This window comes from Heloderma suspectum, chromosome 9, assembly GCF_057233095.1.
Source record: "Heloderma suspectum isolate Gila_16-S chromosome 9, 16-S_ref, whole genome shotgun sequence".
NCBI classification, from domain to species: Eukaryota; Metazoa; Chordata; class Lepidosauria; order Squamata; family Helodermatidae; genus Heloderma; species Heloderma suspectum.
Window position 1 is genome coordinate 30652535 of NC_139466.1, and position 288358 is coordinate 30940892.

Consider the following 288358-nt stretch of genomic DNA (forward strand, 5'->3'; position numbering starts at 1 on the left):
AGGGTTGCTGTGAGAATAACATGCACAGGGGATGGGGAGAACTGTGTACTCTTCCTTGGGGCGGTGAGGTGTTAATGCAACAAGTGACGATATATAACGTCCCTCCCTTCTGGGAATGAGCCCTGGATGCTTCAGAAGGCCACCAACAAAGCAGGTTAGGGCAGCGGGGGCTGGTGGCACTGATGTCAGTGGGGCTGTGCATCCACTCTGGGTGTCAGTCAGAACGCTAAAGGAGCTCTCCAAGGCGCTGGACCCAATCTCCAAAGCAGGTCCAGCACTTTGGATAGCTCCTTCCGCACTCTGGCTGGTTCTGCCCGAAACCCAAAGCGGACGCAGGGCCCCACCGGCGTCAGAGTCACCAGCCTCCACTGGGTTGAGGCTGCTGCCGAGGCGGGGGAGCCGCGCGTCCAAGCTTCGCCCGGCGCGCCCGCCCGCAGCGTTTTTCCCTCTCTCAAATCACTTGTACCGCGCCCTACGCGCCTGGAGGGGGCGCCGGAGAGTAACGGCCCGGGAAAGGAAGGTCTGGGGGAGGAGGGCGGATCCTTTTGAGTGACAGCTCTAACCGGCCATTCCGAAAGCACGGCGGCGGTGCGCGCGTGGAGGAGGTGGGCGGGGGGCGGAAAGCCCCAGTCGCGGCAGCGGTTGGGTTTCCATAGCAACGGCGAAGAGAGTCGCTCGGGCGGGCGGATTAAGTGGGGAGGAGGAAGAGGGGACGTGGATGCCGGCGGATTGGGGCCTCTGGTCGGCGTAGCATGGGCACCATTCGGGTCTATTACACCAGCGTCACGGGATCCAGGGAGGTGAGGGGAGGAGGAGATTTAGTGGGGGCCACCAGGGTGGCCCCCCCCGCCGCTCACCGAGAGGGTGGGATGCAATGAGAGGGTCCTGAGCATCAAATGGTGGAGCGGGGGGGGGGGGCGACTAATCCGCCACCCGGCACAGAAGGGGGGTCGTAGCACTTCGGGGGGGGTGGAGGGTGATTTACATCAGCCTCCCCCCAGATGTGTTGGACTACAGTTCCCACCATCCCCAGCCGCCATGCTGGCTGGGGATGATGGGGCTGTAGCCAAAAACACCTGAGGGGCGGGGTGGGGGAAGGCTGGTTGACCCTCTTGGGCCATATCATGCATAATGCTTGGCTTCAAAAAGAGCCCCCCCCCCGCCGCCCCCTGATATTTCAGCTCCCTAGGGACGGTAAAAACTCCCCTTTTTTGGCTTCAAAAAGAGCCCCCCCCCGCCGCCCCCTGATATTTCAGCTCCCTAGGGACGGTAAAAACTCCCCTTTTTTGGCTTCAAAAAGAGCCCCCCCCCCGCCGCCCCCTGATATTTCAGCTCCCTAGGGACGGTAAAAACTCCCCTTTTTTGGCTTCAAAAAGAGCCCCCCCCCGCCGCCCCCTGATATTTCAGCTCCCTAGGGACGGTAAAAACTCCCCTTTTTTGGCTTCAAAAAGAGCCCCCCCCCCGCCGCCCCCTGATATTTCAGCTCCCTAGGGACGGTAAAAACTCCCCTTTTTTGGCTTCAAAAAGAGCCCCCCCCCCGCCGCCCCCTGATATTTCAGCTCCCTAGGGACGGTAAAAACTCCCCTTTTTTGGCTTCAAAAAGAGCCCCCCCCCGCCGCCCCCTGATATTTCAGCTCCCTAGGGACGGTAAAAACTCCCCTTTTTTGGCTTCAAAAAGAGCCCCCCCCCGCCGCCCCCTGATATTTCAGCTCCCTAGGGACGGTAAAAACTCCCCTTTTTTGGCTTCAAAAAGAGCCCCCCCCCGCCGCCCCCTGATATTTCAGCTCCCTAGGGACGGTAAAAACTCCCCTTTTTTGGCTTCAAAAAGAGCCCCCCCCCGCCGCCCCCTGATATTTCAGCTCCCTAGGGACGGTAAAAACTCCCCTTTTTTGGCTTCAAAAAGAGCCCCCCCCCCGCCGCCCCCTGATATTTCAGCTCCCTAGGGACGGTAAAAACTCCCCTTTTTTGGCTTCAAAAAGAGCCCCCCCCCGCCGCCCCCTGATATTTCAGCTCCCTAGGGACGGTAAAAACTCCCCTTTTTTGGCTTCAAAAAGAGCCCCCCCCCGCCGCCCCCTGATATTTCAGCTCCCTAGGGACGGTAAAAACTCCCCTTTTTTGGCTTCAAAAAGAGCCCCCCCCCGCCGCCCCCTGATATTTCAGCTCCCTAGGGACGGTAAAAACTCCCCTTTTTTGGCTTCAAAAAGAGCCCCCCCCCGCCGCCCCCTGATATTTCAGCTCCCTAGGGACGGTAAAAACTCCCCTTTTTTGGCTTCAAAAAGAGCCCCCCCCCGCCGCCCCCTGATATTTCAGCTCCCTAGGGACGGTAAAAACTCCCCTTTTTTGGCTTCAAAAAGAGCCCCCCCCTGCCGCCCCCTGATATTTCAGCTCCCTAGGGACGGTAAAAACTCCCCTTTTTTGGCTTCAAAAAGAGCCCCCCCCCGCCGCCCCCTGATATTTCAGCTCCCTAGGGACGGTAAAAACTCCCCTTTTTTGGCTTCAAAAAGAGCCCCCCCCCCGCCGCCCCCTGATATTTCAGCTCCCTAGGGACGGTAAAAACTCCCCTTTTTTGGCTTCAAAAAGAGCCCCCCCCCGCCGCCCCCTGATATTTCAGCTCCCTAGGGACGGTAAAAACTCCCCTTTTTTGGCTTCAAAAAGAGCCCCCCCCCCCCGCCGCCCCCTGATATTTCAGCTCCCTAGGGACGGTAAAAACTCCCCTTTTTTGGCTTCAAAAAGAGCCCCCCCCCGCCGCCCCCTGATATTTCAGCTCCCTAGGGACGGTAAAAACTCCCCTTTTTTGGCTTCAAAAAGAGCCCCCCCCCGCCGCCCCCTGATATTTCAGCTCCCTAGGGACGGTAAAAACTCCCCTTTTTTGGCTTCAAAAAGAGCCCCCCCCCGCCGCCCCCTCATATTTCAGCTCCCTAGGGACGGTAAAAACTCCCCTTTTTTGGCTTCAAAAAGAGCCCCCCCCCGCCGCCCCCTCATATTTCAGCTCCCTAGGGACGGTAAAAACTCCCCTTTTTTGGCTTCAAAAAGAGCCCCCCCCCGCCGCCCCCTGATATTTCAGCTCCCTAGGGACGGTAAAAACTCCCCTTTTTTGGCTTCAAAAAGAGCCCCCCCCCGCCGCCCCCTGATATTTCAGCTCCCTAGGGACGGTAAAAACTCCCCTTTTTTGGCTTCAAAAAGAGCCCCCCCCCGCCGCCCCCTGATATTTCAGCTCCCTAGGGACGGTAAAAACTCCCCTTTTTTGGCTTCAAAAAGAGCCCCCCCCCGCCGCCCCCTGATATTTCAGCTCCCTAGGGACGGTAAAAACTCCCCTTTTTTGGCTTCAAAAAGAGCCCCCCCCCCCCGCCGCCCCCTGATATTTCAGCTCCCTAGGGACGGTAAAAACTCCCCTTTTTTGGCTTCAAAAAGAGCCCCCCCCCGCCGCCCCCTGATATTTCAGCTCCCTAGGGACGGTAAAAACTCCCCTTTTTTGGCTTCAAAAAGAGCCCCCCCCCGCCGCCCCCTGATATTTCAGCTCCCTAGGGACGGTAAAAACTCCCCTTTTTTGGCTTCAAAAAGAGCCCCCCCCCGCCGCCCCCTGATATTTCAGCTCCCTAGGGACGGTAAAAACTCCCCTTTTTTGGCTTCAAAAAGAGCCCCCCCCCGCCGCCCCCTGATATTTCAGCTCCCTAGGGACGGTAAAAACTCCCCTTTTTTGGCTTCAAAAAGAGCCCCCCCCCCGCCGCCCCCTGATATTTCAGCTCCCTAGGGACGGTAAAAACTCCCCTTTTTTGGCTTCAAAAAGAGCCCCCCCCCCGCCGCCCCCTGATATTTCAGCTCCCTAGGGACGGTAAAAACTCCCCTTTTTTGGCTTCAAAAAGAGCCCCCCCCCCGCCGCCCCCTGATATTTCAGCTCCCTAGGGACGGTAAAAACTCCCCTTTTTTGGCTTCAAAAAGAGCCCCCCCCCGCCGCCCCCTGATATTTCAGCTCCCTAGGGACGGTAAAAACTCCCCTTTTTTGGCTTCAAAAAGAGCCCCCCCCCGCCGCCCCCTGATATTTCAGCTCCCTAGGGACGGTAAAAACTCCCCTTTTTTGGCTTCAAAAAGAGCCCCCCCCCGCCGCCCCCTGATATTTCAGCTCCCTAGGGACGGTAAAAACTCCCCTTTTTTGGCTTCAAAAAGAGCCCCCCCCCCGCCGCCCCCTGATATTTCAGCTCCCTAGGGACGGTAAAAACTCCCCTTTTTTGGCTTCAAAAAGAGCCCCCCCCCCGCCGCCCCCTGATATTTCAGCTCCCTAGGGACGGTAAAAACTCCCCTTTTTTGGCTTCAAAAAGAGCCCCCCCCCCGCCGCCCCCTGATATTTCAGCTCCCTAGGGACGGTAAAAACTCCCCTTTTTTGGCTTCAAAAAGAGCCCCCCCCCCGCCGCCCCCTGATATTTCAGCTCCCTAGGGACGGTAAAAACTCCCCTTTTTTGGCTTCAAAAAGAGCCCCCCCCCGCCGCCCCCTGATATTTCAGCTCCCTAGGGACGGTAAAAACTCCCCTTTTTTGGCTTCAAAAAGAGCCCCCCCCCGCCGCCCCCTGATATTTCAGCTCCCTAGGGACGGTAAAAACTCCCCTTTTTTGGCTTCAAAAAGAGCCCCCCCCCGCCGCCCCCTGATATTTCAGCTCCCTAGGGACGGTAAAAACTCCCCTTTTTTGGCTTCAAAAAGAGCCCCCCCCCCGCCGCCCCCTGATATTTCAGCTCCCTAGGGACGGTAAAAACTCCCCTTTTTTGGCTTCAAAAAGAGCCCCCCCCCGCCGCCCCCTGATATTTCAGCTCCCTAGGGACGGTAAAAACTCCCCTTTTTTGGCTTCAAAAAGAGCCCCCCCCCCCGCCGCCCCCTGATATTTCAGCTCCCTAGGGACGGTAAAAACTCCCCTTTTTTGGCTTCAAAAAGAGCCCCCCCCCGCCGCCCCCTGATATTTCAGCTCCCTAGGGACGGTAAAAACTCCCCTTTTTTGGCTTCAAAAAGAGCCCCCCCCCGCCGCCCCCTGATATTTCAGCTCCCTAGGGACGGTAAAAACTCCCCTTTTTTGGCTTCAAAAAGAGCCCCCCCCCGCCGCCCCCTGATATTTCAGCTCCCTAGGGACGGTAAAAACTCCCCTTTTTTGGCTTCAAAAAGAGCCCCCCCCCCGCCGCCCCCTGATATTTCAGCTCCCTAGGGACGGTAAAAACTCCCCTTTTTTGGCTTCAAAAAGAGCCCCCCCCCGCCGCCCCCTGATATTTCAGCTCCCTAGGGACGGTAAAAACTCCCCTTTTTTGGCTTCAAAAAGAGCCCCCCCCCCGCCGCCCCCTGATATTTCAGCTCCCTAGGGACGGTAAAAACTCCCCTTTTTTGGCTTCAAAAAGAGCCCCCCCCCGCCGCCCCCTGATATTTCAGCTCCCTAGGGACGGTAAAAACTCCCCTTTTTTGGCTTCAAAAAGAGCCCCCCCCCGCCGCCCCCTGATATTTCAGCTCCCTAGGGACGGTAAAAACTCCCCTTTTTTGGCTTCAAAAAGAGACCCCCCCCCCCGCCGCCCCCTGATATTTCAGCTCCCTAGGGACGGTAAAAACTCCCCTTTTTTGGCTTCAAAAAGAGCCCCCCCCCGCCGCCCCCTGATATTTCAGCTCCCTAGGGACGGTAAAAACTCCCCTTTTTTGGCTTCAAAAAGAGCCCCCCCCCGCCGCCCCCTGATATTTCAGCTCCCTAGGGACGGTAAAAACTCCCCTTTTTTGGCTTCAAAAAGAGCCCCCCCCCCGCCGCCCCCTGATATTTCAGCTCCCTAGGGACGGTAAAAACTCCCCTTTTTTGGCTTCAAAAAGAGCCCCCCCCCCGCCGCCCCCTGATATTTCAGCTCCCTAGGGACGGTAAAAACTCCCCTTTTTTGGCTTCAAAAAGAGCCCCCCCCCGCCGCCCCCTGATATTTCAGCTCCCTAGGGACGGTAAAAACTCCCCTTTTTTGGCTTCAAAAAGAGCCCCCCCCCGCCGCCCCCTGATATTTCAGCTCCCTAGGGACGGTAAAAACTCCCCTTTTTTGGCTTCAAAAAGAGCCCCCCCCCGCCGCCCCCTGATATTTCAGCTCCCTAGGGACGGTAAAAACTCCCCTTTTTTGGCTTCAAAAAGAGCCCCCCCCCGCCGCCCCCTGATATTTCAGCTCCCTAGGGACGGTAAAAACTCCCCTTTTTTGGCTTCAAAAAGAGCCCCCCCCCGCCGCCCCCTGATATTTCAGCTCCCTAGGGACGGTAAAAACTCCCCTTTTTTGGCTTCAAAAAGAGCCCCCCCCCCGCCGCCCCCTGATATTTCAGCTCCCTAGGGACGGTAAAAACTCCCCTTTTTTGGCTTCAAAAAGAGCCCCCCCCCGCCGCCCCCTGATATTTCAGCTCCCTAGGGACGGTAAAAACTCCCCTTTTTTGGCTTCAAAAAGAGCCCCCCCCCGCCGCCCCCTGATATTTCAGCTCCCTAGGGACGGTAAAAACTCCCCTTTTTTGGCTTCAAAAAGAGCCCCCCCCCGCCGCCCCCTGATATTTCAGCTCCCTAGGGACGGTAAAAACTCCCCTTTTTTGGCTTCAAAAAGAGCCCCCCCCCGCCGCCCCCTGATATTTCAGCTCCCTAGGGACGGTAAAAACTCCCCTTTTTTGGCTTCAAAAAGAGCCCCCCCCCCGCCGCCCCCTGATATTTCAGCTCCCTAGGGACGGTAAAAACTCCCCTTTTTTGGCTTCAAAAAGAGCCCCCCCCCGCCGCCCCCTGATATTTCAGCTCCCTAGGGACGGTAAAAACTCCCCTTTTTTGGCTTCAAAAAGAGCCCCCCCCCCCCGCCGCCCCCTGATATTTCAGCTCCCTAGGGACGGTAAAAACTCCCCTTTTTTGGCTTCAAAAAGAGCCCCCCCCCCGCCGCCCCCTGATATTTCAGCTCCCTAGGGACGGTAAAAACTCCCCTTTTTTGGCTTCAAAAAGAGCCCCCCCCCCGCCGCCCCCTGATATTTCAGCTCCCTAGGGACGGTAAAAACTCCCCTTTTTTGGCTTCAAAAAGAGCCCCCCCCCCGCCGCCCCCTGATATTTCAGCTCCCTAGGGACGGTAAAAACTCCCCTTTTTTGGCTTCAAAAAGAGCCCCCCCCCCGCCGCCCCCTGATATTTCAGCTCCCTAGGGACGGTAAAAACTCCCCTTTTTTGGCTTCAAAAAGAGCCCCCCCCCCCGCCGCCCCCTGATATTTCAGCTCCCTAGGGACGGTAAAAACTCCCCTTTTTTGGCTTCAAAAAGAGCCCCCCCCCCGCCGCCCCCTGATATTTCAGCTCCCTAGGGACGGTAAAAACTCCCCTTTTTAAGCAGCCACGGTCTCTGAAAAGGGGGGCCATTGATTCAGTTTAAAAGAGATTAAACTTAGGTTTCACCTGCTTGCCGCCAGAATTAATTTTAAATTTTAAAGAAAGAGAAGCTTATGGTGTTTATTATTTATTTTTATTTGGTTTTTGTTTTCCAGAGATCTGATTTACATCTTTAAAAATCAGATAGTTCTGAGTTGGATCCAGCATCTGCTTTACGCACGAGGAAGGGCTTCTGCCGATATTGAGGGAATCCCCCTTTCCTTCCAACACCATAGCTCACCCCATTCAGCAGAGTCTCTTGAGTTAATGACCTGGTTTGCATATCAGGGTCTCATTTGGCAGCAAATTGTGGGTTAATTTGTGGGGATGTGCACCCCTTTCGATTTGCAAAAACAACCTACAAATTCATCGTCTGTAGGTTGTTATTATGATGTTCAAACCCAGGCGCTTTGAATTGTCTGTGGGTTAAACAACCCAACGTTAACCTCCAATTTGTTCTAAGGTTATCTTTGGGTTGTTCAACCCACAAACAACCTAAAGTGTCCAGGTTCGGATGTCACGCTAACAACGTAGAAATGGGGCATTTGTAGGTCCCCACAAATCATGGATTAACCCACGATTTGCCGCAGGAAGGAGGGAGCAAAGAAGTCTACTTCCATCAGCACAGTTGATCCAGTGTAAATCTGGATCTATCCCATATATTTTAATTGTACTGACTCAGAGGTATTCTAAAGCAGGGTACTAATATATAAGTAACACAGGTTGTGGGATCAGGGCACTCTGGACAAGCTCAGAGTCACTGTGCCCTTAGGGGCACAATCCTATTCAGATAGGTGGCTGCCTCCGAACTCGGAAGCAACCGCTTATCCAGTGCAGGGCAGGAGAAGCATGGAGGGGATTGTTCCCTCCGCGCTTCTCCTGCCCTGCATTTTTGGCTAGATTGTGGCTGTCTAGCCATGGCAGGGCAGAGCGGGGGAGGAGGCTGCTGTACGACACATAGGATGTGTCATACAGGCATTTCCGCCCGCTCCAGAACGCCCTCTGGGAATGCCCCTTTTTGGCCGCTCCATGCTCCTCTTGTGAGCGCAGAGGATGGGGCTGTTCCACACTGTCTCCGAGGCAGTACGGAAGTGGGGGGAGGTTGGTTCTCTGGGAACCGACCTCGGAGCACAGGCAGATATCCTATGGCTGTCTAGCCGCTGCGCAGCGGCCATAGGATTGCTCTCTCCATTAACTTTTAAAAACAAATCGGTTCCATTTCCATTGTGCATATTCTCAGATATGTTGACCTTTAGATATATGTTTTTAAACATGCACAGATATACACACAGGCATTTGCTCTCCAATAATAGAAAGCAAAGGTGCTCAGAGGCAGTGGTTGCAGTTTTGGAGTTGCCCAAATTTTGTTACATTTTGTTTTGCAGCGAATAAATACAATAATGGAAAGGTTAAAATGTCAAACCTTGCAACATGGCAAAAGTAGAATGCAGGAATACACCAATGGTGCTTCCAAACGAGGTTTTTATCTGGCAATCACCCTGCCTCAAACACAGAATTTTTGTGGGGGTCCAGACAACAACATCCCCCATGCTTCCCCACCGCTTCTTCCATTGTTTATCTTTTAACCAAAAAATCTGTTGAGGGAAAGGCAGAGTGACTGCACAATGCCTTTTGACTGGTAGCGCTAGGAGCCCCTCCATCTGGAAGCACCTAAAAGGGCAAACTTTGGTTCAAATTAAATCTCTGCATCTTTGTTGCAGTTTATGTCAATTTTATCTAATTCTCTCTTTCTGATCTTTCTTACTTCTAAAGGTCTGGCCTGCGCCTCCACCCCCCTCCTTGTGTCCCAATCTGCCACTGCTATGGGACAGGGATGTCGAACCTCTTTCAGCACGAGGGCTGAAAATCCCAAAATACCAACATGTTTTAGCTTAGAGCTCTTATTGCCAGTAGCTAAGCCTTAGGAGAGGCATTTCAAACTTTTACAATAGAGAAAATACCCACACAAAACCCTGGAAATCAGGAAACAGTCAGCAGTCAGGGGAAAGCAGGTGGAGCCAGGGAGGTGGCATAAATACTGTGTCCAGTTCTGGGCACTGCACTTTAAGAAGGAGGCAGACAAGCTGGAGAGGGTTCAGAGGAGGGCAACAGAGATGGTCAGGGGACTGGAAGCAAAGCCCTGTGAAGAGAGACTGAAAGAACTGGGCATGTTTAGCCTTGAGAAGAGAAGCCTGAGGGGAGATATGATAGCGCTAGGGATGGCAGAGAATTTCTCCCTGAAACTTCAGGGGGCCGAGCGCCAATGTGTTCGGCCCCCCGAACAAGTTTCAGGGAGAAATTCTCCGCCCCCCCCCCCCAGGGACGGGACTTACCTTTGGCGAATGTCCCTTCTGGCGGCGGGTCCGGCCGGCGGTTCGTCAGGTCTTCGTCCGGGGCAGGAGCCATTCCAATAAAAGAAAAAAAAAACGCCCCCATGATAGGCTACGTGACAATGTAGCCTATCACGGCTAGATTTGCAAAGTCAGCCGTGATAGGCTACGTAAATCGTCACGTAGCCTATCACGGGTGACTTAAAAAAAAAAAACGCGTACGGATAATGGCGGCCCCCATAGGGAGCCGCCATTCCCGTTCCTTATTTGGTCGCTGTAGTCTACATAAAGATTACATAGACTACGGCGACCAAATAAGGAACGGGAATGGCGGCTCCCTATGGGGGCCGCCATTATCCGTACGCGCTTTTTTTTTTTTTTTTAAGTCACCCGTGATAGGCTACGTGACGATTTACGTAGCCTATCATGGCTGACTTTGCAGATCTAGCCGTGATAGGCTACGTTAATCGTCACGTAGCCTATCACGGGGGCGTTGTTTTTTTTTTAACTCTTAATTTCGCGGCCGGGCGAGGCAAGGCGCCTCCCCCCCGGCCTGAATTTCGGCCGGGCGAGGCAGGAAGCCTCCCCCCCCCGGCCTGAACTTCGCGGGGGGAGCAGCAAAGCGCCTCCCCCCCACCGCAAAAAGCTGCGAGACCAGGTAAGTGACTTTCGTGCACCCCTAGATAGCGCTCTTGAAGTACTTGAAAGGTTGTCACAGAGAGGAAGGCCAGGAACTCTTCTCGATCATCCCAGAATGCAGGATACGGAATCATGGGCTCAAGTGACAGGAGGCAATGGAACCGATTACCTAGGGAGGTGATGGGCTCTCCCACACTGGAGGCATTCAAGACGAGGCTGCACAGCCATCTGTCAGGGATGCTCTGACTTGGATTCCTGCATTGAGCAGCAGGTTGAACTCGATGGTCTTGTAGGCTCCTTCCAACCCTATATGATTCTATGAAACCTGGGGGTGTCTCCATGAGCCGTTTACTCCGAGCTGGCTGCGTTTGGAGGTTGTTAGGGATACAAGATGTCGTGGCCATCCATCAGCCACCCAGGCACTTATTAGGGAAAAACTGGATTTCCTGAGACTGCTTAAAGTCCAATTCCTTAAGTCAGTTTCTCCCTGGTATAGTTGCTGTGTGCTCCAACCCTTGCATTTACCTCGGGTATGCTAGCCCTGCCCAGGGGTCTGCCTTTTACCCTGACCCTGGTCAAAGGGTGTTTCCTGTGCGTTTCCTGTCCCTGCACAAACCAATTAGTGTGTACTCAGAAGTAATTCCCGTTGTACTCAATGAGGCTTGTCCTCTGAATGCCCACATCAGAATTTACAGCAATCTCCCTCAATTGAAATGGCACAGTTTAAAGCACAAAGTCCCTAAATGCTATAAAGCATGATCTTGAGGCTCTGATTCTTTGGTTTATTGCCTTAGGAAGTAATTACTTCACACCTTCATTACAGAGATCCCACACAGCATTGGGTTAGAAAGGGGGCTGGTTTCCCATCCCTGGGTCCCCCCCCCCCCGCTTTCCCAGCACAAGCATATGTGTGTCTACTCAGAAATAACTCTGGAATTTCGGGGGGGGAAAGAGAAAGGGAGGGGGGAAGCTTCTCTTATTGGTAGAGCAGCCCCTGCCAGTCAGATGAGGTTCACTCCAACCCCCACCCAGAAATATGTTCTGTGAAGGAATTTTTACTGGTGTGGAGCACTTGCTCGTGGAGCTCTGCATGCACCAAAGTGCAGCAAAGCTGACTCCTTAAAAAAAAAAAAAAAAAAAGGACTTTTCCATTCACTTCTCCTTCCATTGTCGTGGAAACACCCCCCTGGAGGGCTCTTTTAGGATCTCAGGTGGGCCAGAAATGGCCCACAGGCTCTTCAGCTCTGCTATCAGATTTGCCCCCCACTGCAAACACCACCAGAGCCTCATGAGGCGCAGAGTGGTAGGTGGCAATATTGCAACCGAAACTCTCCCCATGACCTGAGTTCAATCCCAGGGGAAGCCGTGTCTCAGGTAGCTGGCTCAGGTCGACTCAGCCTTCCATCCTCCTGAGGTCAGTAAAATGAGTACCCAGCTTGCTGGGGGAAAGGTAGTCACGACTGGGGAAGGCAATGGCAAACCACCCTGCTATAGTCTGCTATGAAAATGCCAGTGCAAGCGGAGTCCCTCCAGGGGTCAGTAATGACCCAGTGCTTGCACAGGAGGAACCTTTCCTTTCCAAACACCACCAAAAGCCTAGGGATGTACGAAAGTCACTTACCTGGTCTCGCAGCTTGCTTCGCGGTGGGGGGGAGGCGCTTCGCTTCTCCCCCCGAAGTTCAGGCCGGGGGGGGGGAGGCTTCCCGCCTCGCCCGGCCGAAATTCAGGCCGGGGAGAAGCGCCCCGTCTCCCCGGCCGCGAACTTCAAAAGAAAAGTAAACAAAACAAAACGCCCCGTGATAGGCTACGTGACGATTTACGTAGCCTGTCACGGCTAGATCTGCAAAGTCAGCCGTGATAGGCTACGTTAATCGTCACGTAGCCTATCACGGGTGACTTAAAAAAATTTTTAAAAAGCGCGTACGCAAATGGCGGCCCCCATAGGGAGCCGCCATTCGCGTTCCTTATTTGGTCGCTGTAGTCTACGTAAAGATTTACGTAGACTACGGCGAAAATAAGGGCAACGCAAATAGCGTGACGATTAACGTAGCCTATCACAAATAGGGAGTTTCACCTTGAATGAGGTCATGAGGGTGGGAAGTTACAACGCTTCCTTCCCAGGACACTGAACCAAACCTGCAAGCTACCCTAGTAGAGGAGCACAGCAATGCCATGGGGCTGCCACAGGAATCCAGACTTGTTGTTTTTTAATGTAAGAGAGTTTCTGAGATCCAAGTCTGCCTGAAAGCCCTTCCCTTGAACCCTGCTATTCATCAAGGATGTTTGTGTGTCTGCCTAGGTGAAGCAGAGGCAATCCGAAGTCCTTCGCATTCTGGATGGAAATTGCATAAAGTACCAGTTAGTGGATGTGTCCATCAGTGAACGTTTGCTGCAAGAGATGAGGGACAAAGCTGCCAAGCCTGATGCGATACCACCTCAGATATTTAATGGAGAAGAGTACTGTGGGGTAAGAGAAGTCAGAGATTTTTTAAAAAGCTAAGGTATCTCACCTCATTAATATAGTTACAGAGACATCTGCACAGCCATCAGTATTGCACCCGTATGAACCTGCCTTGGGCTTAAGATCAGCCTTGGAGACCCTACTCATGGGCCCACCATTAAGAAGTAATAGACTGGCAGGCACTGAAGCATGGGTGGGGAACCTCAGGCCCAGGAACCAAATCCTGCCCTCTGGGGTTCCTCGGACAGCCATGCCCCCTTTCCCCCAACCACCAATTGTCTGGTGGTTTCCTGGCTTTTGTGCAGTTTTTTTCTCCCATTCTGAAAGGTGGAAATGCCTCTCCTAAGGCTGAGTTACTGGCAGAAGAGCTTTAAGCTACAGTATCCAGGTATTTTTTGAATTTTGGCCCCACCCCTTTTGCTTTTGGCTCCTCCCCCATTGCCTTTGGCCACTCCCACCACTCCTCTCAGGGAATGTGGTCCCTGAGAGCTTGACTGAAATAGAATTCAGCTCTTGAGCTGGAAAAGGTTCCCCATCCCTGCAGCAGAGACAAAGTTTTTTCAGTGGTGGCCCCATGTTTATGGAACTCCCTCCCTAGGCATGTATGTTTTGCTCCAAACTGCTTTTATTTGACATTTGAATGCTTAGCATTTACTGCTGCTGCTTCTAAATGCAACCAATCGTCACACTGGCTGGGAATGATGGGAGTTGCAGTCCAACACATCTGGAGGGCACCATCTTGGAAAAGGCTGGTGTGTAATTTGACCTTGAGTTAGACCAAAGGTCCATATATGTTCAGTCTACTAACATCAAGGAACTAGATAACAGAGTTAAGGCACAATCCTATGCATGATTAGACAAAAAAAAAACCAACACCCTATGATCCCCAGCATTCCCCAGCCAGCCATGCTGGCTGGGGAATGCTGGGAGTTATAGGACTCTTTCCTGTCTAAATATGCATAGGATTGCATCGTTAGTGTTGCATAGTGAATACAACCTGTCTAGAACACAGCAGAAGTAGTGTGACCATGCAGAAGTAGTGTGACCATGCCAGAACAAAAAATAAGGTGAGCTGCACATTGAATGAGTCTTTACCCCAAGTGTTCGAAAGTAATGGTAGAGGGATAGCCAGCAAAAGTGTCACAGTGTATTAAGGTTTCAGATTCCCCATAACTCTTCTTCCCCTTGGATGAAGAACACCTGAGGTAAAAAGTGCAGGTGTTGGGAGGAGGAATTGAAGGTCGGCCTACCTACAGCTTGTAAGACTTCATATGGAGTGCAGAAGGGTTATGCAGACTCAATATGCAGTCCTGTGCATGTTTGCTCGTACCTGAGTTCAATGGAGCTTATTCCCTAACCGTGTTTTAAGATTACAGCCTTAATTAGGTTAGATTATGTTGTTTACAAAACAAACTGAAGGCTGTACCAAGAGCATACAGCATTTTGTTACAATAAGCTATTTTCCAGCACCTATTCACATCCTTTCCTCTCTCGCTTCACCCACCCTCCCACCCACCCAAACTGGTACTGCCCACCATTTTTGCTTCTGCTTCGAACATCAGAAGCATATCCATGACAAACAGTACAGATTCATCCAATTCTTCACAAGTTAAAAAGAGAAAGTGGAACAGGTGGGGTGCGGGGAAGAGATTCCATATGAGACAGGTGCCTTGCCCATACCAAAGAGTTATTAGAAATCCAAAATGCCCAGTCAAGTGATCCAAGCACATTCCATGTTTTTAGGATCACCAGCCAATTGGATCTGGCAGAGGATGAGGCATTCCCAAACAGGGCAATCTGCTAGTCCCTCAGTGTGAAGATAAAACCATCCCCACCAAGTAGTGCCTACAGATGACTTCAGGCTTCCACAGCCCCATGAAGTGGAAGGGAGGTTGAACTATTATTCTTTTTTTTATCCCACCCTTTGTCCAAGGAGGTCAGAGCACACCATAACCCCCCCCCCCCCCTTATCCTTACAACCACCCTCGGAAGTAAATTAGGCTGAAAGATAGTTAGACCAAACACTATCCAAACCCCACATTAGACCACTCTGGTAAGCCTTGTAGCTGAATGGAGCTTGGAATCCAGGTCACCAAAGTTCAAGTCAGACACCACTATACTGTACTGCCTCTGTGATTGTCGAACACAGGTTTGTTGACTTCTTGATCCCATGCTGTTTGCATTTGTTCTAGGACTTTGAGAGGCTACATGAAGCAACAGAGAATGAAGAAGTTCGGAAGTTCCTGAAGATAGCAGCTACAGACAATGTGACAAGAGAAAGGGTTACCATCTGAAAATGCGGCTCCAAGTAGACTTCAAACTATACTCCAATTTTGGTTTTTACGCAGATAAAATTTGTGAATTCTGTGTATCAACAGGTCATCATGAAAGCCAAAAATACTTTAGTTGTGTAAAAGACTATCAGCTTTTTCTATACCGTTTGCTCCCTGTGCCACACTCTCTTCCCTATGAGACAAGGTTTAACTTTGCCTCCTTCAGAAAACTAGTGGGAGCTTACTGAAACAAGTAGCATTAAGAGCAGCCATCTCCAACCTGGTGCCCTCCAGATGTGTTGGACTACAACTTCCATAATTCCACAGCCAAAATTATGGGAATTGTATTCCAACATATGTGGAAGGAACCAAGTTGGGAAGGCTGCATTAGAGATTATAGTCACTGGGAAATATTGCTCATGTGGAATATTAATTAAAAAGGCAGCTGTTATGTATACAACATCATGTGAACTTTTGAATGGCATTTTTCTTATGGGTAACAGGCCCTCGTCCATTCAAATGTGCCCAACAGGACACTCCATAAAAATGTTCCCCCATCCCCAGAAATGCTAGTTCACGAAGGGTTGCACCCACATGCACTTGATGTAGCCCACAGAATTACGGCAAGAGCTTGAGGTTGATTGGGGCTCAGTTGAAAGGGGGCTCTGCTCTGTCAGCCATCTCCAATCCAGGTGTTGGATCACAACTCCTAGCAACCCCAGCCAGAACAGCCAATAAGGATGATGGGAGTTGTAGCCCAACATATTTGGTGGGCACCGGGTTTGGAAAAGTCTGTGCCATGTGCACCCATATTTTTGTCATTCCTTTTTGATATTTCATTTTAGATCAGCCTTCCCTAACCTGGCGCCCTCCAGATGTGTTGGACTATAACTCCCAGAATCCCTCAGTCTGCTCTAGTGCAGTGTAGTCCAACACATCTGGAAGGCACCAGGTCAGGGAAGACTGATCTAAAATGAAATATTGGAATGATGAAACACAAGTGCACATAGCACTAGCTATGCTGGCTGGGGGATTCTGGGAGTTGTAGTCCAACACAGCGGGTTGGGGAAGGCTTTATTAGATGGTCAATCACTCAATATTTACAGTCAACAGACCATTTATACATCAAGATGGTCAGGATCCAGAAAAGCACAGTATACTGTATAGGTAGTATTGCATACATGAATACCAAAGTGATACCAACTGTCAGAGTTTTGTGTACGAGGATTGCCAACTGGCAGGTGATTCCGCCAACATTAAAGGGTTGCTGAGCGCAGATTTGTTTTTTTTACCTTCCCTTGCAAAGCATCCAGTACAACAGATTAACCAGTGAAAATCCACACTCCCACATGTCACGCTTGCTGAACAGGCAAATAGATTTTGTTCTTTCTTTTGCCACTTTGAACTAGAATCTCACCTCGTTCCATGCATTTGTTTTTGTATAGGGTTGTGCATTTAGGGTCCAGTTTTCATATAAAATATATTTCCCTTCATAGTTGCACAGAAATGTTGAAATTATCCTGCCCAAAACATAGAGGCAGAACTTTGTCAAGACTTCAACATATGGTGCCAAGTGTTGTCTTATGGTCGCTATCATATCTTTTGTCAACCCCAGCCCATATAAAACAGAGCAAGCGTGTGCGTGAATGAATTCCATTTTAACTCTCATGGTCTTGGCAGTGGAGAAAGAAAATTGCGTGGATGTGGGGCATTAATTACCGTCTCAGAATGTTCAAGTCATATTTGCCCTGGTCCAGCAAGTTATATATGCTCAATGTAGAAGCTTCCTCATTCACGTCAATTGAAGAAAGTTCAGTGCCTTCTAAAGTGATGTACCTATGCATCTACTGAAACAAATGGTGCAGCCCACTCCTGTGGATGAGACTAGTGGCTATATGTCCCCTTCCACATGCTGAAATTGTAGCAAGTTCCTGGCAAGAGATAGCTTTAACCACTGTGATCCATGCATTGGTAACCTCAGGACTGGACTACTGTAATGCTCTCTATGTGGGGCTGCCCTTGAGGCTGGTTCAGAAGATAGTTAGCGGAGAATGCTGCAGCGAGGTTGTTGAATGGAGTGCCTCACTATGTGCACATAACGCCTGTGTTGAAGGAGTGGCACTGGCTGCCAGTTTGCTACCGATCCAGGTTCGAGGTGTTATTATTGACATAGAAAGCTCTCAACAACTTAGGAGCAGGTTACCAGAAAGACCGTCTTCCCTTATATAGACCACTATGATCTTCAGGGGAGGCCTTGCTGTCTGTGCCACACCCTACATCAGGGTTCACTACAAGGCCGAAGGGCCACTGGAAACTTCCCAGTCCTCTCAAGCATGGCTCTCCTCCTCTCTTTGCAGCAGCTGCTCACTCTCAGCAGGGTCTCTCTAGCTTTGCCTTGTTTGCTTTAGCAGTGGGCTGGTTGCTGTGATCTGGGCTACCAGAGGAGGTTTCGGGGGTGGGGAGCCAGGTGACCTGCTACTCATCAGGTGGAAAGTGGCTGTGGGGGTAGAGAGAACTCAAATTGGTTATTTAGCTGGTAGGTAAGGAGCCCAGGAGGCCAAGAGTAACGGGATGGGCTAGCTGCAGTGGTGCACTGTGCAGGTCCAAGGGCCAAGTGAGCTTGTCAGGATTTGTCCGCCTGGTGACTGACTGATGAGGCCTTGCTGTGATGATGCAGAAGTGGAAGGGGAGGAGAGGCCCCAAAACGCCTTCAGCCAGGTTTGGTGCAAAACACTTGACTTGGGTGGGGAGGGAGGGCAGGCCCCCATGGCCTAGGAAAGGCCCCCAAGTGGCCTCAGTGGTGGTGCCTGAAGCCAAAATGACTCCTATGTAAAAATAGTGATGATCATTGCCCTACGTAAACCCATCTGGGAATGGGCCTTCCCTGTGGTGGCACCCTCCCTCTGGAATGATCTTCCTTCTGCAATACTTCAGGCACTGACCATCATATCCTTTCAATGATTATTAAAAACTATTAACTTATCTAAATGGTGTTCTGCATTTAGTGATGCATTGTCGTGTCAGAAGTTATGAACCGATTCAGGATTTTTTAAGTGGAAAGCGGTATATAAATATTCTAAAAGAAATACATAAATAGGTATTGTGAATGCACCACCTGTAGGAATACTTGATAATGCTGGTCTTCAATAGGTGGAAGACAACACCTACAACAGAGTTGTATCCAAATCTACTGGAGATCACGCAAGCAACAGCACAACTATCTATACGGAAGGGTGAATGAAGGAATGAAGGGAAAGAGATGACAAATCTAGAGAAATGACAGGCAGATGTAGCAAAAGGTAAAGAAGAACAAGGCCACAGCAACACAAAAATGTAGGCACGCTTAAGCCCCCTGAAATCAGATGCAAGAAAAAAGAAGTGGGACCAGCAACAAAAGTCAAGCTAAAGGTGATAAATTTTAACATCCCATTTTGTGATGCGCAGGTATGGTTAAATAAATCTGCATTTAACATATACTTTTTTTAAAAAAAATGAAAACAGCATCTACTAGGATGGTGGCGGCAGATAATGATCTAGATTTCAGCAGGCAGGGAAGGGGATTTTAACGCTTTCTTCGCCTGCTGCAGTCCAGATGAAAACAGCCACTCCGAAGGTGGTATTTGTATTGGGAAGAATTGGTGCTAATGGGTAACTTTCCTCCCAATGCAAATAACAGCTCTGGAGGAGCATTCTTTGGTTAGGACCCCAGCTGGGAAGGAAATGGTTACATTCCCCTTCCTCACTTGCTTCGATCCAGGTAATTAGCACACGCATACACATGGTTGCTCTTTGCATTTTTAAAAACACTAATTAAATGCAAAAATACACACTTAATGTCATATCTAGTTTGGCCCAAATTTTGGCAGTGTATCGTCACTCCTAAATCGGAGTTCTCCTGAGCAGGGTTCCAAGTGAAGCATTCCATGTTTCCTCCCATTCTCACCCCTACCCCCACCCAAATTTCTGTGGCTGCTGAGCATGTGCGATCATCTTAGGGCTGTTTTGTAGGGAGTTTGCCCCATAAGGGTTTTCTTTAAAAAAAAAGAAAAAAGGTACTTCTGTAAACCCTAGGGTTTATCAGAGTATGCTGATTGCTCCCTCATGTTTCTCACTGGTCCTATTTTGGCTCCATTTTTGTTGAAACTCACAACCTGACTTTGCTATTAGAAGGAGAGACAAAAAACCCTGAAGAAATTAAAAGCAGGTCCTATGTTGCAGGTTGGAGTAAGAGGTGGATCTTTGGGTGCTGAAAAGCTAAAAGCCGCTGCTCTGAAAGAGCAATGTTTCAGGTTACAAATAACAAACATTAGTTTCTGTGTGTCAGGTAGAAACGTTTATTACGAAACGCACACTGTTTTAACATGAAACAGAAGAGTGAACATACAGAGGCAGATGTGCAGCTTTTACTACAAATTTTTGGAATTTGGATTTATTGCTGCGTGTTGCTTACCAATATTAAGATGAACTAAATAGAAAGACTAAAAACAAAACCCAACCCCTACTAAGAAATCTGCAAATCCCACGGAATATCTATTTTTAAAAAAGAAAGGAAACCAGAGCATATTGCGACTGGACTCTCCAACCACAGAATGATCACAAAGTGTGTGTGTCTTGGGGGAGGAAGTATTCCAAAATTAAAAACCAAACCATTAAAAACAAGAAAGACGGGCGTAAATAAAACAACCTTTAAAGAACCAAGACTGTTAAGAACTGATTGCTAAGAATAAAAAAAACCAGTTCTTGATTTAGGAAAGAGCAAAGTCACTCTGGAGTTTTAAATTCAGAACACCCAAATACAAATTTTATCAAATCTCAAAAAAGTAGTTTTAAGGGTGAAGGTTGTACAGTAGCTCTTCACTCAGTTCTCATGCTACTCACAGCAGATCTTCACTTAAACAGACCACAGCATAATCCTCCCATGGTCATGCATTGACTTCCACATAGGAATAATCTGATCCCCAGCCTTAACACCATTTCTTCAGATATGCTGTTAGACTTGAAGCACTACCAGACGCTGCTGCACTGGAGCAAAAAAAGGAGACGGCTTCCTACTATCTGACAAAACATGGAAACAAAGGGATGGTTCACATGACCTCGTGCAGTCCTGAACAGTTTTGGGCATACGTGGACAAATGTAACGTGTGACTCAGATCCTTGTGGATATAGGGCCACATCTAGTGACTGCACTGGCAGCTTCCTTTCTTCTGTTTCAAGTATCAAAACTGCTACTGCCTATATCCTGATGTTCTAGTTCACATATAATAGATTAAGCCATGGCTCGGTTTGGAGGATCAGGAACCTGTGTGCATTCCCTCCTTCCAGCTACGCATCTATTGCCTCCTCTATTCCCTGGTTGCCTCTACCATTTCTAATGACAAGTGAGATCAGGAAACATTACCCTCCTAACCACGCCTGCATCCAGACTTTGTTATGCTTTGAGTAGACCCACTGAAATCAGTGGGACTTTAGTCACGAGTAACATAAATCCCATTGATTCCAGTGGGTCTACCCTTAAGGGTGCTTCCAGATAAGGCTTTTATTGTGCAATTGCATAGCCTCATTGATGGAATTTTAGGGGCAGGCTAGTTGATGTCATCTTCAAGTTGTACCCCTCCCGTGCTTTCCTGCCGCTTCTTCCGCATTTTTTCTTACCAGAAAGAAATCAGTTGAGGAAGAAAAAGCAGAATAATTGCACAACAAGCCCTCCATCTCAAAGCACGTGAAGACTGGATCCAACCACATGATTTGAGACTATGACTTGAAGGAGGTTTGCAAACCAATGTTTGGAGGCAGGTTGTAAACCAGAGTTGCCTGATTTAGTTATCACAGCAAGCTGGTTATCACCAGGCAGAAAAGGAAGAGGTAATCTGTGCAGGACAAAGGAGAAAGAAACACATGAGCCTGCAGCACATGTTCAATCCAAACTTGAACGCATGTGAATATGTACCCAGGAACTACTGGGAAAGATCATTTGTGCAAAAGCATATAGTGTGAACCACTCCAGAGATGTCCCTGTTTCCAATTCTGGATTAGAGAGTTTGTAAAAATAAGAGAGTTGTCTGTGGATTTTGTTTTCCCAAATAAAAACATTACATCACACATTTTCCACAAACAATGCAGATCAGCAAGAGACAATCACATAACTGCATATCCGTTGTGCTCCGTTTTCTTCTCAGCCCCTTTGGAGTATGGCTACTGAATTCCTCGAGCTCAGCAGTTAGGTCTAAGCAATGATAAGATGGCTACAAATCATGTAGCATGATTTTCAGGAGTGTTTGTGTTCTGGAGGAAGTCCTGCAAATTGGTATGAATTCCAGACAAAAAAACCCACTGGGTTTGTTTTTGTTGTTTGTTTGAAAGGGTGGGGGGAATACTTGGTAGCAAACATCAGATAGGCTATTATGGTTAAAACTGATGGTTTAGAAACCATCTTTGTTCAATATACAGTAGGACAAGAGTGAAGAGTGGGTTAACAGGCAAAAGGATCGTATAACAGGATATCAGCCCTTGGTGTTCAGTCTATGTACCTCTCCAAATTGACATGGCCTTCCCAAACCTGGTGCCTTCCAAATACTTTGGACTACAACTCCCAGCATGCATTCTGAGAGTGGCAGTCCAACACATTTGGAGGACACCAGGTTGGTGAAGGCTGGTTTAGGGACCCACACTTTTCGAGATGGTTTTGTAAATGGAGTCCTTGATGAGCCCCCAAGAATGCCCTTTGGGTGAGGTCCTGTGGCATGAAAACAGGTCAATATTTCAGGCAGTGAAATTGACAGCGCAGCATCCTACAAGATGATCTACAGACTGCTGAAAGCAGCTTCGTGGCATTGCAAATCCACATCGACAAATCCACAAGGTAGCCCTTGCTGCTGTCAAGATATCTTTTCCTATATGGCAGCAAAGTTTGACAAGTTTAATTCCTCTGAATAATTATTATTCCAACTAGCAATTACTTGATCATGCTTTCTAAGGTCTAAAACATACACAAACACAGTGGAATGGATTTTATTTCAAAAGCGTAACATGAAAGGCTTCAAATTTTACAGAAAGAAGGACCACAGCTGGCTTTCCGGGGGGGGGGGGGGGGGAGGCTTATCTGTAACACCACGTGGTCATTTATGTACATTTCACCATGACTGCACTAAAGTCTTGTTCATGTGGGTGTATTTCGGTCCCCGAGAGGCAGGTATGTTCAGCGGAGGCTGGTGGCTTCTATGTCAGTGGGCAGTGAATCCACTGTGGGTTTCAATCAGAGTTCTAAAAGAGCTTTCCGCGGTGCTTCCGCAGCTTGGATAGCTCCTTTAGAGTTCTGACTGCTTCTGACCGAAACCCAGAGTGGACTCACTGCCCCACTGACATAGAAGCCACCACCCTCCACTGGTTGCATTATGCCATGATCAAATCTATGGTTTGTGGGAATGCCCCACACTGGTCATATCGATGAGAATCTCATGGCTTTTTTTTGCATGCCCCATGCTACAAAATTACAATAAACCATTTCAATATCTACCCTACAAATGAAGAAATACCCTAACCACAAAAAGTGATCACAACTACTATTACACTACATCATAACTTTCGTTTGAAAAAAATAAAAAATAAATCGCAATTTTAAAAAGACATCGTTATGGTATTTCGTTATTTTTCAGTAACGTATTTGAGGCAGTTGAGGCACTGGGGTTTTTTAATAGAGGCTTTTGCTGCTATGCGTCCCCTTTGTTTAAACAGTTGTATCTACATCTATAACTATATATTTGCATTATGAATAGTAAAATACGTTGTTTTTGTAAGTTTACCCCCCCAAAAAAGCAACTGCCAAAAAGCAGATTACACCACTTGGGTGGGGGGAGGAAAAATATCAACAATTTCTAAATGCTTCATTTAATGACATTCATTGTCCTCGCGGCAAGTTTGTGTTTTCACTTGGCGTTCCATCTTATATTCATGTCTGGTGGAATGCTGTGCACAGCAATCAGCATTTTAGGAAAAACAACAAAACGATTTTTCTTGAAGCAGAAGACAATTTTGCTATTGTATAAAAAGCTGTGGAAATTTCCCTTTGCAGAATATGTAAGACTTTCGGCTTGGGGAGGGGGGGGGGATTCATGCTTCTTGCTTCGCTAGGGCTATTGCTTCCTGGAACAACAACATAAATGAATAAAGCATTAGGTTTAGGTTTTGTTGTTTTTTTTATCTAGCAAAACATTGACAACTTGGACACATGTGTTTGTTTTGATGGCTGCTGGAGCCAGACAAGAAAAAAAAAATGTGGTGGAACTTGAGCAAATAACAAAGCCACATTATATAAATGGTGGAATTCCTACTGATCTCAGTTTATCACCAACTGACCCCAGGAGACACACTGTGTGAGAACACAATGGTACTCTGTGGGCACGACACCAGACATTGGCTGGGATTTTATTTTCTGAGGGTTCAATTCCCTCCAACTATTTTGTTTTTATTTATTTTAAAAATGGCTTGGCCGCCTTTCCAGGCATAAGCCCTTCCAAGGCGGCTCACAGCAATAAAATTCATAAAAACAGTTAAAATATTAAAAGTGATAAAAACATAAACACAATAAAATCGCAATTAAAGCAATAATAAAAGCCAACAATAAAACCAACAGCAGCAGCAAAAGCAGCAGTCATATGAAGAGAAGGGATCTTTAAAATGGCCCCTCTCACCCCCTCCCAGCTGTTGCTGTGTTTTGCCTTTCTTTCATCCTCGTGCAGATTTCTCTCTGTCCTCTTTTACAAAAGCGGTCACAAGGGACCCCAGCTCGGGTCGGGACAGTGGTGTGGGGGGAAAGGACGCTTAATCCTTTCCTCCCTACACTGTTTGCCCGCCAATGGTGCACTTTCAGGGGCAAACACCAACGTGATGGGGGAGAGCAGGTTTTGGTGGGAAAACAGCACGGGGAGGAGGAAAAGGATAAAAAGAACCTGCTCCCAATGCTGCAGTCATTATCCGGAGCTGCAACTGCTTTATGTGAAAGGAAGAGACCGGACAACTGTGAGCATGTTGTTTGGCTTTCTGCAAAGAGACAGAATTCTGGATTTAGACCTGGAGTCTACAACATGTTGTCCATGTACCTGCAGATGCCTCATGGTGCCCACCACGCTACCATCCCTCTGGTATTTTATTTCTTAGGTGTATGCATTTTTTTAAGTAAAAATACCTTTTAACTGGGAGGGCAGCATGCAGCAATGTGAACTCCTGGCCTCCAGCTCCGTCTTGATTTGGGTTCCCAGGAGTGGTTTGGTGTTTTGGAGTTCAGGGCCCACCTCTGCTTTATACTTAGGTCCTCAGGCATTATACTTAGAATCTTTTAGTCCCACCAGTGTGCCTTCTGGGAAATGTGACTGGCCACGCCAACCATGGTTGTCATTTTATGAATGGGCAAGCCCCCTCCCCATGGCAGCCATATTGTGAGTGCACCCATGGCACTCGTCCAAAATTCACTGACCCAAAAAGGTTGGGGATCCCTGCTTTAGATCTATTCTGCTATCATGTCGTGCTAGCAAAGTGGAGAAATTCTCCCCATTAATGGAATGATACAGTTTCAATCTGCCCATGCTACACCATGCTTTCAGATGATCAGGGGAGGCATTACTCCAAGTACCCCGAATACATTATGTGACAAGGCATCCCAGTTATGGAACAGCCTCCCAATGGAGGTACAACTGGCACTGGCATTGTCATCTTTTGGGTGCCAGCTCAAAACCGCTTTTGGTTTGCAGAGGCATTTTAATTGGTTGATTTGATCTGTCTATTGTACTTGCTGCCTTCCTTGGTATATGACGATGGTATATTGCTCTTATAGTATCTGTATGGTGAAGATGACAATATTCTTGCACACAGCCTTGATATTCGCAAGGACAAAGGTGGCTTTAAAACATTTTAACAAATAAACAAACATCTGGCGGCAAACAGCAGACGTTAAAATGAATTTAGAGCAAGACATACCTTTGAACCAGGTGGGGGAGTCAGGCCTAGAAAAGCGTACACTGCATTATTCTCTCTAGCATCAAAGAAAGCTTCATAATCCTTTAGGAGCAGGGAAAAGAGAGAGAGAGAAACATTATAGCTATAAAGGTGCTATGAGGCATTGGGGGTGTGAGAGGAGTCATATAAGGAGAGACCTACAGATATTTAGGTCCCAGACTGTGATGGCCACAATATCTTATATCCCATTTTTCTCCTGTGGAACTCAAGGCAGCATACTTGGGATTCCCAATCTGCCTCCCAGCAAGATCCACACTAGATCCACATCATGCCCTGGGACCATACCTTAGAGAGCCTCTCTCCTCATAGGAAGTACCCTACCTATTAAGGTTATCTGCCCTCTAAACAGGAAGCAAGCATGCCTGTAGTACAGTTGTGGCATGACCAGCCTCGGGACATTCAGTTATACACACCACTCACAGGAACATAGGTAGCTGCCTTATATGGAGTGAGACCATTGGTCCACCTAGCCCAGTATTACTGGCACTGACTGGTGGTGGCTCTCCAAGTTTTCTTCTTGCCCTACCTGGAGGTGTTGGGGATTGAACCTATGGCCTTCTGCTTGCAAGGCAGGTGCTCTAGCACTGAGCTAAAGCCCGCTTCTTTGGCAAGGCTCCGAGGTGCTGATGAACTGGGTTTCTTAACATATTTGAACACTGCAGGATGACTTGTTTCAATTTGCCTCGGGGAAAGATAACCTATTTCAACTGGGGGCATTATCTGATGCTGCACAGTTTTGTGATGCTATAGATCATATTTTAATGTTTTTGTTGTTAAACTGTGTTTTTGGAAGGTTACCTATGAACACATGAAGAGGCAGGACAGGCGCTTTAAAAAACAAACAAAAACATTTATTTTCTCCTGAGACTGAAGAAATGGAGAACTTCGGTCTAGAGATAAATCAACGGCTGGAAATCTCCCGGTTCCCAAGTACCGCATTCGCTCCAATATTTCTGACATCAAAAATGCAGAGCTTGAACATATTGCCAAAATGGTAGGCTGCAGTACCCACAGCAACAGCAACACAAGCATCTTTAAGCTCCTACGTCTTTTTCTCCCCGAGGACCGACAAGGACTGGCTGGCTGCTATCATTGACTGGTCATCCGGCCAAAAAAGATAGGCAACCTGGTGCCCTCTAGATGGTTTAGACTACAGCTCCCATAAGCCCTAGCCAGCATGGCCAATGGTCAGGGATTATGGAAGCAGTAGTCCAAAACATCCAGAGGGCACCAGGTTGCCTGCCTCTGAGGTAGAAGATCTAGTACAAGCAGGGCACACAGATGTATCTCTGACACCCCCATTTTGCTGTCTTTAAGAATGCTAACTGCAGAGTGAGCGCTCCTGCAAAAATGAGAAGCTGCATGTCTTTCTGAAACATATTCCTAAATCGCTGGCTTGACTTTATAAATCAGCATTCTTAAAAAAATAAAAAAATAAAATAAAACCAATTTAGGTCTAAATGATAAAATGCAAGCTAACTGAATCATGAAGCCAAAATCAGAGGGGAACACATGTATTTCAGCACTGCAGGATGACTGATCCCAGTGTGCCTTAAGAAAAGTTCAAGTTTGTGCAACTGCTTATGCAAACACTAAACCCCCCCCCCCCACCACCAAATTCCACCAAAATATGTTAAGTGACAGCTGATGCCCTAAACGTATAATGATACCCTGGAGGGAAAAGATGGATGGAAAATAAACCACCCAGATCACACACCCTGCTTTTGTTAGATATGCACTGTATGTTTTCTTTGTAACATTCGATATATTACATTACTGCATCAAATCAAGAGAACTCTGTGACTGGCCAGTGTGCTGTCAAAATGCAGACAGAGGAAGCCAGTAATTTTTACAACTGCAACTGAGAAATGCTGATTAACACAGCCATCAGGAGATGTTTCCAACTTCCCCCCTTTCCAAGAAATTTCCAAGCAGTTCTGCATTTTTGCTCCCCTTGTCCATTGTGCTGTAATCAGCCTGGCCCTTTAACGGGGATTTCTTCAAGAGAAGGATCGCAGATGAAGCATGCAAGAACAGCATGCTCAGTTGCACAGCTCACAGCAAGGTGACGTTATCGAGGGAGCAGCCATTAAGGGCAAAGAATTTCACATGGCGGCAAAGCAGAGGCTGGGACTCTCCTTACGAGCAGAAAGATATGACCCAAAAAGCTCCAAATCAGCAGAGGAAAAAAAGGGAGAAAGTAATGAGAAAACTGGCATACTGAAGCAATGCTCTAAAGCATGGATGGGGAATGCATGGCCCTCCAGTTGTTGCTGAACTACAACTCCCACCATTCCAAACCACTGGCCATGTTGGCTGGGGCTGATGGGAGTTGGAGTTCCTCAACATCGCATGGTTTAAATCTAAAATTGCAAAGCCTTTCAACAGACCTTCAGATTTCGGAGGTGAAAATGCAGACATATTCTAAAATCTCAGCAAGCGTGCCTTTCTCAAGATCCTGAAGGGGACAGTTGCTTCCGAAGTTAAAGCACCATGCATATTGACAGTAGTGTAAAAGTAAAAAGTTGATTTCTGCAACAATATTTATTACTTTTACACTACTGTCAATATGCATGGTGCTTTATGCATAACATATGCAAACGAGACAAGCCCCTTATGCCAAGGAGCTTGCAATCTAATTTTCAACCGGAGGAGAGACAAATGAGACCAAGCTAAGAAGGAGCAAATGGTATGTATTTTGGCTTTGCTTAGACTGGGAATCAGGCCTAAGGAGTCAGGTCAAAGCCCTCCGCAGAAAGGTTTGCAGAGTGGATTTGAAGAGGATTTAGAAATGCTCATTTTGTGGGCCTAGTGTGGCTTCTAAGAGATTGACCTATCCAGAAAACAGACTGCATCTCTCCCCATTTGAGCTCCCCATCCCTATGCCACCGACCAAGAGACAACTTATACAGTGCATATTTGCTTGTGTGCATGTGTGTTTTAAACAGCAGCTGTGTGTGTGTGTGGGGGGGGGGGGAGCTGGGGCTGATCCAGATCAGGACTGAAGGGTGGCTGGAGGATGGTTAACCCTTTCTTTCCATGCTTCACCCGGTAAGAGCTGTCCCCTCCGAAGGCTATTGGTGCCAGAAGCAACGTCCCTCCCACAGCAAAATGGCACCTCTGATGGGGCATTTTCACGAGGACTGTGGCATTTATTTATTACTTGCACTTATTCAGGACAGCTATAGCCCGGCATGGAAGTCAAGGTGATACACATAGGGCTCCCAGTCTCCCATCCAGGCATTAACCAGAGCCAGAACTGCTTAGCTTCAGCTGCATGATGAGCAAAGGGCTGGATGTGCCTGATCTCGGAAGCTAAGCAGGGTCAGCCCTGGTTAGTTCTTGGATGGGGCACTGCCTGGGAATCAGGCTTCCTGCATTGAGCAGGGGGCTGGACTCGATGGTCTTGTAGGCCCCTTCCAACCCTATGATTCTATGACATTGTGCAAAGGGCAGGATGTGCCTGATCTTGTCTGATCTCGGAAGCTAAGCAGGGTCAGCCCCAGTTTGTACTTGGATGGGAGACCGCCTGGGAATCAGGCTTCCTGCACTGAGCAGGGGGTTGGACTCAATGGCCTTGTAGGCCCCTTCCAACCTTATGATTCTATGTCTCCTTAAGACAACCCCCTGGCGCTCTGGGCATGGGTGGATGGGGGGAACCACCCATGCTGCGGTCCTGATCTAGAGGATCATGGAGGGCAAGGCTATCAATGGACAAGCTTTTGTCTTCTTATAGGAATGGGATTTTATCTTAGCTTCTTTAGTTGATTAATCATCAGACATTTTCCTGATGGGGGTGTGTGCCTTCCTACTCTCCAGTAGACCATGGGTGTGTCTCAGCCTCCTTATACTTATGTACTCGGTAAGAGGCCCATGATAAGTGGAGTCACTTGAATTGCTTACAGTGCAATCCTAGACATGTCTACTCAGAAGTAAATCCCAAGAGTTTAATGGCCCTTACTCCCAGGAAGGTGGGTATCGGATGTTAGCCTTAAACTGGTTTCAACTGATGGCTCGCACACGCAAAATTAAAAGCCACAGCTCTGCTTATTATTGATCTCCTACTTTTAAGTGTGCTGTATTAAATGTTGGAAGATACTTCGAGTACAAGTAGGACAGGATACAAAAATATTGCAAAATACTGCATAAATAAAAATACTGTTTGCAGCACAAACCTGCACAAACAGCAGTTGCCCAGGAACGTCTCCTTCTTACTGAAATAAATGGGGGCAGCATAAGGACACTGCAACCCCTGCTCCAGTAGGTAGGTCCCAGAAGGTGATGCTGGGGGGCTACCGTTTTGTCCCATGTCTATTGGCTTATGAATGCTACAGGGTTCCCTCTTGTTCCCATGCACCAAAAATACGACTTCAAAAATATAAAAAAACAGAGAGAAAAGAGAGGGAGAAACCACTGGAGGTTACTGCCACTGTATGCTCCCTCTTCCAAACCCTATCAAAACATTTTCATCCTTCAACCCCTGTAAATGGGATGTCTAATATGGAGTGTGTGTGTTTGGGGGGGAACTGTCTTCTCAACACTCATTTCAAGACTTGCACAAGAGAGATTCCCAACGACAGATGACGGAGGCTTGGCTCTCACCCCAAGGTACCGGCTGTCATTAAAGATTCGAGGGGGCAATGGATTCCCGCTGGCTGGCCGGCTGTCTGCAGGGATGTTCTCTCGCATCCATTTGCGATTCTCTTCGTTGGCTGCGATGTCCTTCTCCTCATATTCAATCTTGTTGGCTTCCAAGAAGCCAAGCACATCTTGTTGCTGCTTTTTAATCTAGAACAATGGAAGATGAACAAGTCAGTGACAGGAAGGCTTATTTTCTAGTAGTGGAAACCCACCCTTACAAGTGGATTCTTATTAAGATCTACACACAGTTTCGGGGGGGTGGGGGCTTCACATTAAGAGCAGGAGCAACAGTGGACATGTAGGAACACACTGGGCGTGTTCGCATCATCAGGGAAGGAAAATTAGCCACCGTGGCTTATTTTTCCGCCCTGTGCGTGCTGGTTACGTGCCGCCAAATTACCGTAATTACCCTCGCTGGGTGAGGTTTGTTGTGCTGTCGGAACCTGGCGCGGGTGGTTTACAAACCACCCCGCAACCCTAGAACAAGCCATCGGTTGGGGTGCTTTGTAAACCCAGCCCCCTCCCCGGGTTCGCAGGAGATGACAAACCGCACCTGGTGACAGTAATTATGGTGATATGGCACATGACCACAGGGCGGGAAAATAAGCTACGGTGGCTTGTTTTCCTTCCCCGATCGTGTGAACCCTGTCTCCGTCACCCACTGACCTGAGTCACACAACACAACAGCCTGCTGTGGCTTAATTTACCTGCGCAGGTTGCTGCATTATGTCGGGTGCCTGCAGGCACCTTTTAAAAATGGCGCCTGGCTTGCTGTGGCTTGTTGTGTCATGCAGACAGCAGGGGTTGTTTGAGGGTTAGACAACCATCAAATAACCCAGGGCTTATTTTGAGGGAATGTCTCTCCTAAGATGGTGCCTGATGCAATGTACGTGCGCGTCATTTAAGAACCAAGAAAGGATGCATTGGGGGAAAATATGCAAATGCATGCCAATTTTAATTGATTAATCAACTAGAACTCATGCCAGTAACTTATCATCTTCCTTGGATCGGGTGGCAGCCTTATAATAAGGGCACATTTGCCTGGTATAGATTGAACCATCTCAATTTTCTTTATGCATGATTTGGGTTAGCTTGGAACTGTCCTGTTTACGTGCAGAGCACGTACAGCCCTTCTCTATTGGGGTCTCGAACCCCAGTTGCCTTTGTTCATCTGACTGTAACCTATATTAACCATTCACCCAAGACTGGGTAACATGCTTGTTAACATACATACTTCTGCAGACCTTCTCAGAAGGGAAGGCTTCATGACTGCTGTGACATGAAATACTAGCTTCCTGATATAAAGCCTCTTTGTTTATGCTTTCCCACCCCAATTGCTTTTGTAATATGAAGGAATATACGGATACAGGTTGTTACAACGAGACCGTGGAACTCAGACAGAACATCTGCTCTCCGTAGATTGCTCCTGTCACTAGGAAACCAGCAAAGAAGGGGGCTGCCTTTAAGCTCATTAGCCCATCGTGAGAAATGTGGCGCGTTGCTTCCGACTCAGGCCAGATCCCCGGACTCCTCCGGCAGCTTTCCCATATATGGGCAAGTAAAAACACCCAAATCCTCCACCAAGCAGATGTGAAGTCAGTCGACAGGCCAACGAGCTCCAAATATGGTAGCTGAGCTCCCTGGCATGTAGGAGGAGAGGCCAAAAGAGGAAGCAAGAGGAAGAAACACAAGCCAGTTCTTACATCTGAGCTGTAAGTGGGATGCTCGCTGCCGGGCCACTATGGTTGAAGAGGGAAGCCCGATCTACACACACAGGATAACAAGGCAGTAAAATGGATGGCACCAGTTCAGACTGCGAGACTGAACACTCCCTTCTCTTAATTGCTCCCTGCAATTGGAACACCAGCACAGCAGGGAAAAGGGCTGGGCTAGAACCTCTCGTCCTGATGTCCTAGTTTTCTATATGCAAGGAGGCAATTGTTCAATAGACAGAATGCCACGCTGTGGGGAGAGTATGATTTGCAGAGCAAAAGAGGCAAATAGGTGGTGGTGGTGGGGAGCTGAATCCGAACCCATCCACAGCTACAGGCATCTTCCTTCCAGCTGGGTGTTGTTCAGGTATCATAGCCTGCCTAGGGGAAAAAACGGCTTGTAGAATGGACCGCAGTGAGGCAAGCCACTAGAGAGGCCTTCCCCCACCTAGTGGCCTTTGGATGCTTTGGATTTCAGCTCCTATCAACTCCTATCAGCCCCAACCAGCACAACCAATGGTCAGGAATGCTGGGGAGTTGTAATCCAAAACATCTGGCAGACATCAGGCTGAGGAAGACTGCTCTAGAAGAATGGAAACGTCTGGTGCTCTCCCGGGTGCACCCTTTTGCTCTTAATTTAAGAGTCTTAAATCTCCCTTCCCCTGCTTCCCCCACCCAGTTTACTCTGCAAGTCCAATTTTTAGAGCCTAGGATGAGAGGCATCCTAAAAGCATCAAGAGCTGCATTTCTCTCATGTGTGATCATAAAGGAGAGTGTGTGTGGAAACTAGCCACTACAAAGGTCTGGGAAACCTATATGATAGCTTTCCCCTTTTGTTCAGTAGTGTTAGGAGCTGTCCATCTGGAAGCAACCTAGAACATGACCAGGTGAGACAGAGTGGGAACAGTAATCCATGGCATGCCATGGGCTCTGGAAAGGTTCATAGAGGGTACAGGAAAAAGGGACCAAGATGCAGGCTAAAGGAAGCAAGATTTGTCCATGAGGCACATCAACGTTGTTCTAGGTTAGCCTACTGGAAGCCTCTTCTCCCTTGCCAGGGGAGGTTGGGGCCCATGAGGCCAGGGCAGCAAAACCCATCCCACCTTCGCCTCATTCCAGATCAGCAGGGCAGAGCTGAGCAGCAAGTCCAAGACAGGTGGCTACAGGACCTGCTCTACCTTGGGCTACTCCACCTGTCATAGGCAACAGTGATCACTTCAATAGCTCCATGGAAGCAAAACATAATAAAGAACTGAGTTTATGGGTACAATCCTATTTGATTTCATTTCATTTACTATATTTATGTACTACCCCACAGCTGAAGGTCTCTGGGCGGTTCACAAAAATTAAAAACAATTAAAATACACTGTATAAAGTATAAAAACCATTTACATAAGGACATAAAAACAGATTGTTCTGTTGTCTGCTGTGTGTACTATTTAAAACAAACAGCCAAGGACAAGCCAGGATCTGATTAAAACTCATTCTCTGCTGCCAAACGCCTGAGAGAAGAGGGCCGTTTTAACCTGGCGCTGAAAAGATAATGTTGGTGTCAGATGGGCCACATCGGGGAGATCATTCCATAATTGGGGGGCCACCACTAAGAAGGCCCTCTCCCTTGTTGCTTCATGGCTGGCTGGGGAATGCTGGGAGTTGTAGGACTTTTCTCTGTCTAAACACGCAGAGCATTGTACCATAAGGGTGGTAAATCGGTGTCTGGATGGGGCCTTTGCAAAATGCAGGTTCACATGACCAAATGTTTCTCCATACAAAAATAATAAAAGTCCTTGCCCTCAGGAAAACCGGCAGGTGAAGTAGAAAGATGGGTGTAGTTTTCCTATGTGAAGGGCATTCTATTATTATTAGGAGCAGACGCAGTATCGAGGAGTGTTCCATTATGTAAGCCAGCTTTCCCAAACCTGGTGCCCTCCAGATGTTTGGAATGACAACTCCCTGCTTTCCTGACCTCTGGTGCCGCTGGCTGGGGCTGATGTAAGCAGCCTGGAGTGGTACGGCCAAGTGGCACAGGTTTACTGCCTCCGAGAGAACGAAGCCTCCATCCCTACTCTGCTTGTGGCATGAGGGAGAAAGGCAAACCAACAGACTGCTGTGGCACAGCAGAAGGGGTTACCTGTCTCGCATGCCGTCTTGCTGCCCCCTCCCAACAACTCACATTGAGCACCAAAAGAAAACTGAAAACTTGCAGTCCGAATAGATCTCACACCTGGAATGCAAAAATGGCTTTAAAACACACAACTGAAAAGAGAAGCTGCCGTGACCCATCCTCCAAGCACACACACGCTGGCCAGAGGACACCCAAACCAGTGAGACTTCTTTATTGTAGGAAATCTAACGGTAAAAGCTTAATGTTTACACTCTTCAGAAATAATATATTATCATTATTGACAACAACAACAACAACAACTTCACTTCTATACTGCCCTATAGCCAAAGCTCTCTGGGTGATTCAGAACAATTCATAAGAAATACAAAAACAGGATTATGCAACAGTACAACATTATGATAAAAAAATAGTCTATTTTTTTTTACATACAAAATTTATAAACAATGTAAACTGCTAAAAACAGTATCAGTAAACACTTTTTAATAGAGCTGTTCAAACAGCAGACATACATGCCCCATATGTCATTAAATGCCTGGGAGAAGAGAGTAGTCTTAACCTGGCACTGAAAAGATGACAGTGTCAGCACCAGGCAGGCCTCAGTGGGAAGCCACAGTTGGGGGGCCACCACTGAGAAGGCCTTCTCCCTTGTTGCCATGTTCCAAGCTTCCTTCGCGGATGGCACTCAGAGGAAGGCACCAGGTGTTGATCATAGGATCTGGGTATCTTCAGGTCGGGAGAGGCCTTCTGTCAGGTACTGTGGTGCCGAGCCATGTAAGGATTCATAGGTTAAAACCAGCACCTTCAATTGGGTTCGGAAACAATTGGTCTTATATGCTCAGACCTTCTGGTCCCAGTTATTAATCTGGCTGCCACATTTTGCACAAGCTGCAGTTTCTGAGCAGACTTCAAGGGCAGCCCCACGTCGAGTGCATTGCAGTAATCCAATGCGGAGATTACCAGAGTATAGATTACTGAAACCAGGTTATCTCTGTCCAGATAGGGGTGTAGCTGGGCCACCAACCAAAGCTGGTAGAAGGCACACCATGCCACTGAGGCCACCTGAGCTGCAAGTGACAAGGATGGCTCCAGGACCATTAGTCATATGATTTCTGAAGAGTGTAACCACTCGTAGAATTTCCTACAATAAAGATGTCTCACTGATTTGAGTGTCCTGCGTCACATTGCCAGTGTGTGTGCTTGAAAGATCAAGTTCATGACAGAAGCTTTGGTAACCTCACAGAACTACAATTCCCAGGGTCTCTTTGGAGGCAGTTAAGGCAGCTAACCATACATAAAACTGGATTAGGTTTTTCATACAGGCTGTGCCCGAAGTATATCTTTTTTTTTTTGGGGGGGGGGAATGCTTAGATTCTGGCATACCTCTACATTGCACAGGGCATCCTGGGTGCCAGCCTACAGCGTCTTGCCCATTCAAATTGCCTGAATCACCGTTGCTACAACTCAGAAGAGACCTTCATTTCAACGGAAATAGGGCGATAACAAGGAACAGTGGACTGTTGCCAAGGCAAATTAATTTACCCTCAGGGAAATGAGCCAGTCCGAGGCTCTGACTGTGTGTTTTGCCTTCGTTTGACATTCCAGAGAACGCCAGGAATGCGCTTGCCGTTCCAAGTCAAAAGACCCTGCAAAGTGCCCAGATGAGAACAACTGTTGTGCTTCAGAGGCTAAGACAAGGGAAGCATTAAGCTGTCCAAGAAGTTAACCGGCGTGCTGCAAACAAAGAAAGCCAAGAACCTTCATTTCAAAAGGGCACTGATTTTACTAACGCTACTGACTACCGCACATCAGATTTCACCATATTTGAAGCGCAACACAAAGCCTCTTGCTAAACCAGGGTTCTGTGACAAAGTCTGAATTATCTAGAGATCAGCAGGTTTACCAGTGCAGAAGCCATTTGCACCTGACCAGAAGTGGGCTGTTGGCTATACAAACTCACCCACAATAAATTTGGCAACCTCTGAAGTGCCATCTCACACTGCAAGGTTTGGAGGATTGGCTCAGACTTCCCGAAGATCTCAGAATACCTGTGCAACAACCTCAAATATTATCGTTTCCCACTGTTTCTTTAAAAAGGACATTAGCACACTCAAGCCAGCTTCTTTCTGGATATTCAGGTTGCACAAACCCGCACAAAATTCCACTGTGAGAAGCTGGAGGTAAACGTGCAATAAATCAAAAGCCGCTTGTTCCTAGAAGGAAAAGGTCATCTTGGCATTGGCTTTTTCATTCTGTAATAAAATCAGATTCAAACACAGAACAAGTGTGTTCTTCAGTCTCAGCCCTACAGATTAAGATCCCCTCCAATCAAGTTAATCAGCTAGGACTTTCGCTGATTAATCTACCAAGGGAATAAAGTACTTAAAAGCTTGCGTTTATGGATTTTTCTCTTCAGTACATAGAGGTCTAGCACAAACATAATGGGAGACCACGGTTTGGCGCTATGTCAAAGAGCCCGTGAAGAGAAGCAGGCATTAATTCCTTCCCTTAGTTCTAGGTTATTGGCAAACCACAGTTTGCGGTTTCATTTGAATCAGGCAGACCGATATGCGCATAACGTATGGTTTGCATGAGAACCCATGGTTAAGGAAAAGGACTGGGGCACACAAGGGGGAAGAGGGAATGGGAGCATGTGGGCACAGGGTTTTTCACATAGTGACTAACCAGGGTTTGGTGTTATGTCTAAACAAGCTCAGCGGGGACATCGTACAACAGCTTTACCATGAAACTAAGTTCCCGAATCTTTTTCTCGTTCCCATGATCAATTCAATAGACCCAAGAATTACTGAAAAATGCATTCACTCAACCCAACAGCTTAGTTCACAGCAGGTTGGGGGTGAGGAAGCTTAATGTGATGCCTGAAATGACAAACCATAGCTACAGCCATCGGTCTGCCTCCAAAGACCGCTGCTCCATGGAGATGAGAGTGAGCTATCAGGTTCAGGTTCTAAATAATGTTTAGGGGAAATGATGGTTTGGTGTAACGTCCGAACTGAGCCAGCACTCTTTTTTTAAAAAAAATGGCCACACGGATCTCACCCCTCCGTCTCCCAAGAACTTCCAGCAATCCTGCTAATTGGGTGCCAAGTAGCCTCAGATGGCGCCGACATCTCTGAAGAACTTAGGGCATTCAAACAGCACTGGAATATTTGCAGCAAAGAGCTCCAAACGTTTCCCCTGCTGCTCTACGTTGCGTGAGGTCTGGTAATACACAGCTATTTTTAGACATGGGTAATTATTGTGGAGCTCCTGCCGCTTCTTCCCTCTCAGGCTACGGGTTCTGTTGCTGTTGGCTGGAGCCAAGAGTCACACATTAAACAATGTCATCCGCAGCAGCCCCTGCTGCTGGTTCCAGCTCAGTGACACAATGTTCTAGGCAACCACTGGACAGTCAAAAAGCATATCAGTGCATCTTAAAAGAACACCTATGCAGTGCACCAAACGTCCAGATAGCTGGGATGCCAAGAGAAGAAAAACAATGTACAAATTAAATCTCAGAAAAAATGGCTGCGAGACAGGGGTGCAGAACCTCAATCTTTTGCTACTCGTTTCAGCTATATCCCGAAATCCCTACACCAGCCTCGTATTTAACAACTCAGCTGGTCGCCAGGAAGCCAGGAATTCCACACAGGCGAGTAGGCAGGCTGGCAGAGGTTTACACACTAGAATCTTCCTTCACAACTAACACAAAAATGCAGCGAGCTAGTGGAGGGGGAGATGAGGTCATCTTTCTTTCCTCAGCCAGCCCATTTGGTGGGTTAGTTTTTGTTTTGTTTACTAGCCTAAGAGGCTAGTAGCCTGTGGTTTCATGCTGGCCATGGAGGTGGAGACACAGTGAGAATGGAAACGCAGCCCACTAGTCTCTTGGCTAGTAATTTTTTCTGGTGGCTAGTAACTTTTGTGGATTTATTACAAGGCTGCCCTACATATGGATATGAAAAAAATATCCTTGCAACTCCTGAGTGCTTAAAGTACCTTAAAAACAAACAAAGCCACGGCCTTGCACAAATAACTTATTCCATAAAACTGCCATTTAACTGAATGCTCATATGGAATCGTCAAAGTGCGAGGAAGAGGAGTAGCTACAAGTGAACCTCAAACACGTCTTTTTATTTGAGCAGCAGAACAGCAGCCACAAGGAAATGTGTTCCTCTCGCCCCTCGCCCCCTCCACCCTGCCCAGCTAATGAAGTGTTTTCAAAAGGTGTGGGAAGGTATCGGTGGAAAAGCCAACTCGGGAGAAGAAAACACGAAGGTACTCCTATGGGTTACTCTATTATTTATAATCCAATTGCTCAATAATCTGAAACCTGAAGGTTTGCTAAACCTCCAGCCTCACACAAACTGCCAATCACGCTGCTGATGCAAACATGTGTGCACACTCACCCTGCCAAGCCTGTGGGTTGTCCAACAAGGTAACACAGACTTAGGCCCACTCTGGAAAATGAGCAACTGGTTTGTAAAATGTGGTGGAAGGGGAATTCCATTCCCCACTGTATTTGGAACACTGATGTATAAATAAAATATTGGTAGGGTTAGCTTAGAAAAATGGTGAATAACCTTGCGGGGGAGAGAAACAGGTTTCTACTGCAAGCTTTTCTTCTTGGTTTTGGAGCCAAGCCAGCATGGTCCTCACAAAATGGAGGCAGGGAGTAACATAGCCTTGTGTGCACTCTATTGTGGATTGTTCTAGGGTGGGGCTTCTTGCTTCACTTAACCTCCTTCCCAGTAGGATGATGGGAGTTGTAGTCCAACACAGCTGGAGGGCACTGGGGTGGGAAAGGCTGCTCTAGCCACTACACCACACTGTCCTCGCTTCTGAAAGCAGCTATGGTACAATGTGGGATGAATCTGATCCACAACACTGCACTCAACTGCATGCAGACAGCCTCCCCCACCGCCACGGCCCCCCATGGTCACATCAACTGTCAGGCTACTCTGGCCTCCTGGGTCAGCTATGCATAAGTCCAACTGAGCAGCTATGCATAAGTCCAAAGTGGTAGCCCAGATGTGAATCACAGGATGAGATGTTCAAGGCTAGAATGAAAACTGAGGAAGCAGAATTTAGCTCAGCCTCTGCCAGAATGAGCAGAACCAAGAATGCCCCAAGAAAGAAAAGGAGAACTAGACCTGAAGCGGCAAAGGCTGTACAACTTCACCCAAGAGGTGCAAGCTCAGAAGATGGAATGCAGCTCCACCGAAACATAAACAGAAATCTCTGCAGATGCACAGAAAGCTAACATGTCAGGAAGAAGGCTAGATCCCCAGATACGTATGCTAGTTTTCTATGTGAAAGGATTAATTTTACTTTTCATGTTTGTACAGAGGAACACTCCGGCATGTGAGCTGCCATATGCACTCTGAAGTGGTACAGCCCAGACACTTGCCTGCTTCGCACATAACAATACGCCGTATTGTGAACAAGGCAGTGAGTGCTACCCAATCGCTCCCGCTGCAGATGGGAGCGGCTAAAACCAGGGATGGGCACCCTCAGGCCTGCAGGCCAAATTCACCCCTCTGGGGTTCCCCAGACAGCCACAACCCCTTCCCCTTGACTGCCAATCATTTGGTGGTTTTCTTTTTGCACTCCCCCCCCCCATTCTAAAAGGTTGAAACACCTCTCCTAAGGCTTAGTTACTGGCAGTGAGAGCTTTAAGCTACAAGATGCTGGCATTTGGGGTATTCTGGTCCCACCCACCATGCAGCCCCCCAAAGCTTCTCTGACACTGAATTCAGCTCCTGGGCTGAAAGTGGCTCAACATCTCTCAGCAAAACAAACGACGGACCTTCCGTCCACGGTTTCCTTACCATGATGTGCAAACCCGGAGCTCTGGCTTGTCTCTCCCACAACAAGCCAGAGCCCTGGCCAGCCTGAAGTTTGGGCTATAATCTGGGTTAGAGCCCCAGGGCTGAATCCTGGTCTCCACGCCCAATGCCATTCTTGGCTCGGCACTTCCAAGACCAGACCCAAGGATCGTAAGAATTAATCCAACATGCTCTCAGCACAACCTCTTAACAGTCTCATGAAAAAGACCCACAAGGTCACATTGCTTCCGATATAACTTGACAAGAAAGTAAATGAAAAGCATCTGGTTTTACTCCAGGGGAGGCAGAGATTGTCAGATGGGCCTCCCAACTGACACAGTTTCAAGCTGCATGTGCATTTGACATGGGAAAAAGAGCCCTCCCCAAGGTAGCAGGGAGCCAAAACTGGTTCTGCAAGTGTAAAGTGAACTCTTGTGCTGTCCAAGTTTTATCTCAGACAGTTTACTTGGCACATACAATGCGATGGACAGAAAGAGGGGGGGAAATCAGTGGAAAGAATAAAATATGGAACGGGGATGGGGAGAACTAGAGGATGGCAGAATTAGAGATCATTCTGAAGACCTTTGCAAGGTTGTCAAATAGATGTTAAGGGCAGTTTTATGGACATTACTCATAATCCAAGACTGCACTTTCATTTTGGATATTAAAAGTAACAATGTCCCGGTTCACAAGATCAAACAACCTATGTTTAACAAACTAGGGGTTGTTTGGGAGTGCCCCCAGAGCGAGCGAGCGTGTTGGCTCCTGTGTGCTCATTGCTTCTGCTTTCCTAAAGAACCCAGGAACGCCCTGTTCTGCGTTGTTATTGTTACATCCAAACCAAGAAACTCTGAGTTGTTTAGGGGTTGAACAACCCAGAGTTAACCCATGGATTGTTTTGGGTTAACCTAGGTTGTTTAATCTCTAAACAACCCAGACTTTCTGGGTTTGGAAATAGTGATAACCCAGGAACAGAGCGTCTGTGGGTTGTTTAGGGAAGTGGAAGCATATACACCCACTTGCCACAAGGCCTTTACTACAGCATGTCATGGGTGTTCTGACAACCCCACACACTGCTGCCAAATCCTTGAGCAAGCCAATTCCCTCTTCCCTGCCCCTTCAGTTTCCTCCCCACCCACAACTGACACCTCAACATTCCATATGTCCTTGTAGTTCACAGGTCCTTGTCAGGTATTTTGGGAAGGTTTAAACATGCCTGTTTTGCTTAGTTAACAAACTCACATACAGCTGGGATTGTTTAGCTTGGAAAAAAGGTGAGTAAGGGGAGATATGATAGAGGTGTACATGGTATATGGTGTGGAGAAAGTGTATTTAATATATAGCAGATACAAGGGAAGGGCCATCACTCAGTGAAGCACCAGCTCTTTTTATCGGTGGACCACAGAGAGAAGCTAGGCCACCTTCATATTAACGTACCTTGGCTATTAACTTATCCTTGCCTTTCTAAGATGTGTGGAGTGCTTAGCAGTCATTTCAAATAGCAAACATTTTTCTTCCTCTCTCATAATATTAGAACCCAGGGTCATCCCATGAAGCTGATTGGTGGGAGATACAGGAGACAGAAGAGGAAGAACTTCTTCATGCAGTGCATAGTTAAACTATGGAATGCTACCTCCAGTATCAGAGGCAGTATGCCTATGTACATCAGTTGCTGGGGAACATGGGTAGGAGGGTGCTGTTGTACATGTCCTGTTTGTGGGTTTCCCATAAGCAGCTGGTTGGCCACCGTGTGAACAGAACGCTGGACTAAATGGATCCTTGGTATGATCCAGCAGGGCTCTTCTTATGTTCTTATCTGTGTACATAAGGGGTTCCCCAAAGCATGTAACAAAAATAAACAAAGAAGACACTTCCCTTATTTTTGGGTGGTGTCATTTTGCTTCCAAACCAACAAGCATTCAACCACCTGAGTTTGCTATTTGAAATTACTGCTAAGCACTCCACACATCTTAGAAAGGCAAGGATAAATTAATAGCCAAGGTACGTTAATATGAAGGTGGTTGACTGCTTGTTGGTTTGGAAGCAAAATGACACCACCCAAAAATAAGGGAAGTGTCTTCTTTGTTTATTTTTGTTACATGCTTTGGGAAACCCCCTATGTACACAGATAAGAACACAAGAAGAGCCCTGCTGGATCGTCCCAAGGATCTATGCGTGCAGAAGGGTCCAAGTTCAATCCCTGGCATTTCCAGGTAGGGCTGAGAAAGACTGAAACCCAGGAGCATCACTGCCAATCAGAGCAGACGATACTGAGCTAGAAGAACCAAAGATCTGATTGTGTGGAAAACAGCTTCCTAGACCCCTATTTATTTATTTATGACATTTATATCCCACCTTTTCCTCAAAGGAGCCCAAGGTGGTGTACATGACCTTCTTTCTCTCCATTTTATCCTCATAACGATCCTGTGAGGTAGATTAGGCCAAGAATCAGTGACTGGCCCGAAGTCACTCAGTGAGCTTCATGGCCAAGTGGGGGCTTGAAACCGGTTGCACCAGTCCCAGTCTGACACTCTACCCATTACACCACACTGACTCTTCTGCCCTTCAGCCCCAAAGGGTTCTTAGGGTAGTTACTGCTTAAAACAATGGATGTCCTATCTATATTAAAATATTTAAAATATTGATATTAAAATATTTTTTAAAAATCTGAACAGAGGTTGTTCTTAAAACCACACAGACCTGGAACCAGGTGGGTAAAACACATAAACATCTCCTCCAAATCCAGGGCAAATAAATAGGTCTCATAGATCTCACAGAATCATAGGGTTGGAAGAGGCCTACAAGACCACTGAGTCCAACCCCCTGCTCAATGCAAGAAGCCTGATTCCCAGGTGGTCTCCCATCCAAGTACTAACCAGGGATGACCCACCTTAGCTGACGAGATCAGGCACATCCAGCCCTTTCGCTCATCTTCACTTGGTGCTGAAAAGAGAATGAAGTGGAGGAAATATCAAGAAGTGGGTGGGACCACAGAGAAAGGAAGACCCAATATAGCTCTATTTGGGCGCTCAACTCCTCCGCCATTCCAGTCGCATGGGGGGGAAAGAAAGACCATTTAGGGTTCTAAATCACACAGAGTGCCTCCCTATCTACAGTAGATTCCTAGCTTCAGATCTTTCTCCTCCAACGTGCAGAAGGCAGCAGGGCCAGGCCATCGGAAATGTTGGTGGTGCCAGATAGCGTGTCCTCAATCTGCCTATCATGCAGTTGGAACCACGTGAGGGTTGAACACCCATGCTATGGCTTATGAAGAAGACCCTTGGTTCATGATTTCGATTAGAAAAGGGGATAACAACGGCTCACAACCTCAACTCTCCAATTTCTCATTTTCAACCCGTATCTTTCCCACCTCTCCCTGTATGGTCAATATCAAGCATGTTTGCTCCTTGGGACAGAAACTGCCCCCACTCTGTGTGTGCTAATGTACTTTAGTACTTTTGTGTGCGCCAATGGTGTGTGCATCATTAAAGCATGATGTGTGCTGACAGTGAAATGTAAATCAATAACTTCTGTCAAAAAATGCTCAGACCATGGTGAAATTGTTCATGACACAGTTTCGTACACCCCAGTTTAGAAAGTAAGTAGACATGGAATCCTCCTTTCTGTGCTCCAAAGAAAATCATAATGTTCTGGGGGGGAATAGCTTTCCCTTTTCTCTCCCAGGATTAATTAAATGTTTCTGCTCAACAGTTCTCTTTTGCTTAAATCTAAGAGAACAAATATGAGCCAGTTCATTCAAGGAAAACAGATGAGCCAAATTCTCAAATTACTTGGAATGGTGTTCACACACACACACACCCCATCTGAATCCTACAATCCCAGGCATAGAATAGGTAGATTATTCTAATGTACAGGGTTTGATGTCAAATCAGAAGACGGCGGGGGGAAAGTATTCCTTGGTACAGGCACTGGAAGTGTGTAGCACACCTGGATAGAAACAAGAGATGGAAGGGGCATTGGCTTGACCACAGCACATGGTCAGGCCCAGATTAGAGGCAAAACTCTGAGAGAGCCAGTGTGGTGTAGTGGCGAGAGTGTTGGACTAGGAGCTGGGAGATCCGGGTTCTAGTCCCCACTCGGCCATGGAAGCTCACTGGGTGACTTTGGGCCAGTCACACACTCTCAGCCCAACCCACCTCACAGGGTTGTTGTTGTGAGGATAAAATGGAGAGGAGGAGGAGGATAATGTAAGCCGCCTTGGGTTCCTTGCAAGAGGAAAAAAGGCGGGGTATAAATGCAAGCAAGCAAGCAATAAATAAATAAATAAATCTGCTCTAAGGCAGAGGAGGAGGGCAGGGCTGCATCTGTACTGTAGTGAGTACTACAGCAGCACTCACTCATAATTTGGATTTCACCTCGTTGGCCACTTACGCATCTCAAAGAAGAGGAGATGCATCACCAAAGTAAGAGGACAAAAGAGGACAGCGATTTGCATATGCTAATTTATATGTATAGATCCAAATTTAGAAATTATTATTATTACTTAAATGGAAATACGGTAAATCCCCCCACAGTGTGGAAGACTGTGACCCGGTGACCTGTGTGCCTGCCTGTTCAATCTGCTGTCCAGGTGCAAACTGTTGAAGGGTCACAGATCTCGGGGTTCTTTATCTTTAAACTGGATTTAGACAGGACTGCCCTCTGTTAAAGAAGGTGTCCAGCCACCCTAATGTGACCTGTAACACATTTGCCAAAGGAAATAGGAAAATAGAAGGTTGGCCGCTGCTGCCCTTGGAAGAGGGGAGACACGGAGAACCCCTCCATCAGCCTGGCTGGAACCAGCTGCCACCTGACTCCTCCCCTCAAAGAACCGCCTTCCACCAGAGTAGCCCTTCCACCTGGCTGCACTGGATGGACAGGCGAGACAAATGGGCCCCCTCCACCCGTCTGGCAAATGACAAAATGCCATGCTCAGTCTTTCCCCCCAACCCTCCACGTTTCTGAGACTTCAACAGCATAGCTAACTTCATCCCTTACTTTGAAATTTTAAGATCTAGAAAATTTCTTTTAGATAGCACACATGCATCTATGTATGTATGTATGTATGTATGTTTTGATTTTCAATGCTGTGGCTGCATAACTCAGCACTAGGCATGCCAACGTCCCACAGCTATTGGAACGTGACAGCACAATCCTATACAAGTCTACTCAGAAGTATGCCCCATTGAGTTCAATGGCATTTACTCCCATGTGACCGTGTATAGGATTGCAGCCTAACTTATGTAAAAATTTAAATCAACAGAACCAAGATTGGATTCCCCTTTTACAAAACATACATGGAAACAACCCCCCCCCCCCAAAACAAGCACACGGTTGGGCCAAAACCCTTCCTTCCGTCTGCAATGCAATTCAAGAGAAACACTATCAAGTTTCAAAAGTATGCTTTCCAGCTGTCTTTCCTGCATCTTTTTAAAGCATTCTGCCACTCAAATCATCGTAGCCATAACCCCAATTACTGCCTTTCGGTAGGAAAAAGTCTGCCCCTTGGCAGTGTCTGAAATCAGCCAAACAATGTTTGACTTTTACATGCCTGAAAACGGCTTTTGTCTTGTCCAAAATAAACACTCAGGAAACCTCCCCCATTGCTGGAGGGCAGCCGCTTAACGTGGGTTATTCATTAACTGCTGAAAAGTTCAGCAAAGGAATATGAACGGAGCCATAGTTTGCGCCTCCGCTTGGTTTAAAGCCCCATTGCACTCCATGGATTCTGACTTGGGCCAAATGTAGCCCTTGCGTTAAAAAGCAACGGCTGGACCGGTTCAAAACGGGTAGCCGTTGGGGCAACCCTGCGCATATTCAACAACTGCACCTTACCAGAATGGAAATGGGTATTAAGCACAGAATTCAGCAGCTTCATTGCCCCATTCTGTTAAAAAAAAGCCAACTTTCTAATCCTTATGACAGCAAAGCTAGGCCGTTTGAAAATTTGTAGGCAATCCCTGGTGAACAACTTGCTCCTTCCAGCCATTCCTCAAACAGCCTTTGATTTGTGTGCCCTTGATTCTTGGTTTCAAGAATGCCCCTTCAGCCACAGGAGAGGCACTGGGTTTACAGCATCCAGAGTTCCCTCCATAATCTCCAACCACTCCATTTAGTGGTGGAAGCCAACCTCCTTGGCCACAGGCCAGCATATCCAATTGCTGCTGCCTTCCCCAACCTGCTGTCCTCCAGATGTGTTGGACAACTCCCAGCATCCTCCTGGATGGGAAATGCTGGGAGTTGTCGTCCAACACATCTGGCGGGTACCAAGTCGGGAAAGGCCGAATTACAAGTGTACCTTTTGTACTGGCTGTTGGGAAGGCCCCTTTGACTGGTATATTTGTAAAGAAAATCATCATATTATGAAAATCATGGACCATGTCAGTCTGTTCAATAACCCCCCCCCCTTAACTACTGCTTGTCAGAAGGCTACAGGGAGCCTTAATATGGCTACAATTTTGTTCGGAGGAGAAGTATGAGTCAGTGGCTTCCAGACCTTGGCAGGCTGTCAAGAAAAAAATGGCAGGGAAGTCAAGAGCCCAGGCTGAAATGTTTGGTACGATTTACAGAGTGTTCTGTTCTGTGCACTCGGCTGCAACACCAGAGTCAATTTTCTTAACTGCCCATGAGGGACATTAAGAAGACAGTAGCAGCTCCATGCAAGTTACCACAAAGATGATTTGGAGCTGCGCCTTAGCCTAGAGGTTCTCAAACCGTGGCCCACAAGCTCCACCCAGGTGGTCTGCGGAAAGGCCGAGGAACAGTCAAGAAGATCTAGACTTGGCCTGCACTTTATTTCTTTTCTTTCTGAGGACAGAGATCAAGGACATTTTGACCAAGGCTGGATTATCGAACAAACTAACATGGCCCAGGATGTTCATAATATGGCACTTGTACAGTCTACTAATTTTTCCTTTAAAATTTACTAGCCAAAGGGGACCTTCCCAGCAGCTAGGCCTGAGATTTTCATACTACAATGTTTTTTATGACCACAACACATTGGAATTGTGGCGCCTTGATTGCCCTGTCTCCTTTAACAGTACTACATCCAGCCTTCCCCAACCTGGTGCCCTCCAGATGTGCTGGAGTACAACCCCTCCTATCATCCCCAGCCATTGGCCATGCTGACTGGGACTGTTGGGAGCTACCCTATTAGCTATTGGGATATTCCAAGGAACTCTGGGAACTGTAGTTCGCGGGGGGGGGGGTATGAAGGGAGAGAAAGTGATTAGGAATCCAAAGTGGAAATATCGGAACAGATTTGTTTGTTGGCTTGTTTTGTTTTAAAGATGGTGGCTCTACATCTATAGGTGCTAGAACCTGATCAGTCTTTGAAATGAACACTGAGATTCATGAAGTTTAAAGGGAGCAGCTACATCTGTTTCCACATAGTCCTGGGTTTGTTGCACAATTGAAATCCCAAGACCTTCTGACAAAAGAACTATAAAATGGCATTTTAAGGGTGCTAAAAGCCTGGATTTTAACACAGCTGTTTGTTTAAGCCTGCCAGGAAACTATCAAACATTTAAACGAATCATGTCTCCCTAAAGGGCGGTTGCTGCACATTTCAATGCTGTTATTTTCCAGTTTATTTTTGAGCAACGGATGCCTTCAATAAAAACTTACTATTGGCCTAACCCATATTTTTATATATTATTCAGGCATGGCAGTATCTGAATAACTGGCAGTAATCCTACCCAGTAGTGTCGCAATCCCAGAATTGACCAGACTTCGGGCAGCAACAACTTCGGGCAGCAACAACTCTGCTGTTCTGCCTCAGGCAGCAAAGAGTCTTGGACGAGGCTTGGGTCGTCCATACATCTTGCATGGAAGTGTAATGTGAATCAGAGCCTCACCCACTGTCCTGTTAGAGCTGGGAGGCTAGCATGGGAAATGGCTCCGTTCACATGAGAGAATTTCTCAAATGAGATTTGGTACCAGATTGTTCCCATTATATTTCCCTTCACACCTCAGCAAAAATAGAAAGGCTGAGCTCAAGTCTGTCAATATTTAATCATTTTAAAAGTAGCACTTCTGGATCTAAGAGGACACTCTTACCTGGGGGTACTTTAAATAAATCCGGCACCTTAGCAAGATTAGACTGTTCCTTATAAAGCACTGGGAAAACATGAACACCACACCCAACAAAAGAAAGAACTGTACTAATAAGGTGTGACCTGAGCACGATATATTGGTTTACAGAGGGACAACCAGAATCTGTGCCAAATACCATCAGTTGAAATAGATTTATTTTTAAAATCTATTTAATCCTTGTTCTGCTGGATTTTTGGAAACTTTTACATCATTTGATTAATTGGGACTATTTATTTACTTACTTACTGCATTTATATACTGCTCCACATTCGAACAGATTCTGGAGTGGAGAACAATAAAAGATAAAATGTTAAAAAGATAAAAGAAATCAAACTCCATATTAAAAATTGTTGTTTTCAAAAACAGAGTACTGATTAAAAACCGTGGCTGGTCAGTCACGGAAGGCTTCCTGGAATAAAGATGTTTTCAGGAAGCGCCGGAAACAACACAGTGTTGGCGCCTGCCTGACCTCCAGAGGCAAGGAGTTCTATAAAAAGGGGTCACCGTACTGAAGGCTCTTCTCCAGGTGGAGTCCAATCGGGCCATAGGTCCGTGCGGAGCCACCAGGAGCAGGCCCTCTGATGACTTCAGTGACAGGTCAAGTTGGTAAGGGAGAAGGTGCTCTCTCAGGTAACCTGGTCCCAAGTTGTTTAGGGCTTTATACACTAGTACCAAAACCTTAAACCTGGCCCAGTCGTGAATGGGCAGCCTTTCCATGGGAAATTTATTTATTTATTTATTTATTGCATTTATACCCCACCTTTTTTCCTCTTGCAAGGAACCCAAGGCGGCTTACATTATCCTCCTCCTCTCCATTTTATCCTCACAACAACAACCCTGTGAGGTAGGTTGGGCTGAGAGTCTGTGACTGGCCCAAAGTCACCCAGTGAGCTTCCATGGCCGAAAACAGAGAAAACCAAGAATGATAAAGAATGTCACCAGCAGCAGATAATGTGTTCAAATGGGCAGAGACTTAAGGCAGCCACCCCAAAATTGATTACAAAACTACTCCCTCAATTGCTTCATGTTTGTTTCTTTGATTTGCGCCATGTCTGGCTGTTGATAGAGAATAGCCTTTGCGCATTGCTCAGCCACTGAAGAAAGACGGCATTGTGCTTGCCAAACTTCAAGAGTGATTTTGGATGTTACAAACGCATGTCAGCTATACCTGTTTTGAAGTGTCTGAAAAAGATCTCACTTAGGAAAATTGCACAGGCTACAGAAGTCATGATATCCTGTGCAACTTTCCTATGCAAGATCCTTTTTGGACATTATAAATCAATACAACCAACTTCATGTGGCAGAGACCATGCAGGCAGTTGGCAGCACTTGTCTTTAATGCCCAAAGACACTCTGGACTGGTCTGCACATAATGTTAACCCATGGTTTAATTAACCCATGATTTGTTGCCCTACCGGGGCTTGTCTGGCAAATGATTGGACAAAACGTAGTTTGCTTTCTTGTTTACTTCCCTCCCCCTTTGTCCACTTCCTCCCTATATTCCAAATGCCTTTGTGGTGCTGTAGTACTGGCATGTAACGAGGCTAGGATTTTGACCATTCTTCCCTGCCATCTGTGCAGCCTGGCAAAACAACCCATGAACAACCCACTGTTCTGGGGTCACATACAGCAACAACCCATGGATAAAATGACTCAGAGTTCCCAACCCATGGGCTCTCTTTCTGAGTTGTTCATGGTTAAGAAACCATCGTTTGTTAGCGCAGCTGGATTCGCACATCACGATAACCAGAATTCAACAACCCATACCATGGGTTAGCAGTATGTGTAAACCAAGACTCTTGAGGGTCTTGAGCAATTAAGTGTTGTCTTTGCTGTGGGATTCCTTTGGCTGTGTGAAATTAGATTTAATAGGCTGCATAAAATCCTAAGCTGTCTGAGTAACCTACATATGAAGTGCATTTTGCCATTAATAAATATATCAGCACACAAGCATAAATGGTGAGTGTTAAAAGATACATGTTGTTAAACTTCCTTCATTACACCACAAGATTCTGTCAAGTGGTCCATTTCCTTGTATTCAAAATGAAAACAGATTTTCCTTGCAAATTCTACAGAGAACAGAGCTCAGAGGCCCATAAATTCTGGCTTAGCTTGGTAGTCACCCAATATTTGTAGAACCACCCCCTCCCTGCAAGTCCTCTGGGACACCCAAAGAGGACCAGTGGGGAGGACCAGTGGGTCTGTTCACATGTAACAGCCTACAGGGTTTGGCAGCAAATCATGGATTAATTTATTAACCCACGATTTGCAGGGATGCATGCCGTGTGCGAGCCACTTCCGGTTTGTGGCAACCTAAGAACAAACCATGGATTAACACTGGGTTGTTTAACCTACAAATAACCCAAAGTGTCCAGGTTTGGACGTCACATTAACAACGCACAAGCGGGTTGTTGCTGCAAGTTGGAAACAGCTCACACAAACCACGGGCTAATTCACCCACAATTTACCACTGAATGCTGCTGTTACGTGCGAACCAGGTCATTGTCTTTGCTCTCATTTCACAATGGGCTTTGGACCAGGGAAGCAGCAGCAAGAATCTGTCTTGTTTTGCACCACATGTTGGAGAAGTTCAGATCCAACGATGGAGAGAAACATCTCTTTGCTAGAACAAAGGTTTTTGTTCTAGCAAAGCTCTTCTTGAAAATTAAATCTGTGATCTAACATCCTGAGATGTTTCTCTCCATCTTTGGAAGAAGATCAGAAGAAGGGAGGGGAATATATATGTCTATATTGCCCAAAAACCAAAACTCTCGGGGGTGGGGGTTGTTCATAAAAATTAAAACTACAAAACACCACATTATAGAATATAATATGAAACCTTTAGATGTTTAAAACAGAATAAAACCAAAGGAAAAAAAAAAGAGTAAAAGCCAGCAGCAGTGTAATGATGTCAATCAAAACACAGTAAGACATTTAAACAACAAGACAGAAAAAAAGCTTGGGAAATCAAAAGACTGCAATGTAGGTGCCAAGCAAGCCTCTCCGAGGAGGGGGGAATTCGACAAACAAGATGCCACCACTGAAAAGGCCCTCTCCTTAGCAGTCACCCACCTCACCTCATTCAGCAGGGGAACCTGGAGGAAAGTCTCTGAAGAGGACCCACATACCAGGGGAGTCAGGAGAGGGGTGGGTTCTTTCCCCCTTACTTCACACTGGGCTCTTGCAAATTGCAGAAAACTTGGGGGAAAGGAGACTTTGTAACTGGGGTCTGAGGCAGGGGCATTCAATATGGCCAATTGAATTTGTGGACTGCTGACTGGGTCTCCTCTGGGAAACTTTCCAAGTTGAGAACTGCAATCTTACAATGCAAGGTAGATCCACCCAAAATATCATTAATTTGCCAAGAATTTCCAAAGGGCAACTGAAGGAGCCATTTTCATTGGCTTTGGGCCTCAATGGGTTTTTACTTGCTGCCATGGATGCGCAGGATGCTGCAGAGTAACGCAAATGAAGGACAGGTGCTACCCTAAGGGGGTTATAATCTAAATTTTAGTTATGGGGGAGAAAAGGAAAAGAAAGCCAAGTGAGGGGCAAAGGCAACGGAGGAGAAATGCAGCAACGGCAAGTACACCTGTGTGGGGATTAGGACTGAGGCAGGGGTGAGGAAACTCTTTCTGCGCAGTGGCTGAATTCAATTTTGGAGAAGTTCTTGGGGGAAAAAGAAGTGGGGCCCCAAATACCAGCATATTGTAGCTTGAGGGAACAATCCTACATGGATATGCGTCCGCCTCTGAACTTGGAAGCTGCTGGCTATCCAATGCAGGGCAGAGGGAGTGGATTTTCTCCTCCGCACTCCGGCCGCCCTGCATTACTGGCTGGACAGCCAATTTCAGCTGTCTAGCTGGAGCAGTCTGGTGCGTGGGGGAGGATGGATGGTGCACAGGAAGCCTCATGAAGAGGCACCTGCCGTCCCTGCCCCTCCCCGCCTCCAGGAACGCCCCCTTTTGCAGGGAGGCGGTTCTTGGAGCGTGGGCTCCAAGGTTGGTTCCCAGAAACCGACCAATCCTATGGCTGTCTAGCAACCATAGGATTGTGCCCTAAAGCTCTTATGGATAGTAACTAAGCCTTAAGAAAGGCATTTCAGTCTTTTAGAATGGGGGTGGGATGGGATTGCACAAAAGCCAGGAAACCACCAAGCAACCAGTGGTTGGGGGAAATAAGTGGCCATCTGAAGAATCCCAGCAAGGCCAGATCTGGCCTCCAGGGCTGAGGTTCCACATCCCTGGACTAAGCCAAAGTCTTTGTGAAAAATATGGTTTTTGAGGAGGGGCACAGAACCTTTGATACTCAAGATGGAGGAGGAGGTCAGGAAAAGCACAGAAACCTCTCATTCCCTCTTTCTGTTTGTTCTGCCGCTATTTTTAGGTCAAATGTTAGCAGTAATTGTCATCCTAAGAGAAAGTGCCCACATTCCACACTCAACCCTGCTAAAAAACAAAAAAACAAAACCCATCCCTTAATTACATCCTTGGCTCGAAGCATACACCAGTTATGTTTATAGCTGTGATGATTAAAATTGCCCTATGCAAAGCCACAGCACCCGTGACGTAGACCTGCTTTTTTCTATATACATCCACATAATTGCATGCAGCCATTCTAGGGCAGATTCAGTTGCCTGGCTGTTACAGATTCTCCGAGTCACGTAGGAGCGGATTATTCAAGAGCAGCTCCTGAACAAACATTTAATGCCCCAACCGCATGGGCCCGAACTGATCGAGGGACTCTCTCGCAGAGAATCGGCACGTGGGTGCACACAGAGTGGTAGCAATTTGGTGGGAAAGGTTTGCGCTAGCAAACGTGCAGGCGCGACTCACAGATTCCCCCAGCCATGCAGGAGCTGCTCATTGATTAAGAAGGCCCCAGCTGGGAGAAGATGTCATGGACACCTTAGCAATGGGCTCCCTTAGAAGAAGATGGATCCTGCTGCTTGACAAATGTCTGCAGTCACCATATGGGGGCGGGGGGCTTTTTGGACCTATGGGCACATTTGGGAATTTGAGAAAGTGCTCCAGGCACCACCACAAAATGCCTAATTAGTGGATTGCCGCTTGGCATCTACCTGTCACATCTATGGATCTTAGACTGGGTCTTATTCAGCAAAAACTGCAACATCTCTTTAATAAGACATTGTCTAAATCGGGTAATTTCTGGCACTGCAATACAGCTAATGCTTCCTTCAAATATATGCTTCGGCAATGCCCAGTGTTGTTGTTCAGTCGTTCAGTCATGTCCGACTCTTCGTGACCCCATGGACCATAGCACGCCAGGCCTTCCTGTCCTCCGCTCTCTCCCGGAGCGTGCTCAAGTTCATGTTCATTGCACCGGTGATGCTATCTAGCCATCTCATCCTCTGCCACCCCCTTCTCCTTTCGCCTTCAATCTTTCCCAGCATCAGGGTCTTTTCCAGAGAGTCTTCTCTTTGCATTAGGTGGCCAAAATGTTTGAGCTTCAGCTTCAGTATCTGTCCTTCCAATGCCCAGTACTTGCTCCTTTTTGCGGGGAGGTTATTACCCAGAAAAATTTTGTACTGGAACAGTCTTTAATATTCATTGGAGTACACACTCTTTTAAATTATTTACCTGCTTCATGGAAATTAACAAATGTTAAGCTTAACTGGATTCCCCACACCCTTTTGATAGCAAGAAGACTGATATTACAACACTAGAAAGATAAACACTCGCCTATAATGCATTGGATTCAGGACCTTAAAATATTTTCAGTATTTGAAATGGTGACATATAGACACCACCTCCAAATGGATACTTATTTTAATATTTGGTCCCCATTTGTTGAAGCCCATGTATAATTGCTAGAAAGTTGGACGCATTTCATACAAATCCATGTATGTATATTACAATTTTTAAAAATTCAGGTGCATGTGAGCATCACGTTGGGGACCCATTTGCGGGCACCATTGGAGGTGCCTGTGTTCGCTGCACTGGGGACTCCTGCCATACAGGAAAAAAGCGATTGTCCAAATCCACCCCAAAATTGCCTGAATGACTGGTGGAAGCCATCTCACGGCTTCCTGGGTAGATTATGTTTTCCGCACACAGCCTCCCCACACACATAACTATAGAAATATTTTTGCAGTTATCAGTCATACAGCATAAATCCACATGGAACTGGACTGCCTGAAGAGTTCCAGTGTATATCAGACTCTTTCACAGAGCCCTCCTATGTAAAGGCTGCAGAGGCCTTTTTGCAAGGAAGAGCAAGCTGGAGCCTTTCCCATCTGACAATCTGTTTGTGAGTTAGTATCCCTCTGGAGCCCTTACTCACAAACAACTCTGGTGCTGTTTCCCCCCCCCCCCCGCTTTTCTTCCTCGCACATGTCAACAATGTATGCACAGGGATGCTGAGGCAGTAGCAAAGACGAATCAAGGACACACATAAGAAGGTGCTCAGCAACATTTAAAGGCCTAGTTTCAGGCACATTCGAAAATTAAATGTCAAAGCATTCTTGTATTTTAAGAGCATTTCTTCTGGTTACTTTGCATACTTCAGGGTTGCAGAACTTCTTTTATCCCAAAGGTCAAATTCCACTTCAGAGAAGCTCTTGGGTGCCAGAGTCTGGGGCTGGCTGTGGCAAAACAAGTGTCACCCCCACCCCCAAATACCTGTGTGTTTTAGCTTAAAGTTCTTACTCCCAGTAACTAAGCCTTAACAGAGGAATGTTTTCTTTCAGAATGTGGAAAAAACTGCACAAAAGCTGGGAAACCACCACACGGTTGGTTGTTGGGGAAAAGGGGCGTGGCCAGGGGAAGGGGGTGGGGCCCTCTGGGAAACTCCAGAGGACCGGACTGGAATCCCCAGTGAGCCAGATTTGGCCCCTGGGCTTGAGTTTCTGGACCCCTGGTAGATACTTCCCCATAACTATAGCAACAAATGTCAGTCCTCTTTTTTTCTTTTTCTTTTAAGCAAAGGGAATTATAACTTTGGCATGCATACCTAGAACATGGCCCATCCACTCAGCCTGCAGAATTAATGAGCTGGCCAGAGACAAAGGTGCTTCTAAGGGAATAATCACATCTGTTCCTTGCCTAAAATATGGCACAGGTGAGTACTGTGACAGGGAGAACCAGATTTGAGAAAGCCTGACCTTAGAGATCCCATAAGAAGCTGCCTGTCAGAGGATTTGTCCTTCTAGTCCAATATTGTCTACTCTGACTGGCAGGAGCTGTCTGGGGTCACAGGCCGAGGTGTTTCACTTCACCTTCTACCCTTTTTTAGCTGGAGACACCAGGGATCGCACCTAGGACCTTCCGCATGCAAAGCAGATGCCCTACCATTGAGCTATAGCCGTTCCCAGCAGCTCCCCAAGGTCTTAGGCTGAGATTTCCCCCATCATCTGCATCCTGATTCCTGGAGATGCCACGGATTCAACCTGGGACCTTCCGCATACACCAGACTATGGTTCCTCTTCCTAGGGAGGGTGAAATGGTTCCTTCAGGCATAACTGGTGATGTTGGTTTTCTGGAAAATTTATACTGGAAAATTTTCCTGTGCAAATTAGGGTAATTGCATGATAAAAATCAGTTTGCATCAGAAAACGTTCAGGTCCCCTAGAGTGATCTAATTTAGAATGTTATTTTACTTGTATTTAGTAACCAAAGCTAAAAAGAAAAGTACCCCATGTTAAGTTTTTGTTCCAACACACTACAGGTATTTCAACTGAAATATCTGAGGGGGGGATTAAAGCACAATGTGATTAAAATGCTTTATTATGTAGACAGTTTAATTGGAGTACTTGTAAAAATTTAAAGACAATGGCATGTATTTCATGGTTTACATTTCAGGGGGGAAAAAAGTACTGAAAACTGTTTTATTTTTTGATTTAATTTAATTTATTTCATTTCTATACCGCCCAACAGCCGAAGCTCTCTGTAACTGTTGATACACTAATAAATTTTAGCAACCCTGAGTACTGTGAATGATATGCTGACAACCACTCATCTGTTTCAACAGATTTCAAATCTCTTCCAGTGAGGTTGTTGGCCATCTTGAGTTTCGTTGTCACTACTTATTAACTCCATTTCACACTGAGACATGTATATATTTCAGTGACATAGTCACATACTTGTTTGCAATTATCACCTGAAAAATATTAATTACAGCTTTCAAACTGCCAAGCTTGCCTAATATTGCATTTGCAATTGGCATCCATTAATTGTTACTAATGAACTTGCCAAATGGAAAAATTCCCTATGAAAAAATAAAGCATTGGAACATTTTCTATGTTGGAAAACTTTTCTGTGGAAAATTTCCCACCCCACCTCACTGGGTATAACCTAAGACTGCCTTCACCAACCTGATGCCCTCCAGATGTTTTGGACCACAGTTCCCATCAGCCCCAGCCCAGCCAATGGTCAGGAATGCTGGGAGGTGAAGTCCATCTGGAAAGCTGGAGAAGGCTAACCTAAGACAAGCCAGTTCAAAGTGAAATTCTTCCTCTTTTGCCAACATATTTGGGCTGAAAAAACAAACCTCTAAGACAACCACAAAACCCTTGTCTGCCTGCAAAGAGGTGCATGTTTTCCAAACAAAGCTTAAAATACAACCACACTGGGCCACTGATTGTGTGGGCTGTACTTGCTCACACAAACTATAATTCTGCACAGCAGTCCTGTATGTTGGCTCTGTTGTGCAAAAGTTAGTACTCTGCATCCCAAATCCGGCATTCCGAATTCAAAACTCAGTGGATCCTTTTGATTACGCCATGGCTCAGTGGTCGCAAACGTGCTGTGTGTGTAAGGCCCCAAACTCAGCCACCAGCTTCTCTTGTTTAAAAAGACAGTGACACAAAAGCTTGGAAGCACTGAAGGGCAGGGAAAGTGCAGCAGTTTCCTATACCGGCCTAGATGGGTACCAAGCGACTCCTTCGATCCACTTTAAGAAAACCCGTGTTGGCTTACAAAACTGTGCTCTCTACTCACAATGAATTGCAAACACGACCGACCCGCCACAAGCGCATTTCACGATGGGATTTTTTTTTAAACCCAGGAGCTCGACAGTGATCATTATTATTAACTAGTGAAAGGACCCAGCTTGGCACAGGTGGGAAGAGGCCTTACCTTGATACAGCAAAGGCTGCACACAAATTTACTCAGCTCTCAGAATAGGACCTCACCTCCCCCACCCCCGAGGTCTGAGTGAAGCCCTGCATCTGGTTCCTCAAGGCATGGCCCTTGCATGCTGAACACCTGTTGCTCCCTAAGGGAAATATCTTTCCACTCCATTTCCCTGGGGGGGGGAAGGGGGGGCCTGACCCACTGCACAGGGAATGGAGCAGGCCTATAACTCTGTCCCTTGGCCTGCTCATCTCCCCTGGCTTCAAACTGTATGGACTGCAAGGCTATGTGCTGGTTAGAGGCATCTGCCCCCCAGTGGCTGAAGATGTACTGCAGGCTTCAACACCATTGGCACATTTAAATTAATTAAAATGAACCAGTTGTGTTTTAAAGAACAAAATAACCTCGAGGTGCACACCCCTGGGGGCCCTTAGTATGCATGCCAAGTTCCAGGAGTCTAGGTTTCATGGTGTTGGAGCTATGGTGATGATGGATGGACGGACAGACTCACATCCTCTTTTGTTGTTATAGATTACATTGTATTCTACCCTTCCTTCAAGGAGCTGAGGAGGGGGAGCAAACATGGGATTTTCCCACTTAATCCTCATAACGACCCTCTGAGGTAGGCCAGGTGAGACATAGAGATTGGCCCAAAGCTACCCACCAAACTTGGTGGCCAAGCAGGGGACTAAACCAAGCTCTTCCACATTTTAAGTCCATCACCCCATCCAGTCCAATACATGGGTCAACCCAGTGCACAAGTGGTCCTAGAACTTCTCCTACCAACCTAAATCCCTCATGCATACTACACCACATAGGTTTTACTGGATTTACTCATTGCATCCTAGCCAACAGCCAGGCGCCTGGCATAGCTCTACTTCTGAAGTTACACAGGCCTGTGTCTGGGCCGTACCAGGATGGCAGACTGCCTGTGAACTCCAGCTATGCCTTTCTGGGCAATCTGGAGGAAGGGCAAATGCAAATGTAAGAAATAAATGAACATTCCCGGTTATGGGACTGGAAGCTGAACGCGAAAGGAAATCAAAACTCCACAAAACGAAACAGGAAAGCAAGATGGGAGAGATTAATGCTTAATTTCCAAACCCGAGGAAAGTTCAGAGCTTTTGTATTTCAAACAGCAGGATCTCTGCTTTAGTAGAGAAGCCTAAAGAATGGCGTTAAGTGGATTAAATGAAAGCCTATCTCCTGGATAATCACCATGAAATAAAATAGTGAATTTGCAAGCAAGGAAAGTAGCAGGATTGAAACCGGTTTCTTTCCTGAATGCTCTTTCACTCACTGCAGAAAACATGGAAGCTGATGGTGGTTGCAAGAGATAGGCGGTTTGTGCATGCTCAGAGATACCACAGCAGTACACCTTCACACATGTTTCAGCCATTAGAAACAGGTTCTGGGGCTGAAGTATGGTGTGGATTACACCTTGCCTGTCCAAATGCGGCAGAACTCTACCCTTTTGACTCTACCTCTAAGCGTTTCCTAAAGCTATTAGTGAGAAATTTGCTCGGGTTGCACTCAGTTGTTTAATATAAAATGCTGTTGGGAGGGACGGGGACTCGCCGTGATTCAGCAACGAGCAAGTACAAGCAACCTTGAGTAATAGTTTTTCGCCCTGGAGCACGCCAAGTAGCGAATACAGATTAGAGTATCCACACCCACAGGATGTCTGCAGTTCCAAAATGGAACAGCCCTATCCTATGCATGCTTACTCTAAGGTAACTTCTACTCCAGTGAACGGGACGTATTCCCAAGTTAAGTTCCAGAAGGGTAGCTGTTCATTGTTTCCGCAGCACACCAAGGCTGCAATCCTGTACGCATTTACCCGGGAGTAGGCCCCATTGAACGCATTACTTCTGAGTAGACCCGCACAAGCGTGCCCTGTAACAAGCAGACCAGTCCTATGCAGATTTACTCAGGAAGCAGCTCCACTGCGTTTAGTGTGGGGTTACTCCCAGGTAAACACGTGTGGGAATGGGCAGCCTGCTGGTGGCCTCGGCTTTCCGCAACTAGAGGCCCCATCCCAAGACGCTCAAAAGCTGAGCCCAGGGTAAGGCTGCAACCCCCCTGCACACTTGCAAGGCAGTAAGTCTATACACCCAGACACGCAGTGGGGCTGGCTGACTTCTGAGTAAACATACGTAGGATGGCGCTGTAAATCCGGGGGCCACAGGAAGATTCCGCGTATGCCCAAATAAGCGTGCATAGAGGGGCTGCAGCCAATGTGACTAGCTTAAAGCCCATTCATGGCGATGGGTCTACTCTAAGTAGGGCCAACATCGGATACAATGGGAAGCCCTTTCGATGCGACCCAGAACTGCAACCTAGCCCGGGCTCAACCCTCGGCTCAAAAATTACGCGCTGCTGGCCCCCATCCTCGCCCACCCCAAACGGCTATCGTCATTTCCAAAGCTCCGCACGGAAAACTCTCCTCTCTTTCGAGAAATGCCTTGAACGTGAAAGATCGCGGAGGAGGCGGCGAAGGAAGGAAGGGAAGGAGGGAAAGGGGCAGGAAGGAAAGGGGCTGCGGTGGCAACTTTTCCCCAGTACAAAGATGGGGGAAAGTTAGGAAAGCACCTTCTGGGAATGGGAGGGGAGGCGCCGGTTTCTGCCTTACCGCCGTGGATCCGGACGAAGTCGCGATGTAGACTTTGATCACCATCCTGGGAACGGGCGCTTCCTCGCGAGGCGGACAGAGAGCGAGCCGAGAACTCCGGCGGCTCCGGCACAAAAAGAGAGCGCAGGACCGGAGGATGGAGCGCGCTGCGGTGTGAACGCGAAACGCCCCGCCTCTTGCCGCCGCCGCCGCCGCCCGGCGTGGGACTCGCTCGCTGAGAGCTTCCCAACCCCGGAAGGAGCTGGGGGAGAGATCACGTTCTCAGCGTGGAATCGCAATGGGGGCGGAGGGAAGTCAGGGGACGGAGCAGCAGAAAGGGCGTGGGGAGGGCGAAAAGGGAGCCCATCCGGAGTAGAAACGGCGCAGGCTTTCCCTGGGCTCGGGGGTGGCCAGCGGCCACGCGAGATGTGCTGCTGCGACGGTTCTCCTTCTTTATTTTTAAGGGCTCCTGCCAGGAAAGGGAGGCTCTTTTGTTCAGAGACTGCCTCCTTCGCGATGTTTTGGACTTCAAGTCCCATCAGCCCCAGCCAGCATGGCTACGGATCAGGAATGCTGGGAGTTGTCGTCCCAGACATCTGGAGGGCGCCAGGTTGGGGAAGGCGGATGCAATGTAATACCTTTATTAGGCCAACTCGAAGATCGCAAGGCATGCGCAAGCTTTCGAGTTCTCCAGAGCGCTTCAGCTGGCGAGATGTTATACAAAGAAGGGTTTGGCGGGGAGGGAGCGGTCTCAAGGCATGGATGAGATGGAGGTGTAGAGAGGAAGGGTTCAGATGTGTTAGGCCCTGGGGAAAGTTTTGGGATAAGCAGCTTGTACAAGAGGGACGGCTTCACTTGAACCGGAATGGAACCAGACTGCTGGTGCTTAACATAAAAAACGGTGGCAGAGCAGCTTTTAAACTGAACCCCGAGGGAAGGCCAGTAGGAGCTGGGAAACATCTGGTTCAGGTTGAATCAACCATAGGGGTTGAAGATTAAAATGTTTCTGATTGCCCAAATGGGGCCGGGGAGGGGATAGGCCATGAGCATATGGTGAAACATGATAGCCAATCAAAGAGGCCTAAGTGGCATAGCAGAAGATGCGCACGCCAGAGACATCTGGGGAGGGACTCTCTCTCTCTCACACGCACGCACGCGTGTGTTTCTATACTAATGCTAGAAGCCTCTGAGCCAAGATGAGAGAGTTGGAGTGGCTGGTTTTGAAGGAGAATTTATATATAGGTTGGGTTCACACGATACGCTAACCTGCACTCAGTGGTTGAGTGTGGGTTGTTGTTGAACTGTACGTTATCGTGTTGTCTGAATGCAGCGCATTTTCTGCAGGGTGGCTTGTTAACCACCCTGAACAACCCAACAACAAGCCATGGGTTCCCAAGGTGGCTTCTCTGAGAAAAATAAGCCATGCTGTGTGGTTAATAGGCCACCCTGTGGAAAGCGTTGGCAGCCCTGTGGAGGGCTGACTTCAAGTTGAGGGGACCCTTGGCAAAGTTTCCTCCAGTGGTCCTCCTGTAGAAGGGTGGTCATCCCCCCAAAAAACTGGTTTTCCTGGTGGCCGTGGGAGGAAGCTGCCATTTAAATTTCTCACAATGCCCTGATGTACTGCTGCTCTGGGGCATTTAAACAGAGGCTCCGGGTCATTCTTGAAAATCTAAACAGAGGCTCCCAGACCCACCTGCTTGGTGGTGATTAGAGCATTGGAAAAAATGTTTTAAAAGGTGCCCAGGGCTGCTGTCAGTAGTGGGCCCTGCTGGGGTGGCATCAGCTGCTGAAGAATGATGTGTGTTGGCCCTGTGTGTTCTGGAACATCTCCTGCCTGAAGGCCATTGCAAGCCTGATGCTGGCAAGATTTGTTCCTCAGATTAGCAAAACTTGCCATCAGAATGAACCCTGCTGATCCAAGGCTAACATGGCTAAAATTTCTATTTGTTCCTGAGCAGACTTAGCAGTCATGGGAGGAATGAAAGGACAAGACTTCTGATGGAATGGTAACTGGTTAAAAAGCAGGGAGCAGAGAGGAGGAATAAGTGAATAGTTCGCACAACAGTGGGTTTTAAGATGTGGGATTCCCAAGGACAGGTGCCTTTTCACTTCATAAATTATCTGGAGTTAGGGGTGAGCAGTGAGGTGGCCATGTTTGTGGATGACACCAAATTATTCAGGCTGGTAAAAACAAAAATATTGCAGCATCTTAAATCCTCACTCCACCTACCAACCAATTGACCTGGATGCTTGCTAAAGTCCTTATAATAGGGCTGTGCACTGCCTCGTTACGAAGCCCAAATAATGAGGTGAAGCAGGCAGATTCAGACCAGCCTCCTTGTGATACGAAGCAGATCGGAGCAGAACTGAAGTGCCCTGAGGCGAAGCGCCTCCCTCACAAAGTGCCTCCTCCGCCTCGTATATCCAGAGCTCTATTAATGCCGGAGCAGTCCAGACAGGCTGTCACCAAAATATATCAACTTCTGATATATTTTAGGAAAGCTGATTTTAATAACCTCAGAACAATGATCAGTAAGGTCCCACGGCAAGCGACGCTAACCAGAAAAGGAGTCCAAGATGGGTGGGAGCTTTTAAAAAAGGAAATTCCCAAGGCACAATCACAAACAATTCCAACAAGAAGAAAAGGTGGAAGACAACAGAAGAAGCCAATGTGGCTTCACAAAAAGCTTAGGTCATCTTTCACAAAAAGCTTAGGTCATCTTTCACAAAAAGATGACCTGAAAACAAAAAAGGACACATATAGGAAGTGGAAAGAAGGCCAAGCAACAAAGGAAGAGTACAGGCAGGTAGCACAGAATTGCAGGGATGGTGTCAGGAAGGCTAAAGCTGAGAACGAGCTGAGGTTAGCGAGGGATGCTAAAAGCAATAAAAAGGCTTTCTTCAGCTACGTGCATAGTAAAAGGCGGAGGAAAGAAATGGTTGTTCAGCTATTAAATAAGGATGGCAAAATGATAACAGATGACAAAGAAAAGGCAGAAGTGCTCAATTCCTACTTTGGCTCAGTCTTCTCCCAAAAGAGGGTCTATGACCCCCCTGGCAAAGGCGAAGTGCAGGCTGAAGGGGCAGGATTGCAGCTTGAGATCGATAGGCATATGGTCAAGGAACACCTAATTACTTTGAATGAGTTCAAAACTCCAGGGCCAGATGGACTGCATCCTAGAGTAATAAAGGAACTGGCAGAAGAACTCTCAGAACCGCTGTCTATTCTCTTTGAGAAATCATGGAGGACAGAGGAAGTGCCAGATGACTGGAGGAGGGCTAATGTTGTCCCTATCTTCAAAAAGGGTAAAAAGGAGGAACCTGGGAACTACAGACCAGTCAGTCTGACATCAAACCCAGGGAAAATTCTGGAGCAGATTATCAAGCAATCCATCTGTAAGCACCTTGAAAACAATGCCATGATTACTCGAAGCCAACATGGATTCGTCAAGAACAAATCCTGCCAGACGAATCTGATCTCATTTTTTGATCAAGTAACCTCCCTTGTAGACCGTGGGAATGCTGTAGACATCATATACCTCGACTTCAGCAAAGCTTTCAACAAAGTGCCCCATGATATCCTGATGAGCAAACTAGCTCAAAGTGGGCTAGATGAAACAATGATCCGGTGGATCCACAGTTGGCTACAGAATCGGATTGATAAGAGTGCTTATCAATGGGACCTTCTCAAACTGGGGAGAGGTAACAAGTGGGGTATGGCAGGGCTCAGTCCTGGGCCAAGTGCTCTTAAACATTGTTATTAATGATTTGGAGGAGGTGGTGCAAGGAATACTGATCAAATTTGCAGATGACACAAAATTGGGCAGGATAGCGAATACTTTGGAAGACAGAAACAAAATTCAAAGTGATCTGGATTGATTGGAGCGCTGGGCAGAAAACAACAGAATGACATTTAATAGGGATCAATGCCAAGTTCTGCACCTAGGAAAAAGAAACCAAATGCACAGTTACAAGATGGGGGATACGTGGCTCAACAACACTACAAACGAGAAAGATCTTGGAATTGTTGTCGATCACAAGCTGAATATGAGCCAACAATGTGATGTGGCTGCAAAAAAGGCAAATGCTATTTTGGGCTGCATTCATAGAAGCATCGCTTCCAAATCCCGGGAAGTACTAGTTCCCCTCTACTCAGCACTGGTTAGGCCTCATCTGGAGTACTGTGTCCAGTTCTGGGCACCACACTTTAAGAAGGATGCAGACAAACTGGAGAGGGTTCAGAGGAGGGCAACAAAGATGATCAGAGGACTGGAAACAAAGCCCTATGAAGAGAGACGGAAAGAACTGGGCATGTTTAGCCTTGAGAAGAGAAGACTGAGGGGAGATAGGATAGCGCTCTTCAAGTCCTTGAAAGGTTGTCCCAGAGAGGAAGGCCAGGATCTCTTCTTGATCATCCCAGAGTGCAGGACACGGAATAATGGGCTCAAGTGACAGGAAGCCAGATTCCAGCTGAACATCAGGAAAACCTTCCTGACTGTTAGAGCAATACGACAGTGGAACCAATTACCTGGGGAGGTGGTGGGCTCTCCCACACTGGAGGCGTTCAAGCCGAGGCTGGACAGCCATCTGTCAGGGATGCTCTGACTTGGATTCCTGCATTGAGCAGGGGGTTGGACTTGATGGCCTTGTAGGCCCCTTCCAACCCTACTATTCTATGATTCTATTCTATGATTCTATGAAAGCTCACGCGGAGGGGGAGGAGGAGGAGGGAGAACGGAAGGTGAGCAGAGGCGGGAGGCGGGAAGATGAGTGGAGGAGGAGGGAGTGTGCTTTGGCAAATAGGAACTCTTGGCCAGAACTGACGCCAGCAGTCTCCAGTCAGAGAGAGTGGTGGACAAGGGAGGTATATACTTTGGGGAAAGGCTGCGTTCAGTTATTGCGCTAGCTGTGTCGTTGGGAGAGGGCTGGTGTATAGTTAGATGATCTGGTGTGTGTGTGCATGTGCATTCCTTGCAATTCCTCCTTCTATTTCTTCGTTCTCAATCGCCTTTAGGCTTTCCTCGATATTTAAAAGCGGGGGGGGGGGACAGCTAGGTTGTAGTGGGATCATTCCTTCGCTCCTTGTGTGAGCTGCCCCATTGGGATGGTGTCTTTGCACCCGTTGCAGCTGCCTTGTCCTATTTCTTTCCACCTCCGAGTCATTTGTTCTGTGTATTATTCAAATTCATCTCTCCTTTCAATATTATTTCAAACAAACATTGCTTTTCTTTGCTCGTTACCACTATGCTCCCCCTCCCCCACCATTCCATTGTTCATGTCGCTTGTGAAATCTGGAAAAAGCTGCGTTTATTTTTTAAGGTCAACCCTCACTTCTCCTTTCTCCATTCTATTTCCTTGTCGTTTTTGTCTTTCAACTCTGTCTCTTGTAGATTTTTAAAAGCTCAGTCTTATTTCAATTTTTAAAAACAAACATTGACTTCTGGGCATGTCCCCCCCCCCTTTTAAAGTCATATTCAACCATTTAGTTTTTTCTTGCTTTCTAAAATCTTAAAGAAAGGCATGTTATAGCAGCCTACATGTTTAGAGTTTGAATCCCACCCCCACCCCCCGCTGAAGTGACCTGTCTGTTTCTTTTCTGTGTTGATCCCCCCAAAACAGAAATTAAAGAAGGGTTTTTATTTTTATTGCTTGCTTGCTCATATGTGTGTGTGCTAGGTTGTTGTTCCACCAACGCTACACGTCCCAATTTCAAGACAGTGTTGAGAAAGCACGAGACACATACTATTTATATTATTTACCTTCTTATTCCAATAACACTCCACTGTGTGGCAAAGCAACGCAGTGCAATATGAGGCATCTTCGGGGTGTTGGCCGGGGCAGAGGTGGGCGAGGTGCTGCTGTCCCTAGCAGCACCGTTAGGCGAGCTGTCTGTACCCCAGTCCAGATAGTGCCTCCCGGTGCAGTAGGGCAGCAGAGCGCGGCGGCCAGCTGCAGTGCCCGGAGGTCACTCTTCGAGGAGGCTGGCGTGGGCAGGTGCAGCAGTCGCACTCTTGCCCAAGGCGGAGCAGCATCTCCTTCTGCCGTGGGAGAGGGGAGCCCGGTGATGGACGTTGGGTCAGAGGCGTCTGACGTCCCCAGCGTGGTGGAGGGTGAAGAGGAGGAGGTCCTCCGGGGTGTGTTGGAGGAGGAGCAGCAGGCAGAGGCTCCAGCACCCGACCCCGCTTCCATTCTTCCCCCCACTCGTGTGGAGCCCCCCCCCAGACTCAAGGCAGGCAGTCTGCATCTCCCCCGAAACGTCAGGGTAGCATCGTGTGGGACCACTCTGAGTTGGGAGCAGATCCCAGCGCTGCCGTGTGCCGCCGCTGCAAGGCGTCTCTGAGCAGGGGAAACAGCCAGGGCACCACAGCACCAGAGCCTGCCCCTGCACTCAAGGAGGCTGCACCAACCGGTCTTGCCTGGGGAAGAGGCCCCCCGCGTTCCAGCAGGCCGGCAGCAGGGGCGAGCAGAAGACTGGTAGCGCCTCCGGAACTCCTGCAAGCTCTCCGTCTCTCGCCCCAGAGTGGCTTAGGCAGGCCACCATGGAGGAGAGGGGGTGGGGGGAGTATGGGTCCACCAGGTGGAGGTTTCCAGTGTTCAAAAATCAGTGGCCCTTCTGGCCTAGGCACCGACGGCTTTCAAAAATCAGTGGCCCTTCTGGGCTAGGCACTGACCGTGTTCACTCAAGATACATTCAAAATACTCATTTAGCGTGTGCTAGAAATTAACAAAAAGCAGAAAAAAAATAACCCCTTTCAGCCAGCCTGCCAGGTAGTGTGCGTATTCAGCCAGAGAGAGGCTGAGCAGGTGACTCTTCTGAGTAAGGGTTCTTTTGCACTTCAAAGAAACCTGCAGCAGAGATTAGGGATAGTGACCTCTGCTTCAACACACTTTTCCTTCTGGGTTAGGGCTGAATTTCTGGGAATATCATATTCAACCTGCACCTAGCACACAAGCCAGTGGGCCAAACTGCCTGGGCTTTGGGGAGTACGATGCCCTCGAGGGGGGCTGGGAGGGGCCAAGGTGTCACATGCATGTGTGGAAACAGGGAGAAGTTACAGCTCTTTGCTTTGAGAGTTTCTGTGGAAAACATCAGATTTTAACTGCCTAGCACAAATACCTCTGGGCCAAACTGTCTGAAATTTTGCAGGTGGTCTGTGCTCCAGGGGTAGGGGGTGGAGAGGTCCCCAAATTTAATGTCTGTATCATAAAAACTAAGAGTTTTGACCATATGTGTTTTCCCATGCAAGTCAATGGGAAAACGCCAAAAACGGGCGATCCGGATATCCGAATCTCACTTTGGATTTGGATCCAAGTCGGAGTGGAGGAGGTCCGAAGTGGTCTGAGGAGGATAGGGGTCACTTAGGAGGATCCGAAGCAGCATCCAAAGTGGATCAGGGGATCCATGCACAGCCCTACATTATAAATATAGTGTCAGCACAGTACAAGGCACATTAAGAATAATATAATAAGCAAAAAGGGCCCCTTCTCTGATGTGCTTATGATCTAAATTTGGAAATGGGAGACACATGGGATGAAAATCCATCTTTTAGAAGGAAAGAATTCAGTAAAACCTTCCCCCTATTCTTCCCACAATCACTCTGCATTATAAAGTGGTCTTTATGAGGGAAGAATCAACTGAGGACTCTGCAGTGCAAATTCAGCACACTGTCTGCTGTATCACACCGATTAACTGTTGCCAAGCTACTGTTACTTATCCCAATTTGTCATTATTGTTATTTATTACATGCCTATACTGCTCAATAGCCAAAGCTCTCTGGGTGGTTTGCAAAAGATTAAAACCTTAAAAATACAATATAAAACATAATATTAAAACCATGTTCATACAAAAACAATTTAAAAGAATCAACAATAAAAATCCCAGGACAAGTTAAAACCTTATCACATGCCTGGGTGTAGAGGAAAGTCTTAATGCAGCTCCAAAAGGATGACAATATTGTCGCCAGGCAGACTTCACTGGGGAGAGCATTCCACAATTGGGGGGCCACCACCGAAAAGGCCTTGTTGCCATCCTCCAAACCTCCCTTAGAGAAGGACTAGGAGGAGGGTCTCAGTTGATTATTGTTGTGTATAGGTTAATACCAAGTTGGTATTGTAAATTCAAATTAAGATGCAATGTGAAAAGTGTGTGTGTATGATCCTTTCATCCAGAAAATGTCCACCACAAAAATTATTCACAATAGTAATGGGTTTATGGTCAGTTCACATATTCTCTTCCCCATCCTCCCCTGTTTAAGCCAGTCTTCGCAAATCTGATGTCCTCAAAATCTGTTTGAATACACCTTCAATCATCCTCAGCTAGCATGGCAATGCTAGCTGTGGATGATGGGAGTTGTAGCCCAGCATATCTGGAGGGCACTGGGTTGAAGTGCAATATAGAGTGAGCTTGCACAACCTCTCGTTTTCCCCCTTGCAGTGTGTATAGAATGTCTTTTGTGACCCCAGCCATTTCAGAGATCTGTTTGCTGCAAAAAAAGGGATGGATAGATTGCACAGGTGAGGTGTACAGATCCATGCACAGGGAATGCACAGCGTTCTATACATGGGGGAAGCATATGCAAGCCTGACATGTTTCTGTGCTTCACCAGATGTAGAGCCTACATGTTGGGGTGACCTTCCACCCCATTTCTAAAGGTATTCACATCAAATTTGATTGTCAGATACATATTTGTCAGCTGACTTTTCTTAAATGCATTTGCAGGATATGTAGAGGATTTGTGGGGAGACGGGGTCATACATCTGCGTGTGATTGCACCAGAGGAATGGTCACCCTCTGATACTCTTGAACAATGGGGAAAATAGCATGTTTACTATTTAAATAGCAACGGAGTACATGAAGCATTGCTTTACAACTAAACAGAGACACCTACTGGAGCAGCTACAGATCTTCAGGGGCATCTGTATGAGGAAGGCAATTAAAATGGCTAATTATTTTAATTAAGAAACACAGAAAACTTCATAGTAGCTTAGTAATTGGATAAGTTGGATTTCTTTGAATAAGGCACTTCACATACATACACCCCCCCATGCCTCTTTTGACACACTGTGACCTGAATCACAAATAAGGTGGCCATTTATGCATCACCAAAAAAAAAAAGGACACAGGTTTGTATAAAATTTGCACAGGGTAATTTATATATATAGATTCAAAAGAAGAATGATTATTATTATTTAAATAAAAAATACAATACATCTCTGTCCATCGTGGGGAAGACTGCAGCCAGGAGACCTGTGTGCCTGCTCAATCTGCAGTTCAGATGCTAACTGTGGATGGGCAACTTAAAGGACCTTCTTAGGATATGTATTTTTTTAATCTTTGTCCTTCAAAGACAGCATGCCTTCAAATGGAGGACACTTTCAAATAGAAGATTATCCTATGTCAACTCTTCAAATAGAGGGGTGTCCTCTGTAAAGTAGGAGACATGGCCACCCTATACAAACTCAATATAGCACAGTTACTTTTCTAGAAGATTAGATTAGATTTTGGGCATTCTTTTGAAATACTGTGATTGTTTGCATTTATTTTATTTTTCATCAAATGAGTTGAAACAGACCTTAGCAAGCCAAATGCTCCCCAAACCAAATTAAAGACGCAATCTATCAAACACTGCTGCTGTACAATCTGCATTTGTTGCCATCAGGTTTGTGCTTTGCACTCAGTTTCTGCAATGCATAACCTGGGATGAATGGATTTCCCCGTTATGATCCTTGATTGTTCCCCTGGTTTGCTCTGCCTTGTATTCTGCTCCTGAATGCTAGCAGCACTAGAAGAATATCTACAATTAATTTGGGATTGGACCATGGTGCAGCTTTCACTTCATTTCCATCTTTCACACGCACACCATACCTGATGAATTCATGCACATTGACAAAATATAACAAAAAAGCAATCTGGATGTGATTGATTGAATGGCTGCATCAATACTTTTTTGGGTGTGGGATTTTACCAATGGAAGGAAAGGAGAGAGGGCACTGAAGCAGAAACAGGACAGGAAACATGCAACTACATACAATCTCTAGTTCTGTCCTTAGGGCCAAAGTAAACAAGGCAACGGAGTTTCATGATCAGCTCTACTCTTCCATCTTTTCCATCTTTGTAAGTTCCATTCATGTAACAGTCCCTGTTCTGTGTGTATGCGCATGTGTATGTTTTGAACATCTTGTTATCTGCCTACAGGCTTCCAGATGAGATCAGATAGGTTACAGAAGATTTTCTGTTCCTAACCCTTTCAGGCTGCAATAATATGCATACCCATATGCAAGGCCCACTGAAATTAGGGATGCACAGATTTTGTAAAATCTGTTCCATCTGCGTTTCATGGATTATCAGGTGCCCTTCATTGATGGAATCAGTTTTTTTCACCAATTTCCCGCATTTGCACAAATTTGCACTTCTGGAAATCCCCTCCCCCCATGTGCATTTTCATGCTTTAGCCTATGGGGGAAATGCACATTTTTGGCCAGTGTTTTTTTATTTTACTTTTTTCCTACACAAAAATTGCATTAAATTCCAGAAAGTAAAAAACACACACACCAGTCTGTAGGTCCACAGAATCTGTGCAACTCAGGAAAATCCAGTCTGCTGTGGAATCTGTGGATTGTATTCATAGAAATCTGAACTCATCTGATTCTGTTGAGGATTTTTCTGACATCCCTACCTGAAATCAGTGGGGTTTACATCTGAACAAATATGCAGTTTGATTGTGGGGGGCTCCTTACCCCCACTGCAGAGGGTGGGTAAATGGGGTGGGTAATTTACCAACTGTGGGAGGGCATTTAACCCTCCACACAACAGGCTAACCTATTGTGGGTCACTCCAGAATGCAACCCATGATGGATTAGCATTACGTGGGAACCCAGCCATTCAGTAAGATCTAAGCCTCAGCAGGTAGAACTGACAAGATAGTCTCTTTCCATTGGATCCTTGTCAAATCTAGCTGAAAGAATGCCACACCCACCACTTGACCTGACAGTGCAGGCTTAGCTGGTTGCAGGAACTGGAGCAGAGAAAGAATTTCTGCCTGTTAACCCTAAATTGGCCCTGGAGGGAAACAGGTTTTTGCCTTCTCGGCACTGCCATCTCTTCTCAAGACAAGTTCAAATGTAGGTGTTTGAGGGTCTTCCTTTCAGAAAGTCCAGCCCAGGGTGATGAAATAACTTGAACAGGCTGACCATACGTACCGCTTTAAATGGGACAGTACCATTTTTTTTTCATATTTCGCGACCGTCCCGTCGTTTTAATATGCCAATTTTGTCCCGTTTTTAATTTTTTGTAAAAAACTGGACGTGTTTATCATAAGGCTCTATGCTAATTAATGCGTGCAGTAAAACTACTACTAGAGGTAGCGATGATCAGACGCCACCCCCTTGCTTGTCTGCAGTGGTGGGGAATTCAAGAGGCGGTCGCTAAGCCCCATTCAGCGTGTGGGAGCCAGGAGGGTGAGTCTTACTGTTATTTCTACCATCATTCCGCCCACAGAGATTCTTTCTGCCCTACATTCAGTTTGATTCGGACTTTTCAGACTCATATTTCGGTTCAACAGGCTGTTAGCTATTTTTTTATTACAGCGGAACTCTCCGGTGGGACATTAGCATATACCGGCTTCTGATAGCAGTCGAGGTATTCATTCCCTTTTTTTTTCTTTTTGGTGTATGTTTATGATTTTTTGCAGTCTGGCCACTGCAGTCCTGCATTAGAGTGTTCAGTATGGTATGCCGTACAGATTTTTTGTATTGCTTATGTGATATAAGTATTTTATATATGCATATTTATGGGTGTTTTTTGTGTGTATATGCAATAAATTAGTGTTATTCATTTGCGCCCCTTTCCATGTTCTTTTGCAGTGAGTTTAGGTTGTTTTTTAAGTCTCTTATAGCCTACGGAATATTACATAGCCCCGTCCCGTTTTTGTCATCCCAATATCCCGTTTTTGTCTCAAGGAAATATGGTCAGCCTAAACTTGAAGAAAGAATAGAGCTGATTACTTTAGACAGGTTCAGTTTCAAGGATGAAGGAGAAGGCTTTGGAAGTGACAACCATCATGACTCAACAGTAGATGCATTGATAAGTAGAACTCCATTCAATCTGCGCTGGGGCTGTACCACATCCCAAATGTATTATACAATTAAACAATGAGCTGTCATTATTGAAATGTATGTTTATTTCCTAACTGGAAATATAAATATCCCAGCATATTTCACAGAACAGAAGATCGCTTTGTTTAAGCCATGGAGGGAGCAAGCCTATGGCCGCTAGTCAGCGGCTAGACGGCCATAGCATAGGTCGGTTCCAGGGAACCATCCTTGCAGCCTGCACTCCGAGGTCGGTTCCCTAAGAACCGACCTCCACCCCCTCCTGCACTGCCTCGTAGGCAGGGCGGAACGGCCCCACACTCCACGCTCAGAAGAGGAGTGCGGAGTGGCAAAAATGGGGCATTTCTTGGGGCACGCTGGGACAGGGAACTTGGAAATGTTGGTACCACACATCCAACGTGTTGTCCGGCTGCCACTTCCCCTGCTCCGACTTCCTGCGGCTAGACAGCCAAAATCGGCTGTCTAGCTGCAAATGCAGGGTGGCTGAAGTGCAGAGGCGACGATCCCCTCTGCGCTTCTCCTGCCCTGCATTGGATAGACGGTCACCTCCGAGTTTGGAGGTGGCTGTCTACCCCGATAGGATTGCGCTTCTACTCTTGATGCATTAACTAAATAAAATATATTTCCAGTGCACTTTTGAGGTTCTCTTTCTGTCATCGTTCTATGTTTTACTGATGCACAGATGTACTGCTATACATTGCAGGTAAACACTGCAAACAAAGAATCTTGAGACAATGGCAATACCGTTACATCAGGATCACGGGGGGGGGGGCAGTGTTTTATGAATGCACAAAGTGAATGTGCACAACAGTAAAACCCAGTGTGAAACTGAATTCAGATGCAGCAAACTGAGCATGCCCTGCATTCTGTACAAAATAAAATAAAAATGGAAAATGAAGGATTCCTAATTAATTGGTTCCACTTCAGAACGTTAAAAACACCTGAGCATTCTAGGTGACAGTGGCTCACCCCACAAGAGCATTGTGAGGGCAGCAAGCACAGTGAAGATTGCAAAGGCACTGCAAATTATAAGTGTTATATAAATGTTAAAAGTTTAATAGGGATCTACCCCAAATGTCTCCAAAATCCTTTGGTAATAAAACTTCACAGTTTCATCTCCATATCGTCTGAAAACAGCAGTTCTTGCCCTTGACTATTCGGAGAAGTTTGGTGCTTTTTATCCTATTAGAAAACATTGCGATTCATCTTTGGTGTTAATTGGAGCAACTGAATGTTTGAACTGTGCCATTAAAAATACCATCCCCTTTAGTGATTATTAATAAAGAATGAGGATGTTCAGTCATGCTGATAATTTGGTACACTGAAAGATTTAATTCTGCTTTGATGCAATTCAAAATGTCCCAAGTTAAGTGAATGGGAGCAAGGTACTAAAATGATGACTGCCTATATTTGCTTTAATGTTTAAAGGAAAGGATTCTAGTAGGGGGTTCGATGAGCATATAAGCTGAGCTCAGAATACAATGCATTCAAAAGACACAGCAAGCAGTTCCTTACCCCATCCACCTCAGAAAGAATGAGTATTTATGTATCTTATTTATACATAAATGTATTCATAAGATCTTACATAAGATCAATAAAAATTTAGGCTTACAGCACAAAAGGAAAAAGGGATAAAGAGGGAAGAGGTAAAGAAACTCAGCACAATTCTTAAAATCTTCTCTGGAAAGCAGAGCAGGTGACAAATTCCTTATCCTCCCTCTCCCTGCACTTTAAAATGTTGCAGAGAACTTACATTGTAAGCATAAATAACTTGTAATGTACCTCTGGAATACTAGACATGACCTCCAGAGGCCCAGTTCTCACAAACAGCTAATGAGGTGGTAAACTTCATTTTCAGGACTCTGCCTCCTCAGACTACTCCTCTGTACAAAAAAACACAGAAACACCTCTCCACACAGAAAAGTAGGATGTCAGGGATATGGGTTCTAGCCCAGCTTTCCCCCCAACGTCCTATTTTTCTCTCTGTGTGTGCTTAATGAGAAACAGACCAGGACTGGGAAAAACTGGGACTGAATCCCTATGAGTTAAGAGTATGGTACAGGTAGTACTTGGACTAGGAAATGGGGGTTCACATCTTTACATAGCCATTGGCTTGCTGAAATGACTTATCTCACCCTCAAATCCCACTTGTACATAAATACTGATATATACCTCATATGGTGATTATTTAGGCGCACAGCCTTTCACCAGGTATTTATTGTTGGACTACAACTCCCATAATTGCCAACCATTGGCCATTCTGGCTGGAGATGATGGGATTTGTAGGTCAACAACATCTGGGGACCCAAGGTTGGCTTAGAGTTTTGTTTTTATTAATTTCCACATATTATTACAGTTTCAGCTACATAAAAAAGCAAGACACCAGCAGATCAATACAGAATGTAGGATTACCCAACATAATAAAAAACAGCTATAACTATGATTTTAAAAGAACAAAATTGACAATTAACTCCACTTAGCTAATAGATGAATCAAATAGAATCACTATTGAGGAAAATCAACATAGATGTAATTAGCAAGACAGCACTGAAGATTATTTGGATGTTTATCAGTGATTACTAAACACAAATCTAGTGGTAATTTGGATGGCTCTGCAACTTATGAATAAGGGTCTAGATGAACTATAAACCAGAAGTCCTCTAAAAAGCTTCTGGTGTACATGTACCTATCTTTGATTTTTGTGAACCATCCAGAGATATTCAGATATTGGGAATATAGAAATAAATAAATAAAATTTTGATGGGTCAATATCTTCATTAAAAAATGTTCTAACTTCGGCTAACCACCAGGTCTCAGAAGAGACATCATTAGCACACTACTTACTAGCTAGGACATCCTTTGCTGTAATTAACAAATAAATGGCAAGATCTCTCATTCTTGCAGGTATCTGTGGAATTCCTAAAACAAGAGATGCCAACACTGCCTAGAAGTCATAGCAACTATCCTGAGTACCCAGGGCCATGTTGACCACACAGGCAGATTAGGCAGTTAAAGGTGCAATCCTATGCAGATAGGTGGCCGCCTTGGAACTTGGAGGCAACCGCCTATCCAATGCAGGGCAGGAGAAGCATGGAGGGGATCGTTCCCTCTGCACTCCTCCTGCCCTGCATTTTTGGCTAGACAGCCACTTTCAGCTGTCTAGCTGTGGGAGGGCTGAGCGGGGGAGGAGGCTGCCGTACAACACATAGGATGTGTCGTACAGGCATTTCTGCCCTCCCCGCCCCAGAACACCCCCCAGAAAGCCCTGTTTTGGCTGCTCCACGGTCCTCTTGCAAGTGCGGAGCACGGGGCTTCTCCACGCTGCCTGTGAGGTAGCACGGAAAGGGGGGAAGGTCGGTTCGAGCGCGGGGGGAAGGTCCCAAGACAGGGGAGGCACCAAGATATCCTATGGCTGCCTAGCCACTGACTAGCAGCCATAGGACTACTCCCTTTGGATAGTAGGAAATTTCAAGCGGTGCCTCCCCTGTCAGAAAGGCCATGAAGACCTTGTCTCTCTGCCTGCTCCCCACCTTGGCAGCTCCACACACAAACTGAGAATGCAGCCAAGAATTCTCTGCAGAATATTGCAAAGGGTTAGTTAGGCCAGTGTTTCTCAAATTGTGGGCTCGGGCTCTCCGGTGGGTCTCGGTACTGCTGACTGCCCAGTGCCTCTTTGCTTGACTGCTCTGTGCCATGGCTCCACCATGCACACTGCATAGGCAGGTGTGATAGCGGGAGTTGGTTAGACAGCAAGACTATTATTTATGATGCTAATCATCCATCTTCATCATCATCATCATGGAATAAAGAGGAAGGGAATAAAACAGGGAAGCTATTACAGGGGGAAATGAATGCAAAATGAGCAGAAGGGAGGGATGAAAGAAATTGACAGCTGGGGATAGGGTACAAGTTAAGTGTGAAAGAAGAAGGGGAGAAGAAATGACAGGAGGTGGGTATGAAAACTTTGAGAGATACTGTATGTGCGGGGAGAAAAGTAATATAAAACAAACAGTTTTATCTTCTTAGAGTAGAGGTCACTAACCTTTTCACGTTGCTGGGCACATTTGGAATTTTGAGAGGGTGTCATGGGCACAGAATGGCTGCCTCGGTGAGCATGGCCAGTCATATAACACTGGTTTCCCAGAAGGCAGACTAATAGAAAAGTAACCAGCCTATTAACGTAAAGCAAAGGTGGGGATCTGAGCTCCAAAATACAAAACCACTCTTTTGAACCCAAATAAAGGGCAGAACTCTGTTTTGCACCATGGTAAGCTCCGTGTTTAAAAAATAATTTAAAATAATCTTAAGAAATACAACTAAAATCAGGAGAGGCAGGGTGGGCACCAAGAGAGGTGTTTGTGGGCACACTGGTGCTCATAGGCACCATGCTGGAATCCCCGACTTAGACATCCGTATCAGCAAATTCTTCCCGAAATGGGGAGGCTGAATAACGATACCTCCAGAGCTGATGGCTGTACTTCACTTGCGGAAAGGTGAATTATAGAACTCCTTGCTACAAGGAAATAGGTGTGAATAAAGAATTTAGTGGTTTTCAAAGAGATATTAGATGTCAAAATAGAATGGTATCAATAATTGTCAGCTGATTGTGCTGAACTCCACCGCCATCTATCACCATTTTATGACTGGTGGGCCTCAGCCATTATCAGCTCTCTCAAGCAGGCCCTGGGGGTAGAACGTTTGAGAATCCCTGGGTTAGGCTTAAGGATGCTGGAGAAATTTGAGATGGACTAAAATGAGCTCGGATTTCTAAGAATCCGACCTGCGGAATCCGCTGTGGAGCGACCCCCTCAGGCCGTGAATCCATGGACTTTCGGATCTTTTTTTTTCCTTTCCCCAAATTTACACATATTTATTCGTAGGAAAATATGCAAGTTTCTGCTGAGGAAAAATGGGATGGGATGGGGGACAATACGCTAAATGCTATTTATTAAGGTAATTATGTATTAAGGTAAATTATATAAATTCTTACAAAACCTCTTACGCAATTATTTGCATATTTTTCCGCATGATGAAAAGAATATATCTGCATCTGTCTGTGAGCAGACGACAGAAGAAAAGGTGACTGACAATCCACGAAACACAGACAGAGCAGATTTTACACAGTCCGTACATCCCTAGTTAGGCTACTCTCTAGCTCTTGGTCTACACACGCAGCCTCTACTTAGCACACTGGTGAAGAGACTTTGAACCAGGAAGTCCCCACTTTGAATCTTGCCTCTGCCCTGAACTCATTAGGTAGCCCTAGGCCAGCCATCATCTCTCAGTCTTAGTTCCATCCCGCCCACCACCAATAATACGAGTGATCATAATGCTGACTTACCTTGCAGGATTGTTCTATGGATTACAACTAGATAATGCATGCAAAGCGCTTTGAATACTTGAAAGCACTATACAAATATTATTATCATTATTATTACTGTGGTTGTTTTTGTCCTATCTTTTAAATGGAGGTGGCAGGTTTGAATCCTTGTGAGAAGTGTAAATAACCTCCATCTCCTATCTTTAATTGGCAGATTCAAGATCAACTGCCTAGTTCAGCATCTTTCACATGGCTTTGCCCAGCTGCTAGTTGCCGGCTGTTCTGTCAAGGTTTTTTCTAACATCTGGCATCCGCCACAACCTTTCCTAATGCATACTTGGGGTTTTGTGCAAGTCAGCTTTGACAGAATAGAGTCCAACTTCGGTGCACAACAATGCTGTCCGTGCACCATGAGGCAAGGGTGGGAGAGCTCTCTCCAGAACTCTCAAAAAAATGAAGCTGTTGTTTGTGCAAGTTGTTTGTGCAGGGTTTCCCCCTCCCTCTGTCCAATGATTTGTCTTTCCATGTGTACAATTTACAACACAATCCTATGCATGTATAGTGAGCCTTACTCCCAGGAAAGTGTGCATTGAACTGCAAACTTAAAATCTCCTGTTCTATCTCTTCCTGTTAATCTTATAGCTGCTGGTCTCTACCTTGGCCAAGGACCAAACTATATGTTATGATAAACATACTTTTAAAAAAGTGTACTTCAACTACTGAACAGCACCTCCAGGTAGTTCTAAGAAGCAACAGAGAACAAAATCTGACTGCAGTGCTTCCATCAGAACTTGGCAGGTGACTGTTCCTGTTTCTGTTAGGCAGCAACAGTGAGAAAAAATGTATTTGAGCTTTTTTTGTCTCCTGGCTACATTTGCAGAGGGATTCCCCATTAGTCAAACTTTGTATTAGTGACTAGTAGACACTCATCCAACCCGGCGTATAAGTGAATGAATCACAGGTCGGAATTAAGATTGCCGGGAGAATTATCAACAACCTCAGATATGCAGATGATACCACCCTAATGACAGAAAGCGAAGAGGATCTCAAGAGCCTCTTGTTGAGGGTGAAAGAGGAGAGTGCAAAAGCTGGTTTGAAACTCAACATTAAAAAACTAAGATCATGGCACCTGGCCCCATCACTTCCTGGCGTATGGAAGGGGAAGAAATGGAAGCAGTGACAGATTTTATTTTCTTGGGCTCCAAGATCACCGCAGACGGTGACAGTAGCCATGAAATTAAAAGACGCTTGCTCCTTGGGAGGAAAGCTATGGCAAACCTGGACAGCATAGTAAAAGCAGAGACATCACCTTGCCAACAAAGGTCCGTCTAATCAAAGCTATGGTTTTCCCAGTAGTAATGTATGGCTGTGAGAGCTGGACTATAAGGAAGGCTGAGCGCAGAAGAATTGATGCTTTCGAACTGTGGTGCTGGAGAAGACTCTTACGAGTCCTCTGGACTGCAAGGAGGTCAAACCAGTCAATCCTAAAGGAAATCAACCCTGAGTGCTCATTGGAAGGACAGATACTGAAGCTGAAGCTCAAATATTTTGGCCACCTAATGCGAAGAGAAAACTCTCTGGAAAAGACCCTGATGCTGGGAAAGACTGAAGGCAAAAGGAGAAGGGGACGGCAGAGGATGAGATGGCTAGATAGCATCACTGATGCAATGAATATGAACTTGAGCACACCCCGGGAGAGAGCGCAGGACAGGAAGGCCTGGCGTGCTATGGTCCACGGGGTCACGAAGAGCCGGACACGACTGAACAACAACAAGGCCTTCAAAAAGGCTCATGATCTGAGCCACAGTCAGCTCCAGGTCTTGTTTTGACTGACTGTATAGAGCTTCTCCATCTTTGGCTGCAAAGGACATAATCAATCTGATTTCGATATTGACCATCTGGTGATGTCCATGTGTAGAGTCGCCTCTTGTGCTGTTGGAAAAGAGTGTTTGCTATGATCAGTGCGTTCTCTTGGCAAAACTCTATTAGCCTTTGTCCTGCTTCATTTTGTACACCAAGGTCATGCTTGCCTGTTATCCCGGTGATTTCTTGACTTCCTGCTTTAGCATTCCAATCCCCTATGATGAAGAGGACATCTTTTTTTGGTGTTAGTTCTAGAAGGTGTTGTAGGTCTTCATAGAAGCGATCAACCTCAGCTTCTTCAGCATCAGTGGTTGGGGCATAGACTTGAATTACTGTGATATTGGTTTGCCTTGGATTCGTACTGAGATCATTCTATCGTTTTTAAGATTGTACCCCAGTACTGCTTTTCCCCACCCTTTTGTTGACTATGAGTGCTACTCCATTTCTTCTAAGGGATTCTTGCCCACAGTAGTAGATATGATGGTCACCTGAATTAAATTCGCCCATGCTTGCCCATTTTAGTTCGCTGATTCCCAAGATGTCGATGTTCAATCTTGCCATCTCATGTTTGACCACCTCCAGATAACCTTGATCTGACCAGGTTCCTAAACGATATTGTTCTTTACAGCATCGGATTTTCTTTTCACCACCAGACACATCCACAGCTGAGTGTCCTTTCGGCTTTGGCCCAGCTGCTTCACTCTTTCTGGCGCTACTTGGAAATACCCTCTGCTCTTCCCCAGTAGTATATTGGACACCTTCCGACCTGAGGGGCTCATCTTCCGGCGTCATCTCTTTTAGCCTTGTGATACGTTCCATGGGGTTTTCTTGGCAAGGATACTGGAGTGGGTTGCCATTTCCTTCTCCAGTGGACCACATTTTGTCAGAACTCTCTGCCATGACCTGTCCGTCTTGGGTGGCCCTGCACGGCATAGCTTATGGCTTCACTGAGTTACGCAAGCCCCTTCGCCACAACAAGGCAGTGATCCATGAAAGGGATTTGAAGGCCTACTCTGTGGCAATACGGGCAGCAAAGAAAATTTTTTTTCTGCCACTATTGGGTCTGCAAAGAGCCATCCAGCAGAGCTGTTTTGAGTGGTTAGGGGTCTTTTACACGCTAGCCTGCAAGAGGATAATTTAAACCCCTCGACAGCCCGCTGTGAACAATTTGCTCAGCACTTTGCAGACAAAATCGCTCGGATCCGCTCTGACTTGGACGCTATAGTTGCTACAGACCCAGAGGATGTAACTTTGGCCCCTGCTTGTCCAGTGTTGTTGGATACTTTTCAATTTGTACAGCCTGAGGATGTGGACAGGATCCTTGGAGAGGTGAGAGTGTGTTCTAGATCCTTGCCCTTCCTGGCTCATAAAAGCAGCCAGAGGTGGACTGGCCGAATGGGTAAGGGGAGTGGTTAATGCCTCCCTTAGGCAAGGCAGAATTCCAGCCTGCTTGAAGGAGGCAGTGGTGAGACCTTTGTTAAAAAAAGCCCTTCCTGAACCCTACTACACTGGATAATTATCGGCCAGTCTCCAATATTCCATTTCTGGGCAAGATATTGGAGCGCATGGTGGCCTCCCAACTCCGGAGATTCCTGGATGAGACAGATTATCTAGATCCATTTCAATCTGGCTTCAGACCTGGTTATGGGACAGAAACAGCTTTGGTCGCCTTGGTGGATGACCTACACTGGGAACTAGACAGGGGGAGTGTGTCCCTGTTGGTTCTGCTGGACCTCTCAGCGGCTTTCAATACCATCGACCATGGTATCCTTCTGGGCCGCCTCGCTGGGATGGGACTTGGAGGCACTGTTTTACAGTGGCTCCATTCCTTCTTGGAGGGGCGGACCCAGAAGGTGGTGCTGGGGGACTCCTGTTCGACTCCCTGGCCATTGGCTTGTGGGGTCCCTCAGGGTTCTGTTTTGTCCCCCATGTTATTTAACATATACATGAAACCACTGGGGGAGGTTGTCTGGAGTTTTGCGGTTTGGTGTCACCAGTATGCTGATGACACCCAACTCTACTTTTCCTTTCCATCTAATTCCAAGGAAGCTGTTGGGGTGCTGAACCGGTGTCTGTCGGCAGTAATGGGCTGGATGAGGGCAAACAAACTGAAGCTTAATCCAGACAAGACAGAGGTGCTCCAGGTCAGTCGAAAGGTAGATCAGGGAATAGGGATACAGCTTGTGCTGGATGGGGTTACACTCCCCCTGAAGACACAGGTTCGCAGCTTGGGTGTACTTCTGGATTCAGCCCTGAGCCTGGACTCCCAGGTTTCAGCGGTGGCCAGGAGTGCATTTGCGCAGTTAAACTAGTGCGCCAGCTATGCCCGTTCCTTGAAATGTCTGACCTGGCCACAGTGACACATGCCTTAGTTACATCCCGTTTGGATTACGGTAACATGCTCTACGTGGGGCTGCCTCAGAAGAGTGTTCGGAAACTTCAGGTGGTTCAAAGAACTGCGGCCAGACTGCTGACAGGGGCTGGTTACAGGGAGCATACAACTCCCCTGTTAAAACAGCTTCACTGGCTCCCAGTCTGTTTCCAGGCACAATTCAAAGTGCTGGTTATGTCCTATAAAGCCGTATACGGCTCGGGTCCAGGTTATCTGAAAGACCGTATTCTCCCTTATGAGCCTACTCGTGCCCTTCTCACCATCATGCCATCATCACAGGCACGCCTGGTGGGAACGTGGGAGAGGGCCTTCTCGGTGGCTGCCCCAAGGCTCTGGAACAACCTTCCCAGGGAGGCGAGAGTGGCACCCTCCTTGATATGTTTTCACAGGCATGCAAAAACTTTTTTGTTCCAGCAGGCCTTTGGGGATAACTAGTCTGGACCTGGGAAAATGCAGCATATGGATACCATTTTTGTTGTCCTGGTTGTCTTTTAATGTTTTAATATCTTTACAATTTTAATATTGATGATTTAATTATATTTTTAACTTTTATACAGTTGTATTTATATTTTTATTTATAGGTTTTAATTGTAGCAATTTTAACGTTGTAAGGCCGCCTTGAGTCCCAGTATTGGGAAAAAGGTGGGATATAAATAAATATAATAAATAAATAAATTGAGCACTCTGGTTTGTCAAAGGTATTTACCAGAAATTGCTTGAGGTATCAAATTTGGAAAATACTTTGGCTCCTGTCATTTTTGACAGAAGATTCCCTAATGTTGGTAGTCCACGTTTTTCTCTGACTACAGATTCATTGAGCTAGATGTGTATTTTCCAATGTTCTTGATGAGTGGGACCACAGGTGCACATCACTTAATGCTAGTTCATTATCACATATACTTTCACCAATTGGTGTTGGTGTTTCTCAAGAACTGGTTTGCATCTCATACCAGGGGCACTACATTTTCAAATTTCTATTTATGTACTTACTTACTAAGAATATAAGGAGAACAAGGAAAGACAAACATGTATGATCAAAATTTAAAAATACACCTTACATTTTAGGAGGGAGATGAATGTGAGTTCAAGAACTGAAAATTTCAAAAATTTCTGCTTAATCCATTTGTCAAATTAAGGCACACACTTCCCATCATGGAATGAGACTTGGCATAAAGCCACAGAAGAATTCCTGAAACTTTAATTTCATTACCACCCAGGAAACATATTTCTCAGTGTGCCATACAAATCTATTTCCCAAATGCCCCTTTGGCCACTGCAACAGGGTTGTTTAAAGCATGTTAAGGGGTAACTAATTCAGATTAGGTCGTTCTCAAGTACATGCCTGCAGTTATTCCAAAGTATTACTCCAATATCACAGGATCATGCACAGGTACATCATTCTCCCTAAATGTTTGTCACATAGGGCTCATTCATGCATGCATGCCCATCAGTTGATGGCAGCTGCATCAAAGTGGTGATTTCCATGTGAGAATGAGCCAGCACAGATAGAACTTTTTAAAAATCACCTGAAACGTGATTCATTTCAGTGGATTCTGTTCACATGTTCTCCTGTGATGGACATGCTTGTGTGAACTGGCCTACTGGCAGATTGCAGCTGTCTAGCCGAAAATGCAGGGCAGGAGAAGCATGGAGGGAATGATCCCCTCCGTGCTTCTCCTGCCCTGCTTTGGATAGGTGGTTGCCTCCGAGTTCAGAGGCGGCCGCCTATCTGGGTAGGATTGCGCCCCGAGACCCAGGAGTGATTTGTCTTGTTTAGAGCAGTGGTACAGTCAGAAACTCTTTCAGCCCAAGAGCTGAATTCCATTTCGGAGAAGCTTTCAGGGACTGCATTCCAATGGTGGGTGGGCCCAAAGGTGAAAAGGGCAGGGGCAAAATACCCCCCCCCCAGCATAGTGTAGTTTAAAGCTTTGTTGTTGTTCAGTGTCCGACTCTTCGTGACCCCATGGACCATAGCACGCCAGGCCTTCCTGTCCTGCGCTCTCTCCCGGAGTGTGCTCAAGTTCATATTCATTGCATCGGTGATGCTATCTAGCCATCTCATCCTCTGCCGTCCCCTTCTCCTTTTGCCTTCAGTCTTTCCCAGCATCAGGGTCTTTTCCAGAGAGTTTTCTCTTCGCATTAGGTGGCCAAAATATTTGAGCTTCAGCTTCAGTATCTGTCCTTCCAATGAGCACTCAGGGTTGATTTCCTTTAGGATTGACTGGTTTGACCTCCTTGCAGTCCAGGGGACTCGTAAGAGTCTTCTCCAGCACCACAGTTCAAAAGCATCAATTCTTCTGCGCTCAGCCTTCCTTATAGTCCAGCTCTCACAGCCATACATTACTACTGGGAAAACCATAGCTTTGATTAGACGGACATTTGTTGGCAAGGTGATGTCTCTGCTTTTACTATGCTGTCTAGGTTGGCCATAGCTTTCCTCCCAAGGAGCAAGCGTCTTTTAATTTCATGGCTACTGTCACCGTCTGCGGTGATCTTGGAGCCCAAGAAAATAAAATCTGTCACTGCTTCCATTTCTTCCCCTTCCATATGCCAGGAAGTGATGCGGCCAGATGCCATGATCTTAGTTTTTTTAATGTTGAGTTTCAAACCAGCTTTTGCACTCTCCTCTTTCACCCTCAACAAGACGCTCTTGAGATCCTCTTCGCTTTCTGCCATTAGGGTGGTATCATCTGCATATCTGAGGTTGTTGATAAGGCAGTGATCCATGAAGGGGAGTTTAAAGCTTAGGAGAGGCATTTCAACTTTTTAAAATGGGGGGAAAATGCACAAAAGATGTCATGGGAGGAGGCCAGGGGAATCAGGTGTGGCCATCTGAGGAATACTGGAGGGCTGGATTGGGACCCCAGACCTCAGTTTAGAGGTCTTAAAATATAAGCCAGCAACTGCAAGCCTCTGGGCCAAACCGAACTCTCCCCCCCCCCCAATGCCAATCTAGAAGCAGAACAGGAGGATGCAAAAGCCGGTGGGGAGAGATATATGCTTGGTGTTTCATTTTTATCTTCTCCTAAACAGGGGAGAACCTGTGACCCTCCAAATGTTGTAGGACTACAACTCCTACCAGCTCTATTGGCCATGCTGACGGGGGTCTGATGGGAGTTCAACAACATCTGGAGGGACATAGGTTCCCCATCCCTGAACTAAATGATGCCAGGTATTTTTAAGCTAGTGGTGGCCAACCTTTGATCCAAGTGTGTCTTTAATCCAGGGGTGAGCAGAAAGTAGATCAGAATCATCTGGGAGATCACTGAATGACTTGCAGTAGACGATCAAGGGTTTCTGACCCCCTATTCTTTTTTTTAATAGAAAGATCAAAAAGGCCCCCCTTTCTAAATTAGGCTAGTAGAATCTCTGATCTGTAGTAACTCAAAACTTAAGATTTGTACTTGTATATGCAGATGATCCCTGCCTATGGCTCATGGGACTCTAAAACAAAGTATATCCTGCAAGTCTGAAGTCTGCCCATACCTGCTGAATATATGCAGCTGCTTTATCCTGAGATGGGCCACTGGTCCATCTAGGCCACCGTTTCTGCTCCCACAGCAGTGGCGCTCCAAGGCCTGAGACAGAAGTATTTCCTAGCTATTTTACCACCATCCCTTAGCACGCCAAGGCCTTAACTTGGGGCCTTCTGCATGCAAGGCACCCACACTACCACAGAGCTGGGGAGCAGAGAACCCCTGGAGAAGGGAGGTTATAGGGCTGCTAACAGCTACTCATAATCAGGCATAGGGGCCCTCCTTTCCAAGTGTGTCACAAAGCCCCACTGCCTGTGCTGCTTACAGTGATTATTCTACAGGCTGGCTACCCTTGTTTTAAACAAAAGCTACCCTTTGTGAGTATACTTTGTGCATGTTTAGGAGGGCTCTGTTCTTATATCTTTTAAAGGATTACCTCAAGGAACATCTCCTATTCCAACCTCTCAGGCCATTATGATCTTCAGGGGCGGCCCCGTTATCCATGCCACAGCCTAGATTTCCATTTCGCAACAACACAGTGCCTTCTATGCAGTGGCGCCTGTCCTGCAGAGTGATCTCCCCTCTGAAGTATATCAGGTCTCAACGCTGGCATTGTTTTAGGTGTTTGTTGAAAATATGTTTGCTTTGGCTTTTCTTTGTACCAGCCTCATGGTACTTTTGCGTGTGTGCATAGTCTTTTGTTTGTGCTTGCTTTTATTCTTTTGCAACCCACTTTGTGATTTGTTTCAAATGAGAAGCAGTGTAAAATTTTGTTAATAATAGCTGCTTCCCATCAAAACAAAAAAAATGCTGTTTATCCAATATACCCCTATTTTTTAAAAACGGAACAGCAATTTTTTTTCTCAACACTTGGTTCCTTTCCCAAACAAAAAGCCCTCTGGCTCCTGACCTTGAGGTGGGGTAATCTTTCTCCACAGGAGAAAAGGCATTCTAAAGCAGCTCAGAAATACTCTTGCCAGAGTTAGTTTCTGAAAATGTAAGATCACAAACCTGTTAGGTTTACATCCTAAAGAACATTGGCATCAATCTTACAGTGTAATCTATGCTTATCTACTCAGAAATAAGGCTGCAATCCTATAAAAATCAACCTGGAAGTTCCATTGAACTCAATGACCTTACTTCTCAGTAGATGTATCTAGGACTGCACTGTTAAATGTTTACACAGAACTAATGGGGACTCCACTCCCTAATATTGCTTAGCATGGCAGCTCCAGCTCCAAGGCAATACGATACACAAAAGACGGGCCTTTTAATTTACCAGTTCTTTTAATTCTAAGCACCTTTCCTTGAAATGCAATCTGCAATCCTAAGCATGGGAATGAGTCACAATTAATTACGTGGAGATGTGATTAAGAAGAGGCTGCAAACGTATTTAAGACTGAGATGTGTTCCCATCAGTTAAGGGTGACCAACAGTATTCCCCCCCCGCCCCATTCGTCACCTACTCAGTTACATTTGGTGGAAAGGGTGAGGGAGTGACTCCAGATTCTGTGGAGCACAAAAATCCCCCCACACACACACAAGCAGCACACTAACAAGGGGAAGCCAATGATCTCGCTCAGCAGCAACGCGGCACTCGACCTCTGCAATGGTCTCCGGTTGGAGGCCAAGCCTTTGCTGCGCAGAGACCAGGCCCCAGAGGCCCCTGCTTTCCCCTCGCCGAGCTGCGGCCCTCCTCTTCCTCCGCCACCCCGCCTTTGCAGAGGGAAGGAAAGTGCCTGGGCAGCCATGTTGCGGGTGCTCTGGGAACAGCCTCGCACACCCAGGCACCCCGCCCGCCTGCCTGCCTTTCCCCCTTTTTCTTCCCTTGGGTAACTTCCAGGGAAGTTCCTGCCCTCCTGGGAGAGGAAGGGGCTGCTGCGTGAAGCCGTCGCGTTGCAGGAGCGTTTGTGCGAGGACGGCGAGCAAGCGTCCTTGCCCTCGAAGGTGCTTTGCGCCTGCAGGCGTTATTTGGGGCTCGGCTGTCCCACAGCCTCCACGAGGGAGCGCCTGGGGACGCGGGGACAGCCGAGGCTGGGAGAAGAGCCGCTGCGCCGTCTTCTCCATGAAGGCAAAAAAGGGGCCGCCTTCGGGAAGCGCTTTTAAGGGCCGCTCGCCCGCGCAGACGGCGTAAGGGCAACGTAGCCGTGCGCGCGTCTGTCTCGCTCTTTCCTCGTATGTGCGCGCGAGTGTCTTTCTCGCGCTAAGAGTCCAGCTCCGCCTCTCGTCCGAGCCCCACAACCACCACCTTCCCCAGTTCTTGCCCGGGTCTCCCATTGGCCAAGAAGCGCATCACTCACAGCCCCGGACCCGTCTCGCGCTCCCCATTCATGCAGTTTGGTTGAGTGTTGGTGTATTTTACTGTTTGCAATAAAGAGGGGGGAATTTATTTATTTTTTTGGTGGTGGTGGTGGCTCAGTTTCTGCTGCTGCAATTAACTCTTGGTCGCTTATACAGTTTTGCAAACAAACAGACAGCTATATATCTATATATCTATATTTAAACCAAGCCTTTCAAAAAAGAAAGAAGAGGGTTTGTTTGTTTTGCGCGCGGTGCTTTTTCTCTCCGTTTGTTGGGAGGGGAGGGGTGGCTGCATTATTTTTCTTTTTAAATACACGTTTCTCTCCTTGTTTTGCAATCAGCTATTAAGGTTCAACTATGCCCAAACGAAAGGTAAGGAAGCAAACCAAAATGTGGTGGTGGGGGTTATCGGAGGGAGGAAAACGTTACGAAGCCCGGTTGCGGGGGGCAAAGGAGGGGGGATAAAAGAAGAAATGCCTTGATTTACGCGCGCGCGCGCGCCGGTGTATTGGGGGGGGGGAGGTTTAGCAATTTAATATGTCTGCATGTCGTAAAGTGGAGCCGAAGCTCGATGGAGAAACGCTTGGGAAAGGCGACCGGGGCATGCCGAGTCCCAAACTGAATCGAGTTTGGGGCTGTTTTGTTTGGGAAAACGACGGCTGGTCGGTGTCTCCATGCTGGATTAGAAACAGCCATAGAGCTGCTGGTGCCCCTATGGAGATCGCAGGCAAAGCACGGAAGCCTCCGCCCGCTCGCCCTCCCCTGCCCAGAAGCCCCAAATGCAAACCCTTATCAGGTCGCCACCGGTCTAACCCTTCCATAGGCATGTATAGGGGGCATTGCAGCGCGGTTCGGCCCATAGCTTTGCAAGGTTTGGGCTCTTTCTCCAGCGTTTGCCTTTGTTCTTTTTTGTGTGTGTGTGTGGTCCTTCCTCCTACTTCTTGTCATACCACAGATGGTTGTGCAATGGTGATCCGGAGCCATTAGGCGGCGCAGAGTTTTGAAACTGCCCTTGCAGGGAAAGAAAAAGAGAGAGAGATTTGGCGAGGGATTTCCGACCGTCCTGATGAATAAAACTTTGGGTGGAGGTGGGATTTTCTCTCCTCTCCATAAGCTCCTTTTCTGCCTATGAGTGGATGCTCTGTGCAAGCTGCTTAAAATATCTGCTGCTTGATATTAATCTACTTATGTTTTGATTCATCCGTGAAATTAGGCAGAAAGGGAGAAATACTTTGGGGGGGGGAATTGAACCAGTTTGGAAAGAGACTTTCACTCGGGGAGGGGTCCACTGGGTTTCTGCATGTGCAAAATGTAGCCTCGGTGCTGCACCCGCCATCCATACTTCATTCGTTGCTGTCTCCTCTCCGGAGTTTTTCCCTGTTGTCAACCGGGACGCGTTGAACGTGTCCGTGCCCTTGCAAAAAGCTCACGACGACCTTGTTGTGGCAAGTAATTTGGCGGGAATCGTCCTTGTTTTTTTTTAAAAAAGGGGGCTGGGACGCCTCTGACGCGGTGACGTAAAACAAAATGGATTCCCGAGGCATTGCGGGATTTGTAGTCTGGGAGTTTGGATCTGAGATTAGAACAGTGTAAAGGCCTGATTTACAACATATTTGCAGTTGGGAGCTGATCCATTGGTTAATTTTTTTTTTATGCATCATCATCTGATAGGGACAAGGATTTTTTTTTTTTTTTAGTTTTTCCGAGTACACAGGGAGATCTGGATGGTAGATAGGAAGAGGGCTGTGTTAAGGCATGGAAATTCAGACTGCACAATCTAAATGGCAGACTAAAAGGGGGAATACATGTGTGCTAGGTCTGGAGTTACTGAGTTTTCCTTTTCTGTAGTGTCCCTCATGCTGCATGCAGACCAAGTTGGAGATGACATTGCATGCTTGCTAATTTTGAACTTCATGCTCCAAACAGTGGCTGCCAGTTCCATGTTTAACAGGCCCTTCTATTTCGGCAAACTTGATGAGCCCCAAAGTCTCTCGGCATCCGTTTCCTTTTATGATAATGAAACCAAAGCAAACTGTTCACATTTTGTATTTTTATTTTTTGACCAGGCTGCAGCCGAAGGTGAGGTGAAGGAGGAGGTAGGCTTTCATTATACCATTATCGTACAGGGAAGTGGTATCTACTTTTAAAATGGTAATCTCTTCTTTTTCCAGTCTTTTACTTCAAACTGTTATAGATTGGCTTGATTCTGACATTATGAATCGAGCCGGTCTATAACAGTTTGAAGTAATAGACTGAGAAAAGAAGAAATTACCATTTGTAAAGTGTACAGGGAAGCGGGCACCCACGAGTAAGACAACTCTGGTACAAGAAATTGCTCTGAATAAGTATATTGTCACAAATCAGTTTAAGGACGTGACAAAGCTCAATCCTCAAAAGGCTCTGGGATGCGAATGGATGTATTCATGTGCATCCTTAATATTCCGCAAGACATGGAGTTGTAGGACTTTTTTTCCTGTCTTAACATGCATAGGACTGGGTCTTCAATCACATTTTCCCAGTTGAGATGTAACAGGAAACCTGGAGGGTTTGCATTACAGTCCGTGAAAGGAGGGGCTTTGTCAGCATAATGTTCATTCTTGCTCCAGTCAACCATGGACTGAGATAGTTTACATGTGAACCAGGCCAGAATCTCGGCGTGCCTTCAGTGCTACATTATAACTTTTGCCTTTTGTGCTATAATACAATCCTATCTGGTAGATGCTTGCTTGGAAGTAAACCCCAGTGAACATACTGGGACTTACTCCCAAGTTAAATGCGCAGAGGATGGCAGCCTTAATTTTCTACTATTTCATATTTCTATGAATTTTGTTTAAGAGAGTTGACTTTCAGTTTTAGTGACTTGTCTTTCTTTTGTGCAGCCAAAGAGACGATCAGCTAGATTATCTGCTGTGAGTAGATCTCCTGTTCCTTTTATTCCATGTTATATTTCAAGCACATTCATGCTGATGTGACTTGAGCACCTTCATGTTATTAGGTGCTAATAGCATCTACAAAATGTACAGTCTAACTTGGTAGGATGTCTCATGAGAGCTGATGTAGTGTAGTGGCTAAGAATAATACATGGTGTGAACCTAAACCTACAAGTCTCTGGCTAAAATCTCACCTCTGCCATGAATTAATAGGTGGCCCTTGGGAAGAACCACATGTCATAAAGAACACAGGGTTGCTGCTGAAAATGGCAGCTCCACATGGAGTTCTCCCTCTCCATGATGTCTAGTTCAGCTTATGTTGTGCCCTGATGCCATTATGTTGAGCAGTTCCTTGAACCCTCCAGTAACAGCCAGTGATGTAGAACGGAGGCAGGAAAATGTAAAAAAGTTAAGAGGACACCAGGTAAGTTGAACTAGATTTTAAAATGTATTTATACCCAAACGTCTACTCTTAACTTTCTATAGCAATTATGATCTAGGCCGATTATAGCAGTACAAAGACAATTTATAATAAACCGCCCTACAATTTAAAACAATCTAAAATAATATAAATGCAGTTGTAACAAAGCACCAGAAAGCTAAAACTAATTTGATAAGCACCAAGTCTTGAAGTAGCCTTTTGAAATAAAACTACTTTCACTGCCCATCTAAAAGCGGACAGTGATGGGGCTAGACAAATTTCTCTTTGGAAGTTTTTCTACATTTTGCACATCACATCCAAATATCTTACGTGCCAACGGGGGACACAATGAAGGGCCTCTGAGGTGAAACAGAACCCTAAGGCTCATATGGAAGGAGGTGATTATTAAGATACTCCCAGACTGTTTAGGGTTTCAGGGTCACAAATAGTACTTTGAATTGAGCCCGGAAACAAACTGGCAGCCTGTAACTCTAGTAACATTTTGGTATGATCTGATCTGCTGGCACCAGACAACTTTGGTAACTGCATTGTGGACCAAATTACATTTGGGGATTATCTATGTAAAACCACAGTAATCCAAGCCGGAAGTGACTAGAACAGCTTTCCCCAACTGGGTGCCCTACAGATGTTTTGGATTATAACTCCCAGCACTCTTGACCATTGGCCATGCTGGCTGGGGCTGATGGGAGTTAAAGTCCAAAACATCTGGAGGGCACCAAGCTGGGCAAGGCTGGACTAGAACATAAATGGCTGTGGCTGGGTCTTGAGTTCTCTAAGAAAGGTACAGCTGGCATTCCAGATAAAGGTGTAAAAGGCACTCCTGGCCACTGCTTCCCCCTGGGTATCCAGGAGTATCCCCAAGCTGCAAACTTGCTGCTTCAGGGGGAGTGCAACCCCATCCAAAACCAGATGCACACCTCTTGCCAGATCACTGGGTTCCCCCACCAACAGTATCTCCATTCTGTCTGGATTAAACTTCAGTTTCTTCGGCAAGATGCCCCCAGATTTCTGAACTTCCACTACGTCCTCATGATCAGATAATGGAAATGAGATGTAGAGCTAAGCGTCTTCTGCATTCTATGACACTCCAGCCCAAATCTCTGGATGGCCTTGCCCAATTGGTTTCATGACTATGTTAAAAAAGCGGAGGAGACAATATGGAATCTTGTCGCATCCTGTATGCCAAAGGCCAGTCTTCCAATTCCACCTTCTGAAAGTTGCCCTCCAGAAAGGACAGGAGCCACCACAACATGGTGCCTTCAGTCCATTCCTGGCTAGGCAACCTAGAAAGGTATCATGGCTGATTGCATAAAAAGCTGCTGAGACATCCAGGAAGATCAACAGAGTTATACTCTCCCAGTCTATCTCCTGTTTGACATTTCTGGTACTGAAATGCACTGTGGGGCAAATCTGGGTGCACTGATCTCAAAGCGAGCCCAAGAACTGTTTAATGCAAAGAGTATATATAGTAGACCTGATATTCCTTCAGCACAAGACCCATTGAACTCAGTGGAACTTACAGATGAGTATGCACACATGCTCCACATATGACCGGCTGAACATCAGGAAAAACTTCCTGACTGTTAGAACAATATGACAATGGAACCTATTACCTAGGGAGGTAGTGGGCTCTCCCACACTGGAGGCATTCAAGATGAGGATGGACAGCCATCTGTCAGGGATGCTCTGACTTGGTTTCCTGCATTGAGAATGGGGTTGGACTCGATGGTCTTATAGGCCCCTTCCAACCCTACTATTCTTTGATCCTGTGACCTCCCATTCATTTCAGTGGGGCTTGAGCAGGAGTCATCCCTTGTGGATTATGTCCAGGTCTATATGTAATATGTATTAAACAAAACAAAGAGACCCTCTTCGCTAAGGTAACCCAAATCATGCACCCCAAAAGGTAGATTCTGAACCTTGATTAAACAAGAACATTTTAACATTTGCTTGTTTTGCTTAATTCTGTTTTGCTAATTACAGGAGGGGCAAAAATGGCCTCTGACCACTGGAAGAAATCTTTCCAGACCCATCACTGGTTTTTGAGATTTATCTAGCCATTGCCCATCTATTAGAAGCCTATCTTCACAACCATAAGGGCTAAATAATTGCTGTGGTTGTTTTTAAATGAAAGCCACAGCCCTTTGAGCTTGTTAGAGCAACATGAAATGCTAGAAATGCTCTGTTCCTTTTATGACCCTCCCCCCCTTATGCATCTGTGTGCTTCTCTTGCAGAAACCTGCTCCACCTAAACCAGAGCCAAAACCCAAAAAGGCAGCACCTAAGGTAAATGGAGTGTAAGCCAACTTACCTGTAACTCTATTTGATTTTACTCCTATGTTACATTGATTCTCTCCCCTGTTTTATTTACCTCTGTTGAAATTTATCATTTATTTTTAAATTTATCTAATATTTTACATAGCACTCCTTGCAGTGCTGTGTAAAAGTGCATGTACACAGATGCTACAATATAAGTAATAATAAAGCTGAGGAAATACTATCTTGGTGGCAGCATCCAGGCATACGGAATTTTCCCAGGCCTGGCATAATCCACACACAAAAATCTAGTCTACTGCAGTTACATGGTGTGCACACTGTTATTTTGATACCTCTGCTTTTGGACATGCTACCATGGGCATGGCCTTTTTCCTCCCCCACCCCCTTTATTGAAAAGAAATTCAGTCAAGAATGCAAGTTAGTTTTGGGGGTGGCTGCAATCTGAGATTCAGTGTCCCTGCTTTGCTTACCGAAGAGCAGTAGAAATAGTCTTAGGCACTATAAAATGGCAGGCTGCATTCCAGGAGATGAGAATTCTAGCTAGCAAAGCTGAAGAATGCATTTCATTTATTTTCATTTATTACATTTCTATATTGCTGAAGTTCTCTGGTCAGTTTACAAAGATTAAAACCTTAAAATATATTATACATAGTATAAAACCATTTGCATACAGACATATAAAGAGACAGCACACACAGAGGCACAACATCTCTAAACAATTCTAAACCATCAACAATAATGCAGGACCTCATCATATGCTGCCAAATGTCTGAGAGAAGAGGAAGGTCTTAACCTGGAGCTGAAAAGATAACAATGTTGGCACCAAGTGGGCCTTGTTGGAGAGATCATTCCATAATTGGGGGGGGCACCACTGAGAAGGCCCTCTCCCTTGTTGCTACCTTCCAAGCCTCCCTTGGAGGAGGCATGTGGATGAGAGCCTTAGATGATGAATGTAATGTACAGGTAGGTTTGTGCCAGGAGAGGTGCTCCATCAGGTACTGCAGTCCTGAGCCATGTAAGGCTTTACAGGTCAAAACCAGCACCTTGAATTGGCTCGGAAATATACAGGCAGGCAGAGCAAGTGGGCCAGAATCAGCGTTATATGTTCAGACTTTCTTGCCCCTGTTATCAATCTGGCCACTGCATTTTGCATGAGCTGCAACTTCTGAACCATCTTCAAAGGCAGCCTCACATAGAGCACATCACAGTAACCTAACTTGGAGGTTACTAGAGCATAGGCAACTGAAACCAAGTTATCCCTGTCCAGCTGGGTTGCCAACTGAAGTTGAAGGCACTCCATGCCACTGAGGCTGCCTGAGCCTCAGATGACAAAGCTGGCTCTGGCAGAACCCCTAAGCTATGAACCTGCTCCTTCAGGGGGAGTGCAACCCCATCCAGAACAGGTTGAGCACCCTCCATCCGGTCAGAAGAACCACCTGCTAACAGCATCTCAGTCTTGTCTGGATTGGGTTTCTGTTTATTAGCTCTTCCTTATCCAGTCCATTGTCACAGCCAGGCACTGATCTAGCACATTCAGAGCCTCACCTGATGAAGATGAAAAGGCGAAATAGAGCAACGTGTCATCAGTGTGCTGATGACAGCACTCTCCAAAATTCTGGATGACTCAATGGTTTCATGTAAATGTTGAATAGCAGGAGGGATAAAACCAAGCCCTGAGGAACCCCATACTGAAGAATCCACATGTCCAAGCAATATTACTCAAGCACCACCTTCTGGAGTCGACCATCCACGCAGGAGCAAAACCAGTGCAATACAGTACCTCCCACTCCCAGCAAAAGACAATTGTCCCAGAAGGATATCATGGTCGATGGTATCGAAAGCTGCCAAGAGATCAAGGAGACTCAGCAATGAGTCTCAGCCATCTCACTCAGCCATCTGTCAGGGATGCTCTGACTTGGATTCCTGCATTGAGCAGGGGGTTGGACTCGATGGCCTTGTAGGCCCCTTCCAACCCTACTATTGTGTGATTCTGTGTCACACTCCTCTGTCTCTCTCCCAGCATAGGTCATCCAGGGTGACCAAGGCCATTTCTGTGCCAAAACCTGGCCTGAACCCCCACTGAAATGGATCCGCATAATTAGTCTCGTCCAAGAGCATCTGGAGCTGGTTGGCAACCACCTGCTCAAGGATCTTGCCCAGGAAAGGAACATTTGTGTCCTGGGACTGATCCTTCTTGCAAGGAGGCATTAATTACTTCCCTGGCCCAGCCGGCTGTTCCCTCCCTGCCAATTTTTATAAGCAAAGAGGGGCAAGGATCCAATATGGAAGCGGTTGCACAAACCTGTCCAAGCACCTTATCAGTGTCCTCAAGCTGTATCAACTGAATTCATCCAAGAAAAGCTGGACAAGGTTGTGCTCTGGATACCTCACCGGATTCACTTGCTGTAACACTGGAGTTCCAGTGGCTGAAAGAGGTTTTATTCTGGAATCCTAGCAAATGTATTACAGTAGGCCTCAGACGGATCGACAGTGTCCTTAAGGCCAACATGTAATAGGCCCTGAATTACCCTAAAAAGCTCCTATGGGCAGCACATAGAAGTTTCAATAGGTACAGCAAGATGTTTTTTCTTTGCTGCCCTCTTTACCCCTGAATATATGTGACCATAGACACACACCAGTGTTCAATTGCATCCACTAGGAGTTTTTCACCATATGCACTTTAAACCGTCTCCTATTTTGCATCATCGTTCTCAGCTCTGGAGCATACCATAGAGCATTATGAGCTCTACTCTGGAGAGCATGCTCAGGAGCAATCATGTCAGCTGCCCAGATCATTTCTGCATTCCACAGATCAACCAGGTTTTTGACTGGAGAGCCAGCCATATCAGCTGGTAACCTCTCCAGAGTCCTCTGAAAACCATCCAGATCCATTAGCCACTGGGGGTGGACCATCTTAATAGGTCCCTCACCCTCACAGAGGGGGAAAGCTGCTGTAAGTCTGAACTTCAGCAAGAGATGATCTGACCATGACAAAGTGAGTGTTTCAAAGTCCTCCCACCTTCAGACCACCATCGCCATGTCCAGTTGAGAAAATAAGTCTAGAGTGTGCCTTGCTACATGTGTTAAGCTGATGACGTCCTGGGCAGTCCCATGATGGTCATCATTGTCTTCATTAAGTCCTAAGCCACCCCAGAAAAGATACTGTCAGCATGAATGTTGACATCTCCCAGAACCAACAGTCTGATGGACCTCAACAGCACACCTGAGACCACCTCTATCAGCTCAGATAGGGGGTCAATTGAACAGCCAATGGTACACCAACAGAATTCCTCAATCTGTCCCGCTGCCCTAGTTCACACATTGGACACATTAAAAATATTACTGTAAATAATAAATTCATTTTGCTGAATTAAAGTCCAAGCAGAATCTGCTAAAGAGCTAAATGTACCATAGCCAGATAACAGTTTTGCAAAGTTAATGTGCAGCCCTCCCCCATTGGAAGGCAACAGCAGATGAGGTCTATCGCCTTCAGGCCCTGCTTGTGAGTTTCCTGGAAGCATCTGGCTGGTGACCAGTGTTGGGAAACAAGATGCTAGATTTGACAGACCCTTAGCCTGATTCTGCGGGGTTCTTTCTTTATACTTTATAACGAACTTGATAAATTCATGGCGGACAAGCTATGGGGAGCTATTAACCATGATAGCTAAGAATGCAACCTTCATGTTAAGTCCATTTTTGAATACCAGTTGCTGAGGCACACTATAGGAGATTCCTGAAACGGGGCTCTGCACAGGTGCAGAGCCCATATGTGATGCAAAGAGACCACAAAGAAAAACAGGATGCTATGGAGCTTTGATCTGATCCAGCAGGGCTCTTCTTATATTCTCAAAGTCATCTGTTAAAAGCCAATACCACAAAGATTTAAATCTTTCTGTGTTCTGGGTACCCTTTGTATATTGGCTTGTCTACAGAGGAAAGGTAACACATTCCCCATGGGACCTCTTGTGCATTACAGAGAACAAACTTACCTTAGGAACCCATCCCTCTCTGCGTCTGTGCACAGTTGTTTTATGTGAACCAAGTAACTTCTGGAACACACCCAAAACATCCTTGCAGCCATGATAGGAAAGCTTGTGGTGAGCTCTGGTTTCCTGGAACCCAGTTTGAAAACCACTAGTGCAAAACTAGGGCAAATGATGGATTCTCACCTGCTTTGTAGGAATGGTGGGGTGGGGATGTCAATGTTTATTATATTTGTATTCCTTCCCACCCATCCTCAAAGGTGCCCAGGGTGACATACATGGTTCTCTGTATCCCCCATTTATCATAGCCCTGTGAGGCAAGTCAGGCTGAAAGTAACTGGCCCAGTATGCTGATGGTGGACTAGGCATTCGAACCTTGTTCTCCTCTTAACCAATACACCAGGGGTGGACAACTTCAGAGGGTCCGGGGTGCACTGAAATTGTTGCCCTGCTGAATTTTGGCAGCATGTCAGCAAAAACGCTGCATTTTCCCTGTAAAACAAGGCACACAGGGGGTGCACCTTGTTTTCAAGACAAATCGTACTCTTGGAAAACTGGGGGCTGCATGGGGCCACATGTTATCCACCCATGCACTACACCATACTGGCTTTCAGACTCCAGGGAGTTGTGGGGGGGGGGGGGCATCTTAGGTGTTTCCGCTGTGCTGCTGAACGTTATACCTAGAATATAAGGATCTGGATGTTTATGGTAATTGTATTGGATCAATAGCCTGAGATTACATGGATATCAGATTCTGGTTTTATTTGTAGAATTATTTGTCCTGAGATAACTCTTGAATCATTCTATAATCAGTTTATATGGCTTCACTAACTTGTAGTGAAGACACAACTAAAAGAGAAGAGGTCCTGGATAAACAGCAGTGTTATTATCTTAGGGATGCAGTAGCTTGACAGAAGCCTAACACACCTTGGGATTTCCCATGAGTCTCCCCCACTCCCTCCCCCAAGCTCTTTTCCCCTTACTTTCCAACCTGTGTATGTTGAGATACTGCTCTAGAACAGCAACAGAACCCAGCAATCTAGGAAGCTTGTGTCAAGGCTGTCCAAGACAGGAAACTTGGTTTTGTTTTCTAAGACTTGATATATTAGAAAACTCCAGCAGGCAGGATAGTCACTTTGCAATCTGACAGTAGACGGCCAGCTTACCCTATGGGTGAATGAAGCCTTTACCCTGGCAAGGTTGTGTACCAGAGGTAGTATGACTAACAATCAGTCTGTTCTCCCAGATTGACATGCTGGAAAGTGAAATTTACCAATAAATTGGTAAATAAATTGGTTGGGGGAAACAGATATGAATATTGTAATGTAGTGGTTAGATCTGGAGTCTCCAATGTGGTACCCAAGGGCACTGATGTGCCCAGATACCTCTCTTGCCACCCACTAGGCTCCTGGCCACTCCTGGTTCTAATTTTACTTCTTAAGATTTGTTTTGTTTTTTAAACATGGCTGGCATACTGCAAAGTGAAGTGCTGCCCCCCAGCACCATCTTGGGCAAATGGACTTTTGTTGTTTTTTTTACGTGCCACCAGTTTGCCTTCTGGGAATGAATTTTTTGTGACCAGCCATGCCCATCATGGCAGCCATTTTATGAGCGAGCAAGCCCTCTCATGGAAGCCATTTTGTTGTGAGAGCCCACTCAAAATTCCAAATGTGCTCACTAACTCAGAAATGTTGGGGATCCCTGGGTTAGATTGTTGGTCTTGGGCTGAGGGGTGGGGATGAGATCAGAGTTCAAATCCCCACTCGGCCATAAAGCTTACTGGGTAACCTTGGCACACTCACTCAACCAGTTTCCTCACAGAGTTATTCTGAAAATAAAATGAGGTAATCCACAGCCATGTATGTCACTGTGAGCTTGTGGATAGCAGTGTGATTAATAATAGCATGGGGAAGGGAAGAAGATGTGCAAGTGAGGGATGCGTATACGTGAGTGATAATCTGGGGATGATGTATAAAACAGGTGCCCAATCCTGGGTTCCCCCCCGGCCCCCTTCAGTAGTCAGGCTTGGTGATATCCCACAGTTAATGGGTTTGTCCATTTGCTATGCACTTAATCTCAGCTAAGATGACTCAAACAATGCAGAAATGTCAATAAAAAAGGCAGTGAGAATAAATAGCTTCAAATTAGTTAGTTCTAGTTCACTTTCTTTTCTACAGTTAATACATTGAAACTAGTTCCTACCTTTCCGCCAAAAAATGATGCTCAAGGCAGTTAATATACAGGGTATAGACCAGCCTTCCCCAACCTGGTGCCCTTCAGATGGGACTGCAATTCCTATCATTTCCAGCCAGTATTAAGATTATATATCGTAATAAATAAACACAGAAGTTTATGTCTTTTCTGCTGAACTGAAGAATATGTTACTTTGCTGAAAGCCTGGTGATGAAAAATACAGAAATTCATGTGAAGATTCCAACTAAGTAAAACTGAATTTATCAACTTTGAGGCTTGTGTCTCTTACTTCCAGGTTAAACATGGGGTTCAGTTAAATTTGTTTGTTTAAATCTATAGACTGTCAGAAAACACGTTTTGCCATGGGTTATATATCCAAGAAGCTCAGTTTAAATATGCCGCAAAATAACAAATTTCCAATCATTACACAGAAAAATGGAAGCCAGTTAAAGTCATACCAAAAGTACAATCTAAATCAGGGGTGGGCAACTTGGACCCTCCAGATGTTTTGCCCGACGACTCCCATCGTCCCCCACTATTGCCTATGCTACCTAAAGCTGTTGGGGAGCTGTAGGCCAGAACATCTGGAGGGCTACAAGTTGCCCCCCCGATCTAAATGTTCTTTCAGATTCATTATGATGAATTTAAATTAAATGATCACCTCAACAAAGAATAGCAATGAGTTTGATTAGATCCTTCACAATTTTCACTGTAACTGCTGAGATCCATCTTGTATATCATCTCTTTCTCCAAATTGGACAGCAAAGAGTCCAAGGAGGCAGTGATAAGACCGCTCTTAAAGAAGCCCTCCTTGGATCCTCAAGTTCTGAACAACTTTCGCCCAGTCTCAAATCTGCCATTTTGGGGCAAGGTGATTGAGCGGGTGGTGGCGGTGCAGTTGAAGGCACACTTGGAAGAAACTGATTATCTAGACCCATTTTAGTCGGGCTTCAGGCCTGGGCATGGGACAGAAATGGCCTTGGTCGCCGTGGTAGATGATATGAGGAGGGCTCTGGATAGGGGTGAATGCTCCTTCCTTGTTCTCCTCGACCTCTCAGCGGCTTTTGATACTGTTGACCACGGTATCCTCCTGGACCGCCTGGAGGGGTTGGGCATTGGGGACACCGTATTGCGGTGGTTCCGGTCCTTCCTCTCCGGCAGATACCAGAGGGTAGCACTGGGAGAGGAGGTTTCGGACCTGTGGCCACTTACTTGTGGGGTGCCACAGGGTTCCATCCTCTCCCCGATGCTATTTAACATCTATGTGAAGCCGCTGGGTGCTATCATCAGGAGGTTTGGGGTGCAGTGTCATCAATATGCGGATGACACGCAGCTCTACCTCTCGTTCAAATCTTCACTAAGGTTGGCCATAGAATCCCTGTCCAAATGTCTGGAGACGGTGAGTGGCTGGATGGGGAGGAATAAGCTGAAGCTGAACCCTGACAAGACCGAGGTACTTTTGGTGGGAGACAAGAGGAGGCTGGGGGATGTTGACCTGGTGTTGAATGGGGTACGGCTACCTTTGAAAGACCAGGTCCGCAGCCTGGGGGTCATTTTGGACTCCCAGCTGTCCATGGAGGCTCAGGTGTCAGCTGTGAGCCGGACAGCGCTGTATCAACTCCATCTGATACGGCGGCTGCACCCCTTCCTTCCCGACCATCTGCTCCCATCGGTAGTACATGCCCTGGTCTCCTCTCGTTTAGACTACTGTAATGCGCCCTACGTGGGGTTACCCTTGAAGACGGTTCGGAAACTGCAGCTGGTACAGAACGCGGCGGCTTGCCTGATTAAAGGCAGCCGCCGGCGAGATCACATCACTCCAGTGCTGAAGGAGTTGCACTGGTTACCAGTTGTTTTCCGGGCCAAATTCAAGGTGTTGGTTTTGACCTTTAAAACCCTATATGGTTCCGGCCAAGCCTATCTTAAGGAGTGCCTCCAGCAGCACCAGACAGACCGCTTAACAAGATCAGCCTCGGATGGCCTTCTGTCTGTCCCATCAGCCAGGACAGCTAGACTGGTGGGGACGAGGGAGAGGGCCTTTTCTGTGGTGGCCCCCACTCTGTGGAACTCCCTCCCTAGGGAACTCCGTCATGCCCCCTCTTTAATGAGCTTCCGTCGTGCATTAAAAACGTGGTTGTTCAGGCAGGCATTTGGGGTGGGTTAGGGTATTTTAGGAAATGTTTTTATTGTAGAATTTTATTGTTTTAAACTGTTTTATTGTATGTTGTACATCGCCCAGAGTGGCTGGGTGACCAGCCAGATGGGTGATTAATAAATTTAATAATAAATAAATAAATAAATAAATAGATAGATAGCAAATCTTGTCATTCAGTTAATCTATTGACACGGCTGAAGAGAGGCCCAATAGACTCTTTCTCTGATGTCAGGGCATTTATGGTGCATTTCATTCTGAACAATCTTTTGATTGCATACATACAACTGCTGATCTATTGGATTTTTGTTACATCTGTCATCCAAATGTGCTGACAACATTGTCTGAAAGTGTAAATAAAAACTTTCCTCAATCAGCAGTGTGTAAATTCTTGAAAGTGATTTTGTGGTGCATGGAGATATCTTTACAAAATGGTACCAATGCAAGAAAATAGGTAAGTTGAATGATTTCCACATCCAGATAGAATATAATCTTAGACACAGAACTGGTCTACACGTGCCTCAGGATGAGGCTGGTAGTGGTGGTTGAGACTCTGTTTTTGAAGGCTCCCTGATGCTAACTCCCCATGTAGAAAAATAATGCATTAACAGGGAGTTTGGGCTAGAATATCTTCCTCTAATATGCTAGGGCTTAAAAAAAAATATTACGGGCCAGTTTTATACACAGGAGCATTTTAAAGACATTCAGTACTTGCTTTCTGAAGTGGTACAGCTTATTCTGCCACCTCAGAATTTTAACTGTGCAACCCTATGCATATTTAGGCAGAAAAAGACCTACAATGGGGGAATATTGGGAGTTGTAGCACCTTTTTCCTGTCTAAACATGCATAGGATTGTGCCTTTATATAAGTATTTTGGGGTGTGTATGTGTATCTCTTTTTGTTAACTGAATGTGAAAAAATATGTTGGCCTTTTCTTGTAATGTGGTATGTGTGACCATGGTACTTAAGCAGGTATTTTAGGACGCAATCCTAGGGCGTTGGACAGCCATAGGATTGGTTGGTTCTCGGAGAACCTCCTCCCCCACTGCCTCGTAGGAGGCATGGATCATCCCTGCACTCGTGCTCATACGAGCAGTATGGAGCGGGGGAAAGGCGACGTTCCCGGGGGCAGGGAGTTCGTAAGTGCTGGTACGACACTTCCTACATGTCGTCCAGCCTCCCCACCCTGCGCTGTGATGACCTGTGGCAAGACAGCCAAAATTGGCTGTCTAGCCGCAAATTGAGGTGGCTGGAGCGTAGGGGAGAGACGATCCCCTCCATGCTCCTCCCGCCGTGCACTGGATAGGCGGTTGCCTCCGAGTTCGGAGGCAGCCACCTCTCTGCATTGGATTGCTCCCTAAAAGAAGAATAGTTATCCCAGCAGTGGTATTTTTGTCTTTTAATTTCGCACTCTATGGCATGGTCATAAACATAGAACTATTCATCTAATATATAGCTGATGATGGATTTAGACATTTTTATTTGAGGCTTAGCTCCTTAGTCATTGAAAAGGATTGACAATAAAATGCAAACACTTACTATCCCTTTTTTTATGCGATTCCTCAACAGAAAGAAAAAGGAGGAAATGATAAGAAAGAGGACAAAAAGGTAGCAGCAAAAGGGAAGAAGGGAGCCAAAGGAAAAGATGAAACTAAACAAGAAGATGCTAAAGAAGAAAACCACTCTGAGAACGGAGATACCAAAACTAATGAGGTAGTAAATGCCCTGCAGTTGTGAGAACCACTTCCAAAAGTATGCAGTGCAGCCATCTTGAAACGCTAGTCTGCAAATTTTGGCTGGCCTTGGTATCCAGCTATTATCTGTGGTAACCTCTGAGCCGTCTGTCATGTGGTATTTGCTGTTTCCTTGTATCTTTAAAGCCCAGCACAAAGTGAGATGCTGACCCCTCTCTTCTGAGTCCCTTGCAAGTGCCAGAGGACTGATAAAAACTCTCCTGCCTGGCATGAAGCAAGATATTTCCCTTCCCTGAACATGTGCATGTATATAGAGATCTTGCATCATGCTGGAATTGGGCAAATGGTCACTAGGCAGAGATTCATGGTTGCCAGTGGCTATATTGAAAAAAAACCGCATATAGAAAGCTGACAAGTCAAAGGGGTTTAGCCTAGCCCTCTCCTTGAAGTGCTAGCTTTTAACCTGCAGAGTGAATGTGATGCGTGTGAGCATGGTTCCATCTGCATTTTGAAAGGCTGTACTATAGGATTTTCCAGAATATTTGAATTGTGACTGCCCTGTTTTGACCCAGGTTGGTTTGTTTTTAAAACTCTGGTTGCTGTGAGTGAGCTAGCATGCTAAGTTTATGCTGCTCGAATGGTCTCACTTGGCTCCTGCCAGCGGGAGCAGCTAAACAACCCAGAGTGTGATGTCTGAACCTGGAACTCTGTCTTGACTCTTACCCACAAGCCAGAGTTGGAGCCCATGATTAAACCCTGGGTTCCAACTCTGGCTTATTGAGGGAGAGACAAGCCAGAGTTTCAGGTTCAGATGTCACACTCAGCAACGCAGGGACAGGAACCAAGCTCCTTTACAACAAGCCAGGATTTTAAAAAACAACAACTGGGCTACTGAGTGTGAACTGGGTCTCTTGAGTTCAGTGGGACTTAACTTCCTAGTAAGTTTGTCCTAAGTTTGCAGGTTTATAAGAAAGAAGCCTGCTGAAGAGGTAGCTGCTGTCCTTAATTTTATATAATTGAATGGGAGTGATATTTTTTCCCCTTGGGGGCGGGGGGAGTAATAGGGATAGGGTCTGAGCTATTTATAGTCTGAACCGCCTTGTCTATTTTGCATGTGTGGACCTGAAGCAAAATGTTGTGGTGTATCTACACCCCTAAGGGTGTTCCTGGAACAGGAGGCCTGTAGAACTGTTCAGGCCTTATGGGGAGGTTTGCCAGCCTCATATGTCAGTATATATTGTAGTTATATAGAAGGAGTACACAGTTCTGGAGAAAGGCATTCCCCCATCCAGGATAGTATAAGCCAGGGGTAGGCAACGCAGTGCTTGTGGGCACCAATGTGACCTCGGACACCTTCCTTGGTGCCCATCGAGACACCCTACTCCTCCCAATTTTTATTTTAAAATATTTTTGTATTTTCTAACTGGCAGCTGGGATTGCTTCGAAGTGAAATGGGAGCCTCTGCTTGCTGCTCATAATTTCCCATGGGCAGGTTACTTGTCCTTTGTGATTAGCCATGCCCACCCAAGGCAGCCATTTCATACTTGTGCTCAGGACGGTTTCTCAAATTTCCAAATGTGCCCATGGGCCTAAAAGGTTACCTACCCAGGTGTAAGCTGTTCCTTTCCCTCCGTTTCTCTCACCCCATTTCCCTTTTCCCTCCAACTGACACCCCCCCCATTCAGTGTCTCAGCTTCCTTCAGCCACAGACTTGATAGATATACTGGATCTGCCTGACTTCCAGTTCATTTAGATCAACCTTCCCCAACCTGTTGCCCTCCAGATGTGTTGAACTACCACTCCCAGAATCTTCCAGCCAGCTCTAATGGAGGATTCTGGGAACTGTAGTCCAATGCATCTGGAGGGCACTAGGTTGGAGAAGGCTGCTTTAGACCCTTCCCTATCCCTCCTCCCCTCTCTCTCTCTAGGCTCAGTTGCCATCAACATTGAATAAGCTCACAGTTTCCTGTCAGACAGTTTGAGCTTTTAAAAATGTCATTTTCTTTAAATTCGCCAACATTTTTACTTCCGTACACCTAGGATGAACCCCCAATATGTAGAAGCTGCTACTTTATTTTTGGGTGGCTTTGTTTCACTTCCAAACAGATAGGCACTCAGCCACCTGAATTCGCTATTAGCAGGAATGATGTTTGGCACTTGAACTACACAATAAAAGAGGTGGGCTGTGGAGGTGCCGTGCTTCAGCTATTCTTTGCCGGAGTGGAATTTGGTGTTGTGTATCGAATTCGCTATCATGAGCGGGAGAACAAGGGTCTCAGGGACCGGGAAGGACTGAGCTTTGGTACATTCACTCTACAATCTGACACTGCCTTCCCCAACCTGGTGCCCTGCAGATCTTTCGGGTTTCAATTTCCATCAGCCCCAGCCAGCACAGCCAATGGTCAGGAATGCTGGGAGTTTTACTCCAAAACATCTGGAGGGAAGGCACCAGGTGGCGGGAGGTTTTGGTGTGTGTTTGGGTTTTTTTAAAGCAAAAATGGAAGCTGGATTTTTTTCTCTCTGTAGAATGGGATTTTTTTTTTTAAATTAAAGATATAATTAATGTTTTTCTCACATACTGACAGGCACCAGCTGCTGAAGTATCTGACGACAAGGAAGCCAAGTCCGAGTAACAAACTTAGCCCTCTTCATTTCCATCATTTGGTATCCGTACCTCCATACTGTATTGTTAAAAGAGGAATATTTTTATCAACTATTTTATAAATGCAGGTTTTTTTAGCATGAATTTAATTATGGAACATCTTCATCTCGGTTACTTGGGACTTAAACCAACAAAACAAACAAACAAAAAATCATTGTTTTTAAAATTTTGTGATTGTCATAGTTTGTATGGTACCTGGAAAGAATCAGTGGTGGTAGCTATTGACTTCTGTCAGTATATAATCCCTTTGTGTGTAAGTCATACAGACTTCAGATTTTAATTTCACCCTTGTTATGTGTTGTATGGTTTCTTAATGTGGGGAGGTCTCAAAAAAACAAACCACAAAATAATTGCGTCAGACATTCCGGTGGTTCTGTGGGTTGCTTTTATAAAGAAGGTGAAATATTTTCATGAAAATCCTAAGAAGCTGGAAATCTTGTTGTATCCCAAATGTAGTTTTATTTTGTCACATTTTGGAGAATAATAATTAAAAAGTGTAATCATGTTTTTAAATGAAATACAAAAAAAATTCTTTTAAAAAAAGAGAAGAGCAGGTTGACTGAATATACCCACTGTTAGGAATTTTGCTGGATTTATCTTAATAAAAAAAGACTCCTCGAAAGATGCACTGCTTTTTGCTTATGTTGTAGCTTTATATTTCTGCACCTCATGTGCTCATTCTTTCTCCTGCAAAGGAAGGCAGGAGAGGCAGAATGCCTAACAGAGCTGAGTTCAGTGGCCTTTTTTAGGGACTCAATGGGATTTGGTCTAAGATCAGGGGCAACTTCTGGGGGTTTGGGGGGGGGTTTAGCCCTCCCCAGGGCCCCGCCCCATCCCTGCTGCCAAAATTGCTGCTGCAGTGGCAAAACCCACACGGATTTTGCCTGGAAACAAGGCATATGGGGAGCAAGCATATTGTTTGTGAGCAGAATAGTACTCCCTGAAAGCACTATTCTGCTTGCAAACAAGATGCTCCCTGCACAGCTTGTTTCCTTGAAAATCCCTGCTGTTTTTGCCACCACTGCCAAATTCAGCAGCAGAGGCACTGGGCCCATGGAAACGCCCATGGGGACTGCATGTCGGCCACCCTGCCTCTTCTGTCACCTTCTATAGGAAAGGAAACAGCTCTATGCATTTATCAAATTGTTATGTTTCTATTATTTCTCAGCCCTGTTTGAGACTGAGCTTGCACCATCTTGGTCATGGCCCTGAATTCCAGAAGAAGTAAAAACTCTCTGTAAAGGTGGCATCACACTTTTCTTTAAGGGGGGGGGGGGATCAAGCTTTGGGTGAAGGGGAAAGGAGGTGGGCATAAATTCATGCCGTATCCTCATGAAGTTAGAATTAAGTGATACTGCTTTAGAGGCTACTTCAGAGTTTTAAATCTTCAAACGTATGCAACAATATTCAAGTAGCTATGTGGGCCTTGTCAAGTCAGACATCTTGAATATCTGATGTAGTAGCCCACATCTATTCAAGTGCATTCAATAGATTTAGCGATTTGGCAGTGAACTTTATGGCGACTTGGATCCTCTACCTGACCCAAGACTTGTGGTCCATTTCTCTCTATTATGCAAGGAAGATCTGCACAAACACAGGTGTGACCCACAACTAGGGTAGGATCCAGGATCTGCCTCCTGCAAGAGGATGGAACCTTGCTTAAAAGGAATGACTCGCTTATGGAAGCTCACTCCACCTGATTTTGGGGATCCCTCACTCCCCACTATAGCTCATCCCATTCAGCAGGATTGCATTTTCAGGAGGCTAGAGAAGCTGCCATGGTAAGGAGAGGGCAGGGAAGTCCACATCTGCCAACGCAGTTGATCCAGCTTAAATCTGGATCCAACCCCTATTCTACAAACAAGTCAGCTCATCTTCCTTTACCCCTCTACCCCAAAGGCCTAGAACCTTGGGAACTACTTCTATGAGATGGTTATAGGATTTTCTAACAATGTTCTCCACGTACAAAGACTGCAACTGTCATAATTCCTCATGGTAAACCAGTTTGTTTTGACCTGTTTTTAACTGCTTTTTAGTATAGATGGGTCCTTAGAGGCTAGTTTTGCATTGTGATCAGCTGGACTGTTTCTCTTTTGATTTCGGATCCCCAATGGAGAAGTGGGAACAAACAATAAAACCTAGTTCTGGAGTTGTGACGCTACATCAATACTTGCCACCAATAGGAAGTTGCTATAGGGACACAAATGGAATTGGCTTCCCAGAATTTAAAGCATCAAAAATCTAATAATAACCAGGTGTTGTATCCAGCTTAGTCATGCTTAGAGTGGATCTATTGAAATCAGTGGAGCAAGTAAGTCATGACTATCATGTCCCATTGATGTCAATGGGTCTACTCCAAGCATAATTAAGGATCCAACCCCAGGCATTTAAGCACCATAAAATTCTGAAAATTAAATAGAAAAGACATAGAAGGAGGGATAGCTTATATGCTCTCCTTCACTTTCTGGTTTTTATTTTGCCACATGGCATAAAGAGGCTTACAGTCTTAAGTCCTATTCTGTATATCTGTACTTGGAAGTAAAATGCATTGATTTCAGTGGGATTTTCTTCCAATAGGATTGGAGTAGAATTCCAGTAGTATTGTAGCTTTTCTCTAATCTCTACTTGTGCTATTTTTAAAAAAAACTGGAATAAGGGTTAGGATAAAATATGGTTTGCTAGTTATACTACTTGTATAAAAATGTACAATCACATTTAACATCCCCGTGTACTGCATAGCAAGCTGTACATTGCGTGTTAATACAATGTTCATTTTAATGAAAGCCTCGTTAAGTTGTGAAACAGATCAGGCTCAAGAACACCATTTGTGAAGGAACAGCTAATTGGATAGTTCTGCAGGGATTCTTGTCTTTCATATTATATGTTTATCAAAGGTATTTTAAATTCCAAAGGAAGTCCACTAATTTACAAGGCTCAGGTATATATGTTTGGTTAAAAAAAAAAACCCCGTCCTTGCTGTATAAAGCTGACACTTAAATCCACTAATATCCTCATTCAAGATTTATCAGGTTTTTTAAGAGTTGTATTTTCTAGTCTTCAACCTGCTTCTACCCATTCCAACAGGACATTAGGCAGATGCTTTCAGTACTCCAGGGCCTGCAAACCTCTGCACACTCCTCTGGGGGTAGGCTCCATTGGACATGGTGGGGCTTATGTGGAATGGCCATAGCTCGGTGGTAGAGTACATGTTTTGCATGCAGAAGGTCCCAGGTTCAATCCCTCTCATCTCCAGTTGAAAGGATCCAACTGACCTTACCACTGCTATTGGTAAGTGGACAGCTGCTATTACTCAAGGTAGACAATACTGGGTTAGATGAACAAATAGTCCGACCTAGTAGTAAAATGCAATTTCCTGTGCTCCTATCACTTATGTCTGAGTAAACATAAAAGGACTGGGCTGCAAGGCTGCAGTCCTATATGCACTGACTTTTAAGCTGCAGTGGGACTTGCTTCTCAATAAACTTGCATAGGATGTACCCTCCTACGCACCCTAATCGAAATAAAAACTAAATCTGAGAAAGTTGTACACAAGATCAGGCTGCACAGCTGTTTTCATACTAATAAAGATCCACTGCAATATTTTAACTTGTTTTGTTCATTAAGACAGTGTTCCTTGACCCTGTGAGGCATCCTGCATGAACCTCTTGAATTATAATCTCCCATAGCAGTGCTGTCCTTTTTATTGTGGTTGGTGTTTTATTTAGGGGAGAATGCATCTGCAAAATGTGGGAATGTGCAAAAATAAGAAAATGAATTCTCGTACTAACCCCCCACCCCCCCATAAGTTGAGTGCAAATCAAGTTAGACTTCATTAGGTATAGACAGGTAATTTTATAACAGGCAGGGCCGCATAACCCATTCACAAGAAAGCTGCATTCTGCAACCTACAGAAATGATATAAATTTGCGCATGATTTATTTTGCCTAAGTCTTCTGCTGGTCTTCATAAGGAGCTATGTACATCACAGTCCTGCTTCCTTTACCACGGGAGACTGGCATTCAGCCCATTCTCCTGGTCCGCAGAGACTTTACCGAGCATTTCTTTCAAGCTTACCTTTGAACTTTTTAAGGACTAGAAACTTGCCTTGTTTTCTTTTAAATGAAAATAGAGCCTCACTGACTTTAATCTGGACCGAGCCATCTTTTGAATAGACCTATTGAAATCAAGTTAGTCAAGACTGAATTAAGTTAGTCATGACTAATTTGCTCCACTGATTTCAGTGGTTCTCCTACTCTAAGTATGACCAAGTCTAGATATACCCCATTGATTTCTGTGCCCAAATGCCAAATAATTACCGTTAAAAATAACATATTCCACCTACTTAAAATAACTATATAGCCACTGTGTTGCATGGAGCAATAGTGGACTACACAGCAGCCCTGCCAATGGGCTTGTAGAGCCAAGAGAAACCACATAGACTTTAGTCTATGGCAGTAATTTCTAAATTATTCTAGGGCATCCTACAGTTATGTGGAAGCTTCTCAGTGGGAAGACTGGTAATGACGGACAAGCTATCAGAAGAACAGCTTATCTGCCATTATTTATTCCCTTTCAATGCACTGCTTCAAGGGATAATTGGATCTGTTTTAGGGTGTGCTCTGTTCACATGAAGTGGTAGTGAGGCCCAACAGGCCAGGCTAGCATCCATGTGAAGTAAGCACTCTAAAACACTTCTGAGAATCCTCCACAACACACAAGATTTCTGTGGCAGTGATGACAAGAGTTCCCTGAAGCTGCAAAATGTGAAAAACACTGGCTTATGACTTTATTTATTTTTTCATTTCTATACCGCCCAATAGCCGAAGCTCTCTGGGCGGTTCACAAAAATTAAAACCAAAAAACACAGGAAGGGGGAAAACGAGAGGTTTACTTGGCAAGCAGAACAAAGATGAACCTTACTTACCAAGCTTTAGCCATGCTTATTCATTATTTCACAGCCAAGGGGCTTAGTAGCCTTGCTGCACCTAAAGCTGACAAAAATGATTAGCTTGTAAGGCTTTTTTAAAAGGACTTCGATGACATGTTTGTTATTTAATTTTTTTCTTAAAAAAAAAAAGGTTCTAAAAAGACCATATGTCAAAGAAAAGGAGAACAACTGTAAGCATATCTCCAAGAGATGCTAAATTCCTATAAAGTCTGGAGAGTGAGAGGGTGAAGCAGAGAACAGACTGGTAAGCACAAGAATCTCAGCAACTACAAAAAAAACTCTAGTCTTCAAAACTAACTTTCTTTACGTGTTTTTCTAGGTATGTCAAGTGACTATTTACAGATCTCCAAACAGGGAAGAAGATTTGTATGGCAAACCAGCTTTGCAGCGTTGTTAGAAAACAGAATATGTGGACATACATTATCCTAAAAAACAAACAAAAAACCCCCACACAGTCCAAGTTGCTAAACATGTTTAGGTCCCATTGATTTGAAAAGGAGAGTACTTAAGGATGCAAAAAGTGCCAGTGAGTTCAGTGAGACTTGCTTCTAAGTAAATATGCATAGGATCAGGCAGCATCTCCCACTGAAATCAAGGGGATTTAAAAGTACTCAACTTTGGCAGGATCCTACTCATTCTATCTGAATGTAAACACAGGAACAAATGACGTTTTAAGCAATTGCAAGTATGAGTGTAACCATGATCAGACAATGGAGGTGTCACCGACTTGAGGGGAGGCAGAGGTCTCAGGAATCAGAAAAATGAATTATTTGGGACATGCATATTTAGCTTTCTCAGTCTTGGGATAGGTATCAATAATACAAAATAATTACGATGCCACTAGCAGACTCTCAAACTTCTCTGCCAAATCCTCAAAGCTAGAACAAACAAAACAGAACCCTATCCAAGCCGCGGCTAGGGCTGGCATCAAAGGTGGTAGGCATGGTTGGGCACCTGGTGAGGGCCTACACCCTGGCAGGGGTCTACTGAAAAGAACTCCTTGGACTTGTTCCTCATTTTCACCATTACAACATACTTGTTCACCTGCCTCTCGCTCTGGCCCAGATAATAGTGATAGCAAGGAGGAAGAGCAGCAGATGCCACTACCTCCTTGCTCCCTGGCTTTCTGCCTGTCAAGCAAGCAAGTAGTAGCAACAGTACTCAGTAACAGTAGTACAACAGTAACAGTAACAGTAGTAGCAAAAGAGGGTGAAGAGCAATTGCAGCTGGTGACCATGGTAGTGAGAAGGTGAAATCACTGATGGAGGGAGCCCACTGAGCGTGTCTTGCCCAAGGGCCCTCAAAGGCCTGGAGCTGGCACTGGGCAAGCTTTGAGGAAAATCAAAGTTCCATAAGTGGAGAAGCTACCACCTCCTGGGCACACTTGCTGTTTAAACCTGCCACAAAGATGGCAGGTTCTAATTCAGCCTTTGCTAACCTGGTGCCCTCCAGATATCTTGGACTGCAGTGCCCATCATTCCCAGCTGGCATGGCCAAGGTTGCTCCAATATATATTGGTCCTAAACTGCTTTAACCAGAGCAAAGCAGCACCTTTAGTTGTAGCTAGGAGACAACAGGGTGCTAGTGCAGATGTTGGAGGGGCCATAACTCAGTGATACGAGCACATCTTTTTGTATTTTTTGTGTGACTTGTGAACTGCGCAGAGAGCCTCAACTACTGGGCAGTATAGAAATGAAATGAATAAATAAATAAATAATGATGTGCATGCAGAAGGCCCCATATTTAATCTCTGGCCTCAACACTTAAAGAAAGGTAGCAAATAGTGGGGAAAACCTCAGCATGAGATCCTGAACAGCTGCTGCCAGTCAGAGTAGACATGACTGTGCTACATGGATCAATGCCTGACTCAATATAAGGAAGTTCCATACATTCATATATAACATTGGTGCCAAAATACCAGTTGGGAGATGGATTCTGCATCACCACCACCAGACCTCTGAACAGTCTTCAAGCCCAACAATTCTGAAATTACTATAGCAGTAGCCAGATCCTAGAGCATAGGTGCAGAACCTTAGGCTTGGGGTCCCAACCTGGCGTGCCAGGGTTTCCCAGATGGCCATGCCCCCTTTCCTTTGATCACCAATTGTTTGGGGGTTGCCTGACTTTGGTGTAGTTTTTTTTCTCACTTTAAAGGTTAAAATGTCTCTCCTAAGGCTTTGTTACGGGAAGTAAGGGCTTTAAAATGCCCTGGTATTTTTGCCCCCCCACTTTCTGCCTGTGGCCTACCCACCACTAGAATGCAGTTCCTGAGAGCTTCTCTGAAATGGAATTCAGGCCTCGGGATGAAAGAGGGATCGTACCTCAAATGGTAGAGCACATGCTTTGCATGCCGAAAGTCCCAGGTTCAAGCCCGGGCTTCTCCAGGTACAGCTAGGAAACAATTCTGCTTGAAACCCCAGAGAGCCACTGCCAGTCAGTGTTGACAATGCCAAGCTAGAGGGATGAATGCTCTGACTCGGGATAAAGCAGCTCCCTATGTTCCTAGTTTCAACAACCCTGTCCTAGTTTATTAGGTTCCATTTCTGGGTTCTGACAAGGATATCCTGGTACAGGAAATATTGTAAACACACATCTTTATTTAGGGAGGGGGTGGGAACCTGTGGCCCTTCAGATGTTGGAATCCAATGCTCATCAACTCCAGCCAGCATAGCCAGTGGTCAAGGAAGAAGGGAGTTGTAGTCCAGCAACATCTGGAGGGCCACACATTCTCCACCTCTGCTTTAGGGGATGAGAGCCCACAGAAATATGTATATGTTGTGCAAAGATACGAAGAGGTGTGGAATGGCAGAGGTCATGAGCACAGTCTTGTTCTGGACTTCATTAACTTCATTAACTTCAAAGCTCCAGCATCCAATATACCCAGTGACATATCAATATTATACAGCACAGTGAGCTAAGGAGACTGATATCCCCCACCCTTTTCCAAGTATCTACTAAGACAGAATCATAGTTGCCAGCAAGAAATAAATGGACATGTGGGAGTCTTACTATTTTATAATGACAAAGATCTTGTTAAAAAAACAACAGAATGAAGGAATAAATGGATGGAAGAGGCTAAAGATAGCAACAGTTTTAAATTGTTGTGATAATATTTTAGTCACCAGGATAGATTTACAGCCAGCCTGAAGTAACTGGAATGATAAAACATTTTCCAGTGCTTGAATTATTGGATATTTATAAAATTAAGTGTGGAGCTTGATTTTAAAATGAAGTGCACTGAAAAGAAGCAGGCTAGCCTAATGTAATATTTTCAGCATTAATTATCATAATCTAGTAACTAGTTGATGCTACATGAAAAAGTTGTTCGCAAGAAACAGTCTCTCTCTCTCTCTCTCTCTCTCTCTCTCTCTCTCTCCCTCCTCCCAACCTCAGGAGCTGTGATTTGAAGACACCCCCCCCCCTTATAAAATGGGGAACTCAAAGCTTTTTAACATTAGTCTAGGTGCTTGTGAAGGGTAATAGTCTAGGTGCTTGTGAAGGGTCCTTCCTGACCAGGTGGAGGAGAAATCTTTGTAAAATGGAAGACAGTAGTGCCAAATTCCAATATAGGAAAAATCTGGGGGGGTCACATTCCAGCAGTGGGCAGGGGCATAAAAGTATTGCCAACTCATAACTACAACTTAATGACAGCCACCGCAGCAAGTAAACAGGAGCAGCACTTTCAGAAGTCAAACGTTTAAACTTTACCAATGATGGTTATTCATGACCGAGTGGGAAGTACCAGCTACAGCAGCACTCGCCCCAATGGCTTCAGAAACTAATGAAGAACTCTGAAGCCACCTGGAAAGTACCAAAGATTGACAAAGCACTCTGGAGATTACAAAGAACTCTGAAACCCTATGGAAATTACTGGAAGGTCAACAAGCAGCCACAAGGAAGGCGGTACATGTAGAAAAAAAGCACACACTGCATTCCAGCAGAGGGTCAGGGCCAAAAACAAAACAAAAACAGTTGAAAGAAAGGATAAAAGGTACAGAGGTGAAGGGAAGGGAGCATGCCTGAGAGAGAAGGCTTTGCAGGCTGGATTAGGTCCATGGGCTAGTGGTTTCCCCATGCCTGCTAAGTGGCCTTAGACAATACGAAAGAAGTACTAGATTCAAGGGTTGTGCTTCTTGGAAGGAACCTTAAAGTGGCTGAGGGCAACACCTGCTGCCTCTTGCCTGAGGAGAGAGAGGCTACTGCCTGAGAAAGCTCAGAGGAAAGGCTTCATTTAAATAAAATGTAGGTTTGCTTGGAAAGCAGAGCTTGTGTGAGCCTGTGGGGTGCAGTACACCAACTCTGAAGCAGGCAAGCCCCTCTTTCAGACTCAACCCCCTTGAGACTCAACATAGGTGCAAAAATGCTGACCAACCATACAGAGTTATAGTAAGGATTACGAGATAATGGGTGTGAAGTGCTCTGAATGCTCAAAAGCACTATACAAATGCTAAATATTATTAGTAAATAATAATTCCAACTTCAGTACCTTCTGCCTTCTCCCTCTGGAGGAAAAAGATTGGAACGTATCACCAACTGCCAGAGGTCAGAAACGACTGCTCCCCCAAACACTAGCAAGATCTTCTATTATATTGTACCATTGCATGGCTTTTAATTGTATGCCACTTTCGAAGCCAATGTTAGCTGAAATGTAAACAGTAACAATAATAAATATTGATATATAATAAATTGATTCAGATTGCAGAACTTGGATCAACACAGCCGTACACGTACATTTTATCTTACATTTCTGAAATATACTGTGTTGCTCTACAAATAGCCAATATTTGCATTTACAGTTTGGAATATATGTACATTCACATAAACAAGCTTTCAGATTAATGTAGGGTGAGTAACCATTAGTATCAACAGCATGTATAAAACATAGAGCCTCAAATCTGATTAACTTAAAAAAAAAAAAAAGACATGATCAGGCATGTACGGATCATTCCAACCATCCGTTTCTGAGCAGGCAGCTGCTGTCCCTGCAAAGGCAATGGATGAAGACTCTCATCATTTATTCATCCCAACACCCTTAAAAACATCAGCATTTCTGATGGCCCTGTGACTAGCTATTACATAATTTTACATGCCACTGAATAAGTGACAAGCCAAATAGATAACGCGTATCTATGTTGCTGAGTTTTGAAATTCAGGAAATTATAGTATTTGGAACCCAGATATGTTTAATACCAGGCATTTGTATATTTTTGGTGCATCTAATTATAAACAGTAATAATAATATGTATTTTCTAGGGCTCAGTTAATTTCTCAGGCATTTTCAGGAAACCCTAATCTACAATGTGATACCACTGTTCACAACTTGCACAGAGCTCCTTGGATCACTGTGCTTATGAGCCAGTCTTCTCTGTGGGCTGGCAACCCTATTTTTCTGCAATCACACAGCATCTTTCTCTTGCACCCCTGTAGACGTCATGCAGCCCATTCCTGTGAATGCATACCCAGAAGCAAGCTCCACTATGTTTCAAAGTAAGCCGGCACAGGACTGCAGACTCCATCTCACTATGTGTTATTCAAACATCTTTTACTATGAAGTGAACTAGCTAGACACAGTGTGAAAGGCCATACTGTGAATATGACCCAACCCTGGTTGCCCTGTGGTGTAGGAATTACATCAAAGGATATATAAATTGGATTAGTTTGCTGCCATTGTGATAGGGCACTGTGCATTTTGAAATTAAAAGGAAGCTTTCAAAGTTCCTTAAGGGGGCTTGTAAACCCACACTGAGGCGGTTTGTTCACAAATCTTGGTCTTTACTCCTATTTTCTCCTGTAATATAAAACAGACACACCTCTTTTCTTCATCCTCATGCTCATAAATATAGTTCCATCAGTGTATAAGGAAGTTACACAGGTCCCTGCCTTAAGAAGCTTACAATCTAAAATGCTACATGCAATAAGTATTAAAGGCTGAACGAAACCTGTATCCTTACAGGTTGTCTGACTGCACTGTTCTCACCTGAAGTCCTGGTGGACCCTAGGCACAGAGCTGTGTTCATGGTCAGGGGGCTGTTTACGGGTAGCAGTCAGCAGCACAGACTATGGGAGCAGTAACAGGAGAGTTTTGCTTGAGGATCAAGTTCCCAACAGGCCTTTTTTTATATATATACATTTATGTCCCACCTTTTCTCCAAAGAGCTCAAGGCAGCATAGATAGTCATCCCCCCTGCCCCACCCCCCATTTATCCTCAGAACAACGCAGTGAGGTAGGTTAGAGATGGTGACTGGCCCAAAGCCACCCAATGAGCTTCATGGCTAGGTAAGGATTTGAACCTGGAGTTCCCCAGTCCTAGTCCAACTCTGTAACCAACTGCTACAGCTAATCTATGGATGGATTCTAGTAGGATACATAGGGAGCCTTATAGCAGGTCAGATTATTTGTCCATCTAGCTAGTATTGTCTATGTTAGCGGGTGGTGGCTCTCAAGCAGAGAAACATCTTTCCCCCTTCCTCCTTGTCTGATCCTTTTAATCTGAGATTTCAGGCACTGAAGCTTGGACCTTCTTTACCCAAAGCATGTGCTCTGCCTTTGAGCTACAGTCCCTTCCTATGGGATACAGGACCAAAAGATGGGGAAAACTGAAGGCTGCTACACCAGGAAAAGTCAAAGAAGTATCAAATCTTGAGGACAGCCAACAGGGAGAAGAGTCCTGCCTGTGACCATCCAAAGGGTTCTCTGTGCGGTTACTGTTGGAAACAGAATGCTGGTTTAGACAAACCTTGGGCCTGATCCAGAAAGACAGCACTTATGCTTATACCTAGAAATGCTACACAGGTGCACTTCTTGGAACCAGATCTGGTTTGACATTTTCCCTCTACTGGAGAATTGACCTTTGTTTGTTTGTTTGTATTTTTATCCCGCTCCTCAGCCAAAAAAGGCTCCCAGAGTGGCTTACAATCAATGAACAAAGAAGACAGTCCCTGCCCGCAGGCTTACAATCTAAAAAAGACACGACACACAAGGAAAAGGCAATGGGGAGGGGAGGAAAAAGACTGTCGGCAGGGCTGGTGGGATGGCCCTGTTCCCCCCTCTCATCTCCCAAGGGAGGGGCAGTCTAATTGGAGCAGGCCCTGATGTTCCCTTTGCCTGCTCCCTCACTCCTTCCCCACAGGGCCATGGATGTCACTTAGCCCTGTGGGGCGGGGGGGGGGGGGATGGAGGAATTCCCATGAAAATGGTAAACCAGACAATTCAATTCAGTTTTGTGGGAGACAAGACTCCTGCTTATGTCTATTCTTCCACTGTAGATATAGTTGTATGAAGAACAAAATGTTATGATGTCAGGACAGGCTCCAAGAGTAGTCTGGTTTCAAAGATTTGGAAAGAGCAGGAGCTAGATCAGTGAGAGCTACACCAACAATGCTCATCTGCAGACTGAGTTTAAGTACCCTATTAGTTCTACCTTTTCCATCCTGAACACAATGGAGCCCTACCTAGGAATCTGTCGCATTCAACACAGTAGAACTTATTTCTAAGTAAATATGCATGGGATTGCACTTTTCTCTCTCACTGGACTCTGGAGGCTTGTTTGATTAACTGGGAAGTGGCAACAGGGTATCCATGTTGACCTTAGATACAGCACCCACCGCTTTGGTCTTGAGGATCTGTCCCAGTCCTGACACCTGCGTTGCATGCTGCTCCTCAGGGGCAGCCCTCTCACGAAGCAGGGTAATAGCATGCATCAGGCGGTGGAGAGGGAGGAGTGGCGAATTGTGTCACCTCCCCCTCCCTCCGCCCTGTTGCCTCTAGCAGGTGATCCAGAGCCCCACCAACTGTTCTCCCGCTGTGGCATTTGTCTCGGCGAGGGTGTAGCTGAAGGGGCTCTCTGCAGCAGCTGCCCCCTCCCCTTGTTGTGCCCCCCTTCCCCTTACGTTTGCTGCCGCATCAACTCTATGAAGATCCCCACAGCCAGAAGAAGAGGTTGCGGGGCTCTTATAAGAGCTCTGCAACTGCTTCTTCCAGCCATGCAGCTCTCCATACAGCAATGTGGTGGTGGCAAACATAAGGAGAAGGGGGGTGCACAATGGAGGAAGGGGCACGATACAGATACAACAGGTGTTCTCTCCCGCCTCACACACAGAGCAGGCTTGCACCAGGGCTGCTGCTCGTGGACTCTCTTGCAGTAAATACGTTGCCAGGTGTCCTTGTTCACACAGACATGCAACTGGCTCATATACATGTGTAACAATGAATGTGGGTCTAAGGGTCCTTAGCCAGAGTATTTATTCTCTATGCTGTGGAGAACAGTAGTGGAGAATAGTACTTCTAAAATGGGGAAATTAGGTCAAACACTATTGAACTCCCCAAACACAGACTTTCTTTTTACAGATTTTCGTTCATCACAGAACACAAAAACAGCTCAGTTTCCTTAGCACATGGGCCAGTATACTAGTTCTAATAGCCCTAGCTAAGAGATAGAGAAAGGTCACAACTGGGGAAATTAGCATTTTAACATTTGCCAAATGTGGAAGATGGTGCTATAGGATTGTAAAGGAGCTTGGGTGCTAGCGTCACTGATGGGCTACAGGGGTGAAAATGAATAGATTTAGGAGCAAACTAAAAGAAATAGAGCAGGAACAGTTATAATTGCCTGGCTTTAGAGGAGAAGGAATCCAAGGACTTCACTTCCTGGATGGTTGTTAAAAGTTAGAAAAGTGGTACAGGCACAGGCTACTCTTGGGTTTCTTAGCTTTGGTTATGAATTCAAAATGGAATGCAAGCCTCAAGTCACTCATGAACACTATGTTCTCCAGAAAAAGGCAAAAATATGGCTTCTGGATAGACAAGGAGAGACCGAAAAGAGGCTTAGCCATTATTAGGGACCCTGGAGCCACCACAGTTTGGTTAAAAATAAATGTGGAAGGGGAGACATGATACTGGGGCTTCTCCAGAGTTCCCAATTAAATTTAGAAATACGGCATTCAGCTCAAGACCTTCAGTAGCCAGTTCTCAACGTGCTGAGCTCTCTGCTTGATCCCCTTGGACCAAGAACTGATAACTCATGCCCATATAGGTTGCAGTCCCCTACAAGGCATTGGAAGGCAAACGAACTTCACCATTTTTCATTTATTTATTATTTCTTGCCTCCTTTGAAATGTTAATCTTTTATGGTTTAATTTACTGCATTGCCTGTAGGTGGTGTTCATGTCTACAAGTACTGTGATATAATACTGTTTTGCACATTTAACACAATCGTAGCCCAGATTATTTTCAGTATAAAGACGATTATTTAGCATTTATGCAGTGTCTTTCTTGAACCAGAGGATATAACCTTCACGTTGAAGGAAAAGGCGAACTATAGCATTATCAGCACAGCGTTCTTTAATTTCACAGTAGCAGATTTGAAAACATGCTGGATGATTAAAGGGCACAGGAGTGCCCCTTGAATTAAGGCGAGTTACAATAAAAGGTTCAACCATTCCAAGCCTCAAAATTCTACTGCTTATACAAATGACACCTGTTTAGCTAATAATGTGAAAATGATCTACCTGATGAGGTCTACAGTTGTGTACAATTTCAAAGTGATCCAATAAAAATTTCCAGTTACACCAAGTTAAAAGTGCTGCAAACTGACACATTTCTACTTTTTACTCCAAGCTGCAGCTCGGCCTATCATATATTTCTTTCAAATTCTGATGAAAACTACTAATGTACTTTTTCAGGTTTGTTGAAATGTGCCTTTCATTGGTTTGGTGAAATTCTGAGCAAGTGGTTCAAAAGTTATTAAGGTTTTTCTGCCCCATGAAAGCCTATGGCAGCAGCAGCTAGCAAAGTTATGTCGGGCATGCTCAGTTTTACTCTGAAGTTAGAATGCTGCCAGTACACTAGTGCTTTGAGAGGAATTCTAAAGTTCCTGTCAGCATTCTGAAGGTGGGGGAGGGGTAGCAGGAAACTGTTAACTGAGATAAGACTGAAGTAATTTTGAAGGCTAATGGAATCACTTTCATTGACTGATAGATCACTGATAAAGAGGGGATATGGGGGGAAAGACTATGTTGGAAACCTGTCAGAAGTGAGCCTTTCTGAACATACAGGGACATATCTATTCCATTGTACATATCTACTCAGTTAATGACTTGTTAGTGTGTTGTTTTTTTTAGTTTGTGTTTTTCAGAACACTAATAATAAATTTCTTTAAAAAAAATAAACAACCCAGGGAAATTCAATGATAAAAAAACCTGCTGATTTAAGACCAGTTATAGCTGTCTCATGTTGGCTCAAGCTCCACAAAGCCAGGAAATTGGAATCTAAGGCTGATGCCTTAACTAACATGCCCCATGATGTGTAATGCTGTTGTGCAATGTCACAAATTATGCTTGCTTACAAGCAACAAATAGGTGCGGGTCAACTCACAGGAGGATTCCTCTAGCAATACAGTATGGCTCAGATGCTTCATAAAGTAATACAGGACAAGGACAACGTGGGCCATCTTTGCTGGTTTCAGGCACTCCATCCTCCCCATCTGAATTTAGGCCAAAAAAACCCCCAGGAAAAGTGTGGATGCATGGAAGGTAAGTTGTAAGCGTGCAGAATTTGTGACAATGCATATCATTACTGATGACAGGGCACGTCTGTTGAGGCATCAGCCTTAGCTTCCACTTTCCTGGCTTTGTGGAGCATGAGCCAACATGAAATAGCTCTTAACTCTGGTCTTAAACTCTGGTCTTACCATTGAATATGCTTGTGTTTTGCCTCCTACTTTGTCTTCATGTGTGTCTGTTAGGCAGTAGATTGAGCTGGGGTGAGGGATTTAAGTCTCAGCACATGCCCTGGAAAAAGTACTTGGACTTTACATCAACTGAGGTCAATTTCATGTTGAAAGCAGGTACACTCTCATGGAGCAGTGTCTAACTCTGTCATTCTGCTATGCTGTTGTGCTAGCATAAATTAGATTACAAACTATGTTCAAGAGGAGAATCCAATTAAAGTTAATGTTTGTGCAAGCATGGTTTTGCAACTGGTTGCACAAGCATAATGTACAAGTGCTTGCACAACGTAAAGATTTGGTGGAGCTCTATCAGCAGTATCTGAATTTGCAGAATTACACTGTTGGATACTGCCTATAGAAGCCACTTTTCTTGCAGAGTGCTGCTCCAGCCATATTTCTCCATTCCTGGCTCTCTTACAGCATCAGAGCTAAAAATGGACAAAAGTTGCTGGATCAGTTGATAGTGGGGAGGTAAGCCATGCATATTCCACATGCTTGTTTACCTCCGATGCACAAAGCAGGGGTTGTCATTTCGAAACAGTGGGTAGGAAGGGGGTGCTTAACCCTTCTCTCACCTGTCACTTCTCTTCAGCAATACCTCTTGCCCTGCATCCCTGACCCACAGCCTGGCTCCAAGGCTGAGTTTCCTGGTCAAGTGGTAAAAAGTGGCTGCAGACTGTAGGTACAGAGGAAAAGTAGCAAGTAGGGACTGGTTAAGTACCCCCTCCACCCATCTGGCTAACTTTCATCCTCTGCAAAGAGGCCCCTTCCTAGCCCACTTTGCGTGTCAGAAACCAACAGTGAACTGGGAATCCTATTTCTGCGGCAGTATATTCCATGTTGATTATATACAGGGTGACGTAATACTATCATATCAATACTAGAACACCAAGCTCTAGTAATACTAGAGCTTGGTGTTCTAGTATTGAAATGTTATGTACAGGGTGAAGTAGTACTAACATGGAGAGGAGGAAAAAAAAGGAGAAATGAGGAGCAGAAATAACGTAAAGCTGATGATTATTATAGTTTAACTAGATACTCCAATATTGTCCATGGAGTGAAAATGAATACTGGTGTTTTGAATTTGCATGTGGAAATCTGTCTCTCAACAATGCACTTTTGTGATTTCCTGCAGAACTTCAACTCTAGTTGCTCCACTGCCCAAACACAGCTGAGCATGTCTCGGATGGAAGGCGCCCACTTTTCATTCATAAATACAATGAGCTAATTTCTTTTATTGTCCTTTAACTTGTTGTTCCTTACACAGTTGTCTTTACTAAAGGAGGCAAAGCAGAAAACCAAGCCCTTTGTAGAGATAATGACTCCTCAGCTTTTGTCATGTCACTCACCATTACCCTGCTGCTATTCTCCTTAGTCAATGAGTTATGGCACGGGGAGGATTTCAAGCATTGCTAATTATGCAGCCATGGCAACATATTTATTTAGTTCCTTACATGTTATTAATTGTTGCTCACTTAAGAGGAGAAAAAAATTGGCTTTACTTTTTTTTCTTTTTTTTTTTAAAGAAAGGCATGAACCCAAACAAGAGGTAAGACATCAGAACTGCATTTGGAAAGGTAAATTGATAAAACTTCCTAATGCCACATATGTCAACCAGTCCAGGCTCTTCTATTTACCTGCTGTCATATCCCAGAGAAAGCCTGAAAAGCATGGGTTTTGTGGTTAGATCTGAAAATGTATACTTTGAAAAAGGAAAGATTAGCCTGGTAAAGTAGCCTGGTATTTAGCCTCTAAATACCTAGATGATAAAGGAATATGCAACACATGAAATGCACAGACCAGCGAGATCTAAATTAGATGCGTGTTCATGCATTCCTGTCTTTCCATGATAAGGAAAGACAATTCTTTCCGGCATAGGTTCGGTATAAAAGTACCTCTCTTGGAATTGTAGAGAGTAGCTGACTTAAACATAAAAGCCTTTGGATTTCTCCCACAATTCACCTCCCTGGCCCCAGCCACAAAAATTTAGTCAGTTGTATTTATATTTTAATTGGCTTTTTAAAAAAATGTATAATTAAAAGACACTCTGAACTCAGTTATCCATCTGTGAAATGGAAAGCAACCTCCCTCCCAAACATATATGTGATTGCACTGTGGTAAATGACAGTATAGGTTAAGAGTAGGGCTGTCATTGTATTCCAAGCTACAACATGCACACTGTATCTGTTACTTAGCATCAGGTTACACAATCAAATTGAATTTTAGTTACCATTTTTATGTGAGTTTCTTCAGTGGAGGAAAAAGTACCATCCTTAAGTACCAAAGAACTGCAGATTCATGTAGTACTGCAGGCAACCTCTTTGAGTGGGCACATTTGGAATTTTGTCCTGAGCACTCTCACAAAATGGCTGCTATGGTGGGCATGGCCAGTCACAAAACACTCATTTCTCAGAAGGTAACTGGTAAGACAAAAATAAAACTATCTTGTCCAAGAGCCTAAGTACAAGGCATAGGTTGGGTCTGAGCTCCAAAACACACAATTACTCTGTTGAACCCAAATAAAGGCGGTGCTGGAGGACTTTGCTTTGAAGCATGCCAGCCTCCAAGTTAATATTTAAAAAATAAAATTAAAAAATAAATACAATTAAAATCAAAAGGGTAGGGAGCCTGGTGGGCACCAAGAGAGGTATCCATGGGCATCATGTTGGACATACCAGTAGAAAAGCTTTTCCAGCACAAAGAACACTAGCACATCAAGAAGTAAGTTAGGAAACCAGCATGTCAGGAATCCTCCTCCCGAAATACAATTGTTTTCTCTTGAGGGAGGATTCAAACATTCTCTCTCTCTCTCTCATATTCACACACACCCGATGTGAGGAAGTCCAGGAAAAAAAATGTTTAGCACTTGCTGAAAAATGTGTTCTGCTTGCCGATTGTGCAGACTGGCTGTTAATTCAAGTATCTGCATATACAACACAATTTATTTATATACAGCATTTTTACTTCTGCTCTTCAGCCAAAAAACAGCTTACAGATCAATAAAAACAAAACAGTCCCTGCCTTCAGGCTTACAATCCAAGAAACATGACACAAAAGAAATGTGGAAAAGGAAAGCCAGCAAACTCAAGTACCAGTTCTTAGTGTTATAAAGTTGTTGTATGAAGAGCTGAGATGGAAATTGTTCAGAGGGAGGAGGAGCCAAAGGCACCCAATTATCTCACATAACCGGATGCAGTGGCCTACTTCCCATTTCTCCCTCTGCTACAGCCTTTCTGATAAACCATTACTAGTTTAAAGACAGTGGAACCCATGAGTTCCCGAGTAAAAGAATAGCAAAATAGAGCAGGCATGGTAAGTTGTTGTTGTTGTTCAGTCGTTCAGTCGTGTCCGACTCTTCGTGACCCCATGGACCATAGCACGCCAGGCCTTCCTGTCCTGCGCTCTCTCCCGGAGTGTGCTCAAGTCCATATTCATTGCATCAGTGATGCTATCTAGCCATCTCATCCTCTGCCGTCCCCTTCTCCTTTTGCCTTCAGTCTTTCCCAGCATCAGGGTCTTTTCCAGAGAGTTTTCTCTTCGCATTAGGTGGCCAAAATATTTGAGCTTCAGCTTCAGTATCTGTCCTTCCAATGAGCAGTAAGGGTACAAATACTTAGTTAAATGAAATTATGTATTTACAGTTAAAAGAGTAGAATAAGGAACTACATTATATACGTAGTGAAAGGACAGATTAAGAGCACAGCATTAACAAGCATAGGTTTGGGGTTTGATGGTACAGCACATCCACTTCTCCTGCCTGAATTAACAGAAAAAGGTCCTGGCAGGTTGTGCAGCTCTACCATTACAGCATTTTAATCTCCAGGTTATTTTATTCTATTTCTTGTTTTAATTTTAAGCCAAAGATCAAAGATTCAAGCTTGTTGTGTAGCAACAAGCTTGAATTCATTTGCTCTATCTCTTGTACCAGAAACCTTATGATTTTCATCAAAACCTTGGCTGGGCTTGGAATCTAGGGTTTGGTGTTTTTTTTTTAAATACATTATAGCATTGGCTGACAAAGGCCCTATTACATCACCCATTTGGAACAGAAAGCTTCTGCAGCTGCTTGTGTGGTGAGCTGGGGATTTGGGTTAGTATCATTATTATTTTTAAATAAAACATTTTTTGTTTCATTCTTCCAGGGCAATTTTCTTTAAAATTGCAGAGAACTGTATGCTACAGAGCTTTTGGAGGAGGGCAAAGGGAAGGAACAGAATTGAGCAGTTTTATCCTCTATGTCTTTATTTCTCATCCCCCCCGCCAAAAAAAAAATCCCTTAGGGGAAGAAATAGCCCTATTACCCTGCATATCTTCTAGTTACTGTAGTGAAGCATGAAAAGCAAAGCACACTGTCATAGTAATGGCAGATGGCATTAAAAAAGGAGGATGGGTCAGGCTCAGAAACATTTGTTCCATTTCTGACCTCAGAATGGGCCACAGTTCTAATTAGCCCAATAGCGGCGTGCAATTAAACTGATGGTAAGGAAAATGAGTGCATTTCCTCAACCAGCTGATGTGGAGTGCTAGCAATTTATTTATTTATTTGCTGAAAAATGACATGCAGCACTGGTGGCTTTCATCCTGTTTCCTCTGGTTGAGTGTCTGGGGCTTTATACATATGATTATTCCACATTTGGAGAAGAGGAGATTTCAGCCTTCATCAACCCTCCCAGCACGTCAGATAGTTCCAGCATCTTGAAATACACTTTCATTTTGAGTAGCCTAATCAAGAACTCAAGCATTCATGGGGGAAACGACAGACAGCTGTACATTTTAGCAGCCTAGATTTTTATTTTGTTCAGAACAGAAATAAGAGGCACAGCACATAATGAAATGAGAAGCATGCGAAAGGGAACGGGTTTCTGGGGGCATCTGAACTCTAAAATTAGGATGTTAAAAAAAAAAAGTTGCATCTCATTGGGCATTGTTCCAATATCTAACTCGATTAGACTTCTGCTTAGTGTTAGCTTTCAGCTCTTGTGCCAAGTTTACTTAGTCCACCATCATGGTCTGCGAGGAGGGTTTTGTTTTGAATCCTCTCCTCTGCCATTTTCAATAAGAATGACAAAGATTTCAGGGCAAATTGGATTTGGAAGTAATGAAACTGAAGATGACCATCGGGGTTTATAAAAGAAAAAGAAACACAAGCTGCATTCCACAGGAGCCAATAAGACTGGACAAGCGACAATGTGCATCCAGACCCGCCCCACCCCCACAAATGTACGGCAAATTATGTAGTTGAATCCTATTTTTAAAAATTAAAGGTGGAGGACTTTTTGGAGGGAAGGAAGGTTAGAGGCATAGCAAACCAGTGAGCTGACACAGGCCCTATAAATGTCTTGGAAAGGGGGAAAGGCCCCTAAGTGTGGAGTATAAGTAGCTTCCTACAGCTCTAAGATAGACTCTTCTCCACATCCTTTGACGCTTTCAGAGGGGCTGTAGTAATTGAAAGGTGTCAAGAGGGTGTGTGTCATCCCCCCCTCCCCCAATCAACATTTGGTCTTCATCTATCTGTCATAAGCATCACATTGAGTATTTGTACCACATAGCATGGAGAAATTAGATGCCGTGGAAGCGGCATGGTTTCAGCTATACTACACTGGATCCTTCTCCGCTTTGAGATAGCAGCCTGACTGCTTGAAGGGTCTTACGTTTTTATCTTTGGTCAAAAGTTGTATCCTCGGTGGTTTTGCTACAGCTCACATGAATACATCTTACTATTATGCAAGCCTGTTGCCTCTTCTAGACATACCGTCTTCATAATCCTCCTCAACTACCTCCTCTACCAATCCCTCAGCTACCAATCCCTGTGGAGTGTGTTGACTGTGAAGGGGGAGGACAAAGGAACATGACAGCTTGCCAGCAGTCTGGACAAGAACTTCTCAGGCAGACTAGCTTCACAGGGATGCCCCTCCTGTAGGGTGGCTCCCTCCTATGTAGGCTTTTGCGAGTAGCCAACCTGGTGGAACGTCTGGGCCCCTGTCTCTAACTTTTCCCGCTTCGCTCTGCGACGGACCCTAGCATCTCTCAAGTCACACCCCTCACTCTCATCCTCCTCTTCTGAACCCTGGGTTCTCATGGTGGAGGAACGGGGGGGTCATTCAGGCTGAGCCATCTGTGTGTCAAGATCATGAGAAGAAAGCCTTGCTGTATCTGAGCTCACTAGGGAGTGTGCCTCCCCTCTCTTCTGGCTTCCCATTCTGAAGCTGAGTTGCCAGAAATCTCCACACGCACAGATTCATTCCTGAGAGAACAAACCCTTCCACACTGTGACACAATTCTTCTCTTTTCTGAAAGATCTGCCCTTAAGCAATTGCTTTCAGCCAGATTCCCCTATGATTGCTGGTTTATGTTAAATTAGTTCAACTTAATCCCATAGGGGTAGGGAGATTTCGGCCTTCCTACCAAAGACACTGAGTGAAAGTTGGACTGTTTTCAAGGGAGGTTTCTCTCTGTGTACTGTGAGCTAATGCTTCAACTACTGAAATGGTACAGTAGTTCCGCCTAACAATTTATAAACATTACTGTCTTTACATCACTTAAAAACAACAACAGCAGCCAAAGAGAAAAGCAACCCATGTGAGAGCCAAAAAAGATGTGATGGCAGCAGATCTGGATGTTGAAATTGGATCTGCCATAGTCACGTAGAGTAGATAGTGGGGTAGGAGTTGAAGACATGCAGTGGAACTGAATTGCTTTAAATTCTAAATATTTAGAATATGGCCTGATAATTTAAGTAAGTATTTAAGTGATATTACACCATCCAAATTGGAATTTCACAGCAGCAGGAGGAAGGAAGATACTGGAGTCTCCAGCACAGCCTTGAGGGATGGGACTTTATCCTGAGAGCTCAACACTTATTTCATTTATATCCTGCCATTTTTCCTCCATAAGGAACCCAAGGTGGCGTACATAATTCTCCTCCTCTCCATTTTATCCTCACAACAACAACCCTATGAGGTAGATTGGGCCCAAAGTCACCCAGTGAGCTTCCATGGCCAAGTGGGGACTTGAACCCAGATCTCCCAACTCCCAGTCCAACACTCTAGCCACTACACCACACTGGCTCTACACCACACTATGACCTACCCACTCACTGGGCAGTGACTGGATCCCCAGTGAACTGATGACTTATGTCAAATTTAACTCAGATTTAAGCCAAATCCACATGCAAGTGTGCTTGGAAGGTAATTTTTGTATACTCTGAAACATTGCTATGGATTTTCACAGATCATAACAGGAGTACTGCGAGATTAGACCAAAGGTCCATCCAGCCCAGCATTCATCTTCCAACAATGGGTGGCCAAATGCTTCAGGAAAAGCTCACAAGCAAGATAGGAAAACAAGTGAACTTGACAAAGCTCACCTCTTACTGCATAAAAATATTCACTTCTCATCGACAATCTGACTTAGCCTTCATTACTGTACCTTTGTACCAGTACTGGATCTCTGCTACAACAGAAATATTAAGAGTTTTTTTTTCTTCTTACAATCAGCAAACCTCTATTATATGGTGTTCTTATAAAGTGCAGAACTGATATGCATTCTGGCTTGCTTGGCTATCTAAAAATTATTTTTTAAGAGGGAATAAAGACGGAATCGAATACTAAATAAAATGAGAGATATACACAAGTAATGGGAAGATGAATTGAGTATAATACAGCAGATGGGAGGATGGTGTGTGGGCAAGTCTCTGGTTTCTGCAGCACAGTCTACATCTGCTACTAATGATGTTAATAGACTGGTTTATTTCAGTTGCTAAACTAGAGAATCCTAGTAAATTAAGTCAGATGAGTAGGCTCTTTCTTTTCCAGCTTTCAGGGGCTAAAAGAAGCAGCAACCAGCAGCTCACTGGTGATTCCATAGAGAGAAACCTATTTAATATACCAAAGAGATTTAAGACTGCAAATGTAGTTTAAGGATTATGTTAAAAAAAATATCAAAGAGCCAACCTCAGTTTTATAGAAAATAGGTGATAAAGGCATCCAAACCCCAAGTTCTGTTTCATTATCATTATTTTATTTATAACGGAAACAAAACCAGGCATTAGGAAACAGTGACGTTCAGGTGCAGAGACTTTTATGTTAGAGCCTTTAGTATGTCCCAGAGGCACCATAATCTCAGGTCCTAACTACATGTTGCATGCACACAAAGAACAGAGCCCCAGTAGCTTTTAAAAAAAGGCAATCTCAGGAAGGGCAGAATTTGGAGTGGTTAACAAATGGGTGGGGAGGGGAGTGATTAACCCTTTCTCTGCTGCTCTCTCCTCCACATATGTCCTTTCTGAATTATTATTTAGTTTTCCTCTTTTTCTTTCTTTTAAAACATTATTGGGGCTCCCTTACATTCATTTGAATGTAATGTGTAATTAGCCCTTAAGAGTTCATAGAATCTTTATCTATTGCAAGAAAAAAGGCTGGGAGAGGGAGAGAGACATGCTGGTGGGTGGGATATTGATCGTAATTTAAACAATGCAGATTAGTGGACTGAAATTACAATATATCAGTAGTTCCCAAAGCAGGGCAGTCTTCCCCTAAAGCATGCCCAGGCTTGTGTGCTGAGCCAAGGTTTAGGTTCTCAAACATAACCTCCCCATGAACAGGCAGAGTTCAGCTTGCATTGAACTCAGCCACTATTGAACTCAGCCACTAAAATTCAACATAAGTACTGACATTCTGATTCTTTGCCCTATCAAGATACATTTATGGTAGGGATGTCCAGTGAAATGCTTTAGTCTTACCTACCAACTTTCTATGCCTTTCCAGAGATCTACCTCATGCTTTGGAGAAGGGACATAGCTCAGTATTAAGTACATGCTTTGCACAAAGGTCCCAGGTTCAATTTAACTTATATGCAGAGTACATCATGAGAAATGCCAGGTTGGATGAATCACAGGTCGGAATTAAGATTGCCAGGAGAATTATCAACAACCTCAGATACGCAGACGATACCACCCCAATGGCAGAAAGCGAAGAGGATCTAAAGAGCCTCTTGTTGAGGGTGAAAGTGGAGAGTGCAAAAGCTGGTTTGAAACTCAACATTAAAAAGCCAAGATCATGGCATCTGGTGCCATCACTTCCTGGCATATAGAAGGGGAAGAAATGGAAGCAGTGACAGATTTTATTTTCTTGGGCTCCAAGATCGCCGCAGACGGTGACTGTGGCCATGAAATTAAAAGACGCTTGCTCCTTGGGAGGAAAGCTATGGCAAACCTAGACAGCATAGGAAGAAGCAGAGACATCACCTTGCCAACAAAGGTTCATATAATCAAAGCTATGGTTTTCCCAGTAGTAACGTATGGCTGTGAGAGCTGGACTATAAGGAAGGCTGAGCGCCGAAGAATTGATGCTTTCGAACTGTGGTGCTGGAGAAGACTCTTACGAGTCCCCTGGACTGCAAGGAGGTCCAATCAGTCAATCCTAAAGGAAATCAACCCTGAGTGCTCATTGGAAGGACAGATGCTGAAGCTGAAGCTCAAATATTTTGGCCACCTAATGCAAAGAGAAAACTCCCTGGAAAAGACCCTGATACTGGGAAAGATTGGAGGCAAAAGGAGAAGGGGACGGCAGAGAATGAGATGGCTAGATAGCATCACCAATGCAATTAATATGAACTTGAACACACTCTGGGAGAGAGCGGAGGACAGGAAAGCCTGGCGTGCTATGGTCCATGGGGTCACGAAGAGTCGGACACGACTTAACGACTGAACAACAACAACCCAGGTTCAATCCCTGGCATCTCCAGGTAGGTTTGGAAAAGTCCCCTGTCTGAAACCTTGTGGAGCCCCCCTGGACCAATGGCCTGACATGGTATAAGGCAGGTTCCTGTGTTCCTTTGGGAACTACTGGACTACTGAGTTGGACTATTCAACATATCCATTGGTATCCTACAGACTCTGTAACAGACTCTTTTTTCTTCTGACCTTTTCATTTCTAGGTTGAGTACAAGAGCAGATAATGCAATTATTTGGTCTTACTCTTGAATCCAAAACTAGTTGCTTCAGCATGGGCATAGTCAAGATGAAGCACAAGCAAAGCTGGACCAGCAGAATGATATCACAAAAATGATGCCAACAGATGTACCAGTACAAATGTTTAGGATGGGTATGTGAGTTACACATTTATTTATTTATTTATTGCATTTATACCCCGCCTTTTTTCCTCTTGCAAGGAACCCAAGGCGGCTTACATGATCCTCCTCCTCTCCATTTTATCCTCACAACAACAACCCTGTGAGGTGGGTTGGGCTGAGAGTCTGTGACTGGCCCAAAGTCACCCAGTGAGCTTCCATGGCTGAGTGGGGACTAGAACCCGGATCTCCCAGCTCCTAGTCCAACACTCTCGCCACTACACCACGCACAAGTCAACAAGTCCCTTTATGCCAGGGATGGAGAACATGCAGTCCAACAACATCTGGAGGACCACAACTCCCATTGTCTCTTACCATAGACTGTGCTGGCTATGGCTGATGGGAGTTGTGGTCCAACAAGATCTGGAAAGCCACATGTCCCCACTCCTGCTTTATGCACTTGTGAGAACTGAATGTGTGCAATAGATTATCCAAACAGTATTCTCAGCTGCTTTTGAAACCTGGAAAGAGGGAGAGGTAGGAGATGGGTTTAAAAAGCAGTTTGTAATGCAACATGCTGAAGGTGCTGATCTGAAAAAGATAGCAAAGAGCCCCTGCACATGTGGATCTCTTCTTTGTGTCTCCCTAGATCTTTCTTAGGTAGGAAACCTGAGGCCCAGGGTCCCAATCTTGCCCTCCAAGGTGGGGAGGATACTCAAGATGAGACAGGGTGGCTTGTTTAGGGTCACCCAGTGACCTGGTTTGCACAATCACTGCAGCCTACCATGACTTATTTACGCTGTGATAGGTTGCAGTGCATGCTGAGTGACTTTTGAGTATTCAAGCCACAACTGTGGCTTGTTATGTCATCCAAACCCAGTCAGGTGGGTTGTTGGATTGGTTAACAAACTACCCAGAACCCATTGACTGGGTTCACATGACTGGGGAAGGAAAATAAGCCATCACAGCTTATTTCCCTGCTGGTTGCACGCCCCGTCATTACCCTAATTACCCTTGCCAGGTGCAGTTTGTTTTGTCCAAACCCAGCAAGGGTGTGCAGTGGGGGTGGGTTACAAACCACCCCCAAACCCTAGAACAAGCCATGGTTTGTGGGGTGGTTTATAAACCCACCCACCAGGTACCATCACTGGGTTCAGATGACACCACAAACTGGGCCCGGCAAGGGTAATGACAGTAATGACACAGCACATGACCAGCACATGTGGGGGCAGGGAAACAAGCTACAATGGCTTATTTTCCTTCACCAATCATGCACACCCAGCCACTGACTGGATTCACACATCACAATAAGCCACAGTGGATTGCAAACCGTGTTAGTGCCAGCGTGGCTTACCGTGATGTCCCAACCTGGTGCAGGTGATTCAACGTGGGTTGTTTTTCATAAACAAGCCACCCTGAGAACCCATGACTTGTAGTAGGGTTGTTGAGGATAGCTTGTTTTCAGGGTGGCTTGTCATAATATTCGGACCCAGCACCGTGTCTTGTACCAAGTGGCTACAGAGCCGTTTGGCAAGAGCAGCAAAGAAGCTCATGCCACCTGCATGATTTCATCAGTGCTGCCTCCAGCCTCCTTCGACTGTGACTGCCCTTCCACAAGTGCCCAAATGGCATTTTGGAAGGACCGTCACTCATTTGTCACATTTTTTTCTTTTTTGTTTTTTCAGTGCCTCAGTACTGCACAAGTGGGGCCGTTCCCCCGCTCTCTTAGTCTTTTGCAAGTGCACAGATTTGGCTGTCTGATATGTATAGTCTTTCCTTGTCGATTTCCTTGTATGTTTCAGCTATCAAAGGGAGCATGAAGCCTGTAGATAACATACAAGGAAATTGACAAGACTAGACTGCATATAGCCCAATTTGTGCACAGTTTTTTTTTTTTTTTTTGGTGCTTCTGAATTGTGCAAATGGGTTCCTCCTTTCTCGTATTATTTCCCCCCCCAGTCCTTCACAAATGTATGCAAATTACCCTCTATGCAGTCTTGCCTTGTCAGTTTCCTTGTATGCTACTTACTCCACTTCAGAGCTCCTTTTGACAGCTGAAACATACAAGGGAAGTGACAAGGCAAGGCTACACATAATGGACAGCCAAATCTGCACTCTTGTGCACTTACAAAAGATCGGATATATACATATTTTAAACGATCCCATTTGCACAATTCTGAGGCACCTTAAAAAAAAAGGTGGGGAATGAAGCAAGTGCTCTGAAAAGGGGTAGCAAATGGAGCAGGGAGGGAGCCAGGACAAGGAGACAAGATGGGTTGTCATGCAAAGGACACTGAGATACGTGCAGGGAGCACGCTGGAGGACTGAGGGGGACTGAGGGGGAAACAAGCCACTGCAAGCTGCTGAGTGGGCAATCATCTGTTGGGGAGTAACGTAGGGTGGCGAGTGAACAGCCAATCTGCTGTGGCTTATCCTCAGCGTGGCTTATCGTTATGTGCGAACTGAGCCATTGGCTGTTTTAGGGTTGTTCATGCTTTTTTTTAACCATGCCAACATCCCACCTTTTCCAGGTTCAATGACACAGCAAGCCACAGTTGCAGCTTAAACATTCAAAATGGCTACCCACCATGTTGGGCTGCTTGATTTTGTGAACTGGACCACTAAATTGATGGCAGAGGCAACATTCAAATCAGGAACTTCTTGATCCATAGCTCAGTCTCTTAGTCACTATGCAAAACCAGTTCTACCACTAAGCTATGGCCTTTTCCCAAAGCGAATGGTAGGGACACATTACATGTACCTGTTTTGTAATGTGTGAACTGGCTCTACATCTTTGCTTTTTGTTTCAGCATGTCAGACTTCACAAAATCAAAATCAAACCACAAAAAGTGGCTGAATTAGTAGCATATGGCACTGACAATGCAATAAGACATTCCTTCACTTTCAGGTTCTGGTAAGCATCTGTGGTTAGATGCCAACATGTGAAGACAACTACGTAGAAACCAGCAAAAAAGGAGAACAAACATGGAGTTAGTTTTAAATTTAGCAATTCAAAGCAAGGAAGGTGATGTTAGAGGCCGTCCAATCCAGAGCAAGGTATGCAGCCTCTGGCACATTACTCTTCCACAAGGTCATTCTGCCAAGGATGGAAACATTTCTTTGACGAGATTTTTCTCTCTGGCCAAAGGGCCTCATGAAGGGCAAGTCCAGCCCACCATCTGCATGCAGTTATAAGATAAAATACACAGGTCTAATGTGCTGCAGCCAGACATATGCTGGCATGACTCTTCGCTTGCTAAATATTTCCTTCTGAGGAACATAAACCTGAAGCAGATGCACAAGCAGGGGGAAATTCATGAATACTTTGTACAAAGTGTGCAAGATTAGATTATAGAAATGGTGATGAATTGCAATTATGGACCATCAAGTTCAATAGGAAAAAAAATGCCTAATGGCTGGAGCCAGGACCCTTGCACCTTTAGATTTTTAGAACTTATTTTAAATATATAAATGCACTAGAACTTGTTTGGCCATTTTAGAAGACAGTTTACAAATGCATCTTCTACAGTATGGGATCTTATACGCAGCTGCCTATTTCACATGGGGCATAGCCTCCAAAATCTCATGCCATAGCAAATTACTGAGCCTCATGATATCACAGCACTTTGGGTCTTCTTGCTAACAGCATAAAAGGGTTACTATTCTGAAATTTACATTTTAGCACAAGTTTATCATCATTTGACTGATACATGCTCAGAGCTGGATTTGGAATTGGGCTAGGATTGTCAGTTCTGTCTTGCCAAAGGTTTCAAAAATAAAGACTTCTTTGGAGTTTGAGTGCCTGTTTTATAAAGAACCAACGGTGTCCTAATATCAGGAGCATCCATTATGAATCTCTGCAATTTAAAAGGAGGAAATCATATATCTCCTCCTCCCCCAGTTAATTTGTCCACGGGTCAAATAACCAGTCTGAGGACATTATTGTCCTGTATGTAACCTGTTTATCTTTTTTTTAAAGCTGCTGTGGACCTAGATTATAGTTTGGACAATATAACCAAGTAAAGAACACACTAGCTATCCTGTTGTGATTTCATTTCATTGCTGGATAAATTACACAGAGAGCCATTAATGTAGATAGAATGAATCAAGGCAGAGTGGACTCATTAAATTTTTTCATGGAAAAATCATGACAATGCTTCATGAAATTCTATATGCTTCATTTACTCCATTGAAATGAAGCATTCATTCACTGATCAAAACTTTACTTTGGCCATATTCCTAATTGAAGCAATTTACTGAAATAAGTTTGTTTTGTCTACTTTAGTTTAGTTTTTTTTAAGGCAGCCATTTGCTGCACATATTATTCTTGGGGAAAATATACAGAGCAGTATACGTGGGAATACAGCATTGAGCTTCACTCTGGCATGGGACTAAAGCTGGAAGTACATGTTACCGTTAAGTGAAAAATGCATGTTTGGGGAAGGGGGGGCATTTTTAGGGGAGAATCAATGACTGGAAGGCGGATGCTTAGCCTTTCCTTGTCTGCCAACTCTCCCCTGCCAACAGCTTCCCCATCCCAGCTGTCTCTTTCCAGGCTCATGATCAGTATTGGGACCTAGCTGGAAGAAAACTATGGAAAAAAATGATAAAGAATAACCAAGGGAGATTCTTAGGATGAGGGAAGGATTAAGCACTCTCTCCTGCCTACTGATTTTCCCCTGCCAATCCACATCACACTCCTACGCCCTGCTTTAGTGCTATAGAGATGAGGTTGGGAAAGCTATGTATTCCACATAACATGTTGTTCTGCCCTGAGCAAAAAAGGTATTCATTAGGTAATTTCTATTATTAAGACACTGATGGCAAAATAGTTGTGGTGGAATTTGAAAGGCTACCTCTAAACTTCCAGTGGAAAAACTCCCAAAATAATCATACTATATCACTATGGCTGCCAGATGTTTTCAAGTAGGTGAGGCAAATGTACAACGGGCATTACATGCCAAATTAACAAAATTTGCCATGAGGCTTGCATCATATTCACATATTTTATTGTAACAATTCATGGATTTTGTTGAACATGTGAAATTATATATGTTGAAATGTATCTACAGCCAAGCTATTTTTTCTCTTCTTCCTATCACTGGGGCATGGCCACACCCCTCCCAACATTTGTTCATGGTCACACTTTCTGTAAAATGTGTGATCATTCTTTTGTCATAGAATCAGATATATTCTACAACAGTCATTAAGGGCTCATTTTGAAGCTCAAGACCTCTTTCAAAAATGCAGAGACTTGTGTGTCCCAATTAGCAGAAATGAGCCTTTAAAAAAAAATAATTTTCACTGGTGGGGAATGAACTCAAAAGAGGCATATGCAAAGAGGTATATTTTAGCCTTTCATAAAAACACAAATTGCATGATAAAGCAACATTATGAGAAATGTATTTTAACACTAAATATGATTTAAATACATTTAGCACTTAAATTTAACTGAAAACGTCCAGATTTCTGAAAGGGTTTGAATTTGATATTTTCTGCATTCAGTATTTTCAGCCATGGGTGCTTATTACTGCCTTTCCCCTACTGCAACTCCATTCTCTGCGGAACCTTCATAGCTTTATGAAGTTCACATTTAAGGTAATTGACTATGTTGTTATTTTTAAAATGACCTCCATTAGCTCTTACACCACTAGCAAATGGAGCATTCCCATTCTTTGCATTCTTTCTTTTTTGCTTCCTCTACATACTCTTGGCAGTTTATATGCTTTTTACCCATTCATAACAGCCTCAGATAATTTCGGGGGGGGGGGGTGTTCAAATAAACCTCACATCAAGCCTTATGCTTTGATAATACCTGACTTACTTTTAATTGGTCTCCTCTTTTGTACAATACTAGTCAGGTTTTTTTTTTTTCTGATGCTGTGATTCTAATTCTTGTGGGGAGAGAGTGGTTTGGCCTCATTTTAACCAGGTATTCTTAGCTTTGTCTGAAATGTACAGCTCCTCTCCTTTAATTCCAAAATGTACAGTGCATCTACAGTTGTACCTGGAGAGTGTGCTTGGCAAAAGGAACTTGTTAATTTAAGACATTTTGCAGCAGCTTGTTCCATTTCTATATACTCCCATTTTGTATTTCTTTTTGGCATTACGCACACACTTCACCGCAGTCTCATAAGCTGCTTGGTTACAAACCTTTACATTTTAACATAGACTCAAATCTAGGACTTCCAGATTCTCAAATACAGGGAGAGTGGGCAGAGACCTGCTTGCTTGCACTCTGATAGGTTCTCACATTCCAGTAAATCCTTTCCTATTGGCCTTTAGGTCTGCCTGTTTATTAAGGGAGCTGGGGCAAGACCAACTTTCATGGGGGAAAGGAGTTACATACATACTGGACCACTCCATAAGTGGTAGATTAGGAAAAAGTGTGGTAGGCAAATGATTCAAGGAATGCAATAAATGAGAATCTCCAAAGAGATAAAAGCATGCTAACTCGCTCCTGCTCGTCTCCTTGACTTTCAAGCTACTCCTTTGTTTTCCTATATTATTTAGCAAGCCAGAGTTAGATTCCCCCCCGCCTGCCCCCATTCCCTTCTAGCACCAGGAAGTGAAGCAATACAAAGGCTGGGGTACATGAAGGAAATGGGGAGCAGTTTAACTGCTGCTTTTCCAAACTGTTTCTTGCAACATGTCCGTCCCCCCCGCTGACTCCCCGGCCCCAATTATAAGATATGTGATTCAAGTGGGCAGTTATCAAGTTTTCATCACATTTAACATTCAAGAACCAATATGGGCGGAGAGGCAAAGGGACCCTGCTCAGAACTGGGAAAAAGAGGAATATTTATCTATTATTTATATTTCTATACCACATTTTTTGCCAAAAGGCCACCAAGGCAGTGCACTACAAATTTAAATTAAACAGCAAAACCATAAAGATGAAATAATAGCACACTAAAAATAATTTAAAACGCTAGGTTAAAGAGATGTGTCTTAATACCCTTTCTGAAAGCCAAGAAACTGTCATAAGATAACCAGGCTGAGTACTTGGCGGATGATGGAGTTTGGTATTGCTATGGGCTATTTAAGGGTTTTTTTTCTTTCTTGTTTTAAGAATCTGGGTTAGAAAAGGCTGAGTTCTGTTGTTTTTACTAAAATTACTTTCGATGCAATTTCATTTGTATATCAATGTCATTCTGGCCCTGTATTAGAAAGCTACATAAATCCTACACTACTGGAGCATTTGTGGTTTTATAACATAGACAAATCTGATTAATTAGAATCAGGAAACAAAGTCTTTGAGCCATACATGACAGACCAAAAGACAGAGATCTTGTACCCAAGTTTTCAGATACTTAGACTAAGATCAGTCTATATTAAGTAAGTCAAAACGGTTTAACTTCTATTAAAAATATTATTAGTATGCTAGCACTAGTCCTTTCCCAGGAAGCTGACACAAAGAGTAATAAGTTAATAAAAGCAATTTGGATCCCTAAGCAACACCCCAGTAGTAATGACTTGTGTACTATTACATTAAAAAAAATAATATTGAAGTGAAACCAAACACACCCTGTGGACAGTGTCCAGTGCTGCCCACATGCTAGCAGGACCCACCACTAGAACAATGAGAAGTTAGGGGATCCTGAAGCAACTGGAAATGAGCCAAAACAGGTTTCCAGAACAGAGTAGGTCAGCAGACTTTGCAGAAGGGAGCTCTGCTGACCTGTCCATTTTGGAAATTAGTCTTTCCGGTCATTTCCATGGTTGATTTAGGAAGCACTAGCTTCCTGTTGCTCTAATAGTTGGTCCTGTGAGCACAACAGAACGAGAAGAGGCACAGCAGCAGTACTGAATACTGCCCAGTGATTAATTAATTAAAATCAATTGAATTAAAATTAAAAGATTAAAGGTATTCCAATATCTATCGCTCATATTCTTCTGGTTTCTTGCAGGAAGAATCTATACAAGTGCCCCGCAATTTGAAGATTAAGACTGGAGCATGTTCTCAAGGACCTGTTCATGTTTATGCAACAAGAAATGTAAAGTATTATGTTTATGGCCCCATGCATCGTTAAGGCTCAAAATAAGCCTCATCTAGAAAGTGATTGTTGGAGAAAGTGTATGGACAGGGCCCATTACTGCATATGGGATTAATAAACTACAACCTTTCTGTGACCTTTACATCACAGAGAACAACCTGAACATCAGAGTACCACAAACAATCCCAGTAGTCTTTCTCCACTCATCGTGGAATAATGAGAAGCTAAAACTTAAGACACACATTTTTTTTGACACTTCTGCTGTAAGTAGCAAAACTGGTTACTGCAAGAGTTTTGAAATGTGCCACAATGCCAATATATAATCTATGCATAAAATATCAAAGCTTATAATGGAAAAGATGTTGCATCAAAGTTGCAAAAGGACAACAGAAATCATGATATATAACAAATTATATACCTACATAGATTTAGCACTTCTGTAGGGAGATTCAGTGCCTTGCGTAAGTATTCACCCCGCTTTGGCTTTTCCACATTTTGTTGTGTTACAACCTAGAATTAAAATGATTTAATTATTTTTGTCACTGATCTACACAAAATAGTCCATAATTTTGAAGTGGAGAAAAATCTACATATTTTTCATATTAAAACTGAAAAGTCTTGAGTGCACAAGTATTCACCCCCTTTGCTGTGACACCCCTAAATAAGCTCTGGTGCAACCAACTGCCCTCAGAAGTCACATAATTAGTTCAGTGGAGTCCACCTGTGTACAATTCAACTGCCATTTGATCTCAAATTAAATACACCTGTTCCTGGAAGGTCCCGGAGTTTGTTGGAGAGCATATCTAAACAAACAACATCATGAAGACCAAGGAGCTTCAAAACAAGTCTGGGATAAAGTTGTGGAGAAGCACCAATCAGGATTGGGTTATAAAAAAATATCCCAAACTATGAACATCCCCCGGCGCAGGGTTAAATTCACTATTACAAGACGGAAAGAATATGGCACAACTGCAACTCTGCCTAGAGAAGGCGGTCCGCCAAAACTCAGTGACCGGGTAAGGAGGGCATTTGTCAGAGAAGCAACCAAGAGGCCAGTGGTAAGTCTGAAGGAGCTGGAGAGATCCACAGCTGAGATAGAAGAAACTATCCATGGGGTAATTATCACCTGGATGTTCCACAAGGCTGTGGAAGAGTGACAAGAAGGAAGCCAGTGCTGAAAAAAATCATATCAAATCCATTTTGGATTTTGCCAAAAGACATGTGGGAGACACTGCAACATTTAGAAAAAGGTTCTCTGGTCTGATGAGACCAAAACTGAACTTTTTGGCCTTACTGCAAAATGCTATGTGTGGAACAAAGCCAACAGTGCTCATCACCCTAAGAACACGATCCCCATGGTGAAGCATGATGGCAGCAGCAGCATGTTGTGGGGATGCTTTTGATTAGCAGGGACTGGGAAACTGGTCAGGATTGAGGGCAAGATGGATGGAGTCAAATACAGGGCAATTCTAGAGGAAAACCTGTTTCAGTCTGCAAGGTACCTGGGACTGGGGCGGAGGTTCACGTTCCGGCAGGACAATGGACCTAAACACACAGCCAAAGTTTCACTGGAGTGGTTTGAAAACATGAGCCTTAACGTCTTAGAATGGCCCAGTCAAAGCCCAGACCTCAATCCGATTGAGAATCTTTGGCAAAACTTGAAAATTGCTGATCACCAACAGTCCCCATCCAACCTGACCGAACTTGAGCAGTTTTGCCAAGAAGAATGGGCAAAAATTGCAAGATCCAGATGTGCAAAGCTGGTAGAGACTTACCCCAAAAGACTCATAGTGTAATTGCTGCCAAAGGTGCTTCTAACAAGTACTGACTCGGGTGTGTGTGTGTGTGAATACTTATGCAACCAACAAATGCCAGATTGTTTTTAATTAACTTTTGTACCACAATAAAAATATTTTGCACCTTCAAAGTGTTAAGTACGTTGTGTAAATCAAATGGAAAAAATGCCTGTTAAATCCATTTTAATTCCAGGTTGTAACACAACCAAACGTAGAAGAGTCAAACCCAAGGCACTGTACATTGATATTGTATATTGGTCCAACAGGTACTCAGTGAGTTTTCTTCTGTTGTTGCCTGCCTGGGATTAATGTCAAGAAAGATTGGTGAGTTCTGTTAACTTGCTGGGTCGCAAGTGATCAGAACCTGTTCTACAAGGAAAATACTTTTATCTGCCCAAGCCTTCCATAAAAATGATTATTCTAGAGCAGGGGTCCCTAAACACAAGAGGCCTTGGGAGCATAGTGATTTAACCATGAATCTCAGAGCTCTCCAGAGGTTTAGGCAAGCTTCCTTTCTCAGTTTATCACCTTTATCTTTAGTTTCTATTTATGATTACATTTGTAACCTGCCTTTTTTCTTCTTGTAAGGAACCCAAGGCAGCTTAGCTGGTCCTCCTCCTCTGTATTTTATCCTCATAGCAACCCTGTGAGGTAGGTTAGGTTGAGAGTCAGTAATTGGCCCAAAGGCACTTGGTGATCTTCATGGCCACCTGGGGACTAGAACCTGATCTCTAACATTCTAACTTGTACTCCACGCTGGATCTTGTACTTAAAATGTTAATTTATTTGATTGCTTGGTAGGGAGAAGGCAATGAACTTAATTCCATAACACTCCCCCACACCTTATTTAATACTATCGTTTGTTATATGCCTGTCAATTTCATAAAGGTATGATGGAACTCTAGATTTTCAGTGAAAAATATGTACTTCACTTATATTTATAGCCAAATAGAGGGGCCCCATTCATGCAGTTCACAATGTACTCCGATCACATCTATTCAGAAGTAAGTCCCGGTGTTCTCAGTGGGGCTTACCTCCAAGTTAAATGTGTATAGGATTGCTGCCTCCTTTGGTCAGAATGTTCAGCTATTTGTGGCTGGCTGTCATTAGTGAGGCAACAGCTCAAAGAAGGGGTTGGACTAGGTGATGTGTAACCACAAAGATCTCACATTCTCTAACATTGACTAACTTATGCCCCATTGATTTCAACTGGTCTGCTTTAAGTACGACTAAGTCCGGATCAAACCTTAAAGAAAGGGAGGCTCAAAAGGTGGCAACAAGGGAGAGAGTCTTCTCAGTGGTTTTCCCCCTCCGCCCCCCATGGAATGAGCTCCCCACTAAAGCCTGCCTGGTGCCAATACTGTCATCTTTTCGGCACCAGGTTAAGACTGTCTACTCCCAGGCATTTCAGACATATGATGCGGCACTTATGTCAGCTGTCTTGAACAGGTCTGTTATTGAAATTGTGTACTGAAATTGTATTTAGCTATTTGTTTTAAATTCTGTACCTTAAAAATGTTCAGACCATGCTTTATCATAATGTTGTATTATAATGTTTATATTGTTGTAGTTTTGCATTTTTTTTGAATTGTTGAGAACCTCCCAGAGAGCCTCGGCTATTGGGCAGTATAGAAATTAAATTAATAGTCATTACATAGTAGTAGTAGTAGTAGTAATATTAATAATAAAAAATGCTTTTATAAGATAGGCAGTGCATACTCCATAGTACTATTTACCTTCAACCTTTTTTCCCATTTTACCCATGCATAGTCATATATTTATAATACACACATACTTCTTAAATGTAAAACACAGAACTATATTTTTTAGAAAGAACTGTAAGAATCTAATATATTTCCGCTTTAAAATGAAGTGTATACCATCCTGTAGATCAACCTTCCCCAACCTGTTACCCTCCAGATGTATTGGGACTACAACTCCCAGCATCCCCCAGCCAGCATGGCTGGCTGGGGTGCAGGGAAGTGTAGTCCAACACATCTGGAGGGCACCAGGTTGAGGGTGGCTGCTGTGGATTAACAGAATATAGAACACAATGGCTGCCTAGCAACTACGAGATTATAATTCAATCCACAGCACAACAGATTATGCTATGCTTTATAGATTTTTTCCCCTAATAGTATGCATGGCTTTTATGATTTGCAGTAATAAATCTATATTTTACAGATGCCATAGCTTTCAAGTTTCTGCAAAAGCAGACTGATTTCGAAACAGAACAGGGAGACAAAGGGTCCCCCCCCGCCCCGCCCCTGTCACCCTTGTATTAAAAGCAATTCTTGGTTATGTAGCTCCACCTAGGGGAAATGCTTGTATCATGCAGGATGGTAATGAAATCCTAAGGATTAATCAAAATCTTGAATCCAGCTATTAACTCAGAACTGTCTCCATCCTGGGTGACACATGTTTTAAATTTTCTGTTTTAATTTTGTTGAGCCATTTTTGAGAAAGACATCAGTAATCACGAGCAAAGGGCTGGATGTACCTCATCTCAGAAGCTAAGCAGTATCAGCCCTGGTTGGTACTTGAATGGGCGACTGCCTGGGAATCAGGCTTCCTGCACTGAGCAGGAGATTGGACTTGATGGTCTTGTAGGCCCCTTCCAACCCTATGATTCTATGATCTATTTTTTAAAAAAAAATTATCATGAATATATATATAATGGAAGATCAACAATTGTCTGCCACTTTCTTGCTCCAGGTTTACCTGAGGGCAATGAAACCATCACATCACCTGACAGAGTCCAATTCGAGCATCTGCAAATCCTCTTCCACCATATCATCTTAAGTCTCTGACCGTGCAGACATCATAGATTCAACCTCAAGTCAGCCTAGGTTTTTTTCTGCTATTCCCCCTCCCCTCCCCGCCCCACCCCCTCACCACCAACCTGCTCTTCGTAACACCTTGCATGATGAAGGGATCTGGAGATCTCAAAAGCTTGCATATTTTTGTGACCTTTCAGCTGGCCCAATAAAAGTATTACACCTGTCTTCCTCAGTGTGGCATCCTCTAGATAGTTTGGACTACAAGTCCCATCATCCCCCAGCCAGCATGGACAGATGATGGAGTTGTAGTCCAACACATCTGGAGAGCTCCAGGTTGGGGAAGGCTGTATAACACTAATATGGATTTTGGAATTTTTCTTTAGGCCAACATGGCTACTTCACTTTTCCCATAAATTCATCTGTTTATTCCTTTTAATATCCAAAGGGAATAGTCTTCAAAGAAAAAGGGATGTTGTTATAGGACTGTAACCAATATACTGTAAATACTGGAGTTCAGAAATACTGAAATTAAGAAAATGGTATGTTAAATTATGGGATATATCTGTCCTCAGTAAACTAATGTGAGCATTATGGGTGTAACAGGGGGTATGTAATTAAAATCTCTTTGAGAATGAGTGGGGTTGATTCATATGATATTGAAATGCAAGACAAGGTACAGTAATAGGAAATCTGTTTCCATTGTTGTAAGTGTTGTATTCTTTGCATTTCAGGGGATGGTTTGAGGGTAAATATTGAGGAAACTTTGCTGAGTTAAGCAGATCTGGGGCTGGTCAGGGCCTGGGGATTGCGTGTATGCTGCCGTGAGTTCCACAGAAGAAAGGAATTATATAAATAGAGTGGGGGTTGGGGCTGGGATGGTCTGTAGCTCAGTGGTAAAGCAGATGCTTTGCTTGTAAAAAGTTCCAGGTTCAATCCCAGCCATCTCCAAGTAGGCTTGGGGAAGATCCTTGGAGAATCACTGCCAGTCAGTATAGACAATAGGAGCTAGATGAATCCAAGGTCTAACTGGGTATAAAGCTCCATGTTAGGCATAATTAAAAAAGGAATTGAGAATAAAACTGTAAATATCATACTGCCCTTATACAAATCTATGGTGCAACCACAGTTGGAATACTGTGTACAGTATTCCAACTGTGGTCACCATACCTAAAAATGATATTGTAGAGCTGTAAAAGCTGCAGAAAAGGACAACGGAGGGAGCAATCCTATGGCTGCTAGTCAGTGGTTAGATGGCCATAGGATGTGTGGGTTTCTGGGAACCGACTCCCCCCACCCTGCTCTGCCTTGTAGGCAGCGCGGAATGGCCCCACACTCCATGCTCAGAAGAGGAGGGCAGAACGGCCAAAACGGGCCGTTCCGGGGTGGGGAAGGCAGAAATGCCGGTATGACACATCCTATGTGTTGTCCAGCAGCCTCCTTCCCCGCTCTGTCTTCCCGCAGCTAGACGGCTGAAATCAGCTGTCTAGCCGCAAATGCAGGGCAGGAGAAGTACAGAGGTAACGATCCCCTCCATGCTTCTCCTGCCCTGCATTGGATAGGCAGTTGCCTCAGAGTTTGGAGGTGGCCGCTTATCCCCACAGGATTGCGCCCTAAAATGATCAAGAGCCTGGAGCATCTCCCCTATGAGGGGAGGTTACAACAGCTGGGGTTGTTCAGCTTGGAAAAAAGGAAGGTAAGGGGAAACATGATAGAGGTGTACAAAATTATGTATGGTGTGGAGAATGTGGATAGGGAGATTTTTTTCTCCTTCTCTCATAATACTAGAACCCGAGTCATCCCATGGAACTGATTGGTGGGAGACTCATGGTGGGAGGTTCAGAACAGATAAAAGGAAAGACTTCTTCACACAGTGCATAAACTATGGAATTCGCTATCACAAGACGCAGTGATGGCCATGAACTTGGATGGCTTTAAGAGGGGGTTGGACAAATTCCTGGATAATTCTATCAGTGCTACTAGTCCTGATGGCTATATGCTACCTCCAGTATCTGAGGCAGTATGCTTCTAGTACACCAGTTGCTGGGGAACATGGGCAGGAGGGTGCTGTTGCACTCATGTCCTGCTTGTGGGTTCCTGGTCGACAGCTGGTTGGCCACTGTGTCAACAGAATGGTGGACTAGATGGACCCTTGGTCTGATCCAGCATGGCTTTTATGTTCTTAAGGCAGCTCCCTATGTGTATAGACTCCTGCATTGCGCTCTATGTCGAGCTGCCCATGAAAGTATTAAGACACATCAGCTGGTACAAAAACCACTATTTAGCAGGGGTGGGCTAAACAGGGGTGGGCTTTGTTACACAAGCATGTAACATCATGTTCAAAGCATGCATCAACTGCCAGGCACAAATATATAAATTTCATGGTGCTGGCAATATTTAAAATAATTTTTAATGGAAGTATCTCCAAATCGTGGACAGCAAGTGCTTTCTTAGAAGAAGCATTCCTCCTTTGCTACAAGTAGAAAAACCTGTTCTGAAATTGTGCCTTTTGTAAAACATGCAGAACTATTGTAATTTTTTACAGATTTGAAAGTAATCTGCTAAGGTTTCTTTAAATTGCACAACAGTCCTAATTCAAAGGACTTCACATGCATTGCCTTGCTAATCTTACAACAAGCCTGTAAGGTAAGACAGCATTAACTTCACACAGATGGGAATCTGGGGCTGAAAGAGTATCTTGCTTAAGGCAATCTGTCAAGCCCATGGCTGGGGTGAGATTTGAAGCAGGGTGTTTCCTGGTTCAGAGCACCTAAATCTCAATGCTACATTACTGCATTGCTAGTTATCACCACCCACCCTTGATATCAGCAAGGGATACTTGCCTGGAGATGTTCCATGTCAAAACACAAAGGGCACTGAGGAGGCACTGACCTGGTTCGCACGTAACAGCAATTCCTGGGTTGTTTAACCCAAGAACTGCAGATATCTAGCAGGAGTGAGTGAACAGAAAAAAGCATTAGTGAAAAGAAGCTTTTTGCTTCTTCTTTCAATTAACAACCAAGGAACGCCCTATTCCTGGGTTATCTTGATGTCTGAACCCAGAACTCTGGATCGTTTAGGAGTTAAACAACCCAGACTTAATCCAACAACAAATCATGTCGCTCAGCCTCAACAATCTATGGTTTAAACAACCCATGAATTGTTGTTACATACGAACTGGGCCACTCTCCGTCACAGCCTCAAGCTAATGGAATTCTAGCCACAAAGTAATTCAGAAACAATGCAAGCCCCTTTGACTTTGCTTTTAGCAGGCAGTGATAAGGAAGCTGCCAATTTTCTTCTGTTTCTTAATTGTGTACTGGTTTCACTGCAATATCTTGTAATTGTGACTTAAAATATGCTGTGTTATGTTTAGATCATATATGTATTACATTTCAGGATCCCCCTGAAATTCTAGGAAAGTTAAATATTTCCTTTCCTAGATGACAAAAAATTGATTTTAGCTGCAGCAAAAAGCACACACCCATATGGAATCATATGTCTCATCTGAGCAAGGTCAAGTCACACATGCAAATAGGCTTCTGTGTATGAATGGCCTTCCTGATAGTATTTTTGCACACAAAAGGGGCTGTGTGAGATAAATCCCCCCCCCCAACATAGGACAGTTGAGGCAGTCAGCTGGTGTCTCTATGTGGGGAGGAAAGTTTGTGGTGTGGATATATACTGAACCTGACTGTCTCTAACAGGTGCTCAGTACTGTCAGAGATGACAGAACCAACCATCTGTTCCTTGGACGGAAAGTGATATTGTTCTGTGTGAATGTAGGAGCAGTCAGCTTCCAAATTAAGGTCTCAAGAGATACTTCATTTTTCAAACATTTGACACCTATGAAAAATCAGAATGTATATTCAGACACTGAAGGCGGATTTAGGTTGCAGTCCTACATACCCAGGGCCACCCTCCCAGGAATCATAGGATATATTGCATCTCCCCCTCCAACGGCAGAAGAAGGCTACCTCATAGGAGATCTATTCTCCAACTCCCCATCCCAACCACTACAGAAACCTCCATGGCTGATGCTTTTCCAATGTTGAAACTCCGACAGAGGGGGAGTTTTTGAAACCAATGGGAGGGAATTTGTTAAAAGCAAATGTCCAAGAAAAAAACCCCAAAATCTGCTCATCCTTCCCTCTTGCCAAAAGGTGGGCAGGGCTCTGGATGAGACAGTTTCTTTGCTTTTGCATTTCCCTGATAGTGGTTGTACGATTGCTCTGCCCAATAAGTTAATGACTGAAAAGAGAAGACCCAGATTAATCCTTTGCTCTTTTATTTAATAAGGCTATGCATTGCTTTAGTGATTTGTCAAGCTACTAGGTAAAGTGTAAGAAATCAGATTATGCCCTTGGGCAAGGCAAGATCAAAACAAGCCTGTTTTAAATGGAAATTTAAATGGAAACCTACAGGAATCATGATTTCAATAGAAATTGAAAGGCTAGTTAAAATAATTTTTGTAAGGTCCTCTTAATTAAGTGAATTTAGAAAGATGATGTGTTGGCAATGAGACTTTGAGGCAAAATAACATACAATTGTTTTAGAAACAGTTTCCTTTAGATCTTATATTTAGATAGACTGCATTATTGTAACAAGTTCCTTAGAGGCCAAGGAAGGCTGTTTCCTACCATCAAGGTCGGAAAGCATAAATGGAAGGGGTTACATAGAGTTTCCATTTGATCCATGTTCACATTTTTAAATATCTTTACTAAATACTCTAGAACAATCATTTTTATGGAAAACTTGGGCAGATAAAAGTATTTTCACAGCAGAAAAGGTTCACCTCAATAGAAAGCTCACTGAATACCTGTTGGACCACCATTTATGGTATCAATATGATCTCCCTACAGACATGCTACATTTATGTAACTATATAATTTATTATACATCCCTATTTCTGCTGTCCTTTTGCAACTATGATGCAACAGCTTTTCCATTATAAGCTTCCATACTTTATTCATAGATTGTATCTTGGCATAGTAGTACACTTGAAAACTCTCATGGTAATAAGTTTTGCTACCCACAACAAGAGTGTTGAACAATTTTTTATGTTTTAGCTCCTCATTATTCCCCATGAGTCGTGAAATAATACTGGGATTTTTTGTAGTACTTCGATCTGCAACTTGTTTTCTCTGATGTAAAGGTCACAGAAAGGTTGTAGTTTATTAATCCCATATGCAGTAACCGGCCCTATCCATACACTTCCTCTGACAATCACTTCTTTAGATGTGGCTCATTTTGAGTCTTAACAATTCATGAAGGCATCTACGTAATACTTTACATTTCTTCTTGTGTAACCGTGAAGAAAGCTAAGGGACCTTGAGAATATGCTCCATTCTTAATCTCCAGGGTATTTTGTGTCCACACCTCACACCACAACATTGCTAGCTCTGCCCTTAAGGATGGAACCCAACAGGTCTATATAGAGTTCCAAAATATCTAGAAAGGTAAGATATCTAAACTGAGTCAAATGCGGAAGGACCTCTTTAAAGATGTACAGGAAAAAAGTTTAAATGCAAACAAAGGCTAAATATTGGATCTAAGACTATGATTAATTCAATAAAATGTATTACTTATGTCTTGCAGCCTGTTGGGCACGAAACATGTATCAATAGAACTAAAGGAAATGCAACACACATCATGTAGATTTGCTCAATCACTTTGAAATTCTAGAATGCAAGGATAAATTTCATATTAGTGCCTTCTGCAGAAACAGAATTCACACTATTTGTGAATTATTGGGCCCTAAGAGGCATGCACTCTAAAGGAGGAAAATATAGGATTTGAGGTGCAAGCTTAATAACTAAAACAAAGATACAAGTAAATTGATAATCTAATGAGACACCAACAGAACAACAGATATACTTTCGCGCAGGGCACTTTCTTGGTACATGATGTATCAAAGAGGAATAATGGACACATATCTAGTAATATAGTCAGTAAACACAGGAACACATGTGGTAAAGTATGTGCCAAATAAACTGAAGCAATATTCTAGATCAGGCGCAGGCAACCTCCAGATGTTTGGACTACAATACTCTTAATCTCCGACTATTATCCATGCTGGCTGGGCTGATGGGAGTTGTAGCCCAAAATATCTGGAAGGCACCAGGTTGCCTACCCTTGTTCTAGATTAAGAAAAAGAATAAGAGGGGAAAGCGGTGAGGGTTCTTTCCCCCACCCATCAATGGCCATGGCATTATTTTCAGCCCCTAGTCCTGGGAGGCTGGGATTGTTCTGAAGGAATATGTCATCCCTAGACTTGCAGATCTTGTGCAGGATGGAGCAGACAACAATGACATCTGGAACGAGGTCTTCCACCAAATCCATAAGTGTGTAAAGGGAGCACCACTGCACCTTTTAGCAGCCAAACATGTGCTCCACAGGCAACTGAGCACAGCTGTGGTAGTAGTTGAAGTTCTTTTGCTTTGCTGTCCTAGGAGCCCAGTACAGTGCCATAAACCAGAACTGGTGTGCAAACGCTTGGTCGCCAAGAATGAACGGACACACAGGCAGGCTGTTAACCATAGTGGGGAGTCTGGCGAAGAATCTTCCCATGGCTAGCTTGTCTGACAAAGGAGAATTCCAGAAGATAGCCGTGTCATGGCTTCTCCCCAATACCCCTGTGCAAACATCCATAAATATTCCTTTGGGGTCAATAAGTGCCTGCAGAGCCATGCTGTAAAAGCATTTTTGGTTGTAGAACTCCTCTCCGGGAGCGGTGGGGTAAGATGCACATGTGTGAGGAATCCAGGGCCCCTGTGGCCCGAGGGAACCCAGATCATGGAAGCCTCCTATTTTCCTTCTCTCATCCCCCACCTTTATGACATTGATGAGTTACAGCTCATTCAGAACAGGCACCATCTCTCTCAAGATTTTGCAGGCAGTAGCCTTCCCTACTCAGAAGGTAGCCCAGATTGAAAGCAAGTTTGTACAAGGTCAGGCCTAACCTTTTTTTTTTAACCGATATGGCATGGTGCATTATAGTGTCAGAATACTGGATTACTGGGCCGAATTCAGAAGCTATGATTTCAAAAGTAGCTCATGACATACGGAAATAGCCTTGAAATCTGCCATTGTCCCAAGTATCTATGTCCAAGCATCTATGAGGTCCACATAACTTTGGTTTGTGGAAGGGTCCAGCGACAGGTGACACATCTGTCTGTGGTGAGCTCTTCTGCCATGGCAGCAGTGACCATGGCATTGTGGTCCACTTCCGCGAAGGCCGACAACACCATCCACTGCAGCCTGCTCAACCTTCCTGCAGCAGTCTGGAAAAGGCTCCTTAAGTAGACCTGCTCCGCACCCTCCCCTACACCTGCCATGTGCAGGTGCAGTAAAGCATTTTTACTGTGGCAGCACAGTAGTTCTTCCTGCTCATCCCAGTGGCCCATAAGGGCTTTCACAGGCATATCAATCACTGCAGAAATAAGTACTTCTTCAGCCATTTCTCCATTCCAAGTTCAGGCCAGGGGTGGAACCAGCTGGGGAGAAGGGAGGAGGCAGGAGAAGGGAGAGGGAGGTGTAGGCAGAAGGGGCACAGGAAAAGGTGTGGGAAATCACCACCACTACTGGCATGACTGTATCACTCCCTTAGGGGAGAAGGAGACCGGGGGGGGGGGGAAGCAGGCACTGTTAGCATGGCAAGTTAATTGGGGAGTGCTGGGGTGGGCAGGAGAGAGATTCTGTCCCTGAAAACAGCACACTCCAACCAGTATTGCGGTGAGCAGGTCTTCATTCACTGCTCGAGAGCTATGCTCATGCTGCAGCAGGTACTAGTACAGAAGTTTGTATCTCCTCTCAAAAACTCAAACAAGTTTTGTGTTAATAAAGAAGCAGGATGAAGGGGCTGCACTTGGCAAGTCAGGCTTAGCAACAGGCAGACAGAGTGAGGAAACAGAAATGATTTTGAGCTCCCTATTCAGCCCTGCCCACCTGCTCCCCATCACCAGTGAGGTGCCCACTGAACAACTATGTTGCATTCTGCTGCCTTTAAGTGGCCTTGAAAGTGCACCTGGCTAAGCATTTCTGTTTTACTCTTTATTAATACAAAAGGAGATAGGGAGTAAGTGAAGCGCTGAGCAACAGAGAAAATCAGAGTGGGTGGTGGAGAGAGAAAGGGAGTTTGGGAACACTACCGCCATCTCCACCCCATCGCCCATTTCCATTGGACCCTCATTCAAAGAACACTGTTGGTGGCGGCTGTTTCTAAAAAGGCTGGTTTTCCTTCTGGCAGCTCTTCAAACAAAGGGGGGGGGGGTTGCTTGGCTGGCTCTTGGCCATGGAGGGCCCACCAATGGATTCACTACAGGGCCAGCAGGGAAGACTGGTGCATGAAAATGAGGGGAAGGACCTGGAGCGTTTGATAGCAGAAGATACTACTACAAAGGCATGTGTGGATATGGCATACATAGGACTTGTCCACGGTGGCCTTACACTGACATTTGCAAAGCAGCTGTCACATTTCACATGACCTCCGATCGCCTGTCTATGGTGGCAGTCCACTCCCTCATTGCATGCTTAAAGATGAGGTCTGATGCAGCCATGCCCACCCACCCCAACTCGCCTGACATGTAGATGCCTTCTTGTACTGACTCTCCGGATGCGTGGATACTGTTGGCTATTGTGTGAATTGGCCAGATAATCAGTAGATGCTCGCTGGCCCTTCTTCTGTCTTCCTTGTCACCCATATTCTTGAAGAGGATATAGGTCCACTCCCCTGCTGCTTCAGTGGCACTAATCAAGTCCCTGGCTAGTCGGACCTAGTCAATTTTCCGCTTGTTGCAAAGTTGCGCAGCCCACTATGTGTTGGTAAGAAGCATTTCTTCGTCCACCGGTTCTTCTCCCGGGCCACTGAGCTTTGGGCCTGTTGGTCTCGGTAGTTGTTATGGCTCCCGCCCATGACGGAGGGGTTGCTGGGTCTGTGAGGAGGTGCTCCAGCCTCACCTGAGATAGTTCTGGGAATAGTGTGCCCTCTAGATCACCTCCAAATTCTTCCAGGGGCTCTCCGGTATCAGCAACTGACTGCAACATAACTATGTCTAAATCAACAATACTATGCTGGGCCCGCTGCTCCTCCTCCTCCCCAGGCAGCTGCCTCAGTACGACCGAGCACAGAGCCTGCATTTCTTGGGAGCAGATCTCCATACCTTCCCTGGGGAGGTCCAGCTCCGATTGCATTTCCCTCAGGAATGTACTCCAGACTGCTTCCTGCATGGCTGCACCCAATTCTGTACATTTCTGCAGAGCATCTCTTGCTTCATTTCACATGGCTGCCTGCCTTGCTTCTTTTCTGATAACAGTAGGAAAATATTTTGGGCTACTTGCACTAGGGCAGTATGTCATGGGCAAACTTGTTCCAGAAAGGGAATGGGTTGGTTGCTGGGGCAGCAAGGATGGACTGGAGGGACAAATTGTTTGGCCCTGCCCAGGGTCAGGTGCTCTTGACCAGTCATGGTCAGGGGCCTTTGCAGCTTTGAAGTGCTAGATATGTTGCCCCGCGTGGTATAGGGCTGAGCACGCATGGACGGGCCTGAAGTTGGGGAGAATGTGCCACAGATTGGAGACTGGCAGCTCTTCTTGTGCTGGTGCCAGATTCTCTGCAGGTGGGTCAAGAGAATCCTGCTGCCCACGGTATATCCAGGAGTAATGCCCCTCCGGTCTAGTAGGATGCCCACCAGCTTATCATAGAAGGGCATAGTGCGCAGCTCGACCCCGGAGTGCTAGTTGCGGGTTATTTCTTTAAACTTCTTCAGCCATGCAGCTTCTCCTTGCACTGCGTGGGAGTTTGAGAGTAGCCCCGCAAAGACCAGGGGAACAGGTTATTGTGCCTGATGCTGCACAGAAATTTTGGGCCAATCCAAAGGGCTATGAATGTGCCCAGCTCAGCCTCTCCAGAAATGCACCTTAACTCTCAAATGGTGCTTCTTGCCCTCTGACTTCAATGGAGCCCCAGATGCTGTGGGAGCAGCCTCCTGCCTTGGTTGTGTAGAGGGATCCTGAGAGTAGAGGGGCGGTGAGGCCTTGCCGTCAGCCTCCTCCACAGGATCCATGGTGCCGTTTGTGGTTCAAATGGCTCTAGAAAGCATCCTTTGCAAGTGCCAAAGTACCTGTTTCAGAGGTGAATAATACCCACTCCCCCCACCCTGGCAAGGCTGCTTTGGGAGAGGATGGATTAGGGCTCAAGAGGCATTGATGGGAACTTTCCACCCAAAAGGAAGTGGTGTTAATATCGGTCTCTGTCCCTAGCACAAATTAGATGAATTTTTTCATGTCAGCATGTTAAGGTGTAGCACTATATGCAGTATCAAAAAGATGCAAACTCCCCCCGCCCTTAAATACAAAGTGGGGGTGGGAGAGAATGGAGACTTGAAGGCACAGCTGAATCTGGCAAGCTTGGTCAAGGCCACTGCGCTGATTGCACATAGCTGGCTCACATGGGTAGCAACAACTACTTTGCAACAAGTGTAGTTGCGAAGGAACGTGGGGGGTTAGGGAGGAGACTGCTGATGAAGGAGGGAGGGAGGGAGGGTGGGCATGGCCAGTGGGCACAATCTGTTGCTAGGCAGACTTCAAAAACTGAGGTCACTTGCAAGGAGAGAAGTGGCAGTTTTTTGCCACTCTTGCTGAGCAGCTCTGTGACCCATCGCTACAACCCACGATGAAATAGCTGTCTGTGTCTGAATGACACGATAACCCATCGTGGGTAAAATAACTCCTAGAACAAGCCATGAGTTATCAGGGTGGCATAACGATAAGAGTGGCTTGCTGCCCAGAAATAAGCCACCCTGCAGGAAGTGGTCCAGGTTTACATGACATGCCAACCCACTGTGGCTTGTCACCCACAATGGGTTGTCATGTCATGTGAACCCAGTCTTTGTCCCTCTATTTTCTCCCCACCACTGCTTAGGCATGCTGTTTATGTTTTAAGACATTTAACAGAGAGACCTCCTTCATTTCCCCTTATCTATAGAGATATTTGAGCTTGCCCAATCCCACACTGGTATTGAGTAGGTAAAAAACTTTATCCTATACATAAAATAGCTAAATTTTGAAATGTATATAAAACAGACTTCTAAAAATCTAATGTTCAAACTTCTGCTATCTTTTTCTGCCTATAATGTTACTATGTTGTACTATTATAGAACATCCTGCACCATTTTCCTTTTATGTTGGACAGAGCATTAGGGCTCCAATCCAAATAGCATCTTTTTGCTTACGACACTTAAATGCAGTATCAGTATGTCATCTAATCACACTAAATGTTCCATGTTGGAATGCAGTTCTTTCTCTGTTCAGTCCAAATTTCTTGCTACAAAATCTATTACATTTACTGGAGTTTTGCACCAATAGGCCTTTCTGTAGGAACACAGTACTACTTCCTTTAGCCTGGAGTCCACAAAAAAGCAAATTCACATGACAGATCTCTGCGATTTGTACTAAATATGTCTCAATAGTGGAAAAAGTGGAGGGAGCTGCCTTGGGGAGGAAAGTGGATGCCACTCTATTGGACATGCATTAGGACAACCATCGCATTTCACAACCTTGATGTTCCTTGCCAGTTCCAGTTAAGCAAAGTAGATAGGAGCAGGAGGACAATGTATGTTTGCCAGGCCCACTTTAAATGATAAACAGGGTAACTGATGTATTTATTTTTAGATGGTGCTAATTTAATGTAGTAGAAAGCAAATTATTCAGTCATAAAATTGCCTTTAAGGAACTCCTCATTGTAAGCTACCATGAAATAATTACTCAAGAACAAACATTTGTTACCTAGAAGAAACTGATACCTCCATGAAAACGGCTGATTCACATATAAAAAGCAAAGGTAGCTCTGTTGACCATAGGTAAAATTCCAAAATCTGCACATCTGTTGTGATCTTTTGGTTGGCTGAATAAAGGTATTACAGGAAGATGGGTCTTGGAATTTCATATATTATGTATTTGAAAAATACACGTGAACAGTAAATTTTACAATCAAGAATTTGAAAAGTGTGTGGATTCTAAGAGGCATACTCCCCAGAGAGCCAGGGTTATCTGTAGCACCCTGTCAAATGGGAAACCTAGGTTTTATTGCTATGTGGTGTGTGAAATGGCAAATAGTAAACTGTTTTAGGGTGCTTACCTCTTTGTGAGGTTAACAAGAGGAGGAGGAAGGAAAGGATTAAGCTACCTAATAACTTACAGGTGGAAAAGATTTCCAAGACAGCAGAAGAGCGTAATTAGTGTGAATGTCAAGTACTGAGTCAGTTCTTCTCCTGGCCACCCCTTAACTACTTCCTTATGTGGGTGAAGTTGTAGTACATGTCTGTCAACACAGGAGCATACATTATTTCCCAACTGCTTGAAATGATGTACTCTGTCTCCAAAGAACATGCAATGTTCTGCATATGGAGAATAAGCCACCCTTTGGTTTGAAACTGTGTGTGGCCCATGTACATACTGATGCTTAACCCCCTTCATGCACAAATGGGGGAGAGAGAGAGAGTGCTGCCTCCCACAGACCCGCTTTTTCCTGCTCGTCCCCAACAACCCATGGCCTGTTGTTACTTGCAAACTGGCCAATAGTTTGACAGCCCTCATATAGCTGCCCTGGAATGAAGTGTGCTTGACTGCACGAAAGTTTATGCCACAATAAATCTTGTTAGTTTTTAAGCTGCCACAAGCTTCTTTGCTATTTTTGCTGTTACAGATTACCTCTCTGGAAACTGTCTTTAGGGTAGCCTCCCCTCGGCAAATATATATTATGTTACACAATGCCAGCAACAGCCCCCTCAGTATATTTCTGTAATGAAAAGGCAGCACCTCTGTCGTGTTTTTCTGTTACCATATGTCAGCAACACTTAGATTTTAAATCCTAGGAACCTCCATTTAATTATACATGCATAGTGCCAGCAAGCCCCAGATTTCCACAATATTTCCAACCTGGGAATGCTAGCAGCCTACTAATATATATGTACCACAAAACACACAACAGCCTAACCCGCAAAACATTACTATAATGAAAAGCTAAGAACCGCCACCCCAATATTCACCATAAAAAACCAGCCATGTTCCCTGAATGTCTTCCCTTCACAACAAGAAACTAGAATATTTATTAGACAAAGGGGTAGCAACCTACCCAATGTTGGCCACAGAAAGCTATGAAAGCCCCTCGAGATAAGAGGCCAGTCAACTCCTCAAATTTCTTACCCGAGAAACAAAAATATGAAAAATACTCTCTTTTCAGAAATTTCCACCACAAAGGGGAAAAGGCCACAACATTCACATGAAAGGCCAGCACTCCTCAAAAGTTATTAACTGATATTCTAAAACTGCCCCATCTCAGTGATGTGAGCCACCTTGAGACCTCTTAATATAAGGCAGCCAATACTGTCGGGTGTTATATGTGTATATATGTTTACGTAAATATGTGTGTAAATAGTATGTTTGTGTGTGCTTATGTGTGTGTGTGTGTATATATATATATATATATTTACACACACATTTATATTCTTTAAAGGAGACAAACTACCCAGCACCTTTCCCCTGCACCCTTTTGTTTTTGTTTTTTTGTTTGGCCACTCAAGAGTCACTCCTGAGACGAGGCCCGGGGGTCCAAATCCCCATTCAGCTATGGCGCTTATTGGGCCAGCCACTTTTTCTTTCTCTCGGCCTAACCTACCTCACAGGGTCGTTGTGCGAGGGAAAGGGGGAGGCCGTATTCCTTCAAAAAACGAAGGGCGAGGTTAGTGTCGTGATTATTGTAACCAAAACAAGCTTGCTAAAACTCGCCCGCCACAGAGCCGCCCCGTGGCGAGGAAAACCGCCGAGCCCCCTGCCCGCCTAGCGTCTCTCTGAAGCCGAGGGCGACCCGGGGCTAGAGCGCAAACCCCGCAGCCGAGGGGCGGAGCCGGGAGAGGCGACTCGCGAGCCGGCCGAGGCCCAGAGCGCAGGCCGCGGGCCTGGCTAGGCCGGAGCCTTCCCTTTCCCCGCCTCTTCCGACAGCCGTCCGCCGCCTCGCACACCCCGCCAGCCCGCCGGGTCCATCGCCCCCGCGCGGCCGGAGGCTCCCTGGCTGCCTTGCCCACTACCCCCCCCCCGCCCGGGTCCGGCTGCCTCGGTTCCCCCCTTTACCGAGCCGCTGCCTCTCCGTCGCTCTCCCCGTCTCCGTCCTCCTTCCCTTCCCGCAGGCGAGCGGGCCGGGCCGGGCCGGGCCCCGCGCCTTCCCCTAGCGGCGCTCGATGGAGCCGGCGAGGCGGCGATGAGGAGGCGCCGGGCAGCGCCAGCAGCAGCAGCAGCAGCGGCGGCGGCAGCCCCTCACAGCCCCCGCCGCCGCCGGGGCTGCCCCGGGCGGCTGTAACGGAGCCGCTCCTCGGCCGGACACAGCTTCCCTGGGGCCGGGGACCATCCCGGCGGCGGCAGCGGGGCGCTTCTCTCCTCTCCGCCGCCTTCCTCCCTCCCTCCCTGACGGGCCTTCCTTCCCCTCAGGACGGAGGATGGCGGCGGCGGCGGCCGCCCCGACCCAGCTGGAAGCCGGTGAGTCTCTCGGGCACCCCGGAGCTTGCGGCCGGCTTCTCGGGCTCCCCTCGCCCCGCTTTAACCCGGCTTGTCTCTCCTCCTCCTCAGAGCTCTACTACCTGATCGCCCGCTTCCTCCAGTCGGGACCTTGCAAGAAATCCGCCCAGGTGAGAGGAATGAGCGGACGGGGCTGGCTCGGAGACGGGTGGGGGTCTCATCCTGGACGGGGCCGAGCCCGAAGCCGGGCTGCCCAAGGGCCGGCGGGGAAGGGACCTCGCCGGCCTCCCCTCACGCCCTTTGTGTGCGCGCCTCTCTCCCTCTCTCCCTCTTCAGGTGCTGGTGGAGGAGTTGGAAGAATACCAGGTAATGTCCCAACATGTGGTGGGAGTGGGGGTTTTGGGGGGAGGTGGGATTAGGAAGTAAGGTGGGAGGGGGGCTAATTCCTCATTAATGTACTTAGCTTTTAATGGGGGGGGGTCCTTGCCCCCTCACCACATCACTACCCCTCCTATTAACCCCTTCCCCCCAGTACCTATTATATAAAAACACCAATGATGAGGACCTTCCTTGGGTTCAGTATTTATCTCCCCACACTTAGTGAAGAGGCCTTGGTGGCTCCTAGGAAAGGGACTTTTCTTTTTTCCTCTTCTTTCCCCATTCTCTCTCTCTCTCTCTCTCCCCACCTTTGTTTTATTTTTGTAACTTATTCATTTACTTAATATCCATCATGAAGAGTTTTCGCGAACTCTAAAGCTTGCTGACTGTTTTATGCAGTGTTTTATTTATTTGGCCCTAATGAGGGATTAGGTCACTGTCCCCACCTTCTTCTAATGGACCCAACACACATCTACCTGCTTTTTTGTTGTTCTTGTTGCTTTCGGAAAAGAAGGGGACTTTTTCAGCAGTGTTTTGGTTTAGGGACACCACAGGGTGGGTGAGCTTGGGAGCTGGAGCGAGCGGGACTGTTTGTGCTTTGATCAAGGAACTAGGAGTTGCTTCACAGGGGCGGACAGATGTCTGTTGAGAAGAAGTGCTCTTTATTCCAGGATCCCGAAGAAAGAAAGGGTTGTCTTGTACCACCAACTAGGACAGCTTTTGCTTGAAACCTTTTCAAGATCGATGCCTATTTACCTTTTTTTATTTGAAACTTTGGGGGGAACCCATATTGTGGGTGCTGGTGGCATGGGCTCCATGTGTATGTAAGGATAAGCGAGGGCTTTGGGGGAGAGGGAGGGAGGGTAGGTGGGGAATCTGTTATTCCTTCCACTAGACACACACATTACTAGACTTCTGTCTCTTCCTCCCACCTCAGCTGATTCCCCGGCGCCTGGATTGGCAGGGCAAGGAGCACCGAAGAAGCTTTGAGGATCTGGTGAGTGGAGGTAGCATTTAAACTTCAGCATGGCAGGAGGAGGGAAGTTGTTGCAAACGAGGAAGACTGGGCACAGCTAGGCAGCCTCTTCTCTGCCTTCCCCATGTCTAGGCTGGGTGAAAGATCTGGGAAAAGGAAGAGGAAGGGTTGCTGTAGTCACTTGTGTGGCGATTCCTGGTTTTATTTTCTGTGTGATTCTCCCCCCCCCCCCCCCATATCTATTGTGGACAAACCAGGGAGGGTTATTTGAGGGCACGTACAAGGGGTTTCAGCAGAGGCCAATGATGCTGCGCCTACGAGGCCTCAGTTCCGTGTTTGCAAATGAGAGTTGCTTGCTGATTGGTTGTAGCTTTAAAGATAGGAACTGAGGAGAGGAGGGTTGTTTTTTTTTTTTTTGCAGCATTAAGAAGAAAAATACTATCCATCTCTCCAGACTAAATCATATTACATGAAATCAGAGAATTTGATGATACGGATGGTGGTGATTGTTCTATGCTTCAGAATGTTTAGGTCTTTATAGAATGTAAATGAATATATTCTTAAATGAGCAATTATTTTGCTCGTGCATGGTGATTGAAAATGTGTAGGTTTCTAAAGACTGAAAACATCTCCATTTGCTCGTGAAATAAAGGAGTAGTAACCCCGGTTTACAAAATGGGAAGTATTGAGGGAGAAAGGATAAAAGCTCATCTGTTCCCACTCTTTGAACAGAGCTTGGTCCCTGTTCATTTTATCACTTTGTGCTGGTGAAAGAATATTGTGCAGATGGGTTCAGAATACAGGCATATAATGTGGATGCCATGCACCAGGTGCACTGGTGCAAACTCATTTTGCTGGGTATAAAATGTGGGTGATATGTAGAGGATCTTTCTGGGTTTGATTCTAAAAGGGGGTATACAATCAAATGCTGGAGTACGCGAAGTGCTATGCATGAGTATCATTTTTGAATATGACATGTCAGTATAGTATGGATGTTTTATGCTGGTAATCAATGACAGTTCAGTTAATGCAAATTTCAGCAGTCTGGTGTTTTAGGTCTTAATTTTTTATAGTTCTTAATTTGATGGTTTTATCAGTTTACTTGTGTGTCTTATATAATCAATTGCACTGGCTGGTGGTTGATGCAAATGAATTTCTATCTATCTTCCTAAACAATACTGTTGGTGGGTTTTTTGCATGCCCTGATTCCATAGGGTTGGCTTTTTCTGAATTCTTGTAGTTCTTTAAATCTTGCTTCTCTTGCTTTTTGTCTTGCAGTAAGAATTTGTGTAGTAAGTAGCATTCATATATGTTTTACTTTGAAGTTCAGCGTGCTGCAAGTCAGCACTGCATGTGTAAGTATTTTAATAGGTAAAGAATTTCATAGATAAATGGATTTATCTTTTGCCTGTGTGCATTTGTGTTTACATAATTTTGCAGAGAAATAACAAAATAAAATATTACTAAAGAGGCCTGAAAGGAGTATTTTAGTGAGGGTTTTGCAGTTTTCACTGTAGATTGACTAATATTTAGATGTATAGCCTATAACCGCCAGCACTGTTGATACAAGCCAGCAGGCATTCTCACCTGTTAAGTGGTTTCCCTTCACTTCCAGTTGTAACTGTGATGGAAGATAATCTGAAGTTGCTCAGTTACCTGGGTTAACTCCACGCTTTGGTTCTTACCCTGCAACAAATATTTTTTTTTAGGAAGCTAATAAGGGTGTGCTGCTGCTATTTCACTGAGTGGTGGGAACATAGAGGGGCTGTTCAGATAACACGCTAACCCATACTGGCTTATTTTCTCAAACAAGCCACCTTGGGAACCCATAGTTTGTTGTTGGGTTGTTCAGTGTGGTTAACAAGCCACACTGCATGATTAATAAGTCACCCTGCGGACATTCGGACAACATGCTAACCCACGATTCAACAAACAATCCATGGTTCAACAACAACCCACACTCAACCACTGAGTGTGGGTTAGCGTGTTGTCTGAATGGCCTCGGAGTGTTTGCAGAATGCTGGTTGTATTTTTCTCTTGAAATTAGTGGTACTGAATATAGAAGAAAATCCATGTAACCCATATAAGCAGGGAAGAATAAAATCAAATTTAAGAATTTATATTGTTTGGTTATAATAGATCCTTCTCCACTTCTCTGGTTAATATTTTCTGGTATGTGTGAGGTTCAGCTTGTGTTTTTTTTTTTTTTTTTCAAGTGCTGTTTTTTAACACTTGCATGAAAATTAAACTCTAGCAGAGGCTAAACAGAAACAAGGCAACACAATTAGAACAATGTTAAAAACAACTGATGTGAAACCAAGTAAAGAATTGTGTGGCAAGACTTGTAATTTTTTATCATAAGTATGAAGCTGTTTTTCTTCTTTGTTCATACTTTTGTTGATCATATAACTGGGGCTAAAGTGAATTTGAGAAGCTCCCAGCTGAATTATTGCTTTTAAGGCTGCAATCCTATATCTAGGTGTAAGCTCAATTAAACACAATGGGGTTTACTTCTGAGAAAATGTGGATAAGATTGCTCTATCAATCTTCAATATGACTTTTCATAGTACTAAAATACTTTTTCCTGACATTCATGTCAGGGTATCTCCTTTGATTTTTTCCTTAGATTGAATGCAACCTATCAAGCTTTACATGTATTACACATTATTAATATACCAGCAGTGTGGTTAATCTTTGTCTGGCACATCTGCACAAACAAATACTACACTAATTGCTAGCAGTACTTGTAGCAACTATTCTACATGGCAAAGTGGTTCCATAACAAGAGGTACTTCTGTACCAGTACTGTAAATAAGGGAATAATATACCCAACCAACATGGTTGGTTAGAATTAGAACTGATAATGTAGCCTCCAGATATTTACACAATCAACAAGTGAAGAAGAATTTGAGGGAGCTAGAGATTGACATAGCTAATAGTTGGATCCTTGAATGAATCATAGAATCATAGAATAGTAGGGTTGGAAGGGGCCTATAAGACCATCAAGTCCAACCCCCTGCTCAATGCAGGAATCCAAATCAGAGCATCCCTGACAGATGGCTGTCCAGCCTCATGCATGAATGCATGAAACCAAGCATAGTTACAAATGGCAATGCTAGTACAACAAGTTGCTGAAGTTATCTTTGCTTTAAGTGGAGAACTTATGTCCTTTATACAGCCTTTTAGAAAGTTTTTAGATTATTCCCCCCCCCCTCAAGGGTATGTCTATGTTACCAACTTATATCAATTTTATAACAGATTAATTTTCATAGTTTCTCCCAAGCAATCCTGAGAACTGTAGGTTGAGCGTGCTGAGAATTTTTTTAAAGTTCTAAGGTAAAGTTTCTCTGCAGTGGGGGAAAGTAGATATGCAGATGTTCTCAAACTGTGCTGTGCTATGAACACCATTTAGGTTGTGTGCAGAAAGATTGTGCTACAAAGAATATCTGTACTTGGCCCTGCACTTGATTTATTTTTTCTGATGATGCAGATGGAGGCTGTGTTGACCAGGGCTGGATTACTGAACAGGCTAATGAGGAGGGCCCATAATTATTATAATTCAACACTGGTGCCATCTACAATGTTTTCCCTATAAATTTACCACTTAAAGGGGCCCTTCTCAGCAGCTTGGCTTAGGGCCCATGATTTTCATAATATGGTGCAGATGATGCCTGCACTGAAGAGAAAAAAACATTAAATATGAATTATGTATGTGCTGTTATTTGTAGAACAAAAAAAAGTTTTAAGTGGTCTGCTGAGACCCCTACCAACTTTGAAGCATTATGTTAAAAAAAGCCAGCCCCGTTTGAGAACCACTGCCCTAACTTATTCAGCAAAACACCACATGGGAATCGTTTGGAGATGTTTTAGGGTTAGGGCAGACTTGTACTTGTTCATAATCCCAAAGAAATTATCAATTCCTTCTGGATGAGAAACTCGCCAGACCTGGCTCTCATTGGCATGGGACCTGTGAGCTGGTGGGTTTGTGAGCTTGTTTCTGTGGACTTATATGTAAGGTTGGCATAAGATTCCCTGCCTCATCGTAGGCCTTTGGGCTTGATATGATTCCACGAGCACCTTCTAAATCTGTAACTCTACCTAAAATGCGTTTTCCAAACCGGTCCTGAATTCTCTGTGGGATAATGTTGAATCAAGATGCATTGATGGCATATTGCAATTAAACATGTTCACACATGTGTAGCCATCAGAATAATTTCCAATCAATTCTAAAGATGCATAAGTTAGTATCTTATGTCTTACAGTAAATAGTGTTATTTTGGAACATTCATTTAATCTTCCCTAGTATTTTCATGCTTTCCATTGTTGTTCAGTCGTTGAGTCGTGTCCGACTCTTCGTGACCCCATGGACCATAGCACGCCAGGCCTTCCTGTCCTCCGCTCTCTCCTGGAGTGTGCTCAAGTTCATATTCATTGCATCGGTGATGCTATCTAGCCATCTCCTCCTCTGCTGTCCTCTTCTCCTTTTGCCTTCAATCTTTCCCATCATCAGGGTCTTTTCCAGGGAGTTTTCTCTTTGCATTAGGTGGCCAAAATATTTGAGCTTGAGCTTCAGCTTCAGTATCTGTCCTTCCAATGAGCAGTCAGGGTTGATTTCCTTTTGGATTGACTGATTTGACCTTGCAGTCCAGGGGACTTGTAAGAGTCTTCTCCAGCACCACAGTTCGAAAGCATCAATTCTTCTATGCTTTCCTATTACTATCTAAATGGGAGTGGACACTTGCTTTATATTAAGCAGTAAATACATGACCATTCTTTTTTTTTAAAAAAAGGGAATTAAGCACAGGTGGTTTGTCACTGATGTGATTTGAAGTGCCTATACGACTAAGTGCCATAATAATACTAAGTGTAGCACAATCTTATGCATGTCTATCCAAAAGTAAGCCCATTGACTTCTGTGGAGGTTATTCCCAAGTAAGCAAAATGTTACATATTTTCAGACTGAATCTTCTCAGACTGAAGGCCCCCAAAGCAGTATTCAAAGCTTAAAATACATAATAAAATGCAATACCATAAATTCAATCAAAACAGTAAGATAAACATTTCAGCATTTCCAAACCCAACAGGAGAAGGGAAATATCAGGGCTGAAATAATTCACTTTAAAAATAATTACCTTAAGCCTGGCAGAAGAGAACAGTTTTCACTGTCCACCTGAAAGAAGCAAGCAAAGAGGCCAAACGTGCCTCTCGGGGAAGGTCACATAGTAAAGGGTACGTCGGCTTGCAGATGTATTTGTTTTTATTTATTATGTTTCTATTCTATTTCATTACATTTCACCCAATACCCAAAACTCTCTGGGCAGTTCACAAATGTTTAAACAGATCTAATGTTTTTATAACGCATTTCAGTGTACAAACTACTTAAGATACACAATCTCAGTTGTCTTGTCAAGCACCCTGTAAGGCAGGTCAATGTTGTTATTACCTCCATAATAGAGGTGTGTGTTTATAATACAAAACACTGGCAAACCAGATAGTTCATGCGATCCAGTAGCTGCAAGTTTGTATCAAAAAGACCTGTGGCAGCAGCAAAGTCAGGCAGAAACATTTGTCTCCTTTCCAGTACTCTGCTGCTGCTTGCTCTCCCATTCCAAAGTCGAGAGGGAAAACTCCCTGGTGATGATGAGGTGCTGCTTATGTACTGTAGCGCGCATTAGAGTTGCACTATTTCATACTTTGGACTTGTGACACTTTTGCCAAAAAGAGCTTGCCACCAGCTGAATAATAATAGATCTTGTTTTTAAGAGGCATGAATGCTGGCCCCATTCTCTTTGCTTGCAGCTGTTTTTTTTTTTTTTTTACAAAACAAAGAGGCTTCATTGTTTTGTTACTCCCTTATCTTTAGCAGGAGTGCTTGACATACCCAAGTCTCCTAATGCTTGTCTATTAACACCTGTTTGCCAGAGTCAAGTGGCCTTTAATTTACAGATGAATTGACTCGGTACCATTGACTGCCCCTGATGTTTTAAGGCTTCATACAGAACAAACAGCCAAGGGTGAAAACAAATCACTCCACTTTGTTGTTAACTTTGTAAACGTTTGAAGTAACAATTGATTTGCAGCAATGCAATAATTATATTGACCTGTATTCAGTCATCTTTTGTTTGGACTCTAGTTAATATGGTTTTCAATTTCCCACCTTTTCCTTCCCATTCTGCAGCTGACCTGCTGGGGGCTGTGGTCTGTGACACCACCATAAAAGACAATAACATCAAATAGTGGGGTTGTTCACTTGTATAGTTTGCATTAATGGAACTAGTTTATGGAATTCTCTGCGATAAGATGTGATGGCCACTAGCTTTAATGGCTTTACAAAACAGACTTATGGAAGATAGATCTATCAGTAGCTATTAGCTATCATAGCTATAATGAATCTCCAGGTTCAGAGGCAGTATACCCCTGAATACTAGTTGCTGGGATAGGGGGTCTGTTTGCCTTCATGTTCTGCTTGTGGTCTTCCCAGAGTATGGTCATTGTGGGAAACAGGATACTGGACCAGATGGACCTTTGGTCTGATCCGGCAGGGCATTTCTTGTGTTCTTCTTTTGTGGTTAGGAACTCTAGTCTTTCTGAGAGAATATTTTTCATCTGCCTAGTACATGGACTTGTACTACTCGCAGTGCATTCCTATACATGTCTATTCAGAAATAAGCCCCACTGAGTTCAGTGGGACTTACTCCCAGGCAGCTGTGCATAGGATTGCAGCCTTGGCTGGGAAAACAGCCTTCTCCTTATTGAATAGTCTGGAAGTCAGGGGTTCCTTGGCTAACTCTAGTTGAGCTGGAAATCCTCATCTCTCCTGCTTTTCAGAAAGGTGGGGATGGGGTTCTACCATTCATCTAACATAGAAGTGGGCAGCTTGTGGTCCTCCAGATGTTTTGGCCTACAACTCCTATCAGCCCTAGCCAGCATAGCTGATGGTGAAGGATCATGGGAGTTGTAGGTCAAAGCATCTGGAGGGCCATAGGTTGCTCACCCCTGATCTAACTTAACCTGTGCGTGTACGTGCTGGGTTATTTATTTGATTTTGTACTGAATGTAAGGCCAGCTCCTGAAGTGGTGCAGAGGACACCCCTCTACCCATTGAACCATGTGGGGGGAATGCGTCTGTGGCTAAGTACTGCTGCTTGTTGTATGAAGAGAGATCTGTGGAGGCCTTAGCACTAAAGAATTTGGGAGTCAAGTTAATTTACTTCTATTGAAGTTGAGAAAGCTAAATTGGCTTACACCCAGAGATCCTACTTTTACTGGAAGCACAGAGCAAGCGAGGCGAGACCTTTATTGGGCCAACTTATATTCAAATACATAGAAAAGGCTTTTGAGTTGCACAGAGCTCCTCTTCTGGTATAGGTGTTCAAAATCAAAAAGGCATATTACATGCCCAGGCATGTGTCAGAGTTGTGTTTCTTAAAACATGGTTTAAACATGGGCTAGTTTACAGTTTATCTGTTCCTGCGGAAAGGATCAGTTCGAGCCACCCCAGTGAAAATTTTTCAACAAGATATAGGAAAAAACTTCCTAGAACACCTTAGATAAGGGATTCAACATCTTCAGGGTTCTGTCTTTTACTGGAGGTCTTTTTTCTTCCTCAAGTCCTTTCTTCAAAAGCAATTCTACTTCTATCACATTGTTCTAATATTCGATTAACATTTCTTGTTCTTTTTCCCTGGTACCTAAAAGACAGAAGTTATTAAAAATCGTTGTTACTGTGAGTCTAAGTTTATGTGAGGTTTTACCGGTTAACGAAGTCTCTGAAAAACATCATCACAATCCAGCAGGTGTCTATTAAGGTCTTTGGGGGAAAAAAACACCTCATAACCTCAAAGATCTTTTTGCACCAAAGTCACTTGCAGATGGTGGGGTGGGGGGATGGGGTGTCTCAGGTTTGTGGATTCAGCACACTTGACTCTCATAAACCAAATGTTCTGTTGCTGTTTCATGCTTACTGCTTTTTTTTTTTAATTAGCTGCCTAGGGCATTTGTTATGATTGAAAAGGCAGAGTATAAATCACTAGACAAGTAAATAAAATTAAATAAGGGCACAATCCTATACATGTTTAGACGGGGAAAAAAGTCCTACAACTCCAAGCATGCCTCAGCCAGCATGGCTGGCTGGGGCATGCTGGGAATTGTAGGACTTTTTTCTGTCTAACATCCATAGGATTGCAACTTAAGTGCGCTTATCCTCCATAATGATTTTTTATGAGATCTGGTATAATGCAGTTCATAAACTGTGACATCTGCAGTTTAAAACTTGGCTTAGCTGTGCACCGATCTGTGCATGCCTTAGGCAAGCTGCTGTTCTGGATCTCCACCCTTACTTCCCATCCCCTCCTCTGTCTGCAAGAAAGCCAGTGTGGTAAAGTTGGAAGACCAACATTGGACTTAGATTGGGTTTAAATCCCTGCTTGGGCAAGTCACAATCTCTCAGGCAAAGCTGCCTTACAAGGCTGTTGTGAGGAAAAAATGAGAGAACCATGTTTACTGCCTCAAGGTGTTTGGAGGAAGGTGGAATAAAAACGTAATTAGTAGCAACAATAGTAATAATGCAGCGTTGTTTACATGAGGATAATGCGGCATTGCTTGCATGTATGTTGTAAGGATTGTCATTGTATGGAATGTGCTTTGAACACTCTAAAAGCACAATATAAACACTAAGTATTTTGTAACATTTGGTGTAGATAGCGAACTGCATAATTTTTCTGAATGTTGTTTCCTGTGTTTCTTCAAGATATTCTGTAAGTTCAGTTATTTTACCTTAGGGAACTTTGAATTTGGAATAAAATTAAAATGTGAAATTCCATTAAGCATCATACCCAAATGTGTGCGGAGATAATATCTGAGAAATATTCCTAGTAATATGAAAAAAAAACATTATTTGAAAATAAGCATAATTAGAGACTTATATTCTTTTTTTATTGCCATTTTAAAACAACAACTTCAGCGCTAATGTGGGGATAAAATTCTATGGGGATGATATGCAAAAAAAATGAGATTTATGCATATATGGGAAGTTAAAAAGGGACCTATTCAAGATTTTTGTTTCTGAAAAGTTTCGTTCAGAATTTTTCCTTGTTTGTTAGAGGATGAAGGATAACTGCTAACTTATTCAGAAAGCAAGCAAGTTGTGTCAATTCATTGCTGTTATAATAGTTTAACTAGTGAAAGAACTGTCCTTATGATTTGTGTGTGTGTGTGTGTGTGTGTGAGAGAGAGAGAGAGAGAGAGAGAGAAAGTGAGTGCACCAGTCAGGCAGATAGGGTGGGGGCAGGATCCGGATCGGTATCAGAAAGAGCCAGGCTACTCAGTGTCATGGGTGGAGGGCAGGTTTTGTTTTCACTCCCACGGTATATCGTCAAGATCAGTGCTTTACTCTCCTAATAAAAAGTAATGGCAGCTATTTACATACGTGGGAGAAACTAAAGGGGTATTGCATAGGATACTGCAAGGATCCCTGGGATCCTCAGAACATAGAGACCCTTTATAGCCCCCTTGGGATCTCTGTCAGTGAGAAATGAGAGATCCAGTGTCCTGGGGGAAGAAGAAAGAGAACTTCACCATGCTTTACTGTTTTCCATAGGAATGAATGGCAGTCATTCTTTAGTATCGGGAAAAGTAAAAGGGTGCACTTAGGGACACCACTAAGGCTTTGGAGAGACTTGTTCCCCATCCCCAGTGATCCTGGACATCGAATCAGCCTACTTCTATTGGCATAGCTCCATCCTGGATTTTGATTTGTTTTGTGGGGTAGAATGTTGCTTTCATATAGACTGTTCTTATATGAGACACCAAGGCTGCAATCATATGTGCACTTACCGGGAAATAAGTCCCATTCAGCAACGTGGGATGTACTTCCAAGTGAACATGCATAGGATTGCACTGATAGGCTCAATCCTGTACACACTTACATGGGAGTAAGGCTTATTTAACTCAATGGGCTTATGAGTAGACATGTATAGGATTGTGCTGTAAGAGTCTTTTGCGCATCTCTGGTATTATTTGTGCCCAATTTTAACGTGGGATAGAATGCAAAGGAGAATATATATACACACACACACACACACACACACTTACCAGAATAGATGTTATGTCCATACCTTAGACCATTTTTAAAGAAAAGCCAATTTTAACTCTTCATGTGGTGGTAATACTTTTCTGTATCGGTTTTCATAATTGCGCAAAGCAGTTTGGGAATTTGCTTGGCAGTCCTTACATTTTAAGGTTTACAACAATTGTGTTTCATTTGCTGGTCATTACCTCAATGAGCCTCGTGTGGCACAGAGTGGTAGGCGGCAGTATTGCAACCGAAACTCTCCCCACGACCTGAGTTCGATCCCAGCGGAAGCCGGGTCTCAGGTAGCCGGCTCAGGTTGACTTAGCCCTCCATCCTTCCGAGGTCGGTAAAATGAGTACCCAGCTTGCTGGGGGAAAGGTAGTCAAGACTGGGAAAGGCAATGGCAAACCACCCCGCTACAGTCTGCCAAGAAAACGCCAGCACAAGCGGCGTCCCTCTAGGGGTCAGTAATGACCCGCTGCTTGCACAGGAGGAACCTTTCCTTTCCTTGCCCCAATGGAGGTGGCACTTCCTGGTGTTGCTAAAATCATGGACATTCCAGCAGAGCATATCCGTGTAGGAGGCAATTCACATAACACATTTCTTCACATATTCCATACCACAGGGTGTTTGGAAAGGATTACATTGAAGGAAAAGGAGATATTTACATCTCAAATAACCCTAAATATTTGTAATCTGGATCACTGAGTATTAGCTTCCTTTTCTATTTTGCCTGCAAAATTCTATGTATAAATCAAAAGCTTCCATATGCCTTCATCAACAGACATTCAGTAGCAGAGACTGACCTGGTTTCGCACTATCATGGAAGGGAAATAAGCCACAGTGGCTTATTCCCACCCACATGCGTGTGCACTAGTCACATGCAGGGGCGATTAGCATGATTACTCTTGGCAGCACAGCTTGTCATGTTGTGTGAACCAGGCTGAGGTGCCTTATTGCCGTGGGTAATAAGCCACCCAGAACTTTTGGGCTTTTGTAGGGTTCTAGGTGGCCTGTTACCCACAGCAACTAGCCAACCGTGTGTGTGTGGAGGGGTGGGGGAGCCACCATGGCTTACGTCCTCTCTGTTATCGTGCAAACTAGGCCATTGGCTTTTCCATTTTATATCTCCTGTTGGGTACCCTGACATTGGACTGAGGACTGCAAGGTCTGTAAATATTAGAAGATATTGTTTCTGCCATCTCCCCAAACATCACTTGCTTTATAGTTTGATAGGGATATGATTTACTGATGTCAAGGATGATAAAAAGTGTCTTTTTGTGGGAGACAAAGCGAAGTTGGGGGATGTTGACCTGGTGCTTAATGGGGTGCAGCTACCCCTGAAGGACCAGATCCGCAGTCAGGGGGTCATTTTAGACTCCCAGCTGTCCATGGAGGCTCAGGTGTCAGCCGTAAGCGCTGTACCAACTCCATCTGATATGGTGGCTGTGCCCCTACCTCCCTAACCATCTGCTCCCATCAGTAGTTCATGCCCTGGTCTCCTCTCGCCTAGACTGCTGTATGTGGGGTTACCCTTGAAGATGGTTCAGAAGTTGCAGCTGGTGCAGAATGCGGCGGCCCGCCTGATTAAAGGCAGCCATCGGCGAGACCACATCACTCCAGTGCTGAAGGAGTTGCACTGGTTACTAGTTGTTTTCTGGGCCCAATTCAGGGCGTTGGCATTGACCTTTAAAACCCTATATGGTTCCAGCCCAGTCTATCGTAAGGAGCGCCACCAACGACACCAGGGATACCACTCAACGAGATTGGCCTCGATAGGCCTTTTGTCTGTCCCATCAGACAGGACCGCTAAGTTGGTGAGGACTAGGGAGAGGGCCTTTTCTGTGGTGGCCCCCACTCTGTGGAATTCCCTCCCTAGTGACCCACCATGCCCCCTCTTTGATGAGCTTCCTCCGGGCTTTAAAAACCTGGCTGTTCAGGTGGGCATTTGGGGTGGGTTAGGTTTTTTTAGAGCAGTGTTGTTTTGTTATGTTGTTTTGTTATGTTGATTATGTAAATTTGTTGTATTTCATGTTGTTATTAGTATTGTACGCTGCCTAGAGTGGCCGGGTAGCTGCCCAGATGGGTGGCTAATAAATCCAATCCAATCAATCAATAGAAAAAAGTTAAATAGCTGAAATGATAGTCTGATACCACTTGCTTCAATTCCTTGTCTGAAACCCTGGTTAGAATTAACCCTTCTCTTGATGAAACACTTAACTGTAGTTTAGGTTGAGGGTGGGGGCTGCTGTATGATTGAGAGCATGCCAGATCTATTTATGGTTAAGTTATTCTCAGCAGGCTGTTCTTCTGGTATAAATTAATGTTATGCCAAACTATGGTTAAGTTTAACCTGAATGGTTTGGCGTGATGTCTGGATTCACCAAGCATGGCTATGCAGATTGGTCTACAACACCACAGAAATGGGACTGCTGAGCAGGTGAAAAATAAAAGCTCAATGGTAGAGCACATGCTTTGAATGCAGCAAGGTTCCAGGTTCCTTGGCATCTCCAGTTTAAAAGGATATTGAGCAGGGCCTAGAGAGGCCTCTGCCAGAGACCCCGAAGAGCTTCTGTCAGTGCTGGGCTAGGTGGAGAAATAATCTGACCTTGTATAAGGCAGCTTTCTATGACAGCAGACAAACAGTTGTAAAGTATGGTTTGCCAGTACATTTGTAAGCCCAAGCCATGGTTTGGTGTAATTTAGGAATTGAGCTATGGTTAGAGACTGGTTGGGATAGGACATTTAGAGCCTTCCCAGAATTTGCTGTACACCCAGAGATTTGTATGTTAATGCCTGCTGTTCACAACAGAATTGAGCATAGATTTTTTGCACTTCTTAGGTTTCTAGTCCCTAGTCACTCCGCAACAATAATGGCAGGTTAAGCACTTTGAGAAATATATGAATACACCATCCTGCCCAAAGTGGTGCACCCATGGGCCTGGTTTGCACACAATGACAACCCAGGTTTTTTTAGAAAAACACCTAGATTGTCATGAACAAGCCAGAATGCTAGTCCATGTGACTCAGTTGTTTCTGATTGGCTCCTCCTGCCAGCAAGAATGGCTAAGCAACCCAGGGATGCTCAGTCCCTGTTTAGCCTGATGTCCGAGCCTGGAACATGATTTAACCCTGGGTTCCACCTCTGGCTTGTCACGGGAGAGACAAGTCAGAATTACAGGTTCGGACATCAAGCTAAACTCAGGGATGGAGTGCTCCTGGGTTATTTAGCTGTTCCCACTGGCAGGAGGAGCCAAGCAAGAGTGTTTGAGCCATGGGGACTAGCATGCTGGCTCCTTCATGACAACCCAGGGTTCAAAGAAACCCTGGGTTGTTGCTGTGTTCGAACAGGGCCATAGAGTGGACACATTCATTGAAGTGAATAGGAAAGCCTATATGTGCATTGTGGGGGGCACAGGGTTCTGAATCAAGGTGTTGTTGTTTTTTCTTATTCATGCCAAATAATAACTCTGTGAGATAGCTTAGTCATGCAGGGTGCAGAAGGTAGTTCTAGCACATATAGGAATGGAAAGAAAGTCTAGTGTGGTTTTAAGAAAGTCTAGTCTAAAAGTTGCTTCCTTTTAGTTTTTACCACTTGGTGTTTTGAGGTTCTTTCTATGCTAAGCAGGGGATAGAGGGCCCTTTCCCGTTTTAGTAGTCAGTTAAATAGAAATGGGGAGCATCACACTCTAAAAATTAAAACAAATATTAAAGCGTAGGGGAAATTGATGCTTTCCTCCCCCTAGAAGTTAAGAAAGGATCTAAAAAGTGCCTATGTGTGTGTTTTTTGATTCAGGTGGCAGCCAATGCTCACATCCCTCCAAATTACCTTCTCAAAATTTGTGAGCGGATTGGACCCCTGTTGGACAAGGAGATCCCACAGAGTGTTCTTGGGGTGCAGACTCTGCTGGGAGTGGGACGGCAATCATTGCTAAGGGCAGCCAAAGGTAAAATGTCTGACATTATGGGATGGAAGTTTTATTTTTGTTTGTTTTATTTTAAATTCTGTATCCCACCTTACAGAGGACTTAAAGGTGACTTTCAAAAATACTACATCAGTATAAACCTAGTATACTTAAAATGAGCAATTAAAATATTATTTTAAAAGGAAAATGGCTCTTCAGGTAGGTATTTGTTAATACTGTAAATAAATAAATGCGGAAATAAACAGAAACAGCCTTTTTTAAAAGCCAGGATTGTTTCTTATGAGGGCTTTTGTGTGTCACTTTTTGCTTTGGGGGTAACTAAAAACAATCCCTACAGACAGCTTTGCAGGGAAGGAGAGATGGGAAGGAGGTCAAAGAAGTCTTCGATGTTCATCATTTTAGCAGGAAAAGGCAGGTTGGGTTGTGGAGCCCAACTCTTCAGCTCAAGGTTGTGACCAGCTTTGAATCTCGTTTGTGCAGATTGCAGGCACACATCATGGAAGGGATCGGCATTTGCAGCGCTTCACAGAGGCAGGCCTCCCGAATTACCTGCAAACTATGGGAAGCCCCCAAACGTGGGTAAGGAATAACTCTCTTAACAGTGTCTAAGTGCACATTTTGATTTAGTATTTATGTTTCAGCTTTTTAAACTAGAATTTTTTTCCTCAGCCCAAATGTTAAATCTTAAGATTTTGGCCAGCATAGAAAGAACACTAATATAAGGGAGAAGTGAACTTTTCCAAGCTAGACTACTGTTGTTTCTTCTGATGAAGATGAGGATGATGATCATCTGTTGCATTCATGGGACACACTTAAACTCGCACTTGTTTTTCTGGTAAAGAAAACCAGCTTTGTACAATGACATAAGTTGGAAATGACCAAAACGTCATGTAGCTTACCTCCCGTTGCAAGGCAGGATTATCCATTCACCAGACTTGCTCATCTGAGTTTTTATTTATGTATTTTAATTTTGCTCTGCCACCTTGGAAGTAATTTCCAATTGCCAAATATGGCAATAAGTCAAATCCTGACTGTAAGCAAAAAGTATCCACTGAATCATCACCGCAAATACACAGTTACGTAGACCCATATGGATGGAGTGGGGAATCCTTCATGATTCCAGTGAGCAATAACTGAGGCAAAAGTAGAATTAGATAATGGTTTTAAATCTCTGTCTATCAATAAAAAAATCTCAAAAACCCAATTTAGGTATGTTTGCATGTCAAATGTAATATAGTCAATCTAACAATGACAGAGTGAGAAGCCTGGCTGAAAAATAAAAGCATCTATTTAAAACGAATGGAATTTTTTTTTTTTTAGAAAAAGTACAGTTAAAAGAGCAGAAGCAGGAGGCTTAAAAAATACGCCACATGCCACTGATGAATATGGTTTCCTTGACTTCAGGGAAAGAAGGCAACCTTCAGCTGCCATTGCATAGTACTGCATAGTGTAAGATGGCATTCAAAGTTCCCAGCACTGGTGCAAAGAAACCCATGACCTTGTTCTAGGGCTGGGAGCCGAGCCCCATGCTTGTGCTGCTGCTGCCAGCACTTTGTGAAAGCCCTAATACATTTTCAAGGCATGGGTGGAACTGTGTTGACCTTTGCAGCCCTTAGTGTGGAATTCCAGTTCTGGCCTTGAGGTCCTAAATTCTGACTCTTCCTTTCGCCTAGCTAGCCACACTAGATGGGGAATGCTGGGAGTTGTAGATTTTTTTCCTATCTGAACATGCACAGGACTGTGCCCTAAGTTATTTTTCCACTTATATGTAGCAGCAAGAAGGCCAGATCTCTTGTCACTAGTGCTGAGCTAAATAGACCCCCACCCCATGGCTTTTTCTTGGGTTAACCTGGGGTTGTTTAACCCAGAAACAGCCCCAGTTCCTGGGTTTGGACATCTCAGTAACAACTCTTGAATGCGGCATTCGAGGGTTGTTAGTGGAAACAGGAAGCGGCTCGTGTGCGATGCACATCCTCGCAATTTGTGAGTTAATTATTAATCCACTGATTTTTGGCATTATGTCCAAGCAGCCCCTCAGTGGTAGAGAGACTGGACCATGAACGTTATGTAGGTTCAAGACAATTAAAGTCATAGGGATAATAGTGTATTTCCTCCCCTTTTCCAGTAAATATTACCTGTGCCAGACAGTCAACTGGATATGGACGTTTCAGCCATTTGTTCCCATCATCCTTCTATCAGCATATCAAGATGCACAAGAGGATTCTGGGGCATTTATCATCTGTGTATTGTGTAGCATTTGATCGCAGTGGGAGAAGAATTTTCACGGTAAGCTGAACAAAACTGAAATACTCTGGAACATTGAATGACATGGGTTTTTTGCTCTGTCATTATGTCCTAAATGATATTTCCTAGAAGAAAAAGAATGAATGTGCCTTTTAAGAAGAAAATACAATGGTTTTATATAGCATTTAGAATCAGTTCTCTAGAATGTCCACATCTTCAAGGTGAGCATTGTGTAATGTACGAGCTTTTGTGTGTTTTCTGTTTTATACTTGAAAAATAACTTGGTGGGATGCTACAGAAGCTGCCAGTCCTCTATGCACAACCTCAGTTCCCTGTTTACAAGGAAGTATGTAGCGTGCCCAGTTAAGAACATAAGAAGGGCCCTGCTAGAACAGTCCATCTTACTCAGCATTCTGTTTCCCACAATGGCCAGCCAGATGCCCTTGGGAAGCCCACAAGCAGGGCATGAAGGCAATGTCAGGCAGGAAGACAGGGATTCATGCTCCATATCTCTAAACTCATCGTGAAAAGAGTGGCACTTCTGCATGTTACACTTTGGATGGTGTTTTTTGTGTGAAACATTAGGGTTCAGATGATTGCTTGGTGAAAATTTGGGCTACTGATAATGGACGTTTGCTCTCAACGCTCCGAGGACATTCGGCTGAAATCTCTGACATGGCTGTTAGTTATGAAAACACCCTCCTTGCTGCAGGCAGCTGTGACAAGGTAGTCAGAGTCTGGTGTCTTCGAACCTGTGCACCAGTTGCAGTGCTGCTGGGCCATTCGGCTTCCATTACTTCCATACAGGTAAGGCAGACGAACTTTTTCCTTGGCTTTTGTTTAGCAATGAGATGCAAAACTGTATTTACTTGACTACATATATGTTAACTCTGACCTGGCCTACACGTCGGCAACAATCCAAAGCGTTGAAGCTCTGGCTTGTTCATCCCCCAGCAACCCAGAGTTTCGGATTCAGACGTCGTGTAAACAACCCAGGGATGGGGTGTCTTTGGGTTGTTTATCGCAGCGGAAGAGTGTGTGTGCATGGGAACCAGCATACATGCTTGCTCCTGCTGCATATTCAACAACCCATGGTTTGTTAACCCTAGATTGTTACCAAGGTGCGAACCAGGTCACTATCTCAAATGTTTCAGAGTTCTCTCAGTCAAATTATTTGTTTTGTGAAATGTATTGATGAGCTTATTTTTACATCTCTCTCTCTCTCTCTCTCTCTCTCTCTCTTCCTCACTGCCAAAAGCAGTCCAGGACAAGCCTGTCTTCAGGCCAGCCACAGTTACTCAGTAACCATGGGGTGTATGCTCAGCAAAATGCCTGCTTCTAACTTTTTATATGCTGGAAGAATGTGAGAAACTCATAAGGACTATTTACAGTAACTTTTTTATCTTTAGTTTTCTCCAGCAAGGAAAGGAACAACTCGATACCTCACTTCTACTGGTGCTGATGGAGCTATCTGCTTCTGGCAATGGCATTTAAACACAATGAAATTTAAGTACGTATGATTGGCTGGATTTATTATTTTTAGCATGCTTTTCTGTACCTGAAAAGAATCTAATAGTTGTATCAATTTTGTGTGTGGTACAGTATGGCCTTGCTGCTGCTGTGCTATATACATCAGTATATCTATCTAACTTGGGTCAACATGCAAGACTGTAACGTCTAAAGCAAAGGGATGAATGAGAAGAACTAGGAAGAGGAAGATCTGTTAATTAAGAGTGGGCAAATGAAAAAATCCACTTGGTTTCCCTTTTTGTTGAGCCTTGATGTTTTGGATGGAGATCATAGAAGTTTGACATTGACTTCTATCTTTACAAGGAGCTACGTCATATTGGGTCAGATCATTGGTCCATTTAGCCCAGTACTAGCTTCACTGAGTGGAAGCTGCTTTCTAAGCTCTGAGGCAGAGATCTTTCTTTCTTTCTTTCTTTCTGAAGTTAGATAAGAACTTCATTGTTTCTCCCCGTGAAGAACAGAACACAGATGGAAAAACCTCAGACACATCCCAGATACAACTAAGTCCATTGCCACCTAGTGACTAAACTGAAAGATGACAGTATCTGTACACTTGGAGGCAGAGATATTTCCCAGCCTGTGTTACTTAAAATCCTTTAAATCTGGTGGTGTATTTATTTGTTGATTTGATTACAGTTATGTATCAGTTCGCAGCAAGACTTTCGGATGCTGTCAGGGATTGACCCTGGGATTCCTGCATGCTGAGCATGGGCTCTACCGTTAAGCAGTGACCTCTCTTCAAGAGAAACTCTAAAAACATTTCTCCATTGTTTGCTATTTTTGAATTATATGATGAAATTCTATGGTGCAGTTCAAAACAGTCATGAAAAGAGAGAGGAAGACTAAATTCTTATGAAGTGACATTATTTAATGGAACTGTTTCAGGCTTTTGTGCAACTTTACTGAAATCTTATATTTCTTTGAGAGAATCTCAGAATCTCCCAACAAGGACAGTTAATAGGATGCTGTCATCTTGAAGAGTATGCTTAACAGTTCAATCCTTTACACAGCTACTCAAAAGCTGTGTTCAGTGGGGCTTACTCCCAGGAAACTGGCTGTAGGATTGCAACCTCAACCTTCTGTCTCAGCCAGGAGATGTTTGGCCCACAGTTGAGATGTTTTTAATTTTGGGTGGATGTGAAGAGGTGGACTGTAATCTGATTGGTACTGTCAGCACAATTTTCTGGCTGGTCTTTCTCTAAGCATTTTGTAGTTTTAAAAACATCCATAGAAAGTTTTGCGTAACATCATACTTACCATTTACATACTTCATACATGTAACATAATCATTCAGAGTTAACCAAACAAATTCTATATTCATTTGAATGTATTGTGTGTGTGTATATGTTAAAAAGATAATTTCTCGTAGAGTGACTTCCCTAGATTCACAGCCTTTGGAAAATACAGAGAACTTAACTGTTGGTATTTTATCCCTTCTAGAAAAGGTGTAACTTCCCATTTTGAAATGTGTGTGTTCAGGAACTTGGTTCTGTTGAACCTCATGAAGGCTTAATTGGAGGTGTACACATCTGCAGTCAGTTTGATTCCCAACAGGTTTAGTTTGGTTTTGATAGGTGGCAAACTGACCTATCAGTTTTCTTTGCAAACTCATATTAACGTAAGAAAAATGTTACTTTCCCAGCTTGTTGGTAACCATGTTCATCTTCTGTGAGCTGCTACAGATCCCAACACAAACCTATTGTACAAATATGAATTGTTTTCTTAAATAACCTTTGCACCGCTGAAGGTAAAGTAATTAAAATGCTTCATGTTTACATTTCAGGGATCGGCCAGTCAAATTTGCTGAGAGGTCCAGGCCTGGTGTTCAGATATCTTGTTCATCTTTCAGCTCTGGTATGTACAAGTTTCCCAGGAAGATAAATTACCTAGGGGATATTATTAACATTTCTTATGTACGAAATATTGGTCCTTGTTCTTGAAAGAGCTCACAGTGACTTTGAACAACAGCACAGAACTGAATTGTCTGGGAAAATGCAGACTGCTGAACGATTCTAATCAGAGCCAATATTAACTGATAAAATATCTAGTAAGTGATTGGGAGCTAGGAAATTAGTTTACTCGGCAGTTCTGAGGAAAGATAATTGATAGAAGTTTCAGCTTCAGGCAAAAGAGACAAGCATTAACTTTTCGCAGTGCTATGTTATTTAGTCTGTATTGAGTCTTGGCACCAGCACTTTTGCTTTGTGTGCAGACTGTCCTATTAGGATCTCCAGGCTTGAACACTTTTCTTGAAACTCGAGAGCGAGAGCTGACATGATACATTCCTCCCTGTTTCTGTTCTCGTTGTCAGATCAGTACAGTAAAGCACTTGATGTTCTTAATGCCATTTTAGGGTTACATCAAATTTGGAGGTTTTTGTATCCAATACTCCCAAAGTAAAGTAATTGTACTGTAATTCCAAGGTAAGATCTTGGCCCAATGTATGCCTCTTACATGTTTTGTTCACTGACAGTAGAGCCATCACTACACTTTGAATAATGAAGGGCCGTGCTCTCAGAAACTGCAGCTCATGAAAGAAAACCATATTACGCAATGGTGATTTCATTCCCTTGAAACATTTCTTTTTTACATGTTACCGTTTAAACAACAAACGTATTGCTTTAGTGAATGAAAAGTTTAAGGTTCCTTGGCTTTTTCTCCCTGTCCCCTCTCCTCCCCTTTTAGGTGGGATGTTTATAGCAACAGGGAGCACTGACCATGTTATAAGAATATATTATTTGGGCTCTGAATCTCCAGAGAAAATTGCTGAATTAGAATCTCATACGGTAAGAACAAAATAGGAAATTACACTTCCTTTATTGTAAAAAAAACCAACAACTTATACAGGTGTTTAGGTTTCAATTTTTTTAATACACTCCCCTGATAAGGGCTCTTGTATGTGCAGACTTTTTTCTATCTTCAGGTGCTTCGCACATGTAAGAAATTAACTTCATTGAAATCAGCAGGGAAGCCCTTGCAGACTAGGGGGTGTAATGCCTGCCTTGGAGCTCTGTGCCTGTTTGGGAGCCAGTTGGGTTTTTTAATTCTAAATGTTCGTGTTGGTTGTCTGTGGCCTCCTATAATAAGGAGAAAAAAAGGATGTTGATGAAAATAATGCACTATGCAGTGGACCGTATTCTGACAAAAAAATATGGCTGGCTATAGCTACTCATCTCTCTTTCTACTGAAAATGTTTCGCTGTAAAGAAAAACAAAATCTATCTGCAAAGGTGTGCTTGGGTTTTGGCAGAAGCAGCATGGCCACCAATACCACAATACCGAGGGACATGGAACTCTGAGCCACTGTAATGACTATGTGGAAAGATGTGTGATCAGCACACCCGTGTTTCAGTGTCACAAATAAGAAGGAGCAGGTGCTCCTCCATAGAGAGTCAATACCTATGATTTGTAATCTGAATATGTATGATCTCAAAAGCCCGCAGCTTCTGAGAGCAGTAGGAACACAAAGATACGTGATCATTCTTGAAGGGAAGTTGCTATAGATCTGGCCATCTATCTGTTTGTTTAATACTGGTGTATGGCTGTGTATAGTCCCCAGTACCTGCTGGCCCTACAGTGGTCAACCTGCAAGACACAGGTCAGTCACAGGGTTGGAGGTATCAAACCACAGTTCAGGAGGCTTGCTCCCAAGAGGTGGAGTCCATTTAAGAGAAGTATTTATGGTGGAGGTGGGGGTAGAAGAGGTGGAGTACTAAATCAGTTGATTAAAAAAGAAGTATTGACTAAAACCATCCTTTTCTAAATTTAAAGGACAAAGTAGTTGCTGTTCAGTTCTGCAACAATGGAGATAGGTAAGCACCTGTTCAAATCTTGTCCCATTACAATGATATTTTTGTGTAATTTTTTAAAGCCTTGAAACAAGCAATTAGTAAAAGCAACAAGTGCCCAGTTCTGAATTCTTGAATAGAAGCATCATGCTACAGAGTAACAGGATTCCCATTTGCTGCATTATATAGGCTGGGTTCACACAACACGACAAGTCAGAGTACGGGTTGACTGTGGGTTATGTATGGCTTGTTGTTGAATCAGGGGTTGTTGTGCTGTGTTAACCACAAACAAACCATGGTTTGTTAGGGCAACTAGGTTCACACAACACAACCCACCATTCAAGGAAAAGCCGTACTCAGCCCATACTCTGGCTTGTTGTGTGAACCAAGTCACTGTGTGTTCTTCTTTAATTGTAACCATGCGAGTGGGCATATGGTGGGGTGTATGAGCTCTTTGGGGTTTCATGGATAGGGTTTGCATGTTTTCGTCTTAGAGGAGAACTTATAGACAGCACTAGATAGAAACTGTTGAATTCTGTCCTATTTGTTTTGTTTTTCTCCTATGCTTCTGTTACGAGTATCACAAGAGAGATGCTGATGTCATTTTTTTTACGAGTACCGCTTGTGTGAACTACAATGCTGAATTCCCTCCAGGGCCATCTGATAGATGTTAAGCAAATGTAATAAATGTTGGCATAATTGCAGCATGCCATATCTGGCCATAACATTTAAAACTCACTGTATTCTGACTGCAGGCATTCAACAACACTACTAAAAGTCCTGGTAAAAAATCTAATGTTCTCTGACTTTGACACTAGGCAGAAAATCATGTTGACTTTATGCGATGATGTTACATTTCCCATATCAATTATTTTCCGGGGTGGGGGTGATATGTACATTTGCGTGGCTTCTTGTTTTAGACAACAAGAGTACCATTCAGGTTGAAATGAGCAAGTTCTCTCATAGAGATTTAATTAACCATATAAGAACATAAGAAGAGCCACACTATATCAGATCAAGGGTCCATCTAGTCCAGCATTCTGTGCACATAGGGGCCAACCAACTGCCCACAGGAAACCCACAAGAAGGACACGAGTGCAACAGCAGCATCCCATGTTCCCCATCAACTGGTGTATATAGGCATACTGCCTCTGACACTGGAGGTAGCACACAGCCATCAGGACTAGTAGCCTATATATATAGTAGAGCTTAGCACCTCTTTGTAAAGTCCTGCGTGCAATCCAGAGAATGTGGGGGTTGCACCTGAGTTATGGAATTTAAAAGCTTGACTGTGCTTGTCCCATCAGTTCCATTGGGACTTAGGTACCCATCATGGGTCCACTTCAATTTCCCCAGCCATCTGGGCTGTACCTCAGGATCACATGCTCTTTTGTCTTCTCCTGCACTCAAGTTTCCTTCCTTTGCTTCCTGCTTTCACATGACTACTGTTTGCCAGGCATTCAAGTCAGGCAAACCTTGGCTACTGCAAACCATATGCTTCCAAACCTAAACTGAAAAACACAGTTTGAAGTGGGTTTCTAATTTTGGGTCTTGATATAACAGCAAACTATGGATGGTCTGAACGAGGAAGCAACAGAGGGAGTTGAAGCATGTGAGGGGCGGAGAAAGCAGTGCAAACCTGAAGAATGGCACATTTAAAACCATAAAATACAGTATAAGATACATTATAAAAATTTAAAGTATAAAACTACAGTATAAAATGAAGTAAAAACCAGAGTAAAACCTAGCAGCAATGTGGAGATTTACAATACAGTAAGGGCGCAATCCTATGGCCTCTAGACAGCAGCCAGACGGCCAAAGGATTTTTTGGTTTTCGGGAACCGACCTTGGAGCCAGTGCTCTGAGGGTGGTTCCCAGAAAACCGCCTTCCTGCTCCCTCCACCACCACCTCTTAGGCAGCCTGGTTCATCCCTGGCTCCGCACTTGGAAGAGTAGCTTGGAGCAGGAGAAAAGGAGGCGTCCCTGGGTGTGGGGAGGGGAGGGGATGGTGGAAGTGTTGGTATGACGTTTCCTATGCACCATCCAGCCCCCTCCCCCCCCCCCGCTCCGAGCCACTCCGGCTAGAAAGCCGAAATCAGCTGTCTAGCCACAAATGCAGGGTGGCTGGAGCATGGAGGAGAAGATCCGTGCGCCAAGTTCAGTGGTGGCTGACTATCCCCATAGGATTGCACCCTCCGAGAAGTAAAACAGAGCTAAAAGACTAACATTCCTGGGCAAATAAAAAAAGTCTTCACCTGGTACCAGAAAGACCAATGGCCTTTGCCCATGACAACTGAACTGCACTAGTGTGCACTCAATATTGTACATTGTTTTACACCTTTTATAATACCTCAGATACTGGGCAACATTCTTTAAAGGAAATTGATGAAACCATTGCCTATTAAATAAGCCTTGTATTAAAATATTGGAGAAACAAAAAACTAAGGGCAGGTTCATTCAAGCATCACTTGAGTTCTCTATATTTGGCCACTAAACACTTCATGCTGAGTGTGTGAACTGAGTCCATGGAAAAGCGTTGCATTTGAAGAGATTTGAGAGTTCCAGGTGACGGCCTGTTCAGCCTGCAAGTCATTGCTAGATGTTGCAGTCATCAAGTGATGAATATGCATGTGTGAAGCAGCCCTAAAACAAGCACCAAGGGCTGGTTCACACATGCAAAACTTGCTTCTTTGTTCTGCGTTAGCTTTCCTGTGGTTGTATACACATTGTATACACATACAATGACAAGATGGTTCCCCTTCACAATACAAAGCAGAAAAATTATTCTGCATAAGTTGAGGGTGTGGTAGACCAGGATGGTAGAACTGGATCTTCTAGTAGATCTCCAAGTGATCTATAGTTGATCAGTAAGGATTTCTGACTCTCAATTGTTTAACAATTGCAGCAACAAAATAACTCCCCACCCCCATATTATACTGAGGAAATGGAGAAAACTTGGGGTAACTTGGAGTGGATTTGTATGCTCTGGTCATCTCAGGGACTCAAAACAGATTTATGTGCTCAGAACGCGTTAATTCTAAGTGTAGAATGGGTTTCGCACCAGGCTCTGTTTGGTGGATATCAAGGTTTTAATTATAAAAAAAAAAAGATCCTACAAGCCTGAATTTTGCCTATCCTTGCTGTAGATAGAAGGCTGAAGTGGGCGGGGGGGGGGAAGTAGGTCAAATGACAGGGCAGAGGGGTTGCAGAGCTCCATACATGTAACTATTTTTTTTAATTCAGATTAAGGTTTGTCAGCGGAAGCAGAGATGGAACAGCCAGAGTATGGCAATATCAGCAGCAAGAATGGAAGAATATAGTGTTGGATATGGCTACCAAGATGACTGGGTAAAAGTCAGAAAAATGTTTATAATTGAGCATCTTCAAAGAAATGCCAATAATTTAAAAGCACAGTAGTGCTGATTTCTGTAGTTGCAATCTGCAGGTGTATGTATACTCCATATTTCTCATTTGTTCCAGTACCTCTACTTTCCAAATCCTCAAACTGCTCTTCTGTTGTGGCTTTTGTGCAACCCTCAAGGTTTCTGGTAAAAAACAAAACAAAACCTTCTTCCATGTCACTCATGGAAGGTTTTTTATCATGGTATCCATGGTAGCACCCTGCTCTTCCCGCATTCAGCTCCATTCTTCTGCTGGGCTCACATTGTTATGTTACGTGTCGTGCGTGGAGCTTGCTGTTGAAAAATTGGGAAGCTACAGCAAAGTACATAGTATTGGGCATACGCAATTCCTCTTGGGAGAAGTATTGGCCTACTTTCCAAACCAGCTATACCTGAATTCATTGATAAAGCGAGTTGCGCTAGAGGGAGCTGTTGTTGCATCAGAAGCTAACAAGTTTCTGAAAAGGGGAATTTGCAGACTGTGTTGAGCATGAAACTGAACAGGAATGTTTGTAAAAGGCAAAACTTAGATTGCATTGGATTGTTTTATAAATTGTTCAGGCTACATTTCTTCAGGGTCTAGCTGTATTTTGAGAAGTATTTAATTCTAGGACTGGTTCTTTTACATGTTGTTCAAATGGTTTCATTGTTGAGATCTTTTTTTTCTGCTCTTCTAGAATAGTAGGAAGGGAGAAGGTGATTGGATTAGTACCTTTTTCTATTCCTTTTTCTAAAGCAGAACCCCTGTATGTTTCTTACTGTTGTCTGTATCACCATGAGCTTTATCAAGCAGATTGCTTTGGAATTCTAGATGTATAGGACCAGCAATCCTTAGAAATGTCCATATGCTGTAGAAGTACAGCCCAGTAATTATGTTCCCTGTTTTTGTTTCCCTTTATGGAACTTAAGAGACAATTTCAGAATGTTTGTTTTTTTTCTCCAAAGAGGAATTCCTGAGAAAACTATTGCATCAGAACTGCAAGTCCACATAGATGTTACTAGAAAGATCCCTGGGCAGAAATCTACTTTCTTGCTGGGTATCTCTTGCAAAATTGTCCACCCAACGACAAAAAGTTATCTAGGTGGATTACATGATAAAAGAATAAAACAGCACATGGTAAAAACAGCAACAATAAGAAGCACAGGAAATATAAGCTAAAATATAAAAATTGGAATGGGTGATGCACCTAGAAGTTAGTGTTTTTTAAATACATATTCTGTTGTGTGTGAAAAATGTTAGGTCTAAATTAGCCCTTTATGCTACCTACAGTTTCCATATATTATCTTGACTATACCAGCTTCTTATTGGCAAGATTCAGTGGTCATAGTCAGGCTATAACTTGTCCAGAAATTAAGACCGAATGAATAACATGATGCTAGGAGATCCATTGCTGGATCTTCTGTGATTTTTTTAAAGAAGGTAAATGACATTGTTGGGGCTTCAGTTGGGGCTGCAGTGTTGGGCGATGGGGGCATTAACCTATTTACCCTTATGGTACCTAGATGTTTTCCCCTGTGGGGAATATAGCTGGGGGGGGGGGCAGAAAATGGGACTTTCAAGTGGCAAAACAGCATGGGGGGAAGGGTAACTCCCAGCACCACAGCCCTAATCCAAATCTATCAAATGGCTGCACTGATTTCTTCAAAAAACAGAGAGATCTGATCAAAGATCTCCCAATGTCTCATTTAGTTCATCCTCAAGTTGTTATCAATAAGTTGCCTTTTAACTAGAATATAAATATTATGAATTTTCTCAGAAACAGCCTACTGTCTGGGGAGGACAAGGTGTCTAAGCTGAAGGTGACTATGGTAGCTTGGGATCGATATGATACCACTGTTATCACAGCAGTCAACAACTTCCTTTTGAAAGTATGGAACTCTTCTACTGGGCAGCTTCTTCACAGCTTATCTGTAAGTAGAACATCAGTCGGTTGGTTTAAAGATGATCTGTTAGAACTCTGTGTTGTCTTTCATGCCTTCAAACCCGGTGTCTAGCACTGAACTTGGCATCTCTAAAATAAAAATTCCGATCATGTTTGTAGATAATAGCTTGGAAACGTGTGAGCAATTTCAAATGAGCCCAGGGGGATGGTAAGGCACAAGGTGGGAAGTTTTGCTGAGCAAAGCTTCTGAGATAGCAGCAATTTAAGGGCATCAGAGGCAGGTACACTTCTTCAGTCTTCTCTTCATCCGTGGCCTTTGATCTGTTGAACTTTGCCAGAAGAAATTCCAAATCTGTTGACAGCCTGCACGCTGGGAGCAGAATATAGCTGAGTTGGTTCACCTTTTATAATATTTTAGACACCCTTCATGCCTTTGAAACACAACTTGATATATATGTGGGGGGGGGGCATGTGCAAGGAAGGGGGAAACACAGTATGACTAAGTACCCCCTAAAAAAATCCAGAGGGGTAGTTGTGTTAGTCCGTTGCAGCAAAATCAACATTTTTTTTAGTCTTTAAGGTGCCACAAGAGTCTTCATTGTTTTCCCCTAAAAAAGTGTTCACCTATGTAAGCAAGACAACGATTCATTTGAGTAAACCAAAAGATTCTGTATCACAAGCATCTTAAAAGCTTTTGGACTTGGGGGACTTTAACATACACACTGAGGCTGCCTTGTCTGGAGTGGCTTAAGATTTCATGACCTCCATGGCAAGCATGGCCCTATCTCAAATTATATCTGGTCCCATTCATGTGGCAGGACACACTTTGGACTTGGTCTTCTGTACTGGATCAGGGGGAAATGGGTGGGGGAGCCATTAATGACTCTGTTGTTATGGAGAGTTCAGTACTTGATTCAATTTGATTTTGTGATCACGAGTAAATTCTGCAGTGGTGTGGGATCAGTTGTGCTGTTCTGACCTTGGAAACAGATGAATCCAGATGGTTTTCTCAGGTCTCTTGGGGTGTGTTTTGCCAGTAGTCCTCCTAAGGTCCTAGTCTCTGCCTGGATAGGAAGATTTCTCAAGCTGTTGATACGATCACTCCAAAGTGTCCTCAACCCAGTCTTAGAGTCTGAAGGGAATGTGTTTGGTTTCTTCCCTGCTTACTTCTAAGTAGGCTTTAAAGACCATTTTATTTCAGTCTGCTTTTTACTGAAGTAATGGGGTGGATTTTAATGTAATTTCTCCCTGCTTTTAATGGCAACATGTTTTTTATTGCTCTTATTGAGATTGTTTTATGTTGCTGCTTTTATTATTATTATTAATATAATAAAATTATATTTTATTATTATTTTTATTAAATGTTTTTACATATTGATTTTAAATGTTTACTGTTACTAACTGCAAGCTGCCATGGGAAAACTTTTATTTTGAAAGGCAGCATATACATTCTTAAATCTATTGTTTTGATTGATGGATTGGAATAATTATAAAGTGTACTTAATAATATAAATAGGAATTTCAAAAATCTAAAACATTTATAAAGTTGCATAGATATTTTAGTACACTAGGTCTTTTCAGATGCTGCTGGAGTCCAAAAAACATGCAAAAGTACTGAAAAGCTTGAATCCACTCTAGAAAGAGTATAGCTGTAACATTCATTTGACATGTTGAAAATGTAAGCATTCCAAATAACTCATAGGATCAGAATATCAAATCTTAGTCTGGTCCTAGCAAGAGCAAGAATTGGTTGGCTTACTCAACCCCAAAATCAGTCAGGCTGCTCAAGACATCAGTTTGAACACTTAGAAAACCTCCATGAGATTCTTGAGGGTTCAACTTGAACATTCGAACAGCCTGATGCTTCCCTGCCTACGAGTTCTCCCTCTTCCAGGAACAAAATCCTTTCCTTGGGGGGGGGGGGGGGGGCAGGACAGATAGCAGAGGGCAAGAAAGTGTGGCAAAATATTTGACAGCTCCAGGCAGCCCACGAGAGGGCCCTGCATATCCTCATCTGGGCTGTGCAGAGCTGTCAGTTGCAGCCAGTAGGCTTGCCAGCCCCACAGTCTCCAGCTGCAAATGTTGCGGAGGAGGCTTAAAGGGGGGCTGCCCCACCTTGAATCAGGGCAGCTCTAATTTGAGCAGGGGTGCTCCTGTTTGCATGCATTCCTCCCCCCCGATCTAAATAATTGTCCTGTCTCTAAACAGGAGGTCAATCTAGTTGACCCACATTGGGTATCCCTGATTCATGGGTAAACTTATCTAACAGTCACCAGCATTCATTGGCAGGGATATGTTTTCTGTGTTTTTATATCCCTGCTATGCTTTCTAAAGCTTTATATAGGCAGATTTGGAGCAACTGAATTTTTAATTAATGAGTTGAATGCTACAGCTCACACTTTCTTTCTAGAGTAGATTCACATCTTTAGGTACATCTGGTTGGAAATACTGGTGGCTTTCTGTATACTTGTGAAGCGTTTATGCGGCTTTATGAATATTCTAGACTTTTGTCCTGCTTATATCACTGAATATTTAATCATTTTGTTGCATAAAGAATCTTGGTTTACTCAAATTGGTCACTGGCTTCGGTTCTCAGTGAGGTGGCAAACCTGTATCTGAGCTGTATTATGTAAGATTGACTGCAGGTGGAAAGAACAAAACCATAAGAAGAGCCCTGCTGGATCAGACCAAGGGTCCACCTAGGCCAGCATTCTACTCTGTTCACACAGTGGCCAACCTGCTGCCCACAGGAAACCCACAAGCAGGACATGAGTGCAGCAGCACCCTCCTGCCCATGTTCCCCAGCAACTGGTGTACATAGGCATACTGCCTCTGATACCGGAAGTAGCATATAGCCATCAGGACCAGTAGCCATTCTCCCTGACACTTACTTTTCTCTGTGTTTGGATTTTTTTTTATATGTATGTAGGCATACTCTGTTGATAGTATATTTAATTGGTTCATTTTTTGCAAGTAGGGAACCTTATGATAAGTGTGGTGGACAGAAGGCAAAAACGATTGCATTCTCTAGTTACTCATGGGTGGTATCCTCATGTGTTGAGTGAGAGGGGCATCTAGGAGCCTCCTACGGAGCCTTGTTTCCACAACTGCGAAGTGGCTTATGAGGCGTATGTGGGGGGGGGGAGCAAGACAGGGACACCCCAAAAGTAATTGCACAGTCAAATACTATTCCCAGGAAATACTTTGATCCTTAGAGGGAAGCTGCAACCAGTAGAGAATCAGAGTTCTTTTCAGAGATGTCCAAGGTATCCACGAGGTGCAAATCTAGTGCTCTAGACTACTCAGTAGAAGTTTACATGATAAAATTGGGTTGTCTCATCTTCCCATCACCTAGTCCTGAGGTTACCGGGGAGTGTTTAAACAGAAGTAGGGAAGTGAGCACAAACATGGCAGGTGTCAGATTGCCGCGGCAGCATTTGCTTTTAACCAGCCCTGTAAAGGCACCAATCCACTCCGTTTGCAAGAGGCTGGTGCCATTTTCAAACTGGTCCTCTTGCTCAGCACCTTGCAGATAAACAGGCCTGCTTTGAGGATCTTTGGTAGGTCTACACCAGCGTGAATTCGAAGACCGTGGAGCATGTACACCGTGTCTCCTGTTGCTACTTACCCAGATGCTCCTTGTGCATAGGCCAACTACGGAGGAATCAGCCACACCCACACCCATCTGAAGTGCTATGAGTTTGTTGGCAAAACCCTGCCCTTAAGAATTGTGTCAGTGAACGTCACGAGCTCCAGCGTCAACCTTTTTCGTGACTGCGGAAAGCATCTCCTTCATGTTGACTGGGGGGTCTCAACACCAATGATACCACCAAGAGAAAACTCCCAGCATCCCAATGTATACGTTTTCTTTAATACTTCTGCTACTTTTGAGGGAGTGATCTTCCCTCTAAAGGGGCAGCCAAGTGATGTGTATTCGGATGGGGATGCTAGCTTCTTTCAAATCTCTGCAGACTTGCCCCTATGGAACAGTTGATTACCTTCTTCGTGAAAAGCTCGGATGCTGCCCCAAAGATTGACACCCCCTTGACTCCTGCTGCCATTGCTGCTCGAAAGCCTTTGAGGTTGGGAGTCAGAAGAGGATAGCTGATACCAGCCTTGGTTGCCAGCATGGTCAGCCCTTTGAGGAATCCATTCGGGAGAACAAAGCTGATAGCTTCTGTGACTGAAAGACATGTTTCCAGTAGCATCGTAATTAAGCTGATTTCCATCTGGGTGGGGAAAATTGTCTCTTGATTCTGCAATCCATCCCTTGGGCTGACCTTAACTATTTCCACATTTTATTTATTTATTTATTGCATTTATACCCCGCCTTTCTCCCTCTCGCAAGGAACCCAAGGCGGCTTACATTATCCTCCTCCTCACCGTTGTATCCTCACAACAACAACCCTGTGAGGTAGGTTGGGCTGAGAGTCTGTGACTGGCCCAAAGTCACCCAGTGAGCTTCCATGGCCAAGTGGGGACTAGAACCCGGATCTCCCGGCTCCCAGTCCGTCACTCTCACCACTACACTACACTGGCTCTCCACATGCTTTGGAAGTGTACCAGCCGCTGTTGCCATCAGCAGCAAGAGAGCCTATTTCACTGCCACCATTTTGGCCCTGCGGCAACCCAGCAGAGAGCCCAACTGGAGGTGGATCATGTGATCTGGAGGCCGTTATCCTTCCATATGCCCTCCCCTTGCTGCTCATGGCATGGGTGTAATAGAGGAAAGCCATGCAAGCTGCCTTGAGGAAGGTGGGATAAAATGCAGCTTTCTGTGTTGGGACCTTTTTTATTTGTGAAGGAATATTCTATCATGTGTGCCCTTGCTTGCAATCTGAAATGGTACAGTGCATATAGCAGTTAACTACCTCTATGAGAATAAGGCATTGGCCATCTGTGTGTGTGAAAGAGTGGCGGGATGGGAGGTGGGGTAGAGAATGCAGCGTGAAGCTCACCTGTGGCAGTTACTAGTTTTTGAAATATTACTCTCTTTGCTTTTGTTGCAGGGCCATGATGATGAAGTGTTTGTTTTGGAAGCTCATCCATTTGACCAAAGGATCATGCTTTCTGCAGGCCATGATGGGAACATTTTCATTTGGGACCTTGAGAAAGGAACAAAAATTCGCAATTACTTCAACATGGTGAGGCATAGCATGGGATATGACCATATACAAGCAGGCTCTGTGACAGTGGTGAGCTCTGTTGCGAATCTCCAACTCACCTTGTTTAGGGCAAGTTGCACATGCCCTAAATGAACAGACAAAAGGCATGTTAGATTATACTGTAGCATTTGTTTGCTGTGGCTTCTTAAGAGAGTGTGTGTGTCTAGCACTGCTGTTTCCCATCCTGGTAATAAAGGATTTATTCTTACTACGTGTGTCAGTGTCAAGGGATCCTTGGAGGCCTCTCTCAGTCTAATCCAGTAGCCAAGTCCAGCCACAGACAAATGGATTCTTTTCAAAGCTTTATTCTTCTTTTACAACTTACAACTCTACAGGTAGCAACTAGATCTGAGCAGCAGAGTACCTATGCCCTACGTTGGAACAGTTGGTCCCCGTTTGAAAGGGAATTACTGGCAGACCCCTGAACTTAAGGACTAGGGAGAGTCCCTCCCCTTTTCCCTTGGATCCTCTGGGTGCAGCCGTTGTTGGCGCGCCAACCGGATACTACGCCTCCTTTCTGCGCCCTCCATTTGGTGCTGCTCTCTGCGTCGGTGTTGCGTGTCCATCAAGTCTGCTTCCCACGCTCTGTCACTCCCAGGACTGCTATCTAAGCTAGGAATGCTGGTGGGAGGAATCTCCGTCAGCTGTTGGCCCTGGGAAAGAGGAGCGCGCTCCTCTCCCAGGAGCGACTGCTCTTCCTCAGAATCAGAACTACTCTGGGATTCTATGGGCTCAGTGTCCACCCTGACAGTCAGCTTTAAAAAGCTGGGACTGTTAGCAAGGATCATGCCATGGTAGAAGCAGTGAGGCAAGTGGGTAGACAGATAGTGTGTCAGACTAGGATCAGGGAGAAAAACCCCTCCCTCAGCCATGAAGTTTTGGGTAGTCACTCTCTCTCCACCTAGGATTCACCTAGGATTGTTCTTACAGAAAATGGAGCAAAATGATGCACGCTGCGTTGAGGAAGGATGGGGTAAAAACAACAAGTCCAAATCCAGCCAGAGACTCTTGAGGCCTCAGGCAATTCATTTTAACTGCTTTCACAGTAAACTGCTGCAGTTGACTTAATTTGCGTATACATACACACACACACACAGAGTGTTTATGTAGATATCTGAAGCACCATGTCAGCAAACCAAGCATGTTCAGTAACCTATAATTTCAGGAAATGGCAAACCAGGATAAATTAAAGCTTTATGTAGGAGTTTATCCAGAAAAATAAGCAATTTCAACTGAATGTGTTGTGTGGTGTGTGTGTGCTTTTTTAAAACAGATTGAGGGCCAAGGCCATGGTGCCGTGTTTGATTGCAAATTCTCCCCAGATGGTCAGCATTTTGCCTGTACTGATTCTCATGGACACCTCCTACTGTTTGGCTTCGGGTGCAACAAATATTATGAAAAGGTAGGTCGGCAGAGTCTTAAAGCTTCCTTGAGCAGTGTTTGCATCAGGAATATGTTTACTGTGGGCGTGATCCAGCCAAAACCAAGCCATTTTAAATCCTGTTAATCAGTGGGGAAGTTTAAACATGTGCTTAAGAGAGCAATCCTATGGGGATAGACCTCCACCTCCAAACTCGGAGGCGACCACCTATCCAATGCAGGGCGGGCGGAGCACGGAGGGGATCTTCTCCTCGTGATCCAGCCGCCCTGCATTCGTGGCTAGATGGCCAATTTTGGCTGTCTAGCTGTGGAACTTCCAAGTGGGGGAGTGGACAATGCATAGGAAGCATCACAGCAGCACTTCCACACTCCCCGCCCCTGGGAATCCCCCTTTTGCCCTGCTCTGTGATGCACATCCTGCGCCACCTATGAGGTGGCAGGGGAGGGGGTGGGGAGGTGGTTTTCCAGGAACTGAACAATCCTATAGCTATCTAACCTCTGTCTAGCAGTCATAGGATTGCACTCTCTTGAAGCCGTTGTGACTTCACGTGCTTAGCTTTGTATCTGGATGATGTCCACTGTATATTTTTACTTTTGCAGTATGTCTGATAAGAGTTAGAGCAGCCTTCCCATGGCAATGGGCCTTCTGGCTGGGGAAAATAGGAGTTGGAGTCCTCACCTGTAGGGCACTAGGTTGGGGAAGTGAAGTTAGATAGCTATTTGAGCTGAAACCACTTACTCTAGAGTAATCCCACTCAACTGGTTTGAAGACGGATAACCTGGTAATATCTGGAGGAACTAAGTCCTCAATAAAGGAACTACTAAGGCGGAGTGGAGAATAAGGTTATCTCGAAAAGATTAAGATAACGAGAGAAGAAAAATGTATGTACGTATGGTTGTTCCAGTTCAGCAAACGCTGTATGAATTTGTGTGCACATAGCTTAGCTTTGCACTTCCTTTTTAAAAACAGTTTCCTTGTACCACACAAGCAGCTGCTTCTACAAACATTGTAATAAAGTTACAATAACAACCAGTTAGAAAGCAAGTTTTAGTTAAGGCAGGTTTTCCTGGGCAGCATATTCCACAGGGTAGGGGCACTACTATACGTACTAGTGCTCTGTCCTCTAGCAGACGTACTTACCTTTGTGGAGGGAATTTTGAGCAGGGGCTTCCTGAAGGATCTTAAAGTATGTACAGACATATTAGGAAGAGAGGCACTACTAAAAGGCTCTATAGGTCAAAACCAGCACCTTGAGTAGGAGTTGGAAGCAAACAGGAAGCTGATGCAGTGAAAAATCAGTCGTAAAAATCCATTTGTTAAATTTCCTTTGTCGAGGAGTTGACCAGATGTCTGCCTACTTAGGACCTCATTTCACTCCTGTGGCTCCCGAAATTTTATCAGGCACTGTCCCCATGTTTCAAAGCTCCTATTTGCAGCCATAAGGGCAAGAAGTATGTTTCCTTTTAAAAAAAAAAATGAATGCCACATTGAAAAGGCACTGAATTCTATGCTGTTGTATAGAATATATGCAGGTTTGCTTAAGCCTACTCCTCTGAAATGGTTTGAATATTCTGATGAGTTCAAGGGGAAACTTCCGGTTTCGCAGATAATCGCTGGCCCCCAAAAAGAGAATTAACGTCAATCTGTAAGGTGTGTTGTGTAACCATTTCTATATTGGTACTGATTTTCTAAGTTTGTGTCTCATGTAGATTCCAGATCAGATGTTCTTCCACACAGATTATCGCCCCCTGATCCGTGATGCTAATAACTATGTGCTAGATGAACAAACTCAACAGGCCCCACATCTCATGCCTCCCCCCTTCTTGGTAGATGTGGATGGAAATCCTCACCCCACAAGATACCAACGACTGGTGCCAGGGCGAGAAAACTGTAAAGATGAGCAGCTCATTCCTCAACTGGGATATGTGGCAAATGGTACATGATCTCTAATAGAGGTGAAGTAAATGGGATGGGGGTGGCAGGTAGAGCGTTGCCTATTAAGAATGTTCTTGCACAGTTTTCGTTTAGATTTTCTAAATATGAAAACACTATTCCCAGCTAACTGATAGCTGCTTCATTAAGCAATGAAGCAAAGCTCCCTTTGTGTCACAAAGTGGGAAGGAGGAGAAATCTTAGTAATTCAGCTGGTCTCCTGGGATATGTGTGACAATACTTTTAGGGACAAATCCAGGGCGGGAGCTGTGTTAGTCTGTTCCAGCAAACACACACACAATACCCAGCAGTGTCTGGTGGGACATAAAATTCTAGCACATTCATTGTGGCATATCTTTTGAGGGGTAGGTTCATTTCACCAGGTGTTTTAAGTAGTGGCTTCTTCCTCCATACATTTATATACAGCAAGAAGAAGGTGTGGGGGTTTATCAGAGTGAGGCCAAAAGGCCAAGCAATGCAAGGGAGAATTGGATCACATTACTATATAGAGCACAAATGAGATCCAGTCAAAAGTATAAAAGATTCAGTCAGACCAAGTATGACCCATTCCCAAACTATGAGTTGTCAAAGCAAAATAAAGGTGTACAGAAACACCTAGAGTGACAATTATTTTCAGTAGTGAGTGAGCCACTCCTTCCTTTAATAGGACCTATTGGCAGTCTTTTGAGTTACGCAGATCTCTTCCTCAGCCTCTGTGTTAAAAATATGAATATATAGTTCAATTGAAGGGGTCTCCATTGCTTAATAAGGTCTTGGTATCCAGCCCAAGGCTCCTGATGGTTGCACAGTAATCTCATCCTGCTAAAGGACCTTTCCTGGCAGACCTGTGGGAATTGCTGCAACATGGTATTGCTGTTACATCTCAGATTTCTCACTTGTTACTTTTGATCTTGCAAAGGCGATGGTGAGGTTGTGGAGCAAGTGATTGGTCAGCAAACCAATGACCAAGAAGAGAGCATCCTTGATGGCATTATTAGGGAGCTGCAGCGAGAGCAAGATCTGAGAAGACTTAATGAAGGTGAAGCTCTTCCAAACCCTCCACAAAACAGATTACAGTCTGTTAACAGTAAGAGACATCTCCTGTCATTCTTCTAGAAAAACATAGAAAGCCACAAATTTTATCAGTGTTATTTTGGTGCAACAAACATGATGAAAAGTTTGATTCGTCTTGTGCCATTCTTTTTTTTTTTGTAGCTTTGAGAAGTCCAAGTTTAGATATAGCTTCCCCGCCAAACGTTGGGCTCAGACGGAGTGGTCAGATTGAAGGTGTCCGGCAAATGCATCACAATGCCCCCAGAAGTCAAATGGCCACGGAAAGAGATCTCATGGCATGGAGTCGGAGAGTGGTAGTGAATGAGCTGCATCCTGGGATTAGCAGGTAAAAGGAAGTTGTAGGCCATACATCATGAGCTGGGACCCATTTAAAATGATCCTTTGAGGGCCAGTCCTATGACTTCTGCCCTCGATGCTCATAAGCCTCCAAACTCGGAGGCTTACAAGTGTCCAGTGCAGAGTGGAAGGTACAGCAGAGGCGACTGTCACCTCTGCCATTCCTCCTGCTCTGCATTTTTGCCACCTGGGGGTTTTGCCTGTCTGGCTTGGGCATTCCAGAGGGAAGGAGGCTGGAGAGGCCTCGGGATAGCTCTTATCCCAGCCTCTCTGGTCTCCTCCCCACCCTCCAGAATGCCCCCTTTACCCCCTCTCTGAAGGGGGTGGGTGGAGCATGGAGTCCCAGACTTAGGATCCAGGAATCCAAAGTATCCTATCCCCCCCCCCCCCAAATGCTGTCTAGGGGCATAGGATTGCTCCCTGAATTTCTTTATGCATATGAGCGCTGTGATTTGTTTAGACTCAAATGTAAAATAATCCCAGTAAAACATCTCATCCAGCTGTATGCAAGAATCACTCTGCAGCATGCACACGCATGCACACACACCCACATACCCCTGTGACCCACCCAGGTCTTTGTCTGGAAAACTTTCTCAAAGTGACAGGTTCCCTTATGGCAGAAATGCCTTGATGAAATGCTGCAACCCAGGGATCAGCCTTATGCTGCTTTTCTCACAACCTATAAACCTGTGTTTATTTGTTTATTTATTATTAATACTTATATACTGCTTAATATAATGAAATCCTTAAGCGGTTCATATATCACAATACTAAAATCACAGCTTACAATACACTATTAAGAACACAGTTTAGAATACATTATTAAGAATGGTTTCAGGAACAATAACAATAAAAGCAATACAAAAGCAGTAACATGGAGCAGCAGCATGATTAATTATGATCAGTGATGCACCAGAGACAGCCTGCTTAGAAAAGAGTGTTTTCACAGGGGCATTTAAAGCATACCATGTTTTCAGTCTCCCAAAATGAATGGGGTAGGGTGTTCCAGAGGCTGGGCACCACTACTGAGAAGGCCAGCTTCTGGGATGTTACATGGTGTGGTGTAGTGGCTAGAGTGCTGGACTGGGAGTCGGGAGATCCGGGTTCTCGTCCCCACTGGGCCACGGAAGCTCACTGGGTGACTTTGGGCCAGTCACAGACTCTCATCCCAACCTACCTCACAGGTTTGTTGTTGTGAAGATAAAATGGAAGAAGGAGGAGGATTATGTATGCTGCCTTGAGTTCCTTGGAGGAAAAAAGGCAGGAAATAACTAACTAACATTCTGTTGGTTGTGGAATGACCAGCAGGGTCTCCTCTGAAAATTTTAAAGATCCCAGAGTATATAGAGGGGCAGGAGGTCTGCTAGGTATCCCGGTCCATAGTGCTTTGTATGTCATCAGCATAAGCTTGACCATGGCTCAGTAGCTGAGAGGCAGCCAGTGCACTTCTTTTAACTCAAGTGTAATGTGAACATGGATAGGTGCCTCGCTGAGCACCTTACCCACTGCATTCAGCACTAGTTGCAGCTTCCGAACCAAGTGCAAGGGCAGCCCCACGTAGAGAACATTACAGTAATCTAGTGTGAGCTTACCAGTGCATGAGCCACAGTGGCTAGGATACCCCTCTCCAGGAACACATGCTGTTGGCACACCAACCAGTGTTGGTAATGGACACTCCGTGCTGTTGTGGTCACCTAGGCCTCCGGTGACAGAGAGGGATCCAGGAGCACCTCCAAATGGGGCTTACTCCCAGGAAAGTGTGCATAAGATTGCCACTTTAGCTACCTATTCTGAAGTTTTCTGTTCTTTAAGTACCAAATGAAAGCACAAATGATCAAGTTCTCTGCCTAGTAATTTGTTCTGGGTATTAGGCTTTCTCACCCAAAACAGTTTCTCCATTCAGTTCAGTGATGGCAGCTTCCTAGGCATCAAAAGTTGCATTTACTATGTTCACCATGGCAAGCATGACACACCCTTTGGCAATCGTGATGAGCGACAAGGCTTTCAGTCGCTGCTCGACGCCTGGGCTCTGAGCCTCATTGCTGAGCATTGATTGAAACATGCACTCGCCCAGCTCCTTTTTCCCATGGGGGAGAGAGGTCGGGAGAGGAAACCTCCTTCAATCACTGTTAAAGGTGGGGGCTCAGGTCCCTTTTGCCAAGCAGCAGTGGAAGTAAGCATCCTCCTCACTTGGCTCTCCAGCAGAAAAGGTTAGTGGTAATGACTTTGCTGTTAGGTGGAAGCGTTTGCCTCGCACCAACTGGAAGGGGCGGGGAGAACATGGTGATCACAATTTTTGCTTGGCTAGCAAGGCCAGGCAAACCTTGTGGACCGCCACATATGCAAATCTGAACCCTCAGGTAAAATGCATGTTTACATACATGCAGGAGGTCTGTGAGCACATCAGATCATGTGTGGAATTCAAGGTGAGGGTATATTAATAAATGGGTAAAATTCCTAGCCGCCCCCCGCCCCGGCCATTGAAAGCAAGCATGGTGAGAATCTAAGGCAAGCATGTTTAAAGGTTTATAACCTGAGTTTATTCTTTTTTACTTAAGAGTTCAGGAAGAATGCCGAGCTGCTAAAGGTGACTTAGAAATTCATCTGTATACTCTTGAAAAGAAGAGGAAGCCTTCCCACATTTTGCAACGGGTGAGAAATGTGTTCAGACATGCTGTGGGTTGCATGTGCAAGAGCTAGTTAACCAGGAAGAGAAGCAGGATCTCAATGTATGGATGAAAGAGTGCTATTGGGAAGAAGGGTTTAGATTTCTTAGGCACTGGGGAAGTCTTTGGGACAAGCCAAGCCTGTACAGAAGAGAGAGTTCCACTTGAACTCTAGTGGAACCAGATTGCTGGCACATAACATAGCAAAGGTCACAGAGTAGCTTTTAAATGGAGATCTGGGGGTGGGAGGGGGGGTGGCAGGGAACTGGAAAGTATCCTATTTGGGACAGCACATCCCTTAGGGAGATTAATGTGTTTCAGGTGCTCAAAGTGGACAGAGAAAAGGATATTTTCTGTGTTGGGAATTAAAAATTAAACAGCTGGTATCATCATGGCCTTCTATCAATCTGTGGTGCAGTTGCATTTGGAATACTGTGTACCATTTTGCTTGCCACCATCTCAGAAAAACATGATATTGTAGAGCTAGAAAAAAAGCAGAAAAGGTCAACCAAAACAGAAAAGGTCAACCGAAACAATCAACAGGTTGAAGCACCTTTCCTGTGGTGGAAAGGCGAAAGCATTTGAAGTGTAGAAAAAAGACAAAGGAGGTGGGAGAGCAGCCTTCACCAACCTGGTACCATCCAGATGTTTCAGATTTCAACTCCCAGCATTCCAGACCTTTGGCCATACATGCTAAGGATGATAGGAGTTGAAATCCAAAACATCTGGAGAGCACCAGGTTCGGGAAGGCTGTGATAGAGGTTTATGAAATTGCATGATGTGGAGAAACTGGATAGAGGCTGGTGGGATGGTGGTGTCTCTCTCTCTCTCTCTCTCTCTCTCTCTCGTGATTCTAGAACTGGGGACTGATCTAGCTGTAGATTCAGGATGGACAAACAGAAGTACTCCTTCAAAGACACATAGCTTCTGCAATTAACTTCCCCAAGTACTGTTGGCCTAGGGTTTTGTTGGCTTTTAAAAGGGGATTAGGCAGATTTGTACATGATAGCTGAATGGAACCATGGTAGGGACAAACAGTGGAGGTGGGCCTATTTGTGGGCTCTTGGAACCAATTTTTTTTTAGTTCATTTAAAACACTGAGATGCTGCCCTCCAGTTTGTCAACTTTCTGGGTGGCTGCTTCCACAGTCATAAAACAGTATACAGATAAAAACAGAATAACAACCTATAAAAGCAGACTTCTTAATTAAAGAAAAGTTGCCCAGCATTCTTTAAACTCATTTGTTTATTCTTTTTTTTGGTTGTGGATTAAAAAAAAAAGTTTAAAGAGCACTATACTTAACTAGTTTATAGGTAGGGGGGTGTGTGTGTGTGTGTGAGTGAGTGAGTGAGAGAGAGAGAGAGAGAGAGAGAGAATAGCTGCAAATACTTAATGAGGATTGAAAACTGGAGAAAATGAAACAGTCTGACATGGACTAGATGTTTCAAATACCGCAAGCAAGGTTTTGAACTCAATTTCTTCATCAGATAGAGGACGTTTTTGGATATAACACTAAACCACAGTTTAGCATTATATGCATGTCAGCTGCCCAGAGATGTTGCGAACTGCCCAGAGAGCTTTGGCTATTGGATGGTATAGCATGTAATAATATGATATAATATAATGAATGAACCAACACAATCCGTGTGCTCACTCTTCTCCATTTCTGGTGCAGCTATGAGAAGGAGATCGGAAACACCTGTTTCCACTGTTAGACTAATCAGAGTCCCTCTTTACATGTAAAGTCAGGGAAATTGTGGTTTGTTTAAACTATGTTCAAATAAGCCAGAATCAAATTGGTATATGATCCTGGTTTATTCTCAGACTGCAGCTTAAATTAATCAGAGTTCCCAAAATTCAGACATAACAAGGCACGCTAATTAATTTAAAAGTGGAAGTAGATGCTTCTGGTCTCCCCCTTGCAGTCAATTTAGAGGAGAGGGGGAACACATGAGCCTGAATCTCATGCATGTAACTCTCAAACCAGTCAATAGATATCCATCTGCGTTACCCCATAGATTTGATTAACCTTGAAATACTTGATGCTGCAAAGTTTTCCCTGAAATTTCATTGTCTGTCCGCTTTTCTTCCCTGGTATTGTGAAAGAGTGACTATCAACCTGGCAGTGGGCGATCTTTACGAAGAAACCAGCGCAAGCGGCAACATGCTTACCAAACGCGTTCCACCATTGAACATCATTCCCAAGGTGCAAGGAGAAGTTCACATACCCAGGAAGACTCTGAAAGCTCCTCTGAGGTCAGGCATCTGAAGTTTTCTTTTCTTTTCTTGCAGTATCATCTCTGTTTGAGGCTAGGATTGTCCTTTTGTTCTCCAAACAATTAAAATGTTTTGAATTATTTAAACCGTAAGTTAGGGAGGAATGTATTACAATAAAAAAGCAGTGCAATTTTATTTTTAGAGCACAATCCATTACCAGATGTATCTAATACGATGATAACTTTGGTGCTGTGCCATAGCAGAAATAAGGCCTGGAAAGAGTTCAAGACTTAACTTCAGTCAGACATTTTAGGACAGGCCCTGATCTGTGGACTGATGTTGTAGAACAAGAAAAACTACTACCACCTATTTAGGTCGCCCATGTAAATCGTTATGGTTGGGTTGGGGCCTAGCATAGCATAGTGGCTAACAGTGCAGTCCTATGCATGTCTACTCAGAAGTATGTGCCGCCGAGTTCAGTGAGACTTCCCCATAGGATTAAAGCCTAAGGGAGCAATCCTTTGCCCACAGACGGGGGCGGGGGGGGGGCAGATAGGATAGGTCAGTTTCCTGGCTCTGAGGTGAGCACCAGGGCTCTGACCTCAGAGCCAGGAAACCACACTCCCAGCCCTCTTCCCTTTGTAGCTGGTGTGGATAGAACCACTCCAGCTATCTCTCCATGCTCAGAAAACAGAGTGCAGAGACAGAGAAAGGTGGGGGGGGGGTGGGATCCAGGGGCAGGGAGGAGAGGAGACCCGGCCAGGTATGATACAATGTATGCTATGGCCATCCCAGCCTCCTTCCTTCCACCTCCGAGGTGTTGCTGGTAGACCGGAGAAATCGCCTGCCTAGCAGAAATGCAGGATGGCTGGAGCGCTGAGGCGACCATCTCCTGCTCTGTCTTCCTGTTCTGCATTGGATAGTCGGCGGACTCTGAATTTGGAGGCTGCCGGCAATCCGCATGAGAAAGAGTGCGCCTTTAGGGTCTGAGCCTCACACTGGGGAATCTCTGGTTCAAATCTCACCTCTGCCTTGGACTCACTAGGTGGCTTTAGGTAAGACACTCTCAGCCTTACTCAGAGAATATGTGGGACAAGAATACCTTGCAGGAATGTTTCAAGGATTACAGCCAGATAATATATGTGATGCGCTTTGAACACTTGCAAGCACTATACAGATGTGGTGGTGATGGTGCTTGTGATTCAACGTATCTCCCCTTAGCGTTGTTTTAGTCCAGTCTTCCCCAGTCTGGTACCCTCCAGATGTGTTGGACTCCACAAATGAGAGCTGAAGTCCAAGATATCTGGAGGGCACCAGGTTAGGAAAGGCTATTTTAGAGTTACCTGTGCAGGATATCTTTAAATAAGAACATCAGAAGAGCCATGCTGGATCAGACCAAGGGTCCATCTAGTCCAGCATTCTGCTCACACAGTGGCCAACCAGCTGTTGACCAGGAACCCACAAGCAGGGCAACAGCACCCTCCCACCCATGTTCCCCAGCAACTGGTGTACATAGGCTCACTGTCTCTGGTACTGGAGGTAGCACATAGCCATCAGGACTAGTAGCCATTGATAGCCTTTTCCTCCAGGAATTTGTCCAATCCCCTTTTAAAGCCATCCAAATTGGTGCCCATCACTACATCCCGTGGCAGCGAATACCGTAGTTTAACTATGTGCTGTGTGAAGAAGTACTCCTTTTATCTGTCCTAAATATCCCACCAATCAGCTTCATGGGATGACCCCTTTGGGTTCTAGTGTTATGAGAGAGGGAGAAAAATGTCTTCCCATCCACTTTCTCCACACCATGCATAATTTTGTACACCTCTATCATGTATCCCTATACCCTTCTTTTTTCCAAGCTAAACAAGCCCAGCTCTCATAGGGGAGATTTATTTATTTATTTATTTATTTATTAAATTTATTAATCGCCCATCTGGCTGGTCACCCAGCCACTCTGGGCGATGTACAACACACCATAAAACAATTTAAAACAATAAAATTCTACCATAATTTTTTTTTAAATACCCTAACCCACCCCAAATGCCTGCCTGAACAACCACGTTTTTAATGCACGACGGAAGCTCATTAAAGAGGGGGCATGACGGAGTTCCCTAGGGAGGGAGTTCCACAGAGTGGGGGCCACCACAGAAAAGGCCTCTCTCTCGTCCCCACCAGTCTAGCTGTCCTGGCTGATGGGACAGAGAGAAGGCCATCCGAGGCTGATCTTGTTAAACGGCCTGTCTGGTGTTGCTGGAGGCGCTCCTTAAGATAGGCTGGGCCGGAACCATATAGGGTTTTAAAGGTCAAAACCAACACCTTGAATTTGGCCCAGAAAACAACTGGTAACCAGTGCAACTCCTTCAGCACTGGAGTGATGTGATCTCGCTGGTGGCTGCCTTTAATCAGGCGAGCCGCCGCGTTCTGTACCAGCTGCAGCTTCCGAACCGTCTTCAAGGGTAACCCCACGTAGAGCGCATTACAGTAGTCTAAACGAGAGGAGACCAGGGCATGTACTACCGATGGGAGCAGATGGTCGGGAAGGTAGGGGCGCAGCCGCCATATCAGATGGAGTTGCTACAGCGCTGTCCGGCTCACAGCTGACACCTGAGCCTCCATGGACAGCTGGGAGTCCAAAATGACCCCCAGGCTGCGGACCTGGTCTTTCAAGGGTAGCCGTACCCCATTCAACACCAGGTCAACATCCCCCATTCAACACCAGGTCAACATCCCCCAGCCTCCTCTTGTCTCCCACCAAAAGTACCTCGGTCTTGTCAGGGTTCAGCTTCAGCTTATTCCTCCCCATCCAGCCACTCACCGTCTCCAGACATTTGGACAGGGATTCTACGGCCAACCTTGGTGAAGATTTGAATGAGAGGTAGAGCTGCGTGTCATCCACATACTGATGACACTGCACCCCAAACCTCCTGATGATAGCCCCCGGCGGCTTCACATAGATGTTAAATAGCATCGGGGAGAGGATGGAACCCTGTGGCACCCCACAAGTAAGTGGCCACAGGTCCGAAACCTCCTCTCCCAGTGCTACCCTCTGGTACCTGCCGGAGAGGAAGGACTGGAACCACCGCAATACGGTGTCCCCAATGCCCAACAAAATCCCACCCAACAAAATAAACAAACAAAACAATTAAAATCCCCTTAAAAATGCCAGGCAGGAGTCCACAGGGAAGACCTGGTGGCGGTGGCAGCAGCAGGCCCAGCAGCAGCAAGCACGCCTCTTCCCCGGTGGTGGTGGTGGTGGTGGCGGCTTCTCCTGCAGGCCCTGGCTCTCCCAGGCCACCTCAGCCAGCCAGCTTATGTAGCCCCTCCAGGGAGGGGCAGGTGGAGCCGCACAGCTGGCTCGGTACGTGGGGGCCTGGTCCTGCAGGGACTAGCGGTCCGCCAGGCAGAAGTCCACAGGGAAGGCCTGGTGGTGGTGGCAGCGGCGGTTGGAGATGCTCCAATCCCTTGATTATTTTAGTTGCCCTTCTCTGCACTTTCTCCAGCTCCACGTTATCTTTTTTTAGGTGTGGTGACCAGAACTCCAAGTGTGCCTGCACCATGGATTTGCACCATGGATTTGTATAGTATGATTGATATTGGCGGTTTTATTCTCAATTCCTTTTCTAATTATGCCTAACATGGAGTTTGCCTTTTTTTACAGTGGCCGCACACTGGGTTGACTTCTTCATTGAGCTGTCCACCACAACCCCAAGATCTCTTAAAACAGCAATGCTGTTTGCTTGCTGATAATATGTTCTCAGTTCTGGATATGGAACTCAGATAGTTTTGGAGTGCTCTAAGAACAGCTTAGATTTTACAGGAGGATGTTTTCATCCTCCTTTGCACCTCCTCCCTGCACATGTAATGTCTGGAGCAACTCCCAAAGCTTCCCTTAATGGTTGGTTTCTGACTTTACAGTTTGGGATGGGAGGCAGACATGAGTGCTCTTTGCTGTACTCCTTTGAGTTTGTAGTTATTGACAATGTCCTTTTGACCAGCATACCTAGAAGTGTGGCACTTAATGATTTTCGAAGGAGACGTACGATGTGAAGCGAGAACCTTCTTTATGCTAAGTTTAAAAGTGGTGAGTGTAGTGATGGAGCAAATGGACAATGCTTGCTCTTTTTCTCTCCCCCTGCCCCCCTTAACTCAGGAAGATGACACAGCTGGCACAAGTGATGCATCTGTGGATGACAATGTGGCTGCGTGGCAAAGTGAAAGCAGCTCCAGGTAGTTTTGCTGTGCTCTGTTAAAGGGGAACATTTCAGACTTTAAAAATAAGCATGCTGCTTCATGAACTACAATGCTATTGAATATACGGAGGATGCATTGTGCACTGGGATAGAGAACTAGGATTTGGGATAACTGGAAATGGTGTGAATACATCTGTTTTGAGCTTGAAGTACACAAACTTGTGAGAGGTAACGCTTGCCCTCATGTGCCTCTTGCCCCTCACTGAGTGCTGTTTCCTCTCATTAGTCTCACCTTTCTTTCCGCAGAGCTGGCATGAATTCCAGGGGTTGTGGCGGCACTTTTTACAGCCTCTGCAGTCATGGGAATTGGTGTGGGTCGAATCTGTCTTCACCTGGCTTAGACATTGTTCCAGTTCGCACATAATGGCAAGTCCTGGGTTGTTTAACCCAGGAATTGCCGTGGCCGAGTGGAAGTGAGCAAATGCACTGTCTCCTGTGCTCTTGTTGCTTCTTCTTTCAACCAAAACCCAAGGAGTTCTGGGGATGTGTACCACTTCTGGATTCCAGCAACAACCTATGGATGCGGCATTCGTAGGTTGTTTCTGTGATATCCAGACCTGGGCACTTGGGGTTGTTCGTGGGTTAAACAACCCCAAGTTAACCTCATGGTTTTTAACTCAACAATAAACCATGGGTTCGCCACCGGGTTGTTTAGCCCCTAAAGTGGTCCAAGTTTGCACAGCACGCTGCACAACCTACGAAGGAGCCAATCGTGGCTTGTGCAGTAAAGCGGAAGAGGTGGGGACACTGCAGGCACTGCATCTACTCATGCATGACAACCCATCAGTTTTTAAACCAATGGGTTGTTGTTACATGCGAACCAGGTCACTGTTTCCACAAAAGTTCTCAGGGGAAAAAACAAAATGGTGCATTCCCCTGTTCCAGAATTCTTCCAGTTTTTTTCTGGGCCTTTACTTCTCTACTCATATGAATATATAGGGTTAGATGGGGCTGCTTTTATATAGGTAACACTGAAATGTACCTCAATAGATCTCATGTTTGAATGGAATAATTGCTATGAAGCTCAAATAAAACAAGTTTGTTTTCAGATGGTTTTATGACTGAAATGACACATTGGAATTTCTTGCAGTGTATTTCTTAGTTTTGATATGGATTTAACATGAATAAACATGTGCTTGAACAAGTTCCTTAGAATAGGCCTTTTTTTTGCCAGCAAACTCTAGACTTCTCTTTGTAACTTTTAAAATGTGTTCCCCCCTTGTATGTTGTTTCTCAGTACTTTATTATGTGACATTTTCAGTGATTCATCCAGTGAATATTCCGATTGGACTGCAGATGCTGGGATAAATCTCCAGCCTCCAAAAAGACAAACAAGACAAACGACTCGTAAAATTTGTAGCAGCTCTGAAGATGAGAATGAAAAAGATACGAAAGGACAGGAAGAAAAGCACAAGAAACCCAAACAGACACGAAAAAAGGTTAGCAAGCTTTTTAAGACAGTGGTTGTTTTCTTTTGGGCATGTAAATTAGCTTTTTACTCATGCTGCTTGTGTTTAAACTCTGAACTTTTCTGTTTTAAGAAACCTGGTGGAATGCTTTCAATGGATGGTGAACCCACGGAGGAATGGTTTGCTCCCCACTGGATATTGGATACCATCCCACGGCGCTCCCCCTTTGTCCCACAAATGGGGGATGAGGTAGCTATTCATGTATTTAGTTGCATGGGCCACCCTGTCCCCCAAAAGGATTTGCAAACATATTTACAAAACTGTATAATGAAACAAAGATAAAAAGATATTTCAGATGTGCTGGTACAGACTTCTCACAGGAGTGTACCATCTCAGAATGCATTTTAGGGGAATCGGCCTGTGCCAGCCAAGTCCTTTCACTCTGTGGCAACAACGTGCACTGCACGAAGCTGGGGACTCTGGGAGGAGGCTGAGTCCTTTCATGCAGCACCTGAAGTCAGCACAGAGAAAGACAAAATGGGCAGGGGAGGAGCAGGGCGATGACTGCCATCTGGCTTGTGGAGGCCCAGTTATGCAGGGCAATTCAGCACCCACCCAAAAATGGTTTGGCACCCCGCGCTAGTAGAAGGAGCAAAGCAGGAGCAAATGAGCTATGTGCATAGTAAGCCAAGGTTTGCCAGCAATCCTGGCTTACTGTTTATGTGGCACGCACCAGTGATGCTCTTTCTGGAACTCACAAGAGCACTATTTTAAAAAGGCAGATTGAAAGCTCTGGGCATTTATTTTTCAGAATTTGATGTTTTAAACATTTTAAAGATAAGTTGCTCTCAGAAGCTAGTTTTAATGTATGAATCACATTGTCATTAACCTTCCTTCCTTCCTTCCTTCCTTCCTTCCTTCCTTCCTTCCTTCCTTCTAGATAATCTATTTCAGGCAAGGTCATGAAGCTTATGTGCGTGCAGTTAGGAAGGCCAAAATTTACAGTGTTAACATGCAAAAGCAACCATGGAATAAAATGGAACTCAGGGTAAGTGGAGCTTCAGAGGGTTTTAAAAATCTTTTATTGCCAATTATAATAGGAAGCTGACTTATAGTGACCCAGACCATTGGTCCATCTACTCTGGTACACACTGACTGGCAGCAGCTCTCTGTCGGGGTGGACACTGAGCCCATAGAATCCCAGAGTAGTTCTGATTCTGAGGAAGAGTGCGCTCATCCTTCCCAGGGCCAACAGCTGGCAGAGATTCCTCCCACCGGCATTCCTGGCATAGATAGCAGTCCCGGGAGTGAGAGAGTGCGGGAAGCAGACTTGCTGGACGTGCGACGCCGACGCAGGGAGCGGCGCCAAATGGAGAGCGCGGAACGGAGGCGTAGTGCCTGGTTGGCATGCAAACAACGGTTGTGCCGAGAGGATCCAAGGGAAAAGGGGAGGGACTCTCCCTATGTCAGGGTGGACACTAAGCCCATAGAATCGCAGAGTAGTTCTGATTCTGAGGAAGAGCAGCCACTCCTGGGAGAGGAGCGCGCTCATCCTTTCCAGGGCCAACAGCTGGCAGGGATTCCTCCCACTGGCATTCCTGGTATAGATAGCAGTCCCGGGAGTGAGAGAATGCAGGAAGCAGACTTGGTGGATGCGCGACGCCAACGCAGGGAGCGGTGCCAAATGGAGGGCGCGGAAAGGAGGCGTAGTGCCTGGTTGGCGCGCAAACAATGGTTGCGCTCAGAGGATCCAAGGGAAAAGGGGAGGGACTCTCCCTAGCCCTTAAGTTCAGGGTCTGCCAGTGATTCTCCTTCAAACGCGGACCAACTGTTCCCACTTAGGGCATAGGTACTCTGCTGCTCATAGCTAGTTGCTAACAGTAGAGTCGTTAAGTTGTAAAAGAGGAATAAAGCTTTGAAAAGAATCCCTTTGTCTGTGTCTGGACTTGGCTACTGGATTAGACTGAGAGAGGCCGCCAAGGAGCCCTTGACACTCTCCAGTCTGTGGAGGAGTCTTTCCAGCCATACTTGGAGATGTAGGGTATTGAACCTGGGACCTTCTTTATGCAAAGCATACGCTCTACCACTGATCTATAGCCCTGTCCATGATAGAAGAGTTCAAGGCAGGATCATCACATCCAAAAACTCATTATCTGATAAGCTGCCATGGGGCGGATTATAATGTGCCAAGCAGAGGGCAAACTGAGCCAAAGGTGTATCTGTCAAGAAGTGTACCTGTAATGCCAGGGGTGCAAAATTTGATTTGTGGGCCACTGTCTGTTTTATATTGCTTAGTCGGCAGCATCAGAAACTACATTAATATTCTCCCCTACATTCGTATTCTCAGTCATTTTTCTTGCTGTCTTTTGCAAAGTAACAGTAGAGGGAATGAGCATGTGAGGGTGAATGGATAGGTATACATGAATTATTACTATAAATATATTTGTGAGAATGTGGACATTAATGGATATCCGAGATAAAGCAGAATGAAAGAGTGCACTTTTTTGTTGCTATTAATTGGGTAGCATTTATTACATTGCTATCCAGCCCTTCCTCCAAGGGAACAGGGCCAGTGGCTTGAATCAATCTCTAGGAGGGTACTCTTTATTATATTGTATTTACACAAGCTGTAGTGATAGACACCAATTTGGATGGCTTTAAAAGGGGTGTAGACAAATTCCTGGAGGAGCAGGCTATCAATGGCTACAAGTCCTGATGGCCATATGCTACCTCCTGTATCAGAGGCAGTATGCCTTATGTACACCAGTTGCTGGGGAACATGGGTGGGAGGGTGCTGTTGCACTCATGTCTGCTTGTGGGTTTTCCTTGGCCAGCTGGTTGGCCACTGTGTTAACAGAATTCTGTCTTAGGTGGACCCTTGGTCTGATCCAGCACTGCCTTTTTATGCTCTTATTGTATTCTCTTGTAAACCACTTCAGGGTTTGTGCCAATGAGAAGTGGTACATAAATGTTGCTTATAAATAATACATGGGCAAGGTCAGCAGTTGAGAGACTCCTTAGGGCCACGTGTGGAATCAGGGTGGAGTGAGGGCATTAGCGAAGCATTTTAAGTGCCCAGTCGTTTACATGCATCCTATGAGTGGCATGGACTGTGTTTGTGAATTGCTGTTGGGTAGACAAATGTCTCTTCTGTTCTTCTCGGTGCATTTGAACAACTGAAAAGCATTTCTGCATCTGACCTGATATGGCCCATCCATTCTGTTTTTGACTCTGTGTTCTGATTTGACTCTGGTTTGAAGAGTGAAGCATCCATGACGTAGACTATTGTGCTGCCTGGAATAAGGGGAGCGAGAGGTTATTTGTACTTTGTATTTATTCACTGAAGGGGTATGCTTCAGGTAAAACACACATGCAACTCTAAGCTTTTGACCTCTACTGCTGTTTGACAAACAGGAACAAGAATTTGTGAAGATTGTGGGAATTAAGTACGAAGTTGGACCACCTACGCTTTGCTGCTTGAAGCTTGCCTTTCTTGATCCCATCTCAGGCAAAATGACTGGTGAATCATTTTCCATAAAGTAAGTGGCTAACAGGCCTAGCTAAGTTTCATGCTTATTCGCATCTTCCCCCGGTTCCTGAGCCTGCCTCCGTAATCATGTTTAAGAAAAGAAGTATGTGATATGACATCCATCACATTTAGCATTTTCCTGCCCCCTACAGCAGCAGCCAGTGAATTGGAGCCGGGGGCAGGGATCATGATGAGGTCATGCCTTTCTTTTTGTGAATATTTTGGGGACGATGTGATGAGGAGGGTGGCAGAAGCCCCCTTCCTCCCTGTAACATTAGCTTGAAGCTAAAGAAATGGGGAGGAGAAAGTCAAAAGCCACCCCCCTGTAACAGTAGTTCCTGTCTCCAAATTGAAGTTTCATATAGCTTATCTTGGAGTGCGGTGTATAATGGTAGCTGCCATTTTTTCTTAGAAAGGTGGGGTATAAATCAAATATATAAATAAGTACTCACTAATCCTATAATGAACACTGAAGAATAATCTCAATGGCTTAAATATGTTCATAGGTGGCCTGTGCCTTTAGTTGCACTACCTCCCTCTGAAGGCTTTCTGTTTCACAGGTACCATGATATGCCAGATGTTATTGATTTCCTTGTGCTGCATCAGTTTTACAATGAAGCCAAAGAAAGGAACTGGCAGATTGGTAAGTATAGGTTTGTCATTCAGTAGCTCCCTAATATATAAACATATGTTGCTTTTAGGATTGTTTAGAATTTGATATTTTATCTGTATCGTGTGTTAATTTTTTATGTGTCTGTGTGTGTTTTTAAACAGAAAAGTGGGTTAAATACATAAAATTTAATGTGCACACCAGTGAGAGTTTGTGCAGAAAAGAATGGATTCTAGTCGGCAGGGGGGCGGGGTTCTACGAGCATGTGCACATATCACTTGGCTCACTCCAACTTTTCTCTTGCAGGGGATAGATTTCGCAGCATAATAGATGATGCATGGTGGTTTGGAACTGTAGAAAGTCAACAGCCATTCCAGTCTGAATATCCTGATAGTTCCTTTCAGTGCTACAGTGTTCAGTAAGGATGACTATAAGCAGGAATTTGTCAATTTTTGTGCATTTAAAAAAAGTCTGATGCAAGAAAACTTGAATTCTACAACTGTATCTCTTCTGAAAATTAAGCAATCATTGCTATTGATTGATTGATGCGATTATTTAGCTCATCCCTCTCCCAGTCTCCCAGACGTTGGCCCTCCCCTTCCCTCCCATCCTGGGCTGTCTTCACTTCATGGTGCATTAACAGGATCATTGAGAATTACTTACATTTGGATAAATACGACTTTTTACAACACGATTGCTACTTGTAAACCTGTTGCAAAGTCTTTTCTGGAGCGATTGTAGTTCAGTGAGCAGGGCATGTTCTCCAAATGCAGAAGTTTCCAGGTTCAGTCTTTTGGCATCTTCAGTTAAAAGGCTCAGGTAGTATGTGAAGGGAAAGACCCTTCCCTACCTGAGTCCCTGGAAAGCCACTTTCAGACAGGGTAGACAATATTCATCTAGATCTATATTGCATTTCTTTCCTAATTTTGTAAGCTGCTTTGGGAGATTTCTTACTCTGAAAGATGGAGTATAAATACATTAAGCTGAATGAAAAGAAATAGTTAAATGAAAAGAAATAGTACTGAGCATTTATATAGCACTTTACAGTATTCAGTGTGCTTCATATATCTCATTTCCATCATCCTTGCAGTGGCCCTGTAAAGTAGGCCAGCATTATGCTCATAATGAAAATGGGCCAGGGATGCTGAGGATGAGAGAAATTGGTGCCACTGGGATCTTTCCTTGCAAAGCGAATGGCAGCTTTGGGGAGGCATCCTGACAGTGGCAGGAGTAAAAGAGTTAAACTCTCACCCTTCATGGCCCCAAGGCCGCTCAGACTTTCCCTCTGCTGCTATGCACATTACAGATAACCTGCATGTTCACATAGTTACATTTGGCCCTGAGCTACTGTTGTATATCAGATCTATGTTTTTTAAAGTATTTAAATAACTTTTTTTTCTTTTTTACAGCTGGGACAATAATGAAAGAGAAAAGATGAGCCCCTGGGACATGGAGCCGATTCCAGAAGGAAGTAAATAATGCTTCTCTATCCCCCACACTTCATTTGGGTGTCAGTTATTCATATTTAAGTTCATAACAGTGTGATGTCTCTAACTGGACGTCCCGCCATCCTCATTTTCCGCAGCTGCTTATCCAGAAGAAGTTGGGGCTGGAGTTCCTGTGACAACAGAGGAGCTGGCGTCTCTTCTATACAAGCCACAGGAAGGCGAATGGGGGTCCCATTCCCGAGACGAAGAATGCGTGCGAGTTCTTCGAGGCATCGATCAGCTTCTTTCCCTAGGTATGGCAGGCTCAAAAGGAAATGATGTGGAGACGATGCTAGGCTGATCAGCATCCTGCCTAATGTCAGACCCAGAGACACAAATGGAAGCAGTCTGGGCTTACAACAGATACTGTGTGCTTGCTTGTTTTGAAAGTGGGATCTTACTGCCTTTGTAATCAATGTGCCTGACAGATATCTGATAATGAGGCCAGGATTTGCACAAATAAAGTGAAATCCAGAAGCAATGTGCGTAAAGATGTTTTTGATATTGGATGCCTTATCAGAAATTCACATTGGTATGGCTGCCTCGTAAGTGCAGCAACAAATATACTAACAAGATCTGCAGCCAAATGTTGATCTGGTTTATCTAAAAAAAAATATCTCAAATTCACCTCCTCCTCCATGCACACTTTGGTATCATTGCTTCTTTGTCTCCCAAGGCTTCCTTTAGGGAACTACATATGGGCTTTCATATTATTAAGGCTCTGTTTGAGGCTTGTCTTTTTCATATTCTCATCAGCCTTCAATTACTGCCTCTTTCTCTTATCTCTTGCCTCTATCCTCTTCCAACCTTTCCTGAGGTCTCTGCTTTTCATTCCACTGCCATCCAGCCTTTAGCTGATCTGCCTCCCTCTTCCCACTCACTCCCTCAGTCATTCCCAGTCCAACATGAATGCCCCTGGTTTTCCTTATGCCCTCCCCACATCCAGGCATGAACAGTTCTTCCTGTCTATAGATCATTCCTATCAGGCATCTATTACAGCTGGGCCCTTGTCCACATTCTGCCCTGGGCCCTTGTCCACATTCTGTTGCTGTCAGTTTCTCCGAGTAGTTGATAGTTTGTGAACATTGCATGATTGATACCACAGCAGTTCAGGTGATGGCACGACTAGGGCAATAACATTATCAGGTAATATCCTGTGTGTCATGTTTGCTTTGAGATAAGGTTTTTTGAAATTTTATATATAATATGCCTACCATTTTAATTGAAAGCTTCTGAGCTTCGCCATTTCACTTCTGTCATAGCTTATGGAATTTTGGGTGTAATCCTATGCAAGTTTTGACAGAAAAAAGTCCCACAACTCCTAGCATGCCTCAGCCAGCCATGCTAGCTGGGGAATGCTAGGAGCTGTAGGACTTTTTTCTGTCTAAACATGCATAGGATTGCGCCTTTAATCACTTTTTGTTGTCTTCTGTTTTAGATATTTCCAACCCCTTTGCTGTTCCAGTGGACCTTAGTGCCTATCCTCTGTATTGCACTGTTGTTGCTTATCCAACTGACCTCACCACAATAAGGAGAAGACTTGAAAACAGATTTTACAGGTCAGATTGGTGGTTTCTGTCCATCACACATTGTTAAATATCTCTGCCTTTTAAAAATGGTTGCTAAGCTAAATCTCCTGTAGCATCAGTGAGAATTTGTCCAGTTCCACTTAACTACAGAATCCTGTCACATAAGGCTAACTTACATTCAGTGTCTAAAAATCTTCCCTGTTAGTTATAGCTCCAAAATAGGCCAAAAAATTTGGTCTTTGACCTGTTCCCCAGTGACTTGTGATTCTGTTTCCTGGCTCTTAAACGAGAGCTTATGTTTGCCCTGCTTCTTGTATTCTGCTCAGATTCGTATCCCAGAGGGTTGCAGTTCAGAGGTTCAGTAGTCCCATGTTGTGGGTTATCAACACGTCACCATTTATAGCAGTGACGTGGTGAACAATTGCTCTTCTAATTGCCTTGGAGTGACTCGGCAGTTGCTAACAAGTGTGAGAGTGTCTTTTTTTCCAGTTCTGATTTCACTGATGTTTCTTCTCAACTTAAAAAAGTCAGTATCATATTCGCTGCTTATGAAAAGCCCATGTTTTTGTTATACTCATTCTGTAACTGAAAATAATTTTAACACGTATTCCTGAATGTATTACGTTCCCTTTCAGGAGAATATCGGCACTAATGTGGGAGGTCCGATACATTGAACATAACGCGAGGACTTTCAATGAGCCCGATAGTCCTATAGTCAAAGCAGCCAAGATTGTAACAGATGTCTTACTGCACTACATCGGGTGAGTTGTCCGTTTCCTTGCAATCTGACAGTTGAGAAATAGCTTTTCTAAAACCTGCCTGACCAGTAAAGCCTTCCCTGGACTGTTGCAGTGACATCACTTGTGTGCATGTTTTGTTCACCTGCTGTGTAATGGGGTTGGCACCGGAAGAATTGGCGAGGAGTCAGATGTGAACTGACGTATGTCCTGTATGCTGTTTGAATGCATAGAGACACATTTGGTCTAACGAGCAGCTTTATAGTTAATTGGGAAGGCCTCTCACACAGGTCGGTAATTTACAGCTTCTCCTTGAAGCTGTTTTGGCCAGCTGGATGATCTCATCCTGGGAGAGAGATCAGTTTCACTTTCCATGGGAAGGAAAGCTCTCCCCCTCCCCTCCTGAATGTGTGCGCGCCAGCCCGTCAGATCCTGAACTAGGGAGAGACACTTATAAAATCCAGACAGCTGGCTTTGCTCTTTGGTCTCACTCCATGGGAGAAAACTTGCAGAAACAGCCTGGAGAACTTTTCTTCTAAGAACGACTTTTTGTCTGTTGTGGGGACCCAGATGGACACTCAGCTGTGACAGCTTCATTGGCTGATAAGAGGTGTGAGCTTTCTCTGCTTATTTTTTTTCTTTCTGCATCCATTTTCTATCAATAAATTGTCATCCTTTGGTGCCAGTGGCTTTGTTTCATCTTGGTTAATCCAAAAGAACCTATTTTGATTGGGACCTGACAGAATCAGGACCTCAGATCAATACATGCTGTTATGCTGCCAAGTAATTTCTTCTCCCATCATCATTTCTTGTCCTGTGGGAGAACAGATCTCGAGGCACATCCACATGACTGAGCTGTACTTCCCACATGACCCAACCATCTCATATGGCCTGTTAATCAATTGCTATTGTATGTGGTAAAGTATCTGGCATGGAAATGTACCCATGGCACACCAATAACACAGGAATCATCCCTTTATTTGTAAGACCTCTGGGCAAGGATGCTGCTGCTTTCGCAGTCTCTGTGGCATTTAACTCTCTGGCCCTAATCTAGATACCTTGGTACCCTTTAGGGATCAGAGTTGTACAGATATTCTGGAGATCTATAACAAAGTGAAAGCAGAAGACTTGAGCAGCACAGATGAAGAGGAGGAGGTAAGAGGGAAAAGGTCTTGAAAAAGGAAGACTCACTGGAAATGAATTACGGTGAACAACCAGAAGGCTGCACAGGATTTGAAGGATAGCATGCCTTTGAATTTCTGGGTTTTGTTTAAGGAATTTTTGGAAGTTATGATGACTAGTTACTTGCATTTTCAAAAGTTGTGACTCTCAAGAAGCCAAAGAGAGCTTCAGCTATTGGGTGGTATAGAAATGAAATAAATAAAGTCCTAGAACTGCCTTATATTTTCCATTGCACAATATGCACGTGCGCACTATGGAATACATGTTCTTATCTGTTCTCAGTTCATTTCTCCTTCTTGCCTTAGTCCCGCATCTAAGCGGAGTCTTCCAAAAGGCACCACAAATGGGGAAATCATGGGTTAGGCCTTCCTTATAAGCTGTGCTGGAAAAGCCAGATTCTGTGTGTTGTTCAACTTTGCGCTCAAAGTCAGTCATGTAATATCTCCTTTAGAGAGCATGAGATGAGCTCCCCACCTCAGGCTCCTTTTGACTTCTATTTCTTTTATACAGAGCCCTGTAATATACAAACCTGTTCACAAAGTGCAAGCTAAAATTCTCAGGAAGCCAAATTTATGCTGGATTCCCAAACTCTTGAGCACTGAGTATGGGGGACTGAAATACACTCAGTCTTGCTATCAAGAGTTTAAAAGTCCTTTCCCTGTTGCCTTAGGGCTCTGCATTAAATAGGGATGGATGGACCCATCTCCTTCCAGGGCAGGGGGAGCTCAATGAGTTCCCTCCCACAGCTCACACGGACTTGCTCGGCGAGCTGCCCTGCACACCCCGCCCACTGAGCTGCCCCTACTCTCCACGCCAAGGACTCTAGCAGTCAAGCCCTTATGCTTTATGTGCACAAGGACTCGACTACCAAGTCCTTGGCGTGGCCAGTTCACAGAGCTCTCGCCCTGGCCTCCTCGGGAGGAGGCCATGTGAGAGCGCTGGGGTGCCCTTGAGGCCCTTCCTCCCCACACCGGCTATCAAGAACTACCTTAACAGCCAGCGCAGGGAGGACGGGTCCTGGAGCAGCCAGCCCCCAGTGCTCTCGCCCTGGTGCCATGGCGCTCTGAGCTCTGGGATGTTTGGCAGCTGGGTCCATCAGCGCCCCAGGGCTTGGCAAGCAGGGTCTGGGAAGCCAGACCTGGGGGAGCCCACCACCTTTTCATATTGCCATGCCATCCCTAGCATTAAGACATGCTGCTCAGTGTGTGACCCATCAAGTCAAACACAGCCCAGCAGCTGTTTATGACTTTTTATTCCACCCTTCCTCCTTCTTACGTACCAGCTTCTCTTCTCTCCGCACCCCCTGCCCGTGCGCCCAGTTTTACCCTCACAATAACTCTATGGGGTGAGGTTAGGCTGGGAGAGAAAGAAATGGGCCCAAGGTTACCCAGCAAGCTTCATGGCTGAGTAGGAATTTGGACCCAGGTCTCCACAGTCCAAGTCTGATAGTCTAGCTGCTGCCATGCTGAGTGATTGGAAGCTGCCTTATGCTGCATCAGATCTTTGGTCTACCTAGCTCAGTATTGTCTATGCCAGCCTTCCCCAACCTGGTGCCCTTCAGGTGTGTTGGACTACAACTCCATCATCCTCATTGTACACTTGTTGCTGTGGAATGTGGGTGGGAGGGTACTGTTGCACTCATGTCCTGCTTATGGGTTTCCCATGGGCTGCTGGTTGGCCACTGTGTGAAGAGAATAGTGGACTAGATGGACTCTTGGCCTGATCCAGCATGGCTCTTCTTATGTTCTTATGCCATGCTGGGTAGGAGTTGTAGTCTAACACATGTTGTGGAAAACTGATCTACATCCTGACTGACAGTGGCTCTCCAGGGTTTCAGACAGGGCTCTCTCCCAGTCTCTCTGGAGATGTCAAAGATTAAACCTGAGACCTTTTGCATTCAAATCATATGCTCTACCACTCAGCTACGCCCCTTCCCTTGAAACGACTGCCTCTCCATATTATATTGTAACCTTCCCGGTGTAACTTCCTTGCTGTGGCAGATTATTTTCCTTTCTCCTCTTTAGTATTGCAAGTAAAAAAACACACACCACACAGCTGATTTATTGTAAGCCCCTGATGGGCCAGTATTCATAGTTGGTGAGCTGTGTTTACTTGGTGTCTCATAAGTCAGGCTACAGTTCTTGATCAAGGTGACATCAAGTTATTGCACAACCTTGAAGAAAAGAGTTAATTTAGCATGCTACATGCGGGTCTTCCTGCAGAGCCTGTCAGCAGGCAAAGTAGCAACATCAAGTTGGCATTAAAAAGAGCACACACAAGTAGTTGGATTATTAAAACATTTGCCACACTTACTTTGAAGTGAAAAACGTAATGCTGGATCTCTTCAAAGATTAGAGAGAGGATTTTTTTTCCCAGGCAAATTTGGTCAGTTCCAAAAGGGCTGAGACCTTCTTCCCAGGGCCAGCATCAAAGGTTGGCATGGTTGGGCACTTGCTGAGGGCCCACACCCCAGCAGGGGCCCACCTATAAGAGCCTCCTACACTTGCTCCTCCTCCTCACTATTGCATCCTTCTTGTTTACCTGCCTCTCACTCTAGCCCAGACCACAGTTGTGGTGAGAAGAAGGAGCAGTAGATACCACTGCCTACTTGCTCTCTGCCTGTCAAGCAAGTAAGTGGTAGCGGTGATGGGAAAGAGGATGAGGAGCAAGGGCAGCTGGCAACAATGGCGGTGAGCAGGTAGACTCACTGAGAGAGGAGGCCCACTGGGAGTGTCTTGCCCAAAGGCCCCAAAACCTGGAGCCAGCACTGCTTCTTCCCAAGCCTTTTGAGAGGCCAAAAAGTATATACAGAGTTAAAAAAAAATACTGTGGTCAATTTTAGTGATTTCACTAAGTTATTAGAGCTCACCAGATTCTATAATTGAAGGCAACTGTTTCTTGCAATCTATAATGTGTGGGGTTTTGTGAACAGCCTTCAGTATTAGTATTAGCTCTTCTTTTGCATGTAGTAATTACACTTTCCTTCAGGTGGCAGAAACATGTGCAGATTCAGATGGTCCAGGAACCTCATCTGGGAAAAGAACTGTGAGTGTTGCTTAGTTACTATTCAGGGCCAGTTTTTGGATAAGAATCAACAAATCAGGTTTAATTGCATGACCTTGATTCTGAAAACCCATTCATGTTTATGTGGCTATTGATTGCTTTTTGTGTGTAATAATTATGGATGACCTTGAAATCATAAGTCACATAAAGTGGAACATAGAATAAAAATAAAATCTGATGGCAGAATGAATCACCAATGCGTTCCCTTTCCCCAACCACTCTAGGGCCACCCGCATGCCTGATGGGAACAGAACCATCAGTGATGATAGAGCATCATGTAGAGCATCATGCACAACTGCCATAGAACACTACCCCATGCTGAGCAGGGCACAACTATGGAGGCTGAATGTGAGGATTTTTTTGTCTCCTTTCTAGTCTTGGAGCAGCTTGCTCTTAAGATGGAAGGGGGAGAGAGCGCGAGGCAAATGTGTGGCTTTTACATCACTGCCCACTCTTTAAAACATAATAGTTTTATGCACTTAGGAGTAATTCTCCACACCTATTGCATCCAGGGCTCTAGCCGCTTGGTGGGCTTTCCTTCTTCCACTAGGAAGCAGATTCTTTGGAGAAGAAAGACTTGGCCAGAGACTGGACTAGGAAGCGTCTGTCACTTCTTCTCTAGAGAAAATCTTCTCCCTGCCCTCATCACTGAATCATCAGAAGTTTGGGGTCTAGTTGCTGGCTGGTTGCTTCCTTGTTTATAAGCCAGGCTGAAAAAGAAGATCCTGTGTAGCCTAGGGGCCGGTGGTTATAAGGCTAAGGAGGAGAACTGTGTGTGCAGTTGTTATAGGGCTGCTTGTTTAACACAAGATAACTTTCATTAGAGCATGTTGGTACAAAACTAATGAGCGGACGCAGATTTGGAGAGGAATAAACCAGGTTTTGACCTTTAAAGCCCTATACAGTCTACATCCCAAGTATATGAGCCTTCTCTCATATGAACCTCCAGGGCCTTGAGGCAGCGTTCCCCCATCCTGGCACCCTCCAGATATGTTGGACCGCAGCTCTTACAGTTCCCAGCCAGCATGGCCATTGGCCATGCTTGGCTAGGAATTATGGAAGATGCAGTCCAAAACATCTGGAGGGCTCCAGTTTGGGAAAGCCTGCCTTAAGGTCTACCAGTAAGGCCCTGTAGTGAGGTAGGGTTCTCATTGACTAGGTGCAGGGCCTTTTCTGTGGTAGCTCCAGAGTTCTGGAATGCTCTCTCCTGGGAAGTCTGTGTTCTTCCCTGTTTTTCTTGCATAGTCAGATAAAACCATGTTTTATGTTTGGGAATCAGTAGAGATTATTACTGTTCTTATGTAGCTTAAACATTTTGTGTTTATTCATCTAGATGTGTTTTATTTTGCATGGTTCACTTTTATTTGTATTTTTAAAATATTATATGCAGTAATGCGAACAGGATGGCGTATAAATATTGCAAAAAAATAAATTAGCCGGGAGAACAGAACTGGTGCTGCATTTATTTAATAACTCCTTTAAAACCATGGCTATTTTAGCAGTTTATATACTTCTCTTTGACTGTATCACTTGACCTTAGTGTGATCTGATGCTCCCGATCAAATGGTGCCTAAATTAAATGAGATGGAAGAAGAAATTTTTAAAAAAGATTGAGCTTGTATGTTGCTCCCTTTAGGTAAAGCGGCAGATAAAAAGGCAGCCCTCGAAACCACGTGCTGATGCCTGGAATGAACAGTGCAAGCAGCTACTAAGCCTGATTTATGAACGTGAAGACTCAGAGCCATTCCGACAACCTGTTGATCTCTTTTCTTACCCTGTAAGTTTTATCATGCTTTAGTTCAGGAAAGGAGAGCAAAGAAACTTTGTCCCCATTGTTCGCCATGCTCAGCACCACAGCCTTGTTAGCATCTGATGTTTTGCTAAGCATTGCCTACTTAGATCCAACCCTATCTTTGCCACTTCAAGAGGTGACCTTAAAAAATTAAATGAAAATTAAATATGACATTCTTGCTATCTGAATCCTGCATTTATTGCTGGATGCCGTGTTTGTACAGTACAGTTGTGGAAAACAAATTGCCTTGCCCATACTCTCTGTCTGCTAATCTTGCTGTTTCAGCGCTAACAGAGCTTTTAGAATCTGGTAAACTATATCAGCTTCTGTAAAATCCTGAAAGTATGAGGGCTGTTCCACATGGTCAAAAAAAGGGGGAAATGTTTTCCTCCACACAAGCTCAACCTAGTTTGTATAGCATAGAGGAAGCATAGTGATGTCACTAGGAGTAAACACATTCACTCTGTGGTGATTTTGAGTCCCATAGCCTGGGACAAAAAATATCCCCAAGCCCAGTGTTTGAGGTGCTTTTTTTGTCCCAGCTAATGTTGTGATAAAAAAAAAAAAAATCCTACCAAAAATTGATCCAGGGAAGCAGATTTAAGTGCCCATATGGAGTCTTCTCTTTGAAAACCAAGAAGTTCCTGGGACAAAAAAAAGTCCCAAGAACCCTATTGATTTTTGTCATTGGGATGCTTCTTTGATCTAAGCCAATGGGAAGTATTGGAGTAAAAATGTTCCATGAGATTTTTCAAACAAAATCTGATTTAAGCAGACTTAAGTGCCCTTCTTCTGACACGCTGAATTGTAGCTGGATATTTTACTACCCTGAGATACATTAGAATTTGGCTTGGGATAGTAAAATGTCCCAGAAGTAATTCGTGTAAGTTTTCTAGTGTTGGTTCATGATTAACATGCATGAAATGTTGCTCCTAGGATTATCGAGATATTGTAGACACTCCAATGGACTTCAGTACTGTGAAAGAAACTTTGGAAGCGGGTAATTACACAAACCCCCTCGAATTCTACAAAGATGTTCGCTTGATATTCTGCAACTCTAAAGCGTATACTCCTAATAAGAAATCAAGGGTAAGATGCAAAAGCCTGGTGGGTGGCTATGTCTGCAAGCTTCCAATCTGAAATGTGCAATTAAGGCATGAAAGAAATTTGAATAGGAGTATTAGGGTGCAATCCTGTGCATGTTTAGACAGAAAAAGTCCTACACCTCCCAGCATTCCCCAGCTGGCTGGGGAATGCTGGGAGGTGTAGGACTTTTTCTGTCTAAACATGCACAGGATTGCACCCTAATAGTGTTGTGGTCTTAAATTCACACACTAACTAAAGACATTGCCCTGATCCATATCCATCCATACATAAGAATATAAGAAAAACCTTGCAGGATGGACCAAGGGTCCATCCAGTCCAGCATTCTGTTCACACAGTGGCCAACCAGCTGCCCACGGGAAACCCACAAGCAAGACACAGGTACAATAGCTCCCTCCCAGTTGTGTTCCTCAGCAACTGATATACAGAGGCATACTGCCTCTGATACTAGATGTAGCATATCACCATCGTGGCTGTTTGTAGCTACAGTATGTACGTGTGCACATCTCCTGGGTTGTGGGCAGTCCTGCTCACTTCACTGTTCAGGAGAACTCCATGTGTCCTAACAGATATAGGGATGGAATTGTTCTCCCCCAGCCCCTTAGTGGGCAATGAGAGGCTGTGTGCCCTCAGCACAATAGCGTCTCCTTTTTGGAAAGCTAATGAAATCAGGATTTTACTTTCTGTTCTTTGATTTTGACTTCATAGTTTCCTGGTAAAGACTGAGGTGGGAGGAACAAATTCCTCATTCAAAATTCAAGATGAGTCCTGCACCCGGCTATGAAGTTGCAGGAGGATAATAATGTTTTTTTAAAAAATAATAGCACTGTGACTGATTCAGCAATTCCTGCTGCAAAGTGTGGAGCGTATCTCCTTCTCTAATTTAAGAGAGGGACTGTAGCTCAGTGGAAGAGCATATGATTTACATGCAGAAGGTCCCGGGTTCAACCCCTGGCTGCTCTCAGTCAGAGTGCACAAAGCTGAACTGGACTAGTTGGACAAATAGGCTGACCTGGTATAAGGAAGCTTCTTATGTCTTCCTTCTATGTTGTATGCTTTCTTGTAATTTCAGTAGCAGCAATAATCCTCAAATGGCACTTTAGTAGGCGCGAAGATGATGTGGGTAACTCATTGGAAGAACACATGCCTTATGTACAGAAGATTCCAGTTTCAACCCCCAACATCTCCAGTTAAACTTAAGGATCTTGGGTAGCAGGACTGCAGATGACCCCTCTCTGCCTAGATGATAGAATCATAGAATAGTAGGGTTGGAAGGGGCCTATAAGACCATCAAAACATCTAGCAGGCACCAGGTGTAGGCAAGCTGGTGCCCTCTAGATGTTTTGAACTAACTCCCATAATCCTTTGCCATTGGCCATGCTGGCTGGGGCTGATGGGGAGTTGTAGTCTAAAACATCTGGAGGGCACCAGGCTGCTTACCTCTGGCCTAGACACTGGAGGGAGTAAACGGCCAGTCAGATGGACTGATAGCCTCACCTGGTAGAAGGCAGCTACCCGGTAGAAGGCAGGATACAGGGTCCTGCCCATGAGATATTTTAAATTTAAACATTCCTTTATAATTACATTTTAGTAAAATGTGAAAGAATACGTATGTGTCTTTACGTCTTTTGTATAATGTAAATCATTACAATGTTCTGTCATATTAACTTGAATATGTGTAAATTGTACCAAATAGTTGAGAGCAGGGACTGGCTGGGAAAGCACCAAGGCCATTGGTACCTTTCAGTTTTGCTGCTACATGACCTACCTCTAAACATCCCCCTTTCTTCATCTTGTGCTGAACCTTGAGAGATGGCTGTTCCTCCCCAGGATCCCTCACTCTTCATTAAACTCACAGAATTTTGTTAAGCAGATTACTACAATGTTGGATTGACCTATGCATTTTTGGTGTCCACATTTTTATCCTTCCCTTCCTCCAGGGCAATCAGAACCTGTATGTATGTGGAGTCCCTTGCTTTTATCCTTACAGCAGCCCTGTGAGATAGCTCTGGCTGAGAGCTAGTGACTGGACCAAGGTCACCCAGCAAGCTTTGTGGTTGAGCAGGGATTTGAATGCGGGTTTCACCAGTCTTAAGTCCAGCGTTATGGCCACTGTACCACGCTGACTCTCAGATGTGATCCTTTGTTTCTCCCCACCCCAGATCTACAGCATGACACTCCGATTATCTGCCTTATTTGAAAACCATATTAAAACCATCATTTCCGAGTACAAGTCGGCAGTGCAATCTCAGAAGAGGCAAAGACCACGGCTACGGTACCAAAAACGACTTCGGAGCAGCAGCAGTTCTTCCTCTAGCAGCAGGGCACCCAGGTAACATCAGCGGTACTTGCTACCCATGTAATCCCAAGTTCGTGATACCTTTGTTTATATTGCTGCCACCCACCTCACCAAACAGCCTTTGAAGTGCTTTACATACTACAATAAAATAAGTGAAAACAGGTTTTCAGAGGGAAAGGGGAAAATGTATTGTACTTGCTGCACTGCAGTATGTAAAGCATGTTCAGCTGCAACGAAAGACACAACTGAGCATCGTCTACAACTGAAGTGGGCAGCTTGTGGCCCTCCAAATGTTTTGGCCTACGATTCCCATCAGGCCTAGCCAGCACAGCCAATGGTGAGGGATGATGGGAGTTGTAGGCCAAAACATCTGGAGGGCCAAAGTTGCACTCTCCTGGTGTACAATATCTGTCACTTCAGACTTCACAAAAGTGAGGGAAGGAAAAGTAACAATCATAGCAGCCCTTAACACATGCGAGTGAGTTTTGGGGGCGCTTCAGAATACAGTTCCTTGGAGTAAGCTGGTTTAATATGGGAACTGAAATTCCTTGTTAAGAAAGTGTTCTTTTTTCCTTAGCCCAAAAGGGAAACAAAAACAACTGAAGATGCAGCCTAAAACAAACCCGAATACCTCACTGCCTTTAACTAGGACTAATTCTTCAGTTTCATCTCATGGTAAGTGGAATTGGTTTTATATGGCAACACCATAGGCTTTCATTCAAGCAACCTAGATTCAGTAGATGCTACCATGTTTTCAAGGCTGGCATTATACGTGCCTGAGAAGCAGTGACCTTTCATAAGAACATGAGAAGAGCCCTGCTGGATCAGACCAAGGGTCCATCTAGCCCAGCATTCTGTTCACACAGTGGCCAACCAGCTGTCAACGGGGAACCCACAAGTGGGACATGAGTGCAACACCTGCCCATGTTCCCCAGCAACTGGTGTACATTGGCATACTGTCCCTGATGCTGGAGGTAACATATAGCCATCAGGACTAGTAGCCATTGATAGCCTGCTCCTCCAGGAATTTGTCTAACCCCCTTTTAAAGCCATCCAAATTGGTGGCCATCACCACATCTTGTGGTAGTGAATCCCATAGTTTAACTATGCACTTTCATCCCCTTCCCACCAGAAACTGTGTAGGTGTTTACCCACAGGGGCCGCTACTGAGCCCATACCAGTTCAGCTCCAGAAGCCTGAGCAGCCAGAAGGGATGCCCCATCTCATTCTAATACTGGTATTGGCCTAGATTTTATTTATGTATTTATTTATTTCATTTCTATACTCCCTAATAGGCAAAGCTCTCTGGGTAGTTCACAAAAATTAGATCTAAACGACCCTAAGGAAAGAGTTCTACCCTTTCCTATACATTTAATAGAAGTGTGGTCCCCCATTCCCAACCTTATACCTTACCTTGTGCCACAGAGAGCCAGCTCTGTTCCCCAATCCAACAACCTCAGGCTTGTTCAGGAGATTTCCACATACCCCACCCAAACCAAAGATGAGTAGATAAAAACCCCATAACAACCCACAGTGTCTTTTGCTGCCATCCATCTTTGCTGCTTTATTTCATTTGTATGTGCTCCCTGCCCCGCAAAATTTGGGTATTGAATGTTTATGTATCTTTACATGTGCTGTTCTAAGCAAGTGAAGAGATGGTCAACGCATTAGTGGAACATCTCCCAAATCAACAGTCAGCTCCCATACAGACCGTGAGAGCTAAAGACTTGGTCTTTTTAGGAATTAAAACTAAGTTGATTTTTTGTGGCTTCAGATTCTTTGCAGGATACTAGATCTTGCATTGATTTACAATCCAAGGGAGTTTCCTAGAGACATGTTAACATCAAGGATTTGAGGCTTGCTTGCTCACATTCTACTAAACCGAACTAAAAGTGAACTTGCACTTTCAAATCCATTTATTACCATTTTGCCCAAACGGTGTCATTTTGCTTCCATTACCAAGCCATCCTATTTCAAGTTTCAGATACTACTGAGGAACTGCCCGGCTCTGCTGCTGCTGGAGATATGGAAAGTCATCCGTCCTCATCTGGCTCAAACATCCTGAATCGTAGCGGAAATGATGTTGAACCAGGGAAAAATAGGCTGGTCAGAAATAAATCGACACCAGTTAAACAAGGTGGGAAACGGCAGAAATCAAGACTCTTTATTTTCCTCTTTTGTTGTGTGATTTGGATTCCATTGGTTACTGATGCTGTCCTGTCTTGATGTTTTGCGAAGCAAGCATACTTAGAGTGAGGAATGGTCCTAATCCTGTTGGCTTGCTTCTTTTTATATCCTCCTGTCTTGTCTCTCACTTCTGTAGCCGCAGGGCAACCAACAATAATGGCAGAGTTCTCTCTGAGAGGGAGCAAGGATGGGCCCCTCACAGCAGCTCTTGGAAAGGCTATGCATGCACACACATTGTACTAGGCCAGCTCCAAGAATGTGTAAGCCTGAGAACAGATTATACTACTTTTAACATATGTGTTTATGGTGATCTGTACTAGCTGTGCCACTTTGCATTGCTACAAAACCTAACATTCTCCCAGGTTGCAGAGATGCCACTGTGCTGACTTTGACAAGCTGATTGGCTACTGTACATGTTTAGGGTAACATCACGTATCAGATTGTAGGCTGTGCTTGGTGGCAGGATGAAAGCCCGAGGGTGGGGGTGGGGTGCAAGTCCAGGCAGAATTGAGAGCTTTCAAGTCAACACTGAAAGGGTGTGAAGAGGAACCAGGACATTTATTGGGGATCCAGAGCATTTCAGTGCCCTTGTGATCTATTGGGGTTAAATCCCAGCCTTGCAGTTTGGTTCAGAGGCCCAACACCACCTGGTGGGCTTTGCAGATGGTAGATGTTTGCCTTTCGATTCAGCAAAGCACTTAAGTATGTATGCATTTTTTAAAAACCTCTTAATTCTTTCAATTTGACGTTGCTTACATTTGGATAGATGTTACAGTGCATTGCAGAATGTTTGTTTTCTCCCAGAAAGCTGAGGCCTTAGCTCTGTTGTGCCACTGTTGACAAATTTCTGTGTCTATACATGTGTATTTGTTTTAACTTCTGTAGATCAGCCTTCTGATAAGCCCCTGACAAATGGTGATGGGAGAGAGCCCCGGGCAGCAGTCAAGCGAAAGCTGTCGAGTGCATCAGAAGAGGATGAACGCACTGGTGAAGAGAAGAAGAGAGAACAAAAAGAAAAGCCAGGTTTATCTTCCTCGGAAAGTGGGGACTCGCGATCAAGCTCAAGCTCTGAAAGCAGATGCGGCTCTGATTCAGACTCTGAAACGAGCTCTAGGACAGACCAGGACTACATAGATGGAGACCATGATTATAGCAAATCTGTGCAAGTGAAACCGAAAAGAAAAATTCGAAGGAACGTCTCCAACGGGCAGAGAAACTGGCAGGGTAGAGGGACGGGGAGGAGAGGGAGATGGGGCCGGTGGGGTAGGTGGAGCAGAGGGGGGCGAGGCAGTCGAGGAGGAAGAGGCTGTGGTAGAGGAAGAAGAGGCGGCCGGGGAGGCCGAAGAGGCCGAGGGAGAGGAGCGTCTAGAGCTGCCTCCAGAGCCAAGCGCCCACGGATGGCTGACGATGAATTTGAGAATCTTTTTGGTGGACGCTTCAGTGAGAACACATTTGGTGGGCGGTTCAGTAGGCCACCTCGGATTAAAACGAGGAACGAGGGCAGGCGGACTGTTTTATATAATGACGATTCAGACAATGACACTTTTGTGCACACGGAGGATCCCCTGAATCTTGGTACTTCCAGGTCAGGCAGGGTACGGAAAATGACAGAAAAGGCCAGGGTCAGCCATCTCATGGGGTGGAATTATTGACAGATGGGAAACGACAGCACTGAACAATGGAGTGAGGACTTCAAAGGCTTTCTACTGCAGGGATTTTTGCCAGAAAAATCTACTAAGCAAATTGTGGGGGGACTCCGCTCACATTTTTCTGTGGTGCTTTTCCATTTTACCCATATGGTTTTTGCGTGTTTGAAGACTTCTTATTGCCACATGTTCTTGGCCAAAAGAAGCCTTACCCATCTATTCTATTACCTGCTGCAGAAATGCTTCCCCACACTACACCTTGAGTTTGTCACAGGACTGTGGCATTTGAATCATGTTTATGAAGTCTCTCCTTGTTGCTTTTTTTGTGCATTATAGAAACAGCACCTTCTTACAGAGATTTTAGAACATTGTCTGCCATGAATTCCTTACATACCGTAGTAACTTTTGCACAATACACCGATCCTAAAGGCAGCTATAAAATGTTTACAGTTTCTCTATTGTGCACAGGATCTGGATTATTTTAATCTTCCCAGGCCAAACTTTCATGAATTTGTGATGAACTGAAGTGTGTTCATATTTGAGTATCTTGATATGCTTTTCCCATTGCTTTTGAATTCATGCTTTAAGAGGGGGGGGGGGTTGGTGCCTTGTAAATATGTAGCAAACCTTTGACATGAGATGTCTAACACATGTGTTAACATTATTATAACAAGAATACTTGAGAACTATGAATATCTAGACACACAGGTGCCAAAAGCAAAAGTTAACGCGCATCTATTTTATTTCTGCTGCCTTCATATTTTTATTGCATTAATCAAGATTGCCACTAAGATGTTAACATCAGTGTTCAGATGATTGCCTCTTCCCAGACATGTTTTTTTCTAGTAGCTTAGCTACCTCCATACTTGCAAATAATAGAAACTTTATGGAGAGAACTCACTTCGTTTTCTTCAGTAATGGGGCTGCAATAGGTTATGTGGAGCAGAGTCACTCAGTAAGCGACAAAATAACCATTAGTTGGCCTCCAGTCTGACAATCGTACTCTGTATATTTTTCACAGATTTGCTGGTTCAGATAGTCAGTTGAGCTTGCACATACTTAATTAGACCCTTAAAATGTTAACAGAACTTTTTTTTAACACCATTGTACCTTTGCCAACTCATTTATTAGGGACAAGCTCCTGGATCTTTTGTGTATGTACGCATGTTAAGCAGCTGTAATATCAAGCTTCCAGGAAAGAATTCATGCACTCTCATCCAGAGATTGCTAATTGACATGGGAGCTCCAGGACATACACTGAACCCTCTCCTTTCAAGGGCTTCCTTACTCGCTTCAGTGGAGGAACCATTTGGCTCACTCTTATTTCTTTGCCCATGCTGATCAGCCTTTTCCATTGAAGTGAACAGGGAGTCTCACAAAGGTAGGATATCTGCATGTGGGTTTTTAGATGGCAGTGATGGCATATGGTATGATACTAGAAAGATAACTTGCACAGGGCTCTTGTACCAGTGTTTTAACAGAACATCAGTATATATCACAGTATAAGGGAAGTCTAGGGTTGGAGAACTATTCTTTTCCTGTCTCTCAAGGCTTTACCAGCTCATTAATGTTCTGAATTGTGCTTCCCCTGCTCGTCGAGATGAAAGAGAATTGCATTTTCTTATTTTTTTCTAATTCACAATATCAGACACAGCATAGGAGAACTGAGAGAGTGGAGGAAAGAAGAGCAGAAAGCCAAAATAAAAGAATGAGTGAAATTTCATGCAGATCCTCCCCCCCCCCAGTCTTAAGGGCAAAGCTGCCAGGCACACTTAGTCAATGTTGATAAACCTCCACAATAATGACATATTATTGATATGTTACGTGTAACAAAATACATACACATATACACCCACAAGTTGCTTTGGTATGAATATTCCATAATGAGAATGTTAATAAACACATTTAAAGAACAGGGATTTGCCAAAATGTTAAGTATCATTAGGGCAAAAATAAAATAATGACATTAGTGATTGAATGTTGAGAACCTTCAAGCATTCATATACAGCCTATTTTTAGATACAAGTCAGATGGCCCCATTTAGCACACAGTTGCACCGGTTCTGCAATTTGTTCTGCCCATGGAATGCCTGAGGTATGTCTTTCCCTGAAACTGCTCTCTTCTCTTTGATCCTGTGTGCAATGTGGATCTGCTCCTTTATTGAAATTAGTGGGGCAATACTTTAATGCAAGAGCCCCATCTTTCCATTTGAGACCATACAGGGTTCTAGCTCAGGATATGCGAGCAAGGAGGCTTCTAGTTCAGTATAGCACTTCAGATGGACATGCCATGTGTGTATTTCAAAGGGCACCCCTAGTACCAGCCTCCTCTCCCTCCACTAGAACAGCATGGCTATTTTAATTCCAGTACATAATCCCACCAAGTTTACACACATCCTCTATGGGGACAAATAGTGTTATTCCAATGAACTCGTATCCTGGGCCATAGAAGATTTGTACATCTTTTACTCTTGCTGACGCTCCAGGCATTATTGTGTTCAGCACAGGGAATTCTCCCTTGGGGGGAAGAGATGTTCTTTTCCTCCCTAAAATATAGATGTACTTTTTAGCAACTATTAAAATAAGGGTGAAACACCTGCAGTGTTATTTCTTGTTTAGATGTAATTATGTACCATGCAGATGACAGCCAAGAAGAATCATTTTGTTGGGATCCAGGTATTGGACATGAGTTCTATAAACTGGCAAATGGCTAGGCAGCAAGGGTGCCACAAGAACAGGGGCTTTGTCTGTTATAAGGGACCTGAGAGTTTCTTGTGCATGAGAATCCTCCTTAGGTGCATGAGAGAAAGAATGTGACATTCTTGGGTGTGCTTATTCAGATAGCGTTCAGCGAGGATTCCTCCCTCTCCCTGTTAGTTTTGCTTTTTATTGTTGCTGTTCAAGGATACCAAGTGTTCGTGGGTCATCTCCGTATAGAGGTAATGTGGACAATGTCTCCAATGTTAAAATCCGATAGGGCCATGTAGCAATACTGGTCTTGAAGAAACAAAAGGTCTTGAAGAAAACAAATAGGGCCCATTCTCCAGTAGACGGCTTTCGGGACTTTCTCATTTGGCCTTCCAAGACTCTATTTTGTTTCTCCCTGATGTTGTTTTCCTTCCACCCTTTTCTGGTCCCATAGTAGCTGCTAGTGCTCCAGTACCACCTGCCCCATGGATGTTCTGCATGTACGTTTGCTGGGCACTGGTGCACCAATGTGCTAGCAGACTCTGTGTCTGGTGCATACCACAGTGGCAGGGTGGGCTAACCTGCCCGCTGCTTTGGGAGACAGCTCAACAGATCTTTCGATATAAATACTTTGGATTTGAAAAATCCAGACAACGCCACATTAAATCAGCATAACGCAGATCAAAAGATCTTTCTACAATTCCTTTTCAGGATCAAAATAGGGACCGCTGCTTACAGCACCACGTTCTCTTTAACCTAGAACAGAACGTGTCTTTTCTGTTCCAGCATGGCTACTGGGTAAACTGTAGCTTTAGCCTGGTCTACACATACAGCAGCATAAAGTGGTAGAATACTAAGGTGGTGGAGTAGATTATACCGCTTCAAGCTGCAGGTGGAGAAACATGTTCTTGAATGCTGCCCCTTTCAAGTGACAGGATGTCAGGGATAAAGTCTGCTTCATGTTCTGCTGATTTTCTACTTGCAGGTGGTGGTGGTTGTTTTTAACATGGAGCTTTCCAAAATGTGTTTCCCTCATTCCACCATCTCAGGGCTCTACCACTTCATCTGATAATATGTGCAGACCAGTTTCCTGGAGGCACATCCATACATATAGCAAGTTTTCATGGTTATTATTGAATGCTTACAGCAATGATCAAATCTCTGAACCTGGTGAGAATCCCATCCTTAGCCACCTAAGCTTGTGGGATTCTTATGCGAGAATCAGCATCAACTTGCTTGGTCCTATTCATTTCAGTAGGTTTAAGTTCTTAAGATGAATGACATATGTTTGGTCAGTTCTTTAGACTCTTTAATTCTGTCTGCTTTACAGCCATTCAGGGTGCAACCAAAGACATTTCCAGCCTGATAAATGGGGTGTGGGGGAGCTAAGAACAAGATACTATTGTTTGATTACTTCCACCCCACCCATCCAGGCCATGAATGAATATCAAATTTGAGTGTGTTCATTTGTTTTCCTTCCCATTTTAATCCTTGCACAATGTTTCTTCCCTTCTGCTGTGATGTTTGACCCTGAATGCTTAATGCCATACTTCAGCCTGATGTTCATATGGTTTGACATTTGCATGGGTTTCCAGTCCCTATCAGATTTGTTCCATTCCTTGCTGCCTCCCAGCTTTGCTATTTGCCCCCCAAGCCTTGCGTTCCTGCACCGTGGGCTCATGTGTGTCCTAGTCCTACTCCCAATAGTTCTAACTGGCAATAACTTGGTAACTTGATGATGTTGATTTAACCCTTACATTTTGAGAGATTCACAAGGTGCCCCAAACTCCATCTATATACATTGGCCATTCAGTTTCAAAACTTGGCTGCAATGGTTTTTGTTGCAAATGAAGCAATTAGTTTCATTTTATCTGAATTACCCATCATGCCTGGCTGTACTTTACTCAATGTATGGTTTGTTTTCTACCCTCTTGAGACCCTATGTGCAATTTGGTATGTGCATTTTGGAAGCGGTCTTCTAATGGAATAGTAACGTAGCATCTTGAGCAATAACCAGCATGATATATTTGGAAATCTGAAAGACTATTTTCACAGATTTAGGGATTGCCTACCTGCTTTGTGGCAAGAGATAGCTTTGGATTTTTACATGCAAACTTTATATGGTACATGAAACCTTGAGCTGTTGTCAAAAGCAATACTGGATGCTTCATCTGAAATGTGTTTAATGCTTTGCTGAACTTTTGAAGTTAAAAGAGCATCTTAAATGTCTGATCAAATCAACTCAGTTTTAACCAGTTCTCTCTTTCTCAAACATTACCTTCTGCCATCAAGAAACAAAGTGTTTGTAACTTTTTTGCATACTATCATAGGGGCAAGTCATGTCATACGTTTTCTGGTTTCCCTTTGCTGTCTGGCGTTGCTCTTCTTTGCAACCACTGGAGTCAGCATGGAAAATTTAAGAGTGATTGATACTTTCTCCATAGGAACCAAAGGTTCCAGCCTTCAAAGACTTGCCACAAACCATCTGAACTTCTTGTTCAAGCAAACTTGTTCCTTCTCATTGCCCATGTAGTCTCAAACCCTAAAATAGCAACATTTTTACAAGATCAAAGGCTATAGTGTTCTAGCATTTTTGTGGAGGGAACATAATTGCCTACAAAATTCTGTCTCTGTTGTTTGGCAGCCTTAGAAGGTAACAACATTTCTCAACAATAATCCAACTCATGCAAAGATGCTGGCTGTGTGTGTGTGTGTGTGTGTGTGAGAGAGAGAGAGAGAGAGAGAGAGAGAATGGATTCGTAATAAATTGAGGAGGTTAACTTGAATAATTTATCTTTCCCTAGTGCAGCTGATAATGTATCGGGACAAAAAAAGGATGGACTAGATTTAGGCTCAGAGTGTTTCGCCAACCTTATCTTATAGAGAACTGCTTCCATTCGGTGTGTATTGCAATGTTAATGCTTTTTAAAGATATGTGAATTGGTTTTATAATTTATGCTATAAAATGTCATGGGAATTTCATTTTTTGTATGTGTGTGTAAAAGTAGTTTAATGTTTCTAGACTGATGACTCTGTTCAACACCTACAGGAGATAAAATAGAAGTCTCTTGGGAGTTCTCAATATGTTCTTTAAAAGTATGTATTGTAAACGACTGCATTTACAAGAGATCACTTTTCAAATATTACTATATCGGATGTTTACATTTTTAAAAATACGGATTTAAAAATGGTGATATCAATCTGCAATGTTTTTAGCAATTCTATTTTTTGAAAAAGATCACCCAAACACAGAGAACAGTTAAACGTGTACAGCTTAGTATATCAGATGTCAGCCCGCAGGAAATTCATGTGTCATGGATCCCTGAGAAAATGCTACTGGCGCAATGCATGCGGATCCGGTGCTTGCGCGAGTCCCGCTAAAATGAACAGGAAGCACTTGTGAGCTTTGTCTTGGCACACCCTCTTTATTTTAAAGGAGCATGCACAGGAAAGATCCCTGCTGGGTTGTGCTCTGTATTTTCCAGTGGAATTGCTCTCACAGCCTTAACCTATAGTATTATATATGATGGTGCTTATAAATACATGTATATGCATGGATGTGGGTGCGTCATTATCGGACTGAGTGTTTAAGCAAACAAACTGGAAACACTATAATAATCCTGCTGCATACCTGCTATAAGGTTTTTTGTATTTTCCATCCAGATATTTAAACTCAGTAATACAGTAAAAATTGTAGACCTCAATCTTTATTAGATTATAGTTCATGCCTTCCCTATTTTCCCTCCCCCCACGAAGGAGGTGTGCAAGAGAGTAGGATCAGGGTGCTTGAAATGCGATAGAATGAAAGTGGTTCTTAATATTCGAATGTGGTGGTACCATATCTTAATTAAGTAATATTTAGCAACCATGTTTCTATATCCCAGGCTCTTTTTCAGTCTTTTATTTTAATCTCATGCCTGTTTTTCCTTTTTTTCATTAAAACAGCTCCCCAGACATGGTCCCCTCCATATGTTTTGGAATATAACTCTCGTCATCCCTGACCATTGGCCATATGGACTGGGACTGGTGGAAATTTAAGTCCAACAACATCTGGAGCCCAACAACATCTGGAGGGCACCACGTCAGGGGGAGGTTGATGAAAGCATTGCACCAAACTTTGTTAAGAAATAACCATTCAGGGTTTGTTTGTTTTTGTTACATTTGAGCTTGGGACGCACACACTCGTGTGTGTATTGTGTTTGTGACAACGTAAAATACTCCACCAAAAAAGAAAAGCAAAAAAAAGTGGTGCACGCAAACTGGTTTAAATTGATACTGTCTTGCTTCTGTCTTGATTTCAGGGGATGCTCTTTGTTCATATCTTTACATCTGCTATCTCAGGTCCCTTTAAACTAAAACGCTTCAGGGATTTTTAATGCCATTTGATGATGGCAGACCAAATGTAATATTTATATGCAATGAGCTATTAGTTTTTTGTATTGTAAAAAAATGTACATTTGTAAAGATTTTTTTCCTAGAGATTTTTTTTTGGGGGGTTGAGCAGGGGAGGAGGGATTTCACTTAATGTAATTTAGGATGTTTCATTTTCCAGCTGTGGGATTATCTTAATTAAAAAAAATCTCATTCAATGGTTTTGCTTTTCATATTTTATTAAAGTAGCATGTAAAAAGGATGAAAGGTATTGATGGAAAATTGTATCTGCTGCTCTCAGGCATGAGGGAAGACACTGACTTGTTGCCACTGTTGAAGTAAGACTCAACTGCCAGTCTGCTCAGCTTTTGTACTTTGAATGTGAGGAAATGCCATCTTGTCACTTGCCTCATGCAGCAAAATGTCCCTGGGAGTAGGAGCTTTGGATATTATCACAAAGCACTGAAGAAAGTTACCAACTGATCACGTTCACTCACACATTGAAGAGCTTATCGCTCTAAAAATTGGCACAGCAGCTGCCTTGTGTTCTTACCTGCCACAGGAAGCCCTTAGAGGCGTAGGCTGTTTTGGCCACCAAATCAGGTACATGTACCACCTTGCACAGGACTGATACCCTAGAACCACCGTATTCAGAGGGAACATTCCTCTTAATACCAGTTGCTTGCAGTAGCAGGGGACAAGAGCTGTTTCCTTTGCACCCTGCTTGTTTGCTTTCCAGATGCTTCTGCTTGGCCACTGTGAGAAAAATAGGGTGGTGGACTAAATGGACCTTGGATCTGATCCAGTAGGACTGCTCTTAGGTTCTTATGGCCACATGTCAATAGGCTGTTAGTCCACCTTGAGGATGAACTGACGTGGTCTGTTTCAGTAACAGGCAAACAAGAAAGGAGGCAAGGACTCCGGAGCTGAGTGATAACAGAAATATTTGCTGTAGCTCTGCATTTCACAGCAAAGATTCCTTCTTCAGGGGCTTGCAAGGAAAATACAGAAATTCCCAAAGTAGGAATCGCTGCAGAGAGAAAAAACGCTTTGCTCCTTTGGTTTTCTCAAATTGATCTTTAAAAGTTTTATATACATTTGGAGAGCAAGAAAGCTTCCTACTTTCGGAATTTCTGCATTTTCCTTGCAAGCTCCTGAAGGAATCTACCCTGAAATGCGTAGAGCTAACATTAAAAGTTTTCTGTCATCACTCTGCACCGGATTCTCCTGTCTGCTTTGCCTAACTGAGGCGCTGTTTTTTCTTCCTTATTCCACATTGTTTCAGTAATACCCAACATGTGAAAGGTGTCAACAATTAATAGTCCTACTCGGTTCCCCTGGTGATGAGAACTGTGTGAAGAAGAGCAGGGCCCCTCCATCACATCCCTGTGCTTGGCCCCGATGCCTTCCCCATGGTGGGAGGGTGAAAGATGGCTGTGGGAAGCATGTTGTACCTGTGCAGGCTGCCTGTGCGATTTCAAACTGCAATTATGCAGGTGTCAGGGTTCCCCTTCTGGCCTGGACCCCCTGAACAACCCCTTAAGGATCTCTTGCCTCCTTAAGAGTCCCACCTTCCTTCTTTTAAATTTCCCCTTCCCAATAACGTGGGGTTTAGGCTGTAGATGTGGGTGACTGGCACTTCAGACACTTCGGTGTTAACCACAACAGTTTACTGGTAAATTAAAGCAAGCATATTACAACTAAAGGTATTTACACAATAGAGCTGGGTGTGATATAAAAGACATTAAGAGAAAGTAAAAGTTGCAAAACAAAGTTCCTTTACCCTAGCTGTACTTAGACTTCTCCAGGATGCTTCTTCCTGTTCCCTCTTCAGGCTCCGGTCTCTCCAGCTCTACTCTTACTCTCTCTGATCTTTCTGACTCTCTCTTTTTAAACCCTACTCCCCCAAAACCGAAAGTACTGCTTCAAACTTGAAGAAATGAAACTTAACTGGGGAAATGAAACTACTCCTCTCAGGGATATCCCCTCCCAACAAAAAAACTCCAGGCCTCTAGGCCTGACTTTTTTCTTTTCCTTGTCTCTGTAGGCTTCAAACCTTCACAGCAGGGTTCTAAAACATGGAAGACGCTTACACAAATCTAGCAGGAGCCCTGCTGTACAAGCTCAGCCCCAATGGCACAGAAAGCTGCATGGCTAGGCCGATGAGACTGTGACAGAGAGGATGTCACTTACCCCCTCTGTGCAGAACCCAATCTGGCCATCTGGGGTTCACCAGGAGGTCCAACCACATACCCCCACCCCACCCCCTTCTCCCAACTACCGATTAGTGGTTTCTTGACTTCTGTGCAGCTTTTCCCCCATTCTAAAAGGTTGAAATTCGAGCTGTGTGCTGCAAAGGGTCTCTCAAAATTCTCCAGCCTATTTATGGGCAGAAAATTTGGGTGGGGGGCCATTTCACCTAATTTCTAGGGGAGAAGAAATTCTCCCAACAGTTTCTCACAGATAGGGCTCACTATTGGCAGGGGTTGTAGTACAGGTTCTTTCTTCTTCTCCAAGGGTTGTTGGTTTATTGCACTGCTTCTGTAGGTAGCAACAGCATCAACTGTGGTGAGGCTTCCACTTTTCTGAGGCAGAATTTTGAATTTCTTTTGGTTTCTGAGCTTACCTAATCACACCAAGGTGGCCGAGGGTGTGGTGCGTTTCTTCTCTATTACACGTCTTTCCATTGCTCTGCAGCCGCCCAGGCCACCTGCACTTCCTGGACTAAAAAAGCCACATGGGAGGAATTGCCTCGTGGCATCTTCCTCATGACGGCTTCAATTGAAGTGTGGGAAGCCGAGGAGACTACAGAATGCCACAGAGATTATTGCACCGTGAATCTCTGTACACTCCATGGCCACCTCGTTAGTTAAGTAAGTGCAAGAACCCCATGAGAATTTCTCCAAAATTCCTCTTCCTTTAAATTTCCTTTTGAAAGCTGTTTCTTTTCTATCAAATTGAATAGAATGGTTGAAAAAAAATGTGGGAGAAATTTTCAGCACAGCACTAGCTGAAATGCCTCTCCTAAGCCTTGGTTATGGGCAGTAAGAGCTTTAAACAACAGCATATTGGTGTTTTGGCCTTGCCCCTTTTGCCTTTGGCCTTGCCCACCACTGCAATATTCCCGCCCTCCCCAAGCTTCTCCAAAACTGAATTTGGCTATGGGGAACATGTAAGGGTGGTGGGGGGGGCACCTGTATAGGGTGACTGTGACAAGAGGCAAAGGCCTGCGATTATCAAAAGTTGCATGGCAACAAACAATGGGCCTTTTTCATCACGGTTAGATTCGATTCAAGGCATCACCGCTTTGGCAAAGCAACATGCAAATCGTGCTACGAATGGCTTTCACTGTGCACCTTCATCATTGCATGAATTGCAGTGCTCTTTGACCTTGCACACCACGATAAGCAGACTGGTGTACTGACGCCTTAAGGGGAAATGATGTACTCCCATTTCAAGCATAATACTGGTTTTCTGCCAATTTGTTTCCTGCTCTCTTGCTAAATATCAAAGATAGTGCTATTGGAATAAGGATTTCCTCCTACGCAGCGAAGGGTTGCCTCCTGTACAGGCTTGATTGTGCTATCACAAATTCACCACAAGGATTTCCCCTACAGGATAATTTCCCTGGTAACGTGTTGTGGAGTGTCTAATACAGGAGTGCAGGAAATAATGATTTATTTTTTTTAATGATATAGCTTTATATATAGCTTCCCAGTGGCAAATTTTATAACATTTTTTCTCTGTCCAGGAAGAGTTCTGTTTGTTTTTACTTTCATCGTATTTATATTCTGCTTTTCTCTATATGACATTCACAGTAAATAAGGGAAGGTAAATTGCAGCATTGTATAATGCAGCAACAGTAACAGATTAAAAGCCTCCTGGAACGAAAAAGGCCAAATGGCCTAAATGGAAACAGAGAAGTTTCAGAAGATCTTCCAGTGTCCAGCAGGGCTTCCACATATGGTGGCCAGTTACTAGGAGTGTGCACTGAACACAAGATTCGGTGATTCAGAAAGCAGCTTGATTCAGCTTGGACTAATTTGGAAGCCGATTGCTTTGACTTGGGTCTAGATCCAAATCTCAGTTTTGGGAATCCATCTTGCATTGACTGTAATTGGAAATCCACAAATGGCTATAACCTTTTTCTGTTTGTCAGAACTGGATGAACTTTGCATTCATGGTAGCCCCTTATGAGGGGATTTTGCCAGCCAAATTTCAGGCAAAGAGGTGCAGAGGGTGAATGGGTTGTGCTATGTGTCTTCATACAGTGTGTGTGCGCATGTGCGCGTGGTTTAGGGGAACTGCTGATAAGTTTTTTTATTTTTTGGCAGAATTGGATGAATTTTGCAGGGATGGTTGCTGCTTCTGAGGGGCCTGCCAGGTTTCAAATGCATAAGTGCAGGGAGCTTTGTGCAAGAGCAGCCTTTACAGTGGGTGGGGGATAGGGGGTGTCTCCAAACAAGGATGTGATGTCCCCCTATTTTGTGGGCAATTGTTATGGACATGGGACACAGCATAGGGGTGGCTCTAGTTAAGAAACCTGCAAAATTTCAGAAGGATGGATGAAATGTTTTTTGTGGAACGAGAGAGTTCAAATTTGCAGTGCAGGGGGCGGGGAAGTGATTCATTTCCCCCTACCCAGCTCCATGTTTTGTTCTGTTTTTGGCAATTTGTATGAAAATGACATATAGCAGTGTCCCTAGACAAGAAACCTCCAAAATTGTAGAAGGACAGGGACTAGGATGAGTTAGGATGAATGAAAAACAGTTTAAAGACTTATTTTGTTTTCTGCTCAATTAGGACCAAAGTTACAGAATGTTAAAAAGGACAGGGGTGGATGATGGATGTGGGGTATACAGTGGCAGAGGCAGAATGACATGAACAACCAGCATTTTCCAAGCAAGCACTCAATGGTACACTCTCCGGGTTCCATAGATGCTACCAAACTTCTTTTAGTGTTCCTGCTCCAAGTTGGAGAGAGCTAGCAAAGCACTCTGAACACTGGACCAGTCCTGTGATATGCTACTTCACCATCCCTCCCCCCAAACACTAGGGGCTACATCCCCTAGTGTTTAATCATACCCAGAGCAGACCCACCGCAGTCAAGGACTAAGTGAAGTGTCATTGATTTCAGTGGCTCTATCAGTATGACTAAATCTAGATCCAACCATAGGATGGGGGAGCCCTGGTAAAACCACTCACTGTGGTTGCACTGCCAGTGACAAAATGACACCCCTGTATTGCCCCTGTAGTAGGCTCTGAACTCTTAATTTAGAGGTGCCAAGATAGTGATAAATCAGATACAGGTTTACTGATAAAGGAGTACTTTATTGAGTTACTTACAGCACACAGGCACACCCAATGGTTGGATCAGACAGTTTCTCTGAACCCAGAGCCATGGGGTACAATGGGTCTTATACAAGACACGCTAGCAATGAGGCAGCATAACAGCAGCAAGCGCCCCCTAGCATTCATTCCCAGCATACACTAGCATTGAGTGGTTCCCAGCACAGCCACCTGTAGCTTTAAGACAAACAACCTCTGCTTCTCAGGCACAGCAGTGATAAGACATTCTCCTAATTAGCAAGGAATGTGCTTGAAACTGCTTCTCACCCTTTGACTCATTGTGGTAAATCGAGAGGCATGTTAAGGAAAACAGCAGCCCTCTGACCAAAGCCAGAGAGCATTATGGATCTAAGCCACTCTAAAACTACTAATAACTTGGTTCAGGCCTTACAACCCCCTCCTCTCCCTCTCTTTATATTTTCCTTATCTGGAGAGCTTCAGGAGAAATGTATCAATTTTTGGAGACACACTGCCTGCGTCTTTGTGCCCCTCCAAACCTTCCCAGGTGATCAGATTTGGATCCGGTCCACTTTAGAGGAGCCCTGACTCGATTCGGACAGCTCCTAAATCTGTCTGAATTGGCCCAATTCAGTTATGGGTTTGGGGATTGGCTGAATCCGATGCACTCCCCTACACTTATACACCCCTCCCTGGCAAAAGAGGAAACATGCCACCCAAAACCAGGACCCAGATTTCCATAGTTTTGCGTGTGCTAATTGATATGCATAGATGCAAATTTAGAAATAATAGTTATCATTTCAAGAGCAATACAGTCTTGTCCTTGCAGGCAAGACTGTGACCAGGTGTCTTCTTTGGCCGCTCCATCTGCTGTCCAGGTATTAACTGTGGATGGGCAACTCTAAGGCTCCAAACACTCTCTCTTCGTAGAGTTCTTTATCTTTAAAGCTGACTTGACCTAGTCTCTGTGCATGTGTGCACATAATCATTTTCTTCATAAGGCAAATGCCTTGGAGAGGGACATTTGCGGGAGAAAACTGAGTAGCTGGGGGGGGGGGATGTCAGCCTTGGAAGCTCACTGGGTGACTTTGGGCCAGTCACAGACTCTCAGCCCTACCTACCTCACAGGGTTGTTGTTGTGAGGATAAAATGGAGAGGAGGAGGATAAATGCAATAAACAAACAAACAAACTGTTCCCTTGCTCAATAGTTCCCCCCTCCCCCAGCAAGCACCTCCCACCCCAGTCATTTTAAAATGCTTTCCTGTAACCTAAACAGAAAACTTAGGTGGGGTAGTGGAGGCTGATGGCTCTGATGTCAGTGGGGCAGTGAATCCACTTCAGCTTTCAATCAGAACCAATCAGAACTCTAAAGGAGCTATCCAAGCTGCAGAGCACCTTGGATAGCTCCTTTAGAGTTCTGAGAGAAGCCCAGAGTGGATTCACCACCCCACTAACATCAGAGACACCAGCCTTCACTGGGTGGGGGTGGGGCCATCTCAGTGGAGGTATGGGACAAGCAGCTGCCTCAGGTTCCACCCTCCCTCTGGGTAAAAGCATCACCCTCCCCCCAATCTTCCAGTTGCCCTCAGATTCTGCCGTCATGGCCATGTGTCCTCTTTTACAGAGGGCTGTGCTGTATCTGAAGAGCTGTCCAATCCAATTCTGGTTTAAAGACAACCCTAAGACCTGTCACCCATCCATCGTGAACACCCGGACAGCAGGCTGAATGGGCAGGCACAAGGGCCAGCTGGTCACATCGCACTAGGGTGAGATGTACTGTATTTCCACCTAAATTATAATAATTGCTTTTAAAAGTGCATCTAGGCATATGAATTAGCATATCACATTGCTATCCTTTTTTGTCATCTCAGCAGTGACCACCCTAGATCCTGCCTCTCCAGTACCTACCTAGCCCCCCTGTGCCTGCTTTCATGTTAGCTTGTTCGATGCAGGTTTAGGAGCAAGCATTTGCTGAGATAATCTCAGGGCCACCCCTGCCACTGGACAGAGTGAGGCAGCTGCCCCAGGAAGGAGATGCTGGAGGGCCAGGGGCAATAACCAGGTGTTGCAACATTACAACAGAGGAAGCTGCCTTATACTGAGTCAGACCTTGGCTCGTCTAGGCCAGTACTGTCAACACTGACTGGCAGCAGCTCTCCAGGGTTCCAGGCAGGAATCTTTCCAGCTCTACCTGGAGATGCCGGGGATCGAACCTGAGACCTTCTGCATGCAAAGCAGGGGCTCTGCCAATGAGCCACAGTGTTCAAGGGCAGAGCTGTAGCTGCCTAAGTTGGTCTGTCGGTAGTGGAGGATATTGTTCCATCACCAGTGATGAAGCCAAATTAAACTGCCAGTCCAATTGGTTTCTGTTTATTTATATGCATTTATTTACTATTACATTTATATCCCTTCTTTTTTTATCCAAGGAGCCAAAGGCGGCTTACATGATCCTCCGCTTCTCCATTTTATCCTTACAACAGCCCTGTGAAGTAGGTTAGGCTGAGGGTCAGTGACTGGCCCAAGGCGACCCAGTGAGCTTCATGGCTGAGGGGGGACTAGGGGTGTCCTGAGTCCCAGTCCAACACTCTAACTGTAGTAGCAATGTAGAGGGTCAGACTAAGTAGCCTCATGCCTCATGTTTCTGCTGAGCTCTTTCTCCTTCAAATACATTTTGCAGGCTGAAAAGATGCAGAAATTTCTTATCTTGTCAACAAGGCTAAGGTCAGAGTTATCATGTTCTCTGCTTATCATGTCTTATAACCCATTTCCTGTGCTATAAACAATGGTGCTAGAAGAGGAAATGCTGAATACTGGAAAACCACATGGAGGGGGGCGGAGGAGCTTTTTCATATGTGTCATAATGTCTATAAAAACAATTTGCTGATGTACTTCGGGGCTTTTGGCACTTTGGAAGTTATTCCGGCCATAAAGCCCGCGCGTTAAATAAAGAAAAACTCTTTTTCCTTCACTCGGTGGTCTCTCTGACTCTGATTTCTGCAACATAACCACTGCACCACACCATATGGAACTGGAGGGCCATATTGTCTACTACAAGCAGCAAAATGTCTTACTCCAGCCCTGAGTAATGCATCGTTCCATCCTAAGCCCCCAACCCTGCAAGGGAGTGGAAAGAAAAGGTGAAGGAGGGATGGCCCTTTTGAACAGGCCAACGTGCCTTTGCTCAGAGAGATGACACTGCCCTCAACTCATAGAAATATATGGTTGGAAAGGGCCTACAAGACCATCAAGTCCAACCCCCTGCTCAGTGCAGGAAGCCTGAGTCCCAGGCGCTTTCCCATCCAAGTACTAACCAGGGCTGACCCTGCTTAGCTTCCGAGATCAGACGAGATCAGGCACCTCCAGCCCTTTACTCAGCCCCTTGTTTTTATAATTTATTTTTATTTACAAAATGCATACACCACTCTCTATAAAAAGATTCCCAAGTGGTGAACAGTAATGAAAATAAGAATCAAAATAGAAAAGAATAAACCTCCTTAAAATCAAGCTAAAGCAATAAAACCATGGCTGGTCTGGTCATTCAGGAAAAGCTGGTTTAAATAAAAAAATTGTCTTTAGCAACTGCTGAAAACAAAGCAATGTTGGCGCCTTTCTGACAACAACTGGCAGGGAATTCCACAGAAAGGGAGCCATGCACTACCAGCTCTAGTCCCAGTGGACTCCAAATGGACCTCAGGTCCAGTGGAGGCTGGTGGCTCTGATTTTGGTGGGGCTATAAATCCATTCTAGGTTGCAGTCAGAACCAGCAACTATCCAAGGTGCTGAATCCTATCCTCAAAACAGGTTCAGTGCCTTGGATAGCTCCTTTAGAGTTCTGGCTGGTTCTGACTGAAACCCAGAATGGATTTATGTTTGTTGTTTATTCGTTCACTCGCTTCCGACTCTCCGTGACTTCATGGACCAGCCCATGCCAGAGCTTCCTCTCAGCCGTCGCCACCCCCAGCTCCCCCAAGGTCGAGCAGGTCACCTCCAGAATGTCATCCATCCATCTTGCCCTTGGTCGGCCCCTCTTCCTTTTGCCTTCCACTTTCCCTAGCATCAGCATCTTCTCCAGGGTATCCTGTCTTCTCATGATGTGGCCAAAGTACTTCAGTTTTGCCTTGAATATCATTCCCTCAAGTGAGCAGTCTGGCTTTATTTCCTGGAGTATGGACTGGTTTGATCTTCTGGCAGTCTAAGGCACTCTCAGAATTTTCCCCCAACACCACAGTTCAAAAGCATCTATCTTCCTTCACTCAACCTTCCTTATGGTCCAGCTCTCGCCACCATAGGTTACTACGGGGAATGGATTTATACCCCCACCAAAATTGGAGCCACCAGCCTCCACTGTTCAGGTCCATGTGGAACCAGACAGGAGACCCTCATCCAATGACCTCAGTGATCTAGTTGCCCCCTTCTCTCCCTTCTCCAGCCCATTAATTATGTGATCTTCCCAGACAACATCTTTTATTGGGCAGATTAAAAATCAAATAAATAAATTCTCCTGCTTTGTGATTGTCCTTTTTGAGATGGGGGCACCAGAAATGCTCCAAATAGTTAAAACAAGAATAATCTTCTGCACATTCTCTCTACTATTGCACCCATTGTAATGTTGCTGTTGTCTTTGGTGTCCATATTTTCTCCGCTTAAGGTGCATGTCCTTTTAACAAGATACGTGGAAAAACTGGGAGATAAAAACATCACACACACCCTCCACAAACCCAGCTTACCCAGGGTGTTCAGATTTCCAAGAGCAATGTTCTAAAATGAGCTCAAAACATCCATCATCCCTTTTCAAACACTCAGTGGCCCATGACCTTGGATCAAGATAGTTTCCAACTCATCATGTAACAGGATGCATTTTGTTCAAGAGCTTTTGATCTTATGGGAAGAGACTCTCATTTGTAACCTTACCTTTTACAATCCAGCTGGATTTGATGAGAGTGGAACATAACTGGCTCAAGTTGCCTATGTATCTGTGTGTGTGTGTGTGTGTGTGTGTGTGTGTATGTATGTATGTATATATATATATATATATATATATATATATATGGCAGTGCAGATGTGTGTCCAGCAAATCATATATACTGGACTGGACAAGTTCATAGAATCATAGAATAGTAGGGTTGGAGGGGGCCTATAAGACCATCAAGTCCAACCCTCTGCTAAGTGCAGGTATCCAAGTCAAAGCATCCCTGACTTGGATGCTTTGTGGCCCTCTGGATGTTTTAGCCTGCAACTCCCATGATCCATCCCCATTGGCTATGATGGCTAGGGCTGATGGGAGTTGTAGGCACCAGAAAAAAGAAAGACCCATTTGTTTCCACTGAACCCACAGCAGGTGTCAGGGGTGCTGCCTGAGGATGTCACTTGCTGATGTTATCTTGGCAGTGGTCTTAGACCAAGTGACCTTTGCCAGTCACGCTCTCTCTCAGTTCTCTGTACAGGGCCATTGTGAGGATAAGACCAGGTGGCAGGGGCATTGCTAGGCCTGGGGTCGTGGCCCTGAATTAATTTCCCCGGGCCCCAGCTCTAGTCTGCAAAGCCCCATATGTCCGTTGGTGCAAATGTAAGTACCCCTCCCCAACTTAGCTTAATTGTGATGCAGGGAGCAATATTAAGAACATAAGCAGAGCCATGCTGTTAAACATAAGAGCCAAGCAAGGGTCCATCATTCTATTCACACAGTGGCCAACCAGCTGTCAAGCTGTACACGTGTCCAGCAGCACCCTCCTGCCCATGTTCCCCAGCAACTGGTGTACATAGACATGCTGCCTGTGATACTCGAGGTAGCATAGAGGCATCTGGACTAGTTGTCATTGATAGCCTTCTCCTCCAGGAATTTATCGATACCCTTTTTAAAGCCATCCAAGTTGATGGCCATCACTACATCCTGTGGCAGTGAATTCCACAGTTTAGCTATCTGCAGTGTGAAGAAGTACTTGCTTTCATCTGTCCTGAATCTTCCACAATCAGTTTCATGGGATGACCCCTTTGGGTTCTAGTATTATGAGAAAGGGAGACAAAAGTCTCCTTATTCACATTCTCAAATATTCAAGGGGCATTACAGTTGCAGAGGGAAGGGTTTACCCTCCCCAAATGCTGCAGTGCCTCTCCCAGATCCCCTCTCCACCCCCCCCACACAAGCAATTAAGCTTAGAAAAAAAAAATATTTCTATTGATGCCAATGGGAGGTGCGTCCCCGCACCCCGCAATGCTTAACTGCCACACAGGAGGGATTTCCAGGGGAATCACAGTTGGGGAAGGAAGGGTTAATCTTCCTTTTCTTGCACACTGTGCCCCCACCCGAAGAAAAATCATCAGGGGCAGGGAGCCTGGTAGGCACCAAGGGAGATGTCCGTGGGCAGGCTGCTGCCGACCTGTATTTGTAGGACATCATTTTTCTACCAGGGTCAGCTGAAGTTTGAGGCAGCCCTGGATAGAATGCCCTCTGCTGGACCTCCTCTGATGGCAGGCCCAGGCAGGCTTAACAGGCAGAAGCAGAAGCGTTCCAAACGGATAGTGGCCATTTTAATATCCTAGAAGCCCCCCAATCTAGCGTCACCCTAGGCAGCGGAAGCTTTTGACTCCGTTGTCAGTGGGGCGGTGAATCCATTCCAGGCTTCAGTCAGAACTCTAAAGGAGCTATCCAAGGTGCGAAGCTCCTTTAGAGCTGTGACTGAAACCTGGAGCACATTTACCGCCCCACTGACATTGGATCCTCCAGCCTCCACTGACCCTAAGGCATTGTGGGAAATTAGAATTATGGCAAGATACAGGTGCTGCTTGGATTGCTGGGCTGACAGTTTTTTTAGAAAAAGTGGGGGCAGGGCAAGTTTTAGCACCCTGGCAGGGCCAAACGTTGGGGCCCTGCCAGCTATCTGAGGATGCCAAGCAAATGGCACTGGCCCTGCTTTTGATGCTTACAGCTGCCTGGATAGAACAGTGCCTCTGAGCATGTGCGGTGTGTACTTTTGTCAGTGGGTATAGCCATCGCCAATCCCCCCCTATCGATCGGGGAGCGGGGAGAGCTTCAGACATCTGCAGCTGTCTCATTTTTAAACTTTAGTCCTGAGTGTTCCTAAGTGTTGCTGATTTTATTAATTAGCAATATTACTCTCCAGCTGTTTTCTGTTGCATTTAACTATGTCATCAGCAGTAATAATAACGGAGCATTCCCAATCTCCTTGGTTTCAGCCCACGCAACCCGTTGATTAGAATGGCTCTGGGAAGCTCATTGTGTACCTAAAGGGCAACAAACAGATCTCTCATCAAAAGAAACAAAAAACAACCCAACCATCTCCATAAATGCTTCTGAAAATAGACCATGTACGTCATGTTTACTGCTGCTCTGAAATATATTTTCTTTCTGGAATATATCCGATCTGTTTGACGAAGACCATTTGTCACATCTGCTGAAACTTATTGACCACGTTCTTGTTCATCCCCCCACTCCTCCTATTTCCATACTTTAAAATGTGTAGGCTTGTCAGGCAAGCTTGGGTGTTGTGGCAGAAAACTGGAGCCCTGGCCGCTGTCATGTCATAGAACACTTAGCAATTTGTGTAGCATTTTGGGGTAAATGGGCAACAGAATGGCCTGTGAAACGCGATGTAAAAGTGAAGCGCAATGTGCTGTGGCACAAAAAGAACCGGAAAAATCCTAACTTGACCTGCAGGGTGCTGGGAGTCTAAACTGGCAGGAGCTAAAATGGTGGAGTGCTTTTTTCAAAACCTTTCAAGCCCCCCGTCCCTCCTGCCACTGGAAAAGAGCCTCCCCTTTCTGTGATCTTTTTGTACAGTGGGAAAGGAGGCGGAAGTGTTCACCCGTTGTGCATTGTCCCTGTTGCTGAGGCAACGAGTCCAGAGCTCCCTGTTTTGCCATGCTGGCGGGGTGCAATGAAACCGCCAGCACCCCACAGCATGGAAGACAATATCAGTCCATCACTCTGCAATAGGATTGTCACTTATGAAGCGCCCAAAAAGAGGATGCCGATTTGCATAAAATTTGCATATGCTAATTTATATCTATAGTGCAAATTTAGAAATGCATTTTATAATTTAAATAGAAATGCACGTATAGAAATACAATAGATTAAATACAAATACCGTAGTGTGGAAAACTGCGACAGGTGACCTGTGCGCCTTGCTCAGTCTGCTGTCTAGGCGCTGTTGACAGGCAGCTTCAAGGCCCAACTCTCCCTTCTGATAGTTCTTCATCTTTAAAATGGACATCATCATCAACATCATCATTATTATTTCCCACTTTTCCCCCAATACTGGGACTCAAGGTGGCTTTACAACATTAAAAACTTGTACAGTTGAAACCAATAAATAGAAATATACAAAAGTTAAAAATATAATTAAATCATCAATAATATTAGCATTGTATAAAATATCAAAATATTAAAAGACAACAAGAAATAAAACCATAGTATCCATCCATCATATTCTCACAGGTCCAGACCAACTATCCCCAAAGGCCTGTCGGAACAAAGATTTCCATGCCTGCGAAAGCATATCAAGGAGGGTGCCACTCTTGCCTCCCTGGGAAGGGAGTTCCAGAGCCTTGGGGCAGCCACCGAGAAGGCCCTCTCCCATGTTCCCACCAGGCGTGCCTGTGATGATGGTGGGATGGTGAGAAGGGCTTCCCCTGAACATCTCAGGGCACGAGTAGGCTCATAGGGGAGAATACGGTCTTTCAGATTACCTGGACCTGAGCCATGTAGGGCTTTATAGGTCATGACCAGCACTTTGAATTGTGCCCGGAAACAGACCGGGACCCAGTGAAGCTGTTTTAGCAAGGAAGTGGTATGCTCCCTGTAGGGATGGCGGAGAATTCCGCCACGGACTCCGGCGGGGGGATTTTTAGAATCCGCCACCCCCCGGAGTCCATGGTGGAATGGACCACCCCACCTCGCAACCACGCAAAGTCCGACCTGGCCGGATCCTACCTGCCATCCGGCTGGGTCCATCCATAGCTGGTCTTCGGATGTGAATGGCGTCCTGCCTGGTGGATGCCATTTGTGTCCCTTCCCCTTCCCGTGATAGGCTACGTAAATCTAGGGATGTCAGAGAATTCCGCCACGGATCTCGGTGAGGCCGAACGCCAGTGCATTCGGCCCCCCGAAATCTGTGGTGGAGCGGCCTGCCACCCCCCCCCATCTGCGGATCCCCCCCGGGACGAGACTTACCTGGGGCGGATCTTCTGGGCAGCGGCGGCTACGGCGGGGGCGGCGGGCGGTCTTCCGACCGGCTGCCACTGCCGCCATTTCCAGGCTTGTGAAAGAAAAAAAAAAAAAGACGTGATAGGCTACGTAAAGATTTACGTAGCCTATCATGGCTAGGTTTAAAGAAAAAGAAAAAAAAGATGTAATAGGCTATGTAAATCTTTACGTAGCCTTTCATGGTTGGGGGTGGGTTTAAAAAAAACAAAACACATACGCAAATGGCGGCGGCTACGGCTGCCGCCATTTGCGTTCCCTCTTTTTACCGCCTTAATCTACGTAAATATTCATGTAGACTATGATGGCGAAAATCAAGGGGAATGCAAATAGCGTAGCGGGCGCTATTTGCGTCCCCTTTTGATTTGCCGTTTTAGCCTAAATAAAGATTTACGTAGGCTAAAACGGTGAATGAAAAAGGGATGCAAATAGCGCCCGCTACGCTATTTGCATTCCCCTTGATTTTCGCCGTCATAATCTACGTAAATATTTACGTAGATTAAGACGGCCAAAAAGAAGGAACGCAAATGGCAGCGGCCATAGCCGCCGCCATTTGCGTACGCAGTTGTTGTGTTTTTACCCAGAGCCCTCCGCGGCCGGAAATCCGGCTGCGGACGGCTCTGGCCTGGCCGGGCTGGGCCTGGCCGGCTGCTCCACGGAGCTGCCACGGAGCACAGCCGGCCGTTCGAGGATTCCAGGGGGAGGAACGGAGCGCCTCCCCCCTGGCCAGGATTCCAGGAGGAGGGACTGAACGCCTCCCCCCCCACCATCAACATAATCCGCGAAAGGTAAGTCACTTTCGTACATCCCTACGTAAATCTTTATGTAGCCTATCACAGTAAAGACCAGGGATGCAAATGGCATGCGCTACGCCATTTGCGTCCCTTCCCTTTACCATGATAGGCTATGTAAGATTTACATAGCCTATCACAGGAAGGGGAAAGGACGCAAATGGCATCCGCTAGGCTGGACGCCATTTGTGTCTGAAGACCGGCTGTGGCCGGAAGTCCAGCTGCGGCTGGCGGCTCTGCAGAGTTGCTGTGGAGTGGAGCCAGCTGGGGAGGATTCTGGGGGGGGGGGGACCAGATCACCTCTCCCCCCACAGAACCCCCACCGGACTCTAGGTAAGGGGGTTTCGTACACCCCTAGCTCCCTGTAGCCAGCCTCAGTCAACAATCTGGCAGCAGCTCTTTGAACCACCTGAAGTTTCCGAACACTCTTCAAAGTAAGCCCCATGTAGAGCGCGTTAGAGTAATCCAAATGGGATGTAACTAAGGCATGTGTCACTGTGGCCAGGTCAGACATTCAAGGAACGGGCATAGCTGGCGCACTAGGTTTAACTGCGCAAATGCACTCCTGGCCACTGCTGAAACCTGGGAGTCCAGGCTCAGGCCTGAATCCAGAATTACACCCAAGCTGCAAACCTGTGTCTTCAGGGGAATGTAACCTCATCCAGCACAAGTGGAATCCCTATTCCCTGATCTACCTTTTGACTGACCAGGGGCACCTCTGTCTTGTCTGGATTAAGCTTCAGTTTGTTTGCCCTCATCCAGCCCATTACTGCCGACAGACACCGGTTCAGCACCCCAACAGCTTCCTTGGAATTAGATGGAAAGGAAAAGTAGATTTTCTTGGATGGAAAGGAGAAGTAGAGTTGGGTGTCATCAGCGAACTGGTGACTCCAAACCCCCAAACTCCGGACAAGCTCTCCCAGTGGTTTCATGTATATGTTAAATAGCATGGGGGACAAAACAGCACAGGGGGCTTGGACTGGTTGTTGTTGTTCAGTCGTTAAGTGGTGTCCGACTCTTCGTGACTCCATGGACCATAGCACGCCAGGCCTTCCTGTCCTCCGCTGTCTCCTGGAGTGTGCTCAAGTTCATATTCATTGCATCAGTGATGCTATCTAGCCATCTCATCCTCTGCCGTCCCCTTCTCCTTTTGCCTTCAATCTTTCCCAGCATCAGGGTCTTTTCCAGTGAGTTTTCTCTTCACATTAGGTGGCCAAAATATTTGAGCTTCAGCTTCAGTATCTGTCCTTCCAATGAGCAGTCAGGGTTGATTTCCTTTTGGATTGACTGATTTGACCTCCTTGCAGTCCAGGGGACTCGTAAGAGTCTTCTCAAGCACAAGGATAGAAAGCATCGATTCTTCTGCGCTCAGCCTTCCTTATAGTCCAGCTCTCACAGCCATACGTTGCTCCTGGGAAAACCATAGCTTTGATTATATGAACCTTTGTTGGCAAGGTGATGTCTCTGCTTCTTCCTATGCTGTCTAGGTTTGCCATAGCTTTCCCCCCAAGGAGCAAACGTCTGTTAATTTCATGGCTACAGTCACCGTCTGCGGTGATCTTGGAGCCCAAGAAAATAAAATCTGTCACTGCTTCCATTTCTTCCCCTTCTATATGCCAGGAAGTGATGGGCCAGATGCCATGATCTTAGTTTTTTTAATGTTGAGTTTCAAACCAGCTTTTGCACTCTCCACTTTCACCCTCAACAAGAGGCTCTTGAGATCCTCTTCACTTTCTGCCATAAGGGTGGTATTGTCTGCGTATCTGAGGTTGTTGATAATTCTCCCGGCGATCTTAATTCTGACCTGTGAATCATCCAACCCGGCGTTTCTCATGATGTACTCTGCATACAAATTAAATAAGCAGGGTGACAATAAGCAGCCTTGTCGTACTCCCAATCGTACTCCCAATCCTTGTCGTACTCCTTTCCCAATTTTGAACCAATTGGTTGTTCCATGTCAGGTTCTTACTGTTGCTTCTTGACCCTCATACAGGTTTCTCAGGGGACAGGTAAGGTGGTCTGGTACTCCCATCTCTTTAAGAATTTGCCACAGTTTATTGTGATCCACACAATCAAAGGCTTTCGCGTAGTCAATGAAGCAGAAATAGACGTTTTTCTGGAATTCTCTTGCTTTCTCCATGATCCAGCAAATGTTGGCGATTTGATCTCTAGTTCCTCTGCCTCTTTGAAACCCAGCTTGTACTTCTGGTAGTTCTCAGTTCACATACTGCTTTGCACAGAATGTTCCCTTGATATCTCTTATTTTCATGAAGAGATCTCTAGTCTTTCCCATTCTATTGTTTTCTTCGATTTCTTTGCATTGTTCATTTAAGAAGGCCTTCTTGTCTCTCCTTGCTATTCTCTGGAAATCTGCATTCAGTTGGGTATATCTTCCCCTTTCTCCCTTGCTTTTCGCTTCCCTTCTTTCCTCAGCTACTTGTAAAGCCTTATCAGACAGCCAGTTTGCTTTCTTGCATTTCTTTTTCTTTGGGATGGATTGAGTTGCTGCCTCCTGAACAATGTTACGGACCTCCGTCCATAGTTCCTCAGGCACTCTATCAGGTCTAATCCCTGAAATCTATTCCTCACCTCCACTGTATATTCATAAGGGATATGATTGAGGTCATACCTGAATGGTTTAGTGGTTTTCCCTATGTTCTTCAATTTCAGCCGAAATTTTGCAAGAAGCAGCTCATGATCTGAGCCACAGTCAGCTCCAGGTCTTGTTTTGACTGACTGTATAGAGCTTCTCCATCTTTGGCTGCAAAGTACATAATCAATCCGATTTCGATATTGACCATCTGGTGACGTCCATGTGTAGAGTCGCCTCTTGTGCTGTTGGAAAAGAGTGTTTGCTATGATCAGCATGTTCTCTTGGAAAAACTCTATTAGCCTTTGTCCTACTTCATTTTGTACACCAAGGCCATGCTTGCCTGTTTTCCTGGTGATTTCTTGACTTCTTACTTTAGCATTCCAATCCCCTATGATGAAGAGGACATCTTTTTTTGGTGTTAGTTCTAGAAGGTGTTGTAGGTCTTCATAGAACTGATCAACCTCAGCTTCTTCGGCATCAGTGGTTGGGGCATAGACTTGAATTACTGTGATGTTGAATGGTTTGCCTTGGATTCGTACTGAGATCATTCTATCATTTTTGAGATTGTACCCCAGTACTGCTTTTCCCACCCTTTTGTTGACTATGAGTGCTACTCCATTTCTTCTAAGGGATCCTTGCCCACAGTAGTAGATATAATGGTCACCTGAATTAAATTCGCCCATGCTTGTCCATTTTAGTTCGCTGATTCCCAAGATGTCGATGTTCAATCTTGCCATCTCATGTTTGACCACCTCCAGCTTGCCTTGATTCATTGATCTTACATTCCAGGTTCCTAAACAATATTGTTCTTTACAGCATCGGACTTTCTTTTCACCACCAGACACATCCACAGTTGAGTGTCCTTTCGGCTTTGGCCCAGCCGCTTCACTCTTTCTGGCGCTACTTGGAAATTCCCTCTGCTCTTCCCCAGTAGTATATTGGACACCTTCTGACCTGAGGGGCTCATCTTCTGGTGTCATCTCTTTTAGCCTTGTGATATGTTCCATGGGGTTTTCTTGGCAAGAATACTGGAGTGGGTTGCCATTTCCTTCTCCATTGGACCACATTTTGTCAGAACTCTCCACCATGACCTGTCCGTCTTGGGTGGCCCTTCATGGACTGGACAGCCCCTCAAATAGAGGACAGTCCTCTGGCAGCCCTTCAAAAAGAGGACTGTCTTCCATATAAGGTCACAGTGCCTCCTTATTTGCAATGGGAATACATTCCCGTACCAACTTCAGAGTGAGGGCAATGCCAGGGATTCATTTGCCCTCAGTAATGTCCCCATATCATCAGCACTCGCTCAGTGGTGCCTGATGATGGGCAGGTTGAAGGAGGGACAAAACTGTGCAGAAGCAGCAGCAGATGGTGTGTGTGTGTGTGGGGGGGATTTGCCTTAGTGCCTCCAGCAAGATCTACTGTTGATACCTGCCCTGGGCCCCTCTTAAAAACTGAATCATGGCTGAATCTGAGACCTGCCATTTGAATTTCACACAATGCCCCTGAGGTGTTGCTGCTCCAGGGCATTGTGAGAAATCAAAATGGTAGCTTGTCGCCCAACACTGATCAAACTGCTGCTGCTGCCGCCCTCTGGTCCTACCACCACGTAAGCTCACCAGGGCTTACCAATGTAGGGGGAACCCGCTCGCCCTCTTGAAACCTGCAGCCAGCCCTGGGAAGATCCACAAAGAGGAATGATCAAAGTACATTTGGGTTGTGTGTGTGTGTGTGGTGCTTCATGCCCCTTCCACATTGTCAGTGCATGAAGAGCAAGTGAAGATTCAGTGCAACCTTAGTTGTAGCTACCTAGGAACAAAATCTCCTTGGGGTCATAGGGGAGAGCTCACTTAAAAGGTCAATTCAGTGTCACAATACATCTGAAAAGGGGAAGAAAATAAAACAGCATGTAGCCACAATGTCACATTTAGTTTATTTTAAAATGTGCACCCAGGTTTTCTTCCAAGCAAACCAAAGTGGCTAAGAATAGGACAACACATTAAAATGGGCAAATCTTCACAACAATATAACCAATAAAATGAGAACAGTAAAAAAAAAAAAAAAAAAACAACTCAAAAGGAAACAAGAACAGCAAAAAACGAACACCACTCATGCCCCGCTGCCTATAATGAAACAACAGAAGACAGCAGCAGAGGAAAGCAGGTCATCAATTTTTAAAAAGAGAAGCAGGGAAATTATAATATAATGTAAGGTTTTCCACTGAATTCGATGGGCCTTAAGTGTGCTTTGCTTGCATCTTCAGGGGAGGGGAGGGGAGGGGTTTACAGTATCTAAGATGATGAAATGGCTGGAGAGAGTGGATGCAAATAAATTATTTTTCTCCCATAATACTAGGACTCCTGGCTCACACAATGGCAATAATAAATAGAACATCCCCCACATTAAAAAGCCAAAACCAAAAACACCTCCCTGCATGTAGCAAGCTAGCACATCAGGGAAAGGGCTAGACTACAACCTTTCTGCCTGATGTGCTCATTGTTTTTACATAAAGAGGGATGGTGTGTGTGTGTGTGTGTGTGTGTGTGTGATTAACCTGGGGAGCTATTCAGCATGAATGAAGGAAATATTGTATCATGTGATTTGAGTAATAAGTGTGTAACTCATCCAGGTGCGTAGCCAGAAGTTTAGTAGTAAAGGTGGGCCAAAAGGGCAGGGAAACATTACAGGCCAACTTCAGTGGCCTTCCCCAACAATGGCCATGGTGGCTGGGGATGACGGAAGCTGTAGTCCAACAGATCTGGAGGGCACCTGGTAGGAGAAAGAACAAGGGTATACACACAGGTAGCCTAATCAGTCTAAAATTGTATTACTTCTTAGAGGGAAATTGGGTAGAATACATGTTTCAAATGTTTCATTAGACCTCCATGAGGGCTAGAAAATAGTTTTATCAGTGAAAGCTGAACATTCAGGGAGGGGTGTCTGAAATACGCCTAAGGGGCTCAGGCCCTCACAGGCCACAAACGTAGACCTAATTCTGGATCAAAACTGCTCCCCTCGAATATTTAATTAAAGAGATTCTTGCTTTCGTGATGTTTGAGCTTATATTTTGTCAGGATGCCACAGAAGTAGCTTATGCACTTGGAGTCATTACAACCATCCTAAGTTACCACCGGTAAGTCCAATTTCCCATGGAGTACAGATTAACTTTGGTGTTAATTAGAATATTGATTTGTTTTTCTGAAGGATGGTCCTCAGTTAGAATGACAAAAATGTTTTAGGCTTTAATATATATATATATATATATATATATATATAAGGCTCTGATGAATGAAGCCCACCCCCATGATTTCTTCATCTGGTGCTTCAATTGCAATCCAGAACCATAAAGAAAGTTCTCTTCTCCCTATATGCGTTTGGGTCATCTCCCCATAACTTTCTTAGCCATTAGACTGGCTCCAGGGTTTAAGGGCTTTTCTCCATGAGCCTATCAATTCGCTGCATCTACTTTTCAGTTTCATCGCAGAATTGAGATCCGGGCTCTAGACGAGGAGCGTTTCCTTTCCTGTTTTTCTGCTATGTAACCTCTAGGTGGCACTGTGGTATAGCAGAATTGCACACGTACACAAGTAGAAATCGCATTTTCTTTCACCATCAGAAATAATATCTCGTTTTCCCTGCTCCAAAAAAACAAAACCTCACTGAAAGTGCTACTTACACACTGAAGTAAAACTGGAGGGTCATGTCATCATCTAAAGAACCCATAAACCACCGTGGATAGGGAATAACAAGCCACAATAAATGCCTTGAGTAGAAAAGGTCTAAGAAACAATAAGAACAGGCCAGAATTCACCCCACCCCCAGTCTTAGAACATGTGTAGAGCAGCACTTGTCCATCTTCCCCTTTACAATGAAGGTTTGGAGTCCTTTTATTGCAATATCTATTTTTTTTAATAAAACATGCAGGGAGCTGCTTTATATCAGGTCAAACTATTTTGTCCATCTACCCCAGTTTTGTCTACTTTACTGGGCAGTGGCAATCCAGGAACCCGAGCAGAGAAAGGGGCCACTGAAATCATCATCTGGCTACTATGGCTTGCAAAGCAGGAGTTTTACTACTGAGCTATGGTCAATTCCCTCAACAAGACATATGTAAGTAAATTGCAGTCTTAATAGAGCTTCCCCTCTCCCAGCCCATGTTTCATCTAAAACCTTCCAGATTCCAGTAAAAGAAAAAGAAAAAGTAATTCAAGTTATTCATGTGTAGGGGTGTACGAACCCCACTTACCAGTCTGCTCCGGGGTCCGCTGCAGGGGGGGGAGGCGATCCATCCCTCCCCCCAGAATCCTCCCCAGCCGGTTCCGCTCCACAGCGAGTCCATGCAGTCACCAGCCGGGGCCGTCCGCAGCTGGACTTCCGTCCACTGCCGGGCTGTGGCCGCAAATGGCATCTGGCATAGGGGGAACCATTTGCGTCCCTGCCCTTTGCCATGATTGGCTACATAAATATTTACATAGCCTATCACGGCAAAGGGTAGGGACGCAAATCTCGTCCGCTACGCTGGATGCCATTTGCAGCCGCAGCCCGGCAGCGGATGCCTGCGGAACGAAGAGGACGGACCCAGACTGGCTGGCGCCAGGTAGGGTCCGTCTGGACCTTAGTTTGTGGGGGGGCGGGGGGCGGACTGTGGGGGGAGCAGTCCGTTCCACCACAGACTCCAGGGGGGTGGATTCTAAAGGATCCAGCCTCATTGGAGTCCGTGGTGGATTTCTCCGCCTTCCCTATTCACGTGTCACAATAAGCAAAGGAAAACAGGGTGACAGAGAGAGAGGCATTAATGTTAATGAGCTTCCGCCACGCATTGAAAACTTGGTTGTTCAGGCAGGCATTTGGGGTGGGTTTGGGTAATTTTAGAAATATGACGTTTTAATGTGTAATTTTATTGTTTTAAACTGTTTGTATTGCTGTACATCACCCAGAGTGGTCGGGGGTCCGGCCAGATGGGCGATTAAGAAATTTAATAAATAAAATAAATAAAAATAAAATAAATGTGCAAATTGTGCTTCAAAGTTGTGAAATGGGCTACAAATGCTTTTCTTTCTTTTTTAAGAGACATTGAAATGATTTATCTCAAACGATTCATACATCATGTGCTTCAGCTTCTCACAGAAAATCCTTGGACATATTCTGCAGTAAAAGATCCTCCCAAAGGCCTGTAATTAGAGAGCTTTGTTTCCCCACTGAAAGCCTTATTTTGAAAAACAAAACAAAACCCCAAACCCAAACCAAACAGTAGTAGGCTGATCAGGATTCAGGAGATCATTACGTGTGTGCGGAATTTTGCAATCTTTCATGTGTGACACAACAGCTTGGGGACCAAACACTACAGGTGGGTGGGTGGAAAGGGCAGACCTCTGCAGATTAGGTGGGAATGCCTGGAAGAGAAAAGTGCAAAATGGCTGTTTGTTGCAAAATAAATAGATCTGATTCTGCTTGTTCTTCACCTACTTGGTAGTCGCAGAGTGCTGCTGCTTTAAAATCAGTGCCATTTGAATTTTCTTCCCCGTAAGAAAGGGTGGTTAATGATTAACTTATCTTCTGTCTTACAGGAATCGCATTCTACAGGTGGGAAACCTGCATTCTACAGGTGGGGGTGAGATGTGCCCCATAGTGTTATTTATTATTTTTATTGAGATTTAGACTTATACCCTTCCCCTTCCAATACACTGTGAGCCAGTGTGGTGTGGTGGTTAGTGTGTCAGACTGGGACTCAGGAGACCCGAGTTCTTGTCCCCACTTGGCCATGAAGCTCACTGGGTGACTTTGGGCCAGCCACTGACTCTCAGCCTAACTTACCGCACAGGGTTGTTATGAGGATAAAATGGAGAGGAGGAGAATCGTGTTAGCCGCCTTGGGTTCCTTGCAGGAGGAACAAAGGTGGGATATAATGTAACGCTACATAAATAAAAATAACTTATCGTGGTGCCTTACAATAAAATATTTAAAACACCGTAACTAAGGCTAAGCTAAAAGCAGCAAGAGCAAAAGCAATCTGCAAATAAAACATCAACAAAACTTAAAACGTTGAAAAGCTTAAAAGACTGCGGAAATAAAAAGGTCTGTTTTGGCCTCTCGGGGTGGGCATGGGGATAAAGGGCAAGTTTTTCTTCCTCCTTTCTGAGCCCTCCCATTGCAGTGCTATATATAACAGTACAGGGCTGCTGGCCCTAATCCTGAGCTTTAGAGTGGTATAGCTTGGGAAATTTCTAAAGAGTGCGAGAGGGAAAATATAGTCGTCTGTTTTCTCTCCTTTTCTGACAGTCCTGTATAGCAGGCTTGCTGAACAACTTTCAGTCAGAGGGCTGTATTCAATTTTGGAGAAGCTCCGGGGCCTGCTGTTAAGGTTCCATTTATGACCTGGACCCTCTGAGCAACCCCTTAAGGATCTCCTGCTTCCTTCAGAGTCCCATCTTTCTTCTTCTCAACTTCCCCTTCCCAGTAACGTGGGGTTTAGGCTGTAGATGTGCAGTGATTGATACTCTAGACACAGGGCTTAACCACAAAAGTTTATTGGCAAATTTAAAGCAAACAAATTACAACTCAAGGTAATTACACAGTAGAGCAGAGAGATACAAAAGGCATTAAAAGAAAATAAAAGTTGCAAAATGCAAGTTCCTTTACCCTAGTTGTCTAGACTTTTCTAGGCTGCTTCTTCCTGCTCACTCTTCGGACTCTGGTCTCATTTCAGGCTCTGTCTGTCTCTCTGCTCTTACTGGTGCTCTCACTCTCTTTATATACCCTCTTCCCTCAAAACCAACAGTATTGTTTCAAACATGAAGAAATGAAACTTGAGCGGAGAAATGAAACTGACACTTAAGTGGAGAAATGAAACTAATTCTCTCAGGGTTACCCTCCCAACAGAAAATTCCAGGCCTCTAGGCCTGACCGTTTTTTCCCCTTGCCCCTGTAGGCCTCAAAACTTCACAGCTGCATTCCAGTGGTGGGTGTGGCCAAAGATAAATGGGGTGGGATCAAAATACCCCACCCCATTTGTGCTCTAACAGTCAGGACGTTTCTCCTGATGTTCAGCTGGAATCTGGCTTCCTGTCACTTGAGCCCATGATTCCGTGTCCTGCACTCTGGGATGATCGAGAAGAGATCCTGGCCTTCCTGTCTGTGACAACCTTTCAAGGACTTGAAGAGCGCTATCCTATCTCCCCTCAGTCTTCTCTTCTCAAAGCTAAACATGCCCATTTCTTTCAGTCTCTCTTCATAGGGCTTTGTTTCCAGTCCCATGATCATCTTTGTTGCCCTCCTCTGAACCCTCTCCAGCTTATCTGCATCCTTCTTAAAGTGTGATGTCCAGAACTAGACACAGTACTCCAGATGAGGCCTAACCAGTGCTGAGTAGAGAGGAACTCATACTTCCCAGGATTTGGAAGTGATGCTTCTATTAATGCAGCCCAAAATAGCATTTGCCTTTTTTGCAGCCACATCACATTGTTGGCTCATCTTCAGCTTGTGATAGACAACAATTCCAAGATCCTTCTCACTTGTAATGTTGTTGAGCCAAGTATCCCCCATCTTGTAACTGTGCATTTGGTTTCTTTTTCCTAGGTGCAGAACTTGGCATTTATCCCTATTAAATTTTATTCTGTTGCAGAAGCCTTTCTCTTGGGCTGCTAGACATTGGTTTGCAACTAGGGATGTCAGAGAATTCCGCCACGGATCCCAAGGAGGCCGAATTCTAGTGAATTCAGCCCCCCAGAATCTGTGGTGGAATGAAGCAACCCCCCACCACCACCCCGGTGCCTACCTTGTGTTGGAACGGTGCCTACCTTGTGTTGGCTGGCTGGTGCTCTGCGAATGGCGGCCGCATGTGCGGCCGCCATTCGCATTCCATCGAATGGCCATGATAGGCTACATAAGTATTTATGTAGCCTATCACGGCTAATGCAGGGACGCCATTTGCGTCCCTACGGAGGCCGTGATAGGCTATGTAAATATATACGTAGCCTATCACGGCAATAGGCAGGAACGCAAATGGCGGCTGCCATAGCTGCCGCCATTTGCGTTCCTGTCTTTTGCCGTGATAGGCTACGTATATATTTAGGTAGCCTATCATGGCAAAAGACAGGGGCACAAATGGCGTAGTGGCTGCCATTTGCGCCCCTGTCTTTTGCCATGATAGGCTACGTAAATATATACGTAGCCTATCACGGCAAAAGACAGGGACGCAAATGGCGGCGGCCACAGCGGCCGCCATATGCGTCCCTGTGCAACCCAGTGGCCGGATGTCTAGCTGCAGGCGGCCCCGGCCAGCAGCTCTGCGGAGTCGCTGCGGAGCAGAGCCGGCCGGGGAGAATTTCGGGGGGAGGAACAGAGCGCCTCCCCCCCCGCAAATGACCCCACACGGAATGAGGTAAGGGATTCGTTCATCCCTATTTGCAACTCAAGACGAGTTCAAATGTGGGTGTTAGAGAGTCTTCCCTTCAGAAGGGTCCAGCCCAGGGTGAATCAGTAGCTTGAAGAATAGAGCTGATCATCCTAGTTTATGAAAGTTTCATAAAGGTTTGATAGTTTCAATGTATATCTTGTTGTTTTGTTTATTTTATATTTATTTATTGTATTTTTATCCCACTCCTCCGCCAAAAAAGGCTCCCGGAGCGGCTTACAATCAATGAACAAAGAAGACAGTCCCTGCCCGCAGGCTTACAATCTAAAAAAGACACGACACACAAGGAAAAGGCAATGGGGAGGAAAGAGGGAGAAAAAAAGAATTAGGTAGACTGTCAGCAGGGCTGGTGGGATGGCCCTGTTCCCCCCTCTCATCTCCCAAGGGAGGGGCAGTCCAACTGTTGCAGGCCCTGATGTTCCCTTTGCCTGCTCCTTCACTCCTTCATCCCCACAGTGCCATGGATGTCAGTTATCTTGGGTGTGTGTGTGTGTGTGTGTGTGTGTGTGTCCAACTGGAGCAGGCCCTGATGTCTTGTCTTGCCTTCCTGGTTTTGTGGTCTTATCTGTCTTCCTGGGTTTGGGAACAAGTCTCTTTCATGGTCCATGTTTAGGATTCCACATTTAGTTGGAACAAAGACCCATTGAAATTAATAGAAGCAGGCTGTTATTTTAAGCTGTAAATGTGAGCATACTTACTTGGAATTTGGAAGCAAGTTCAACTGACCAGAGTGAGGCTTCTAAGCAGTGGAGGCTGGTGGCTCCGATGTCGGTTGGGCTGTGAATCCGCTCTGGGTTTCAGTCAGAACCAATTGGAGCTCTAAAGGAGCTATCCAAGGTGCTGAACCCATTTTGGGGGATAGGCTTTGGCACCTTGGAGAGCTCTTTTAGACTTCTGACTGGTTCTGACGGAAACCCAGAGCGGATTTACAGCCCAACCAACATCGGAGCCACCAGCCTCCACTGCTTCTAAGTAAACATGCATGGAAAAGGTTTTCAAGTCCCACTGAAATCCTTGGAAACTATAGTGTAACCCTATGCATGGTTACTCAGAAAGTAATCCCACCGAACTTCATATATTTTAAAAGGTTTATATAGATATCTACCCTTTATATAAAAGAATAGAATTCTAAGGGACGTTCCCCCCAGTAAGCGTGTTTAGGATTGTAACTTAAGTTATAGCTGTCAGTGAGATCAAATACTAAATCTTCTCAAAACTTTGTCCATCTTAATTCATTGTCCATCTTAAACACACTTACTTGAGAGTAAGCCCCACTGAACATAGTGGGATTTACTTTACTGACTGATTGATTTTAATCCATATCTTAGCTGCCTTCAAGACCACAGTGTTCTGAAGTGTATAGGGCTATACTTTCTGCTCAGATTCAGCCGAATGCTGCCAAACTGATAGGACGCCGCTTCATATTGCAGATGGATAATGACCCAAAACATACAGCAAAAGCTACCCAAGAGTTTCTCAAGGCAAAGAAGTGGGACATTCTTCAATGGCCAAGTCAGTCACCTGATCTCAACCCAATAGAGCATGCTTTTCACTTCCTGAAGACAAGACTGAAGGCAGAAAGACCCACAAACAAGCAGCAGCTGAAGGCAGCTGCAGTGAAGGCCTGGCAAAGCATCTCGAGGGAGGAAACTCAGCATTTGGTCATGTCCATGGCTTCCAGACTTCAGGCAGTCATTGATTGCAAAGGATTTTCATCCAGGTATTAAGGGCGATCCTTACGTTTGAAATGATGTTGGTTTGTTCCATTACTTATGAGCCACCAACGATTTTTTTGGGGGGGGGGTATGCCACTGGCTGTCCTTCCTGAATGGTTAGTGCCCCACTTTTGTCCAACCCCTTGAATTACAGCTGAAAGTCCTGACTTCGCTCCCATCTGGGTCCGTTTCCTTTCAACTTCAATGTGGTGGTGTGAAGAGGCCAACTGCCAAAACAGTTATCCTTGTTCCAATATTTCTGGCCCTGACTGTATATGTATATATGTATATATAGGAAGAGAGAGAGAAAGAGAGAGAGAGAGAGGGAGGTTGGGTTATTGGTGTAAAGTAGCACAACAGCAAAGCAACCAGGAGGCTCTGGATATACTTTTTCTATCTTTCTTACATCATCATTGGTTAATATTAATTAAATAATAATAATTGATAACACTGATGGTCATACTAACAGTAATGAATAACAGTGCTTCAGGTCTTGTTACATTTGTTTCTTTCTTTTAAACTTATACCAACATTTTTTTAAAGAAGTAAATGAATTCATTAGAATTGAATAATATTAATATTAATTAATGATAATTGATAACAATGATGGTCATACTAACAGTAATGAATAACAGTGCTTCAGGTCTTGTTACATTTGTTTCTTTAAACTTATACCAACATTTTTTTAAAGAAGTAAATGAATTCAATAGAATTGAATAATATTAATATTAATTAAATAATGATAATTGATAACAATGCTGGTCATACTAACAGTAATGAATAACAATGCTTCAGGAGTTGTTACATTTGTTTCTTTCTTTTAAACTTATACCAACATTTTTTTAAATAAGTAAATGAATTCAATAGAATTGAATAATATTAATATTAATTAATGATAATTGATAGCAATGATGGTCATACTAACAGTAATGAATAACAATGCTTCAGGTGTTGTTACATTTGTTTCTTTCTTTTAAACTTATACCAACATTTTTTAAAGAAGTAAATGAATTCAATAGAACTGAATAATATTAATATTAATATTAATGTTAATGTTAATTAAATAATAATAATTGATAACAATGATGGTCATACTAACAGTAATGAATAACAATGCTTCAGGTCTTGTTACATTTGTTTCTTTCTTTTAAACTTATACTAACATTTTTTTTAAAGAAGTAACTGAATTCAACAGAATACCTAACAAGATATGTCATTATTCTCACATCCAAGTCCTGCCTGGACTTAGTCTTAGCTTGTTAACCAGCTAAAAAGAAACCATCCATGGATTTGTTTGTCTTTCTGCGCACCTGAGCAATAGAACTATAGAAGGATTCTTGAGCCTGAGTTAACACCTTCCCAACACTTCCCCCCTACCACCACCCCTTGCATTTGTGCAGTGATCGCAGTGCTTGATAGATTTGGACAATAGCAGGGCGACATAAAGAAAGGCGCTGTTCAAAGGGGTTGGAGATTGATCTTATACTGAGCATTCGCCATAGTCAGCCCTTCCTCTAATTAGCCAGTGGAGATAAGTGGTCGCCTTTCCCCTAATTAAGTCACAAGTTGGCAAGCCAGGGGGTTGCTACGGCAAACGAAAGGGGCATGAAACACCACCACTCTTCTGCATCCAGAGAAGTCATGAGCCTGCACTGAAGCTTTGGCTGTCTTCATAAGAATGAACAGGCTGCTGCTAGATCATCCACCCGAAAATGTCAGCCTAGGTCAGCCTGCCCCAGCATGGCGCCCTCCAGGCGTGTTGGACTACAACTCCCATCATCACCATCCATGCTGGCTGGGGATGATGGGGTTTGTAGTCCAACATGCCTGGAGGGCGCCAAGTTTGGATAGGCTGACCTAGACTATGTCTGCATTACATGCATGATGCCTGGGCAGCGGTGCCAGTAAGACTGGACCATGGGACCAATGCCCCTGGCCCCAGAACCTGGGCGGGGGGATTACGACCCAGAGAGTGTAAGGTGACCAATGCCCCTAGCCCCAGAACCTGGGCAGGGGGGATGACCACCCAGAGTTAGCAGGTGCAGAAGAAAACTCCGGTGTTTTTTTTCCTGTAGCCATAATGGTGCTATGATTTAAGTGAGCTTAAGGGTGCAATCCTGCACACGTTTAGACAGACAAAAGTCCTATGGGCAAACACATATTTCAAGGGCAGGAGGGAATCTAAGAAATTGGCCTTCCCCAATGTGTTGCCCTCCAGGTAGATGAGACTTTAACTCCCATTTACTTACATGGACATTTGGTCAGCTTTTGTTGAGGTTTATGTATAGTTCTTAGAAAGCTGTATATTGATGAACACACACACACATTATGCGCAGGCATTGAAATTGATATATTCCAATCTATGTAGCTACATTTTTTTTCTCTTTCCATTTTTTTGTTGTTGGTTTTGTTTAAATTTTACTGTAAAAATTAATTATATATATACAAAAACTCCCATCAGCTCCAGACAGCATAGCCACTGTGAGTTGTAGTCTAAAACATCTGGAGGGCACCAGGTTGGGGGAGGCTTTAAAAATATTGCACACATGCCCAGAGAACTCTGCTTCTTTAGAACATAAGAGCCCTGCTGGATCAGACCAAAGGTTAGTCTAGTCTAGTCAGCATCCTGTTTCCTACAGTGGTCAACCACATGCCTCTGAGAAGTCCTCAGGCAGAGCATAATATCCATTGTCCATTCCAGCCGTGCTCTGGAGCCATCTGACCTTAGAGACACAGACTAAGGGCGCAGTCCTATGGGGATAGGCGGCCGCCTCTGAACTCAGAGGCGACCACCTATCCAATGAAGAGCAGGAGAAGCACGGAGGGTTCCCTCTGTGCTTCTCCTGCCCTGCATTTGCAGCTAGGCAGCCGATTTTGGCTGTCTAGCTGTGGGAAGGCGGAGCAGGGGAGGAGGCTGCCGGACGACACCCAGAATGCGTCGTACCGGCATTTCCGCCTTCCCCGCCCCGGAACGCCTGAGCGTGGAGCACGGGGCTGTTCCACGCTGTCTGCAAGGCAGTGCGGAAGGGGGGGTGGAGGTCAGTTCCCAGAAACTGACATATGCTTTGGCCATCTAGCTGCTGACTAGCGGCTATAGGATTGCTCCCTAAGCCGAGGTTAGCCAAAAGTGACTGCTTGCATTTTTAGAAGCAAATCAATGGCTATCAACTTCACAAACCTCCATGCCTAACCATCCTCACTGAGCCAAAAGGGAACATCCAAATTCTCTCCATCTCTCTGTTGCCAATGAGAAGAAGAAAAGACCACCAAAGGACCACCAGCTGTGCAGATCAGTTGGTGCCCATAATTGGTCTGTGCTGGAGCCTTTCTCAAACTTGGCTCTATATAGTCCCACTCCATAAAGAAAGGAACAATAGCCCCCAGCAAGCCAAGGAAGCAGATATAATACAGCTGACTCACACAGTACACAAAGAAGAAAAAATAAAAGCTGGCCTGAACCTTCTGATGCATCAAAATAAACTTACTTCTACGTCGTAAAAACGCATCTCTAATTTAGTCTCTTCATCTCCCAGCTTGTTTTCTCTCTCAGTCCCCGCTCCATTCTGTGTTTTTGTGTTTATTTCTACTCTTTGTCAAATGCACATTCCCCCCACTCCTGCTCCAGTGTTCGTCTTTTATATTCTTTACAATCAGATGGGCAGCTGTTTTTCAGTGGAGACTTACTTGCATGACTTGGTTCTTGCTCACCCTCCCAGCAGCTTCTATTTCATCTTCTCCAACTGCCCTGATTTACCGGGCAGAGCTGGCCCCAGCGCCTGGCATCCTTGGGCAGTTGCCAGGGCCCCAGCACCACTGCAGGGCCCACTACTGATCCTGGGCCCATTGAACTTCTTTTCCTGGACTGGTGTGCTGACTAGCATTTTGTGGCCGGCTCTAGCCCCTGTTCTAATTTCCACAATGCCTCTCATGTAGCATCACTGTGGGGCATTGTGGGAAATTAAAATGGCAGCTAGATCCAACTGCTTGGAGTGCTCTTGCAGCCCATGGTAGTTCTACTAGGGGCCACTGATGGATCCCACTAGAAGGCATTTTCTCCAAAGCCCCATCAAACATGGAGTCAGCCTTGTTACCAGGGTCAGTCCAAGGTGTTTTGTGCCTGTTCCTAGTAAGTCACTGTCCCTTGTTTGGTGGTCTCTCTGTGCAGCCCTTATTACTATTTTTGCTACGGCAAGATTCTAGAATTGTAATTTTTGGGGTTCAGCTCCACCCACCAGGAACCTAGAACTTTATTGTCTCCCCCTAACAAGAACAGAATGGCAACAGGAAGTTCCTGGCTCTACCCTAGTGCCACCTAGTGGCTAAACTATATCATGACACTATCCAAACAACTCCCTCCTCCAAGTCTCCAGAAGTTTAATCTTGGAGGGAGCAATCCTAGGGCCACTAGACACTAGGGACATAGGATATGCTGTTTTCCAGGAACTGCCCTCGGAGCCCGTGCTCCAAGGTTGGTTCCTGGAAAACCGACCTCCCCCCATGACCACGCTGCCTCTGAGGCAGCGCAGAGAGGCCCCCTCCTCTGCACTCGGGAGAGGAGCGTGGAGCGACTGAAAAGGGGCATTCTAGGGGGCGTTCTGGGGCAGAGAGAGCGGAGCTGCGTGTACGACACATCCAATGCGTCGCATAGCAGCCTCTTCTTTTGGTCAGCCCCTGCACGGCTAGACAGCTAAAAACTGCTGTCTAGCGGATAATAGCAGGGCAGGAGAGGCGCAGCGGGAATGATCCCCCCCCGTGCCACTTCTGCCTTGCTTTGGATAGTTGGTCACCTCTGAGTTCAGAGGCTGCTGCCTATCTTGATAGGATTGTGCCCTAAGGGAACCTGTGGCCCTCCAGATGTTGCACTGCAACTCTCATCATCCCTCACCATTGGCTATGCTGGCTAGGGCTGATGGCAGTTGCAGTTCAACAACACCTAGATGGCCTCATGCTCCCCACCCCTGGCTATCTAGATATGTCATGGAATGAAATGGTAGAGGCCTGATATGGTAGAGCAGATTGTGCCACTTCAGGCTGCAAGTCAGGAATGCCATGTTTGAATATTCCCACATGTACAAAACTCCCTGAAAGAAAAATATAGCATTTCAGGAAGAAAGTCTCTCTTGTAGCCCATTCCCTGCTATTTGCTAGCTTTATATTTGCAAGGATTTTTTTTTTAAATAAAAGGGAAATTCAAAAATGGCATTGCCCACCTGCAGTCTCAACTTGTGTACAGCCATTCTACAACTGAATTCCTGCTTCGTTCTGCTACAGCATGGGCTTTTTAAAAAAAAAAAAAGGTAAAGTTGTCCCCAACCAGTCGTGTCCGACTCTAGGGTGTGGTGCTCATCTCCATTTCTAAGCCGAAGAGCCAGCGCTATCAGAAGACGCTTCCGTGGTCATGTGGCCGGCATGACTGAACACCGAGGTGCACGGAACGCTGTTTCCCGTCGCAGCGGTACCTATTTATCTGCTTGCAATTTCTTGCTTTCGAACTGCTAGGTTGGCAGAAGCTGGGACTGAAGACGGGAGCTCACTCCATCACGTGGCACTCAGGCCTCGAACTGCTGTCCTGCCGACCTTCCAGTCTGCAGTTCAGCATCTTAACCACTAAGCCACTGCTTAAACCACCTGGGGGCCCAGTCTGGCCTTCTGGGCTTTTTCAGATGAATATGTCTCCTTTCCTCTGACCGCTGATGGTTTCCCTGCTTCGTTTATTTATTTATTACATTTATATCCTGCCTTTTCCTCCTTAAGGAACCTAAGGCGGTGTACATTGTCCTCCTCTCCATTTTATCCTCACAACAACAACCCTGTGAGGTAGGCTGGGCTGGGAGTCTGTGACTGGACCAAAATCGCCCAGTGAGCTTCCATGCCCGAGTGAGGACTAGAACCTGGATCTCCCAGCTCCCAGTCCAACACTCTAGCCACCACACCACGTTGGCTTTAAGAATGTTAAGCTAAACTATGGGGGTAATTTTGGTACGTTGGCCCTGCCCCTTTTGCCTTTGGCCCCACCTACCACTGGAATGCAGCCCCTGAGAACTTCGCTGTCATTGAATTTGGCCCTTGGGCTGAAAGAGGTTCAGCACCCTGGTGCTACAGGCTTGAGTGGTGGTGGTGGGTGCATCTTGTCTGCAGTGCACAAGTATGTAAACGCATGCATGGGGCCATAAAAGCACAGCCTGAAGCTGGCATGCTGCACCCTGGGGCAGCTGAGACAGGTAGCTCAGAGCTGCCATCTTAACTTCCTACAGTGTCCTAGTCCCAATTTAGCATTGCTCCAGAGCATTATGGAAAACTAAAATGGCGCCCTTCACACTGAAGCGAGTGTTGATTTAGAGAACGGCTCTTGCCCACCACCACTGCCAGCAGCAGGGTAACCATGAGAGGGGAGCTGCTATAGGATACTTTGCCCTGAGCCTGCTGAAACCTGTAGCTGGCTCTGGCAAAGACAAAATATGGGAACACTTACCCATGCTGCAACCTCTGGGGTATACTTGTAACTGTTATTAGAGTAGCCAGGTGCCTTACTTTATGAAGGACAGCCCTCTATTTGTAGGCCTGTCCAGTCCAAAGCTTGTTTAAAGATAAAGAACCATTAGAAGGGAAGGAGCGAAAGGGACCTTGAAGTTGCCCATCCACAGTGAACATCTGGACCACAGCTGGCTGAACAGGCACAATGGTCACCTGTTTACAATCTTCTCCATTGTTGTCAGATGTATTGTATCTCCCCCCCAAATTTGCATCTATAGACATAAATCAGCATATGCAAATATTATGCAAATCTGTGTCCTCTTTTGTCCTCTTGTTTGGTGATGTGCATCCTCTTTTTTTTGGTGGTGCTTACACGGCCAGCCTAATTGTCAACATCCCAGCACTTGTAGACACATTTAAACCAATGGAAGCCATTTTGGTCCATAAGAAAAGATCCAAAATACACAGCTGGGCAATAACTTTATTAGGACCAACCAAAATGTCACAAAAGAAGGGGCAACCTTTCAGGTTCTCAAGAACTCTTCATCAGGCTGGATCTTAAACAAAGCAGGGTAGGGCAAGGAGACTGGGGAAAAGCTGGGTTGATGTTGAAGCCACAACATCTGTAGTTGGTCTTAATCTTAAAATGGAGTGTAGTCAGAGATGGCAGACATATTGCACAATCCTATACATGCCAACTCAGAAGTAAGTCCTGCTGAGTTCAACAGGACTCACTTCCAGGTGAAAAGAAAATCCGATGCTGTAAAGAACAATATTGTTAAGGAACCTGGAATGTCAGATCAATGAATCAAGGTAAGCTGGAGGTGGTCAAACATGAGCTGGCAAGATTGAACATCGACATCTTGGGAATCAGCGAACTAAAATGGACAGGCATGGGCGAATTTAATTCAGGTGACCATCATATCTACTATTGTGGGCAAGAATCCCTTAGAAGAAATGGAGTAGTCAACAAAATGGTAGTCATAGTCAACAAAATGGTGGGAAAAGCAGTACTGGGGTACAATCTTAAAAACGATAGAATGATCTCAGTACGAATCCAAGGCAAACCATTCAACATCACAGTAATTCAAGTCTATGCCCCAACCACTGATGCCCAAGAAGCTGAGGTTGATCGGTTCTTTGAAGACCTACAACACCTTCTAGAACTAACACCAAAAAAAGATGTCCTCTTCATCATAGGGGATTGGAATGCTAAAGTAGGAAGTCAAGAAATCACTGGGATAACAGGCAGGCATGGCCTTGGTGTACAAAATGAAGCAGGACAAAGGCTAATAGAGTTTTTCCAAGAGAACACACTGATCATAACAAACACTCTTTTCCAACAGCACAAGAGACGACTCTACACATGGACATCACCAGATGGTCAATATTGAAATCAGATTGATTATGTCCTTTGCAGCCAAAACAAGACCTGGAGCTGACTGTGGCTCAGATCATGAGCTTCTTGTTGCAAAATTTTGGCTTAAATTGAAGAAAGTAGGGAAAACCACTAAACCATTCAGGTATGACCTCAATCATATCCCTTATGAATATACAGTGGAGGTGAGGAATAGATTTCAGGGATTAGACCTGATAGACAGAGTGCCTGAGGAACTATGGACGGAGGTCCATAACATTGTTCAGGAGGCAGCAACTCAATCCATCCCAAAGAAAAAGAAATGCAAGAAAGCCAAGTGGCTGTCTGATGAGGCTTTAGAAGTAGCTGAGGAAAGAAGGGAAGTGAAAAGCAAGGGAGAAAGGGGAAGATATACCCAACTGAATGCAGAATTCCAGAGAATAGCAAGGAGAGACAAGAAGGCCTTCTTAAATGAACAATGCAGAGAAATCAAGGAAAACAACAGAATGGGAAAGACTAGAGATCTCTTTAAGAAAATTGGAGATCTCAAAGGAACGTTTTGTGCAAAGATGGGCATGATAAAGGACAAAGAAGGCAGGGACCTAACAGATGCAGATGAGATTAAGAAGAGGTGGCAAGAATACACAGAAGAACTATACAGGAAAGATCTTAATGTCCCTGATAGTCATGATAGTGCGGTCACTGAACTTGAGCCGGACATCCTCGAGAGTGAAGTCAAGTGGGCCTTAGGAAGCATTACTAACAACAAAGCTAGTGGAGATGACAGTATTCCAGCTGAGCTATTTAAAATCCTAAAAGATGATGCTGTTAAAGTGCTGCATTCAATATGCCAACAAATTTGGAACACTCAGCAGTGGCCGCAAGACTGGAAAAGGTCAGTTTACATTCCAATTCCAAAGAAGGGCAACGCCAAAGAGTGTTCAAACTACCGCACAATTGCGCTCATTTCGCATGCCAGCGAGGTGATGCTCAAAATCCTACAAGCTAGGCTTCAGCAGTATGCGAACTGAGAACTACCAGAAGTACAAGCTGGGTTTTGAAGAGGCAGAGGAACTAGAGATCAAATCGCCAACATTTGCTGCATCATGGAGAAAGCAAGAGAATTCCAGAAAAACGTCTATTTCTGCTTCATTGACTACGCTAAAGCCTTTGATTGTGTGGATCACAACAAACTGGCAAATTCTTAAAGTGATGGGCGTACCAGACCACCTTACCTGTCTCCTGAGAAACCTGTACGAGGGTCAAGAAGCAACAGCAAGAACCAGACATGGAACAACCAAGTGGTTCAAAATTGGGAAAGGAGTATGACAAGGCTGCATATTGTCATCCTGCTTATTTAACTTATATGCAGAGTACATCATGAGAAACGCCGGGTTGGATGAATCAGAGGTCGGAATTAAGATTGCTGGGAGAATTATCAACAACCTCTGATATGCAGACGATACCACCCTAATGGCAGAAAGCAAAGAGGATCTAAAGAGCCTCTTATTGAGGGTGAAAGAGGAGAGTGCAAAAGCTGGTTTGAAACTCAACATTAAAAAAACTAAGATCATGGCATCTGGCCCTATCACTTCCTGGCATATAGAAGGGGAAGAAATGGAAGCAGTGACAGATTTTACTTTCTTGGGCTCCAAGATCACCGCAGACGGTGACTGTAGCCATGAAATTAAAAGACGCTTGCTCCTTGGGAGGAAAGCTATGGCCAACCTAGACAGCATAGGAAGAAGCAGAGACATCACCTTGCCGACAAAGGTCCGTCTAATCAAAGCTATGGTTTTCCCAGTAGTAATGTATGGCTGTGAGAGCTGGACTATAAGGAAGGCTGAGCGCAGAAGAATTGATGCTTTCGAACTGTGGTGCTGGAGAAGACTCTTACGAGTCCCCTGGACTGCAAGGAGGTCAAATCAGTCCATCCTAAAGGAAATCAACCCTGAGTGCTCATTGGAAGGACAGATCCTGAAGCTGAAGCTCAAATATTGGCCACCTAATGTGAAGAGAAAACTCTGGAAAAGACCCTGATGCTGGGAAAGACTGAAGGCAAAAGGAGAAGGGGATGGCAGAGGATAAGATGGCTAGATAGCATCACCGATGCAATGAATATGAACTTGAGCACGCTCTGGGAGAGAGCGCAGGACAGGAAGGCCTGGCGTGCTATGGTCCATGGGGTCACGAAGAGTTAGACACGACTGAACGACTGAACGAAGTGGGTATAGGATTGCAGCCTTAATTGGATTAGGCTCTTCTCAGTGGTGCTATGCAGGTTTCAGGTTGCACCTAATTCTGCTGGCACAGAGAAGCAAAGAGCCACTGTTAAGAACATAAGAACATCAGAAGAGCCCTGCTGGATCAGACTAAGGGTCCATCTAGTCCAGCATTCTGTTCACATAGTGACCAGGAACCCACAAGGAGAATGCAACAGCACCCTCCAGCCCATGTTCCCCAGCAACTGGTATACATAGGCTCACTGCTTCTGGTACTGAAGGTAGCAAATAGCCATCAAGACTAGAAGCCACTGATAGCCTTTTCCTCCAGGAATTTGTCCAACCCCCTTTTAAAGCCATCCACACTGGTGGCCATCACTACATCCTGTGGCAGTGAATTCCATAGTTTAACTCTACACTGTATGAAGAAATCCTTCCTTTTATCTGTCCTGAATCTCCCACCAATGAGCCTTATGGGATGACCCCGGGTTCTAGTATTTTGAGAGAGGGAGAAAAATGCCCCACTATCCACATTCTCCACAGCATACATAATTTTGTACACCTCTATCACGTCTCCCCTTACCCTCCTTTTTCTGAGCTAAACAATGCCAGCTGTTGTAACCTCCCCTCATAAGGGAGACAAAATCCAGCAGTTACCCAGATTTGTCTCTCGCCTTAAGTGAAACACACAGGTTTGTGATTAGGTGGAGAACAGAAGTGTAGAAAAACATGGCAGTTTTTATATTAGGAAAGCTGGAGATGAAGTTTTGGTGGTGTACTAGGTTAAAAAAAAAAATAGAAGCCAGATTATAGTGGTTGGAGGAAATTATATCTGTCTGTCTCTCCTTCTCCTACTAGTACCACCACCACCACCACCCATCTTCTCTTTCTCCTGAGTGAGAACTCTGAACAGGGATGGAGATACTTTGCAATGTTTTGTTGTGGGTCCCATTTGTGGCATTGGATAATGATTCCTCAGGACCAACAGGGAAATATAGTCTGTCTTTTGAGTCTATCTGCACTTTCACTTTAGCTTGTCTAAATACTTTGCCCTCATGGGATTTTTTAAAAGAAGAAAATAAAGCTTTCTCAGACCTTGTATTATTGAACATGAGCCATTCCTCGGGCAGTTGCATTTCTACAGAGCCCGAACCCTCCTGAGCCAGACAGCACAAACAGTGCTGGTGTTGACTCCCTGTATATCCTACATCCTGCATCTTCCATCTGGCCTTGACTTTATCTCTTCAGCAAGTGTTAGTTTCCATAAACACTCAAATTAATTGCTTTGTAATAAAGACAAATTTGCCTCTAATATTGGTTGGAGGACAGGAGGATCTACATTAAGAGCATCTTTGGGCAGTTGCCAGCACCCTAACATCCTAGCAGAGCCTCCCACTGATATCTGCCCTGGGTCCCCCTTCATTCATATATATATATATATATATATATATATATATATGCGCTGCCATTTTAATTTCCCAGAATACTCCAGTTATGCTATGTTAGGGACATTGTGGTAAATTAAAATGGCAGCTAGATCCAAATGCCCACTATTGCTCAGTGCGCCGCTGCTACTACCTGCTCCTGCCATCATGAGAATTGGCCATGTGTCCTCTTTTACAGAGGACAGTCCTCTATATGAAGGGCTGCCAGAGGACTGTCCTCTATTTTGAAGGTGTCCCCTACTTGAAGGGCTGCCCAGTCCAAAGATATAAAAATAAAAAAAAAACATAAGAGAGCTTTGGCTATGCGGTGGTATAGAAATGCAATCAATCAATCAATCAATCAATCAATATCATAGAATCATAGGGTTGGAAGAGGCCTACAAGACCTTCGAGTCCAACCCTCTGCTCAGTGCAGGAAGCCTGATTCCCAGGCGGTCTCCCATCCAAGTACTAACCAGGGCTGACCCTGCTTAGCTTCCGAGATCAGATGAGATGGGGCACACAGGGAGGGTCTTAGACTTGTCCATAGACAAGTAGCATCTGGACAGCAGATAGAACAGGCAGGCACACAGGTCACCTGGTGAGATAAATTTAATAGAAATACAGTCTATTTCTAAATGTGCATCTATACATATAAATTAGCATATGCAAATTTTATGCAAATTACTCCTTTCTTTTGCCCTCTTTTTTGATGATGCATTTCCTATTTTTGGGCGATTCATAAGCGGCCACCCTGGCCATCAGATAAGACTGGAAAGATCCACTGTTGTAGGAGGGGCACTTTGCCCAGGGCATCCTCCCACCCGGAGGTGGCACTGCTTTGCTCCTTAAATGGTAGTAATACTAAGATGCAGTGATAGTGTCATGCCCCCACTGGAGGAATCCTCCTCAGAGGAAGAGCTGGAGCTCCCAGAAATGGAGGGTACCACAGATCAGTCATTGTTACCAGACCAGGAAGAACCTGGGCCCTCGGGGAAGATGGCTGCAGGTCCCTCCCTGTCAGGGGGAGGAGACTCTCCCTCTGAGGCAGAGGCTGAGCAACTCCCTGGCCCCCACGAGTTGTTGCCTCAAGTGACAAGCCAGTAGGGCTGGTGAGGTGGAGTGCTTTCTTGCACAGAAGGACTCCTTAGGAGACAGTGATTCCTCCTGAGTAGGGTTCTGACCACAGAGCTCTAATGTAGCGCAGCTGAGTCCTGGGTGGGACTCAGCAAGCTTTAGTGTTAAAAGCCTTCAGTGTCTCCCTAGGTGGTGCTAGAAACGGTGTCTTTACTAGTGGCTGCTGTGTTGTGTCCTGGTCTCCTGACCTTGCCTTGAGATTGAACCTCTGTGCTATTGGCCTTGGACTCCTGCTTGACTCTGCTGCTTATTGGACTGCGTATGGTATCTGAGTTTTCATCTCTCTGTTGACCTTTCTGCTCTTCAGCCCTCTCTTTTGGGTTGCTGCCTCTTGCCTGATAAAATGGTGCCTTTGACCGTTGCCTGCTGGTTGACTTGCTTTTGGGTTGCTTTGACCATTGATTGACTTGCTTTTGGGTTGCTTTGACCGTTGCCTGCTGGTTGACTTGCTTTTGGGTTGCTTTGACCACTGATTGACTTGCTTTTGGGTTGCTTTGACCGTTGCCTGCTGATTGACTTGCTTTTGGGTTGCTTTGACCACTGATTGACTTGCTTTTGGGTTGCTTTGACCGTTGCCTGCTGGTTGACTTGCTTTTGGGTTGCTTTGACCGTTGCCTGCTGGTTGACTTGCTTTTGGGTTGCTTTGACCGTTGCCTGCTGGTTGACTTGCTTTTGGGTTGCTTTGACCGTTGCCTGCTGGTTGACTTGCTTTTGGGTTGCTTTGACCGTTGCCTGCTGGTTGACTTGCTTTTGGGTTGCTTTGACCGTTGCCTGCTGGTTGACTTGCTTTTGGGTTGCCCCTTAGTTTAACCTGAGCCTGATCCAGCCATAGCAGGACAGATAGGGACCTTTCCTCTGGAAGGCTGGGCAGGGGTATAAAGTGGGTCTGAAGGGTGCTGTGATGTATTTGATGGGTGTTAAAATAAAATGTGATACCACCCTTTTAAGAATGGAACAATTAAGCTCTTCTCCCCCCTCCAGATATTGTCCCTCCAGTTGTTGCTGGACTGTATCTCCCATCAACCCTGACATTGGCCATGCTGGCTGGGAACAGGGATGTATGAGAAATTAGTTCCAGTTCATTTTTTATCAGATTTACCCAGCTTACACCTTCTGGTCTGACACGTGAATGCACTCTGTGCTTGGAAGTCTGTACGCTTCCATTCCTGTAATGTGATTTATGGATAAAAAAATGTGTTCGACAGCATGTGTCTGCTGGCAAAATGCGCATGAAAAATGTGCGCAAACATGCTTTAATCAATGAGAAGAATGCGTACATCTCACAGATGTGCACAACTGATGTGTACGTTCTGAAACATGTGCACAGAAATGCCCACGGATTTTTATGCAGAAAAGAAACACCCGAGGCTTGCAGACTGATACAGGCATGAGCTGAAATAAACTTTGAGGTGGAACTTGAAGAACTTCCATGACCTCCGGGTTTGCTTGTATACCCATTCCTACCTGGGGATGATGGGATTTGCAGTGCAACACATTTGGAGGACACCAGGTTGGGGAAGGGTGTTCTACTCTGATTGAAAGCAGCTCTCCTTCTGCTAATGTTCAGTGTGTGAGGCCATAAGGTGATGCAGTACCTGTTGCCATGGCTATGCTGATGAGACCCAGTTCTACCTGTCTTTTTATTTGAACTGGGTCTGACAGGCGCAGCACTCTCAAAATGTCTGGCCGTGGTTGGGGACTTGATGTGGGCAACCCAAAGAAAATTAAACCGAGGCAAGACTGAAATAACAAGCTTAGAATCATTATCCAGCCTGAGCCCTTGGGATGGGGCTGGCTATATGTCTAATTAAATAAATAAGTAGGTTGGTAGATGCTGTGACAGTTTAGTTCTGCAAATCGGGTAAATCTCTTCTAAAGACTGTTGGACGTAGCTTTGGTAGCTAGGAACTGTTCTGTTTAATTAACAGCCCCCCAAATGATTGCTTCTGAATATTTATGAATCCTCCTGCGTGCCATTATAAAGAATTCATGAATTATGAGGGAGAGTCTCATGAAGATTTGATAGAGTTTCTTCAAGGAATATGGACTGAGATGGAGTTTCTTCAAGGAATATGGACTGAGATGGGCATTTGTGGAAGTCTGTCAGTTCTTTTTATGTTATGGGATCTGGCAACAATTAACCCTTCGTGATACCTGGGCTGAAAGTTTGTATCTGTACCTGTAACTGAGTACCAGTCATTTCCCTCTATTTCCAGTGTTCATGCTGAGTGCTGTTAATTTTGAGCCCAAATACCCCTCAGCTTGAGGGAACCCCAAGGTTTGCAGAAATACAAAAAAATCTTTTGAAAAACCCTTAAGGGGAGGGGGAACCCCCAAAGAACTTAATGGGGCTCAGTGGCCATGGGATGTTAACAGACAGTTGGGGATGGAGGACAGAATAGTGACATGCCTGTCAGTACTTTCAGCTTTGAGGGAGGAGGGTATAAAAGAACAGTGAGAGTGGAGTCAGAAGACCAGAGCAGGAAGGCGCAGCCTAAAGGAGTCTAAGGACAGCTAGGATAAAGGAACTTGCATTTTATTTCATTTTAAGTCCTTTTGTATCCCTCAGCTCTATTGTGTAAATACCTTTAATTGTAATTCGTTTGCTTTAAATCTACTAGTAAACTGCTGTGGTTAAACACTGTGTCTAGAGTGTCAATCACCCTACGTCTACAGCCTAAGCCCCACCTTACTGGGAAGGGGAAGTTGAGAAGAAGGAAAGTGGGACTCTTAAGGAGGCAAGAGATCCTTAAGGGACTGCTCAGGGGGTTCAAGTCATAAGGGGAACCCTGACAGAGTCATTGAGTTCAATCAGACTTACGACCAAGTAAATGTGCTGAAGAATGAATCGGCAAAACAAAGTTTGAAGGGGGAGCCATTTCACAAAGCCATTTCTCCCCAAATTACAAGGGCAGCTTCACACATTTTGGATCAAATTACTGTTTCTCACCAGCATCTCTCTATTTCTCTATTATCTCCATAAAAAGTTAGCCACTCCCATGGTTGGTCAATAGTGAACTTATTTATTTACTTGCAAGATTTTAAGCCTGTCTTTAAGGGTGTATTGTCCTCACAAAGCAGCTTACAATACTATAAAAACATGAACACACAAATTACAATTAAACACAGACACAACTGAGTAGAAGCAGCTAATTTTTAGCTGCTGCTACTCGGTACCAAATGCAGACTGGAATAAATGTGTTTTCAGGTTTTTTCTTTTTTAACTAAGTTTTTTCCCATTTATTTGTCTTATAACACACACTTCCACACCAGTGGGACTATGCTTTTAACCTTTGCTGAGTACTGGTCCTACAGGAGCAGGCACAGGCTAGTCTAGATCAGTCACAAAGCTAGACACAAAAGGGAAAAGAGGCTATGGAAGGACAAGACTCTCCAGTGGTGCTGACCTGCAAGGTGTGTGCAGTGTTTGTTTTCTTGCCTGAGAACAACATGGCCTACACCTGCAACTAGTGCAAGTTGATCACGCTGCTGGAAGAAAAAGTAAGTGGACTGGAGCGGACCCTCTAGGAAATAAGAGAACATGAAGAGTTTTTGGACAGAATGGGGAACTACAGCAGCAAAGGGAAGACCAGAAGCTTGAAGAGCAACAGCAAGATGAGGCAGAAGTGGGAAATGCTGAGGAGAAGAAAAATGCAGTAGAGGATACTCCTTGGAAAAGGGTGACAGTTAGAAGAAGAAGAACTAGACGCCACTCTGCACCAGTGGAAGCAGTGGAGCTGTGGAACCGATTCCAGGTACTTGAGGATGAGACTGGAGGACAGCCTACAGAGGAAGAATCACAGGGGAACCTGCATGAGAGTGAGCAAGAGGCTGAAGGTCAATCAAGCAGAGGCGATGAAACCAAGGCCTACAACAACAAGAAGAGAAGAGTAGTAGTAGTGGGAGACTCCTTGCTGCGTGGGATTGAGACCCAAGTATGTCATGAAGACCCGTGGACTCACCAGGTATGTTGTCTCCCAGGAGGACAGATTAGAGACGTGACTGAAGGGTTGCCTGCACTCATAAAGCCCACAGGTAAGGGACAGGTATCCCTTTCTTCTCATCCACGTGGGAACAAATGATACCGCCAAGCGGAGCTACGAAGAAATCACGTCAGACTTTGATAGGGATGTCAGAGAATTTTGCCACGAATCTCAGGGAGGCTGAATGCCAGCGCATTAGGCCCCCCGAAATCGGTGGCGAAATGGTCTGGCCCCCCCATCCCCCCGGGACGGGACTCACCTTGGGCGAATGTCCCTGGCAGCGGCGGCTCTGGCGGCGGTTTGGCGGCGGTTTGGTGGTGGCGGCCGTGGCGGCCGGTCTTCCGACCGGCTGCCGCTGTCACCATTTCCAGTAAAAAAACAAAACAAAAAACAAACAAATGTGATAGGCTACGTAAAGATTTACGTAGCCTATCATGGCTAGATTTTTAAAAAATACCGTGATAGGCTACGTAAACATTTACGTAGCCTATCACGGCTGAGTAAAAAACAAAAAAACAAAAACCGCGCGTACGCAAATGGCAGCGCCCATGGGCACCGCCATTTGTGTTCCTTATTTTGGCACGTCTAGTCTAAGTAAACATTTACATAGACTACGGCGAAAATAAGGGGAACGCAAATAGCGTAGCGTCTACGCTATTTGCGTTCCCCTTACTTTCGCCGTAGTCTACGTAAATGTTTACGTAGACTAGATGTGCCAAAATAAGGAACGCAAATGGCAGCGCCCATGGGCGCCGCCATTTGCGTACGCGTGGTTTTTTTTTTTAACTCAGCCGTGATAGGCTACGTAAATGTTTACGTAGCCTATCACAGCTGACTACAGGGACGCAAATGGCGGCGGCTACGGCCGCCGCCATTGGAGACCCGGCCGGCCAGGATTCACAGCGGGAGGGACGGGGCGCCTCCCCCCCCCGGCCAGAATTTTGGGGGGGAGGGATGGGGCGCCTCCCCTCCACCGCGAATCAAATTTCGTAAAAGGTAAGTGCCTTTCATACATCCCTAGACTTTGAAGCTTTGGGAAGGAAACTCAAGAACTTTGGGGCCCAGATAGTTTTCTCATCCATCCTTCCAGTAGTTAGAAGAGGGATAGAAAGGGAAAGAAAACTACTCCAGATGAATGACTGGCTACGAAGGTGGTGCCGACGAGAGAGATTTGGATTCGGGGACCACGGGCTATACTTCCTGGAAGATGGGCTGTTGGCAAAGGATGGGTTGCACCTCACTGGGAAGAATGTGTTTGGCCACAGCATGAAGAACTTCATCAGGAGGGCTTTAAACTGAATCCTACAGGGAAGGGAGATGTAAAATTGGGGGTAACAATGGACATAGGCTCATGCACCACAACGAGAGAACAGCTCTGATAGCGCCCAATAATAGTCTTCAGACACATGTAGGAAGAAAGCCAGACTCAGAAGCACATGGTCTTCGATGTCTATATACTAATGCCCAGAGTATGGGAAACAAACAGAACAAACTTGAACTCTTAATACAAGAGGGAAATTATGACTTGATTGGTGTAACTGAGACTTGGTGGGATGACTCTCATGACTGGAATACAGCAATTGAAGGATATAACTTGTTAAAAAAGAACAGGAGGAACGGAAAGGGAGGTGGGGTTGTGCTATATGTGAAAAATACATATTTCTGCACAGAAATACAGGAGGATGAGCTTGGTAGCCCCATTGAGAGCATCTGGGTTGAAATAAATGGAGCAAAGAATAAAAGGAACCTGATGGTTGGAGTCTACTACTGGCCACCCAATCAAGGAGAAGACAAGGATGAAACTTTTGAAAAGCAAATAGCCAAGGTTTTAAGGAAGCATGATGTAGTAGTAATGGGGGACTTCAATTTCCCAGATATTTGTTGGGAGACAAATTCTGCAAAACATGGCCCCTCCAGGAAATTCCTGACTTGTGTGGCGGATCACTTCCTCCTACAGAAAGTAGAGGAAGGAACTAGAGGATCGGCTTTCCTTGAATTGATCCTAACCAACAGAGATGACTTAGTGGATGAAGTAGCAGTTACAGGAACTCTGGGGGAAAGCGACCATGTTGTACTTCAGTTCTTGGTTCTAAGGGAAGCAAAAGCCGAGTGTAGTCAAACACGTGCCCAGGATTTTAGGACAGCTGATTTTAATAAACACAGAACAATGATCAGTAAGGTCCCATGGCAAGCGACTCTAATGAGAAAAGGAGTCCAAGATGGGTGGGAGTTCTTAAAAAAGGAAATTCTCAAGGCACAATTACAAACCATTCCAACAAGAAGAAAAGGTGGAAGACAACAGAAGCCAATGTGGCTTCACAAAAAGCTTAGAGATGACCTGAAAACAAAAAAGGACACATATAGGAAGTGGAAGGAAGGCCAAGCAACAAAGGAAGAGCAGGTAGCACAAAATTGCAGGGATGGCGTCAGGAAGGCTAAAGCTGAGAACGAGCTGAGGTTAGTGATGGATGCTAAAAGCAACAAAAAGGCTTTCTTCAGCTCCGTGCATAGTAAAAGACAAAGAAATGGTGGTTCAGCTATTAAATAAGGATGGCAAAATGATAACAGATGACAAAAAAAAAGGCAGAGGTGCTCAATTCCTACTTTGGCTCAGTCTTCTCCCCAAAGAGGGTCTATGACCCCCCTGGCAAAGGCGAAGTACAGGCTGAAGGGGCAGGATTGCAGCTTGAGATCGATAGACATATGGTCAAGGAACACCTAATTACTTTGAATGAGTTCAAAACTCCAGGGCCAGATGAACTGCATCCTAGAGTAATAAAGGAACTGGCAGAAGAACTCTCAGAAGCGCTGTCTATTCTCTTTGGGAAATCATGGAGGACGGGTGAAGTGCCAGATGACTGGAGGAGGGCTAATGTGGTCCCTATCTTCAAAAAGGGTAAAAAGGAGGAACCTGGGAACTACAGACCAGTCAGTCTGACATCCATCCCTGGGAAAATTCTGGAGCAGATTATAAAGCAATCCATTTGTAAGCACCTTGAAAACAATGCAGTGATTACACGAAGCCAACATGGATTTGTCAAGAACAAGTCTTGCCAGATGAATCTGATCTCATTTTTTGATCAAGTAACCTCCCTTGTAGACCGTGGGAATGCTGTAGACATAATATACCTCGACTTCAGCAAAGCTTTCGATAAAGTGCCCCATGATATCCTGATGAGCAAACTAGCTCCAAGTGGGCTAGATGAAGCAACAATCTAGTGGATCCACAGTTGGCTACGGAATTGGACTCAAAGAGTGCTTATCGATGGGACCTTCTCAAACTGGGGAGAGGTAACGAGCAGGGTACCACAGAGCTCAGTCCTGGGCCCAGTGCTCTTCCACATTTTTATTAATGACTTGGAGGAGGAGGTGCAGGGAATGCAGATCAAATTTGCAGATGACACAAAATTGGGTGGTATAGCTAATACTTTGGAAGACAGAAACAAAATTCAAAGTGATCTTGATAGACTGGAGCGCTGGGCAGAAAACAACAGAATGACATTTAATAGGGATCAATGCCAAGTTCTGCACCTAGGAAAAAGAAACCAAATGCACAGTTACAAGATGGGGGATACGTGGCTCAACAACACTACAAGCGAGAAGGATCTTGGAATTGTTGTCGATCACAAGCTGAATATGAGCCAACAACGTGATGTGGCTGCAAAAGAGGCAAATGCTATTTTGGGCTGCATTAATAGAAGCATAGCTTCCAAATCCCGGGAAGGACTAGTTCCCCTTTACTCAGCACTGGTTAGGCCTCATCTGGAGTACTGTGTCCAGTTCCGGGCACCACACTTTAAGAAGGATGCAGACAAACTGGAGAGGGTTCAGAGGAGGGCAACACAGATGATCAGGGGACTGGAAACAAAGCCCTATGAGGAGAGACTGAAAGAACTGGGCATGTTTAGCTTTGAGAAGAGAAGACTGAGGGGAGATAGGATAGCGCTCTTCAAGTCCTTGAAAGGTTGTCCCAGAGAGGAAGGCCAGGATCTTTTCTCGATCATCCCAGAGTGCAGGACACGGAATCATGGGCTCAAGTTACAGGAAGCCAGATTCTGACTGAACATCAGAACTTCCTGATTGTTAGAGCAATACGACAATGGAACCAATTACCTAGGGAGGTGGTGGGCTCTCCCACACTGGAGGCGTTCAAGCCGAGGCTGGACAGCCATCTGTCAGGGATGCTCTGACTTGGATTCCTGCATTGAGCAGGGGGTTGGATTTGATGGCCTTGTAGGCCCTTTCCAGCCCTACTATTCTATGATTCTATGATTCTAGGGTGATTTTCTTTCCTTTCAAAAAAGTCTGCTTTGATGAGGCCATACATATCTCCTTGTGCAGGGAGTTCCAAAGGTGTATACAGGGTGTGTGTGTGGGGGGTCACCACTGGAAAAGCCCTCTCCCTAGTATTCACCAGCCTGATGGCTCTTGCTGGTGGGCCAGAGAGGAGAGTCTCTAATGCTGATCTTAATGCCTGGGCAGGCTCACACAGGTGCAGTCAGTCCTTCAGATGACTTGGTCCCAAACCCTTTAGGCCTTTAAAGGCCAAAACCAGCACCTTGAATTGGGCTCAGAACTAACAGGCGGCCAACTAAAGAGGCCTGTTAAGATATTTCGGTCATACTTTGGGCAGCAGGATGGAATGAAAGTAATTTATATCCCTTTGGATGACAATGACCAAGGAGAAGGTACAGTTCAGGTGGGTGAACTTTGAAGGAACTTCAGTGTCCCGGCCTTTCTTGGAAGGGCGTTAAAGATTTGCTAATCAACGAGTGCCTTGCTATTCAATTTCCTCTCCAAGTCCCCAGTGATTTACAAGCTCCCCCTCTCCAAGTCCCCAGTGATTTACTTGCGGCAGTGGGGAAGGTATCAGAGGCAGCAGGTAAGGATTGAGGAGAAATTCACTTGGAGCAAATTTTTATATGGACTTACCCCATTCGCATGCTTTGAACCTATATGCAGACTGGAACGTACTCATATGCCAAAATCTGCACTTTTCATAAGAACGTAAGAGCCCTGCTGGATCAGACCAAGGGTCCATCTAGTGCAGCATTCTGTTCACACAGTGCCCAACCAGCTGCCGCCCAGGATCCCACAAGCAGGGCATGAGCGCAGCAGAACTCTGCCACCCATGTTCCCCAGCAACTGGTGTACATAGGCTAGGCTCACTGTCTCTGGTTCTGGAGGTAGCACATAGCTATCAAGACTAGTAGCCACTTTTCAGGATTTTGAGATGCAATGCATCGATCAAGGAAAAGTGCCTACAGAAATGTGTGGATTAGGGGAAAGGACATACAAAAATGCACTGTTAGGGGGAAATTGCTTGCCATGCAATGCATCGATCAAGGAAAAGTGCCTACAGAAATGTGTGGATTAGGGGAAAGACATACAAAAATGCACTGTTAGGGGGAAATTGCTTGCCAAATGTGTGTATGCACGCTTGGAAAAGTGCATACCAAAATGCATATGTTTGGAGAAATGCATACACAAATACAAGCGCTGTACAAGTACTTCTCCCTCTCTCCCCACCCCACCCCATGAGGGATTTGGATGAGGGAAATGGCATGGGAGGAAATGGTTAAATATCCCGCTCTGCTCATAAGTGGCGCCTCCCCATGGTTGAATACATGTGTGTGTGTGTGTGTGTGTATTCTAGTGCAGTGCCAACAAATTCTCATTTTCCCCCCTGATCGTTCTCACTTAACTTGATAGAGAAGAAATTGTTTTGAAAAGGGATTCAGTGGTGCAGAAATTTTGGAGAAATTCTCATGGGTTGGGTTTCTTGGACTTACCTTACTTAGGAAGTGGCCGAGGAGTGAGCACAAGAATCCTGTTTTTCATTGTACAACCATCTCTCTGGGAGCTTATAGCCTCCTCGGCTTCCTGCATGTCAAGTAAAGCCCAGGGGAAGATGACGTGAGATAACTCCTCCCATAGAGCCTTTTAGGTTCAGGAAGCACAGGGAGCCTAGGAGGCTGCAGAGCAATGGAGAGATGTTACACTGGCCTTGGTAGGCCTTCTGTCTGTCCCATCAGCCAGGACAGCTAGGCTGGTGAGGACTAGGGAGAGGGCCTTTTCTGTGGTGGCCCCCACTCTATGGAATTCCTTCCCTAGTGACCTCCGTCATGCCCCCTCCGTCATGCCCCCTCTTTGATGAGCTTCTGCTGGGCTTTAAAAACCTGATGAGCTTCTGCCGGGGTTTAAAAACCTGGCTGAAAGAACAGAAAAATCTGTTCTGTCTGCATTTTGCGGATTATCAGGTGCCTTTCATTCTGCTGTCTGCTCATCTACGGAATAGGATTGCCTTTCAGTTTCTGAATTGGTGCAAATTTGCATGTGGACAAATGCGCACTTGTGCAAATTCATGCTGTCAAAAATGCACAAATAGCCCCCAAATGCACATTTTCGTGTTTTAGCCTATGGGGGAAATATGCATTTTTGACCATATTTTAGAATTTTGCATATTTTTCTATTACTAAATTTGTGCAAAATTCTGGAAAGTTAGAAAAACACTCTGTATGTCCGCAGAATCTGCCCAGCTGGGGAAAAGCCTGTCCACTGCAGAATACACAGGTTGGATTCACAAAAATCTGACCTCATTTGATTCCATTGCAGATTTCTCTGACATCCCTAGCTTGCAGTCCAACATCTGGAGGACCATCAGTTGCCCAGCCCTGCCTTAAATTATAGGAGAGTTAACCCTAAGGAACTCTTTTTATTTTCACTATTGAGGGGGAAAAAGAAAGAAATCTGATGGTGTGCTAATTCAGCATCATTAACACAGAGAAAATTAACTGTGCACTAAAGAAAAAAACCTTAGCTCAGTATTTAAGGAGCTTAAAGATGTGGGAAATCTGCCAACATTCTGTTATAGGACTTCTGTGAGCAATGGAAATATATATGACTATTATTTGTTCTTACCTGTAACAGTTATGTGTTTTTAGATAGGGAAATGAAAAATATTCAGAAGAGGAAATTAACTCCCGTCACATCACGGCATCATGTTAGATAGGAAAGGTCATTTGTCTGTCTGACTAGAATTGGGGTTGTGAGAGAGAGTTTGGGTGTATCACCTTGAGGATTCAAGCCATTGCCAAGAGACACTGATGGAAAAAATGGAACTGATGCATTATTTGTACTAGCAGGCTACTTAAAAGTCTGCAGTGATGGGGCCTTCTAAAAAGCCTGCAACTTATTCCAGAGGTGTGGGCCACTGCAGAAAAGGCCCTCTCTTGTGAGGTCTCCATCTGCCCTCTTTCTCAGGGTAGTGGCAAGGATTAGCCCATCCCCATTTGCTGCATTGAGGTAGAGGACAGGAGGTGGATACTGTCTGCTCTTTGTGGGTACCACAACCATGGCAGGGAGCAGCAACCAGTTCACCTGTCTGCCTACTCAGCAACAGCAGCAAGGAGCAGCTGCTGACTGTCCAGGTTGTCATCACTAGGGCTGTGCATGGACCCCTGATCCAACTCGAAAGCTGCTTTGGGGTGGGGAAGGTGGACTCCAATTAGGCTGGATTCTAAGAATGCCCCCACCCCCGGAGTCCGCAGCAGAACAAAAGACTCATCTCCACCACCCGGGGGAATCCGTGCCAGCTGGATCCTACCTGCCGCCATCTGTCCGCTGCCATCTGCTGCCGTCCACTGCTGCCCGTCTTCAGACGCAAATGACGTCCGCTATGCCAGACACCATTTGCGTCCGCAGACCGGCTGCGGCCAGAAGTCTGGCAGCAGCCAGAGCCAGCCGGTGGCTCCGTGGATTTGCCGTGGAGTGGAGCCAGCCGGGGAGGATTCCAGGGGGAGGACCAGATCGCCTCCCCCCCCATGGACCCATGGGCGGATGAAGGTGAATACAATCCGTACACCCCTAATTTGGGGCTTCTGAGGTGGGCCTGATTTGGCTTGGGTTGATTTGGGCGCCCTCCAACTCACCTTGGTCTACGAAGCTGAAGCACGATTTGGACATCTGACTCCCGCTTCACCCCCCCAGCATGCCACCCAGCCCCCAGCTCCTTACCTGGGCCTTTGTTCCGTGGGGGGGGCACCACCTCCAGGGGAGCCACTGCTGCCGGGGCTGCTGGTGCCGCTGGGGGAGCTGCTGTTGGGGGGAACTTTTGGGGTTGGCGCTGCCCGGCGCTGTCGACCAACGTCCACCAACTGCCTGTTCTGCCCTCTTTGCAAGTAGGGAAGAACAGGTGATTGGTGGGAGGCACCAGCTGCCTGTCAAGCCTGCACAGCCTCCTTCTTTACAGTGTGGACAGGCACAACAGCAGGAGCCGCCCTCCAACGGCGCTCTCTCCCTTCCTGGCAAGGAGGGCAGGGTGCCCGGTTGGAGGCCAACTCCCGCCTTTGCTCCCGCCTTCACGGGTCCCTTGCTTGTGAGGAGCCCGTGAAGGCTTGAGTCAGGCAGTGGTGGCAGCTTGGAATGAGGGCGAGCTGCCACCGTTGCTGCCGGGGGAGCAACGGATGCGCACCTGTTGTTGTTGTTGTTGTTATTATTATCCTTTTAGCCTGTTCCTTTGCATGAGGCCCAAAGCAGCTATTTATGTGTTGCTCAATTTTGAATACTTTTTTTTTATTCTGCTAGCAGAGAGCCCAATTCCCACCTTAAAGCAAAAGCTATCTCTGCCACCTTAAGGGCTAGTAACTTGCTTAAAACAAACAAACAAACAACAAAGCAAGGAAGCTGAGCTGTTCAGGAAGCATCTGTTATTCAGTCCTGTGCATGGGCAGCGTGAATGCCGAGTCATGAAACGCACACACAAACTCCTCTCTGTGGCCAAATCCTGGTCCAGCTTGCATCTGGTATTTAAAACAGGCTGGGGGTCACCTTGGGAGTCAACTGAGTCTGGTTCAAAATGTTCCCCCCTCCCCTTTGCAGTTCCCCATGACTGTTCAGAAAGTTCATTTCTGCAGCTCACGTTCTATTGCCGGGCTGCGTGCCACCCACACCTGGCATGGAATCTCGTCCAGCCGGTCTGAGTTAGCCATGTGATATATAGAGTAAATGCTGGCTTTGAAGCTTATTGCCATGGTCAATATTTGCAATTGCTTTAGGGAGGGAAGTTTTCTTTTTCTTTT

General features: G+C 45.0%; 5 protein-coding genes, 1 long non-coding RNA gene and 1 pseudogene across 25 annotated transcripts in view; 4 read left to right on the forward strand and 3 right to left on the reverse strand.

The window, feature by feature from the left end:
• Positions 1-652: 652 nt before the first annotated feature.
• On the forward strand, positions 653-16710 carry LOC146338561 (SH3 domain-binding glutamic acid-rich-like protein 3). Of its 3 annotated transcripts, none has more exons than XR_014784839.1 (4): positions 653-800; positions 12637-12804; positions 14991-15851; positions 16024-16346. XR_014784839.1 is itself a non-coding variant. In XM_084814038.1 (3 exons), exons 1-3 carry the CDS (start codon positions 753-755, stop codon positions 15090-15092), a joined length of 318 nt encoding a protein of 105 aa, XP_084670164.1. In that variant the 5' UTR covers positions 653-752; the 3' UTR covers positions 15093-16710. The 3 variants fall into 3 exon arrangements, 1 of the variants encoding a protein (XP_084670164.1); XR_014784840.1 differs by having other exon boundaries at positions 14991-15823; positions 15995-16346; XM_084814038.1 differs by having other exon boundaries at positions 14991-16710.
• A 2674-nt stretch (positions 16711-19384) lies between these two features.
• On the reverse strand, positions 19385-158100 carry SH3BGRL (SH3 domain binding glutamate rich protein like). Of its 12 annotated transcripts, XR_014784843.1 has the most exons (6): positions 157917-158100; positions 29682-29867; positions 25041-25121; positions 22776-23210; positions 21707-22286; positions 19387-21627 (listed from the first exon to the last, which is right to left on the reverse strand). XR_014784843.1 is itself a non-coding variant. In XM_084814049.1 (4 exons), the coding sequence occupies exons 1-4, from the start codon at positions 59240-59242 to the stop codon at positions 23178-23180; spliced, it is 345 nt and encodes a 114-aa protein (XP_084670175.1). In that variant the 5' UTR covers positions 59243-59390; the 3' UTR covers positions 19385-23177. The 12 variants fall into 12 exon arrangements, 3 of the variants coding, with proteins under 3 accessions (XP_084670175.1, XP_084670174.1, XP_084670176.1); XR_014784841.1 differs by having other exon boundaries at positions 19385-22276; positions 22453-23210; XR_014784844.1 differs by lacking the exon at positions 157917-158100 and adding an exon at positions 59198-59390 and having other exon boundaries at positions 19385-22276; positions 22453-23210.
• On the forward strand, positions 86059-105606 carry HMGN5 (high mobility group nucleosome binding domain 5). 7 transcript variants are annotated; one of them, XM_084814047.1, is made up of 7 exons: positions 86059-86468; positions 86981-87011; positions 88706-88735; positions 89519-89548; positions 92247-92297; positions 102187-102330; positions 104897-105600. In XM_084814047.1, the coding sequence occupies exons 2-7, from the start codon at positions 86997-86999 to the stop codon at positions 104942-104944; spliced, it is 318 nt and encodes a 105-aa protein (XP_084670173.1). In that variant the 5' UTR covers positions 86059-86468; positions 86981-86996; the 3' UTR covers positions 104945-105600. The 7 variants fall into 7 exon arrangements, with proteins under 7 accessions (XP_084670173.1, XP_084670171.1, XP_084670169.1 ...); XM_084814045.1 differs by having other exon boundaries at positions 86059-86285; XM_084814043.1 differs by lacking the exon at positions 86059-86468 and adding an exon at positions 86605-86678.
• On the reverse strand, positions 109878-157496 carry LOC146338564 (uncharacterized). The gene is made up of 4 exons (XR_014784850.1): positions 157414-157496; positions 139136-139223; positions 114408-114562; positions 109878-109964 (listed from the first exon to the last, which is right to left on the reverse strand). It is a non-coding gene; the product is annotated as an uncharacterized LOC146338564 (long non-coding RNA).
• On the forward strand, positions 157406-228279 carry BRWD3 (bromodomain and WD repeat domain containing 3). Its single transcript, XM_084814039.1, has 40 exons — positions 157406-157815; positions 157906-157964; positions 158131-158160; positions 159110-159169; positions 173017-173167; positions 173627-173725; positions 175272-175432; positions 175976-176197; positions 176800-176900; positions 178704-178774; positions 179606-179706; positions 180691-180731; positions 183951-184055; positions 185866-186019; positions 191001-191135; positions 192430-192558; positions 194247-194472; positions 195389-195556; positions 195685-195868; positions 198438-198531; positions 200652-200801; positions 204913-204989; positions 206274-206451; positions 206554-206670; positions 207362-207469; positions 209836-209960; positions 210511-210593; positions 210867-210978; positions 211970-212031; positions 212146-212301; positions 213486-213606; positions 214212-214337; positions 215387-215468; positions 218484-218540; positions 220195-220335; positions 221287-221439; positions 223617-223786; positions 224331-224428; positions 225732-225890; positions 226826-228279. The coding sequence occupies exons 1-40, from the start codon at positions 157776-157778 to the stop codon at positions 227590-227592; spliced, it is 5373 nt and encodes a 1790-aa protein (XP_084670165.1). The 5' UTR covers positions 157406-157775; the 3' UTR covers positions 227593-228279.
• On the reverse strand, positions 189409-190881 carry LOC146338566 (hydroxymethylglutaryl-CoA lyase, mitochondrial pseudogene; annotated as a pseudogene).
• A 60059-nt stretch (positions 228280-288338) lies between the features above and the next one.
• The window catches only part of LOC146338567 (syntaxin-3-like), a 3678-nt gene continuing 3658 nt past the window's right edge, over positions 288339-288358 (forward strand). The window contains exon 1 of the mRNA XM_084814052.1: positions 288339-288358. This exon is cut by the window's right edge and continues 3658 nt beyond it. The gene's annotated coding sequence lies outside the window, so the exon portion shown is untranslated.

Coding starts and splice junctions, on each gene's coding strand:
- LOC146338561 (XM_084814038.1), top strand. CDS start 753: ATGGGCACCATTCGGGTCTATTACACCAGCGTCACGGGATCCAGGGAG. Junction 801..12,636: donor GCGTCACGGGATCCAGGGAG/GTGAGGGGAGGA, acceptor GTGTCTGCCTAG/GTGAAGCAGAGGCAATCCGA. Junction 12,805..14,990: donor ATGGAGAAGAGTACTGTGGG/GTAAGAGAAGTC, acceptor CATTTGTTCTAG/GACTTTGAGAGGCTACATGA.
- HMGN5 (XM_084814040.1), top strand. CDS start 88,445: ATGTGTGCTAGGTCTGGAGTTACTGAGTTTTCCTTTTCTGTAGTGTCC. Junction 88,736..89,518: donor AAGGTGAGGTGAAGGAGGAG/GTAGGCTTTCAT, acceptor TCTTTTGTGCAG/CCAAAGAGACGATCAGCTAG. Junction 102,331..104,896: donor GAGATACCAAAACTAATGAG/GTAGTAAATGCC, acceptor ACATACTGACAG/GCACCAGCTGCTGAAGTATC.
- BRWD3 (XM_084814039.1), top strand. CDS start 157,776: ATGGCGGCGGCGGCGGCCGCCCCGACCCAGCTGGAAGCCG. Junction 186,020..191,000: donor AGCTTCTTCACAGCTTATCT/GTAAGTAGAACA, acceptor CTTTTGTTGCAG/GGCCATGATGATGAAGTGTT. Junction 195,869..198,437: donor CTGCATCCTGGGATTAGCAG/GTAAAAGGAAGT, acceptor TTTTTACTTAAG/AGTTCAGGAAGAATGCCGAG.
- SH3BGRL (XM_084814048.1), bottom strand. CDS start 158,015: ATGAGACCCCCACCCGTCTCCGAGCCAGCCCCGTCCGCTCATTCCTCT. Junction 25,122..29,681: donor ATGACAGCCGGTACCTTGGG/GTGAGAGCCAAG, acceptor CTGCTCCTAAAG/GATTATGAAGCTTTCTTTGA. Junction 23,211..25,040: donor CTCCCCCACCTGGTTCAAAG/GTATGTCTTGCT, acceptor TTGTTGTTCCAG/GAAGCAATAGCCCTAGCGAA.